The sequence below is a fragment of the Elgaria multicarinata genome, chromosome 5 (assembly GCF_023053635.1).
Source record: "Elgaria multicarinata webbii isolate HBS135686 ecotype San Diego chromosome 5, rElgMul1.1.pri, whole genome shotgun sequence".
Classification (NCBI taxonomy): Eukaryota; Metazoa; Chordata; class Lepidosauria; order Squamata; family Anguidae; genus Elgaria; species Elgaria multicarinata.
Window position 1 is genome coordinate 69737657 of NC_086175.1, and position 262643 is coordinate 70000299.

Sequence of the window (262643 nt, forward strand, 5' to 3'; positions counted from 1 at the left end):
TGAATAAGACTTAAGTTCCATTCATTTCAATAGGCAGACCCATTGAAATGGACTAACATTGGATACTACACTTAGTCTATAACTAATATACTTGCATACAGTCTACAAGAAAAAGTAGGAGCTCAATATCTAATTAAAGAATAAAAATATTTATACAATACATAAAAGACAGTGTATGTGAGTGTGTGTTACTTTGTGTGTATGTGTGCATTAGGAAAAATATAGGAAACTACTTTGTTGGAATTTGATCAAATGTTTGAAGGGGAAAAGAAGACATGCATATGTCTTTGACAGGCGGGCAGGAGAGGTCAGATGAGTGGGGAGGCAGGTGCGGAATCCCACCCTGCCTTCCATTGACTAACAGGAATGAGAGAAAGTGGCGATGCCCCCAAGTGGCAGGCACAAAACATGGGGATCATTTATGTAATTATTTTATTGATTACATTTAGATCCCGTCTTTCTCCCAAGTGCTCAAGACAGCATACACAGTTCACCCCACCACGGCCACTGCATTCTCAAGGCCATCTGTGCTGAGAGTGGGTGGAAGGCCCAAGAACACATCTTTATCTCCTTGTGATGTTATTACTACCAACTCTCAGGTTTCAAGAAATTAGAAATGTGCAGACAATATAATTGCTAACTGTGCAATCCTATGCATGTATAGGCAAGAAAACAAAGTCCTACAACTTTCCAAATGGCTAGAAGATACTTTTTCTTGTTTTCTTAAAAGAACACGTCATACCATTGCTGATGCTTTTGCCAGTCTGTTACCAACCATTCCCGTTGGGTAACCCCTATCTAATAGTTATTTTTTCAATATCTGGGATTCATGTAAAAAGTTGTCCTCAGATGAACAATTCTGTTTCAGTTTAAGGAATTGTCCATATGGTAGATAATTTCTAGTGACTTAGAATATGAGCCATCATATTTCAAATAGGTATTTCTATCAGATGGTTTTCTGTGAATGGAGGGTGTAAGTGATCATTCTTTTGTAATTGTCACATCCAAGACATTGATTACCTTAAAGTTGCAATGGGTATCATACTGGATGTTTTTGTTTTTAAATTCACCCAATCAAATAATCTTTTTAGATCTGATTTTTGGCCCCTCCAAATAAAAAAGACTTCATTACTATATCTCCACCATTTAATAGATACACAGAGAAGGGATTTTCAGAGGAAACAATGCACTGTTTGTACATTGCCATAAGTAGATTGTCCACCTTGGGTGCCATGGGGCATCTCATAGCAATCCTTTTGATTTGCCATTTACAGAAAACCATCAGAGATAGTGAATAATAAGAAAAAGGGGGAAATATTTACTGCTCTTTGAATGCACACAGAAGAGAGGCTACAGTATGTAGCTCAGAGGAGCCTGAGGCACTTTTGAACATTGCACAAATTGTTTCCTAAAAATAAACTGTCATTAAAGATACCAAGACAAAAGCATATTTGAACATACTAAACAAGACTTGGGATGGTGTGAGCTGTGCAGCCCTGTCCTATGTATGTTTATTTAGAAGCAAGTCCCATGAACTTGAGTAGTATTTTCTTCAGAGTTAACATGTGAAGGATCTGATACATGCTTAGCAAAAAGGACTAAAGGGGCAATCCTATGCATGTCTTCAAAAAACAAACAATTCTCCGGGGGGGGGGGGGAAGGAGATATTCTCACAAAAATGGAGTGATCATTTGGAGAGCACCAAATCGTGAGATTTGCAACAATTTATTTAATGATTTACCTACAACTTCCGTTAACTTCAGGTTGTTGTTTTTTGTTTTGTTTTGGACTTCTTAAATTCATTATTATTTATTTTGATCACTGCCCACTGAATTATTGTCTGTTCTCGGGAAACAATTGCACCTGTTTGCTAAAGTTTATTCTCCACTGCACTTCAGTGAATAAAATAAACCTCCACATTGTTCTCATGCTTTGAGAACAAAATATTTAAAATAAGGAAGTGGAACTGTCACAATAAGTATGCTGTCCAATTTAAACTCAGTTTCCAGAGGGACAATTGTGTTATGATACCATCCTATACATGTTTACTCAAAAGTAAATACAGTTGAGTTTAATAGAGCTTAATCCCAGGTAAGTAAAAGTTTGCACCTTAAGTCTATAACAGCAAAATTAAAAGAGTCTTGTGGCACCTAAGGATGCAATCCTAGCCACACTTACCTAAGTAAGTCCCATTGGATTTAGTAGAACTGAATTCCAAGTAGACAGGCATAGAGTAATGTTGTTTATAATGGCATATGCTTCTGTGGAATAGAGAGACTGGATCAAATGACTTGGTATCAGTGTACTGGCTGGTTAAAATGTGAATCGCCACAATTCTGAGGCTTTGTCTTATTTAGATAATGATAATCAGCTATGGATCAGCTGTATATCAGCTGCATGTGTTGAAGCAGACAGTATCCACACAATCTTAATAATAGTTGAAGAAATTTGTTAGGGCAATATTCAACGGTGTCATTCTGCAAATTCAAATAGCTCTAGAAGAGCTCCACCAAATCTTTTTGTGTGCAAGCGATTGCACATTACCCTTGTGTGACATATTGTGCAAGTATAATGCACACTCTGTTGCATAACCATGCTTGCTTATGCATAACTTTAGCAGGATTCTCCTCTTCAGAACCTAGTTCTTGTTAGCGCTAGTGGAATGACAGAGTTGGATACTGACCTTAGTCTTCAAGGTGCCACAAGACTGCTGTTTTTCTGCAATAGCCACTCCTTCAGTGGCTGTATATTGATACTGACCAAGTCCAGTTCTGATTTCTCCTGTAGCTTGAAGTGGGTTACAGTCCCAATGAACATTTCCATTAGGGTGGGATTTTTTTTGCCACTTTAATGCTAGTACAACAATATAGAGAGAGATGCCAAAGGAAAGAGCAAACGCCCCTCCACTCCATAGACTTCTAACAATAAGTAAAGTGGCATGCATAGAGATGGAAAGAAGTAGAGTGATACCCAAACTAAGCTTTCGGGAATGAATGAATGAAACAATCAATCCATAAAATGAAAAATATTCCATAGCCATTATAATGGCAGAGGTGCAACTCTACCTTGGTAACTCTGTGATGAACACATACACACAGCGCTATAGACCGTGTAGTCAGTGGAGGCTGGTGGCTCCAATGTCCGTGGGGTGGTGAATCCGCTGAGTGTCAATCAGAACCAGCCAGAACTCTAAAGGAGCTATCCACGGTGCAAAACCTAGTTTGAAGAAAGGGTTCAGCACCTTGGATAGCTCTTTTAAAGTTTTGTCTGGTTCTCATTGAAACTCAGAGACGATTTACAGCTCCATTGACATTGGAGCCACCATCCTTCACTGCTTTTAGTGGAAGTCAGAATGGAAAACATTTCAGTTTTATACCGGACGTGCCCATAAGGTCTGGGATAGTGCTTGACTCCCCCACCCCACCCCACAGATATATTTTTCTCTCTCTCTAGGCCACAGAATCTAACAAGGCCAAAGACAGATTTCAATTCATGCAGGAAGTTCACCGTGTGCGCCGCTCTTCTCTTATCTCTATGGCACGCAGAGGTCATCTTCGGCTTGCCTTTCGGTGACGTCCTCAGTCGGCGACGTCTGTTTGGTGCCCCCACGCGGGTCCACCAGCAGGCATGGAGACGGCTGATGCTACCTCGAGCCCTACGCCAGGGCTGGCGGTCTGCGGGGACCTGATGGTGGCCACCGGCGGGACCAAGCTCTTGGCCGCCCGCTATAAAGAACCCAGGTGAGCGAACCGGGGTCGAAGGGTTTCGCTTTCGAGAGCGTGTTTGGAGAGCTCTGGCAGTGGAAGTCGGAGGGGAGGTGGAAACGTGGGCAGCCGGGAAAGCGGGGGTCTCTTCCGGCGTCGTTCTCCCATCATTTGTACATAGAGCAGCCGCGGAAGGAGACATTTCAAACCACTATGTAAAAAAGGGCAGAAAGTTGATTAATTCCCCCCTAGTAACACTTCAATCGCCCTTTTGTCCAAGGAAGAATCCACTTCCCCATTTAGGACCACTTATGGATCCTCTTCCTTTTCTCACGATAAGCAGAATGGCGATTTTAATGCTCGTTGGTGATTATGTAGCAGTTATTTCCTGAGGGTAGCCACCAATATGTGTTAGCCTAGTGCTGCCATGGTTGTGTTGATCAGCAACAACTGCTCTGTGAAGAATGCGATTGTCACCATCAGTCGTTTCTGCATTAAATTTTCTTCTTACCTCACTTTTTACAATCCAAACCCCACCCCACCCTGCTTATGTACAGTGTATAAATCTGAAACTCTCTCCATGCATCTGATGAAGCTTTCCCCAAAAGCTTATGCCAGGATAAATTTGTCACTCTTTAAGGTGTGACATCACTCTGTTGATTACATAGTCACTGTTGTGGGGACAGCAGGTGCTGCCTGGTTGCATAAATGAAATGCTGCTTTGTTAGGTTGAAAGGGATGGGGAACCTCTCCCAAACCTTATAGATTATCAGTACTGTGAGCAAGCAACATTATTAGAGTGTTCCTTTCCTTTAATTTTCACACACTTTCTGCCTTCTTGAAATCCTTTGGAGTGAAATGTATTAACCATTGCTTTTCTGCAAATGTGTGAACACTTCGAATTCAGGATATTATATTATTTATTTGTTACATTTATATCCCACCATTTCCTCCAAGGAGCCTAAGGAGCCTCTTCCACTCCATTTAATCCTCAAAACAACCCTATAAGGTAGGTTAGGCTGAGAGGCAGCGACTGGCCCAAAGTCACCCAGTGAGCTTCATGGCCAAGTGGAGACTTGAATCTGGACCTCCCCAGCCCCAGTCTATCACTCAAACCACTACACCACAGTGGCTTTCAATAATAAGCTTAGTTCTAGTCAACTAGTCCATGTAGTTATGTACTGTCAACATTGACAATAGGTCTCTGCTCCTGTTGTAGAGCCCTAAGTCGAAAACGTCTCATGGCTGCTACCAAAAGGCCAGAGGTTCAGTCACAGAATCTCTAAATTAAGGGTAATTTACGGATTCTGTGACTGAACCTTTGCCCTTATTACTGTACTACCACTGATGTGTACTCTCTCCAAAGCACCATTTTACTGTTACAAATGGATTTGTCCCATTAAAACTGCGATCCTATACCTACTTACTTGGGAGTAAGCCCCACTGAACATGGTGGGATCTACCTCTGGGGATTGTGCCACAAGGCAAGCCTTACATATCACAGGGCTGACCTTGGAAGGAAGATATTTTTTTCCAATCTCTGTAAGTTGATTCTCAGATCAATAAGGGCATACGTACACATTTAGTAAAATTTACTAATTTGGATAATACTGTGGTTCTAATGCAAAAGCTTGAAAACAAGATTTAAGTATTCTTATACCAACTAAATTACTCAATGTGTATGTGTGTTCTGCCCTAGTATTTTGCAAGCTGTATCATTTGTGATGCAGTGAAAGACAGCAGCTCACTGCTAATTTTGAAGCTTTGGCATTGAAAAAGGCTTGGAGGTATGGGAAATGCTGCTGCTCCTACAGGAAAATATTGATTTCATAAATATCCCTTTAATTTCCAGCAATGATGACCTTTTCATTTATGACTGCACCACAAGCAAGGGATCTCAGGAAAATCAAGGGTGAGGCTGTTTGAATTTATATGAAATAGTTGCTCCACTACAGTCCCATTTATCCAGATATTTTCGGGAAGATGATATTTACCTCTGCTAAAAAGGCAGAGAAGTATTTGGTTGTATGTGGGAAGAAATCGTGTCAGTCTTCTGTGTTTTCTCTTCTACTGGGATGTCAGATAAAATACAAAGAAGAATTGAGGCATATGAATTGCTTATATGGAAGGATTATTTTTCAAATGTGATTTCCCCCCCCCCCCATTTTATTGCACACTGGTGGAGGGAAGGGTACCCTCCAACATAATAGAAAATATAATTCCATAGTGGCTAATGGTACAGATTCTATACTAAAAGCATGTTGTATTGATAAAACCTGTTAAGTAGCAATCCCTGCTGTTGGTATTTTGAACCAAATCCTTCTTTGTCTGTCTGTCTCTTTTGTTTTATTTTTTTTTAGAAAGGATGGAAAGTCTGCAAATAAAGCAAGTAATGATATCCTTGCCTGCGCATTTTCTTCATCAGGAACGTACTTTGCCCTGACTGATGACAACAAACGACTGATTCTTTTTCGTACAAAGCCTTGTTGGGAATTTCTGAGTGTAAGGTATGGCGAAGAAGGCACTTTGGGAGAAGTTTCGGGGCAGTATCCAGACAGGCCATTCTGTTTCATGGGCGGCACACACCGCTTCCGCAACTGGAATTTAGTGCTTCCTTTAGGAAGTCCTGAACCAAGCAGAAATGCTCATTTTGGGATTAGGACAGGTCAGTGGAACTCCCTTATGCAACCTCTGCCAACCTACTCTAGATGAAGGACTAAATCCCCGTTGCACAAGCGGAACGGGATTAGCAGTGCACCCCGCTTGTACAATGGCCCGCTTGGATACTGCCGATTGTATCCAAATATCATAGAATAGTAGAGTTAGAAGAGGCCTACAAGGCCATCGAGTCCAACCCCCTGCTCAATGCAGGAATCCACCCTAAAGCATCCCTGACAGATGGTTGTCCAGCTGCCTCTTGAATGCCTCTAGTGTGGGAGAGCCCACAACCTCCCTAGGTAACTGATTCCATTGTCGTACTGCTCTAACAGTCAGGATTTTTTTCCTGATGTCCAGCTGGAATCTGGCTTCCTTTAACCTGAGCCCGTTATTCCGTGTCCTGCACTCTGGGAGGATCGAGAAGAGATCCTGGCCCTCCTCTGTGTGACAACCTTTTAATGTCTCCCCTCAATCCTCTCTTCTCCAGGCTAAACATGCTTCATAGGGCTCTCTTCATAGGGCTTTGTTTCCAGACCCCTGATCATCCTGGTTGCCCTCCTCTGAACACACTCCAGCTTGTCTGCGTCCTTGAATTGTGGAGCCCAGAACTGGACGCAATACTCTAGATGAGGCCTAACCAGGGCCGAATAGAGCGGAACCAGTACCTCACGTGATTTGGAAGCTATACTCCTATTAATGCAGCCCAAAATAGCATTTGCCTTTCTTGCAGCCATATCACACTGTTGGCTCATATTCAGCTTGTGATCTACAACAATTCCAAGATCCTTCTTGTTTGTAGGATTGCTGAGCCAAGTATCCCCCATCTTGTAACTGTGCATTTGGTTTCTATTTCCTAGATGTAGAACTTGGCATTTGTCCCTAGTAATTTCATTCTGTTGTTTATATGAATAATAGCAGTTTCAAGTAAACTTTTGTTAATATTTTACTGCTTCTGCAACTGCCCAGATGTGTTTGCCCTCACTAGGGTCCAATGTATATATGAAGATATAACTCTGGACCAGATTACAAAATCTGTCCTCTGTGTAGCATAGCCGCCTGATGTTGACCTTGTTACTGTATTTGTATCCAAAGCATGAAAGTATCTTTTCCCATCTCCCCAAGCCGTCCCTCCCCAAATCTCTTGAGCCCCAGGGCCTTTTTAGTATAACTACCGTAGACATGCTTTCTTACACCCCTTTCCTCTGCAAGGATTGAAAGTGCTCTAGTGTGAAAACTGGAATTTGCTACTGGTAGTAGCAGAACAGTTACCTATATATTACATTTGTGCCCTTCCCTTCCTCTAATGACCTGGTGTACGTGAGGTTTTGTCTGTTTTTACCTTTGGCACCATCCTATGACATAGGTTAGGCTGAGATCATGAGTGGCCAAAGTCACTCAGGTCTCTTTGCCCCAAATCTGATGTTTCTACCATTACAGGACACCTCTTCTCAGTTCACAAAAGTCTTTAAATTAGACAGGTGTTCTATAGATTTTTTAAAGCTAAGAAATAGATTAACGAAAACCCATTGGCTCTAGCCTGCTGTGGTTAATTTTTATGCTGGTTTTAGATGCTGCTGTGGTTTTTGTTGGCTTTGGGGTGTAATTTAAGTCCAGTCATTTCAGTGGGGCTACTCTGACATTGGCTACAACCCTTTACTATTATATTTTATATTGTTATTACTTTGAGACCTACAGTTGAAGAGCAGCCTAGAAATACAAGGAATTAATTCCTTCTGCAGTATTGCAAGTTCCTTTAAACTTGGTGGCTTCAAAACCACTTTGCTGTATGTCATGGAAAGGCCCCTTAAGCATATTCAAGCCTTCACGTGCACCTGAAAGAGTTCTCTGGATTGTAATCCTAGTATATGATGCCCATTCTGTAAGCCAGGTAAAAGATTGCCCACCCTCTCCGATATGAATAACATAAATTCCTTTCGTTGGCACAAGGTTTTCTCTACTCTGATGTTTGTGATTTGGTCCAAGTTAAGCACATTGTTGATTTCCACCTCCACCCCCTGCACAATTTCTAGAGCTCTTCACACACAGAAATGTAGGGAATAGGTCCCTGGGATAATGCCTTCCTGTCTTCAGATTTAGTGATCCCCACAGTGCAAGCATAACCTAACTATAAAGTCCACCCTTCCAAAGAGGAAGTTTTGGTCCTTAACTGTGTCCGTTCTTCTTTTCAGATCTGTTGTTAGAAGATGTACTTCCTTGATTATAACAGCAGCAGAAGATAAGATTCTAGTTGGTGACAAATCTGGCGATGTCTATTCTTTCTCAGTCACAGAACCGGAAAACACAGGGACAACTGAACTTGGACACTTGTCCCTTCTGTTGGATGTGGTGTGTATGCAATTTCTGCCTCGATACTGTCTTTATTAAAAGAAGGTTTTCAAGTTGTCCACCAATAGTCTTTAGTTGAAGATCCTAGAATACAAACTTGTCCTTTGTGAGTTAGAGAAGCAAAGGGCCCGACTTGTTCCGTTACCAAATCTGGTGTTACAAAGAAGAAAGAAAGCAGAAGTCTAAATGATTCTCAACTTCTGTGTAATATGTGGACAGGCTCAGCGATTTCAAATTCCTTGATAGTTCTTGTGTTCATGCACTGCTTCTAAACATTGTATATGATGATAAGCCCCACTGAAATCTTGAAGAGGAATATTCATGTAATGCGTTCAAGGTAAGGGTATTGATTTACTTCTGTGGAATGAAAACCTTTGTGCAGTGCACTGCGTGTAGTCCTGAGAGGCAATCCAACCCTTTCCCCACCCCCCAAAATAGCAACGTGCTCCCACCTCCCTGTCACTTTTATAATGCTTGAACCAGGGTTCAAGGGAAGTCTATGGGAGGTCTGGAGGATAGCAGCAAAGGACGGAAACTTCTTGGTGATGGTCCTCCAACAGAGGAATGCTCTCCCCGGAGAGATCTGCTTGGTGCCAACATTGTAGCCTTTTTTATTCTCTTTGCTTTACTTTGACAGCATTTGATGAAGCTTTTCATTGTTAGTTGTTTTATTGGGTTCTGGTAGCTTATTGTTAACTGTTTGTCAATGTTTCAAACTGTTTGAAATGTTTGTATGTTAAAAGTTTTATATTCTGTTTTATCATGTTGTATTTGGGGGCTTTTAAGTTTTGTGAACCGCCCGAAGAGGTTTGGCTATTGTATACTTCTAAACAAATATACAAGCCGTTTCTGAACATGTTTACTTTCAGTTCCTCTGAATTCACTTGGCCTTTTCTTTAATTATGTTGAACTCAGTGGCACTTACTTCAAAATATACATAGGATTGGACGGTTGCCTGATTTTTGAGGTTTCAACGACTTCCCTTGGAAGCTATTGATCAACATTATTAATAGAGTTAGTCACTACTTTTGAATCTTTATTCAGATTTGTTACTGCCACTAATGCATGTTTTAAAGTTTTCATGGCAGGATTGTTAGCAGCCAATTGTTTAGCTTCCTGCAGTGAGTAAGAATCACCTCTGGGCGACCCATCGAGAGAACTTGTAAATTGGAAGACATTTTTTTCAGGCCATCATTGTGTTACATATTAATGCCATGGGCAAGTTCATAAATTTGTTGTAAGCTAGCAGCTTCGTTGACTTATTTCCAAGACTGAATCTGAAACCAAAGGAAAACTACACTGCTAAGGGGTTCTAAAACAGCGTACAGTAAAGATGTGAGGAGGGGCAGCCCCCTAGCCCTGCCCCTGCCCCATGCTTTCCATCTCTCTGTACACGTTGAGGGCGACCTTATGAAAAGGAGATCCTCCTGCATCCATGAAGGCTCTCCCTGCGAGAGCGCTGATTTTACAGTGTTCGACATCACGTGCAGAGCTTCCATGGATGCAGAAGGCCCTCCTTGAAAGTCGCCCTTCGTGTGTAAAGAATGACAAAAATTACAATGGGGGGGGGATGGGACGGGGGACAGGAATAGCGTGCTCCCCTTCTTGACAGGTTTACTGTTCTCAGTTTTAGAACACCTGGATAGGGCTGCTGTGTAACCAGTATGTGTGAGATTGTGTTTAGGTATGCGTCTGCCTGCCCTGAAGTGTCCTGGGTTGTTTTATGGTGACTTGAGTTCTGTCATTAGGCACTGAGTCCCGATGACCAGTACATCTTAACTGCTGACCGCGATGAGAAGATCCGAGTTAGTTTGACTGGAGCACCACATAACATTGTGTCCTTCTGCCTGGGCCACAGAGAGTAAGTATAACTATATTATTATTTTATTATTTATTACATTTGTATACTGCCCCATAGCCGAGGCTCTCTGGGCGGTTTACATAGGATAAAAACACTTAAAAACAATATACAAAAATTTTAAATCACAAAAACATACAATTTAAAACCACATAAACATACAAAAACAACTACCATATAAATATTATATTAAGTCTCCCAAGAGGATTAAAAGGGAAGGGAAATAAGGAGGTGTATTTAAGCTCAGTGCTGCATAACGGACCGGCTTCCTGACAGCTAGCTCAAGATCAGCAGCGTGATAAGCTATTTAAGGTGGCTGAAGATTCTCCCTCCTTGAGGGTTTTAAGAAGAGATTGGACAGACATCTGCCAAGGTCTTTAGGATTTCTTCTCAAGGGCCAAAGGGCTGGACCAGATGTGCCATTGCATGCCTTCTAACTCTCATTCTGTCTAGGAACAGTTGGGTTGGATTGCTGATGCAATTTGCACTTTAAGAAAAGCATGTAGTGATGGTGACGCTCCTCTCCTGGATTGTTTCAGAATGTTAGTGGGAGTTTACATGCTGGGGAGCGTTCTGATATCGAAAAGCATCTGCAATAGAGGTGCAGCATGCCAGGAAGATACTAGGCTAAAGCACTTCTTGAGAACCCAGCTCATACTTTTATCACTTCTTTTCCCCCCTCTTGCTATCTGCCGGCTCCAGAGCTAAGTCAAATAAGAGTCACTCAAAACTCTGGCTCAAGGAGGTTTGTTTGTTTGTTTATTTATTATTATAGCACTTTTATCCCACCCTTTAGCCAAAAAGGCTCTGAAGGTAGCTTACAAAAATATTTCTTAAAACAGACTCTGCTCTCAGGGTTACAATCTAAAAAACATGACACAAAAGGAAAGGGGACTGGGAGGGAGGAGGGGGGGAAAAGGAGCCATCTGAGCAAGAAGCCTCAACTAATATCTGTGTGTGTGTCCTATCCTTGGGACAAAGCTACCCGCCCTCTCTCAGTTGTGTTTGTATTTTGAACTGTGGTGTTGGAGGAAAATTCTGAGAGTGCCTTGGACTGCAAGAAGATCAAACCAGTCCATACTCCAGGAAATAAAGCCAGACTGCTCACTTGAGGGAATGGTATTAAAGGCAAAACTGAAGTACTTTGGCCACATAATGAGAAGACAGGATACCCTGGAGAAGAGGCTGATGCTAGGGAAAGTGGAAGGCAAAAGGAAGAGGGGCCGACCAAGGGCAAGATGGATGGATGATGTTCTGGAGGTGATGGACTTGACCTTGGGGGAGCTGGGGGTGGCGACAGCCGACAGAAAGCTCTGGCGTGGGCTGGTCCATGAAATCACGAAGAGTCGGAAGCGACTGAACGAATAAACAATATATATATATATACTCTCTGTCTGTCTTTCTCCTCTGCTTTGTGGACAAATGCCCCCAGCCCCAATGCAAGGACAGGAATTGTGCCTCCCCACCTTACTTCTACAAATACATGCAGACTAGTGGTATTTAGCTAACTCTGTGCTGATCAAAATCCATGTCAGCAGGTGCCTGATCTGCTTTCATTATTGGGTAAATATTAGTTACTGTAAGCACTAGACTTCTGTTCCAAAGCATCTTTGAAATCTGGCGTTCTGGCTCTTCTCCATCCTTTGACTTTTGATCTCTCTAATCTGTTTTGTGAACAGTGATGTTAGTAGTTAATAGGGATAAACACTTTGGTAAGTGGTGACTAGCTATTGTACGCAGGCATTCTGTTTATGCAGATATGAGAGGTCCATCGCCCAAATCTGAAAATGAAATAAGATTGCAGTCTTCTATTCAATTTACTGTTACACTGCCTTCATCTCTCTCATGCATTTGTGGCTTTGTTGAACAGTTCATGTAAAATTGTACAAAACATGTAGAATTACCTGCTTCAATATACTTTCCTTATTAAACCCTTAATTAAAAATTCACTTTTTAAAACCACTGCTGGTGTGTTTGTCCCTCCACTGGGTTTGTAGTATCTCTTTGCATTGGGACTAGTTTACATATACAGCCATCACATGGAGGCTGCTTTAAATTGCTCCAGTTGTATTTGTATGCAGCTGTGGAAAGGGCACCTTCTCTGTGTCCAGTCTGCATGAGGAACCGCTGGTAAAGAATGGCTCACTTCTAGGTGACAGACCACATGTGGTCACAGCCCTTAGATGCCCTGTGGTCTAGCTTGAGTTTTTTCTCCCTAACCATTGGGGCAGTAAAGTTGTGTAAGGCTCTAACGATGGAAAGGAGAAAGCCACACATGCAGCTTTCATAGCACTGTTCTGTGTTAATGGAAGCAGCACTAACTTTGGAGGCTGCATATATAGTTCTGTGTCCCATTTCTTGTGGCCGTTGCAGTAGTATTGGGAATACCTACTTCATTGGAGAAGGGGGTTACTCACTACAAATGAGTGCGACGTAACATGGCTGAACTAGCAATGTACAGTTTTTGTTAAATCTGTTCTGTCTGTGTTTCACAGATGGTCAGGTGTCTTTCATTCTATCACCCGCTCATGGACGGAATTGGGTGATTGCATTCCGCTTGGCAAAGGTGCATTAGCACAAATCCCCACGGAAAGTGAAAAATGGTCTGCAGGTCTGCGCAATGTGGAACAAGCCAGTCCGCTGCAGAGGTTGGATTCATAGAAATCCAAACTCATTTGAATCCGTTGTGGTTTTCTCTTGACATGCCTGAACTAATTTGTTAAAAATATTGATCTCTGAAAGAAAGCATAGAAAAAGTAGGTAAATCCATTCCAGTGGTATTTATTTATGATATGCTTGAATGGACCCTTTGGTGCCCTTGAATACGTCAGAAACTAGCCGAACCCTTCTTAGCACAACTGCGGAGGGCTTTTTTGACGTACAAGATAAGATTCTGACCCAATCCAGTGTAGAGCCTTATCTGTTGCTATGGTGATATGAAACCTTACACTTTGCTATCTTTTCTTCTCCTTTGCACTCTACCATTTATTTTCTTCCTAGATTTGTCAGCAGAATATTCGTAATACCAAACTATCCCGATCTCCTCTTATCAGCTTCTGGGGTATGTATATAGACTCTCTACATCTGGAGTTTTTCGTAAGCTGCTTATGAAAATGTATTTTTCCCCCTTTGCTGTGAATACAAGACAGCAGTTGCTTATGATTCCGCTCGCTACGCTTTTCTGGAATGTCTGGCCTCTCACGTGTTTCAAACCACATGGAATTATTTCTTAGGAACACCTAGTTATAATGAATAAAATATTAATACACACTGCTCTGTGTGCGTGTGTGCTTGTTTTGCAATGTAAAGTTGAATGTAGCTAAGGGCAGGCCTTTAATCCTCTCTCTCTCTCTCTCTCTCTCTCTCTCTCTCTCTCTCTCTCTGTGTGTGTGTGTGTGTGTGTGTGTGTGTGTGCATGAATGCACGTACAGGAGAGAGAAAATGACTGAAAACCATGGCTGTCTTCTCCTTGGCAGAAGTGGCGTTAATTAGTCTCTCTTAACTCCTCAGGATTGTACACTGAGGCTCTGGGAATACAAAAGTGGGAAAGAAGTACATTGCTGTCAACTGAATAGTATGGCTATATGTGAAGCCACCACAAATGAGCAGGTAATTTGAGTTATGTCCGCATATATCATAACATGTCACCGATAAGATGACAGGTGTATCTTAAGTCTGCACCTTTCATCTCAAACTTGCTTTCAAAATGGCGGGTATTTTTTGGATTGAACTTCTTTTAAACAGCATAAACTGAGAGTAAATTTAAACAACAAGAATCCCCCATTCCCTTTCTAGAATTAGATTTTCTATGGTTTAAGTTTTAAACCGTAGAAAGTCTAATTCTAGAATTGTAAAGAGGGCTTTCTGTTGTTCTGTAAAATGATGTGTGAAAATAAGGCAAAGCTTTCAATGACCTTTCACCCAAAATTAAATAGAGGGTTTTCATCTAGAACCATTCTACTGTTCTGAAAAGTAGTTGTCCTAGAGTGAAATAATTTCAAGATTGTATAATTCATTTAGCTTCTAGTAAATGATTCTGATGATTTTGTTTGAATTGTATTTTGTATTGACCACAATAAGGATGTGCTTTGATTTGTTGATATGGAGTTGGGATTTTCACATCTGCATGCAACTGTGTATGTGTGTCTGCACACACTGCAGTCTTGACTATTACGCTGTTTGCTTCTCCTACTTAGGGAAATGTGAGCTGGTGCGGTAAGAATAGTGCTGTAAGAATAAGGGTCTATGGGCTCCTATTGTTGATCGTACTAATTCTGGGGACTTTTGCATCCTTGGGATCCATCCAGCATCCTGCACATTCTATCTTCTCTTTAATCTGCCTGTCTTTGGTTCTGGACAAGAGTTAAGATAAGCTATGGAGGAGTAGACAGCTTGTCTGTGATGTAGGAAACTCACAATGAATGGTTTTTGGTCACTACTTCTGATATTAGAATAAGACTTTGAATGGCGTATAAAAGCTTTCTCTTTGCTATTCCTCCTTCTCTTCCCTGTCCCCGCTCCCCAATTTCCCCCCTAGCCTTTGCAGATTCTGATTACATCTCATTTTCCCTTCTCAGAAATACGCTGTCTCAAGAATAGCTTATTGTTGTGAAGGAAATTACATTGCCATTTTATATGACTGGTAAGCGAAATGTATATCTATCTAAAATTATTATGAGGGCAGCAGACAGTTACATAATTTCCTTACTGGTTATGTCAAGTTGCTGTCAGTTCGTAGTTACTGTGAAAATTGTGATGTTATGACCTAGTAGGATGTAGGTTTCTCTTTGAGCCTGGTAATGAAATTTTGTACGAAGAGTATGAACCACCTTCCCCCGCCCCGGAGGAATATTATATAATAAAAGTTGTACACTTGATTTTATTAATGTTCTCCTTGTTATGTCACCTCTGCTGAAAACAGATAAAGAATTAATTTCCTGGAACATGGACAGTTCTTCAATACATGTTTAAGGTGCACTTTGATGTAAAGTGGAGACTTGTGCACTTCTGCAAGGTGGCCGACCAATATTGGAGAGGCTCTGTGTATTTGAACTGTTTGTGAAATTCACGAGAAATGTGATGTTTTTTTTATGCAAGGGGCAGCATCCCAAGCTGCACTTGCACAAGCAGGAAGGACTGCTAGCGCAATAGGAAGCGCTTCCTAGATCAGCCAGAAACTAATTTCTGGAATGAAGCAAATCAGCAGAGCTTGCATAAGGGACTTCTGCTTACGTGTCCCATTCCAGAAATGCTGGTTTTGGCTTTTTTCTGGGATAACTGTAGAAAATGCTAGCTTCCCACTGCATTTGAAAGTCCTACCGTCTAATGTACAGACTGTCAGTTTTGGATACTGCCCAAGGTTTCTAAGGGTGCAGATTTGTATCCACTTATCTGGGTAACCCTAATAATGATGCCTGCTTCCGAAAAGTCTTCCCGCAGTATCCATCTTCCAGCTTGACACTGGTGCTCAGAACCTCACTTACAAACAACACATCTCCCTGAACCACAATGGCTGGGGCATTGCTTTTGAGGAAACAGGTGGACTCTGGGTTCTGCAGGAGGACAAGCAGGCGCCTCTTCTTTTCTACCAACCTGTGGATGGACAATGGCAGGTGAGGGGAGCCTTCTGGTTAAGGTTAACTATGTGCTTCCAACATTACGGTGTCTGGAAAAACCCTTTGGGATACAAATTGAGTGATTCCTTGCATATGTTCATTTGCTAGTCCAGAGGCATTCCGAAGAGTGATTGGATCAGGATCATGCTTTCAGACTGAAAGCTGATGGCTAGAGGCATCTGTAGACAAGATGAGATTCAGCATCATCGGCGTGTTTCTTTTCCATAGGGAACATTAGCTCAGACCTGATCCAGGGTGACCATAAGATCAGGTCACTCTACAAAAGAGGGCAGGGCTCCTGCAGCTTTAACTGTTGTGATAAAGAGGGAATTTCACCAGGTATTGCATGCATACAAATGACACCTACTGAAATTCCCTTTTCTGTGCAACTGTTAAAGATACAGGAGCCCTGTCCTCCTTTTCATATGGTCACCCTTCCTGATCGTATAGTTTTCTCCTCCCTATATGAGAGAATCCCATACGCATGCGCAGTGCAGAGCTACAGGTGACACAAACCTCTGCATGCAGATGGCCCCAGGCTCGATTCCTGGCATCTCCAAATAGGGCAGAAAAAACTCGTACCTGAAATCCTTGAGAGTTGCTGCCAGTCAGTGTCAGCAATACTGGGCTAGACTCATGGCTTCACTCAGTATAAGGCAGCTGTGTTCCTCGTTAGTCAAACGTTTTTCCCTTAGGCATTCATTCTTTGCTGTTTATTATTTATTTATTTATTTATTTATTACATTTCTATACCTCCCAATAGCCGGAGCTATTGGGAAGTATGGTGTATAATAATGATGGCTCTGTGGTGTTTATCTATTATGTTTTTAGCCCATCTAACAACAAGAGTTATTGGACAGATTTCATGATACTAAAAGAATAAAAACACAACATACAATAAATAACAAATGACAACAGTGCAAGATAAAGTATACAATATAAAATACATAAAAGCAACCATTCCCACATTTTAGAGCACTTAAAAATTCTCAAATTTAAATGATAAAATCTAGCATCATAAGTAAATACCTGGAAGAAGATAAATTTCTTCACTTGATACTGAAAAGATAATTGTGTGGGTGCCTGGCAAGTCACCTTGGGGAAGGCATTTGAAAATGGGCCACCTCAACGGAGTAGTCCCTCTCTTCTAGTCACCTGCCTTAACCTTTATACAGAGTAAAGTGTCAAATCTGGGGCAGCACTAAAGGGTGTTCTTTGGATTTTCTCCACCTAGTCAGGTAACACCAGCTACCTCTTAGCAGTACCTTCTGACATTTACCAGTAGTTAATATACAGCTTTAAGCTTGAGAAGAAGAGAATGAGTAAAATGAGTATGGTGCACCTAGGGGTGCTAATTCATCAAGAGGGAGAGTCTCAAATGGTTCAGGGCAAACACAAAAGATTTGAGGGGGACAGCATATGGCATTTCTAAGAGTTGTTGTTCTTCTCTTTCAGCCTACTGCTGAAGCAAAAGGATTGATGAAATAACATCTTACCTTGTATTTTGTCGCATAAGTCAATATACAGCAGTTCAAGGCCCTGTTCAAGACGTTGCCATGATGATCCAGAAAACAGAGGCATAAAACTAAATTGGTTTCCTTCTCTGAAAATGTGAAGTGGAATGTCTGTTCCCTTCTCTGTCCCTGGTCTCCATTCATGAAAACATAGAAAGGCTCGAATGGTTCAGGGCAAAGACAAAAGGTTTGGGAGGACTGTGTATTGGATTTCTAAGAGTTGTTGTCCTTCTCTTTTAGCCTGCTGCTGAAGCAAAAGGATTGATGAAAATGTCAAAGTACATACGTGACAACTGGATAGTGTTTGAAGGTAAGACAGTTGAATTCAGAGTTCAAAAATACGCTCTTTACATGAGGTGTTTGGCTAGATTTGGAGGCAATGCATTTCAGCTTCCATAAAAGTGGACTTTAAAATTTCTACTTGAGTATCGTTCCTTTAGGGAGGCTTCGTTTTAAGAAGGGCATCACATGAAAGTTTTTACCTATCCCATCCTGGGTTGGATCAAGACTTACTCATGCTTAGAGTAGTTCTATTGAAATCAATTAGACGAGTTAGTCATGACTAACTTAAATCCCATTGAGTTCTATGGGTCTACTCTAAGCATGACTAAGTGTCTTTGCTGAGGTTGGGAGGACACTGTTCATGAAGATTTTGGAATAATTGTATGAGAGTTAGAATTTAGCTGGGGTTGGGGAGGCAGTCTTAATGACTGTGATAATTAACTTGCAGCTGGTTTTCCAGGAAACCCTGGGCTACTTCACAAACATTATCAGAGTTCCCCTGTTGAGAAAATCAGTAATGGTGAACCGTGTTTCAAAATCTCCTGCCACTGACCTTTTGGAATGGAGGAGAAATTCACTCTTTCGTACTTATATATGAATTGAACCCCAGTTATCCTTTGACATTCATGCTCCTCCAAATTTTCTAACAGAATTCTCCAATAAAAAATGCAGTCAGAAATGTATATATTAGTGCGCACACAAATGCGTATTTTAATGAAAATAACTTAGTGAAATTAGTAAAAGACTAAAGGAGTATTTTTGCATTTTGATGCTTTTTGTTCTTTCTTTCCATTGTTTTTTGTGCACCTAAATAAATAGAAATAAGAAATAAGATCATAGATGTTTATATTAGTGAAAGTAACACTAATAACTATTAGGGAAATTGTATGAAAAATGTGTATTAGGCAAAATAATTATTATTATTATTATTATTATTATTATTATTATTATTATTATTATTATTATTTGCATTTATATACCGTCCCATAGCCAAAGCTCTCTGGGTGGTTCACATAAAACACTTAAAAACAATATACAAAAATTAAAAACCACAAAAACATGCAATATACACATACATTTAAAACTACTATAACAACTTTAAAAACGATGAGCCAAAAAACCCAACCCAGGCTCATTACGTATTGCTAAATGCCTGGGAGAAGAGAAAAGTCTTGACCTGGCGCTGAAAAGATGACAATGTCGGCACCAGGCGTGCCTCATCAGGGAGATTGTTCCACAGTTGGGGAGGCGACCACAGAGAAGGCCCTCTCTCTTGTTGCCACCCTCCAAGCTTCCCTTGGAGAAGGCACCCGGAGGGGGACCTTATATGTTGAACGTAGTGTTCAGGTAGGTCTATGTTTGGAAAGGCATTTTGTCAGGTATTGCGGTCCCAAGCCTTGTAAAGCTTTATAGGTTAAAACCGGCACCTTGAATCGGGCTCGGAAACATACAGGCAGCCAATGCAAGCGGGCCAGAGTGGGTGTTATATGCTCGAACCTTCTGGCCTCTGTTATCAATCTGGCTGCTGCATTTTGCACAAGCTGCAGCTTCCAAATTGTCTTCAAAGGCAGCTCCATGTAAAGCATTTTTAAAATTGCTTTAAAATGCATGTATTAGAAGAAATGCACACATAAATGCATATGGATTTTCATATGCATGAAAAAGTCTCAAAATGCAGGACGAACCTAATTTAAGATTGGAAAAATGAGACACGGAGCACAAACAAATTTGTACATTCCTAGTTTGTTGGGTGCACACCTAATTTACACAAATCACTATATTGTGTGTTCCAGAATCGCCTGCAAACATGCTAAGTTTCATCAGCAAATAAGTCAGTGGGGCTGTTCAGACAACATGCTAACCCACGCTCAGTGGTTGAGTGTGGGTTATTTTGAATTGTGGGTTGTTTGTTGAACCATGGGTTACCATGTTGTCTGAACACACCACATTTTCCACAGGGTGGTTTATTGTGTTGCGTGAACGCAGTCAGGCTGGTTTGTTAACCATGCAGTGTGACTTGTTAACCACCCTGAACAACCCAAAACATGTTCTCAAGGTGGCTTGTTCAAGAAAATAAGCCACACTGCATGGTTAATAAGCCACCCAGGCTGCTTTCAGACAACGCACTTACCCACAGTTCAACAAACAACCCACAGTTCAAAACAACCCACATTCAACCACTGAGTGTGGGTTAGTGTGTTGTGTGAACCACCTCATTGTCGAAAAGATCCCTTATGGCAGGAAGTTTGAAATCTGCTTTAAATAATGTTGTATTTGGAGAGTTGGCATTCTGATAGTTTTTGTTACATCATTCCCCGAGTTTTTGGAATTAGGTGGGATTAAAATCCAACTGATCCTAACAGTCCACAAAAAAACAACAACAGTTGAATAATGTGAGAACACAGTGTAATAGTTTTCCTAGATGACAAATTAGAACACTGTGCACAGATCTTGAGTGCGTTGGCAGCTGGGGAAAGGGGGCTATTAAGATTACAGTGATTATTGTAGCTAATTAACACAAGGGAGTCGGGATGATGATTCCGTTCCAGCTGCTTAATTAGTGTCTTTACCCCTATAGAAAAGGTAGTTATCCACATCTCTTAATTGTCAACATTTTAATAGCTCTTTCTTCCCTCTATCCAACCTTTAATAGTCCTTCATCAGAAGATCACAATACCTCTTCTCTTACAACATACTGAGCAGAGGGTGGGAGGGAAATGAATTTTTAAACCTTCTTTTGAAAACCCAGCACAGCTTTAATGTTGTCCAGTCAATTGGAAAGGCTAATAGATATGTAGATTTGTTGATTATCTTCTCTGCTGAGGCAGATCAGTTTTTCTTTAGTAAATGATAGCAGTTTTGGCTTCTGTGAAGTGGCTGAGCCAAAGTATCAATTAATGACGCCTTAAAACGAAAATTAATCCTGCCAGTTGAGCTTGTATCATGTGGTGCCTACAATACCTCCCAATGAATCTATCTTCATGGTTCAGGGACTGGGCTTGAATGTCAGGTGCAATGGGTCGTATCCAGTGTTAGTCCTACTGAGAGTAGACCCATTGAAATGAATGGGATCTAAGTTAGACTAAAGTTGGATACAACTCACTGTCGGACAAAGTTACCAAACAACAACAACAACACCTCAACATAACTGGTACAGTTCACAGATTGTAAAAGATGGGAGCTGAATTAGCAAATTGTTATAGAAATAACTTTGTGTTTCCATCTTATGAATATTCACATATGTCTCAAATTCCTTTGCTTAAAATAAAACTTCAGTAATTCTTGATTATCAAATAATTCATCCTTCTTTCCTTAAAAATAGATTTTAAAACTCACTTGTCATCACTACCATTATCCCCCTCCCCCTATGTTAATCTACCACTGGGCGTATAAGACGACCCGCAACTTTTGAGAAGATTTTCCTGGGTTAAAAAGTCATCTTATACTGGGCGTATAAGATGACCCGCAACTTTTGAGAAGATTTTCCTGGGTTAAAAAGTAGTCTTATACGCCAGAAAATACAGTACTTTCTTTCTCCATTCTGTGCTTCCTGGCATATCCATCTGACCTCCTCCTCTGGCTCTTTACCTTGTCCAGTGTAGATAGTAGCTGGGAGAACTGGCGTTGCAGTGTTCTTTAGAGCCTAGAGAGAAAGCATTGCAACAGCTAGAAGGGTGTGCTCTTACCTGCCTGTTCAGCATTAAGTACTTCTGCAAGCATGAATAACTACACATGGACTCATCCTACCTTGTTGGTCAAGGAACATAATTGTTTTCTGTCACTGAAAAAAACAACAACACTCAAACAATCCAACAATGGAGAGAAGCCCTATCCTTAACTCAAAATACGTAACTAGCTACATTTTGTAGATTACAGGCGTTTAGGTGCTTTCCAAGCTATATGGCAAGCCTATGCTGAACTCTGACTAGCTCACTGTAAAGGACTTGACAGCCCCCATCCATTGAAAACTTGGAGAATGAGCCAAACCTGTGAACACCAGTTTTTAAAGTTACAATTCTTATTATGCCAGGTGGGATGGAAGCAGCCCAGGTTGCCTGATGGAATGGCTTTTGCTAGGTGACGGATGAAGGAGAAGAGGAGTCAAAGCTGATGGAATAGCCTTGCTTCCCTTTTCTTCCTCTGCTGCAGCCTGATGATGCAGTGCCTCTAGGCATTACGACTTGAGAAACTTACAGGTAGGGCACTATGCAGTGTCTAGATGCCCTGCATCATGCCCTACCTGTGAGCTTCTCAAGATATCTGATTGTTCTTTTCAAGACAAAATGCTGTACCCTTGATCTGCTCTGACAAGGCGATTTGGGCATCCATATTTTGGTTTCTTTGGTCTCTTCCTTTCCAAAGCACCCAATACCTTCCTAGTACTCATATTGGCTTATTAAATAGTAGATTGTACAAATGCAGATTTTGTCTCTTTTCATGCAGGAAAATCATTTCCTTCCCAGCTTAGGTTAATACAAAAACTTTATTTTCTATCAGGAACTACAGAGCAACAATCTCACCTAGAATTCCAACTCTCTCTGTACAGGCTGTGTTGGCAAAGGAAGCTGCTATCAAAATCTCTACAAGTCTTCTTTTGATAACATGGCTGTTTACCTCCAAAAGAAAGAGGAGAGACTTCAGCAGCACAAGACTAAGAGGAAGGACCCGCAGCGTGAATCAAATGGGCAGACAAAGAAGGTCAGAACAGATGCACCTTCCTTATGACACTCAATGCAAGACTGTGTGATTGGCAATGCATTGGAAGAAACCAATCTCTGAATTGAATTCCTCCGTGAAGCCCAACGGTTAAAAACTTGGCTTGGTACTTGTCATAATGTAAGCTTGGCACCTGACAAGTGACAAGTATTAACGTAACGAGCTCGATTAACGTGCTGCTTATCTATCCTGTCAAAGGTAATTGTGTCCTGTGTAGCTTATTTCTAGCTGCATGCCCCGGCTGTCAGCTGAGATGTTATTGAGTGAAGCCATAATGAAATGTGGCTAAGAAAGGGGCGAATGAGGAAATTCCTCTTCCAAATCCAGCTAATCGGGTCTGTAGGTTGTGCTTTCCTACATGTGCCATAAAGTCAATGTGGAGTCTGGCCCCTAAAGGGTAAAAGCTCACCCAACAGTGGCTAACTCATGCCCATCCTCCCCAACCAGAGAGGAAATTGAGAGCAGTACGGAATAACAAGGCATTGGTGATTGGATTTAAAGGCTTGGCCTGTTGGCTTTTAATGCTATTTCAAAATGGCCCTTTTGGTAAATCTAGTAGCTAAGGGTGTACATGGCCAAAACCAAAATATACTGGGATAACTGCCTGAAAATGCCATCCATCCATGTGGTGATGCACTAAATTGTGGGACAAATCATAAACGTGATGGACCTGGATAAAAATAACTTCACATGACCACCCCCCATTGTCCTCTAGTGCATTTAAACAGATAAAAACAAGCTATCTTCATACTAAAGATAGCAATATACTTGTAGCATATGATGAGTGTAATGACCTACTGGACCAGTAATAGAGTTCCGTTACTGGTGTGGTCCTATGACAACGGGACTATCTTTTCTAGAAGGAATTTCTGTTTGACGGCATGATGCATTTGTTTTTCAAAACAGATTAAGCTGAACTCTTTTTTTTTAAAAAAAAATACTTTTGCCATCTGCTTTAAACTAACCAGCATGCCTGAGCATCTTTCATTTTTATTTTATTTTTTAAATAAAAAGCTAAGGATTTTATGTCATACTTTGCTTTAGAACTTGAACCAGCAATGAAGGCTTTAGATGTACTGTAAATAAGCAATAAAACATGTCAACCAAGTTGTGTCATGGAGAAGACTTTGCCTATATGCGACAGCGACTGGAATGCGCCTGAGCAAGACCTTGTCTCATGTGTCTTGGGGATCATATATACCTCAGCTGTTTTAAAGTATTCAAAACCCAAGTTTTGCAAGCCTTGGACAGTTGCAGGTAGCAATCACACCAGCTGTGTGATTGCACTTTATTTCTCATTTGTGGCGGAGGGGTTGTTTGAAATTGAGTGTGAAAAATTGCACACAGTATAATCAAGGAAAAGAGGAAGGTAACGTCTTAGCCACCCTATCTTTTAAGTTAAGATTATTTTTTTTAATCAGGGTCCCACTGGGGTTCAACAGACAGGATTTCCATCCACATGGGCCAGGATCCAAAGAACAGCACGACTAGTTCCATGCACATAAGCGATCCTTTCTTCAATGGTAAGAGCCGCCACCACCCCTCAATGCTGCGTAACAAGCTCCTTTTAAAGCTGAGGAGGGCCTTCCAAAGCAACCTGTAATGTTCAAAAGAAAAAAAGGTCATATTTAAACACGTTCCTGGGCTTGCCAAAGTCCTTAGGTATGCCTAAAGTAGCTGTTTGGATCCTGGCCACAGGCTTGTTCGGAACGTACACTGAAAAGGGAAATCTGCCTCTCCTCAGCCCAACAGAAGTTCAACATACTGACGCCGCGGCGCAGTGTGAATGCTGTGATCGCCATTTATGCACTGGCAGCAAAGTGGGTCAGAGCAGTGATTCATTTACAGCAACTTCAAACAAACGTTGAAACCCTGTCAATAGCCAGCACAGGCAGACCTGGCACAATTCACACCCAGCTTGTTTACACAGACAAAAGGCGTCAAACCTCCAGCTTTCCTGGATTCTGCTAAATTTGTCATAAGCTGACTGTTTCCCCTGATTTTTAAGCAGCATCTTTAAACTGGGGGAAGTGGGCAGGAGCACAGCGGCCTGGAATGCATCCCCCTCACTGAGCTTGGGAACCAAATATCAGTCATTGGTCTTAAGAGGACATTCTCCTTTACTGATATTTTTGTACATAAGTGACCAGCTTGTTGCATTTCTGGCAGGGGGATTCTAGGTGTCAAAGCATAATCAATGGCAGCAGGGTAAACCAGAGAGCCCTGGAACTAGTTCCATTAGAAGCACTGTCTTTTCCTCAATCAGTAATACCCCATCCCTGTGAGCACTGCCCTCCATGATACATGGCAAACTGCTTTTGAAATGGAGGGTAGCTTTCAGTGGAGGCTGATGGCTTCGATTTTGGTGGGGCTGTGAATGCATTCTGGATTTCACTCAGAACCAGCCCAAATCCTAAAGGGTCTATCCAAGGTGCTGAACCTATTTTGGGGATAGGATTTAGTACCCTGGAATAGCTCCTTTAGAATTCTAGCTTGTTCTGATTGAAACCAGATTGGATCCACAGCCTCACTGAAGTCAGAGCCACCAGCCTCCACTAGTAGTTTTTACGAGTAGTTTGTGATATTGCAAAGGAATCTAGTGTTCAAAGAGGGGGAAAGTCAAAATTCCACTAGTGCAGTCAGCTCAAAGTGCTGAGACTTGGTTGCCCAGAAGCACAAGTACAAACAGATTAGGCAATAGTACATGGGCTGCTTTTTTGGCAGTCTTGGATGTCGCATTCCCAAGTTTCGATTGACTATAAATGAGTGATGGGCCAATTTCCATAGGCTGGTGGACTGGAGCCAACCTGCAGGGGCTGGATCATTCTTGGCCATGATGTTATTGACAAGATTGGTGTACATGGGAGGACAATATGTGGTCAGGTAGATCATTTTCTCTTCCTGCCAGCTTCCGTGAAGGCAAAAGTCCGATGGGAATTGGTTGTACCTGATCTTATTCCTGAGCAATATAATGCCGAGACAGCTCTTGTTGTCTCAAACAGTAGGGCAAGTGAGATCTGGAGAGTTGGTACGCTTCAACACATGTCATAACTTGAAGTAGCATAAGCTTGACTTACCTGTTGGCCATTCCCATTGTGTTATGGTAATGCGTATATCAGGAAAGCAGAAACTCAGGCCCAGGGGACGAATACGGTCCTTTAGGATTCTCCAGATGGCCACACAACCTCCTTTTCCCTGACCACTGGCTGTACGGTGCTTTCCCCCCATTTGATGTAGTTTGTGATAGAGCTTATAGATAGAATAGGCTGGTATTTATTTATTTTTTAATGTTGGCTTCAACTTGCTCTCTGAGAGCTTCTCCAGAATGGATTTTGGTCCTTGGGCAACAACCTTGGTGTACATGGATGAACTCCATTGGCAGGATGAATGAAGTGGTTTCTTACAGAAAGGAGACCACTTTTCTCCCATTTACAAGCTATTCATATATGAGTAGAAATCTGCTTTCAGCTGGTTAGAGCTGCTATTGCATCAAAAGAAATATATGCAATTCTCATTTTTCGTATATTCTTTTGTTAACAATATTAATGAAAGAGAATTACTACCAAATATGCATAAATTTGGGCTTTTCCAGCATTTTCTCTCATCTAGTTTATATGTCTGTTTTAATGTGCCAGGTGTTATATTCCATTGATACATCATTCACTTTTATGATTCTCTTTAAAAGTTATGCCTGGAGCTGTGATTCACAAGGGGAGGCAAAACTGCCTTTTATCATCATCTGAAATCTGGTAGATCCTTATTCTCAATTTGTTCTAAAGGTTCTTGAATATCAAATAATATTTATGGGAAAGCCGACCTCATGACAATGGCATATTATTAAATGCAATTTTAAAATAAGGTGCCTTTTTTGAAAACTGCTGTCTTTATGTTTGGATATTATAGTAGGCCATACTGGATACTATCAAAACTATCCATTCATAGCATCAAGGTAGCCCCACCAAATTCTTCTGCCCCACAACAGCTGCCTATGTCTTATTGTGTTTCAAAGATTCACTGGAGACTCAAAAGTGGGCTGTAGCAAGAACAGGAGTTTCTAGGAAAGCCCCCATGGCATGAACAGTATTCTACTTATTCTAATCTGAATCCAACCCAGTGATTCTGCAAAGATATATCTGTTCATTTAATAACAACCTATAATGCATTAGCAGTCTGATTTACAAGCATACCAAATTGGAAGTAAATTTCTCTACAAGATACTGCCCCTATAGCCTTCATTCTTGTTCCAGTCCTTAAAATAAATTGTTTTTATATTCTGTAGTCCAGGTGAAATGAAAAGAAAGAATGCCTAGTAATCCAATGAAATACTGGAATGTCCCAGTCTCTCTTCTTACGTGATTTCTTCAGTGATTTAGTTGAAACTCCTCTAGCTGTACTGTTCCAGATAAGACTCATTTATCACTTTCTGCCCAGCTGATAAGTTTGTACCTGCAGTCAGAATGCTCAATATGAGTGGAGTAATTCTCCCCTTTCTGTTTAAGCTATTTCAGATTTCAGTCATATTGTGAACAGTTTGCTTTAATGAGCCTTCAAATTACAATTTAAAAAACCCATTAAAGATTTAATCTGTGACCGTGTTTTGAGATAGCTTGTGCGTACCCAGTGTCTCTGTCTCTCACTGATGGTTGCTCTTTGTATTGGAGCTATTGCTTCCTCGTTATCTGCTCTTTGCTTGGTTACACAGATCATGTGTGGCAAACAGCTGGATTCTTAGTCAGAAAGAATAAGGTCATATATGTTGCACTTGTTATGGACATATAAAATTTAGTTTTCTTTTTTTAAGAGCTCCAGACACAACACTGGAAATAGTTCCAGATACTAAACCAGTCAGCCAGTATTCCATACTAAAAAGTGCCATCTGATGAGCGTTTTATTGCACGTTTGTTACTGGGCATTCACAGATTCCTCGGAGGTAATTCACCTGACATTGTCTGCATCTTGCGCGCCTTCCACCCCTTCCAACCGGAAAAAGTCCAGTTGCTGTTCTCTCCTGCTGTGTGTGGGAGAAGCAGCGTGTTCACAACGAGGAACTGAATGGCTCTCGTGCACCTTGTTTACTTCCTGTTTGAAAACAGGAAGTAACTGAGTGTCCATAGAGAAGCGACGGTAGCCAGCGTTAGCTGGCATTTCTTCCAAGGTGTGATGGAGATTTAAGAATCATGTTAGACCTCAGATATTTCATCCATAGAACTTTCCAAACCTTATTTTATTTAAAATATTTCTATACTGCCCTTCACCAGATCAGATTCCGAATCGGAGTACAATAAAGCAGAATACAAAATACATAAATATAAATACTAAAAGATAAGAGAATAATAAAATTTAGAAAAGAACAATATATATTATATACATCTTTAAAATGGCTGGGTAAATAAAAATGTCTTAAGAGTGCAATCCTATGCATATTAGAACAGAAAAGAGGCCTACAATTCCCAGCATGCCCCAGCCAGCCATGGAATACAGAACCTCAGGCCTGGTGGCCAAATCTAGTCCTTCAGGGAGACCAATTTGCCTCTCTGAGCTTCCCCAAAGAACCATTTCCTCTTCCGTCTCCACCCACTTTCTCCAACCACCAGTCGTTCCGTGGTTTTCCAGCTTCTGTGAAGTTTCCCACCATTCTCAAAGGCTGAAATGCCTATCTTAAGGCTTAGTGGCCAACAGTAAGAGCTTTAAGCTACAATAGGCTGGTATTCTCTCTTGGTGCCACCCGCTTTTGCCTTTAGCCCCACCCACCACTGGAATGCAGCCCCCAAAAGCTTCTCTGAAATGCAATATGCCCTTAAGAGGAGTGTCTTGAAGAAAGATCTCTAGATGCCAAGTAAGTAACATTTATTGTGCTACATACAGAGTCTGGAAAGATTGAGATTTTCTTTCACTAATAAAAAAAGGAAGCATGTCGATTATTATGCTGTTTTGATTGTGTCCCATAGGTGTCTCTACTGTGATTTGTTTCCATGCAAAAAAAAAAACCCAAGTGTAAGAAAACAAAAGACATTAACATGAATTTAATTGAATCCTTGGAAGTTTGTTATTTATATTATTTTTCTCTGTTACACCTATCTTTTCCCTGGAATGGCTCTGAACTGCTCAGAGCAGAAGATTGGGTGAAGCTGGTCTGACCAATGTTCTGTTTAATTTGAATCTGACTCATCAAACTTGCGCTGGTAAATCCATCATGTGCACGTGCACATCTAAAAATGTTACATTTGAAATATGCAGTTTAAATACCTGTGTATATTTCACAAGGAGATACGTTAAAGTGCGAAACAGAAGTGTGGACTCCTTAAAACAGCTATAACCCCCTAACTCAGGAGTGTTGAACTTAGGCCTGCTGGGCAAATCCAGCCTGCCTAAGTCCCAATCTGCCCCCTTGGGGTTCCCCAGAAGGCCTGCTCCCTTCCCTGGTCCCACCCCCTTCCTTCTGACTGCCAATCCTGGTTATTGCACAGTTTTTTTGTTAAGAGTTACAACAATATGTGAGTTGTATAAACTTAAATCATAGAATCATAGAATAGCAGAGTTGGAAGGGGCCTACAAGGCCATCTAGTCCAACCCCCTGCTCAATGCAGGAATCCACCCTAAAGCATCCCTGACATGGTTGTCCAGCTGCCTCTTGAATGACTCTAGTGTGGAAGAGCCCACAACCTCCATAGGTAACTGATTCCATTGTCGTATTGCTCTAACAGTCTGGAATTTTTTCCTGATGTCCAGCTGGAATCTGGCTTCCTTTAACTTGAGCCCGTTCTTTCATGTCCTGCACTCTGGGAGGATCGAGAAGAGATCCTGGCCCTCCTCTGTGTGACAACCTTTTAAGTATTTGAAGAGTGCTATCATGTCTCCCCTCAATCTTCTCTTCTCCAGGCTAAACATGCCCAGTTCTTTCAGTCTCTCTTCATAGGGCTTTGTTTCCAGACCCCTGAGCATCCTGGTTGCCCTCCAAATATATATATATTTGTTTTTATATATACAAACAAATATATATATATGTTTGTATATATTTCAGGCTAGCTGGTGGTTTCTGGTGGGTACTTGAATATTCCATCTACTAGTGTGACAGTTTATATTTAGCAGTTAAGTTGATCTTTTCCTAGCTTTGGGCTTATTTCTCCCCTCCCTATTAAAATATCTTTGTGTTCATTAGTAAAGGTTTCTTGTGAGTATTTCAGCTGCATGTCTAAGTTGCTTGCCAATAGTTTCCCCCAATTCTAAAAGGTTGAAATGCCTCTCTCAGTAAACCCAGGTAACACCGGAACCCGTGTATTACTTTGTGCAGAACAAGACCCATGCTTTCCCTAGTTTTCCAGTTTTCACAATGCCTTAGAGGATTTATAACAGCATCTGGAAGAGCCATAGCAAATGCCCCTGAGATTTCTTGGTTGTTGAAAGCTATACAGCTCCATTGTTTCTTATGATCTATTGTAGTGCATATTGTAGCGCCTTTAAGAATATGTTGCTAAATTCATCTAACCGTGTATTGCTTGTAATCCATGACAGACACCCAGAGCCCAATTCAGAAGAACAGAGAAGAAGTAAAGAAATTTCTAGAGATGCAAAATTTTGGTCGAGGAGTATAAGGGAATTGATAGCAGCAGAGGGGCGTTTCATTGTTCCTTCTGTTTCCAAAAGAGTAAAATTGTATCCTGGGATTATAAGCCTGCATCCGTGGAGAAGAATGTAATGTGCTAGGGGCTAAAGATGGCTTCTCTGCAAAAGGGGTGGCTACATGCCAGATTTGCATTCTGTAATGAATGGACTGCGAGCAATGAAGCTTTGAATGTAACCTATGACCTATGATTATGCACCTTATCTTTCCACTAATGATGTAACCCAACTTGCTAATCCAGAACTGACTAATAGAAGCAGTTAGAACGAGACTAACACACTCTTGTAGTCACGGCCTATAAATAGACTGAGATTCCTTTGTTCGAGGTGCCTCCATCTTGCATATCATGAGAGAGCACCCCTATACTGCAGTATTGGAAATTAAATCGATTAAGAGCACTCTCCAGCCTCTTGTGTTTGATTGGCTATTAACGTGCTGGGGTAGCGAGCCTTTAACCCCTTGTTGAGGGACAACATTGTGGCTTAGCTACTGGCAGTAAGAGCTTTCAGCTAAAATATGCGGGTATTTTTGCCCCCACCCCTTTTGCCTTCTGTCCTACTGACCCTTGGAATGTGGCTCCTGAGAGCTCCTCCAAAATTAAATTCTGCCCTCAGATTGGAAGGGTTCAACAACTCTACCCTAATGCCTGCAGTACTTTTGTTTGCGTGAACCACACCAGCAGCACCCCTCTCTGACAACAGCTCTGGACCCCTCTTTTCTGGCACTTCAAAGAGTGCTGGGGTAACATAGAGCTGCCATTTAAATTTCCTGCAATTTGGATTAATCACAGCCTCTGACATTGGAGCCCTTTGTCCTGGAACAGTAAGATTGCTCTGATAGTGTAAGAAGTAGATCACTCACTTCTCCTTAATAGTCAGACGGGTGAGCACATGTTTAAAGTGAATGCTGGATTTAACCTGGTAAAAACGGAAATTCTGGGCTCTTTTATAGCTATTGCTGATTGTTCATGTGACAAAGAACATCTGAAATTATTCTGATGCAAAAAGGGAGATGAAATAGATTTGATAGTTACATTATAATAGCTTTTTAAAAGCCTGTGAATCACAGAATTAACTTTGATGTATTTATGCTGTAAGGGGGCTATATTAGTGTGATCTTCAAAGGCAACATCAGTACTGTCCTGATTTCTGCAGCTGCAATTTAGTGCACAGTTAGAAGGATAAATGCCTGCAATTAATTGCAGGTGTAAAATGTGCATGCTGTAATGAAACAATAGCAGGTTGTTGTTGTTGTTGTTGTTTTAAAAAACAGGCCTGGTTTATTTTAGCTATGTCTGTGAGTTTCATCACTTTAGTATCCTTTCAGGACTGGGAATTATTTATCTTTCCAAACCATAAGTGCTTGCAGGGAGCTAAATGCACCTCAAGACTAAAAAGATGTCAAAACCGAATCCTATACATGTGTACTCAGAAGTAAGTCCCATTGCATTCAATGGGATTTATTCCCAGGTAAATGTATAGGGGCTCATCTACACCAAGCAGGATATTCCACTATGAAAGCGGTATATAAAAGACAGGAGCCACACTACTGCTTTATAGCGGTATTGGAGTGCACTGCAGGATCTTCACTACTGCTTTATAGTGGTACTGAAGTGCACTGACAACTGTTGGGGCCCAGGACACATCTACACCAAGCAGGATATAACACCATGAACGTGGTATATTGTATGTGTCAATGGGCCCCAAGACTTGGCAGTGCACTTCAATACCGCTATAAAGCAGTAGTGTGGCTCCTGCCTTTTATATACCGCTTTCATAGTGGAATACCCTGTTTCGTGTAGATGAGCCCTAGGATTGCAGCCTTAATCATACCAATATTATTTTCAAAATACATCATCTACTCTATTTAACAGAAGTCTGCATGTTTCACATAAAACAACAACAAAAGGGACAGGGAAGAGACTATAATGAAGCGATTCTTAACAGAGGATGAATCCCATAACGCCAGAAGAACAAAAGAACTTATAATGACAGGCATTTTTTTTTAATCTGGAGGAACATCTGGAGAGAGCAAATGCCATACTACAGGAAATCCCTCCTGCAGAATGAGCCCAATTAAGATGCGGTCAGAGGATGAAGAATCCCAAGTAAACTAGTTATGAGGTTTGGATTCCAGGAGTAGGTCATGAATATAGATAGCTAAGGCATATTCCTTCCAGCACTTTTATAAGCAGGTAATTACACCAGTGTAATTTCATCAATGTTTTAGTGATCTCATCCAAATTATCTAGAGAAATCATACTGATCTGAATACAGCCATGTGTGTCAAGTTATAACATGTTTCCCAGCAATTGCTAGAAATACTGTCATCTGTGTAGCAGGAGCCCACAAATCAAATCCTTAATAACAATTGCAAGCTTTAAAGCAAAACAGCTCAAAACCCACAATGGTCCTAATAAACCTTAATGCCCCTTCCCGGAAGACTGGTTCTGTGCTTTTGAAGCTTTACGGTGCTTTATTGTCTGTGACTTTATTCCGGTCTGAACTTTAATTATTCAGGTGCTACTGTTTCCAAACAATACTGAAAAAGTCCTCAACAAATAGCCTTGGGGAATCCAATTTACCACATGTGTACATAAGGCTCATGTGTTCCTCAGCTAAACAATGTTTCAAAGCTTTGGCTTGGAACTGGTTGGAATATTCACTAACCAAATCTCTGTCAAGATAACTTGTTTCCATTACTTGGCTATTACAGTGTTTTCCATTTGCAGTCCATTGGAGTTCTCTAATTATGGGGAATGGAGCACAGTGTTTAAATCTGGTTTGCACAATGCTTGTCAATTTAAAGTGGAATGGAGTTGTTAGTTTGGGTAGGTTGGGGATGGGATCTGCCAATGCAATCCTGATCCCTCTCCCATGTGGATTCAATGGGTTGGATCTAGAGTCACCATGTATCAACTGCACTGACAGAAGTGGACTTCCCCACCCACACCTTTTCACCACAGTCCCTGTCGCCATCTGCGGCACAGAGAGTCAGAAGACCCTGCTGAACATGTTGAGCTGTGGAGTGGTGGAAAGGGAGCATGTTTAGCCTTGAGAAGAGAAAATTGAGGGGAGACATGATAGCACTCTTCAAATACTTGAAAGGCTGTCACACAGAGGAGGGCCAGGATCTCTTCTCGATCCTCCCAGAGTGCAGAACAAGGAATAATGGACTCAAGTTAAAGGAAGCCAGATTCCAGCTGGACATCAGGGAAAACTTCCTGTTAGAGTAGTATGAAAATGGAACCAATGACCTAGGGAGGCAGTGGACTCTCCCGCACTAGAGGCATTCAAGAGGCAGCTGGACAACCATCTGTCAGGATGCTTTAAGGTGGATTCCTGCATTGAGCAGGGATTTGGACCTGATGGCCTTATAGGCCCCTTCCAACTCTACTGTTCTATGATTCTATGATTCATTCCCCAAAATTGAGTGAACTTCCTCGAGCAGAGCTCTTCTGGCAGGCAGATCCAGAATCCAACTCGGTGACTTTGGGATTTTTGGATGAACAGGGCAATATGTAACTGGTCACCCTATCACAGATCCAACTTTGAGATCTGTCTGTTGCTAGCCCAATGGACCCTTCTCATTTTAAATGTTTCAGGTGGTGAGGAGAAGCCATGTCAAGTGCTTTGCTGCAAACTTTTAAACAGTTAAGGTTATAACAAGCTGTCAGAGTGTCATCCCTGGCCACTCCACTGCACAAAATAAAGCAACCAGCTGATTCATTTGGAAGATAAATCATACTACTTACAGTTCTAGAGCTGCATTATTATCCTTACATTAAAAAAAAAGCACGAGAAGTCAAAACTAAAATTATTGAAAGGAGAAAATGTTAATGGCCTCTTCATGCTGCTGTGACATTCTGGGTGATTTTAATGTATTTTACATACTCCATAATGATTGCTAGTTAACACTACAGAGTTTACTAATGGCTCTAATGGGGAAAACCTCCATTAAGCCACTTATTCAGCTTTCAGTTGTCACTTTACTTAGCACATTTTAAAAATGTTTGTCCATTAATATCAACAAAGTCCCTGAAAAGGCCATGCTCAAAATTGGGGTCCATAGTAAATGAGGCCTGTTGTAAGAGGCTTCCATTGTTCCCTAAAGCGCATAGATACTTTGTTTTTAGTTAAAGGTAAACTTGGAAGTATCCCTGTACATTGAGTTGTGTTGCAATAAGAGTTGTACTTTGGCTTCATTTCTTCCTCTGTCATGCTAGAAAAATATCCCAGCTTTTGTTTTACATGTACTAGACATTGCCTACAGTGTCATTCCAAATGTGCTTCAAATGAGAGGTTGTTATTGTGCTCATGACCAGCTTGTGGCCTTCCCAGAGGCAGCTGGCCGGCCAAAGTGGGAACAGAATGCTGAACTAGATGGGCCTTTTGGCTTTTCTGATGTTCTTACTCTGATACATAGAGCTGGTGGTTTCATTCTGCCAGGCATAATGTCTTCGAGACAATGAGGGTCAAATGTAGTAATGGCCTAAGTGAGGAGCAGTTAGGAATGAAGGCACCAGTCACCACCTTCCTAGTTAAATAAGACCAGCTTATCCAACTGCCATTCCTCCTGGTCAGGTTGAGTCTACACAGCTCGATTTTGAGGGATTGGATGTGCTCATTCACCATATTTGACAGATCCCCATAGCTTTTCCCCTGAGGGAGGAAGAGTAGCTTGAGGCGACAATGTGGAAAGGAAAAATGGCCATCAAAGAAAGAACCCTCCCCCTCCACTTGCCCCCTTCTCTAGCCTTCTTCCCTATGATGTTTGCAACCCCCAGCGGCTTGAAACCCATTGTTGGGCAAAAGTTACATAGAATTCCAAGTAGTTCCCAGTTCTGAGAAGTTTCTGCCACTCTGTCTAGGCCGCTAAAATGTTATGGAATGTAATCCTAAGTAACAAAGCATGCAAGAGCACTCACAAATGTGGTTTGTAGTGGTGTGCACTTGGCATGCACATTTCAATAAACAGCCTGCCCTGCCTGAATTTCCTAGGCCACACCAAGAGAAATGTTCTTGATGTAGCCCTGCTTTTATCTGCTGCTTCTGCCATCTTCATTCTTTTAATGATCTTTCAATAAACAGCGTATGGAATACTGTTTATTGTTTATATGGTTTACTGTCCTATTTTGCATTTTAAAGTATGTTGCAATCTGCTTTGTGAGAGAAAAACAGGCTGGAAAGCTATTAAACAAAACAAGAAATGTACTTTAAACTTCCATGAGATACAGCTGCGAATCCAACTGTGAGACCAAGGTGGGCAGGATGCTTTCTTCATGATGAGACTTGCTGGAAGTGTGTGGTCCAGATATATGATATGCCTCCATCTGGAGTCAAAGAAGCAGGGCACGGAAGTGATGGTCACCTCCTGTTTGTCCCCAGAATAATCAAGAATCCAGGTACTTGCAGAGTTTGCCAGCTATATATTGCAGCCTTCCTCAGCCTGCAGTACAACTCCCAGTCTTCTTGACCATTGTCCATGCTGGCTGGTACTGATGGGAGCTGAAGTCCAAAACACCTGGAGGGCATCATACTTATGTATTTAGTTAAAGTATTTTTATCCCATTCCTCAGCCCAAAAGTCTCCTAGAATGGCTTGCATATAATCAGTAATACCAAACAGCCCCTGCTCGCAGGCTTACAATCTAAAAAGACACAAAACACAAGTAAAAAAGAGTGGGATGGGAAGAGGGGGGGATTAGGTCTTTCTGCAAAGCTGGTGGAATGGCCCTGCTCTCCTTCTCATCTCCCTCACCTCAGCCTGTTGGAATAGCTGATGATGACAGCTGAGGGAGGAGGAGCTTTCATGAGGGAGGCCTTCATCTCCCTCACTTGGAGAAGGTGACATTGTAAGTATTCACATCCCATTGAAATCATTAACAAACCTCCCAATAATTACAATGAAGGCGGCACTATGAAGAAAACTTATGCCGCAGGATATCTTAGGCCATAGCTAGACCTAAGGTTTATCCCTGGATCGGCCAGGGGTCAAACCTGTTCATCTAGGTGACACACAGGGGATCCAGTGCTCAGGCAGGGGCGAACCCTGGAGGATCCCAGGATAAACCTTAGGTCTAGCTGTGGCCTAAGTCTTCAACATGCTGCAGGACTTTCTTTCTTCTGTCTTTCTTTCATTCTTTTTATTGCAATAGATTAGCTGGGCTACTCTACTGACAGGATATTAAGGAATGTGATATCTCCAAGATGGCATGAAATACTATTAGTTGTATAGCAAGAGTGATATTGAGCTGAGAAAAACAAGTGTTCAGGCTCATTCCAGAGATATTCTACAGAGACTTTGGAGATAAGCCAAAGTCCAAAATGGCGCATTGCCCATCATGCCTCTCCACATCTCCATGGCAAAGATGTTGAATCAAGACAGCTAAACTTAGCTGTACATATAGCCAAGGGCTGGCACAGAGCAAACATGTGCTCAGGGTTCACACAAAAGTTTCAAGGAGTAGCCAAGCTTTGTAAACATGAATTTAACAGGCAAACAGTTGTTTAGTGGAGGACTGAGTGTTAACCCCAGTAAGGGTGTCATCACTAGCGCTTCCAGTGTTCTGATGACATGTGAAAGTACTCATTGAAATACAGCCAAGACTTTCTAGCCTTGTCTAGTTAATTGCCAGGAATGTTTTTAAGAGCTTAGAAACAAGACTGTATTCATTGGAGACCTCACAATTACACCCTCCTGACATAGGCTATCTGGCCTTCTGCCATTTTAGGAGATTTGCATCAGTGTTCAGAAATATGCTCCAATTTATAGTCCATGCTACTACTGTAAAGTCAATAATCTGAAGTTAATCTTTGAAGATTTTGGCTGTGTTAAATCAGAAATGAATCTGCTCTAACTTGTAAACCAAAACCGAGGCTACTAGTTCAAATGTAATTAAATATGTAGAGCAAATCAGGCAAAAAGGAAGGGCACAATCCAGCTACAGTTTAGTACCTTTGGTCACTTTGAATTAAGTGAAAAAGAGTTGGGCATATCCTTAGCGCACACACGTCCCATGAAATCAACGGGATGGGAAAACAATTGGCTGAATTGTACACTCAAGCTGTTTCTGGTCTCGATTCAGAGATCTTCGCATTCCACTATGTGGGAGGACTTCCTCACTGAATAGATTCTGGGCTCTGCCAGCTTTGAAACCAATGTTACTTTCATGGTGGAAGACTAAGATGTTGCCTAGAATTTCTCCCCCAGCTCCTCAACTCCATCCCACGGTTGGCTAGAACTCACATGGCTGATAACACTAACCATGTGTTTCACACTGTACATGGACCAAAGCCAGTGAGAGACATTATGTATTGAGATCTGGGTACTGGGTGTAGGTTTGGCTTTCTATGCAGCTTCCCAACCCCCATCTCTGGAAGCCTGTCTCTATGTTCCGATCCCCATTGTTGAATCAGGACCACTGCCTTCAAACATTCCAAAATTCCTGGAACCACTTTACCTAGCTTTCCATTTGAGAATCACATTCTACTTTTATTTTCAGGGAAACTGTAAATATACTTTACTGCTAAAAGCAGGGGTGGGCAAGTTTGGGAGGTCTTATTTATTTATTTAAATATTTATAGCCCATCCTATATCACAGGGATCTCAGGGTGGCATACAGATAAAATCATACATATAGGGTTGTGCTCCGCTTCTCTTCGGTTCAGAGAAACAGGAGCGAGGCAGCCTGATTCGCCCCTGGAAAAGGTGGAGGCGAAGAGAGTCGGGGGGGCTGCGGATCGAGGCGAAGAGGATCGCCTCAATCCGGAGCTCCGGATGCAGGTAAGTGGGGGGGGGAGTGGGACTCAACTGGCGCCGGCGCCGCAGTCCCTGCGGCGATGGCGATGGAGGCAGGTAAGGCGGCAGGGAGGAGGGAGCCTTACCTGCGTCCGTGGCGGGCTTCAATTGAGGCCCTGTCTTCAAGTGGAAGAGGCCACGGCCTTCTCTTCCACTTGAAGCCGGGGCCTCAATTGAAGCCCACGACAGACGCAGGTAAGGGGATGGGGGGGGGTTGGCCTACCTGGCGCCACTGGCGCCGCCATCCATGTAGCGGGGGCGGCGGTGGAGCCAGGTAAGGGGGCAGGGAGGAGGGAGCCCTACCTGCGTCCGTGGCAGGCTTCAATTGAGGCCCTGACTTCAAGCGGAAGAGGCTGCGGCCTTCTCTTCTGCTTGAAGCCGGGGCCTCAATTGAAGCACGCCACGGACACAGGTAAGGGAACAGGGGCATTGGCCTACCTGGTGCCGCCGGCACCGCCATCCATGCAGAGGCGGCGGAGCCAGGTAAGGGGGCAGGGAGGAGGGAGCCTTACTTGTGTCCATGGCGGGCTTCAATTGAGGCCCTGGCTTCAAGCGGAAGAGGCCGCGGCCTTCTCTTCCGCTTGAAGCCTGGGCCTCAATTGAAGCCCACCACGGTCGCAGGTAAGGGGACCGGGGGAAGGGTATTGGCCTACCTGGCACTGCCAGCGCCGCAATCCATGCAGCAGCAGCGGTGGCGGATCCAGGTAAGGGGGCAGGGAGGAGGGAGCCTTACCTGTGTCCGACATAGACTTCAATTGAGGCCCCAGTTGATGCCAGAAGTGAAGGCCGAGGCCTCTTCCGGCTTTAAGCCGGGGCCTCAAATGAAGCCCGCGATGACGGACGCAGGTAAGGGGGTGGTGGCTTACCTGGTGCTGCCGCCGGCGCTGCCACTTATGTGGCAGCGGCGGCGAAGCCAGATCTCGCTCCGTGGAGCAGAGCGGGGGACCGGCGGAGCAGCGCGAAGAGGATCGGGCCTGATCCGGATTTTCCAAATCAGGCGACGAAGCAGATCGGGAGGGTCCGTGCACAGCCCTAGTTAAAACCAATATGAAATTTTAAAACAGTAAAAGCCAATTAAAACAAGACAGTGTGCAGGCTGGTGGATTTAGCCATCAAAAGCTTTGTTAAAAAGCCATGTCTTAACCTGGTGCTAAAATGAAGCCAGTGCCGGAGCCAGTCAGGCCTCCAGGGGGAGTGCATTCCACAGCTAGAGTGTCACAACAGAGAAAGCGCTCTCCCATGTCCCACCATAGTGTATATCTCACATTGGTGGTGAAGAGCTCCTCTGACAGATGTCTGGTCTCGGACAGGCAGCTAGGGGGAGAGGCGCTCCCTCAAGTATCGTCCCAAGCCACTTAGGGCTTTAAATGTCATTACCAACACATTGAATTCTGACCGGAAACGTATTGGCAGCCAGTGCAATACCTTTAAGACCGGTATTATATGGTCTCTATGAGATGTTCCAGTCAGCAATCTAGATGCTGTATTTTGCACTAGCTGCAACTTCCGAATCGTCTTCAAGGGCAGCCCCACATAGAGTACATTGCAGTAGACTAATTGGGAAGTTACCAGTGCATGTATTACTGTGGCTAGGTTATCCCTGTCCAGGAAAGGCTTTAGCTGGCAGATCAGCTGAAGCTGACCCCAAGTACTCCAGTCCACGGAGTTCATTTGGGCCTCCAGTAACAAGGATGGATCTAGGAGTACTCCCAAGCTACGCACCTACTCCTTCAGAGGGAGTGCAACCCCACCCAGAACAGGTTGCTTACCCAATTCCCGGACTCGGAGCCAGCAACCAACAGAGCTTCCATCTTATCAGGATTCAGTTTCAGTTTATTACCCCTCATCCAGCCCATTACAGCCTCCAGGCACTCGTCCAGCACTTTCACTGCCCCAGCTGACTCTGCTGATACCCTGTGGAATTCTGCAGGGCACTGGTAGTTGCAGCAATAAATAAATAAATAAATAAATAAATAAATAAATAAATAAGGTGATCAGTGGCAAACTACTACAGAATGCTACAATGGAGTGTTTTGTAGTTGGTTTGTCACCAATTTTCAGCAGCAAATCAGTGACGTTTTGTTGTTGTTGTTGCCACTTCTACAAATTTCAGCAATACAACAGGAAAGGGTTGCGGAGACCTCCCGATGGGGGAGGAGTGTGTGTTGCCCACCCCTGGTCAAAAGAATAGATGCAGCAGTTGTTGCATTGCAGAGGCAGTTAATTTCCACAAATCAATATTTGACGTTTACAACTCATGCATTTTATACAATTTTCTATTTTATTATTTACTTAAAAACATAATTTATAAGTTTGTTTCTATTGATCATTCCAGTTAGTAAAGAAAATTTTATTATACATGTTCTAGCTGAAAATACATGGGGCCTTTCATGTTCAATAACATTGCCCCCACTTCCACCAGTATTCGTAGCCTGAAATGTAAGGACATTGGTCTATGCTGGGTTGGACCGTTGGGTTATTTCGCTCAGTATTGCCATACAATGACTGGGAACAGCTCTGAGTCTTTCCCCAGTCCTACCTGGAGATGACAAACATTGAACCTGGGACCTTCTGCAGGCAAGGCCCTTTCCTGTCATGAAACTGATATAAGGGCCATAACTGAATCAGACATGTGCAAGTTCTAACTGCACATTTTTTCCCCAGAAGCATCATTAATTAAGTCACACCATCCCACCCCCACTAGAAGCAGCATTAAATTAGGGGGGGGGGGCAGTTCAGCAACATGCAACAAATACCAATACAGTAACATTGAAGGTAATATGTGGTTTATTCTAGTTTCATTTGTGTGTGGGGGAATGGAATTACAACTGTTTGAAGAATAAATTTGGTTTAGTCAACAAGCAGGTGTCATCAAATAGCATATAAAAACTAAAGACATACATTTGCAGTCTGCTCACTCAAAGGTACTTGAGCAATACTTCAAAAGTGGTCAGTTGTGTGATCCCGTGCAGGGATGTTTCTGTATTGTGGGTGGATGTCAGAGCATATTAAACAGTGTTTTTGATCAACAGAAATGGATAAGAAAAGGGACACAGTAGTGATTCATTTACCAAAATACATAATGGAGAGCTATCTCCAAGGGGAAAAACATTAACATAATTACACAAATACAAGAGTAAAGGTTTGCTCTGCCAAAATGTCTTGCTACAATTAAGGTGATGAGATTATTATTCAGTGCTCGAGAGCCAAGTGTTAGTCACTGAGGTCCTTTGGTAAGGGAAGCCTGAGTTTAGCAAGATATTTCCTGTTTTGCATGGAAGAAGTCTGAGCACCCACCTACACTTTTCTTTTTTAAAAAACTGTAAGACTTGGCAAGCAGCTCTGCAGCTTGCAGGCATATGGCTTGGGTACATGTGCCCTTCAAAAAGAGACATGAGCTTCCTTGGGGCGGAACGCCTTCCATGTGTGCTGCTCTGTATTTATAAACCACCTAAAGGACAACCTAAGAAAAGCCCTTGTCGGAATTACACATTTTAAACATACAAAGATGGTTGGTACATATATATATATATATATTGTGTGTGAGAGAGAGAGGGAGAGGGAGAGAGAGACTTTTTACTTCTCCCAGATCATCTGTTTCAAATCCACAGCACCTGATAAGCCATGTATCCATTTTTGAGAACTATAGTTAACATACGAAAGAGAATACTTGCCTGTTCTATTTTGTGTGCCCTCCTGGTGTTATACCAGGAGTGAGGAACCTCAGGCCTGGGAGGCCAAATGTCAGCCACCTATGGTCCCAATCCAGCCCTCCAGGATTCTCCAGAATCATAGAATAGTAGAGTTGGAAGGGGCCCATAAGGCCATTGAGTCCAACCCCCTGCTCAGTACAGGAATCCACCTTAAAGCATACCTGACAGAATACCTCTTGAATGCCTCTAGTGTGGGAGAGCCCACTGCCTCTCTAGGTAATTGGTTCCATTGTCATATTGCTCTAACAGGAAGTTTCTGTGGTGCCCAGAACTGGATGAGGACTCGAGATGAGGCCATGTCCCCTTTCCCCGACCAACTATCATTTTTTGTGCAGTTTTTCCTCATTCTTAAAAGGTTGAAAGGCTTTTTCTAAGTCTTAGTTATTGGCATGAAGTGCATTCAGCAACAATAGTATACAAACTATTGGTATACAAACACTGAACGAAAACCTATTATCAAACTGTGTCCATAGTTATAATGGAACTCCATGTCAGGAATCGTGTTTGTGTGTGTTTGCCAATTACTTGTTTTGTCCTTAGAAGCTTCCTCGCTCCCATTAGCCAGGCCTGGTTCATCTGCTAAACCAGAGCCTCAGTACACCAGTCCAACCTACAGCAAGCTCAATTGTAGTTTTATAACCACTTTTCCTACCAGCACAGACAGCAGACAGTGTCTTCCTCAGTCTTTTCATATCCTCTTCTTCAAACCCCTCACAGCTATACAGACAGCAGCTCTGTGGGACATGCCCTCCAAGGGTCCTGATGCCCATCAGATTTCACTCTACCTTTCCCCAACTCCATCTCACATGCTAATTCTTGTGGTTTGCTTTCATGCACAAATATAACAAAATGCTGTGGGAGCCACACATGACCAACAATTGCAGCAATGCACATAGGCCCTGAACCATATTTGAATGCTGGCATCTCTAGACTTTGGGAGCGCTCATCTACTATTAAGAATTATGTACAAGGAATTTCCCAGTCCTCTTCTCAGTCCAAAATCTCATTGATATTGGAAGTGGACTCTATCAGCATTGCCCTTAGCATGCAAAATGGCCATGAGCTTTTGTCCAATATGAACATACGAAGTTGCCTTTATACCAAAGCCACTTAGCCCAGTACTGTCTACTCTGACTGGCAGGAGCTCTTCAAGACCACAGGCTTTTAATGATGGAGGATTCAGGGAATGAATCTCAAAACTTAAGCATATAAAGCGTGCTGTACCACTAAGCTATGGTTCCTCCCTCTCAGAGTTCCTCTAAGATGAGGATGGGAAACATGTAGCCCTCCAGATGTGTTGGTCTACACCTCCCACCATCCCTCACCATTGGCTGTGTTGGCCAGGGGTGTTTGGGAGTACTAGGCCTAAATATCTGGAGGGCAACAAGTTGCCCTCCCTGCTCTAAGGCATGGGTGCATGGAATAATCCCCACCGTAAAAAATAAAAATAACAATGGTAGAATTTTCATTACATGAATCTCATTTATACCAAATATCTAGTTAAACCAGGACTAGATCCTTGCCAAAATATCTCTATGCAAATGTAAGAACTTAAGAAGAGCCATGCTGGATCAGACCAAGGGTCCATCTAGTTCAGCTGTTGACCAAGGACCGACAAACAGGACATGGTGCAACAGCACCATCCCACCCATGTTCCCCCGCAACTGTGTATATAGGCTTACTGCCTCTGATATAACTCCAGCTTATTATAGTATTTTGTTAGCCAACTGTTACAAGACATTCATTAAACGAAGCTTATTCCAAATGAATTTAGTACAATGATGCAGGAGATGCTAATAAATTTACATTCAAATTAAAACATCACTTGAGAAAAAAATAACTGCTTTTATTGCAGCTATAGCGATTTATTACACTTTTGTCCTACTGTTTCTTGATGGAGCCCAGAATGGCTTTGTTAATTCTCAGATATTCTTATTTCCTATCCAGGCAATTTGCAGTGTCCGACCCAGTGTTGTAGTTATTTTAGATTCTGAACTGGTCTTGTGGAGTAGAAGGTAATGTGTATTACTTCACTACTTCAAAATGTGACAACCCATTCCTGCTGCATAAGGGAGACCTATTTTTCTTGCTGAGGGGACTCCTGGACATCTGCTCCAGAGTCCTTCCCTGATGGTGTAACTGGTCAGACCTGCTTGCCCTTGTCAGTGGGGAGGTGAATCTGCTCTGGGTTCTATTCACCTTAGAGTTCTTTCTGAAACTGGGAGCTGATTAAAAAAACAACATCAGAGCCACCAGTCTCCATTGCCCCTGGCAACAGAACTGTTTCAATGTCCCTACAGACCACCTTGGATAGTTCTTTTAGAGTTCTGACTAGAACCCACAGATTTACCGCCTCACTGACATCGGAGCCACCAGCCTCCATTGCCCTTGGCTTCATGTCCCTATGGGCCATATTTGCAGCATCTTGACAATTCTCAGTGCTTAAGGACAAGGCAACTAGAAACCACTAGGCCGTTATCTATTCCTCTGAAGGAATATCTGTCCCCTCAGTTACCAACCGAGACACAAAGGACGAGGAGTAGCATTTGTGGAGATGGGACTAAGTAACAGGCCATGGTGTCACCTGAGGGCTTGATCTGTCAATTCCCATTTCCTTCTCAAAAGGGTTTTACTGGCAAATGGTTGCTGGCCAGAGATGGTAAAATGGTGTTTCTTTTCAGATAGCCTGCTGTTGCCTTTTTGTCAGTTGTCTCAAAAAGGTGACAGGAGGCATAAATTAGACTCCTAAATGTACATAGACATAATGGAATTGATAGGTATAACTTTAACAGGACATAACACTACATATATATTTTTTCTGAAACATTTCTTTAAAAGTACAAATCCCCTTCCCCCACAAGACATCTCAATAAAACAACCAGAAGCAGTTTTTTTAAAACAACACAAAAACATATAAAATCTACAAAAGAGAATAATTACAGCAGCCATTTTTGGTATAAGAATATATTATTTAGAAGATGACTTTAAAAATAAAAGAAAAAAAATCTTGTACAACAGCATGGGTTCCTTATCGTTTGCATCCGTAAGATAAATGCTAGTCTTTAGAAAAGGAACTGGAAAAAGTGCATGTGGTAGCGTCAGCTGTTCGGCCTCATCCGTTCTCAATGCTGTGCAATCCCATGATGTTTTGCTGGTCTTGGCAAACCTCTAAAGGATCTTTGTTATAACGCTGTAATTAAAATACAAACATCATTAGACCCAGAGAATCAGGTCTCGTACACAAAGAATTTTTGGCAGGGCTTAGATGTGCTGATTCAGCACACCTGTAAACCACACACACACAGCCACCGTGCTAATCCCTATCAGTCTACACAGCCGACCAGGGAAATGGTGGGCTTGGAGCAGATAGAAGCATGGTTCAATGCGCTGTGAATCCTTGTGCAGATGGGTCCCCTTTCTCTTTTCACATATTGTTTAAAGGAACTTAAAACACATTGATTTTAATAGGTCTACTCTGACTATTAGCTTCATCCCACGTACCTGTTTCCCTTGAATTATCCCCTACAGCGCTAAGCTGTCGGCGTTGTTGTAGTTGTTGCTAACTAAATCACATCCTGGGCGGCAGCGCTCCTAAGATCCTTTGCATACCAGGAAATGGGTTTAAGGGGGGAAATGTAAACAATCATTAAAAAAATCAATGGATGACCCAATCCAATTCAAATTTGGTATGATTAAAGCTCTCCTTAGTATCTATTACTGTGCCAATTTTGATGTCTTTAGCTTTAAAACTTACACAGATGTAAGCATTTGTTTAATTTTTCTTTAAACATATCAAATCCTGCTCCTGCGCCCCCAGTGGCCACTAGGAAAACAACAAATGATTCGCTCCAAAAGTAGTACCTAAATAGGTCGGGTCTTTTGCTTTGAAGCACAATTAAAGCAGGATGAATGGGAGTACTTCACAGTCAAAGCAGATTATAAACTGGAAAACTTCAGAGTACTTCACAATAAAAGCAGATTATAAGCTGGAAAACTTTGGAGTCCTTTGCACGCAATTCGCAGTGATTGCACAGTATAACCCTGGTGTGATAAAGCTCTAAGTCTGGATCCAACCCAATGATAGCAATCACTTCCTCTACTCTTCATTATTAATGATTCTTTTTTTTATATTGAGAGCCAGTGTGGTATAGTGGCTGGAGTATCGGACTGAGAGTCGGGAGATCCGGGTTCTAGTTCCCACTTGGCCATGGAAGTTCTCTGGGTGACTTTGGGCTAGTCACAGACTGTCAGCCCAGCCTACCTCAGAGGCTTCTTGTTGTGAGATTAAAATGGAGAGGAGGAGGATTATGTATGCCAGCTTGAGTTCCTTGGAAGAAAAAAGGAGGAATATAAATGTAAATAAATAAATAAATAAATTCTAGAGCTGACCAAAAATGCATTAAATCCTTTTCTTCCATGGCATTTTTGACAAATGTAACTATATATTGCAATGATATTGCCTTTTTGCGTGTGTGGCCACATTCAATACACCACTTGCCACAAGACACTTCTTTCTTTAATATTTTAAATACTTGACTATCACATACCTGTTGTTCAGGCTATGTCCTACGATTCCTAATGGGAAAAACCCTTTTGAAAAAGAAAGGTACCTTACCTTGATGTGCCCCATCTTTACTTTGCTTTTCACTTCTCCCTACTTCCAGTTGTCAAACTTTCATTCTTCTTCTTCTGTAACTAGTGAAGAGTAGAATAGAATATCAGAGTCACTGACTGATGTGTGGCAATGTGATTTGTCAATATAGCAGCTGCCGAGTCACTGGGCGGATCCAGCAAACACGTTCACTGCATGGGATCCATTCATTCCAAGAGTTTGCAATGGTCCCTCCAGATGTCCCGCTAAAGCCAATGCAGAATCTATAGCAACAGTGCTTGGTGGACTGCAGCCATTACATTCCTTTCTAATTGAAAGAGAGAAAACTGTACTGACAGTTAATGTTCCCTACCAACAGTTTCATAACCAAATGATTCAGGCTAGAGCCAGATCTTTCCATCCAAAGGCTACATTCATTCCGGTCAAGTTTGCGATGGCTCCTTCCCATCATCCTTGTCTTACTATAGTTTTATATGTGTGGGTTTTTTTTAAGAGAGTTGAAATAGGACAGATGCAGTGGAGGCTGGCGACTCTGATTGTGGTGGAGCTCTGCATCCATTCTGGGTTTCAGTCAGAACCAACTAGGATGCTAAAGGAGCTATCCAAGGTCCTGAACCCTGCCCCCCCCCAAAAAAAGATCAGGATGGATAGTGGGGGTAGAAAGGCCAGAAAGAAAAGACCACCAAAAGGGAAAGTGCAACTCTGGGCATCTCGTTGGACCAATGCGGAGGAATTAAGAGCAGGCACAATGGTAAGTGTCTGGCTTACACCATCGTGTCACCTTCCCCAACTTGGCACTGTCTAGATGTGTTGGATTATGACTCCCATCATCCCTAGCCAATATGACCAATGTGCTTATGATTAAGGTTGCAATCCTATGTACTTGGAAGTAAAACCCACTGAATTCAGTAAGACTTACTACTGAGTAAACATTATGTGCAACTTCATTGGTCATCAGAGAAACTCTGGTCAGCTTTCCCATTGCTATGTACTCTAGTTTGAAACTTGACAAAGTTTCAGCAGTTACTCACTTACAATGACCTTTAACCGATCAGAAAAGAGGTTGTAGTATTCCCATACGTTCTCTCTTCCTTCTGTTTCACAACATAAAACTTAGTTCTCAGGGACTATAACTTTTCACTTAAAACATCCCCAAGAGCAGGAAGGGCCAGAGACCTTGTTGATGATATTAGCCACTGTCTCCCACACATCAGTACACATCACAGCAACAAAAGGAATTCTTCCAGCTTTAGTAAGTGTGGCTAAATTATATACTTTTGGAAGTATCAGATACCAAACATTTCCCTCTGTACCAATCAGTTGATTAGAAACAGTTTTTTTGTGTGTGTTTTAAAAATGAAATGATCTGCAAAATACATGAAGTAGTTGAAACAACTAGCTGTTGCGATTTTTTATTATTATTATTATTATTATTATTATTATTATTATTTATATAGCACCATTAATGTACATGGTGCTGTACTGAGTAAAACAATAAATAGCAAGACCCTGCCGCATAGGCTTACATTCTAATCAAATCATAATAAAGCAATAAGGAGGGTAAGAGAATGCAAAGTGAATGAATTTGGACTGATTTAAAACAAAAACAATAATGCCCCCTTGATTTCTCCATGCACTCTTTGAACTACCCCCAGAAATTGCTTAGCACATAGCCACCAAGTTTTATAAAGGTCATGATCTGCAAAGAATAAACACTAGCAGCAGCAACGCAAGATACTTCATACACCAAGCTTGTGTTTGCTTCCTACAGCTGTGCTGGCTGACGGATACTGGGATTTGTAGTTAAGCACATCTGGAGGGTAGCAGGTTGAGGGAGTCTGGCTTACTATTTGGGCTATTGACATTCCTTAATTCCAGAGGCATTTCTAAACATATTTTCTTAAACAAATTGCCGCTCGAAATTCTCCACCTTTTTGGGCAGAGAAATTGGGGGACCAGTTCACCGTATTTCTCCAGGGAAAGGAGAAATTCTCCAATAGTTTCTTGGGGGTGGGGCCCACCATTAGCAAGGGCAATAATGCAGCCCCCCACCCTTTGGGAACCCTCAAGATTTGGGTTTGTTTGTTTTTTGCTACTGCTGCATGTGGCAACAGCAGCAGCAACTGTTTACTTGTTTTTAGCTCTTACATTGCTTTAATTTTTCTATGCTAAAAATTTTAGACTATTTTTTATTATGTTGTATTTTTATCAATTGTTGAAAACCACCCAGAGAGCTTCAACTACGAGACAGTGCAGAAATGAAATGAAATGAAATGAAATGAAACAAACAAATAATAACTGTCTTGGAAGCCTGGCCACCATTTTTCACCCTCCACAATTTCCTGGATATCGTGTTATTCTCTTCTCCCAGGCATTTTTAACAGCATTTTAACAGCATTTAACAACGTTAAGTTTGTTTTTAATGGACCCCACAATTGTTGTTTTTAAATGGATACTGTTGTTTTTATACTGTTTTTTATATGTGTGTGTGTGTTGTTGTTTTTTAAATTGTATACTTTTAATGTTTACTATTTTTAAATGTTGTAAACCGCCCAGAGAGCTTCGGCTGTGGGGCGGTATATAAATGTAATTAAATAAATAAATAAATTGCAGGGCAAAGTTGCAGGGGGTGGAGACGGAACTTGTGGCTGGCAAATAAAAAATGAAAAATAGTGGATAATTTTGGAGAAATTCTACAAAATGGCCTTCTTTTTCTAGAGGGAAAGTGTTCTGAGAAAGGTTGGCTCAGCACTAGAAATGGAGGCAAGCTGGGGGGATCTTTCTGGGCAGGATGTGGTGAAGGCAAGACGAAGAGCTCCATCTTACCTCTTTCATAGAATCATCTATTTGCTTCAGCTCCTCATAGCGGTCTCTGGATTCCCAAAGTGGTTGGAGCATTACTTCCTCGACCTCTGGAAAAAGCTAAAATAAAGCAAGGAAGGTCAACCAAGGAGGCATGCCCCAGCCAGCATAGCTGGCTGAAGGGACACTGGGAGATGTAGGACTTTTTTCTTTCTAAACATGCATAGGACTGTGGCCTAAACGTCTTTTTCAACAACTTGGTTTTACATGATAAACATTCAGCATGGCAACTTTTGAGATTTTCTACATGACGTTTTCATTTGCCTCATGTACTGAGGCTTCTGCTTCTGGATTCTTTCTGTTCCTTTACACATTTTTCCGCCTCAGGTTTTTCTTTCTCTGCCTTTTTATGTGTTCCATTACACAACCACTAGGTGGCACTGTGATAAAGTGGAATTATGCAAATACACCAGGGTTTCATGCTGCCATTGACAGAAATACAAGACTTCCCTTGTCAGAGAAATACATGCTATAACGGTTCACGGGAGAGGCCTTGGAGGATGCCGATGTTGTGTAAAGCAGCCGCAAGCCATGAGGGAGTAATCATAAGTGCAAAATAAATGCCTCATGATGAATGGATCATTGTATAAGGCAGTGTGGGTTTTTTTGTAGGGGGGGGGAGATATTTTACGAAAATAAAAATGATTTTTTTTTCCAATTCTAGTTGGCATCTTAGAATGTTAATAACTTATTAGAGCTGTTGATGATGACGTCAATAAATCATACGAATTAAATTAAATTATTGTATACACATTTACTTGGGAACCACCCACAGAGCTTTGGTTATTGGGCAGTATAATAATGTAATAAATAAATAAATATTGAAAACAATGGTACTTCCAAGTAAATATGGGTAGGCTTGGGCTTTAATTTAGTATAAATTGCATATAAATCAAAAATATTTTTGAAAGGAAAGCATACTTTGTTTTTAGATTATTCATATATATATGTTGTAGCAGAGACCTTCTTAGAACAGACATTGCCACCTATGTATGAGATAAGGAGAGGAATGCTTCTTCTGTGATAGTGCCTGCCATCTGTATTTTATAAGTAATTACATTAAAAATAATTAACTTTAAGAAAGGTGCATTGCCCAATTAATTGAATGTTTTTGTGTACCTTTTTAGTTGATCAAAAAACTTCAGTTGAATTATCTCTCTGACCTTACCTTTGTTACAGTTTCAAACATTGGAATAAGAACAAACTTCAGGAAGCCAATCTGTGCGGTAGGTTTCGTTACTTTGTCTCGGTCCATAAAAGGTGCCACTGGAAGGCCTTCAGACTTTTCCCGGTCACTCTAGTCCAGATGTAGCAATGTGTCAAAGCAATTTTAATTAAATAATTTATATTTACAATCTGCTTTTCACCCCCCAAAACAGTGCACAAAAAGGAGAAGAAGATAAAAAACAAATTCAAAACAACAAACCAAATTAAGACCTGAGGTATCATTAAAAGCCCAGAAAGCAGAATTAACCCCATATTAAAAACCATTTAAAGTCAAGCAGCACAGAAATGTCTTCACGGCTCAGGTAAAAAGAAGAGCAAACATGGTGCCTCATTCCAGATCAGGGACATGGTCTGGACCAGGGCCCTACAACTATTTTTTTCTTCAAAATAAAGGTGTCCAGTTTAAACACAAATAATGCAAGGTATAGTTTGGCCCTGAGAAATGTCACTACGCAGATGAAATGAATGAAGGGCAATCTTGGCACTTCCTCATGATCTGATCCTTTTGCTTGGTCTTGAACAATGTATTAATTGAAGTTTTTTAAAAATCATCATCATCATCATCATCATCATCATCATCCAAGTGATTTCTTGTTAAATCAAGAAAGAACAGAATTGCTTGTTTTTGTGCTTCCCATCATGACCAAGCTTCACTTGGTGTAGTGCCAACTGCCGCACCTTGTTAATACACACTTTTATTGGCATATAGGAAGGCTAGTTGGGCCTTTACTCTATTTTCCCCCTTCCTCCCTACAATCATCGCCAATGGAAATCCAGTAAGAAATAATAACCATAGCACCATAAGGTGCCTTTTTCAATACTAATGAGATTGTCCTTTTGAAATGTTCAGGGAGCTTTCCTTCCTTCCTTCTCTTTTTAAACACAATTTCAGTCCTCGTAGGCTTAGTCATGAATGTTTCAAAGTCATCCAAATAGATATAAATAATCCAACCCTGACCCAATTGGTGCTACTTATTCTATTTTTCTTTTCTTTTCTGCAAACAGATCTTGCCCCTTTTGGTTTAAAATTGCTCATATGCTGACTTATTGAACACAGACTATTAGGAAGAATAAGCAGTAATCCAATAACATTTGCATTTCTTGCCTATGATTGCCTTTTTAGGTTACAAATTCCAGTCAATTAAAGTCATTTTTATTTGGAACATATTGTCAGGATGGAACATTTCCCTGACCCTATTGAGAAAGTCTCTTTTCATCTTGGTGAAAATCTATCACGACAGGCAATGGCCTAGTTTGCATGATCACTGCAGCTTGTTTAAGCCATGATGCCATTTGCCCAATTACCCGCCCAAGAGCTGCTTGTTGTGTCATCCAATGCAAAGTGGCATGCCTTGTTTGAGGGGGAAACAATCCTCAAATAACCCATGACCTGTTGTTCTTGGTTCATTAGGAAAATGGTGCCCACCCAACACCTGCCATGGCTTGTTTAAACCGTAGTGACTGTGCGAACTGGGCCACTGTTTCTGTAATGCTGAGAGATGAACAATGCAGTGGTACCTCTGGATGTACTCTTCTTACCTGCATAAAATACTCCTCTAATAAGCAGTCTACCCATGGCTCCGCCACTTCCATTGGGCGCACTTCATTGGAGATATCACAACATTTGATCAGTACCATCTTCAACTGAAAGCAGGAAAGCATTTTACAACATGGTAAGAGATCTGTTGTGTTTAGCTGCACCCTTTACCAGGCATTGTTTCCTCCATTTAAACAATGGGATATCAGCACTGAAAGTAGCAGGGGATCCAATCAAGATCAATGGGAAGCAGTGAGATTTCTGTGACTGATCACAGTGGAATCTAGCTTGCACTCAATTGTCGTTGGCTAGAACCCAATGTGTGCTCCAGGTCATGGATGACACTCCATGAAGCTGCTTTATACTACTTGTTCATCTAGAACTGTCTACTCTGACTGGAACCAGCTTCCCATATCTCAAGCAGAAGTCTTTGCCATCATCCTGCTAACTGAGCATCTTAGCTGGAGATGCTAGGAATGCAACCTGGGACCTCCTAACACTGAGCTATGCTCCCTCCTCTGAGTGTACTAGCCATTCCTTCAGTGGTGAATGGGACCATCCTATGGGCAGGTGAGCCTCCTTGTGCACATTGCATCCGCTGTGCCCACATCAAATATCTGGACCATCATCATCATCCATATCCTATTTCTACTTTGCCCTTCATTATACAGGTGACATTTTAAGGCACTTACTTACATTTGACATGCCTGGTTTCTGAATGGCTTGAATTTACAAATTTTTGGAAAAACAAGATATTAGGGACCAAATCATCACCCACTAGAGGCTGGTGGCTGCTATTTGAGTGGGGTGGTGAATCTGCTTTGGGTTTCAGTCAGAACTCTAAAGGAGCTACCCAAGGTGCTGAACCTATTTTGGAGGTAGGGTTTAGCACCTCAGTTAGCTCCTTTAGAGTTCTGGCTGGTTCAGACTGAAATCCAGAATGGATTCACAGCCCCACTGAAATTAGAACCAACAGCTTCCAGTGGGTCCAGATGATGTTGTCCCCCATTTATAACCCTCCCCTTGAGTTCTCCCACGTCTTCCAACTTTTTTCTCATTGTAAAAAATCTGTTAAAGCAGGAAACACTCTATAGTGGCACAATGCCTTTTGATCGGTAATGCTAGGTACCATTCTGAGTTTCTGTCAGAACTAGCCAGGACACTGAAGGAGCTACCCAAGATGCTGAACCTATTTTGCAGATAGGGTTCAGCACCTTGATAGATCCTTTAGAGTTCTGGCTGGTTCTGACAGAAACCCAGATTCACAGCCCCACTAAAATCAGGGCCACCAGCCTCTACTGGCTCCTTCCCACTGCTTTTCTACTGCTCATATGCCGAGAACAGAACAAAAACCTTCTACCTGGGTCACGTGCTCCTCATTTGAGTAGTCAAAGTTGTCCAGTGTTTCTTTGAAAGAGTCCAATATTTCAGCATGCCTTGCCATGTCTGTTGCTAGGATTAATGTAATTATCCCCTGTGCAAAATAAGCATTGTAAGACATTTATGCTTCTCAAACTAGAAAAGTCACTACTTCTCATGCAGTATCCCTGCACTCCAACATCTTCCCCTTTAAATGTTTTTCACCATTCCCAAGCGTCTTTCTGGGACCCCAGTGAAGATTCTGGGAGTAAACCTGTGAGATAAGGGCTGGACTACACATTATGCTGAAGATCCATGTTTGGAGTTCCCCGTGTAATTGTGGAGTCCATGTCAGGACCACACTGCAGGGAGAGAGGGTATGTTTTGCCCACCCCATGGTCCAAGCCAGATGCCCGCCCCCTCACCGCCCAAGCAACTATGGAGGGGATTTTTTTTTAAGCCTACAGATTTTCTCCTCTGAGGTGAATATCAGCTGCAGGGTCATAGTGTAGGGGGAAAGTATTAGTCTCCTTCTCCCTTCACCATAGCTTTGATCCAAATTTGGGGCTCCATAGTGGCTTTTACAAAAAGAAAATGGCACTAGGAGCATCAAACAAAGAGCTCCAACATAGCATGCTGAAAACTTCTCTGTGAACTCAGCCAATTTATTCAGGGCATGTGTGATTTTCAAAATTGATGCGTGTGTATGTGTGTGTGTGTGGATTGTTTGTTTATTCATACTTTTTAAAAACAGGTTCTTGGGGCTTTTATAAAAAGTTATAAAAGAGCAGTTTTCCCACCTGACTGAGCCCATGGTCAGTGAGATGCTCATTTCATCAGGTTTGGCTGGTTTCCTTAATCATAACCAATGCTTAATTTCTAAAATGAGGGGTGGTGAGGTTTAACTGTGCCTACAACAATGCCCTTTGGCCTGAAAATTCTTCCTCCTAAGAATAGATTTTGATGGTTGGTTGTCAATCGTTACAGACAAAGCCACTCTTTTCCAGCAATATCCACTAAATCAGGGATGCAGAACCTCTTTCAGACTGAATTTTGGAGAAGGTCTGATGGGAGGGGGGATTCAACATGTTTGTGGGGCTGAAGCCAAAAAGGGTAGAACAAAATGCACCCGATGCCAGCATATTTTTGCTTATAGCTCTTACTGCCAGTAGCAAAGCCTCAGGAGAGGTATTTCAATCTTCAAGGATGGGGAAAAATTGCACAAAAGCTTGGACACCATCAAATGCTTGGTGGGTAGGAAGGGGCAGGGCCAGGGGAAGGGTGTGGGCCTTCTGAGAACTCTGAAGGGCTGGTTTGGTACCTCTGGAGGGTTGGATTTGGACCCCAGGCCTGAAGTTCTGCACCTCTGCAGTAAATAAGAAATCTAACTCAGTTACAGTTATATGTGATGCATAAGGCACATAGTAGCAGACTTTGCCACACCCTTCTAAACCATACCTGCCTTATCCGTTTGAACTGGTCCTTATCAATACTGGAGAAAATGTTGCACTCTGGCTGTGCAAGGATCTGGAAAGCTACTGCACAGTGGTGGTTCTCTAGCGGAGAAATGTCATTGTAGCGCACGGCAAGTTCTGTTCGGGCATTGATCTGGTACCTAATGTGAAGGAAAGACATAAAAGAAAATGGATTAGCAGTCCTAAGAGGTCATGCTTATTTGAATTGTGAGCACAATTTGGATCTGTTTGGGGTTCTCAAGTCCCAAACGTTCTCAAGCCCTTCCTTCCACCTTCAAGCTCAGTGTTCTATTCAAAAATGAAAAAGAAAGAAGGGGGGGGGCAGGAACAAATTCCAGAGACTTAGAGCATCATCACACGGTGGGGAGGGGGGGGGAGATTGTATTTGCTTATCATTGCTTCTCCGCCCCCGCATTTGTTACTTCCTCTTTTGAAAGAGGAAGTAAACAACGTGCATGTGGCCCACCCCCCATTCAGTGGGCTGTTTTGATCCTGCTGCTTCTCCTGCACACAGAAGGAGATAGCAGCAACTTCCGTCTTTAAAAATAAGTTGGACTTACTGGGGTGTTTTTTTGTGGTGAGAAGAAGGCTAGAAGGGGCGTGAGGCACGTGGGAGGCAGACGTCATCATGAGAGGGACCCATGAAAATCCATGCATGCCCTGCAATGAGCGTGCAATAAAATGCTCGTCTGATGGAGCTCTTAGTAAGTTAGTCTGCTTTAGCAAAACCAATGAAGTGTTCTGCATACTGTTAATCTGGTACTATGCGGCAGGGTCTTGCTATTTACTGTTTTACTCTGTACAGCACCATGTACATTGATGGTGCTATATAAATAATAATAATAATAATAATAATAATAATAATAATAATAGGATCAAATAATTTGGCAAACACACAAAGAAACAACCCTTTCACAATTGGTAATTTGATCTGGAATGGTGAAATGATTTGAATTAGGGTTTGGGGAAACCTAGAAGAAGACCCTCTAAAAGACCTCAGATTCATATTTAAGAATCAGACTTATATTCCAGACATTTGATCCTTGGTCGAGAAGACCTTGATGTTTTGATTCTATGCCAATTGATGTTATCTCATGAACTGAGACTCTAACTAATTTATTTATTTATTTATTTATTTATTTATTACATTTCTATACCGCCCAATAGCCGGAGCTCTCTGGGTGGTTCACAAAAATTAAAACCATTCAAAGTATAAAACAACAGTATAAAACCATAATATAAAATACAATATAAAAGCTCAACCAGATAAAAACAGCAGCAATGCAAAATTACAAATTTAAAACCATGTTATTTAAAATTTATAGATTGTTAAAATGTTGGGAGAATAAAAAGGTCTTCACCTGGCGTCTAAAAGCATATAATGTAGGTGCCAAGCGAACCTCCTTTGGGAGCTAATTCCACAGCCGGGGTGCCACAGCAGAGAAGGCCCTCCTCCTGGTAGCCACCTGCCTTACTTCCTTTGGCAGGGGCTCACGGAGAAGGACCCCTGAAGATGACCTTAGGGTCCGGGCAGGTACATATGGGAGGAGGCGTTCCTTCAGATAACCTGGCCCCAAGCCGTTTAGGGCTTTAAATGTTAATACCAGCACTTTGAATCGGGCCCGGACCTGGACTGGCAGCCAATGAAGCTGGAAAAGGACTGGCGTAATGTGGTCTCGTCGGCCTGTCCCTGTTAGTAAACGTTCTGCCCTGTTTTGCACCAGTTGAAGTTTCCGGACCGTTTTCAAAGGCAGCCCCACGTATAACGCATTGCAGTAATCCAAACGAGAGGTTATCAGAGCATGGATAACTGTAGCTAAGCATGACGGGCTTTAAAGGAAGTGAAAACAATCGCAGCTGTCTTTGCAAGCAGCTTCACAAAACACTCTCAAGGCTGTGATGAACTAACGTAAGCACATAAGTGAGATGAACAGGAGGACTGAGCATGCTCAGATGCCCATTAAAAAGGAGGAAAAGTACTGTTTTGACATCTCGCAGTGTGCACCTGCTGACAAGAGAATGGCCTTACTCAAAGCTAGTTGGCTGGGGGAAGAGACTGCTGGTCCTTTAGGCAAATGCCACCTTGCCTCATCCACCCTCCTTCATCTCCCATTTCAGCCTTGCTGCTACACCGACTATGAGGGAAATAGAAACATTTACAAACACACCCAATAGTTTAATAACCTTTAGCAAAAAATAAATTCACATTTTGATGGGCTCTTTTCCAGTCTTTTCAATACTTCAGTAGTTCTTCCACACCTTGATCCTTCTACATGCTAGTTTTAATACCACTATTTTGTACACATAATGCACTTACGATAGTGACGTTTCCCCCCCATTTCTGTCAAGTATGTAGTGCCAAGTCTTTGTTTCCTTCGCACAATGCCTGTGCTGTTGTTTTGCAGCTGGAAACCAATTATTTTACTTGTATAAGGAGTTAGCTTCTATTGGTCAAGAGTTTTCATTTTCCACCCTAAAGGACACTTCACACACTACAGATTAGCAAATATGGGTGAAAGGCTGTTTTTCCTCACAGAACGTACACTCAGCAGGGAGCCCTGATTGGTTTCTTGCCAGTGTGTATGCGCAGTAAAATAAATGTGCATACCTGCTATGTACTGTGAGAAAATCCAAATTTGCTGCTTCACTTTATTTGCACTAAGGTGACCTCATGTCCTACTTTACAGAGAACAGTTTTTTTATTTGAAGGCATCCTCTGTTTGAAGGGCTGTCCAGTCTAAATCTGGTTTAAAGAAAAAGAATCCTAAGAAGGGAGTGCAGGGGCCCTAAAGCGGCCCGTCTACAGTGAGCACCTGGACACCAGACTGTGGAGGCTTCTCCACTAGGGTGAGAGGTATTGCATTTTTATTTAAATCACAGTAATTATTTCCATGTGTGCATCTATACATATAAAGGAACATGTGCAATTTTTAGGCAAACCTGCATTATCTTTTTTGGCAGTGCAGTTCCTCTTTTTAGTTTGGCAACCTTAATTTGCACTGAGCAAGAAATTGACCATCCAATGAACAGCTAAATGCTCTCCAGCCCCTCAAATTTCAGTAGGACCCAGTAAAGGCTGGTGGCTCTGATTTCACCAGAGCTGTGAATCCATTCTGGGTTTCATTCAAAACCAGATAGAACCTATTTTGAGGATAGGGTTCAGCATGTTGGATAGCTCCTTTAGAATTCTGGCTGGTTCTGACTGAAATCCAGAATGGATTCACAATCCCACCAAAATCGGAGCCACCAGCCTCCAATGGGTAAGCCTGAAGCTGCAATCTTATGCACACTCACCTGGGACTAAGCCTTCTTGCACATAGCGGAGCTTACTTCTGAATAAACATGCATAGGATTGCACTGTAAGACATCCTTAATATGCTGAATTGTGGACTATGTTTTGGTCTGCATTTGTCCAAAGAGATGTTATATTCCCAATCATCTTCTCCAAAAAGGATACATACGTGTTATTATATCCTGGGTGATCAAGATCATGACACACCGATGCAGTCATTAGCGTTAAGACGTCTATCTGGGAAATCTTTACCTAAGCAGGAAGGAAAAATGCACCCCTGTAAAATCATATGGCTTTTGTAGTACAGAAAAGCCACATTATAATTAGGATTCAGTGAACAGTTGTTTAATAGCTACATTTATTGCAGGCAAGATTGAAGATGCTTTCTCTTTCTCTTTTCTATTTTAGTAGCAATAGCAAATTATTCAAGCAGGCCTCTGATGTATAATTAACAACAGGATGAAAACGACAAGTTAGTTTTCACATGATAGTGGAGAAGTTTTACTTAAAGGCAAAGGTTTCTCATTTTGTAAGGTGTCAGGGCTTGTATTGGTTAAGAAAGGCATTTATTTGAGCCTTTCATGCACGATTTGAAGACAAATGAGAAGATCGAGTGATTTGCGTTTTATCTGTGTTTATCTATTGTTTTTTTGAGATAATAACTTAGGCCTAACTCAGAGAATCCGAGTCCCTTTCCTCCAAACACCATTGCTGATTCTCTTGCCCTGGTCATTTATAAGTGTGCATTCCTACACACTTACCTGGGAGTAATTCCCATTCAAGTCAATGGAGCTTACTTCTGAGTAGACAAAGATAGGATTGCACTGTTAACTTTCCTATAAAAACGTGAGCTCCAGCTACTATAGATAATAAACCTGATAGTGCTTAGATTAGCGAGGGCCCACTTCCTAAGACTGTGCTTAATAGGGCAGGCTGGGGGGAGCTGGTCCAGAGGCAAGCTTCTCCAGAACGGATCACCACTGGCCTCACATTGCTGGGCTTGCTGTCCAGGGTAGGAGGATGGAAGGCCTGAAGTGCCGCTTCCTACCAGCTTCAGCAAGAGCAGAAGTGCCACCTCACCATCCTCCCTTCTGCTCTGCACTTGGCAGCTCTTAGGCAGGTTCAGAGCAGAAGATGATGCGAAGGTGTCAAAGGAAGTCGAGGCAGTTCTGCCTACACTGAAGCTGGCTGGAAGAGGAATCCAAGACACTTTTGTCTTCATACTGTGTACCACTTTTGTCCTCCTCTGTGTACCAAACAAGTTAATATTTTAAATACATTTGCATATCTTTTAAAAAACCCAGCAGCTATGATGGCCCCTGATCCAGATTGGGTCTATGGCATGAGGTAGCAGGAGGGGAATTAGCCCTTTCCCCCTGCACCCCTTTCCTGATGATGTTGTTTGTTGTGGAAAGGAAGCTGCTATGGACACATGAATGATTTATTGCACGCTCATGACTGCCACTTGTGGAAGTTTGCAGGTCCTATACGCGATTCCTGTAACCCCCAGGACATCTCTCACTCTTTTCCCTGGTAATCTCGCTTAAAAAACAACAGAGATAATGCAGTATTTAAAATAAACACAGGATTAATTCCATCACTAGGTGGTGATGTTTCATTGAACTTTATGGAGCATTACCCAGAGGGGAAGTTTTCAATTACAAATCATGTGGTTGCTGTTGGTCACCATCTAATGGAGCCTATAATGAACATGGAAAGATCCAAGGGAAAAAAAACCTTGTTAAGGGTCTCTTAATGTACAGTTGCCCAAGAAGCAGCTAAGAGGAGGGATTTTCATGGGGAAAATAGCACAATTCTCTCAATTCAGGTTGATGACCTTCAAAGTGGCTTGTTTTTAACCATAAAGATTCATGCACAAAGTTTAATTATACATTTAACCTATCATGTGCTTTGACCCTGTATTTCAATGGGGTGAGGGCATCAGTAAGGTGTTGCAGGGCCAAGACAAAATAACGTTGTAGGCCTGCTATTTTTCATGCACTAGTCCTGGTTTACATCATAAGGAGACCCTGGATGTGTCAAAACTGTGGAACACTTTTCAGTTCACTTTACCCTTTGATTCTCCTCTTGAATGTAAACAATGAGAGAATAAAGTGAGTTCCGGAGTAGTTAGCCGGGCATAACTACATGGGTGATGGAAGACACACTCTACATTTTATCTTTTAGTACTAAATTAACAACAAGCACCACTGGGAAAAAATGTAGCTGTATGCTAGAGGCCATTTACATTCATGATGTTTCATGAATGCAAATCCATTCTTCTACGGACAGTAGAATTGGGGAGAACTAAAGTGGACAAAGAAAGACGTACCTGGAGATTGCAGAGTGAAATCATGCTGTACATCATCTGGGTAACACAGAAGCAATGTCGGAAATTATGGAATGGATTGTTTCTGTAATTGTCATGAATACACAGCTATAAAAACAAAGGGAGAAAAATGATTTTTAAAAAAAGGATTGGGCATTAACCTCCCCCCAACACTTTGATCCTGTTATTCCTGCCCCCTGAATTCTGAGATCCATTGCTCTGCTAGTAAGATACCTCTGCATTGTAGAACAAATATAAATGTTGAATCTTTCCTAATAGTTTGTGTGTGTGTGTGTGTGTGTGTGTGTGATTGCTTCCTGTTTTGGTCACTCCCCACTCCCATTGGTTACTGGCACTGTGATGTCAATTGTGAGACAGAGACTGCTTCATGTGTTCAGAAAAGAGGAAAGCATGGTTGGAATGAATGACTTATGCATCCACCTTTTGCACTTCAGTGACGTGGGTTGGTTCCAGATGGAGGACTCTTAGTGCTATCAATCAAAAGGCACTGTGCACCTATTCCATCTTTTTCTCCTTAAAGGATGTTCTATGGTAAGAAAAAAGATGGAAGGTGAGGGGAAAACGTGGGAGAGTAACAAATGGAAGATGACAACATTTTCCCCCCACCGTCTGTAAAATCGCATGTTCGAGGCAGAGTAATTGCAGGATAAAAGCCTCATCTGGAATCACCTGTGGGAAGGGGAATTTTAACTTCTTTCTTCAAGGAGGGATGTGCAGTTTCCACCTCTGCATAGTACTTTAAAGTGCAAAGAGTCCACTGTGCAGCCATTTTTCACAGCTGCTCTGAATATGTAAAGCCACCCAAAGAATAGCTAATCAGCAACTAGGGGGCTGCCTAGACATGTTGAAAGCCCTGTGGTTGCTGCACAATGGCGCTGTGTCGGTTATACAACGCAGCAGCCACCTTGCAGCCATCGCAGTGTTTCCCGTGAACCTGCAAATAAAAAATGTCAGGGACTTACCCCGACTTTTTCGCTGGAGCGTGCTGAGTACAGTGCATCCACCCTCTAACTTTGCTCTGATTTCATGGCGGAGGCATTTCTGGGCAGATGGCAACCCTTGATTGGTTGCCATCCACCAGGGCATTCCCGGCAGGCCGAATGGCTGCTGGAAAGCCCGCTCCCTCCCTTTGTGTTGGGATTAGCCATTGCCATCCCACAGCAGAGAAAGTGCGGGGTTTCCCTAAATGTCTTGGCAATCCGGTTCCTTCAAGGCAGGCCTTGGAACACTGTGACGGCAGCAAGAAGGATAATTTGAATCATCACCACAGAGGTTCATAGTGGATCCAGTATAATTTTCTGGATCCAGTATAATTACCTTGTTTGCAGCATGAGGCAGGGACAGTGGAATAGCCTTGCTAACTGATTTACTTTTTAAAAAGAATGTTTATGGGATAGGTGGACCTAAAATATGATTCTAAATAACATGGGGACTTTGGAATGAATGGGGTATATGTTGCCCTTCAAGATTCTTTGTCTGGTGCCTTTATCTAGTTGCAGGATGAAGAAATAGGTTTCCAGTGCATATGACACTTATTCAACATCCCTGTCTTCCAAGCAACTGCAAGTAATGGAAATAAACTTAAGGTAGGAATAAAATCCTATTCAAAGCTGAGCTTCTGTTTTTGAGTGGTGCTCATGGAATTGTGTTAGTTTGGGGAGGAGAGAGTTTATTCCTGCCTTTACTTGGTTTATTTCGACTGAGGTGTGTGTGCATGTGTGTGTGTGTGTGTGTGTGGGAGAATGGAAACACCTCAAAGTAAAAAAATGATGCAAAAACTGATGTAAGGCATAGAGAGACCCATTAGGCAACTCAGGTAAAAGGCCTTTAATTTTGAAAAAGAACAATATCATAGTGTTGCTTGGCATCACATCTTGTAATTTGGAGGCACCAGACAATTAGGTGGCTTGCTTAAGTTTTTCATTTAAAGAAGGGCCCAAAACATCTGAGGTCAGTACTGGATGAAGCCAGCAGGGGCATTATAATTAATATAGGCATTATCATTTCCAGTATTTATTTCATATTCTGTTAATATTTTTCTTTAATTCTGAGTGCATGAGTTTACATGTAGATTTTTGCAAAATTATATGCTTAAACAAACATCACAAATATTTTAAAGTCTCCATAAGAAATCCACTTGAAGTCTTACCAGCCACCGTTTCAGGGTGATAGGGTTGATGCCGAAGTCTTTCACTAATCCTAAATCATGATACATATGTTCTAAACAACTTAGCATCTGGAGGGAGAAAAAGAGTTCTCAGGTTATTTTTATATTATCCTCACTACTGTATATTAAAAATATATACATTGCACACTCTAATGTAGTCTGTGGCTTGAAAGCACTACTGGATGCATCTAGCATGCCAACGTTGGAAATCAGTTTCAATTTTTAATTCCAGAAACTCATTGGGCAGCCTTGGGCAAAGGACTGTGGCCTTAGCTAGACCTAAGGTTTATCCCGGGGTCCTCCCTGCCTGCTCCCGGGATATCCTGTGTGTTATTTACATGAACAGGGATGACCCCGGGACAATCCTGGGATAAACCTTAGGTCTAGCTACGGCCTATGTCTGAGTCCCAAAATATGAGGATTAAAGTGTTCATGATCAATTGGTCATCTTGAACCCTTAAGAAAGAGATCTGCATGGTTACAGAAGTTGCAGTCCTACTCCTGTACAAATCAATGGCAAGACTTTTGTTTTTAAATGCAGCTGAAGGGACACCAGCATCTTTTTTTCTGTGGCAATGGACCAAGTCTCACAAAACTTTAGATTTCTACCCAATCTCTGCCCACACCAAATAAAACTCTTTCATTAAACAAAACAAACAAACAAACCCCAAGTACATTAATTTTGCTAATAAATTGATCCAAAATCCTGTTAAGCCTTCAAATCTTCCTCTAAGTGCACAGCAGAGCAGAACTGGAAGATAACAGCAGTTGGCAACAAGTACATGCTAAACCAGCCCTGCCTAAAACATGGCTGTCTTCCTGTATTTAATGTAATCTTTCACTCTCCATGCAGGAAACAGAACAGCATATCTGTGTGTTCCAGTAGCTGAAACACACAGGAAAAATATTAATTTAAGACAACAGTCATAGGCCATGCATTTCTCTTTTTCAGTGCTGAATGCTGATCATTCAGCATTTTAGCTAAAAGTATTTATGTTCCCTATGACCCATTACATGTAATACTATTATTTCTTTGCCATTTAAAGTGCTTTGTTATGGGAGTTGGAGGAAGAAGGAAACATACTTATTTTTGAGAGACTTCAAAGAAGGCTGTTATGTTATTGCTCTACACTGTAATGGTGCAACAAGCACTTACACAACACCATCCTAGCAAAGTGCTGTTAACGTAATTGAAACATCTCACAGAAACTTAAATCCACAGGACAAACCTATCCAGATGATGCCATGACTCTGTATTCACACTGGTTTATGTAATTACTTCTGAGCATAAAGAGTACACATGTGCCTTTCAAACCACTGTGCATCTAATTATATGACTGCTGTTTGTACTATGAATAAGGCAGGCTGCTGAAATGCAATTTTCTATTTGTTTGTTTTCTATGTTTGTATCCAAACATCCATAGGCAATCACCACCCATCAAGTATTTCGGGAAACAGTCCCTCAAAATGGAATCATAGCATTGGTAGGGACCTTGAAGTTAATGCCTCTGTTATAGAATTGTTAGCTCATGCACATTAAGGTATGAAAGTGATTAGATTAGTACATTATGTCATTTGCTTATCCATTGTCAGAAGAAACTTCTACCATAGAAGTGGTTTTGAGATACAATAGGTGTCTATTGGGCACTGCCCTTTAAGAAGGATATAGACAAATTGGAACAGATTCAAGGAAGGCAATGAAGATGGTCAACAGTATGGAAAATAGTGGGTATAGTGCTTAGCGTTAAAGCCCTAAATGGTATGGGTCTCAAATTCCCTTAAGGTACATCTCCACCTATACCAACCTACCCATGCATTCAATTTGTCAGAGGAGGCTCTTTTCCAAGTGTCTTCAGTAAAAGACATGTATTATGAAGGCATGAAGGTCAGGGCCTATTCTTTGGTGGTGGCACAACTCTGGAATGTCTTTCTGAGAGACACTTAAATGGTGTCAGTGTTATACGCTTTTAGGTGCCAGATTAAAATGGCTTGCCTGGGCATCTTAAACATGTTTATAATTTATTCTGATTGAATGTATTTTTTAACTGGTTAATGAGTTTTGCTTTAATTCCTCTCAGTTATAATGGACTGACGTTTTTATTAGATTGTATATATAATTTTATGTTTTTATACTGCCTTGGAAGCCATTTTGGTGGTGATGGTGGGTTGTCTATTATTATTATTATTATTATTATTATTATTATTATTATTATTATTATTATTATTTATATAGCACCATCAATGTACATGGTGCTGTACAGATTAAAAACAAAACAGGTCTTTTGAGGAAAGGTTGAAGGAACAGGATATGTTAGCCTGGAGGAACATCTGAGTGGGGACATAATAGCACTAATCAAATACTGAAGGGCTATCACATACAGAAAAGGGCAAAGACTTGTTCTCTGTGGGGGTGGGGTGGCAAGCAGAACTAGGTCTAATGAAGCCAACTTGCTCATACAGGACATCACAGGAGGGTTGATTACAGTTGAACATTGGGAGAAATGTCTGGACAGTAAGATCAGTTTGACCAATAACCTAGAGGGGTGTTGGGCTCTTCCTCACTGGAGATCTTTAACAGAGACTGGACTAGCTTTGGATTTCCTGGATTATGCAGGGGGTTGAACCAGGGACTACCAGCCCCTCTCCAACTATATGATTCTGCAATTCTATCCACAATATCTATAGCTGGGGAAGCACCTTAAACACAGGTCTGCTGCTCCAGCTAGTTCTAGGGTTTCTCATGCTGCATTTATGAATAGGACAACCCTTTTTAGATTCTTCATTTCTTTTAAGAAGTCCTTGAATTTGTTTACACATTTTCAAACCAGTTTCTGCAACATCCATGTCCAAGTTCCAGTCCTCAAACACTCATGAACAGACTCACAGAATGACATCTACAAGATAGGAGGTCAGGACTTAGTTTCCATTTGGCATCCTTACCTCATTGGGTTCCCATAACCAGACGTCAAAGGTTGGTTTCCTAAGAGCTTCTATTGTCTCCTGAGAAAGCATGTACTGCAGAGAAGAGGAGCCACTGTTATGAATTGCTTTTGTCAACAGCATCAGGTTTATCTCTAGACCAACCATTTCAATGACTCAGCTCAAGTTCTCCCTTATCCAGGAAATCATTTGAACAAGAGCTGATTGCTTAGCTCAAGCACTTGTTTTCAAACGTCTGGTACAAATCACAAATCAGGAAAAATTAGTAAGAGTGTTCTTGAGCTTGTGCAGAGCATGCTACCATTAAGAGCATGTCACCATTAAGTAAGTATAACAGACTCAAAAAATATTATCAGTGCATTTCAATACCACTATGAAGGAGCAGTGTAGATTTAGCCTTGGTCTTGAATGGGCAATTAAGCACCATTAGTTTCACAGAAGTCCTGCTCCTGGTGGAGATTAAGTGATAGAACTGGTTTATTGATAGAAATCAAGACAGTTGCTGGCATATTTGGACTCTCCTTGGGGGCATGGCTATAGGGGCTGTCATGACGAGTGACTGCACTTCAAAATTCACCACTGTGCCACCAGGCAGCTGGTTGTTCAGCATTCAATTCATTTGGGAGACCTGGTCAATTAGGGTTCCATTCAGGTAGAGGAACCCTACATATTATATACAGCTGTATGTAACTCATGGCACTTTTTTCATTAAGGGCTTTTGGCATGGGAGGTGGATGGCCAATAGGCGTGTTCCCACTGCCCCCTCTCACATCCATACCCACACCCTTTCCATTGGGGATTAATGGCTACATCCTTTGTAGACATTAATCCCTCTTTCCTTTGTGAACTCCTCATTAATTCTGAATCTCTCCCAGATTTTGAACTAAGTATCGCATTTATAATCCCAGAGGGCGCTCAAATGTTCTGTACGCCTCACTGAGTAGGCCTCAACCACCATTGAACCTGAATGTGCATCTTGCAGAGTAAACTTAGTTTTTATGGGCATGATACATCACTTAGAATTTACATTTTATATAAATATGGAAGAAACAAAATTTCACCATCACCTGGAGCAAAGAAACTGGAAACTTTATCAACTAGTTTTATAGGTAAATCTAGGTAGCACTTGGGTGCAGAACATTTCAAGAATAAACAGGGCATGAAAAGGATATTATCTGACGTGGTGATCTTCTCTGTAAAATGGTATTTTGAACTTTTATATAACTCATTGTACCTTGGGATAGGATGGTACATCCCTTCGAGGCATCAGCTTTTTGTTTTCATCCAGAAAACTGTATTTACAGGGGCAGCTGGTCCTGTGTACAAAACAAAATTTGGCCCTTAGCATTTATACAAAACTTGATATTTTTTAAAGAAAAAATACACTTGATAGTTATGATGAAGCTAGATTGACTTTCAAGACCAACCAATAAATAGGGTGACCAACTGTCAGGATTTCCCCGGATTTATCCTGGTTTTTGTTCTTTCCATGGTGTCAGGGGGGATTTTCTATAATTTTCAATAATGTCCTGGAATGACACACCTTCTCCTTTAAGGCTGCCATTAGCATGGCAGGAGGGAATGACATGCTTTCTTGAGGCACATCATTCCCCCACCCCGAGCTCCAATTGAGGTCTTAAAGGGGAAAGTGGGTCATTCGTGGACGTTATAGAAAAGGCCCCAACTGGAGTGGATGGTGAAAACTTTTCCCCTCCTCCACTCCAATCGGGTTCTTTAAGGTGGCGGGGGAATAACGTACTTTCTGCAGGACTCAGAAAGCTGCTTCCCCCCCACACACACACTAGGTGTCCTCTTTTTTGGTTTCCCAAATATGGTCACCCTACCAATAAAGCCATTTTCACCAAGAGAAGCACACAGTAAAACAAGAAATGCCTGCAGCCATTTCTTCATATTTGGAGCCATGGGACACATGTTAAAGGATGCTGGCCATGCTTAACCTCAACCTCTTCCAAATTCAGGTCCCCAAATTTCATAGCGGATCAACAAGCTTTCTTCTTGAGATATAATATTTGAAGGACATTTGCATATCTGTAAAACAACGAAGTGTAGTTCTTGGAGATGTGTTTAGCAGGTATTTTCAGACATCAAAATGCCTTCCAAATGTTACAGAGAACAGATGATTAAGACATGCTGAAGATGCATGTATCTAAGTTTTAATGCAACATGTGCAGCAGCCCTAGATAGAATCACAATCAGTGAGATGTCTATTTATAGTTAAGCATGCTCAGCACAAATCTATGCACATTTATTTGTAAGTAAATTCCATTGAGATCAATGGGACTTACTCCCTAGTGTGTGTCTAGGAGCTTTTCTACATGAAACATTTATTGTTCACTCATTATTCCTCACTCACTTTGTTACAGTATCTTTAGATGATGTTGTGACCCTCCAGTTTTGCTTCTGCTTTTAAACAGCACTTTCCCAAGTATTTTTAAATCAGTGAGATGTCTATTTACAGTTAAGCATGCTCAGCACAAATCTATGCACATTTATTTGTAAGTAAATTCCATTGGAATCAATGGGACTTACTCCCTAGTGTGTGTTTAGGAGCTTTTCTACATGAAACGTTTATTGTTCACTCATTATTCCTCAGTCACTTTGTTATAGTATCTTTAGATGATGTTGTGACCCTCCAGTTTTGCTTCTGCTTTTAAACAGCACTTTCCCAAGTATTTTTAAAGTGGGGAAATACAGTATTATTTCTGAAAGCGAAACAAAATGCATTTCTCTACTTGTGTAATTAAGCTGTTCTGCTGTACCACAGCACCACCTAGAGGTTATGTAGCAGAAAAGCAGGAAAATAAAAGCATTTTGTAGGCAGCTCAGACCTCAATTCTGCAATGAAACTGAAAGTAGACACAGCAGATTAACAGCCTCATGTTGAAAAGCTCTAGGACTGCAATGTTAAAACACTCAGCTTATTTCATAGTGCAACCATTATATGCTATATAACAACTTTAAACACACACATATGTGAATTCAAATCCAGTTCATACATCAAATGATGTCCCATATATTATTTAGTCATCAAATAAGTCTGAAATACAAAGGAGGAAAGACTACAATTGTGTTTATTAAGGGAAATCTGCAGAGGTATGAAAGACCTGCAGAGCTGGCAAGAAAAGATCATGCCCGGTTTCTTCCTTTAGAGTCAGTGCCCCTATCCTGCCCCTGCTGCTGTCAGAAAAGCTTCATCCCAAAACATCAATAGGAGTTAGGTGATGCCATGCATGTGATTGGACTGTAACTGAACTCACCAGAAGAGAGGGGAAGAAGACGTTTTACCTCCCTATTTAAAGGTGTTGCTGTAGTAGACACTGGATCTGTAAGTTGGGGGTGTAGCAGAGGTTTAACTATTAATTGGTTTGAAGCTTGTGGTTAGTGGGATAGTTGTTATAGCAGATGTTGGTGCATAAGTATGCCTTATATTAGGGATCAAAAAACACGGAAGAAGATATTTGGAAGTGTGGGGAAATGCTTTAAGAAGCCCAACACATTTCAGAAAGATATTTCCTTCCTTAGGAGTCACTCCACGTATAATCACTTTGAATATGCTGTTTTTGACAATCTACGTGTTTGGGATTGTTCGTTCTCAGTGATCTCAGCTTGTGTCACCTTGTTAAGTAATGTGTTTGCAAGGTAATGCACTGATAGGAAGAAACAACCCATGACAGAGGATAACAGCTTCATAGAAACAGGAATTCATGTGGTAACAACAGCTTATAATCTGCAAAATGATAAGATCCATCATGCTAACTAAGCACAGTAATGTATCATCAGTTGTTTCTTTTCCCTGTAAAAATGAATCCATCCTTCCTAATTATTTATTTCTAATGTTCATTTTCATTTTAACCTTTTTCATACCCGCCTTGCAAAATATCCTCCTTTTCTGAGCACACAAGAGTGGCCATACCATAGTCTTATGAAGGCCAAGGCTGGAAGTGCCCTTGTGGTTTTCATGAAATTATCACTGAGCAAGGTAACCTCTTAATCACTGTGATATAATGTTGTCAACAAGTCTTCATATTATGGCATTCTTCATTGCCCCTGTTGCTTACTACTATACGTGAGGCTACAACGGGAATTTATTAATTTATTAAATTTATTATTACATTTATATCCTACCTTTTTTCCTCCAAGGAACCCAAGGCGGCATACATAATCCTCCTTCTCTCCATTTTATCCTCAGAACAACCCTGTGTGGTAGGTTGGGCTGAGAGTCTGTGACTGGCACAAAGTCACCCAGTGAGCTCCTGACTCCCAGTCCAACACCCTAGCCACTACGCCACACTGGCTCTCTTTGTGTAAATAGCCTTCAGTTTGCTTTAACTTGCACTTTGCTAGAGTGGTCACTTTCTTGATAGGTAAGACTGTGTCTTCTTTACTGCTGCATTACAGACAGAAATTCCCAAAGGCACAGCTTTCCCAATCACTGTATCTCTACTCTGAAAAAAACTGTGACTCAAATTTCTTCCTGTTATGGAACCGACAGAGACACAGGAGCCTTGTTGGTCAATCTAATCACATAATGGCCTGTTGACAACTCCACTGTCATCTCTTGGTTACAGCACAGATGTAGGCTGACCTTTCTTGAGGGAGTTTAGGAATGAAGGAACCCCAAATAGCAAATGAATCCTTGTTTTGGAAATCTTTCAGTCTACCTCTTGGTGCAAGAGTTTACTTAGCAGCTAAAAGATCAAGCTACTTTTGCATTAAGTCAATACTGGCTTATGCCGTTGCTGCAAATGCTGAGCCATGTTGCCTGGGAAACTCAAAGCTACTCGTTCTTTTACTTAGTAAGTTCTGTGGAGGTCTTTTTTCAAGACAAAGGACAAACACACACAGAGAGCACATTTCTTTTCATATAAAGGAATAAATGAATGACTCCCAGCAATTGATTATCTTTGCTGTGAAAGTCTCAGGACCCGCTACGAAAGCTACTAGTATAAGAACCATCCGATTAGACTGGAGATGGTGAAATATCATGCAAGTTTCATAAGTTGCATTGGTTGGATCCAATGGTGCCCTTGCACGGGCAGCCCAGGCATGGCAGTGGTGCACACATGGCTCCTACCACTGATGGCAGTGATGTAGTGCTTTTGGGGACAAGTGCCAAAACAAGTGGAAACGCTCATTTCTGGAAGGGGCACGTCATGCCCCTTCCAAAAACAAGCATTTTCACTTGTTTTGGTGGTTGACCCCGGAGACACTACATCGCAGCCAGCAGTGGTAGGGGTTCTGTATACACTATCACTGGTGTACCAGGGCCACCCATGCAAGGGCACAGATGGATTCAAACCTTTGTTTTAAGACAGTGCTCTTTGCCTGTGTGTAAGCAAGAATACACACTTGGTTGATGTTTTACAATGATTTTTGTTAAAGGGAAGGAAGAAATAGAGTGCGTATGTATTATAAAGGTTACAGTGAGGACCCTTTTGAGGGACATAGGTTTCAGCAGTTTTCCAGGAAACAAAATCAAAGCAAACTTGCAATCACAAAATAGGGAAATTATATCTGCTGTCATGCGCAAATCATGTATGTGAATGTTTTTAATCTATAGGCCCAGTGCATTATATTTCAGAGATAGTAGGCCTGTTCAGACAATTTATTAAGTCATGGTTAGGCTGCTGACCCTTTTGAAGCAAATGGTTAGTGAGTTTAAACCATGGTTATGTTGTCACCATGGTTAGGAATGGTTCACATGGCATACTAAGCCATAATGTTTAGCTCAAAATACTTAAGCACTGTGGCATAGTGTGGCATCTGAACAGGGTCATAGTGTGGTCTACATCTTCAGACCAGGACCAGGACGTCAGGATATTTCTTTCTAAACACCACAGAACCAGGGTTGAAATCCGGCTTGTGAAAGTTGCAACAGGTTTTGTTGCTGTGACTGCTGTTTAACGGACAGTGCAAAATCTAAAGTGGCTCACCAAATATATAGATTTCTGTACTAGTTTTTAATCAAGGATGTGAAAATGCTCATGGACAGATCTCTGCACTTTGGTTTATTCATCCTCTAAATGGTAATAACAGTGCTGGGAGGTGGCTGGTGGGGTGCACATTAAATCTGCAGAGTTTGAATCAAAATGAAGCTCCATTTAGTATGTTGACAGGTAATAATTAGGGGTGAAGGAACATCAGCTGCAGCATGTGTATCTTTGGAAAGAAAGATTTCTTCCAGCTACTTAGAATAACCAGCTAGATTGAATTTGAACTACTGGATCAAATCCCAATTTGTGGCTTTTGATTCAGTGTTTCGTGTAAAGGAGTGTGTGTGTGTGAACTACTCTAGCCTCCCCTTACTTCAAGAGTGGGACTGAATTCAATTCTAAAGAGGCTCTTAGGTGCCACATTCCTGTGGTGGGCGAAGGCAAGGGGGATAGGGCAAAAGGTAAAAGGGGTGGAACCAAAACCACACAAAAATAAATAAATATTAGCACATTATAGCTCTTAAAAGCTAGAAAACTATCATATAATCAATAGCTGAGGGAATGGGGCATAGCTACCTGATGAACCCTGGAGAGCTGAATTGGGTTGGCCAATGGGCCTGAGGTTCCCAGCTCTGCCTTAATTACACTTTTAATAAAACCTGTCTCTTCTCCCATGGTCACTACTTATCCTTGGTCTTTGATCTTTTTCCCTATCCATTCTTATCCTGCATATATGAGCTGAAAGTGTGGGTCCATGAGTTCCATCACACCTTTTTTTTCTTCTTCTGATATGCACCTGTGATTTTGACCTCCGTTTCTTTAGAGTGGTGTGCTGGTCCCTTTCACAGTCGTAGCTATACCGGGGAACTCTCTTTTCACTTGTTTGCTCACCCGTTATTGCACCTGCCGCACCCCACCCCTTCTCCTTCCCCCTCCAGTTCATTGGTTCTTGTCGGGTGATGGATGTGGGAGCCTTCCCCCCTCACTCTGGCTTTGTTGTCTAGCATTTTACTGATTCAACATTTAATTGGTTGGGTGCTGTTTCTGCAGGCAAGGAGGTGACGGTGGGGTTGGAGCAGCAAAAGCCCATTTGACCGGCTCAATTCATTCAACATGGTGTGCTGGAGGAGGAGAAGGAGAACTGCCTCGCCCTCCTCTTTCATCAGCAAGCACATGTTCAAAGCACAGGGCACCCCAAAAAGAAAAAAAATGCAAGAACAACAATACATGGGGGGGGGGGGAAGGGCACTTTAATCCCACATGGAGGAAATAAACCAGACTTTCCCTGCTCCAAAATAAGATAGAAAAGGGAGGGGAAGAGGCGAGATGAGTGCAGGACAGCGACGACTTCATGTGAGTACCACATTGCAAAACCACAAACTAGGCATGACGAGAATGCAATAAAATGCTGGTGTGATGAAGCTCAACACTAGCACTCTCTTTCAGCATGGGAATCAGATTTTGAGGGACCCTTTGATAAGATGCCTACAGGATTCTCCCTCCCCTCTGATGTTGTCCCTTCTTTTCTCCCTTTGGGCTCAATCTGCACAGACACCCAGAGGGTGAAACAAAGGCAACTGGAAGCCATTGCTCCCTCAGGGAAGGCAGGTGAATAGGCAGTGGCAGCAGGGAAGAGGAGAAGCAAGGCCAGGGGGCTCCAGGGGTTGGCATTATCCCCCCCCAAACTGGGTCTCAGCAATGCCCAACCCCTGACGTATTTTTGTTCTTGTCCCATTTCATTTCACTTTTTGTCCCCCATGCCCCCTCACCACTGTCCTGGTACTAATACTCAGGCACTGCCTGTACATATTTGATCCAATGTAGTTAGTGGTTAGAGTATTGACTAAGTTTTGGGAGATCCAGGTTCTTATCCCCACTTGGCCATGAAACTCACTGGGTCACTTTGGGCTCATCACTGACCCTCAGTAACACTAGCCTACCTTCCGGGGTTGTTGTGAGGATAAAATGCAGATAAGGAGGACCGCGTGTACTTCCTTGAGTTCTTTGGAAGAGGAAAAAGAAGTGCAATCATTAAACCATTAAATATTGACCCCAGAATTGCAGGCTTGGTTTTTGAATAAAGGCTTCATTTTCATGACCAAACCTCTGCACCTTGAAAAAAATGGAGGCAGCCAAAAGAAAAGTGGTGGAGGTAGTGGGCATGGGGAAACCCTGAGACAGAATCATGAAATAGCCACGTTTTAGAAGTGTGGACTAACTGGGGTTAGCTTCTGCTAAAAGGAATTAGAAGACAAAATCAACGGGGTGTCTAAGTCTAACTTCATCATTACAAGATGGGGGATACTTGGCTCAGCAATACTACAAGAGAGAAGGATCTTGGAAAGGTTGCAAAATACAAGATGAATATGAGCCAACACTGTGATGTGCCTGCAAGAAAAGCAAATGCTATTTTAGGTTGCATTAATAAAAGTAAAGAGAAGTACTGGTTCCCCTCTATTTGGCGCGGGTTATGCTTCATCTTGAATCCTGCATCCAGTTCTGGGCACCACACTTCAAGAAGGATGCAGACAAGCAGGAGGGAGTTCAGAGGAATAGAAACAAAGCCCTATGAGGAGAGACTGAAAGAACTGGGCATGTTTAGCCTGGAGAAGAGAAGACTGAGGGGAGGCATGATAGCACTCTTCAGATACTTGGAAGGTTGCCACACAGAGGAGGGCCAGGATCTCTTCTCAATCCTCCCAGAGTGCAGGACACGGAATAACGGGCTCAAGTTAAAGGAAGCCAGATTCCAGCTGGACATCAGGAAAAACTTCCTGACTGTTAGAGCAGTGCGACAATGGAACTAGTTACCTAGGGAGGTTGTGGGCTCAGTCTCCCACCCTAGAGGCCTTCAAGAGGCAGCTGGACAACCATCCATCAGGGATGCTTTAAGGTGGATTCCTGCATTGAGCAGGGGGTTGGACTTGGTAGCCTTATAGGCCCCTTCCAACTCTACTATTCTATGAGCGTCATCACATGGGGGAAATCATGTTTCCTTACTGTTGCTTCTCTGTCCACGCTTTTATCCCTTATTGCTTCCTCTTTCTCAGGGAGAGGAAAGAGGAAGCAAACTACTTGCAGATGGCCCATTCAGTGGGCTGTTTTGATCCCACTGCTTCTCCTGAACACAGCATCTCAAAAGGGTCTAGAAAGGGCAGGAGGTATGCAGGAGGGCAGACGACATTGTGAATGGGACCCACACAAATCTGTGAGTGCCCAGGAACAAGCGTGCAATAAAACACTCATCTGATGACGCTCTATGATTCTGTGATTAGTGTGTGTGTGTGTGTGTGTGTGTGTGTGTGATTGTGATTTAGGATAAATGACAATAATGGAGAAGGAGATGGGGAGAAAAGGACAGTGGCCAAGAAGAGGAACAGCTCAATATTTCTTATCCAGAACAGTTGTACAAATGTTGCAGCTCTTTAGTGAGTGTTAGGTTTTGGCAAAGAAAACTCAAACACTGCTTGAAGCACAATGATCCACTGGTCTGCAGACTGCATCTGTCACCTCTTCACATGGTTTCCTAAAACTGGCGACATGAAAAACTGCTGGCTCAGTGGTAGAGCACCTGCTTTGCGTGCAGAAGGTTTGGTCCCCAGTGTCTCTAAGCCTAGAAAAACTCCTGCCTGAAACCCTGGAGGGCTGCAGCCAGTTGGGCAATACTGAGCTAGATGCACCAAGGGATTGACTCCGGACAAGGCAGCTTCTTATATACCTACGATACGAATGCACCTTCAGCATTCTCGGCACGGACCATGTCACAACACTGTAATTCCAAGGATTCCATTGGGAAGCCATGACAGTTAAGCTTTCCGTTTAGGTTTCCAATGTAGACATGCCTTTGCCCAGACGATTCTTTCTCTGTCAAGCTTCTGAACTATTCTCTCCCCTCCTCTTGTAATAACAGCCTTAAATGCGGCTTAGCTGCTGATGTGCTGGCCCTAATGAGCAACGCCAGCGACAGGGAACGGCTGACATTCCAGCTGATGCAGCTTACCATAACAAGCAGTGAGCGCTTCTGCTGTTGTTTTAATTACAACTCCAAACTTGGTAATATATCAGATTAGTCAACTGGCTTCTTCCGCTGAAAAGGAAATACCTCATTTTGGGGTTAAAATATAACATGTACATTCCCTCATCGTACAAGGCTGTAACAAGAGGAGTTGCTGTGTATATTGAGATATTTCCTCAGATTACACTGCATATCTGAGCAGGTCCATTTAAAATAAGAGAGCCTCTAACCGAACAAATGTTTTTCTTGGCAGAAGATTTTTTTGTTCTGTGCATAAAACTAGGGCCAGAATTCTTTATTACCGGATGGGTAAACATAAGGAAACCAAGATGTTAATCTCTCTGAGAGTTATTTTTCCAGTCATCTGGAATGAGCTTCTTTAACTATTAAGTTGCCATATATTCTTATATAAAACAAGCTTATCTTCTCTTGATAGTAAAGCTGGTAAATTATAGCGCAGTGATGAGGAGCGTGTGAGCCTCCAGATATTGCTGAATTGCAACTCCCATCAGCCCTCACTATTGGCTATGCTAGCCAGGGCTGATAGGATTTTCAATCCAACAATATCTGAAGGGCCACACATCCCCCACCCCTGCTATAATAGACAAACAAAACAGATCACTATGAACCACAAATTATTCACTTTATTAGGTGGCAATCCTATGTGCATTTACCTGGAGTATACCCCACTGAACTCAATGGTCTTTATTTCCAAATAAACATTCTTAGGCTCACATCATACGAGTCTTTTTAATGCAAAAGTAACTCTCAGGAGGCTACTTTCCTCAAGGTCCAGGACAAGAAAAAGCAGAACTTACCTGGTACTTCTCGCCGACATTTCATCCCTCATCTTTTTAATATCACTCTTACACTTTTCAATCTCCACTACTTTCAGTCCTTCCACTGTCAACAAAGTGAAACAACAGGGGTGTTACCATGGCAAAGCCTGAAGGATCTCATTTCAGTAATTGTGCAGAATTTCAAAAGGCATGGAACAGCGGAGTTTGCATTGCCGGTGACTCAACGGTCCTTCTATTGGAAACCTGTTCCTTTGTAGGCAGGTGCTGCCAACATCATAAATCATTAAAAACAACAGGAATTTAGGAGATCACAAAAGCCGTCGCAACAATACCTATTGTGAGCAGCGCACACAGTAATATCTAGCTGTTCCGCTGCTTTTCAGAGGCTCTCCCTTAGAACACAAATAGATGAAAGTGCCAGACAAGGCCACTGCAATGATATGTTAATATCAAGCACTATATATTGTATAGAAACAAACATGCTTTGCTGGGCTTAAAACACCCCATTAAAGGGATAGGTGACATGAAAGTGCCTTACTATGTAAAAGGAAGCTGTGGGAATCCTATGCTAGATACAAAGAAACCCTGAAGTAGAAAGTAATTTCAGTTCTTGTCAATTACTTAAAAATGAGAGGCGGTTCTTTAAAGACCCAATCCAAAGCTAGATTTAAAAACAGCACTGCAGATTCTGTACTCTCAGGAATATGGTCAAAAGTTGGATTTGCTTTGTGTTTAGGCTGTGCAAAAAACATATTTCACATAGCCTTAGAAGCTTCATACAATTCAAATTCATAAATGTTTCCCCACTCTTTCTCTCTGATCTGAATGCTGAAGAACTTCGTACAGTGCCAATGTTTTTTTAAATGTACACATTATACTCAGTAGGATCATTTCACAGCCTACTTGTTTGCTGTGCTAACTGCTTGTGCACACAAGCTGATGCTTAGGAAACTCAAGGGAACTTATAATTGTTTAATTGGAATTCATTTGATCATCATGTAATAGCCAATATCATCCTACAGAAGTAGCATTAACAATTCATATGAGGGGGGAAAGAAGAGGTTCAACTGCAGTGATTGCATTTCAATGAGTGGATGAAGAAAGGAAAGGAAAAGCAGAGGAGTGTAGAAATGAAAACACATGTTTCATGACACAGGTTTGATTAAAAGACAGAGTGATATAGAGTCAAGTTTGCATTTGGCATCTCAACATTCATTTTTCATAAGTATACTTTCCAAATGGTTAACTAAGCTGCTCCAGAAGAAATACGTGTATATTTCTGTGTGGATGAAATGTGGCTGGCATCCATAATTTTCCAAATTATTTTTAATTTGGGTTTTAATTTTCTCTGGGATTTTTAAAAGTTTATGGCTGCTATCCCATTGTCTCTGGGAACCTTAGAATATTGCAGAAGTTCCTCTTGACCTCTGGAGGCCTTATTGTGGCAGCAATCTCTGCTGCCACCACTAAGCCAGTGCTCCGATGGTAGTAGGGGAGAAAGGGATCAGTGGCGTGTCGCAGGTTGTCTTGGATCAGCAGGACCAAAACCCCTCTTGTTCACCCAACACTTTCTTGAGAAGGGTGAAAACATGCCAGTTCTGGAGTTGGCAAACTTTTTTTCTCTACCATTAGTATTAATGGAAGGGAAACAAATTAAAAAAGAAGGGGGGCAGGCGAAAGGTGCTGGAAAATCCAGCCACCCCCTTCCGCTCTAACCAGGGCTCAGGAAGTGGAGGTTCCTCCATCACAGATTCCCCCATCGCATAAACTTGCTCTGTGAATTATGAGATGCCACTATGACAAGATTAGCTTTGTTCTCACCCAGCAGAGTAATTATTAACAATTGTTTTACTGTCATTTTACATTTGAACAAATAAGGAAGGGCAGGAACATCCATGCAAAGTTCTATTCCACAATGAGGAAATGGAGGATGGAGGTGTCATGCCAGTATCCTGTGTTTGCAATAAGAGTTTTATCCAAGTTCATTATCAAAGAGAAATACATGAGACCTTTGTTCTCCAGATCATGCCCAGTCATATCGCACATGTCTTTTTTGTTGTGTAAACAGCTCCCACCACAGCTCACGCCACATCAACACAAACCACAAAAAGGAGTGGCTATATAGGCATGGTGAAAATGGTCGAATCTGTACAGGGGAGCCAACTCGCACATGGAACTGCCTTCGTGCAGTATTGTCTGTTTGTTTACAACCTTTGTATGTGCCCCAGAACAAAGTTTACAGTGAACAAGCGTAAAAACCAATTTAAATACAAAACAGAACATAAAACCATACAGTCCAAAACCACATAAAATATGACCACAAAACAAAGCTTACAACACACCAAAATTAAACACACAGGCTTTAAAACTGCAAAGCCCCTGACTTCATGAATTATTTCAAAGGCCTGGATTAACAGAAAGGTCTCTGCCTGACGCTGAAAACACTACAGAGATGGTGCCACCAGGTGAACCCCGTTGGAAAAACTATTCCTTAGCTGGGATGTTACTGGTTGTTACCTGCCTAGGCTGGCCATTGTCCTGTTTTACAGAGACAGTCCTCTCCTTGAAGGGCTGTCCTGTGTCCAATTCCCATTTAAAGATAATGAACCATAAGGAACTCAACAGTTTGCTCCTGGACAACAAAGATATTACCTCATTGCAGTCTTCCTCAGTATAGTGAGGTGTACTGAATTTCTATTTAGTTTATAATAATTATTTGTAAAACTGCATCGCTGAAGAATTGCTTCAAGTTCAGGTCTTTCAGGTGACCAGGTCCTATGTCATTAGGGCCATGTTTTCAAGTAGCTACTGCACTACAGAGTGCATAGGGGGAACTTTGCCTCAGTCATGCACATGGTTCAGGAGCTTGTAAGCTTAAAATAAAGGAAACTGGGACAGGGTGTGGAGAGAGGTCCAAAAGTTGCATTTTACTTTCAAAATCGAAGACTATATTTTATGGATATTTACTTTTCCATCTCTGATAAAGTTTTGGACCTCAAAAAGGTGGTGGCAGAAGAAATGCCCATAAAAATATCTCTCAAAGTAATTATAACGAAATAATGATAAAAAATGACACTCACATTCAACTCTTTTTTCCAGCATTGCCAAATGATTAGCTACTTCAGTTTTCAGTTCATCGATTTTAAATACCCTGGAGGGGGGAAAAACTTAAATAAGAATGCATGTACACATTTGTTATAGTGGTACAATTATCTCAATCTCATAATATATTCCCATGACAATAAAAAGCCAAGTTCTGGATGCATTTATATGTATACTCCAGTAAGTATAAATGGATACTGTTGTTTTTATACTGTTGTTTTTATGTTTTTGATGGTTTTTAAATTTTGTATACTTTTTAATGTTTACCGTTTTTAACTGTTGTAAACCGCCCAGAGAGCTTCGGCTGTGGGGTGGTATATAAATGTAATAAATAAATAAATAAATAAATAAATAAATAAATAAATAAATAAATAAAATAAGTAGGGATGCCCCAGTAGTAAGCTATATGTGCTGCAGGAATAAGGATTCCAGTTTACAGATAACAGAGCTCCCCCGGCTACAACTATTCCCCATTCATTTCAATGGAGGGGGAACTTTAGCGCTAAAGATTGTCCTTTAATGATATGCAAAAAAAATCCCTTTATTTAAATAAATGGAGTAGTCAGTATGTGTGATAAGAACATTACAGGATCTGTAATTGTTCATTTAGCATAATCATCCAGTCTTGATTCTGGCTACATTGATTATGCTTTCTCTAAGGCTTCATCTATGTTACTTTAGAGCAGTTTTCTTAGCAAACGTCTAGGTAGCTTACAGGGCTTCTCTACATTAAAGCAAATTCCTGTAAACTTAATGGGGTTTTGTCTTCCAGAGCCTTTGCAGAATTACAATCAGCACAATCACCTCTTCCCCCCTTTTCCTTTGTGGGCAAGTTCCATATGTTTCATTTATATGGCCAATAGATGGCATGGTAATATTGCACTATTCTTGAAGTACACCTCCTCTTTGATGGTGGCTTATATTTATTATTGCATTTTTTGTGTTTTATAAAATGGCAGAACAAAGATTAAAAACAATGTAATAGGCACCGGAGGTTGACAATGTTGTGAAAAGGGCCCACGAATGTCCATAGGTGAACAATCACAAATGTACAATAAATGCCTCAAGTAGAAATAGCCATAGAGGTGATAAAAACTGAGCTCACTTAATGGCTGGAGCAATTAGGACAATAGATATTCTGCATCTCTTCCACAAAATACAGATCCTATCAGCATAGATTAAGAGCTCCATCACACCTTCTTTTTTTTCCTGGTATGCACCCATGATTTTGACCTCTGTCTCATTAGCGGGGCAAACGCTGGTCCCTTTCACGATCGTAGCTATACCAGGGAACTCTCTTTTCACTTGTTTGTTCTCCCTCTATTGTGCCCGCTCCACCCCGCTCCTTCCCCTTCCCTCTCCAGTTCACTGTTCTTGTTGGGTGATGGACATGTATGCCTCCACTCGGGACCTGATTTATTTATACAGAGCATTCCGAACATCGGAATGGTCACAATGGTTAAAGTTTGGGTAGCCACAGGCAGGACTTCCTTATGTCACAGAAGTCCCCAAAATGTTTGGGAAGTGCTAGGTGGGGGAGGGGGAGCAAGGAGTACTTTAACCCAGGCATGGAGTACTCCTGACTTTCTTCACCACCTCTTTGCTTAACATCAAGCCAGCTTCTCAAATTTCACACACTCTTTTCTCCATGTTGCAAAAGCACTGCCAAGTCTGCCCCCCTGCCCCTTCTTTGGTATTTAAAGATCTCAGTGTGTCCCCCATTTTCATGCTCCACACCCGTTATTTTATCCTCCCTCTCCCAATTCCAATTAATAACACGTAACAACATAGGATCACTGCACCCATTCTTCCCAGCCAAAGTCGCAACAAAACAATCAACAACTTTGTAGGTAACCCAAAAAATCCCAGACACATCAGCCAAAGTGTAACCAAAATGCTTACAACTCCCTCATTTTTAAACATAAAGAGATGAAACTTTGCACTATGCTAGCTCTTAAGTAGGGCTTTAAGCATTCCAAGTTAGAATGAGATCTTTTCATCCATTGATTTTTTTAATGATTTTTTAAATTTCTACCCTCAACCCATTCACCTGCATAAACACACACACACACACCGGATTCTGCTTTGATCCACCCCTGTGCATTTGTGGAGGGAGGTTTTATCTTCCATAAACATGCAGGGGTGGATTAACAAAGAATCAGAGATATGTACGTGTGTGTGTGTGTGTGTTTATGTGGGTGAATGGTTTGAGGGAAGCTTTTTTAAAAAAAACCCATAAAAAACCAACCAATGAAGGGATCTCATTCAATTTTGCATGCCTAAAACCTTACTTAAGAGCTATCATGGTGCCAGTGGTTTTTTTCCCCAGTTTTTTTTAAACCTCAAACTTTAAAAAATCCTAAGTATTAAGGGATGAATAGATCTGCCTCAAACTTGGCATGGCTAAAGCCCTACTTAAGAGATGCCATGGTGCCAAGTTTCATCTCTTTATCCTCAAAAATGAGGGAGCAGTAAGCATTTCAGTTAATACCCCTTGACTGTAATTTCGTGGCAGAGAAGACCCACTCTGCAAACCCCTATTGTCTAGTTTTACAATGTTTCATCGGCTGGGTGCTGTTTCTGCAGGCAATAAGGTGGGGTTGGAGAAGCGAAAGTTCAACCAACAGTGTAAACCAGCATGCTGGAGAAGAAGAACTGCCCTGTCCTCTTTTGTCAGCAAGACCTCCCTTCAAAGCACACGCCCGCAACAAAGAACATGTCATGAGAAAAGCAATGCACAAGAGCAGAAGAGTGCTTTTATCCCATGTGGAGGAAATAAACTTGATTTTCCCTGCTCTAGGAAAACACAAAAAATAGTGGGGAAGAGGCTGGCTGATTGCAGGACAGGCATGATGTCATGTGAGTACCACACTTCAAAACAGCAAACCAGGCATGATGAAAGTGTGATAAAAGGCTGGTGTGATGGAGCCCGAGTTCTTTTTTTTTCAGTTACAGGATGAATGAACAACTGCAGTGCAAAGCAGTGTGTGTGTTTACTCAGCAGTAAATCCCATTGGGTTCATCCAAGCAAGGGTGTACAAAACTGGAGCCTTAAATGAATTTGTCTTCTTAACAGTCTACGTAAACTTGTAAATAACTTGGGCATTTCACATTCAATATGCAGAACAGTGGTGATGGACTTATTTCGGAGTAGGTGATGGACTTATTTCGGAGTAGGTTTTTTGAGACTGCAGTTTACAATCATACTAAAATTATCATATAAAGATGGTACCTTGAGAATTGTTCGAACACCTGTGCCAGTAAATTCTGGAACAATTCCTCTTTCTCTGTTAAAAATATAAAATAAAATAATGGGAAAATGTGAAAGAATGATCGTAGGATGAAGGACTGCAAAGCTGGAGACACCAAATTTCACACTAACAATAGGAGTGTGTAAAAAGCTTGAGCTATCCTCATCCATCCTCCATTGATCTATGGAGTAGATCAAAAAAACTATTAATCTAGTATCCTTTTGTCCTTAACTGTGGTGCTGTGCAATATTGCACAAGGGACACACACACACACACACACACACACACACACACACACACACACGTAATGCTCCGAAGCATGAAGATTGATAACCTTTATAAATGGCATCATTAGCAGTGTAATTCTGCAAGTGTTATTTTTAGTCACACAATAATCACCTCGGGGTGGGGGGAATGCATTTGAATACAGAAGTTGTTGTTTTTTGCGGGGGGAGGGAAACTAAACCAAAGAAACGATTATACTTTGCACCCAGTGGTGCAGTTAGGCTAGTTTGACTCTGGACTTAACAGTCTTATTGGGGGTGGGGGGTGGGCTCTTCAGATCATAATAACCCTGTTCAGAAAACACACTAAGCCACAGTGGTTAACTAGTTTGAGCTAAACATTATGGCTTAGTGTGTCATGTGAACGATTCCTAACCATGTGGCTACATAACCATGGTTAAACACACTCACTAACCATTTGCTGCAACAGGGCTTAGTGTGTTCTCTGAACAGGCTCAATGTGTATTACTTCACTTCCTTCAAAATGTACAAGCCAGCTTGTCTTTGGTTGAGGCCCCTCCTTCTCAGTAGTGCTCTGGAAGTCGGTCCCCAAGTCCTGGTCTGACAACACCACTGGAAGCATCATCCCCTAGCCTTGATTATACAAAACCATCCTGTTATCCTGAATTTGCCATGTTCCCCCCAAGTACCAAGTATTCAAACCAATGATTAATTCTCTCCCTATATTTAGCGTATAGGTAAAAGAGGAAGTACTCTATCTGCATGCTCTGAGGGAGTTTTAGAAAGTAACAGCAATTTCCAACATACAATGTGGAGGCAGCTATTTTGATGTTTCTTTCCAAAACGCCTTCATAATGTGCTTTTAAGCATTATACTTTGATAGTCAGTGAAACACACTCTCTCAGCTGATACGTGGCCCCTATTCATTAATAGCTATATGTGAATAGATTTTCTTTAAATAGTGAAAGGAGGAGGGGAAGAGAAGAAAAACACACAGAGTTGAATATTTAAGCACTAGCCAGAGTGAGGACAAAAAAATATGGCCAAAACCAATTAGCTCGATTTCTAGATAAGAAAAGTGGCAGAGTAGGAAAGGGAAATGCACTATATGAAAGGTGTGAAGGGTTCAGTCAATTGTATATTGGATTGGGACTTGGGGCAGAATTCAACCGGGGGCAGACAAGGCATTTATGCCACCACCAATTCTTTTCTGCCCTGCTGATTCCTTTCCACAAGTGGTGGGTCCCACCAATATTGTTGCTCAAGTGGGACCCAGTGCTTATGCAAGCGAGATTTACCGCTTTCTAGGCAAAAAGCTCCCAATTGAGCAGAAATGCTCATTTCTGGAAGGAACAGCTCAGTGGTGCTCCCTTATGTGAGCCCCACTGACCTGCCTCATTCCAGAAATGAGTATTTCCACTTGTTTCAGGTTGTCCCAGAAGTGCTAAACTGCCATTGCACAAGCGGTGGGGTCACTTGTGCAACGGTATTGGTGGGGTGGAAGAGAATTGGCAGGAGTGGAAGTGCCCCGTTGGATTCTGCCATTTGGATCCCACAGCCATGAATACACCAGGTGAATCTGCTAACATTATTTCCTACCTGTTTCAAATGATTGTTGTGAAAGTGAATGAGATGATTGTTATGTACCCCCCCCCCCCACGATCATTGTGAACTGCCCAGAGAGCTCCTTCTATTGGACGGTATAGAAATGTAATACATACGTACATATATACATTAAAAATGTATGGGATTATTACACCAGTGCTTCCTCAACTGTACAAGCTCCCAATCCATTTTGAAGCTCAATTTGAACGCATTTATGAGTCAGGACCATGGGACCTGAAATACTGTTTACCTCCATTTGTACCTGCTCATTCCATAAGAACTTTAGTAAAGGCCCTTCTCTAGGTACTTCTGCCCAAGATACTTTTCTGCCTGAGGCAAAGAACAAGATGGCGCTCCCTCACATGGCTACGAGGGAAAGGGAGTTCTTAATGGTGCCACGCTTGCTGTGGAATGCTCACCTCTGGGAGACTTGCATGGCATCTAGTTTGCTGTCATTTGAGTGCCAGGCAAACACCTTTTTATTTTCTCCAGAACTTTTACTTGGTTTGATTTTAGCTCAGCAGATGATTTTATGCTTCTCATGGGGTGTAGCTATCTGGCGAAGACCAGAATGGGACTCTAGGTGCACCACATTTCACCCGCGAACATGTGGTTCGACACCTTTGTGTGACACAGTTTATCTAAAATAAGGCAACGTTCCTTGTAAAGCATCAACCTGTCTTGATAAATCAACACACTGCTGACACATGTTCAATTTTTATCTGTAATAAAAATACAGATCCTTATTTAAAATGCTGCTGCTTGATATCACACATTTGATGGGTTGGCAAAGACATTTTATATTTCTTTCTTCTATGTCTCTTTTTCTCAAGATAAATTGCATCCTTTGACATTTTTGCTGTTCCAACTAGTGTGGGGGGTGGGGGGAGAAGGGAGGGGAAGAGAAGTCTGTTAGTTTAATAATTCCACCTCTCTCATCCTTTTCTGAATCAGAATGCTAGAAACAAGTGCTCAATAGAATAACACCTAAAGAGTTGCCAAGTTCTATACCACCTCCCACTTTCATTTTGAAAGATGAGATTTTAAATCAAGTATGTGCTCTCTTTCTGGTAATCACTTTAGACCTATACTTTTGCTATAACCACTACAATCATGTCAATAATATTTAAAATGTGTCTAGATCTCTATCAGTGCAATCCTAAGCAGGTTTAATGAGTAGCAAGTCTTATTGATCTCACTGGAGCTTACTCTCTAAGAGTGCTAAGGACTGCAGTCCTAAATACATTTACTCATGAGTAAGTACCATTGAACACAGTGGGATTTACTTGTGAGTAAATGTGCATAGCATTGAACTGTCAGTATACAAGGCACTATTGCTGAGGCAGGTTCACTAAAAAGAAAAGAAAAAGAAAAAGCAATTAAAACCAATAAAACTATATACCCAAAATGGCAAAGGAAAAAGTAGCAAAGACTATAAATAAGAAGCATGAGGGCTTCTCCTTCCGGCTTTCTCCAGCCTGCGGTTTCCTAATAACTAGTTGAAACACCTCTCCCAAGGCTTAGTTACTGGCAATAAAAGCTTTAAGCTAAAATATGTGTATTATTGGTATTTTGGAGGATCGCTTTTGCCCTCCCTTTTTTGCCTTTACCTCACCCACAACTAAGATGTGGCCCCAGAGAGCTGCTCCGAAACTGGATCTGGTTCTGGAGCTGAAAGGGATTTGATACCCCCTGGTGTAATGCAACAGTACCTGGATTGGAGAGGCAGCCTGTGCAGACAAATGGTTAAGGATTCTGAAGAGAGCAACTGAAGGTACTTCTGTACCTCTGAGCTGTTCTGTGAGTTTCCCCTCAATATTTGTTTTTATCAATGGAGGATTCGTAGGGACACAACATGGTTGCTTTCTCATCAGCACTGAGCAGAGTTGGGTTTAATTGCACACAATTTGGGGGCAACTGCATTTAGACAGTGCTGTTATGCTGAAGCAGGGATCACTTTACCTGATACAGTAACCTGATTCTTATCAATGGGTGTGAACCGCCCAGAGAGCTTCGGCTATTGGGCAGTATAAAAAATGAAATAAATGAATAAAATAAATCAATGTATACAAAGACGTGGGAGCATTTTTGAAACGGTTCACATGGAAAATTGGCAGGAATTGTATTTTTCATGACTGATGTTGAATGTAATGATGAGAGGCAAAGCCAATCATCTGAATGGGAGCAAAGACCTTGTTAAGCTTCATTTAGCTTCTGTAGCCTTTGGGGTGCTCCTGGATGAACTTCTGATCCTCAGGGCTAGCTCAAGACATTCTGCCACCTCAAGTGGCAACCAGATGGTGCTCTCCATCATCTGCCACTAGTGCCAACATTTTAAAAAGTCTCGCTACGCTATTCAGCCAGCCATCTGTCTCTGCCTTCCCCTCTTGATCCTGTCTGAAAGCAGGTTGCTTCACCCTCTCCTTGCATAGTTTTTTAAAAAAAAGAATGGAGGAAATATGGGTTGTTTTCACACCCGTTAGAGCTATGCTGACAGTGCTCAAGCATGTTACTACAATGGCAGCTCTAAATATTCATCATTACCCAACACAACTCAAACTTCCTCATGCTCTTTATTGCCTGATCACTGTATCACTGGAGAAAAACAACTTTTTTTTGAGATTAGGATTTAGCAGGATCTACACTACTGCTTTATAATGGTTTATAGTGGTATTGACAATTGTTGGGGCCCATGGGTGTCATCAGATGAGCATTTTATTGCATGCTTGTTACTGGGCACTCACAGATTTTCACGGGCCCCTCTCATGATGTCTGACACCTACTAGCTCCCAGGAAGTCCGACTTACTTTTAAAGATGGAAGTTGCTGCTATCTCCAGCTGTGTACAGGAGAAGTGATACGATAAAGATGCCTCCTGAATGGGCCATGTGCACTTTTTAACTTCCACTTTCCTCTCCCTGAGAGAAAAAGGAAGTATCGAGCAACCTAAAGCGGGGATAGAGAAGCAATGGTAGGCAAGTGTGATTTCCCCCATCTGATGGAGCTCCATGACACATTCCATATACTGTTTTCAAACCACTTTCAGAGTGTTATATCCTCCTTGGTGTAGATCTGGCCAAAGATTTGCTGCTGCTCATATAACCTAAGTAGTGGTAGAGTTAGCAATGTTGGAAGATAGAGTGGAGAAGTTTCCCCCCAAATCAAAGGCAATTGTGTTGGCCATAAGAAAAATTCCAGAATCCATATAGTGTAATACCTTTATCAGACCAACTCAAAGACCACAAAACATTTATTTATTTATTCATTCATTTAGAATATTTATATACCGCTCCCTATTGAAAAATTTCGGAGCGGTGTACAAGGTAAAATGAAAATAAAAACAGAATAAAACAGTTAAAACAAAATCTAAAAGAAGCAAAAACAGAAATCCAAGGCTGCATGTTAAAGAAAGGCTTCTTGGAATAATCACATTTGCTTACTGTTGCTTCTCTGCCCACGCTTTTGTCCTTCATTACTTCCTCTTTTGAAAGAGGAAGTCAACATCTTGCACGTGGCCCATTTTGATCCCACTGCTTCTCCTGCACACAGCAGGAGATAGCAGTAACTTCCATCTTTAAAAATAATTCAGACTTACTGGGGTGGTTTTTTGTCATGCAAAGAAGGCTAGAAAGGGTGGGAGGCAGACAACGTCATGAGAGGGACCAGTGAAAATCCATGAGTGCCCAGTAACAAGCATGCAATAAAACACTCATCTGATGGAGCTCCAAGCTTTTGAGATAACCAAATCTATTAATCGGGCAATATGCTGCTATGGTAGAGTGAGAGGAATAGGAGTGGAGAAGACTGAATGGGTGTTGTAGTCAGGATGTCTGCATAGTCAGAGTCTTATGATGATATGGAGGAGGAGTGGTTTCTGACATTCAAATTGGGCTCTGCCAGGTTTCAGGTATCAGTGCTCCTACTTCAACAGGGAAGAAGTAAGTAGCAGACAATTGTAGATTCTCCATTTTTGAAAATATAAAATTCTGCTATTAACTCAAAACTATCTCCATCCTGGGTAAACCAGACAGGTTCCTTGGTTCATGAAAAACCAAAGTAGAAATCAACTAGGCATCCCCCCACCCCCGCAACTGTTGCCCGTACTTATCAATTAAATCTATTCCTATGCTGGGGGGGGTGGGGTGGAGAAAGAAGATAAAATTCTTGTACTAATTTGATTTGATTTGATTTGAAGTGCTTTTATTCAGGCTCCAAAACCCTTATTCTCACTCCGTTTTAATCACCACATTCGCAAAGCCAGCAAATGTTTCTATTTCCACATTGTGTTCATTTACATTTGACTGCAAGCCTGCAGATAGGATTTGTTTTGTTTTTTTAAAAAAATAATTCGCTGTACAGCACTTAGCTGGCGAGGATTTTTCTAAATAATAAATATGATTAATAACCTCTTGTTTCCCCCTTTCTTCCCTTGCCTTGCATGACTTCCTCCACTACTAACATTTTAAATGTAAGCTCCCTGGAGCAGGGACCCATGGGCTTTTCTGTTTACCGTGCTCTATCATGTACTATATAGTTATACAGTGATTTTGCTATATAGCTGGTAATCATCATTAAAAGGAATTCACTGCAACTGCGTTTAACATACAAGACGATACATATTTTATAGTTTACACTAGAGATGTCCATGATTCCCGAGGGGTGTGGCAGCTCCATAGGGATCCACTCCTTCAAAAACTACATGTTTGACCTGTTTATTAGCACATGGTGCTGCAATGTCTATTAGGAGCCACAAGGTCTCCATGATCCACAGATAGTTCTTTCTGATCAGTAATGGGGAAGAAATTTGGCTTACATTTTACTGCAATTTATCTAATTTGGAACTTTTGAACCAACATACAAACCCCAGTTATCCTTTGAAATTTGCACGTTTCTGAATTTTGTAATGGAGTTCTCCATTCAAAAATGTGTATATTAAGGGAAAGTGCATGGGGGAAAATGTGATCATTAGTGAAAATAACATTAAAATAATTCTACTAGGAACATGGCTTGTAAAATGTGTATACTGGGCAACATTGCATGGAAAATGCATATGTTAAGAGAAACGCACACAAAAATGTGTACAAATTTTCATGCAAATTTAAGAAAAATAATTCTAAAAGTTCAAGATTAACCTAATTTAAAATGGGAAAAGTTCTCAAAGTTTGGGTCAAACCAATGTAAGACTGAAAAATGTACTGAAAAAAATCGACAGATTCATCCATCCCTATTGATGATCTTGCATTTTTGTAATTTGCAAGACCTACTTAGTCCAATGCAATCTTTTCTTTTCATAGGATGGCTTTTGAAATTATTTCTCTAGAAGCACACCCGTGCCCATGTTTTGTCAGAATACTTTATCCAGGCCATCTGTTCAAAATAAATACTTTAAGCTGTATTTATCATTTGTTTTAGAGCCACCTGAGGGATAGTTCCTAGAAAAGTTGTATGGATGATGCATTCTGATACAATGCTTTCATGCACATGCAATGTATTGGAATCCATCCAAAAGCCATTCTGTGGATGAGAATCCAGCCCTATATGGCTAAACAGCAATAGCTGGGACTAACACTAGGCTCATGTAGTCCACAGTCCATTCCTGGGGTGGTAAGAAGGTGGTGTGCAAAGTTGCACTTGTGCAACAGTAATAGCTTACATAATATTTGAGTGTATGGGAGGTACTGCAAGTGGATTTTGTATTTTATACTTGGAAGAGACGTACGAGCAAGCGCTTCATAACTGTTTGTCTATCTCTATGCAATTAAAGTTTGACAAAGTAAGCACAGACCACTGATTTAATCAAATAAGAAATGCCTATGTTGAATCAGACCAAAGGTGAATGTCATCTATCTGTAATACTGGCCAACCAGATGTCCTGGGAAACTCACAAGCAGAGCAAAGTGGAGACAATTATAACCTGCTGTTTGCCCCCAGAAACAGGTAATCAGTGGTAGATTTCTTTTGAATATCAACCACAAAATGCAGTACAAACTATTACAATTGTACACTTTAGAAAATGTGACATGTCATACAAAACAATTTGTTTTAAATGGCTTTTAAATATTAAGAGTCAGATTGTACTGTCCTAATATAAGGGCAAAAATATTGTATCTCTGTGTGGGTGGGTGATTTAAGGAACTCGATCTCAGCAAACCAAAAGTCACTGAAACTAAAGGATGTATATCAGTTTCAGCTTAAATGAACTATGAATTATTAAAAACATATTTTATCATTTTTAACTTTTCTCTTCCTATAAGCAATCAATGTTTAAATATGTGCTGCTTTGATATGTAGTCTTAATGCAAAACTTAATGCAAGAAATAAAATTAAACAGATATCCATGACATTAGTACACCATTGATGTTCATATGCCTGAGGATATAATGCCTACCAATATTTAAAATCTACTCCAGATGGATGTTGCTCTCTTTAAAGTGTGCACCTTATCCAAACTAATTTTCCTGATCAACACTACAAGGTGTATGACCTTTTTCTCTGGTTTGACATTTTGCAAAGATTTGACTTTCATTTTTTATGAACCTAAAAGAATGATCACACACAAAGCTTGAAAAGCTCAGAATCAGAGTATATCCATCCAGTGCAAGGTATTTGTTTACCTACATAGTTTTATTTTTGTTAAGCTACTCCAAAATGCAGCAAAGAGAACAATAAATAGATTAGTTCTAGTCAAGTAAACAGCTTTCGCTTATTTTTAAAGAAGGGGGGTGGGGAACAGTTCCCAACCTCTGCTGGAAATCATACAGCCAAACCTAAACCAATAATGCTTTTAATTTAAAAATACCATGAAAGATTTGTTTCTGCTTACCGTACGCAAAGCCACGGAGCTTCATACAAGGGAAAAGCAAGAATAAACTCTGAACCCCGTGTATCCCATATCCATTGCTTCTCAGAACTTTGGCAGTGGCTGAAGCATACAAGAGAGTGACAAGGTCCTATAAAAACAATCCAGTCTTTTTTTCTTCTTTTTTTTAAAAAGGAAAAAAAACCCAGCCCTAGATGTTCTACTCTCCCTCCCTCTCACTGACAAAACTCACTTAAAGTACTAGGACATTCTAATCCAGAGAACAGTCAACTGAAGCCTGATGTTTATAGATGTAATAAAAGAATGAAGACGTATGTTTTTATAACCCCACAGCACAGTAAAGATATATGACTCGCAGTTCCTCTTGTCTTAAAGAGACAAAGGTCCCTTTCCCCTATACTGGCATTAACTGTTTACTTAATTCCTGGATCGCATAGCACTATCTGTGAAATGGGAACATCTTTTTGATGACCTCAGCTACTTATTTAAAATATCCCTTTTAATTTGCAAAATGCTCTGAGATTGTTATTGGTCTCACTCTCACCACCTCTCTCTCGAGAGGTGTAACGGTTGCCAACTTTTCCTTTTCCTGGCAGTGCTTTTCCTGTGAGGCCTTTAACAGCTGGGTGCAAAGAAGTGACAATTCAACAGATTAAGCGTTCTCCATCACTGCATCTGCATGCTGGGGAAAGCTTTGCCAGATGAATTTCTGTTGCTTCTCACACAGCTGTTAAAGGCACAGGAGCCCACAGTGTCACTCTTGAATGCACTTGATTGCTTGGATCCATTTCAATCTGGCTTTGGGCCTGGTTCCAGCATGGAAACTGCCTTCGTCACTCGTATTCTGGGGAAATGGCAGGAGGAGTGTGCCCCTGCTCATTTTGTTGGACCTCTCCCTGGCATTTGATAGCATTCACCATGGTATGTCTGGTTTAGATAGGCTGAGACTGAGCTCCATCAGACAAGCATTTTGTTGCACGCTCATTACTGGCCACTCAAGGGGGGGATCTACACTACGGCTTTAAAGCGCTTTATAACAGTTTTGACAACTGTTGGAGCCCAGGACACACTGCATATACAGTTTTCAAAACGTTTTCAAAGTGCTTTAAAGCGCTTTAAAAGCAATAGTGTAGATCCCCCCAAGGATTTTCCCAGATCCCTCTCATGACATCGTCTGCCTCTCATCCCTTCTAGCGACAAAAAAACAGCCCAGTAAGTCCAACTTATTTTTAAAGACGGAAGTTACTGCTACCTCCTGCTGTGTGCAGGAGAAGCTGCAGGATCAAAATGGCCCACTGAATGGACCATGTGCACGTTGTTTACTTCCTCTTTCAAAAGAGGAAGTATTGTGGGACAAACGCGCGCACAGAAAAACGACAGTAAGCAAAAGCGATTTCCTCCGTGTGATGATGCTCTGAGAATAGTGTGTTTCAGTGGTTTTGCCCCTGCTTGGACAACTGATTCCAGGCAGTGGTGCTTTGAGACTACTGCTCATCTGCATCATATTTATACTATGGGGTCTCACAGGGGTTTCTTCTGGTCTCTTACACCTTTTAGCATCTACATGAAACCACTCAGCGATGTCATCCAGAGATTCAGCATCTGGTGCCATCAATATATTGATGACACCCAACTCTGCTTTAGCTTTTCATCAGTCAGATGAGATAGTGCTGAATTGGTGTCTGGAAGTAGTAATGGAATAAATGTGGGCCAATAAAATGAAGCTTTATCATACCAAGATGGATGGGAAGTGCTGTCTGACCAGGGAGGTGGTTTGAGCTGGTTCTGGTGGTTCAACCTGTTCCGGATGGGCTTTCACTCTTCTTAAAGGCTCAGCTTTGCAGTTTAGGGTTCTCATAGATTTGGAATAGTCACTAGATACCCAACTGTGGCATACAGTGCTTTTCACCAGCTGCAGCTGGCGTGTCAACTCCAACCTCTCCTGGCCACAGTTATCCATACACTAAGAACACAAGAAGAGCCCTGTTGGATCAGATCAAAGGTCTATCTAGTCCAGCCTTCTATTCACACCATGGCCAACCAGCTCTCTTGGGAAGCCCGCAACAGGACATGAAGGCAATAACACTTTCCTGCTCATGTTCCTCAGCAACAGTTATAATATAGAGGCATCTTGCTTCCAATACTCGAGGTTATATATAACCATCATGACTTATGACTACTGTTGGCCTTATCCTCCATGAATTTGTGTGGTTCCCTTTTAAAGCTGTCCAAGTTGGCAACTAGCATTACATCTTGTCAGATAGAAAGGCTCTAGCTTAGCAAGACAGAGGTTTCTTTTTTTAATATGAAGGAAGTGTGTGTGTGTGTATGCTCATCTTCCAGGGTGGTGTGCAATTTTCTCTCATGCCATTTTTTGCCTAGGGCACTACTGTCCCCCTGTGGGGGGAATAGCTTGGGGGTTCTCCTAGAACCATCTCTGTCACTTGAAGCCCAGGTGGCCTCGGTGGCACAGAGTGCCTTCTACCAACTTTGGTTGGTGTCCCAGCTACGCCCTTGTCTGGACAGAGATAATTTCGCTTCAGTTGTCTATGCTCTGGTAACCTCCAAGTTAGATTTCTGCAATGCACTCTACGTGTGGCTGCCTTTGAAGATGATTCATAAGCTGCAGCTTGTGCAAAATGCAGCAGCCAGATTGGTAACAGGGACCAGAAGGTTTGAACATATAAGACCAACTCTGGCCTGTTGTATTGGCTGCCTGTACATTTCTGAGCCCGATTCAAGGTGCTGGTTTTAACCTATAAAGCCTTACATGGCTTGGGATTACAATTAGATTGTAAGCCTATGCGGCAGGGTCTTGCTATTTACTGTTTTACTCTGTACAGCACCATGTACATTGATGGTGCTATATAAATAAATAATAATAATAATAATAATACCTGACGAAACGCTTCTTCCGACATGGACCTACCCGTACACTACGCTCAACATCTAAGGTCCTCCTCCAGGTGCGTACTCCGAGGGAAGCTTGGAAGATGGCAACAAGGGAGATAGCCTTTTCTGTGGTGGCCCCTCAATTATGGACCTTTTCTGTGGTGGCCCCTCAATTATGGACCTATCTCCCCGATGAGGCCTGCCTGGTGCCAACATTGTTATCTTTCCAGTGCAAAGTTAAGATTTCCCTTTTCTTCCAGGCATTTAACAGCAAATGTTAAGTTTTTTACTGACTCCAAAATGAGCTTTGGCCTCGCTGAGTGTTTTAAAAAATCCTTTTAAATGTTAGCTGTTTTTATGCTTTTGTTTTTAAATTTTGTATATTGATTTTTAATGTCCAGTCTTTTTAATCTAATCCTTTTAATCTTTGTAAACCGCCCAGAGAGCTTCGGCTATGGGGTGGTATAAAATGTAATAAATAAATAAATAAAAATAATAAAGCACTCACCCAGGTTGAAACCCTGTGTGGGAGATTTGCTGCTACGCTTGGCAAGCACTTCACATGGGGAGAACTCCTCAGAGAATGCTGTGAATGTGTGTAGCTGCTTCTGGGATGTGGCCATACTCAAGTGTCCTGTTTCCTACACCAAACCCAGGCCATAATTTCCCAAATTGTAAGGTATTCACCCATGTAGGTGTTAAGCCAGTCAGTTAAATCCTCCCTTCCCATTTTTAAAAAATCCTTGGTTTACATAAAAGTTTAGAACAACAACAACAACAACAACAACAATTTTTCTCTCATAAAAGTTTAGAACAATAATAATAATAATCTGTGTGTGTGTGTGTGTGTGAGAGAGAGAGTGTTGATGTTAATAAAGGGGCCAATTTACATGAGAGTAGATGGTAGTTTAAGTAGCCATACCTTTAAAGATAATAAGCAGTACTTTAAATTGAATCTGAAAATGGACTACAAGCCAATGATGGTTCTGCAAAAGAAGAGTCACATGCTCCTGAGAAACTACTTGCCACATTCTAAACCTGCTAAAGTTTCTGAACATCTCTCATAGAGTGCATTGCAACAATCCAGTCTTGATAGAACCAGGGCATCCTTGCGCAACATAGTGCTGGAAATATTTATGGAAAAATTATTGTCCTTTGCAACTGACTGTGATAGTTCATAGTGGAACAATCCATTGACAGCAAGCAGTAATTTTCCAGCATACAGTCCTAGCAACCGGTATCATTGCCATCTGTAGCCCAGTACGACGGAAGATAGATGTTTTTATAACCCTAGAGTTCAGTCAAGATTTATGGTCAACTAAAACAGTGCGTAAAGCAGTGCTCTGGGGGACAAGGAGTGATACTATTAGGATATATCTTGTGCACATATGACATGCAGGACAGAAGTATCTTGCTACAGAAGGGAGCCTCAGGAATTACCATGATCTAAAAGACTATCACTTTAGCTATCCTCAAAAGAAGAGCACAGAAGAAAAACATTTGACTTGCAGTCAGAAATATATCCTATTCACTTAGATCAGAGGTGGGCCATGGACACATTTGGCTATTTGAGAAACTGGCCTGGGGCATCACCACAAAATGGACGCTATGGCAGGTATGGCTAGTCACAAAGGACAATTAATTTGCCCAAAGGTCTGGGCCCCAACACACAAAGTAACTTCTTTGAACCCCTAAGTTTTCAGTGCTGAAGCTTACCTAAAATTGAGCAGATTAAAATATAATAAATACATACATAAATAATAAACACACAACCTTTTTGGGGTCACAGTTTCTTCCTCTGAAGTTAATAGATAAATGTTTTTGAAGGGAGAAAATAAAACTTTACCCTCTTCAATATCCTTGAGTGAAATGCGGAATGTTTACACAAGAGGCCACAGCCGTGGGGTAAAACCCATCTTTTCCCTATGGCTGTCTTTTGCATAGACACTCTTTATGGTGTGTGTAGTACTCTCAGCAAGGTCTCTAGTCTGACATCAATGGGAACTCTTCTCAGAACGAGCACTTGATGTGCAACAGAAACTCATGTTGTGGATGCAACACCTGCAATGTGGGGAAAAACTGTTTTATTTGACCTCTTCCTCAAAAGGCCAAATTATGTCAGCCTTCAATTTCAGCAAGCAAACAGATGCATGTTAATCCTGCAAACAAAAAGAAACCTCACTCTTAATAAATATATGCTGCAGCAAGTTCCACATCTATCTATCATCACCTTATTTGCGACTTACCACCTGAATGATACTTTATGTATGGTTTAAGAGTAGCACATTTAATTTAATCTATTTATTTTTAGAATGCATACTAAAATGTGGCTGGGGCAGTTAGATGATCCATACCCCAGCTCCATGTGGGTCGTACTATGCAACGATTGCAAAAATCTCAATCTGGAAGGGGAAAATAGTATTATGAGGTTGGATGTTCTCTTGGAATCCCTTCCAGCTCTGTGATTCTAGAATGTAAGAGAGGGGTCTTTCAATCTGGTCAAACCAGTAGGACCATTGGAGGTTATATTAATGGCCATGGCAGAGTGGTCAAGTACATTTCCTTTCCTTTCCTCTCTCTCTCTCTCTCTCTCTCTCTCTTTTAAAAGGAGATTAGCATTTTAAGGAAAGGTCAAGGGGTTTGCACATAACCTTTCTTTGATTTGGAATCAACTCATCACTAATGAGTTTGGATCCAGATTTAGTCATGACTACTTTTAGTCATGACTAACATGTCCCATTGATTTCAATGGATCTACTCTAAGGGCTCATCTACACCAAGCAGAATATTCCACTATGGAAGCGGTATATAAAAGGCAGGAGCCACACCAAGCAGCATATAGCAGTATATAGTATGTCTCAATGGGCCCCAACAGTTGTCAGTGCACTTCAATACCGCTATAAAGCAGTAGTGTGGCTCCTGCCTTTTATATACCACTTTCATAGTGGAATATGCACTGCTTAGTGTAGATGAGCCCTATGTATGACTAAATCTGGTTCCAGACCATGATCTTTCTTAGGAAACTGTAGGGAAAAGCCCATCTATTTCCAAGGTGTTCTCCTCCAGCTTCTAATGTTGGCGCATATGCTTTACCGATAGTGCTCTAGGCATGCACATTATCGTATTACCTCTAGGAATTGTGGTTCCCAGCACCAGCCATAGCAGAGAGCCATTTCGGGATGCAACAATCTACCCCCTCCCCCAAAATACCTGGGAACAAGAGAGGGTTCTAGATCTGGAGTATGGAGAGTAAAACAACCACATAAAATATTTGCATGGAAACAACTGGGAAAATAACTCAAATAAAAACATGAATCACTAAACAAAAGAATGTATGTATGGTTGGGTTGTCCGGGCACACAGCTCACATCAATCAATTAGAGCTTCATCAAGATTAACAGGCTAACATTAATAAATGTCTATGCCTCTACCTGCAAATCAGCTGACTTTGTGGTTTACATAAATTCACAGTGATCAATGTAAGGTTCATCAAGATTGTCTGGAAGCACCTCTGGTCAGCCTGAGTGGCTGGTCAGCATGTGCAGGTGCTGAATCTTGTTCTACGTTTTTAGCCAAATAGTAACTTCTTGAGGAACTTTTGGCAGTTATGAATTGCCAAAAAAAGAGGAAATGCATCAACAAAAAAGAGGACAAAAGGAGACAGTGGTTTGCATAAAATGTGCACATGCTAATTTATTAGTGCAGATGCAAATTTAGAATTAATTATAATACAGTGTGTCTCACCATAGTGTGGAAGACTACGACCAGGTGACCTCTGTGCCTGCCTGTTAAGTCTGCTTTTCTGGTGTTAAGTGCTGATGGGCAGCAGTTCCTTATTTTTAAAATGAAATGGGTCAGGATAGCTCTTTGAATAGTGCATGCCTTCAAATAGACGATTGTCCTCTGCGAAGGAGAGCACATGGCCACACTATGGGAAAATGATGCTCTATGTGGCTGAACATTACCAGCTAGATAAATTCAGACCCTGAACCAGGTGATTATGAACTTGTTTGGTGGCATCAACAAAAGAGAATCTTTCCTATAGAAAAACCATGTCCATCCAAATGCCATTGTCATAGGCTAGTGGACTAAAAGTTGAAGGCAAGCACAAGGCACAATAAGGTCCCATCCCAGTCACTAACCTCCCTTACTGTCTGCTTTTTCCATGTTTTGCTATTGCCTGTGGCCGAGTCACTTAATTGGGTTGAAAGTCAAAGACTTACTCTAAAGAGAACTTGGGGAGAGAGGCCAACAAAATCATTTTTGAATTGTTATTTTTCCTGGCACAGTTGTGATGAAGCTCAAGTCTCCTGGGCTAATCCAAAGGAAAACCTCTTCTGCAGGGAGACAAATTGCCAACAAAGAACTCCTACGTAATCCAAATGTTTCATGTCTTGACATAATTAAGCAATTTAGTTTTTGTGTCAGATTACAAAATTGGCACGAGAGTGAAACAGCATACCTTTAATTATTAAACTCCTGGGGTTTCATTTGAAGCCCTATTTACCATCAACACAATCAATTGGCTTGTCTATCAAGAGCTATGTTCCCAGTGTCTCACCCAAGACTCCTACTAGGGACAGCTGTATAAATCTGTGCTGATCCAACATTCCTAGTCATGCCCTGGAGATCAATTGTTGTCTTTGTTGTTTTCTGACAATCACTTGATAACTCTACTTGCTAGCCAGAAGAGCACAGGCTTGACAACTGATAGTTGGAGTTAAGGATGCTTCCAGGTAAGATACAGAGATTGTGAACTGAATTAGCAACTTTACAGGAAGCCAATCCTTCACAGAAAAAGCAGTGATCTCTCTCTCTCTCTCTCTCTCTCTCTCTCTCTCTCTCTCTCTCTCTCACACACACACACACACACACACACACCCCTAGTAACCCAAATCCCATCCTAGAGCAAAAATGGTCCAATGCCTCCTTGTTTCAGGTTTATTTGTTCAATAGTGTTTCTTAAGGATCTTTTCACACAATCTGGGCCAGCATCAAGGAGGCCCACTACCAATCCCCAAAGCTTTCTGCTGCTCCTTCTCTTTGCTCCTACTGCCTGTTCATCACCTGTATTCTCTGAGCATGGAGACACTGACAAGGGTAAAGAGACAAAGCAGCACCTGTCACTTGCCTTGTACTCCAGATGCTTGTGCAGATGGGCCCTAGAGGGAGAGGACAAGCAAATCAGCAGCAATAACAGTGGCAAGGAGGAAGTGCACCCACCAGAGATGGAGGTCCACTGATGGCATCTTGGCCAAGGTCCCTGCAAACCTGGAACTGACACTGCACACAATCAAATTTCCCCTGAGCCCGCACTTTACTCTTGGTGTGAAACTCCCACTGATCCTTTTTCACACAAGGCCTCCATTTTAGCTTTCACTCACAAGGAGCATAGAGGTTTCACAGCCAGGATCAAAGCCTCCCACTCTACAGTCGAGCAACTGCCTTGTGGTTATGTTTTTTTATTTCAAAACTAGGGAGGATGAATCTGTCAATTTGGGTTTCTTTCATTTCTCATTTTTCCAATCTTACATTTAGCACATAGAATCATAGAAACATAGAATAGCAGAGTTGGAAGGGGCCTACAAGGTCATCGAGTCCAACCCCCTGCTCAATGCAGGAATCCACCCAAAAGCATCCCTGACAGATGGTTGTCCAGATGCCATTTGAATGTCTCTAGTGTGGAAGAGCCCACAACCTCCCTAGGTAACTGATTCCATTGTCATACTGCTCTAACAGTCAGGAAGTTTTTCCTGATGTCCAGCTTGAATCTGGCTTCCTTTAACTTGAGCCCATTATTCCGTGTCCTGCACTCTGGGAGGATTGAGAAAAGATCCTGGCCCTCCTCTGTGTGACAACCTTTTAAGTATTTGAAGAGTGCTATCATGTCTCCCCTCAATCTTCTCTTCTACAGGCTAAACACGCCCAGTTCTTTCAGTCTCTCATCATAGGGCTTTGTTTCCAGACCCCTGATCATCCTGGTTGCCCTCCTCTGAACACGCTGAAGAGCTCTGTTCACGCTCTTGAACTTTGAGTATTTTTCCAGTCTTACATTCATGGTATTTAAATTTCCATGAAAATTCATAGGCATTTTTGTGCACATTTCACTGAATGCATGCATTTTAATGCATTTTCATCTAACATACATATTTTTTTCACAATACAAGCAAGCTTCCTAATATGATGCATTTTTGAAATCATTATTTCCCCGTAATATACACATCTTCATATCATGTTTTGAGTGGAGAACTCCATTGCAGCATTCGAAGAAGTGTGGATTTCAAGTTTCGGTCCATGTAGTAGTTCAAGCACTTGAAATTAAGTAAGTTATCAGTATTAAAAACTGAACCAAACAAATTTCCCCATCCCTGTTTAGTACATGAAAAACCACCTTCCCACCTTCCATTAAACTTTCTCAGCATTACATCACACTAGTGCAACCAAGAAACAGAACCAAAGAAGGGAGATATGAACAGACAGGATTAATTGGTCTAGATTTTGCAGTGTGTTGGAACTTCTCTTAGTACCTCACCATCACTTGTCATAATGGTGAGCATTTTGCTAGTACTCCAAAATTACAAGAAATGGAAGAGCGTGTGTGACTCTACCCTACCTTCTCTACATGGAGAGTCTTTCAGTGATAATAGATTGAATTCCTGTCTGCACATAATAAATGAAAACAAGTGGAACCTGCAACAAAATGTTGCAGAGTGATGTGGTTCAGGGTTTCATCTGGCTAAACATCCCCATTTCCAACATATTCCATCCCACACCACATCCCAGTGTTCTGTTTTCCCCCAGCATCCCGTGGTCACTGAATGTTGGGTTGTTTCAGTATTTCCCCACTATTAGGGTCTTTTCCCCCCTAAAGTTTTTTAGTGCTTCTACAATCCTGGGCCTTCTGTTACCTCCCCATTGTGTGTAGGTGGGGCCATTTGAGCTACATAAGGACCAGTGAGGATCCAAACTCAGAGATGAGTTTGTTATTTGTACATGCTGTGGTCATGCTGCTGTGGTTGTCTTCCCCAGCCTTAGCCCTGCTGAGAGGTGGTCTCCCATACAGAAATTGTGAAGCAGACAATGAACAATAAACAAACAAACTAAGAATAGCACTAAAGAGAAGTAAATTACAAAATAGTGAGACATTGCTATGGAAAACAGCATTGTTCCTGTTTGGCACTTAAGTTAAAAAGAAATCACTCCACAAGCACTTTTGCATTGGAGTTGCCTCCATTTTAACACAACATTATCAGTCCTCCTCCCTTGCAATTTGCAGTTCTACGGAAAGCACTAGTGCAGTTTTAAGTGCCTCGGAAATGATAACTGCCTATGAAACACTAACTCTTTTGTCTTCTCCTTTTCCATCTGTTTTCTTGCTGAGCCTGCCAGCTTTTGTGATTTTATTATGAGCTGTGGGGAGTGTAGATCTCTTTCCTGTCTCAGCTGAAAATTTCAGCACCCCACCTTTCTCTGGAAAATATATTTTCAGCCCTTACATTTGAAAACTTGCAGGGCAGCACTACAAGCTCGGAAGAGGCAAAAGTAAAATATAAGAACTGTGAGCTAGATGGAGTTAGTTGTGTTTGTCCCACTAACTTCAGTGGAACTTAAACCAAACACCATTCTCTAGATTGGGCCAATGTTGTGAAAAACACATTTCTGCTTATCTAACATAATTCTTTCTGCTTACCAAAACATAATTCTTTCTTTGACTGACACAAGTTCCTCTCTTCTGCAGGGTTTTTTTTTATTTTAAAAAATATTATATCTGTTAAGAGCTCCTAAGAACTTATTTACACTTTGCATTTTCCCCTCATGATGAATGAGTAGCGTTCATGTTTAAAATGGTCACCCCCACCCCACTCCACCATGTGTGGTACTATGAATTGTGTATGGAACCAGAATATTTAAATGGCTGTATTTTGATGCAATGAACAGAACCTTGATGGTGGGGAAGAGACTGAGCCCTACTTCTTGTGCTTATTGCGTGGAAAACCCAGAGATTTAGATATGTGTCTGCTATCGGCATTTGATGCTATTGTAGGCGTATTTTGCCATTTAAACATCGGTTCAAAATACAGGGCAATGGTGTTTACCCTGCCCATCCTCTGCCCTGAAGCCCCCCCAACAAAAAATGATCACGCAACTCTCTGGAAGAGATCTTTACTAACAGGGACTGGCCGGCGAGATCACATGACGCCAGTCCTTTTACAACTTCATTGGCTGCCAGTCCAGGTCCAGGCCCAATTCAAAGTGCTGGTATTAACATTTAAAGCCCTAAACGGTTTGGGGCCAGGTTATCTGAAGGAACGCCTCCTCCCATATGTACCTGCCTGGACCCTAAGGTCCTTCTCAGGGGTCATTCTCCGTGAGCCCCTGCCAAAGGAAGTGAGGCAGGTGGCTACCAGGAGGAGGGCCTTCTCTGCTGTGGCACCCCGGCTGTGAAATGAGCTCCCCAGAGAGGTCTGCCTGGCGCCTACACTGTACTCCTTTCATCGCCAGCTGAAGACCTTTTTATTCACTCAGTATTTTAACACTTAATTTTAACTTAAATTTAAATTATACTGTTTTAACTCTGTATTTTAACCTTATATCAATTTTGCTGCGTGGTTTTATCCTGGTTGTGCTTTTTATATTGTATTTTGTATTTGTGTTTTTAACTTGTTGGTTGTTTTATGATGGTTTTAATTTTTGTGAACCGCCCAGAGAGCTTCGGCTATTGGGCGGTATAAAAATGTAATAAATAAATAAATAAATAAATAAATAAAATCTTGAGGGGGGGGGGGAGGACAGGAGACTGCAAGGTAAATGCTGTTGGATGCTGTTTTCCTGACAGACAGACTCCTCTGAGTGCAACCCATAAAGGCGCCAACCTAGAGAAAGCTAGTTGCACATTGACACTTGTTAGTTGCAAACATTAATTTCAATGGAATTTAAGTGTAAATTGCTTTCGTTAGGTTTAGGAAAAGTGTGAAATATCTCTAATTTCATGCCATGGGGCTGCTATCACATTTCAACACTGGCAAACAAGTGGGTGGGGTCAATTCCACAGGTCTTTCTCATCATATCATTGTAAGGCTTCAAACGTTATTTATTTATTTATTTTATATCCTGCCCTTCCTCACAAAGAACCCAGGGCAGCTAACAACCTGTATAAAACACAGCAGCCACATAAATAACGTTAAAGCCATGAGTCTAAAATATATGAGAGCAGTTGTCTAGTCCGCCAAAGCCTGTACAAATAAATAGGTCTTTAACTGGCACCTAAACGACAACAACATGGGAAACAGCCGAATCTCTAGCAGAAGAGAATTCTATAGCTGGGGTTTCACCACCAAAAAGGCCCTGATACATGTGTGAGCTCCATGGGCCACATTCCACAAGGGCACCACAAGCAAAGCCTCCTTGGCAGTATTGTGGGATGAACCTATGAAAAAGGGAGCTCCCTTTGCACAGATCTCATATGTAAAGGGAAGCACAGGCTCAGTAAAACCAATGAAGCTAAAATCTACAGTAAAGTCTTCAGTTCTATTGCTTGAAAGGCACTTAACTTATACTGGATTTAAATCCATCTAGGTGGAACATGATTCAGTCTACCCACCTGAATTTAGATTTACAAACTTGAGAAGCACGCTAAAATTACATTCTGGCTGAAATACTGTTTACCTATTAGTTGTCCAGTGGCTACAGGTATCACTTTGTATGGAGTCCTGCAAGAGACAAAAGAGAGACAGTCACACTTTCAAATGATTTCAGAGTTATAAAACATGGGAAGAAAAATTGGTTATGGAGCTTGTGTTTCCAATTTATCCAGGGAAAAGAGCATGCATTTTTTGCCCCCCTACCCCCTCACAGGGGCTTGGCTGTGTTCAAAAAGTTCTGGCGACATACACAAGTCCTGCAGAACATTAATTGAGGGCAAAAACACATTCCCTGTTTGTGACCCCAAGGATTAGACCGGAAAGAACAGTGGGGAAGAAAACTATAACTTGCAGCATAAACAGCTGTGGTGAGGAAAAAATAACAGGGCCAAAGCAGACCCTAAGAGGCCTGGGAAAATTAAGAGCAGCTTTGGGGGAAAAGTGGAGCCTTAGGCTGTGCGTTAATGAGTGCGCACCTCCAGACACATCTGCGGGCAGAAAAATGTTTTGGTTTGCTTCTTCTAGTAAAGGACTAGGGAAAGCTGTGAGCATAAGGAAGTGTAAGCCCCCAGAGGAATCTGAGTGGGATGGGAAAAGAGGTTTTTCACATGAACTAATTCTTGCAGCATTTTATATGTTTGTTTTTTAAAAAAATAGTGAAAGGGCCTCTAGAACTGTAATAGAGGAATTTTGCTGTTTCCCACTGCATATTGTCTTATACCAGTCATGCAAAAAATACAACCAGTGAATAAAACACTGCTTTATTCACTTTAGGAATTGTTGGAAAAATTGCTCGTTCCCTGGTGTACCAAGTCCAATACAGCACACAAGGAGGAGAGGAGATGAAGCATTACCAGAACGTATACCTGCCTTTCGGAGTTTGCTGGCATTGTAGGATCAATGGATATCATGCAGTCATCTGCCGTGAAAAGTGAAATGGTTGTATTCCTAGAAGGCAAAGTTCAAAGCCAGGTTCAGTTAATCAGATCCCTAGACTCTTGTGTAATCTCGTATACTTGATAACAAGGCACTATGTTTATTTGACAAATCAAATCACAGATTTGCAACCTTTGGGAGAAAATTGAGAAACAACTGCCATTAATTCCTTGGATGCTCTTTTAGATGAAAGGCATGCTATAAATGTAATAGAGAGGTAGATAAATACAAAGTGTCCAAATGAATACTGCTGAATACTGTTAAATGATTTCTGGTACAGACTAAAAGACTGAAGAGGTGTCAGTCTTAGGGCTTCTCTACATTAAGCGAAAAACCCGCAGCCTTACCAGAGCTGTCTTCTGAAGTCTACGCGAGTTTACAACTGGCACAAGATGTGTGCTGTTCGTGCCTATTCCTTCCCATATGATGGTGCTGCTATATTGATTTAGATTTAATACCACATTTTTGGTGACTTATAAAATTGCAGATTCCCACTTGAAAACGATGGGAGAGGCATCAGAGACTGACGATGTTGTGGAAAAGGCCCACAAACATCTGTGAGTGAACAATCATGAGCACATTATAAATGCCTCGTATAGAGACCGCCTAAATGTTTGAGGAGGTATGTAATATTGGCGGAAGTCTAAATGCATGTGTTCTTAAAGAACAATATTACAGATAATACTTTAATGGTAGAGAACAATAAAATTGTGAATTACTTTATTTTTATAACAAATATTGAAACATTGATAAACTAGGAGTGGTGGAGAGATAAACAAAACAAGACCTCTTGGAGACGTCTTATCAACTGTCAACAGAAAAACATAACTGTCATCAGAGAGAGCAGTTAGAACCAGGAAGCAAGCCTGAGAATTACATCATGGGACACAAAGAATCTTCAGTTTGAAGAGATATTCTCAGGCTGAGTTTCTTGGGCAGTTGATGTTGGTTACATCTAACATGTAACTGACAATGATGTGATAGGGCTGTTCAAAGAAATGCCCTGACATGTTGTGGGGATAAATGGGATATGACTTCAAGCCACCTCCCCTGATGTTGAGGCATACACTGCCCGTGCCCCCCAGAGGCTGCACTTTCAACAGTAGGGTGAAAGGCAGCCTGTGGACATCCAAGTGTATGTGTGGAGGCAGTGGAGGCTGGTGGCTTCAATGTCAGTGGGGCAGTGAATCCACTCTGGGTTTCAGTCAGAACCAGTGAGAACTCTAAGGTGGAAAGCATCTTGGATAGTTCCTTTGGAGTTCTGACTGTCTCTGACTGAAACCCAGAGTAGATTCATAGCCCCACTGACCTCGGAGTCACCAGCCTCCTTTGTATGTAGGCTTCACCTATGCAAACAAGAACCTTCTAGACAATCAGGACTCTTTTGTGTGTGGAAGAGGCCTATGCACATGCATGTACACAGAGAATCCCTCTTACAATACCAAATGAATGACTAGATCCACTGCTTCTGCAATGTGGCTTTTATGCTGCTAAAAATCATCCTGGTGGGAGTCTACACTGATGTTATTCTAACGTTTTGAATGGGTTACTGTGACACACAGTGTCACGTGACCCTGGGTCTCTAACGTTGTAAATGAGTTGTACTTCTATTTCTTAGTTCTAGCGCGGCTACAGATTCATGTGCCTCGTTCTACTGGCAATTTTCCTCTCCCTCTTCTCTGAGAGTAGCAGAGCTGCTGGGTTTGCTCCGCTCACTTCCTGTTTTCCTTCCTTTGCCCCGTTTGCTATCTTATCTGCTACAGCAGATAAATCACACCAGCGTTATACTGGGCAATCACTGACAATTGCATGCAAAGGACTCAGAAGTTTTCCACCTTATAATCTGCTTTGATTGTGAAGTACTCCTGCCTTAATTGTGCTCCTTTTGCAAAAGATTCGCCCGAGCCGCTGCTGTGGGCACAGGAGCAGGATTTTAAACAAATGCTTACATCTGCGTCAGCTTTATAGATAAAGACACCAAAATTGGCACAGTAATTCAAATACCAAATTTGAATCAAATTGGGTCATCGGTTGATTTTTTATGATTTTTTTTTAACATTTCCCCCCTCTTTGCAAAGGAGCTGAGGAGCACTGTAGCTCTGTGCAGGAAAATAAACAAGGGTCTTTGCTCCCAGTCCAAAACGGGGCTGCTGCTAAAACTTTTCAATTTGGTCACCTATCCAAACCCTGACCAGACCCAACCCCAGCTTAGCTTCAATGAAGTGGTTGGCTCTTATGCATTCAGGCAATTCCCTGGGACTTGTGTTAAGATGTTTTGGGAGGGAGTTTGTGTGTGCTTATGACTATTGCCCTGCACTGCTGGCTAGGAATGAGGCAGGCAGTGGGCGGAGCAAACCCAGCAACTTTGCAACTCTCAGAGAAGAGGGAGAACAACGGAAAAAAATTAACAATGTGCCCTGCAGTAACGTTACAGCTAAACGTAAGTCACGCTAGTGTGCCCCGTGATACAGAGAACCAATACAGAGAACCACATTAGAAAGGGACACTAGCAACATTATAAGACTAGTGTAGATCCGGCCCTGGATGTGAGTGGAAATACTTTTCCCCTGGATTGAAACAGGTCTGCGGATCTCCCTTCTGCAAGCTCTGCTGCCCTGTTCTGGAAACAATAGTCTCTGCTTATTTCAGGTTATTTTTAGAACCACAAAAGGCCCAAAGCACAGGCAATGGGTTGTGAAATAGGATGGGGGAAGGACCATAGCTGAGAACACCAACTTTACATGTAGAAGGTCCCAGCTTCAGTCCCTGGCACCTCCAGGTACGGCTGGAAAAAAACCTGCCTGAAACCCTGGAGAACTGCTGCCAGTCAGTGTCAACAATACTGCGCTAGATGGACCAAGACTCTGATTCAGTATAAGGCAGCTTTCTATGTTCCTCTGTACCCAATATTATTGTGAGGTGATACATTCATCCCCTACCTGTATCAGTGAGATACTCCATTTCATTACATGGAACATTCTGGCTATAAAATTCTGAAACAGGTATGCATCTTTAATATTTACGAAATATAGTGGTGCCTTTTCTCATAGTTTTTGCCTCTGTGATACAGAAAGTGGTGAAAGAGGAAACAGGTGACTCACATTTCTTTTTTTCACAGTTGGCTGTAATATGCAAAGAGTGTGTCCAAGTTAAGTCTTGGATCACTTCCTGTAACATAACAAAGGAAGAACTGTGCTGGATCAGAACAAAGGCCTATCCAACACAGCATATATAGTTTTCTACCGTGCCCAAGCAGCTGTCTGTGAGATACCCATACGTTGGACATGAGTGTAATAGCACCCTGCTGCTTGAGTTCCCCAGCAACTGGCATACACAGGCATACTCCTCTGATACTGAAGATAATATGTAAGTTCATGATTAGTTGCCATTGACAGCCTTATCTCCACAAATTTGTCTAATCCCCCTTTAATGTCATCCAAGCCTGAAAACATGCAAAACAGGCCTATGTTATCACTTTCAGAGCCAAAGAAAAGTAATGTGTGTTTCAGGGATAGACAATGAGAAATCCGAGGGCCCCCGTCTGGCCCAGGGTCTTCCCAGCTGGCTTCGAGTAATAGCCCTAGACCCTCACTTATGAAACTGAGCCGCTTTCTCCTGTGCAAGTTGCTGTTAGGGCAAACAGCACTTTCACTTTTCTCGCTGCGTTTGGATCACCTGTTCATGTGTACACCTGCTGAGAAAAAAAATCGAAATGCCAAGGCTCAAAGACACCCGACATTAATGCATTTGCATCAGTATCTTCTGAAAAAGGAGGAGCATTTTCTGGCACCTTTTCCAGAACTTTCCAGAATGCTTCATTAATGCATGTGTTTACGAAATGCCAAAAGTATATTATTATTATTATTATTATTATTATTATTATTATTATTATTATTATTATTATTATTATTTATTACATTTATATACCACCCCATAGCCGAAGCTCTCTGGGTGGTTTACAAAAGTTTAAAACAGTGAACATTAGGTATATGCGTTACATTGCAGGCCAGACCTGATTCCTATCTATCTGACATGCAATGCCAGGGAAAATCAGCATAAACATCTGGAACAATCGAATGAGCTTCTGAGATTGATGGCCTTATCACTTTGCAGCTGCAGGGCCTCTGGAGTGTCTTTGAGCATATATTGAGCATCTTCCCCTTGCTATAATCTGCACAGGCACATCTAGGCCAGCGGGAAATGTTTTCTGGGTCAGTGATCGGAGTTACCAGGCAAGTTAATCCTGGTACCTGCGATTGGACAAATTAAGCAATAACAGATTGAATCCATGTTGGACCTTTGTGAGAAGCATGGATTTCTTTCAGCACTTTCTGAACGGCTTAGATTGTTAAATAAAACCTCTAAGGGCAACAGAGTGGAAAGGTTCGATAGCACAGGCTGATGACGTTGTTTGACCTACATTAACAGCGGAGCAGACACAAACAGCATAGCACATTGACTTGATCATACTGTGGACTTGCAGAGTTTTATGGGCCACACTTTTCAATATGAGCACAATTATAAAAGGGTTAACATGAGATGATTGCATGTTACAGTTGTGAACAGCACATGTCTGAAAGGTGTTGTAAGGACACAAGAAGAACAATTCTAGTCCAGTGATCTAATAGATTCTGTAACAATATTATTAGTCATTTCTGAAACTGTAAGTTATTTATTAACATCTTGCACAATGCATCTTTAACAGATGCATCTCTTTATAACAAATGCTTCTTTAATAGAGCTGGGAACAAATGGCCTATCAAAATTCTCCACCCTATTTGTGGGCAGAGAAATTGGGGGGACAATTTCACCGAATTTCTCGGAGGAGAGGAGAAATTTTCAACAGTTTCTCACAGGTAAGGCTCACCATTGGCAGGACTTTGTAGCACAGCTTCTTTTTTGTGTAAGGGCTTTTTTAAATTGTGTGTTGTTGTTTTTTGCACAGCCCCCCTTCCCATTTTACATCCACCAGAATGCAGTTGTGAGGGGGGCAGTGTTATGTCTAGTTCCAGGGAAGAAGTGGAGCTAGTGTTGTGTCTAAATCTGTCCACCAATTTCCTGGAAGTTTTCTTTATCCTATGAAAGGGCTTCTATTGTTCTGTCTCATTTTCAGGGTGTTTTATAATTTATTTTTGTGATTTTTTTTGAGTTTACCTAATCACTCAGTGGTGGTTCAGGGTGCAGTGTGTTTGTTTTCTTTCTATTACACATCTCTCCTCTCAGATTGCCTATGCTTCCTGAATTGAAAAAGCCCTTTGGGAAGAATTACCTCATGATATCTTCCCCTGGGCTTTAATTAAAGTCTGAGAAGCCAAGGAAGCCTCAGGCTGCAGGAGAGTGAAAAACAGGTTATCTCCAGGCACCTCCTAAATAAGTTGAACACAAAACCCCCAAACCCAACCCATGAGAATTTCTCCAAAATTTTCTTCACTATTGAATTTCTTTTTGGAAACAGTATCTTCTCTATCAAATTGGAGGAGAGAGGCGGGAGAAATTTTCAGCACAGCACTGATAAAAAATGATGCGTTTACAACCAGGTGACCCAACCCTCAAATTATTCTATCAGTGAAAGTTCTGAACTAAAAATGGTTCCTGCCACTGAAGAAAAAAGAAGATTGTTTCATGAGCCACTTCATTTTCACACGGGCTTTTAATATACAGGATACATATGAGTCACTGGTGCTTTTCACATCTGAATGAAGTCAATGGCAGAGTCACACTAATGTTAACAGAGATGAACTGCACACGTCCATTCCACTTCTGTATGCATTCATGGGAGGATTCAGAGATATTTGAGAGCCAACAGAAGAGCTTCTGTAGTGGTAACCTGCCCACACTTGCTGCATCTTTAATATCCATTCCTGGACAAACAGGACCTAATCCTGGCTCAGGTCTCATTCCAGAAGATGACATCATAATCTTATTATCAACAAGCTTTCAAAAATCATGCATCACGGCTTTATTATACTACAGACTGGTACTATGTATACTTAGTATGTATTACAAAATGCTGGCTGTAAACTTCAAATCTCTAAACAGCTTGGGTCCAATGTCAATATAGGACCACCAGCTTCTGTATAAATATGCCTGCCCATTGAGATCCTTGGAAGGCCCTCTAAATCAGAGCTGATGTAGCATAGTGACTAAGAGCATCATCATACAGGGGGAAATCATGTTTGTTTACTGTGGCTTTTCCACCCGCACATTTGTCCCTCATTACTTCCTCTTTTGAAAGAGGAAGTAAACAACGTGCATGTGGCCCACTGAAGTGGGCTGTTTTGATCCCGCTGCTTCTCCTGCACATAGCAGGAGATAGTGGCAATTGCTTTGTGATATTTCTATTTTCTTCATAAGTATGAAAAGAAAAAACATAGCGTTTTGGAAACATAGCATCAGCAGCCCACATAAAGAACAGAATTGCGTCAGAAAATGTATTTACCTTGGTAAACCAGTTGCAATGCAGAAGAGGTCCATAATATCTCTCGAGTTACAGTACTTACTGAAGGCCACCTTCCAAAGGAAATAAAAACAGTGAAGACAAAACAAGACCTTCTAATGGCAGTTTTAATCTACATCCTGTAGATGTGGCATTAATTTACACAACCATTTTAGCACTTAAATACATCTGATTTTGAATATCATCTGGTTCCCAGTCTTTAATCTTTCAAGCCCTTTAAGTCATTTTATCGTATTTTCTGTTTGTGAAGCGAACAAATAATAAAAGGGATATTTAGGAACCTAAGACAATCTATTAATAAAAATCAGATTAACAAGAGAGTAACGGCTAGCATAATTTGCATGTATGTGCTGTATATGCACACACTCACAAACTGAACATAACAAATTAGCAGGGCCCCCAAAGGCAATTTGCATAATATTTGACCATATATTTTACCTCTGAAACACAGAGGAGGGGAATCTCAGACCTGAGGTCCAAATTCAGCTTCCTAGGGTCCCAATCCAGCCCTCTGGGGGTCCCCAGGCAGCCTTTCCCAGACCCCATCCCTTTTGCCCAATCAGTGATCATTTGGTGGTCTCCCGACTTTTCTGCATTCCCCCAACCCCATTCGAAAAGGATGAAATGCCTCTCCTAAGGCTTACTTACTGGTAGCAAGAGCTTTCAGCTACAACATACTTTCAGTTACAATATACTAGTATTTTAGCCCCACCCCTTCTGCCTTTGGCTCCACCCCAAAATATGGCCTTCTGAGAGCTTCTCCAAAATGAAATTTGGCATTCAGGCTGAAAGACGTCCCCCACCCCTGCTACAATAGATTAAATAAGACAAAATGGAACTCCTCAAAGTGGCACCCGGTCGAGCCGTATGTGGAGGAAGAGATTAGTACCAGAGATATTGGGGTACTGCACTGTTCATTCCTCTCAGCTCCCACCCCCCAACAAATTTCAAGCATACATCTATGTGAAACCACGTGGAGGGGGAAAATACATTGAAAGAGTAAATAGGTGATTTTCAACAGGAGAGGAGAAGAGGGGGAGGGGGAAGCTGCTACACTGAATAAAGGTAGGCAATGTGGCATCTGTGGGCACTTTTCTTGACACCTGCTGAGGTGGCTCTACTGCTCCCACATATTTTAAAATATCACAGATTCTTCCTGTATTTGCATTACACAGCCACTAGATGACACTACAGTATAGCAAAACTCTGCAAATACACCAGGGCTTCATGCCACCATTCACAGAAATAACAGACTATTCTTATTAGGAAACACATACACACACACACACACACACACACACACACACACACACACACACACACACACTATAATGGTTCCAAAGCATGGGTGATGATACCTGCAAGGTGTAAAGCACCTGCAAGCTACCGTGAGTGGGGGAATCACTAGAGCACAATAAATGCCTTGTGAAAGGCTCTAGGTTACAGGTAAAGCTGTTCTCCCTTTCCTTCTGTAAAGTAAGAAAAAAGACATAAAAAGCAGTGGAAAAATGTGGGAGAGTTTCCAGTGGAAGATGACAACACCTAGACTCTCAGTAAAATTCTGTAAATGAGGCAGAGTAACAGCACTATAAAAGCTTCATCTCAAAGGAGCTCGTGGCTCATTTTTACAGTGTCTAATGTAAGAATATAATTTTGTACATAAGGGCTTCGTTTTTCATTCATTTATTATCACCTTTCATAAAGTCCTATCTTTATAGGATATATCTTTCTGGGTGATCCCTGCCCCCCCTTCCACAATAAAGACAAATTTTGGACAAAGGGTGGTTGTTCTGGAATTCCTACCTAGCTACAATGACTGTTTGTTGTTTAAATTAATGAGATTCAGAGCTGCCTGAAATCTTAGCAGAAGAAAAGATCACAGCAAAAGGAAGCGTCGGAGCAAAAGGACAGGCTTACAGAATGTTACCAATCTGCTAATGGGTGATGAATGCAATCAATGGAGATGTAATGTTATTGCTGTTGAACTTAGAATGAACTTCAAAAATGTGCCGGGCCATTGAGCCTTGAAATTAATTATCATTGAACAGAATGAATGCAAGATAAGTGAGATATGGCAATATAATTGGAGCAAATGGAAGTCAGATAGTTATCCTGGTTAATTAAAACCAAAACTGGGAGACACCATAAATTTAGCAGATGCTCCTCTTTATCCAAGCAATAAGAGGTGATGGCTAAGCAAAACCAAGGCACATAATAAATATATTACTTTATTGTCATACAGATGTTGATGCTACCTTACAGTTTAATAAAAGTTTGTTAGTCTTCTCTGACTCTGGCGTTTTGCAAATGGCCTAGGTAAACACCATAAAACACTCACTCTGATTTGGTTAGTATCTCAGGGTATAAACTGTGGGATTAGTATTTTAAAGATTGATGATGATGATGATGATCTAAAGCATCTTTTCTATTCCAAAAAGAAAGGAACCACCTGAAAAGCGTTTCTCTTTGCTCTGCTCTTTTCAGCACATGTCTGCCCCCAAAGTAGAATATGGTGCTACACAAAGAACTACTTTTCAGAGGGAGCATCTACACCATAGAAGCCCTATTCAGGCATTTCGTATATGGCTTTAATGAACATACAAGGAGGCAAAGTGAGGGTGAGCACTGTATCTCCACCACTGTCCCCACAGACATTCTCATCCCTTCCATGCATTGAGAGCACCTGTCTCCAGCAGGGAGCCCTTTATATCCATTGAGGCTTCCTGCAGGATTTAGAACCCTGATTTTCCCAGATAGCAAAATCTCGTGAGAAGCCCCAACAGACAGAGAGGGGCTCCCTGCTGCAGACCTTCATCTTCAGCAGATGGAGGGTGAGGCGAAAAGTGGCACAGGGAAAGAGGAGCTAGCGTGCTTGTCCCTGCTCTCCCTTCTTGTGTGTTAATTAAACTGGGCATATGGAACACCTGAATAGGGTTAGACTAAGGGCCAAACTAAACGTTGGTCTAGTCATGCATAATCTAGCTATGCAATATTGGGACGGAGGTTAAACCATTTCCCCAGCCATTCCCTCCCCATATTTCACACACATGGGGAGGGGGGAATGGTTAACAGAAGGGGGAAGCTTCCATTGATTCCATTGGAGACCCCCTTTTTAAAATTATCCAAATGGAGGGCTGGAATTTGGTGTGTGTGTGGGAGAGTGCTATCATGCATGCTTTCCTCTTCAACATCCAACCTACACTCCCATGGGTATAGCACAAGGAGACTATTCTTGCTCTTTGCCACACAAATTGTTAGAAGGTTGTCTGGTGTATTCTCAAAGTCACATCACCTGAGAGAGAGAGACCCTTCAATAGTTGTCCAACACACTGAGCTACAGTCTCATCCTCTAATGCTGGCTTTCCAAAAACTACCCAAAGTAACCAAGCTTGCCTATATGACTGTAACTTATAATTTAACAATTTTATTTGAGAGTCAGCTGGACTACATCATTGTAGTTGGCCAGAGAGCAATCCTCTAACTGGATCCATGTATTCATATATTCATACTGTATTTACACATAGTATTAGTTGTAATCTGCACATATGCTTCTATGTATGCTCATGTCCATTGTAATGCATCTAAGTACTGTGGTTTGTGGTTTGAAATGAATCCTTTCAAATTTATGGGCTAATAGCATAAAGAGGATTTTACCTCACTATGGGGTCAAGTCGAAGGTTAGCCTAAAATTCATTTAATGAGCTCTCTCCATAAACCACATTCCTTGGAAGATGAAGGTTGAAATTCACCTGATTGTATTGTTATGTGTGGAGAAAAATAATCTCCTGCATTACCCCTAACTGAACTCTGACTAAATAAAATAGAATCTGTCTCCCCCTCTACCAAGCACCAGATAGAATTCCATCACTGATAAATGAAATGGATAACATCTATAGATCAAGCTGTTGTGTTAGAATTTGAAGTGCCCTTTTAGACACCAGTTCTTCTTCCAGGTTCTTCAATAATATGAGAGCTCTTTAGAGAATAATCCTGGGACAAAATCAGGCTCTTACGTGTGTTTTCACTGCAGCAGTTTTGGAGGGCGGGGGAAAGTCTGTTTAGAAAGTGTTATGTGAAGGACCTCCAAATGGTATGGCATTTTGGATATGGAAGCATGGAATCCCGAGTTTAAAACAGGTCTATGATAAGTTATTTTAAAACTTCAAAGTTGTTAATAGAATTCAGATACCCCTTTATCAGATAAGGAACTGATAATCCCAGAGATATTACCTTCAATGCAAATACCAAAGGCTAGAGTGAATGGTGATATGTTAATTTTGGAAGCTTTGTACACCTTGGTCAAAAAGTGCCAATTATATGCATCACACAATTATTCATTTTCTGAAATTGGAAGGGATCCAAAAGTTTTGGTCCAGCTGCCAGCAGAGCCAATGGTGAGGGATAATGGGAGGTGCAGGTAATCTTGTGACCACAGGGTCACAAGATGGCAACCTTTGGGTTAAAGGAAGACGTGAAATGGCTTCCTCTCTCTGTGACTGTCCAAAGCTTGTTCAGTGGGCCAAGTACAAGTTTAGAGGAGGGGGTGATCCAATGCCCAGCTCCCAGCACATGATACCTAGATGCAATTCTGGAAGGTGTGGCATAAGAGTGTACATGAACCTGCAGTCCAGTCTAATGAGACGCTGACCAGTAAGGAAGCAGCAGTTTCTGACATAATCAAAGGAGCTGGCAGCCCAGGCCAATCAAGCAGGTGGCTGGACACCCCTGAGAATCTGCCTCACCAACTGCTTAGGACCTCATGTTCACCCACTACCTATTACTTGAGATGCCAGAAGTCTCATCAAGAAATCACAGAGCATCAAGGGAGTCTGTTCCAGGGCAGACTCCCGGAGGACTCCCTCTGCACCAAGGAAGGATGGAGCTCGAGCCAGATATTAAGGCTTATACCAATAAAAACAAGGTTTTGTTCAGCTCTGGCAGTGGTTGGAGCAAGTGTGCTGCTCTGGAGCTCTCCATGGTTCTGCAGATCAAGGCCAGCAATTTCTTTATCATGAAACATTCTCCCTTCAGCCCCCTGGAGCAGCCTTCCCCAAGCTAACATCCTCCAGATGCGTTGGGCTACAACTCTCCTATTTCCCCCTCCAGCTGCCCTACAGCCAGGGAGGATGTTGGCTCTGATGTCAGTGCGGCACTGAATCCGTTCCAGATTTCAGCCAGAACTCTAAAGGAGCGATCCAAGGTTCTGACTGCTTCTGGCTGAAACCTGGAGCAGGTTGATTGTCCCACTGACATCAGAGCCAACAGCCATCCAGCTGCTTTTTCCTTTGCCTGCTACTTTCCGTCTATCTGTGTAGCTCCAGCTTGCCTCCAGTGGGCTTCCTTTTGCTACTCCTATCTGATGAGCATGGTTTGACTAAGGCAGGAAGAAAAGAAGTATTAAAGGCATATGGTCATGTAGTCAAAGGTCCTGAGGAGCTTTCCAGGTTGTTATTTTGCTTTTCTTCACCTGAGAAATGCACAGTCTTGTGGGGAATCCGGATGACACACACACTCCGCCCAAGATAACACTTCTATCACAGAGAAATTGCATTTCCCGTCAATTTTGATGTTGCTGGGAAAATGCAATTTCCCCACCTGTAGCCACAGCAATTGTACTAATTAGTGCTCATATTTATGTAGTGAAAAATTATGCCAACCAGCCAATAAAACGTGAGCCAACTGGACCACCATAGGAAGGGCATTCCACAGACAGGTGAAAAGGCTTTGTTTTGCATCCTCGCCAACTGGCCCAATGATGGGATGTGGGACCGGGCCTCTGATAATGATGACAGTGGATGGGAAGGATCATATGGGAAAGGTGAACCTTTTAAGTAATCCTTGTACCAAACTGTGTGTGTAGGGCTTTAAAAGGAACTAACCAGAACTTATTGCACTTGGAAATGGACTGGAAACCAGTGAAACTCAGTGTAAAGCCAGAGATCACCAGTGTAGTTCAGAGGCACATGGAATTCACTACCACAAGATGTAGCAATGGCTTTAACAGAGGGTTAGACAAAGTCATGGATAATAAGGCTATCAATAGCTACTAGTTCTGTTTGCTATATATTCCTTACGGCTATATAGTACCTCCAGTACTGAAGTCAGTATGCCTATGTATACCAGTTGCTGGGAAACAAAGGCAGGAGGGTCCTCTTGCACTCAAGTTCTATTTGGTGGTTTCCCACAGCCAGCTGGTTGGCCACTGTATGAATAGAATGCTGAACTAAGCAAGCCTTTGGGCTGATCCAGCGTGGCTCTTTTTCCGCAGAATGGAAACCCGTCAAAAGTCTAGTCATAGTTTTGCTCCAGCTGAAGTTTCCAAATGCTTTTCAAAATATGAATAATCATACTTGCACCAGTGCCATGTGTATGGAATGCATGACATCATAACAAATGCTTGAGAACCACTCATGCATGCTGCATCCTTCATAGGGATCTCAAAAGTCCCTTCAACGCCCCCCCCATCTCCCCCATTTTAAATGGCAAGGCATTTGATTGTCATTTTTGCTGTGATCTCCTGCCAATGACAGGAAGCTTTGCACCCCTGCTCTTCTCACTCCAAACCCCACAACAAAAGCAAGGGCAATCCCAACCACTACCATTACACAGCAAGGGGATGTGGGGATATAAGCCCACTGGTGTTAGAGAGGCCCATGCGTTTTATTTATAAGCACTGAAGTTGCATTTGGAAGGCCCCTTACCACGTAATCCTAGGCACATCTCCTCAGAAGAATTTATTTATTTATTTATTACATTTTTATACCACCCAATAGCCGAAGCTCTCTGGGTGGTTCACAAAAGTAAGTACCATTGAGCTGTTCGGGCTTTCTCCCAGTTAAGTGTGTATACAGGATTGCTGCTTTAGGATGACATAGTTGCAGACTGTATTAAGGCAGCACAGGACAGAAGATTATCCTAAACTGGACCACAAGGCTAATTTAATATCCAGAGGAAAGAGGCAATTGACAACCTGCAATTCTCAATCTCCATACAGGACAAAAGTACTTGAGTGACAAAATGACTTGGAATATAAACCTCAAAAATTAAACTAACTGGAGGTTTTCAGTCACATTTAGACCACCTATTTTCCATTGTTTTTTATAAAGGGCAGATTATGAACTGGGAAACAAGCATTTGTACAAACAAGTCTCTGTCATTTTTCTCATTTAGTTCTCTCCTTTCTTAAAATCTATGCATTGCTGAGGCCAGCCATAGTAAAATCATATTGAAAGTTAAGATAGAAGTTTATGCTCTATCACTCACACACACACACACACACACGGCACATTGAAAAGAGTTGTAGGCACCAAGGGCAAGCATTATTGGAAAGTAATGCAGTATAATTTTAGAACACTTTTCTACGCCAAAACTGAAAGCTTCCTACCATTCTTAGCCTGGATCTGTAAAAGTAAGTAACGTTTGCATTTACATTATGATCTGCTCACACAAAACCTGTCACAGAACCCCCCAAGTCCTGTGTAACTTTGTATTCCCACCTAGAGTAGCACACACAGTAATTGCACAAGATAATTCGTGAGAATTCACACACCCATTCCAAATCTCTGCTACCTTGAGACCGTTAGCTCGCTCTCAGAGTTCTCTTGCTGTTTAGTGTAGGCATTTGACAAAAACAAAAAAAGCCACCCAAAGATTGTGCAGCAATGAAACTATTCCCATTTCAAGACTGCTTCACAAAAGGCAGCAATATTTGTAGCTGAACGAAGACACAATTACAGCTCACGATATAGAAAAGAAAACGGGGGGAAAGGAGAAGCTGGACAGCCAATCCGGTTGAATGCAAATGTGATCCAACAAAGACGGTAGCTGCAAATATACAAGGAGTGAAAGAGTACCTTCTGAATTCTTCCATCAATATTCAAATAAACACACTTGGGTCGGTACGTTGATGAGCTGGATCCCATCTTTCTGGAGACTTGCTACAGCCAGACTTTTGTCTTAGTTTCAGGAGATTATTAACTCTACAGCAGGAATAAGGTCCAGCCAACCTAAGCCGTGCCTGGTGCATTAGTGCCCTTGCGCTTCTCCATTCTATAGTCTCAGGCTCCAGCAGTCCCTCCTCTGACATGCATGCATTTCCCTGAGCTTCACTGCCACCTCCTTTCCGTTTCCTTTTCTTTCATTCATTCATTCCTGTAACTCCAGCAGCCACGGACGGGAAAGAGCCAAGCCCCAAATCTTGTCTCCAAGTGCCCTCTTGATTCCCATAGCAACTCTGGTCGGCTTCAGAGCACAGAGCCTCCGGGCAATCAGTGTGCAATGCTGCACTGCAAAGTAGGGCTTGATTAGCTGCTTTTGACACAGCAGACAAAATGCCACTTAGCGCCCGGGAAATTATCCACAGTCGGCATCGATAATTTTTATTGTAAAAATTCAACGTCCATCGTTTGAGCAACCTGTCTACACATTTTTTTCGAACGACGATCTCCCAGCTGCATGAGTTGTTGAATTGACTTTGTCTTTATTCCCTCAAAGGGCAGGGCATAGCAGGAGCTGAATTTACCTTCATTCAAATTAAAGCAGTTTCTTTTAAGCACACTTCTGCTTTAATGGTACAAAACAAAAACAAAAACAGGAAGAAAAGGTTGCAGTTCTAAAATAGACATCCACAGACTTCAAGAAAATGCTTTAAGAAAACAGAATTTCTCGCTTGTGGCTGTAGATCTGGGTCCTAAAAGCATTTTAGTTACTGGGGGGGAGGGGGAAATGAATGACATTCTGATATCCAAGCCTTAAACATCTAGGTTGGAAAAAACTGAATAGCATGATGCATGCAAATTTCTGTTTAATGTTGTTAATGGTCTACATCAGTGGTCTTCAACTGGTCCAGACCTGAGACTTACCTCAGACTCCCAAACTGCAATATGGGACCCATTTTCACAATTTCTCCATGCCCAACATGGCGGCAACAACTTTGTTGCAAACCATCTCGACTGATCTTAGCTGGACCCAGTAGTTGAAGACCACTGGTCTACATTACAGGGTCTAACTCTATGGCAAGTCTGTGGAACCTCCTTCAGCTGAGGGCCAAATTACATTTCGAAGAAGCTCTTGGGATCTGGATTCAAGTGGTGGGTGGGGGCAAAAGCAAAAGGGTCATGACCAAAATACAAAAACACCGGCATATTTCATCTTAAACCTCCTACTGCCTGTATCTAAGCATTTCAATTTCTTAGAATGGGGAAAAAAGTCCCAAAGGCAGGGAACGACCGAATGATCAGGGGTTAGGAAAGGGGTTGGAGCAGGAGGACGTGGCATGGTCCCCTGGGGAAGCGTGTTGGTCTGGATTTGGATCCCAGGAAGGCCAGATTTGGCCCAATGGCCTGAGGCTTCCCACCTCTGCTCTATGGGGTATAGGGTGCTTAGCTATATGGCAAACTGTGTGTTTGTTTCCCTGACTTCTCATCAGCAGAGTTTGATGGCTCTGATGTTAGTGGGACAGTCAGAACTCTAAAGGAGGCACCTTGGATATCTCCTTTAGAGTTCTGACTGAAACCCAGAGGGGATTCACTGCCCCACTGACATTGGAGCACTGGCCTCCACTGCTTCTAATCAGTGTTTTGAGAAAAAGACTTGTGGGAATATGTGAATGTACTATTTCCTCCTAACTCAAAGTCTGGTTGATCGGTAGTGGGCAATTCCTATAATTTTCAATTAGTAGCTTATTAACACTGAATCTTCGGGGCAGTTGCTGCATTCAGGTTCTGATCCTGTAAAACTTGTTATAAGAGCTTGCTGTCATAATCACTGATTCCCCTTGGATTTGTGAACATAAACAAATCGTACACTTGATTAGAATGACAAAATCTGAAAAAAGATGTCCTGTATAATGAAGACCTCTCTTTTTTCTCTTCTGTTCCTCCCCCTCTGCCTCTTCAGTGGGTGGTCAACAACACCAACTCCCAAGTCAGGTACTGTATGTGAAATCCACTGAGTTCCCACAATCTAACCAAGTTCCTCCAATACTTCCTCATTTGCTGGTGTTTCAGGATAGCATAGAGGTGTCTATTCAACACCGTGTTGGCAGGTGGTTCCCTCAAAATCCTGCCGCATCACTGCTGCGAGGTGAAAATGAAAAAAAGACAGACGGCAGGAGGGAGTGTGGGTTATCTGGCCAGGAAAAACCGCTTGTCGCACCTGCCCCTGTCCTATGTTCCCTGCTTACCCAGAGCTATGCCCACTTGTGGATAACCCAAACCAAAGCCACCAGACACAAAAGCAATATTGGAACCTCAGAGCAAATTGAAACATTGCAGTAAATCGCCACTTTGAAAACCTAGTTTCAGGGGCAGGGGAAAGCCTGATGTGGCTGTGAGTTGGCAGCTGCATCGTATAAACAATGCAGCATGACTGCACAGAGTGTACAGGCAGCCCCCAGAACACCACCTTCCTGCTAAAGGAAGGCAACATGTATGATGGGGGCAGCAGTTGCAGGCAACCAGCATAGCTGTGGAGGACAGGGATCTTGCCACTTCCACTGCTTCCTCTCCCACTGCTTTTAAACCCAGTTCTGACTTGGGTTTCTCAGCTTTGAATGCATGCAGGATCCACACACCCTGTCAGCCTGAAACTGTAGGGGGCTGCAGCCCTGAGGGCTTTAGAGGCAGATAGTTTGCACCAAAAACTACAGTGTGTCTCTGTGTGTACATTCATGTGCATATGTGTAACACATTTACACAATTCACACAATGAACAACACAGCAAATCACCCACATAACCACAGGGGGAGAAGGACATCCTTAAAAATGATAACCACCCAAACATTAATTGTTCATCTTACACAAAAAACCCTGAACTTAGGTAACTTAGGTATGGGTATCTCTACCTTGAATGTAAACTTGAAGTACATGTTCCAAAGCAATAGAGAAATCACAGCATCTCCCCTCTTAAAAAACAAGCAAGCAAACAAACAAACAAACAAAAAACCCCTCAAACTTCAAACATGCCTAGCATAGAAAGCCCTGCACATTTCTGCCAGTCTGCAATTTGACAGGCTTCATCCCCTTAGAAGGAGCTACTATGCTTGCCCATTTCATTCAGTTTTCCAAAAGTGTGTTTCTAGATTTTCCCATTCTGATCAATGGGAATATCATCCAAGGTGTTGGGAAATGAAGTGAGGCAAAGTATGAGGTCAGGCTGAGTCTCCGAGCTCAGGCAATGTTCTAACCAAGTCAAAGCATTTTTTTTTTTGCACATTTGTCTATATTAGGGATGGGGAGGAATTTGTTGAATTAAATGCTGAAGTGGACTCACCCAATTCACACCTCCCAGACAAATGTGCAGATCAGACATCATACTTGCTTACAGCTTCTCAAATAAATTTTATCTTAAAAGTACATATATACTACAATAGGTGTCGAGACCAATATTCCAAAATCTCCAGGCCTGTTATGTGATTTTAAAAACCCCACTAGTGATGCTGGTGAAGTTTGCTGAGCTTGGGTTCAGATATGAGTTTGGGGAGCTCATAATTCTTATTTCAAAGATGATGCAAGCTTCTTCTCCATCTCAGATTAAAATGTGGGCCAGAGACAAATTCCTGATTGATTCCCCACTGGGCTACCTCAACCTAGGACCCTCCAGTTGTGTTGGAGAACAACTCCCATGGTCTCCAGTCAACATGATGACTGGGAATGATGGGAGGTAGAGTATAACACAAATGGAGGGCGTCAGGTTGGTGAAGGTCATCCTAACCAATTAACTGAACTGCAGTTTCTGGATCATGCACTAGCAGAGTGGATGTTTTGCAGATCTGGGAGACTTTTCAAGTCAGATTTTACTTTTTAGCAAATAGCTTGTTTTATTTCTGGGATAAGTCACCCATCTCTAAAAACAAACAAACAACAACCACCCACAAACAGCTTCAAAACATCAGATTATTTTCTCCAGAAATAGACGTTCCTCTTTGCGTTGCTGACTGACCCCAATCTTATTATGTTCCCCAAGGGTATTTGGCTCTCTCTGAGATGTTCTATATATATATTTTTCTTCACTGAACATCCGTATGTCAGCTGTGAAATTCATTATAGTGCTGTTGCATGCTTCTCTTCCAGATTATGATTTATTGCATTTTCGCTTCTTAAAACACCATGCTTCAGGAGTGTTTCAAGTGAAGTCAACTGGAGTCTTTGGCAGAGAATATGACATGTTAAGCTCACTGCGTTATTTGAGTCTATAAGGAGCAGCAGGCTCCAGGAACAAGCCAAACACCAAAAAGAACAGAAATGCTTACTTCAGAAAGATGAAGGACCTGGCATCCTTTGAGCACATGACTCCAGGAAGCCCTGTATCATAGCACAGACCAGCCCTTTGTCAAACCCATTTCCCCCCTGCATGGATGGTGTCTTTGTCTCTCGTTTAGCTTCTTCTATTCCCTCACATTTTTCTTTCCCCCCAATTTCATTTTCCTATTATACTTTTTTCTCCTGTATTTCTTTTGCCAATTTCCCCTCAGGGCCTTGTCTTACTACTGGTATGTCAGCTTTTCCTAAAGCCTTTGGTTTGTTTGCCTTTATTTTCTTTGTTCCTTTGGCTTAAACTAAACTCCCACAAACTAGAGACACTTTGCTCACTCCTTCCATTTAAGAAAGGATAGTTGAGTGTTTAGCTACAGCTAAATATAAGCCTTGATGTTTTAGAATGCAGCAACAATCAGGACTAAGATGACCAATTTGGTGTCCAGTCTTTACTTAATGTAAAGCATTCTGACTCGAAAAGGCCTCTTATCAAATCTGTTTTTGTTCCTTATTTCTTTATATAAAATGTTAAATGTAATCTATAGTCTGATCAATAACACCTTCTGTGACCAATCTACATGGAAATGAGATGAGAAGCACCCTCTGGCTATATCCGAATTTTCATGTAATCACTTTGGTCCATCAGGGGCACATGAAGCAAGAAAAATGGAGTATACATTACCTAAAAACCATTTTCACGGGTCACATAGTACTAGAAACCCCCATACATTGGTTTTGAGCAGAGGGTGGGGGAGTTGAACTGAATGTCATCAGCATCTTAGGTGACTGGAGACAGCATCATCTGTCACAAATAAGCCTAATGTGCTCTTGCTCAGCACTAAATCTGCCGTGTTGATAGGGTCCGAGTAGCAATCATGACTGCCATCTTTACTGGTAGTGTTACCAATCTTCAGCCTCATCTTTCACTGAAGAGCTTCATCAGGCCATCACTCCTAATTATTTCCCCCTGCCTCCCAGGATAAACATCATAGCAAGTGGAAAACCAACTTGGTTCCATACAGCAACCACAGAGGGAACAGCTGCAGAGAGCTTGCTTCCCCCCCTCCTTCCTCCCAATAATTTTTCCTTTTGTGTTGTGTCTTTTAGATTATAAGCCTGAGAGCAGTGTGAGGTCTGGCTTCCTCACAACATCAGTAACCAAACCTGTGTTAAAGAAACAGCAGACTCCTTTAACAGCAGGACACAAACCCAGACACCTCACCAGAGTCCACGGATCTGAGTCCTTCATGAACCCAAATTCAAATAAACCCAGATAATCCAAACAAGGGGCATGTCTTCCCTGCCTTATCCCAGGGATCATCCCTGTGCATCCACATGACACGCAGGGGATCCCGGGGGCAGGGAAGAAAGATCCCTCCATTTCCCCAGGATAACCGGGACAGCTTTTAGCTCTATTTCCCCTGTGGTCTTGGGATCGTCCCGAGACTGCAGGAGGTGTGGGTGGCTGTCCCAGTTTCGTCCTGGCTCCTCGCGATTAAATGCAAGGAGTTGGGAACTGGGCATGGGGCACGGAGCTCTTCAGGCACTCTGTGCCCATCGGGGGTGGGTGGGGTGAGTGGAGCGGGAGTGGGTGTTTCCCCCCTACCTTTGGCAGAGAAGCACCCATGCGCTCCTCTCCTGTGTTTTTTTTAAAAATGGCGTCTGTGCCATCCTTCTGGGACGTCACGTGGCCATCTGGACACCCAGGGAGGATTGCAGAAGCTGGTAAGTCTGCAATCCTCCCTCTACACCCTTGTGGTGTAGACATGCCCAAGGTCTTACAGTCCAGTGTTATAATCCTAGACAGGGTCCCAAAGCACAGTATTCAAGGCAGGCATAACTTCAGGGTTCAAGTTTAGTCCCAGTGAAAGGGTGTCCAGGATCAACAACCTTGTACCCACAAGCCTCTTTTGCCTGTGTGCCAGCTTTTTTGCAGGGCAACTGGAGTTCTTCACTTGCTAATCCAGCCTTATAGGAAACACTTAGCCTGGACTTGAGAACTCCACTTGACTGGTTCTTTTTCCTCTCGTTTTCAGTCACTGGCATTGCCTGGAAGACAACCTTGGGCATGACCCTTCTTCGGCTGAGTCTGTCTCCTGCTCCTCAGGCTAGGGCAACTCAGGCACTTTTTCCTCAACCTAGCTCTGGCTGTAGCTGGGAAGGAATAGCTGCCGCTTCATGAATACAATCTACTGTGAAACCAGGCAGAGATGAATTCACAGCACCTTGATGACAATCCAAACCTTGACTAGGCCCTAAATCGGATTCTCCTATGTCTGAATCAGACTCTTCCTCTGAGGCCTCAGCATCAAGGGAAGACATGACAGGTAGGGACTATCTTATTGTTAATCTTTGGCTAGAGAGCAGGGTATAAAATGCTGGAAAAACTACAATGATGATGACGACGACTGCTTCTTATTTATCTGTGGACCAGATTGGACACTTCCTTTCTGCCAATCTGGCCAAGCATGTGGCCTGCCTTCCATCTTCCTGTCCCACCTCCACACGTCCATGCTATATGATTTGTTGTCATTACTAATTTTATGTAAAACTGGGCATGACATAGGATAGCCACTTTTTAATTTCAAAAATAATGGGTCCTTGGGCAGGGAAAGGAAAAATCTGATGAGTCAGGCAGAGGCTGGATAAATTTGCCATGGCTCTGGTGGAGTCAAGAAAAAATCTGGAAGGTAGCGAGAAGAAATCAGAGCAGAATATACCAGGTTATAGAATCTAGAGTTGACAGGCTTTTCAGACCCTTGATACTGATTACCATAGTTTCATTAGTTGGACCAAAATACTGGCTGGCTGGCTGGCCACACCAGACGGGCAACTGGGTACTGTTGTGTTCTACATCTGCCCATGATAATATGCTGCCATGTTCCTTGTAGTTAAATTGAATCAAGATTATTTGGATACGACCCCAGAGTGCTCTTTATGCAACATAGATCAGATGTATTTGAGGGGAAAAAATAGACATCCTGACCAGCTCTGGGAACACGGTCAGGATTTTGGCATACTAGCTTCAAGTTTCTGGGAAATCCCAGCTATAAAGATTGTCTGGACTTATTTTATGAAAGTAGTGGAAGACTTAACAGACAATTGGAACTTTCTACAGGCTGCTGGCAGGCAAAATCCTAAGTGAACCATGTCGAAAGGCTGCTGGATCACTCACAGATGACAGCCAAGAAATGGAGGAACTAAAGTTCCTCTATTAACCAAACGTTGATTCACCCTGTTTGGTAGAAAACTTAGAACTGATGGTGACAATTTTCAGCCTCAAAATAGGAGACGGTTAAGCACACAGTTCTTTTTAAAGAAAATTATGTATTTTCTTCTGTGCTCCAGGAAAATGAGGCAATTTCATATCAAAGTGTACGGTAACATTTCAGAATCACATTATGTATTTCTACATGGTCTCCAACCATTTTGACAGTACATCTCTGTGCTCTTTTAAAACCTAAAGGAGGAAGCTATAACATTAATAAATAGCATCTATCTAATTAAACTTCATTGACATGCAATATTAACCTGAGGAAAGTACTACTCTGGAAAGTAATGTGGGGATAGCAACTGAGCTCCCAACCCACATATTGGAAAGTCAGAAAAAGGAAAGATGTAAGTCAGTAGCCTGATTCACACATAACACAAAGTTACAGTGTGGTTTGTTGAAATCTAGCTTGTGGCTGTGTGTGAATCCATCCCCACAAACCATGGTTTCTTAATCAGCTACAAACCACAAATAAAAGCCATGTTTTTATTGGCTTTTGAAGCCTGGCTTATTTAAATCGTGGTTTGTTGTGATGTCTGAACCCAGAATTCTGGGTTGTTCCTGGGTTGTTTGCATTGCTGTCTGCCCTGGAACAGAAGTACCCCCCAAGAACAGCTTGAAAACAAAGCTGCTCTGAAAGCTGGCAAAAACAAATCAGAAAGATCCTGTTCAGATGGCATGCTAAGGTGCAGCGCCTAAGCATTTTGAGTTAAATATTATGTCATAGCATGTTGTGTGAACCATGACTTAGCATGGTGTCATGTGAACCATTCCTAACCATAGTGGCTACATAGCCACAGTTTAAACACTTACCATTTGCTGCAATGGTAGCCTAACCATGTCTTAGTGTGTTGTCTGAACAGACCCAGTTAGGGAAAACAAGCCACAGTTTGTTTGCTCATCTGCAAAGCAAAGCACTTCATGGATAATGCAACAAACAAGTACATAGACTCATAGAATAGCAGAGTTGGAAGGGGCCTACAAAGCCATCGAGTCCAACCCCCTGCTCAATGCAGGGATCCACCCTAAAGCATCCCTGACAGATGGTTGTCCAGCTGCCTTTTGAAGGCCTGTAGAGTGGGAGAGCCCACAACCTCCCTAGGTAACTAATTCCATTGTCGTACTGCTCTAACAGTCAGGAAGTTTTTCCTGATGTCCAGCTGGAATCTGGCTTCCTTTAACTTGAGCCCGTTATTCCGTGTCCTGCACTCTGGGAGGATTGAGAAGAGATCCTGGCCCTCCTCTGTGTGGCAACCTTTTAAGTATTTGAAGAGTGCTATCATGTCTCCCCTCAATCTTCTCTTCTCCAGCCTAAACATGCCCAGTTCTTTCAGTCTCTCTTCATAGGGCTTTGTTTCCAGACCCCTGATCATCCTGGTTTCCCTCCTCTGAACACACTCCAGCTTGTCTGCATCCTTCTTGAATTGTGGAGCCCAGAACTGGATGCAATACTCTAGATGAGGCCTAACCAGGGCCGAATAGAGAGGAACCAGTACCTCATGTGATTTGGAAGCTATACTTCTATTAATGCAGCCCAAAATAGCATTTGCCTTTCTTGCAGCCATATCGCACTGTTGGCTCATATTCAGCTTGCGACCTACAACAATTCCAAACCACGGTTAAATGTTATATGCAGATGCAGCCCCTAGCTTTAAATCACTTATACGGGAGCTGCTCAGCTTATGACAAAATTGACAATTCAGATAATAAGATTGAGGATCTGCTGGTGAGTGGTTCTTCTGACCAGATTGAAGAAGTACAACCAGGTACAACCAAGAGCCATAGCTCAGTGGTAGAGCATGCTGGAGGTCCTGGGTTCAATCCCCAGCATCTCCAGGTAGGGATAGGAAAGAATCCTGCCTAAAATACTGAAGAACTGCTGCCGGTCAGTGTCGACAATACTGGGCTAGATGGACCAATGGTCTGACTCCATATAACTGCAACAAAGAGGTGATAACCTTAACCTAACACAGTAGAAACGAAAACAAGGAAGTTAAGGAAACAGGTAAAAAATAAAATTTTATAATTTGTATAAAATATGTTAAAAATGACATACACAGAGCATTTCACAGCTAGACAGAAAATGCTCAATAAACTTGATCCATTTGGCCAGTCGCGTTTCGACCCTTGGTCTTCCTCAATGGCCAGTTTGCCAAGCTGATTAGTACCATGGGCTATTTTCTCCCGGGGCTGACTTAAAAGTTCCAATTATCGTGCTTGGGAGCAGTGGAATTTATCAACCAGCGCATACCCTATGAAGAATAGCATTTGAAGAATAGTAGACAGACTACGCAGAGAGACCATGGGAATAAATATGGCACAGTTCTGGGGTGCTGTGTCACTTGAATAGATTAAACTATTAACGTCAAGGCCTTGTGTTGTTTGTGGAGTCTATTACAAATTACCTTTAAAAAATCTAGGTTAACAACACCGAAGATGGAGAAAAGACAAACTGTTTAAGATGCAATGAAATGCTTGTAAATATCAGAAAAGGAAAAGGGGACTGAATATTTAAATTGTTATTTACATCTCTATACCACACCCCATAGCCAAAGCTTTCTAAAGGGATTTAAAGGGATTTTTTAACCAAGGATTTTGATTTAAAAATAGTTTTTTAAATCCATAAATTATCACCCCTCCATTTTAAAGAGGGATCCCATACACACATTAGGTATATTCTTTCATCTCCCAAATTTTGTCGGTGTTCGAAAGAACAGGCACACAATAGTATTTTTGAATGCAATGCTAAACCAGCCCATTGTATGCCTTTTGTTGTTACAACCGGATCCCACCCCCTTCTTTCTATGGAATTAGGGTAAACCAGTCACGTCTGGCTATGTGTATGTGAAAAGTGTATGATAGGGAGGGCACCTGTTCTGCAACCATAGTTTGAGTCATACTTTTGAACTTTCAGCCATGTTCTTTGTAGTTTGACAAAGGAAATAGCCCTGCTGAAGAAGAACAGGAGTTCTTCACTGGTGTCCGAGGAACAAGATTTAGATATAGCTATGTAGAACATTCCACCGCTGGGTTTATATAGCCATTCACTCATGAGCTCACTGAATAGATTGCAGATGATGCAATTATTGACATTGCACACACTATTTCAAACACCCTTATTATAGAGAGATATTCTTCGTGGGAGAGTTAACAGTTAAGTTATGCAGAAATTTGGTGGGCTACATGACTTACAGACCTTTTACATTTCTGCTACCTTGACTCTGCAGTTGAGGCCAAATGCAAACTTTTTCACACACCAGGTCTTAACACTAAAAAATCTGCTTAGTTTTAAGCATAAAACTAGTATGCCTCAGTATGGCTACTTATGAATTACCGAAGGACCATTAAGAACCCCTTTAGATTTATATAAAAAGGATAAATGTACTAAAACAATCACAGGGAGTACAGAGTATTCAAACTAAAGTCTACTTGTGTGGGGAAATTGATTGATATATACCGGTATGTCCAGGGATCAGATTGTTCTTTAGAGATATTGTTACTATAGAATATGAGGGAGGAGAACTATAGATTTGTTTAAACTGAAAAGTGAACTTAGAAGCAGTATAGGAGCAGTGTTGTAGTGGAAGGAAGAAAGGCTGCTTTTTAAGGCTTTTGCCATTTTCACACTCAAAGTCACTTTGCCGCCAGCAGCTTTCCCACCTGTTGGGCAAAGTATCCAGGGTCCCTGTATCCTTCTTCCTATAGGGAGAAATTTCCTTTAAAAGACCTCAGCCTACTGCAGCTGGGCTTCCATCTCCCCACTCCGCTTAGGGCCATCAACTGCCCTGTGAGAAGGATTCAAGGAGAGAGGATGATTGCTGAGGATAACACAGGACACCTGCTCATGATCCATCAGGATCCCCCCCCCCCCCGCAACCCTGTGCCACGGCCATCTTCCACAAACTGCCCTGAGGGAAGGATCCTAATGATTTATTTCAAAAAATGTGATTTTTATTATTTTTATATTACTTATAATCACCTTGGTAGGATTTGTATCCTGAACGTCAGCATATAAATCATTGTAAGAAATAAATAATAAATAAACAAATGAATAAATACTACTACTAAAATAGCAGCTTGGGAAGCCAGATTTCCAGGAGACAAATAGTGGGAAGTAGAAGAGTTTGAACAATCCCTCCCCACATCATTTCTCCACTCAAATTGGCAGCCTTAGTTTGCTGCTTTTAAGTAAAAGGGGGGAAAAGGCAACTGTTCATGTATCTCCAGTATAACAGCTAGTTTGGCCCTAAGCAAATGGATGCATAAATTTAGTCTGGTATATAAAAGCAATGATGATTTATTATTATTATTATTATTATTATTATTATTATTATTATTATTATTATTATTATTATTTATATAGCACCATCGATGTACATGGTGCTGTACAGATAACACAGTAAATAGCAAGACCCTGCCGCATAGGCTTACAATCTAATAAAGTTGTAGTAAACAATAAGAAGGGAAAGAGAATGCAAACAGGCACAGGGAAGTGTAAACAGGCACCGGGAAGGGTGAAGCTAACAGTATAGAGTCAGAACAAACTCAAAGTTTAAAAGCTATAGGGAAAAGAAAAGTTTTTAGCTGTGTTTTAAAAGCTGTGATTGAGTTGGTAGTTCTCAGGTGTTCTGGAAGAGCATTCCAGGCATGAGGGGCAGCAGAGGAAAATGGACGAAGCCGAGCAAGGGAAGTAGAGACCCTTGGGCAGGCAAGAAGCATGGCATCAGAGGAGCGAAGAGCACGAGCGGGGCAATAGTGTGAGATGAGAGAGGAGAGATAGGCAGGAGCTAGACCGTGAAGAGCTTTGAAGGTCAACAGGAGAAGTTTATATTGGATTCTGGAATGAATTGGGAGCCAATGAAGAGATTTCAGAAGCGGAGTGACATGGTCAGAGCGGCGGGCCAGGAAGATGATCTTAGCGGCAGAGTGGTGGACAGAGACCAGCGGACTGATGTGAGACGAGGGGAGGCCAGAGAGGAGGAGGTTGCAGTAGTCCAACCGAGAGATAACCAGTGCGTGAACGAGAGTCTTGGCAGAAGAGACAGACAAAAATGGTCGAATCCTGGCAATATTATACAGGAAGAAACGACAAGATTTAGCTACTGCCTCGATATGAGGAATAAAGGAGAGCGAGGAATCAAATATAAAGCCAAGGCTACGAGTTTCCTTGACCGGAGTAAGCGTGACATCGTTGACAGTAAGAGAGAATGAGAGGTGAGGAGAAGGTTTAGGAGGGAAAACAAGCAGTTCAGTTTTTGCCATGTTAAGCTTCAAGCGACGATGAAGCAGCCAAGCTGAGATATCTGAAAGACATGCCGAGATACGATCGTGAACATCAGGAGAAAGTTCCGGAGATGAGAGGTATAGTTGTGTGTCATCGGCATACAGGTGATATTGGAGGCCATGAGATTGAATAAGTTTACCCAAGGGCAGCATGTATAGAGAAAACAGCAGCGGGCCAAGCACCGAGCCTTGCGGAACCCCTACTGAAAGGGGAAAGGAGGAGGACGAGCTGCCGTTAGCCAACACGCTGAAAGAGCGACCCTCTAGATAGGAGATGAACCAGTTATAGACAGAGCCACAGAGTCCAAGGTCATGGAGGGAATCTAAGAGAAGATCGTGATCAACCGTGTCAAAGGCTGCAGTTAGATCAAGGAGAATAAGGACGGAATAATGGCCCTTAGACTTGGCAGTGAGAAGATCATTGGTGATCTTGGTAAGGGCTGTTTCAGTGGAATGCAGAGGACGGAATCCAGATTGAAAGGGATCCAGAGCAGAGTTACTAGAGAGAAAGTCAAGACAGCGAGAGTAGACCACACGTTCCAGAATCTTTGAGACAAGGGGCAACAGAGAGACAGGTCGGTAGTTAGACAGAGAAAGTCGATCAAGAGTGGGTTTTTTGAGAATGGGAGAGACAGTAGCATGTTTAAAAGAAGAGGGAAATGAGCCAGAGGACAGGGAAGAATTAATGATGTGAAGCAAGGACGGGAGGATAGCGGGGATAAGATTAATAAAGACGCGAGAGGGAATTGGATCACGGGAACAAGTGGAAGGCTTCGACGAGCGCAGTATTTTAGACAGTTCATCAGCTGAGACTGAGGGGAACGCCGAGAGAGTTGCAGGAGGAACTGACAGGTGAGGCACAGGAGCTGGGAGCGGAGCAGAGCTGGCCAGATCGGAGCGAATAGTTTGGATTTTAGCATTTACAGCATGAGAACCAACACTGAATGGTGACCTTTTAATGTCAAGAAGTTCTGTCCTTACAAACACACACATACACACCACTACCACCGCAGTACCTATTTCAAACCAAAAATTAGCCATTAGCAGAAGGGAAATGAGGATGTAACATGTAAGATTGTAGGAACATGTGCTAATTCTGGCTGCCCTGACTAGTAATGGGAGTTGAGTTCTCATGTAAGGCTCTGGCTTGTGTTACAAGTACAGTGTGAGTTATTTTAAATAAGAAACCAACAGTCAGGAAAAATGTAAGTTACTGAACTTTAATAAATATACATCAATGGTATAAATATTAAAACTACTAAAACCTCTCATAATATATGTCTTCCCTTTAAAAAAAACTGTTTTGTTACTGGATTTGCAGACTGGAAGCAAGCTATGCACTGAAATGGAATTTTAGAATATGACTAGGAAGAAAGTGTACTGTGACAAACTGTTAACACTTGCTTTTGTAGGATAATACATAAATGCTTTTCTCCGCTTTTGGAAAGATTCTTGTATTGTAATTTCAATACAAATTAAGGCTGTTAGGGATACTGGGCATTCCCAATCCGAGATCAGAGACAGCATTTCGACCTCGGAAGGAGGTGTTGGAGATCCACCCCCCTCCCCTTCCCCCTCACAGATGGTGTGGAATGAACCACAGAGGCTGCCTTCCAAAGTCAGAAAAGCGACCTCATAGAGAGAGGGGGGGAACGGGTGTTTTGATAGGCAGAGGATACTGGAGAGGTCAGGATGTGAGATACCCTGAGGCCTCTCCCAACTCCTTCACTTCCCCTCCAAAGCACCATAGCTACACAGGCAGAAAAAAGCCCATCTAGCAAAAAATGCAGGGTGGAAGGACAGGGAGGAGCAGATCACTTCTGCTGCTTCTCCCGCCCTGCACTGGATGATCAGAAGTGTCCAAGTTCAGGAGCTTCTGATCACTGAGGGCGCTCTTACCCTATGGAAGATATTCCAATTCAACTATGAGTACCCCAGTTGTCATCAGTGAAAATACTCAACAATATATCTACGTTCAGCTATTGAATTATTAAGGTTTTGAGCAATAATATTGTTTCCCTGACAAGACACTTTGTGATAAGGGCTGAATTCAGGACCAAGGGATCAACATCAGTCAACTGTATGATATCCGTACTAAGGCTTCAGCAAAAACTGCCACGATCCAAAAATATGAGGGATCCTGATGAACACAGAGCACCACAAAAGCAGGAGCTTCACCATTCACTTTAATGTTGGGTGCAGTTCTACATCAACAAAATGAAAGAGAAAGCCCAGGCTAGCCCATTTAGCATGAACGCTCTGGACTGGTTGATCAGGGGGCTAATATTTATTCTTCAAATTAATCACCGGCTGTTGAATCACCAACAATTCAATAGGCAACTTTAGTGGTGGCCAAAGTTTATAAAAGCCTCAAAATAATTAAAAATAGCCATACAAGTAAATATCTGTGATAATCTAACTGTTGAGCCTTGTTTTCAATCAGCATCACCTGATCAATACCAGAAATTTAGCGGGTTAGAGCTGTTGCAGCCTTACTAAGTAGACAATAACAGGTTAGAATGCTGTTTTCCAGTTGCTTGAAAACCAATGGGACTAACTTCACAAGTAGGGGACTGGACAATTGCAGCATAACTACCATATGTACACGGCACTACAGGTTCCAACCTATTACATACAGGATATTATCTTTGTTATTGTGTGGTGTGATAAATTAGTCATTAATGCCAGATTTTAGGGACAACCTGCTTTTTTGAAATAACAGAGCAAGTAGCACATGTTCAATAGCAGTCATTCCTAGCAAGATCAGGCATGGTATGTAGGACACTTAGCTCAATATTTTGCTAATTCTTCTTAGCACATTGCAAACAAATATCCAAAGTTAATTAGTTTTCTTAGTGCCTTCTCCTCAGGTCTGTGGACATACTATTAAAATAACAATAAAACCAACCATATAGCATAACATTTACTTAAGACAGAATGAACATCAAGGCACATTTTCTTTGGCTCAGTTCTACTATAAAATACCTAGTAGCTCCTTTCTCTGAGGGCACTCACCTTCCTGAGATATTGGTAGATGTGCAAAATAAAGGTGGGAGAGGGGGAGAGAAAGAGATGCATTTCTAAGCCTCCTTCCCATAATTGTGCAAACCATTTCAGGAAATCTAACTCAAATGCAAAAGAATATTTCCACAAAGACCAGGATCCAGAGAAACATGTGCAAGATGGAGTCTTTTCTTCTTCTTCTCTGACGTTACTTTTAGCAGAGGGGGCTCCTTCTCAAGGGGAGAACTAGGCATTCTGGATCATAAAATCTTTGAAATAATTATCTTAAAAAGATTACTCCTTGCAAGAAATTCAGTGTTCTTTAAACCTACGAAAGAATGAAAAGTATCCGTAAGCAAGGAACAAGAGTTGATACATATTAAGAGATAGTAGTTACTAATGTCAAAGTAGTAAGCTTCTTACCTTCATTTGCTTTTTAGTTTTAAAGACTGATGCCCCAGAATAGCTCAAGGCAGGAAACAGTTCTTTTAATTTTATAAGATTAGCTATCATTGAATATATATAATCAACAATAGCTAACATGGCTAAGACATCTCTAAACCCATCGCTGGCCATCAAAAGCTTGGGTAACTAAAAGGTAATATACAATAGTTTCTGGAAAATATTCTGTTATTACACTACTACACTGGATTGGGTTCACAGCAGTACTAAGTGGAAAGTCACTTCCATTGTTCTTTGAACCTGGTAGCTGAACACATCCTGATTTATCTTGGGTGAAAACTGCTTAAGGGTGTAATTGGTTATAACCAGCATCTTGAACTCTGCTTGAAAGGCAACAGGAACTCAATGCAGTGTAGTACTGGTTTAATGCACTCCCTATAACCTATCGCTGTCATGAATCAGTCTAGTGTGCTTTGCACCAGCTGCAGCCTCAGACGTGGACATGGGCCAGTTCTATTTTAATTTCACAAGTCTACAAGTTGTATATGAACTTCAAGCGGTGATCCAAGGAAGCTATATGCGTGTGCATAGCAGGGACTTTTCCTGAATTCATATTAGTGTAATATGTTTATTAAGCCATCCAAATGGTTGCAAAGAATGTGTAAGTTTTATAAAGCTTGCACATTTTGGGGGATCTTTAGATTCACCTAATAAAGATATTGCACTAATATGGATTTGGAATTTTTCTTATGTTCAAATATGGCAATGTTTACTTTTTTCTTGTTGTTATTGTTAATTGAAGGAGCTTTTTGCTACTGCAATTCCTGCAGCCAAAGAAGCATGCCACAATGAAGTTTAGAACTGGAAGAAGACCACCATTATATCACAGCCTAAAAAGCTTACACATACTCCAAAAGCTTACTCGAAAAATTCAGAGTTTACACATACTGTGTAAACAAAGACGAAAGCAAAAGAAACAAAGGTAAAATGCATTTGGACTGATTTATGTGAAAATCAAACACACTTTTTGATAATAATAATAATAATAATAATAATAATAATAATAATAATAATAATATAATTTCAAACATTTTTGTAAGAGAAATTACTTAGAAGCTGTTAAATAATGCAGAAATCCAAACACAGAAAGTGAAGAGGGAGAGGGAGAGGGAGGGAGGGGGAGAGGGAGAGAGAGAGAGAGAGAGAGAGAGAGAGAGAGAGAGAGAGAGAGAGGGGTATGCTACATTGCCTTGTATGGAAAGCCATGTTGGATGAAAATTATATTTCAAAAATCACAAACTGTCTCAGGATACAGGGAGGTAAACAGGAACTTACAGTGTCTGGTCCAGACTACATTGAAGTTCCTTTCGTATAAGGCGGAGTAAGAACTGTACAAATTAAAAAGAAAAAAAGTTATATGCCAAGAGGTAAGAGCAAAAATGACCACTGACATTAACACTTCATTTAAATCATTATAGTGTTGTAAAATGAGGTACTTGAATACCTGGCAGCCCATGAGAAACTAGAAAGGAGAGAAGGCAGGTCAGAGGGAGTAAATGTTCCTGGAACCTTAATAAAAGTGCATGCGTGTGCAAAGCAGTTGCAACAAGAAATGGAAGACGGTACCTAGTTATGTGGGTAAGGTGTACTTCAGGAATTAAATGGCAGATTTCCACTTTCTAAGGGGCCCAGGGCTCACACTGGGTCTAAAACTTATATATGAAAAATGTGGTGAACAAAGGGTTTGTAATCCCCTAATTTAAATTATTGTCCATTTCGTGCACTGCTGTACACATAATGGATTTTTAATAGCTAGTTAATTAATTTCTAATGCCTATACATATTACGCCACTAGCCACAAATATGTGATTCAATGAACTACACACAGCATTAAATCTAAGACCATGTGTATACATAATCTATACCAGAGAGCAAAAAATGTAGTTGCAGAATGCTTAATATTCCAGCAGAGGGCATCTATGTCTATTGGGAAACTGGCTAGGTTATCATATACCTCTCTGAAAGTGTACTATTAACATTTTCACAAGCAACTAGTTTAAACCCTGTGATGATAGTTCATTCTCAGCACTAAAATAATCCAGTATGCATATGTTCCTGAATAATCAGTCTACATTTACTGCAATAATTTTCAATAATGAAGGGGGATTGCTGCCAACCAGCTGTGATTATGATAGCCAGGGCAGCATATGGGGAGACTTATACCTGTGTGCCTTCCTGCCTAGCAAAATTGTTCTCTGGCCAGCCCAGCAAACAGTTGTTTGGTTGGTAGGCTGGAACATACTGTAATTGGGATGGGGAGCCAAGCATGCAGGGGCCTTTAGCCCCACACAGCATCTTCTAATCAGATTGGGAAGGGGGATGTATGATGCCATCTCAGTACACCGGAGCAAGAGATTTAAACTCCCCATCCCTGCACACCAAGATGGGGGGGAGGGAAGTGGGAGAATGTGTGTGTATGTAGGGGACGATGACAGAAAAGGACCATGTGTTTGAGAGAGGTGAAGACAGTGGGTATGTAGTGTGTGTGTGTGTGTGTGTGAGAGAGAGAGGGAGAGGGAGAGAGAGAGGGGGGGAGGAGTGAGAGGGATGCTAACACCACCATCATGCAGCCCCTGATCCACCACTCTAGGCTTGTGCCCTTTGGGGCAAGAAAAATACTAAAAGCAAATTGGCAGTCTTCCAACTCTTCTTTAAGATCTCATCTCAGGACAGTTTTCACTAAAGTCAGTAGTACTATATTAACCTAATATTTTTTCAGAGTGACCCTAAATATGAATCATTCTCCACTATCAACAACTACGTATTACGACTTCACATCTTTCCCACTTGCTGTTTTGTATTAGCCACAGAAATCTGTTTGGGGAACAGAAAAAAAAATCATCTTTTGGTTCTTTTACTGAACTTTTCTTGAATATTACTGCTAGCTAATACACAAAGAATTTTAATGAGAACTAAGAGTGAAACTATTTAGAACAATATGTCTCCCCCCCAACCATGCAGTATATTTGTTAAAATCCCTCCAATGAAAATGCACTGTGCAGAAAATGAAGTGCAATTACCCTGGTGTGTTTCAAAAATGTTCCATTTGGCTGCAACAGTGCTCATACCGTGGAACTTTATGCTTTCAAACCGACATGGACAGCTCATTAAACCGAAGTCCACATTTTAACAAATGAGCCAATGGAGCATAGAAATATGGTACTATGGCATACTTTGACTTACTAATAAGGCACAGGCATCTGCTATCATCAGCATATAAAAGACATTGTTCCAACCAGAGGGAGAGAGGAGACCTGCTAACAAAGGCCCCAGAGCAGCACCTAAAATAGAGTGCACACATATTAAAGCAATACAATGCAAGAATTAGTATATCTAATGGGATGCATAATGCTTGATACTTTACTGAAAATTCAACACAGGTAACATATTTGAGGAATTTTATGGGTGTCACCACTGTATCACAAAATCATAAATATTGCTCTTGATAGGTTTGCGATATTGATAATGCACTGGCGAATTAGGGCTGGGAAGTATACATCTGCAGCACTTCAAAAGTAACCCCATATGTGGATACGATAGCAAGGTTGGTCCCCTGTTGGAAGATGACAACCAGCAGTATCAAGCACTATAGAGAGTATTATAATGGAAGGAAACTCTTGAAGTTTGGAACCCAGCCATACAGTGTTTGAAAAGTGGGTTTAATAATTCTTGAGTCCACCAAGTGTTTTATCCTACAACTCCCATCAGCCCTAGCCAAAGATGAGCGCTGGTGGGAGTTGTAAGCTAAAACATCTGGAGGGCCAACATTGATCTTGATCTACACCCACATCTAATCCAATGGGATTCCACCATAAAGAATGGGAGCCACTATACCAAGGAATATCCCCCTAGTTAAGTGAAAAAACTTTCCCTCCCCCCATAATTGTGAAGCATCCCATCTAGCATGGGTAGGCAACCTTTTGGGCCATGGACACATTTAGCAATTTGGGAAACTATCCTGCACATGGCCACAAAATGGCTGCCATGGGAATCTTTTAGGCAAGTTACTTACCTTTTAACCAGCCCAAAAGACTGGCTCCAAGGCCTGAGCCCCAACACAGTAAACAACTCATTTGAACAAAGAGTTCTCTGCACCAACAGAACTTATTTCACAACAATCCCAATTGCTGGTAAGAAAATGTGTTAATTAAAAAAAAGTGGGAGGGACTGAACATCATGGAGGGCACCAAGAAAGATGTCCAGAAGGTGCATTGGTGCCATTACCTATCCCTGCCATGTAGACTGTAGGCATCATTAGGCATGGGGAGGGTCAGAAAGATACAAGAATGGTGACTAGAAGTATTCTCCAAAGACTCCAAGCTGTGTGAGGCAAATTACCAAGTCACAGATTGTACACATGAAGGCCTTCTTCACACAACCAGACTTTACTGCTATAGTAGTTGCAGTGGGCTTTCATCTTCTCATTCTCTCTTATCACCCAATGAAAAACAACTGAGGATGATTGACCTAGATTTTCATGTCAGCACAGGCAAGTCTGTGAAATTTACAGCCTTCTATTGAACCTTTTAGTCTTGTTTTTAAGGCAGCTGTATGAGAATAATCACTTACCTACGGAACCTGTGCCATCAATGATAGCTGTAACAGTGGAGAGCGCTCTTGCATTTCCCTTAAGACTTTTATGGGTACCCTTGAACAACAAAATACCGAGTCCTTAATCATTTAACACAGAGAATGGGAAAATTAACAAGATTTTCTCCTTTATACTCTACATCTTTCTTCTCCTGCTTGAAAAGATGTTGAAAAAACAACCCACTTAACAAGATTTAGCTAGACCCATTCAGTATCTATATTACAATGTTCTCACTGAAATGAATCAGCAGTACAATGTAGTTTCTACAATCCAAATGGATTCTAAAGACTTGTGTGCACTAGAATTTTTGGGGAAAAATCCAGTTGAACCTTTTATGAAAACCTTTTAAAAGTCGACGTTTCCTGAAATTGAAATGTAATTAAATGTTTTTTTCTTGTAAGTCTTTCAAAAAGCACCAGGTTTGGGGAGGCTGCCTTAAGGTACATGAACTAAACTAGACATTACAACAATTTATCTCAACTTTTTGAACTTGGATCCCACTTCTGATATTCCTCCACTTTGTGGACCTATTAACACCAATACCCTTTTTCACAGGTCCCACGAATCTTATGTACAGTTGCTGAGCATGCGAGGATCTGTGGATTGGCGTACTTATATAACATTGACTTCAGAAGAGGAAGATTTAGGAGAGGTTCATCTTCTCTGAACCCTTCCTAAATCCACACACAGGAATTAGCATTAGGACAAGGCAGCAACTTTTCCTGACCCTCTTTGTTCCCAAACCAGATTGGGATAGTAGGATACTTGGGACATCTTCACAAACCCAGTTGTGGGTTAAGCTAAGATCCTCTTCCAGGAGGCATTCAACCTCCACAGATCATGGCTGGTAGAGATAGGAAGGCTGCATCTTTCCCTGGATTCTATCCTTCTCTACAAGTTTGTCCACCTCCCTTTCATGTGCTCTTGTTCTTCTCAAAGGGAAAATGACTACTGTATTGCGGAAACTAAGGGGTACATATAGAATAGAAAACACTCACCAAGTCAGCTGAGACAGCTGTTGTGATCAATGCATAAGGGCCATTTACAAGAGCTCCACAGATGAGCAGCATAACTTGAAATTAGATGAGAAAATGTAAGTTTTTGAGAATTCATGCTGACCCCAACAATACACTGTGTGTGACCTATTATTCAATGTGTATGTATTAAAAACAAACAGCAATTAGATTATAAACAGTGTTTTCCAAAATACCTAATAAGGTAAAAAAAAAAGTTCATCCAGCAATAGAAAGCCAGTAGATGATTTCTGGTACATATTAAAGACATAGGCATGGAAGAAATTATATATATATATAATATTAGGACAGGTTGCTTACCTGTAACTGTGTTTCGTCTTTGTGGTCATCTGTGCAGTCACACATATGGGCTCTGCGCCTGCATGAAGTCCCGCTTCGAGAATTTTCTATAGCTAAGAGCCATTTTGGGCAGGAACCCCTCCCCTCTCTACTGCGCATGTGCAGGAGGGTTCCCGCCCAGATTCCCCAGTTCTTCTGAGACCTGAAGGCCTTGTCTGAGGAATATAGACACCAGTAGGTGTACTTGAAAAAACTACTAAAAGTAACATTAGTAATACATGATGGACACCAAGTGGGGAGTATGGTGGGTGGGTTGTGTGACTGCACAGAAGACCACTCGAAGAACCACAGTTACAGGTAAGCAACCTGTCCTTCTTCTTCATGGTCTCTGTGCATCACACATATGGGCGATTAGCAAGCTTTACTCACCAGAGGAAGGTTGGTGTCCTTAGGTGAATACAGATGACAACACTGCTCTACTAAAAGAGCAGTCGGATCTTGACCTGACGTCCAGTTTGTAGTATGACACAAACGTCATTGGTTGAGCCCATGTTGCTGCCTTGCATATTTCTGGAACAGTGATGCCACGATGAAAGGCAGATGATGTGGAGACAGCTCTAGTAGAATGCCCCTTGACTGACGTCGGAGGGTCTAATTTCTGTAACTGGTAGGCCAGGATAATACATTGCACCAAACATGAAGAGAGTCTCTGAGATGACACTGGTAGGCCTTTTTTGTTCTGTCCATGACACACAAATAGCCGTTGTGACTGGCGGAAGGGAGCAGTGTGATCCTTATAGAAAGCCAAGGCCCTTCTGACATCTAATAAGTGTAACGTCTTTTCCAAGGCAGATGAAGGGGAAGGAAAAAAAAAGTTGGTAGGATGATGTCTTGGTTAACATGAAAACTGGAGACAACTTTTGGTAAAAATTGAACATCAGGACGAAGTACCACCTTATCAAGGTGGAAAACCAGGTAAGGTTTGTCTATTCTTAATGCACATAGTTCACTGGCACGTCTTGCAGACGTAATTGCCACCAGAAAAACCACCTTCAAAGTAAGAAGACATAAGTCAGTGGTTGCCAATGGCTCGAATGGTCTCATTGAAAGTGCATGCAGAACCACTGATAAACTCCATGACGGCGAAAAAGTCCTTACTGGTGGGTTTAAGTTTAACAAACCCTTTAAAAAACACTTAACAGTAGGATGGGAAAAAACCCTAAATCCATCAACGTAGTCATGAAAAGCAGAAATAGCTGCCAAATATACCTTTAAAGAGGAAACTTTCAGGCCTCTGTCGACTAAAACTAATAAAAAGGACAGGATCTGATGAACAGGGCAGCTTGAGGGTAAAAACCTTCGCTCAGAGGCGAAGGCAGTAAATGTAGACCATTTCCTGTTATAATTTTTCTGTGTTGACGGTTTCAAGGCTGAGTCCAAAACCGTTTGGATCTTGGTTGCCAAATCACTGTCCCCTACTGAGGGGTCAGCCTCCATGCTGTCATATGTAGGGTGTCGCGGTCTGGGTGACATATCCGACCTTGATCCTGGAACAGAAGGTCCGTCTCATTGGCAGCCGTATGAAGAGACCTTATGACCTGTTCAGTAGGGTTGCGAACCAATTCTGTCTGGGCCACCAAGGGGTTAAGATTATGCAATCTGCATTGTCGTGAATAATTTTGGCAAGTATTCTCAGAGGGAATGGAGGGAATAGGTATAGGAAATGATAGTCCCACTTGTGGAAGAATGCATCCCCTAGTGATTTCCTTCCACACCCTGCTCTGCTGCAGAATTGGTGACATACTGTGTTGTTCCCCGTTGCAAACAGATCTATGTCCGGTTGCCCCCAGAGGTGGAATAGTTCCTTGATGACCGGAGGATGAATACGCCATTCGTGGACTATCGACGACTGTCTGCTGAGGGTGTCCGCCAGTGTGTTGGATAGTCCCGCTATATGAACTGCAGTGAGGAACACTCGACGTCGAATGCACCATTCCCATATGTGTATGGTGAGTTTGGTTAAGGGCAGGGATTTCGTTCCCCCTTGCTTGTTGATGTAGAACATGACTGTCGTTTTGTCTGAAGTCACTTGAACATGGTGGTTGTGTATCTTGGTTTCAAATGCTTTGAGTGCTTTTTGGACTGCCCGCAGTTCGAGGTAGTTGATGTGCGCCCTTTTCTCCCTCATTGACCAGAGCCCTTGCACTCTTAAGGAGTCGAGATGGACTCCCCATCCCATGCACGAGGCATCTGTCGTGATTGATCTCATTGGCATCGATGGTTTGAATGGTATTCCCTTCATCAAATTCTGTCAGTTCGTCCACCACTTCAAGGATTTGGTCACTGTCGATGGTAAGGCGAGAAAGACGCGTCTGGCGTTCTTTAACGGGTTGAACACCTTGTTGAACCAGAGCTGCAAACGTCTCATCTTGAGCCTTGCAAACAGGACGACCATGGTGGTCGATGCCATTAGCCCTAGTAGTCTTTGTATTGTGTATGCCGTGGTTCTTTGTTGTTTCACCAGGTCGTTTGCTAGGTTTTCAATGACGATTGCCCTGTCAACTGGCAAGAATGCTTTGGTGGTGTATGAATCCAAAATTGCACCTATAAACTTTATGATTTTGGTTGGAAGGAGGGTTGACTTTTTTATCAGAAGCCCTAGCTCCACCATGAGATATTGTACGTAAAGTATGTGCCATTGAAGGGTATGCTTCGAATCTGCTACTAGGAGCCAGTCGTTGATGTAAGGGTGAATTTGTATTCCTCGACTTCTCAAGTGGGCACAGACCACCGCAATACATTTGGTGAACACCCTGGGTGCTGTTGAAAGTCTGAATGGTAGGACGCGGAATTGAAAGGTGCGCTGGCTGATGGCGAAGCGTAGGTATCGCTGGCTGTCGTGGTGAATGGCTACATGGAAATAAGCGTCTTTGAGATCGACGGAGGCAAACCATGACTTCTCCGTGAGTAGCGGTAGTATCGTGGGAAGGGAGACCATACGAAACCTCTCGTGTTGAGCTCTCGTAGGCCCAATATAGGACGGATGCCCCCATCGGTTTTGGGAACGGTGAAATAGCAGGAATAGAATCCCTCTATTAATTGTCTTTTTGGTACTGGCCGTATTGCTCCCTTCTCTAGAAGTGAGCGGACCACCTGCTGAAGTGGCGTCGATGGTATAGTTGTTCTCAGGACTCCCGAGGGTGGTAAAGAATCGAATTCTATTCTGTAGCCGTTTTCGATGATGGAGAGTACCCATTTGTCTGAAGTGATTCGATTCCATGCCTCCCTCGACATTGAGAGACGGTCGCTGAAGGGGGTGCTCATGGTGATGCGGATAGGGAAGTCAAAGGCGTCGATTTTGTGTGTAGTCCGGTTTACGACGTTGAAACCTGGGTTTCGATGTCGTAAACTGTTTCTTTCCTTGTTGAGGTAGAGAAGGTTGTTTAAACAACTGCCTGTCAGGTTGGTATCTTGTCACGCTGAATCCCGATTGTCTGTACCATTTTCTAGGCTTGAACTGTTGTTGAGTCGAGCCTATTCCCATCTTCCGTGCTGTAACCCTGGCCTTCTGAACATTATCCATGGCCTCGACCGTTGTGGAGTTAAAAAGGCCTGTGCCATCAAAAGGAAGGCTCTCAATTCAAGTTCTGGCTTCTGGTGATAGCCCTTCCGACCTCAGCCAGGCATGCCTTCTAAGGGCCACTGCTCCTACCATAGTCTTTGCGCCACATTCAGCTTGATGTTTTGCTGTAGCTATCTGCTGACACGCCATTCTAGTAGCTTCAGAGTGGAATACTCTTGCCAACTCTCTCTGATCATCTCCCAAGTTGTCACATAGTGACATCATCTTGTCCCACAAAAATAATTGGTATCTAGACATTATGGCTTGGTAGTTTGATACCTTAAGGCTTAGGGATGCAGTTGAATAGAACTTACAGCCCATTAGGTCCAAACACCGACCTTCCTTGTAGACAGGTGCTGTATGTACCCTTTGTGAGCGGCCTTGTGCCGACTCCACAATTATAGAGTTTGGTTGGGGATGTGTGAACAGGAACTCTGCTTCTTTGTCTAGAACTCTGTACATGTTGTCAAGTCATTTTGACGATGGTTGTAGTGCTGCAGGGTCTTTCCAAGATTCTTTTACCGCCCTAGTTAAGGTTGGTAAGAAGGGAATAGTGATGGGTGTTGTTGCCTCTGAATATATAGCATTGAAGACAGGATCAACTAATTTTTCTATTGTTTGACAAGTCTCTATGCCTAATGCTTGAGCCATTCTTTGAATGAGGTCCGCGAAGTGGCCCAGTCCCTCGGATGGGGAGACAGATCCCTGTGCTTCCACTATCGCGTCTGGTGATGGTATTGACGGGGCAGGCGAAGTGCAAGAGTCTGAGTCTGAACAGTAGTCTCCTGCGTCAGGAGATGAGGCTATTTGTACAGTCTGAATTTCTCCAGTTTGCTGCACATCAGGAAGTGTTGCTTCTTGACGTCGAGCAGGGTGAGGTGCAGAATCTACTGACGCAATGGCTAGCGGAGCTGGTAGTGTCTCGATGACCTCCTGTGGTACTGAAATCGTGGCTGATAGCATTTGTCTACGTCGAGGGGGTGATGCTCGGGTTTCTTGTTGATATTGATCGTGGACATCGTGCCAATCCCTATAGTAATAGGTAGGCCTTGGTGGAAGGGACCACTCTGATTGTCTTCCCCATTCTCTTACAGGAGATCGAGAGCGGTGTCATCTTGAATAATAGTAGCATTTAATCTCCCGATATCGACTGTCGATGGAGCGAACTGAGTCAGGCAAACGGCGATATTCCGATCTACGTTCGAAGGGCGTGGGCGATCTTCGATAATCGTGTGTGCGTTCTACATTAGCTGGTAAGTTCCGTGGGGGTGAGCACCTGCTCGATCCCCTTGCTGAGTGTCCTCGATCTCTGCCCTGGAGGGATGTATTATCTCTAATTTCACCTTCCGACAACGACGGAGTCGGTATCAGTTCGATTCTCGACGTTGAAGGAGCGATGACTGTCAGAGCTGCTTGTATTGTCGATGGTGGAGCAGGAGTGGACGGCGATAGTATAGTCGATGTTGAAGCCTTATTTTTAGGGCGATTGTGCTTATGGGACGATTTTGCCTTCTTCTTTTGCTTCGCAAGGTCTGAGGACTTTGGGGTCCTTGCTTTCTTGGATAGTTTTTTTTGCTACCGAAGCAGTCAGAGATCGCCCTGGTGTTGCAGGGGGATCCTGGCGGGGTCTGTCAGCCTGACTTATTGATGGCTCGACAGGAGCTGGAGGCACTAATGGCTCTTTTTGAGAAGCCATGGTTGGTTTATCTACCGCCTCAAGTGCTCTCTCCCACAGCTCGGCCCGCAGTTTGTCTGCCCGATGCCACCTTGTTTGCTTCGAAAAGGCTTGGCAATGGGGGCAAGAGACTACCTTATGTCCTTCTCCAAGGCAAATGACGCAGAAAATGTGGCCGTCCGAGGGTGGCAATTTCGTCCCACAGCGGGCACACTTTTTGAATGGGGCCTTGGGGCCCATGCGGTCCAGAATAAGTGGAAAGATAGAGAATGAGGGGTTTTTTTTTTTTTTTTTTAGGAAAGAAAGAAGTAGAAGACGATGAAAAGGAGAAAAAAGGACTGAAGATAGAATAAAGGTAAGTCTTAGCTATTTTGTTTGAGAGAAGTTCCCAACAAGGCTGTCACGATGATAGTTGAAGAACTGGGGAATCTGGGTGGGAACCCTCCTGTACATGCGCAATAGAGAGGGATGGGGTTCCCGCCCAAAATGGCTCTTAGCTATAGAAAATTCCTGAAGTGGGGCTTCACGTAGGCGCAGAGCCCATATGTGTGATGCATAGAGACCACAAAGAAGAATATATATTATCCTCATTTGACAAATTGGATGAACTGAACTGACTTAAACAGACATTTAGTTTACTTCAGGCTTGCAAGTAAGAAATGAAAGGGCTTCAAGACAAATCAGCAGAGGTAGCAGAAATAGAGAAGCAAATTGTGGGTCAACATAATTGTCTCACATTCTCAGGCCTCCATGATACTGGTTAACAACATTCTTCAACAGGTTTTAAGAGAACTTCCTCCAATCTACACTGATTGACTGGGTTCACATGACATGACACCACCCCACGGGCAGCCAGCCCTGGTGGGTTATTGTATCGTCCGAACACTATGCATTCTCTGAAAGTGGCTTATTTTTTGTGAACAAGCCACATTGAAAACCCCAGGCTTGTTGTAGGGTTGTTCATACTCATGGTGGGTTGTTGTGTTGTCCGAACCCGGGAGAGTGATTTTATCGTGGCTCACTGGGATCAGCTACAGAGCCGCGTGACATATGAACCTGCCCAGAGAGTCAGGAATCAGAGTTGGAAGGAATCACCAGGGAATCATTCAGAACAATCCCAAATTCCCATTGCAATATTCAAATCAATCCATATTAAATACAGACAAAATTGAAAGAAAATTGAGAACTCACCTATTGTGGCTTCAGAGCCCATTTTACTGATGGCAGAGAATACATACAGCTAAGGTGGACAGAAACATCACCAGTTAGCTCAAACCTTCATGTAACTTTGCACTTTCAATAATAAGACTAGCTATCTGTATTTGCTAAATATAAAACAATAAATCAGCATTGATTTGCATTCTGGGATCTATAGGCATAGATGATAGGAAGGAGTTACCTGCTGCAGTGTATGGATAGCAAGGTCACCTCTAGGATTTAATCATTTTCATATTAGTTAATGCTACTTTCACTCTTATTTTATTTATTTATTACATTTCTATACTGCCCAATAGCCGAAGCTCTCTGGGCGGTTCACAAAAAGCTCTCTGGGCGGTTCTTCATTATCTTAGTGTGTGTGTGTGTTATGTTGTAGATTAAAAATGGCTTAATTTAAACAGTTACAACATCAGAATATAAAATTGCACTGCCATATTAAACCAGCACCTACTGGCAGAACACAGAGCCATTGACAATTTTATTTTAATGGTACTGTAATGACAGCAGATCTTACTGTGGGTGCAGCAATGAACAGCATCATGCCACAAGTTGTAGCCCTTTTTTTCAGTCGGTCTGATATTATACCTGCCAAAATTCCACCTGTAGAAAAGAGGGGAAGTGGACATAGACAGTTCTTTACATATTTACAACTGCATTAGATACCATATTTTCCTAGATATAAAGCACATAACTTTTCATTTTAAGGTGCGCTACATATATACCAGGCACAAACTTAGCATTAGTACTATTCCCATTGATTTCTGCACCATAATTGATCAGATTGGGATAGATAATGCACAAAACCTCCATCTTCTCCCACCATTATTATTCAATCCATGAATAAATACATTATTAATAGATGTCTTTGCTGTCTTCTCTGTACTCCACCCCCAACAGCCTGTGGGCTTCTCAAAGGTATCTGGGTGGACACCGTAGGAAGCAGGATGCTAGGTTTGATAGGACCTCTGATCTGAAACAGCAGGGCTTTTCTTATATACTTAACCTTTCTATTCTATTCCCTTTCTTTGAATAATCTTGTTGTTCTGCTGACCTCCGCTACCACTTACGCCAATTGCTCTCAAATCTATTTTCCCATTATGTGTCCAACTGCAATTTCTTCCGGCCAGTTACACAATTTCCCATAGGATTGCCTGCTAATACCTCAAACTGAATATGACAAAGATGGTGTTCTTGCTTATTCCACCCCTACCCTTTTCCTTGCTGTGTCTCTAACACTCATTGAATGCTTTTGTCTCTACTCAAACTCCAAGAATCTAACCCCTTGACTTCTACTTTCACTACTTCAACATCTCCAGGAACTGTCTTTTGCCCCAAGAGTCCACTAAAGCCATCATCTCCTTTATACTCTTGCTCTCTACAATCAGCAGCTGATTGTAGAGAGTAAAACAGCTCCCACCCTGTTTTTCTCTACAGCTCCTGCCTCTGAGACTGTGTTTAAGAATATCAATTTAAAAACATGTAGATTCCATATGTGCAGGTTGTAATATAATAGAGACCTACAGTTGCAAACTCACCAAAGATGCCTCCAACATCAAATAATGTGGAAAGATCACCTGCTTTTTTGGCATCAAGGTGTTCTGTCAGAAAAATAAAAGCATACCAGGAACAGTTTAAGTATTTCCAGATGCCATGAAACCGCCTCAAGAAAACAACTATTTGAACAGTGATGTGTAAATTACCTTCCTCCAACCCGATTTCCTCAAATAAGGAAGAATTAAGTTATTGAATGCAATTAATCATTATGGAATTATAATGAATTCTTGTCCACACTGTCTTATACCACATATCCATTATTAAAATGAAGGGATAAAAAGCCTTATACATTATGAAATGATCTATGTATAAAAGAAAAGATCTTGCATTGTGTCCTATTCTGTATATTTCTTGCTTGTTTTCACTAATAGAGTATTCTTCTTCCAAGTTTGAATACCTAGCCACAAATAACAGATTATATATTCTACTCTCTGGCACAAGAGCTACATTAAAACACAAGTGGAATGACTCTCCCTGGGAACCAGCTTCTATGTAGTTCCTCTAGAACACAAGTGAATCTTGTAGACTGCAACAATGGTACTCTATAAAAACAACTAAGCCTTGTGGCTCCTTAAAGATTAACAAATATATTATATGACATAAGTTGTCATGGACTAGAACCCACTCCATAAGAAACATGAAATATTATCCTCAGTTGGGAGATATCTACATAGATGGGTACAGAGAAAAAAAGTTTATAAATAGGCTCTAGTCCATGGAAATGTATGTTGCAATGTGCAAGAGTCTTTAAGGTGCCACAAGACCAACGGTTTCTGCTACAAGAGGAACAACAACACCTCTCTGGAATTTGTCAGCAAAGTCATGCCTCCTCTGCCTCTAGCCTGTAAAAGCAGAGAAACCGTCCCACCTAATGAACAACATAGAAGACCCCATATGGTCAACAGTGCAGACCATATCTGACCACCACCATGCTATTCTATTGTGCTGAGTGTGAAAGTGACTTGGCCACACACAAACCTTACTGGAAATGTTAGATTTGCGTAAGCTAACAGGTAAAACACGTAGGTTGGTTCTACCATATGTTATAGCATCTGCCTGTAAACAGAGGTGTATGATCAGGGCCTATTAAATACTAGCTGTGGCTGGGAGATTGATGTGTAGTAAAAGAGGAAAACGCAAGTACGTCCCTATCCTATTTTACACATTTGTGGGGCTGAGGCTTAGCTTAAATCAAACACGGTCTGGGTAGCTTCAGAATTCAGCAAGCATCTATAACTACACAATAGTCTCTCCTCTCAACAGATATTGCCACATTATTCTTCTACTCATTAAAGCTGAAAATCCCCAAACGAGATTGCAGAAAGCATACCTCATTTTACGAGATTTAATATTCTTTCTCAGCTCTTTACTATTTCTAACCAGTATTGGGTTGACGCATAATGAGGGCTTTGCATTTATATTGTAATGAGGAGCTACTAACAATTAATTATTCAAAGACCAAGGTGGTGGTCTTCGGCAGAAGGAAAATAAAACATAAATGGATGATTAATGAAAATCCTATTGAGCAGGTTGCTAGCTATAAATATCTGGGAGTGATGTTCCATGCGTCAGGATCATGGCTCACTCATATAAATCATGTGGTGACAAATGCACGGAGGAGCACTGCAGCACTGATAAGATTTTTTTATACTAAAGGCGGGCAACATATCCCCTCCGCGATCCAAGTGTTTGTGGCCAAAACTATTGCCAAAATGCTGTATGGATCTCAGCTGTACGCCTATTATAACCTCCGCCCTTTAGAAATCATTCAGACCAAATTTCTAAGAACTATATTTTCAATACCTCATTGTGTGTCCAACACAGCCTTGCGGCTAGAGGCTGGCCTAATTCCCATTGAAGCCCGTACCAAATTGCATATGATAAATTATTGGTTGAAACTTACATTCTTACCAGTTGGGCTGGCTCCTTTGATACTGTTGGACTCCTTTCAATCGAAATGGAAAAAGTATTTGGGTAAGGAATTATCTCTATTGGGATTTTCTCCCAATGTTTTAATAGCTTTAGGCTACCCAAATGCTAAGGCAGCTGTCAAACAGATAATCTGGGATATTGTATTGCTAGAGCATGTAAGCTCATTGTCTTATGCCAGTCCCTTAAGAAATAAGACCTTTGAGTCAAGTGCTTATCTGACCGATCTGACTTCCCCTAATTATAGAAAAGCTTTTACTTTGGCCAGATTCGATGTTCTGCCCTCCAAGTTTTTGGAGGGGAGATTTCAGGGAATACCATTTCAAGACTGTCTATGCCCCTGTAATAACGGGGATGTTGAAATGGTGAGTCATGTTCTTCTATACTGCTCCTTTTAGTGGGATCTTTGGAATGATCTTATTCTACCTATTTTATATAAATATCCGGGTAGAACTGCAAAATTTTATATTTCCTTATTAATCTTGGATAAGATTCCTTATATTACCAATAAAGTGGCTAAATTTTGCTCAATTGCAATAACATGCCATACCTTTTTAGCCCCTGAGTGTATCTTGTGACTTAGACAGAATTGCTGATATAACTGTTATGAACTCTGGCTCTCTAGATGTAGGTAGATGTAATGTGGTAATGTATTTTGTATAGAGTGTTTGTCTGTTAAATGTACTGCTGGTATTGGTCAATGACCGTAATAAAATATATTCATTCATTCACTTCTCAGCTAATAAACTCACTGGTAAACCTTTTAACTGGAAATCTAAACTCCATAGTAACAAATATCATGTATTGATGGCTTTTTAGCAAATAAGGTGGTATCTAAATGTTAATAAAATAAATAAAATTATTAGGACATGGAACTGACTTCTGAACAATACAGTGAAGGCTAATGACACTGAGCAACCTCACTACAATATACCATAGCATTTGACATTTTTTTCATGACTTATTCTATTAGTTTCCTTAACATATTGTTTTTGGAAATTAAAAAGACTTACTTTGTAGCTAGTTCCCAGCACTGTTGATTTCATAAAAGTTTGCAGTTCTCTGGCTTGGAACATTAACCTTGGCAACTCATCATGCATACCTCCAATCCGAACCAATGCAAACCCACACTTTTTCTCTGGCACAATCTGAACGGGAGAAGAATTCCCTTCCATTCATCCCCTATTCACTCAGTCCTTAGCCCCATCAGTCTCTCCCTCCCCTTACTTGGCTATAGTAGCAGTAGCTAGGTTCCTCCTTTCATCCTTGAAATATATGGGGTATATTTCAGCTATTCCAACAAAAAACATTAGACACATTGGGATAATTACCCTAGCAGTGACCCACATTTGCCAACAAAAAACTGAGGAATCTACCTGCTGCTGCTGCAACCACCACATAAGGAGGTATTGGGGGAACAATTTGGAACTCACTCTGATCCTGATGAGTGCTACCCAATCCAAAAAGAGCTCATAATTTGATCTGGACATAACCAAGTTGTTTTTCAAGTTAATAAGGAAAAAATAGTTCAATTAACCAAACCCATTTATAAATTCAGCCCAGGGAAATTCACTAAGCACTACCGAGAACTAAAATTATTACTATTAACATCTTTTTAAAATATAGTCTCGGTGAAAAAAATCACCAATATTGTATTCTCTCTTTTGTCAACCCTGAATTGTAGTATAGCTTTATTTATGTTTTTAGTATGGCCACCCTTACAAAATTATTGAAGTTAACACAGATCCTTACCTACATTTGTGATGTACAATGGAAGCCAGAAAAGAAAAGTATAGCTGACCAGTTTGGCAAATAACAGGCAAAGAGAGAATTCTATCACTCCCTACAAAGAATGGGGGGGAAAAGGAAAACAAAATTAAGAAACAAACTACCAAACATGCTTTGCAGCTTGTTTGCATTAGAGTAATTTCAGTACAAGCAAATAATCCCTACGCAACATATAATGGCCTTATCCTATCAATTGGTATGCAGAGACAGCCGCTCATAGAATTAGACATAAAACACCTAGAATGGTGCAAAGGGACAGCTTGTTCTCTCATCCCAGTAATGGAATTCAACTTCAGCACTGACTTGACAGAGTAACTGTTTTTGGTATGCCTGTTTCTCTGAGCACTTGTGTGGCACAGGTGAACTACCTGCAATTTGGTAATGAGCAGGTGAGAGGCAAGGATGGATACACTGGGCCAAAAATGGCCTCTCCCAGGTCAGCAAGGAGACTGCTTAATAGCTCCAAGAAATATGACTGGTGACACTGAACCATTACTTCTTTGCACTAATGCTGCTTCTGGTAGTTGGCTCTATCCATTCTTTGCACTACTGTTGTGGGTAACCAGCAAGTTAAATACGTGTAACCCACATGCCAAATGTATCAACTCCAGTGCTGATCACTTTTAACCCAAAACATACCAGCAGGACCAGCAAGGATAAAATTGTTGCACAAAACCAGTGACAATGAGGTTCATTAGATGAGTGTTTCATTGCATGCTTGCTACTGCCCACTTATGGATGTACCGCGTCCTTTACATGACAACGTCCACTCATTTTTCCATAGCAAAATAGACCCCTTTTAATCTGACTTTTTTTAAAAAAAAAATGGAATGTGCCGCGATCTCCTGCAGTGTGCAGGAAAAGCAGCACGATAAAATCAGCCTCTGAATGGGCCATGTAGTCTTTTGTTTACTTCCTCTTTCCCCTCCTGGAAGATGAGGAAGTAATGAGGGACAAAAGTAGGGATGGAAAAGCAACAGTAAGGAAACACGATTTTCCCCCATGTGATGATGCTCATTAACTTCAAACCCTTGTGATGATAAGCACCTCCTATTGGGTACTTGGTGTTATATTTACATAGTTAATGCTACTGTCACTGGAGCAGCTGACATACTAAAAGCTATTCTCCCTGTTACATTCATCTTCTACAAGTACAAGCCAAGTCAAAATCCAGATTTGATAAAGGTGACATACTCACAGGTATTCGCAAAGCTCCAATGAAACTTATAGCAGACTTTCCATTTTCAAGTCCCTCACATAATCCATTGTTATGATTCGGTGGTTTTGTGCAATTGTCATTGTTAAGGAGCAGAAAATGCATCTCTGGATCCTACAAAAAATCCATCAAACTCAATGAAGGCAAGGAGATGTACAATTTCTTTATAAAACAAAGAAATTTAAATAATCTAAAGTACTGTAAAAAGGAAAGCAATTCGGGATTTTTAAAATATTAACTGGAACTATATGCTATTTATCTTTTTGAAACCACAATGACTGAGGCAATTTATATTTGTTTATGCCATAAACTTTATGAAATCATATTACCTGCACAGAGAGCAAATGTTCACATGGCATGTGTGGCCTGGCCTAATAAAATTTAATATTCATTCATTCATTCATTCATTCAGACATTTACAGCATCATTTTATTAGTACCGAGAAGAAGAGTCCCACTAAGAAACCTAATCCACCCTAGAGGAGACATTTTTTATGGGAGGTCTTTCCGCCGGACATTAATAGAATTATTCCCATTCCAAGAAGTGTATATTGTTAAGAAGGAAACCAGAGTAACTGGACAGTCGGCCACATTATCTGGGTTGAGGAAAACCCTCAACATTACCACAGGCAATTTATCAACACTCTCCAGGGTTCAAATTCTGATGCCACTGCAACTACTAGCTACCCATTCAAGAAGTTAAAGTGGTTTTAAAAAGTGCACCCTGTTGAACAATTTTCTATATTCCTCACCCTTGGTCTGTCTCTAACCTTGGATTAGGGAATCTGAACTATCCTAAGACCCCTCGGGGGTCTTAAGCAAATACTTCTTCACATAACAATACTTTTTCCTGTAGTGATTAGGTAATTTGTTATCATACTGAAGCTTTGAAAAAACTAATTATGAAAAAAAAAAATTACCTTTGATGTGCTTTTCATAATGCTTAATTTTGGTTTCTGAATGCTGAATCTATCTGACCCATTCATGTAACTTTGTGAATTCTGAAATATATTTTTATAAGAGTTAAGAAAAATAAGATCACAATCCTACGTAAATGCAAGCCTCATTAAAGTCAATGGGACTTCTGAACAAACATTTTTGGGATTAAACTAAAATCCTTTTTCTTTTATGATGATGACAATTTATACGTTGTTTATCATATCAAGTCTTTAAGCAGTTTACAAAAACTGAGGTTAAAATATATCATAATAAATACAAAAACTCATCAGTTAAAATGTTTAAAATATTTAAATCCAACCTAAAAGCACAGTAGTTAATAAGCGGACTAAGTGGGCAGCACACTCATTCTAGGAAAAGATTGGATAAAGAGATGGATCTTTAAGAGACGCCTAAAACACGCCACAGTTGGCATCTCCTGAATACCAGGAAGGATGGGTTCTTCCTCAGGACAGTGCTTTGAGGTTTAAGATGGCCTCAGAGAGAGCCTGTGAGTTTAACAGCTTTGTGTTAGACAGTAAATAGAAGTTTTGCCACTGCAACGAAGCATCTGGTGTTGCAGGGTCATCTTTCCTCACTGTCCTAATGCCTTGCTCTGAGGAAGGATCCTATATCATAAGGTAGGGGCCTGCACTGCTGACACAGCTAAAATTGGAGGGAGCCAGCAGGCCAATGCAGCAGGTGGAGGAAAAGGGAGGCAAGCAGCTGCATCGTTTGCTAGCCACTTCAGGCAGTGGAATGTTTTGGGATGGCCCCATGTATAACACTGCTGCCAAGGCAAACATTTTGACCATTTGTTTCGTGTGTATGTTGGGGGGAACTGTTTAACGGAAAGCGACAACGCCTCCCCCCCCCTCAATTTTGGCTCAAATACCTTTAAGGCATATCCGTGTTTGCAGTGTAGTGTGCAAACCTTCGAATTGCACAGAACCTGATCTCAAGTTGGGTGCTCAAGTAAAAATAAGAAGAGGGAAAATGAGATGTTTGTTAGCCTTTACTCTGAACTATCTTTTTTCTCCTTGCCCCTAAAGATCTTGGCTGTAAACTAATATTGTGAAACAGAAAGTGTAGAAAATGGAATTACAGCCTTTACTTACATTGGATGATGTACATGTACAATTTACATCCTTAGGATCTGAAATAAAGAGAAAATGCAGTTCATGGAAGTACATATAATTTTTTTCCCAAAATGCTGCTGGTAAACAATAACTAAAAATGCTTATTAACATGCTTCAGCACCAAATGCAATTCAACAATTTAGCATTTGCATTGTGTCAACTTAAACCCACCCAACAGCTTTGTTTATTTAAAAATATGTGCATGCCATGTATAGCATATCCAGGTGGTTTACAATTTGGCTGTTTAGACCTACAATCAAATTTGAAGAGGGGGAGAAGGTTGCAGATTCACATGCACAATCACCAGCCCTTTACGCCATCTACCATGGATTCTCACTCTACACCTTTTTTTTTCTTTCCACATTCTGCAAATGTAGTATGCTAAGGCTGTTTTACAGATAGAGCCAGAGAGGGTTTTTTTTGTGTGTAGCTATGAACAGACAAATGTTGGTCAATCACATTTATCGTAACTGAGAACATATTTCGCTTTGCAGAAGTTCAATTAAAAACAGACACTTACGTTCAACAAGAAACAGGAAGCAGACTATGCCCATTAAAGATATTATAATGCCAGGCACCACAAAGGACAGACCCCAGCAAGTAGACACCCAATAGCCAGCTATTAAGGATCCTAAAATATTCCCTACGGAGGTATGCGAGTTCCACAATCCCATTATCAATCCTCTTCTGCAACAAACAAAAACAGAAAAAACAGTTTGTTAATCTTCTCATTAACATCACCCTTAAGCAGAAAGACACAACTGCATTTAAATTTCCAAATTGTAGGCATACCTAGGCAGATTTAGTGTTGGGTTCTAGTGTTGCTTTAGTACTCCTCAGGGACAGCCCAAGGTATTTTTGCTGCCTGAGGTGAAGGGCAAGAAAATCCCCCTCTGTGTAAAGAAGCCAATCAGACTGACTATTGACTCTTACTGCAACAGATGATGGGACAGTGTCCTCCACTGCACCCAAGGATAGCAGGCTAGGTTAGAGGAAGCAGGGCTGGCTGTGTGGCATACACACATCTGTCCCCTAACCACTCGCTGCTGCTTGTTCACTGCTGTGCCTGGTACCTGCACAAACAAATGCTACAGTGCTGAAGCATTGGTGCTGGTGTGCATCACATAAACAGAGCAATGCAACTGGTGGAGTAGATGGTCTTAGCTGCCGGCCTCTCTGCATGTTTGCTCTATCTGGGGCTTCCCTCAATGGCAGTGTCCATGGCACACTGGGAAAAGACAACTAGGTGAGACAGCCAGCCAGCCCTGACCAGGCCAGAAACAACCAAGCATTGTCACTATTGAGGAAGCAGCTTTAGAAGATCATCATGATGGAGGGCAGTAACAGCTGCTGCCTGAGGCGTCTGCCTCACTTTCCTTAATGGTAGGACCAGACCTGCTGCTAGTCCAGCAATGCAAAGTTCTTCAACTTGCACTGTTCCCAAAGAAAGCCACATGGCAGGCAGGGACAGACACATGGCCTGAACAAACTGTAGGATATGTATTGCTGCCTAAACCTAAGGAGGCCTTTTCTCAAGACATTTTCTACACTCTCAGCTGAGTGCTTTAATATCTGGGAGGTTGTGTCTGGAATATGCAGTTATGCTTGTGTGAAAAAATGCACCCACTAAGACTTCACACTACTGTTTTTTCTTTAGAACTTCAAAACACGTAATATTTTGGTGCCTTTATTACTTTCCTAATAAGGAACATTTAATGGCAAAAGTCTACAGAAAAACAAAGCCTGTATCAGCAAGTGTGCATTTTAGTCACTGACAAGGCAGAATAGGACATTAAGAGTTAGTAACGTGGTACTCTGGTCAAAGGCAGAAAGATTATATACAATTTACCTTCCTTTTCCAAACCAGTTGCCAATGCAAGTAACCACACTGGGCCAGCCAGTAGTTTGTACAAATCCGTTAGCCACCTGAAATATTTTTTAAAATGGCAATAGTTATCTTCAAACAACTCAAGTATTTCACTGCTATACTACACAACAAGCCAGCATTAAATAACGTTTTCAAACTTGTGTTAAACTTACTAGAAAAATTAATGTTATGGCTTCTGGCTGCTTATGCACTACCAGGCTTTTGCTATGACTACATAAAGCCTTAAACAACTTGGGACCAAAATACCTGAGAGAACACCTTCTCCCAGATCAACCTGCCCTGTCACTGAAGTCATCAGGTGGCATGCTCCTGGTGTTCCCACAAGGACAATGATTAGAGTCCACCCAATGAAAAGTCTTTAGTGTGGTAGCCCCCTTTTTATGGAACTCCTTGCCTCTGGAGGTCAGGCAGGTGCCAACATTGTGTTGTTTTCGGCACCTCTTGGAAACATCTTTATTTCAGGAAGCTTTCCTTGACTGACCAGCCATGATTTTACTGGTATTCTGTTTTTTGAAATAGCATATTTTTTAATGTACATGTTTTATTCTTTTATCTTTTATTGTTCACCACTCCAGAATCTGTTTAGATGTGGAGTGTATTATATACATGCTGTAAATAAATAAAGTACAAAGCCTTTTTCATTTAAGTTGCAAGTACAATATATAAGACAGATTTCAACTCTTCTCAGTCAGTCCTGTATTACTGAGAACCTCTTCTCCCTTGCCACAATTTGATCTTCCTGAGCCTTTTGGAAGCCTGAGAGACATGAGTGTTTCCTATGTAACTGAAAGATATACCACTTATCCTCTGGCTACTTAACAACTGAGGCTGGAGTGAACTGAAGTAAAAAAGGGCCGGAGCAATTAAATAAGAGATACACTGAGTTATGCATGACTGGTAACCGAGGGGGAGAGAATCTCAACAAATAAGATGGTAAAAGAATATAACAAGAACAGAGGCAATTGCAGTGGCAAACAGTTGGTGGAGAAAACATAGAACTTAGGCTGTTGCTAGACGAGGAGTTAGCCTGGTGTGAGGCCTGGTCTCCCTTCTGTGCATCCAGATGACGCACAGGGGATCCCGGGGTCAGGCTGGGCTAAGTCCTCCCTTGAATTCGCTTATGGCCTGGCTTTTCTGAGGCCGGGGCTGCGGAAGGTCTAGCAGAGTCCGTGGCTTTTCCCGGCTGCTCACTTACTTGCTAGTAGCTGGGAGAAGCCATGGACTGTTATTATTATTATTATTTATTTATATAGCACCATCAATGTACATGGTGCTGTACAGATAACACAATAAATAGCAGGACCCTGCCACATAGGCTTACAATTCCATAGGAGCGCTGTGCCCATTGGGCTGGGGGGGGGGAATCACGGGGGGGGGGGAGAGATGGGGGCCGGGGGAAAGAACGGACCCGGCAGGAGAGATTGGGGGGGGGGAAGAAGAACAGGGACAGCCATGGCGGACGAGTACAGGGGAAGAAGAACGGGGACGGGGGACAGGCATGGCGGACGGGGACAGGGGACAAGGGAAGAAGAATGGGGATGGGGGACAGGCATGGCGGATGGGGGGAAGAAGAACGGGGACGGGGGACGGGCATGGCGGATGGGGGGAAGAACAGGGACAGGGGACGGGCATGGTGGACGGGGGGAGGACAGGCGAGCGGGGACAGGGCATGGCGAATGGGGACAGGGCATGGCGGACGGGGACGGGCATGGCGGACGGGGGTAGGACGGGTGAGCGGGGTCAGGACAGGGCATGGCGGACGGGGGGAGGACGGGCGAGCGAGCGGGCAGGGGGGCATCAGACATCATGGGGGAAATCAGGGGGAGCAGGGAACCCTTTATTTTTTTAAAGGAACACTTACCTTTTTCGTGAGTGCGCTCCTGCGCACATGGCCATTTAAGACTCAAACAACTGGAGCACGTGACGGGGTTTTCCCTTGCCTCGTCGCGTGTTTACGTCTAGCTAGGGGCGATGGCGTGCGCTAGCTGCAGCGCGGCCTCGCCCTGACTCCCGACTGGATTATCTGGTAGGTCTAGCAAGGCCCTAAGTAAAGCATGTGTGTCACATTCCATTAAATTAGATAAGCCTTTGGTCCAATTTAGCACGGCTATTCTTATGTTTTTAATGCTGGGATAAATGCGTCTTTAGTCAGTTCTAGGAGGCCATGTTCTTGTGCCATATTTGAGAATTCTAATGGATAACTGAGAAAAGAAACACAGGCATGCCTACCTGAGCCACGATGTAGAACCACAAGTTGTGTATATTATAGAAATAGCCAAATCCAAACATTGCTGTAAAGAGTCCACTGGCAAACATCCCTCCTGTGAGATAATATCGGATAGGCAAACGCTCTCCTATTATGCCACTTTGAATTAAGGCAAAAGAGAAGGAGATAAATTTTGAATGCATACTGAACAAAGTTTTATTGATATAATCTTTAAAATATAAAGATCTGGCATGCAAATCTGACAAATTATAGCCAGCAGGTTGCGGGGGAAGCTGTGGCGTTGGGGTGGTGGGAGAGGGAGAAGCGGCAATGGCAATCCCGAAAGGGGGAGGGAAGCAGCGTGGTGACAGGTGGCAGCTGAGGGGAGTCACAGTAGGGAAGGCAATGAAAGGAAATGCTGAGCAAGGAGGCAAGGAAGAGGGAATCCAGGTAAGGGGGAAGGAAGAAACAAGGGACTCTAGGTCAAGTGGGGGCGGCAAGAAAAGAGGGAATCCAGGTAAGGGGGGCAAGAAAAGAGGGAATTGTATGGAAAAAATGGTGAACCCGAAAAGATGGCCTACCCTATACCCTTGAGTGTATACAGACAACATTTCTTCTCTTTTCTTTAGTAATACCGCCCCCAGAATTTGAAACCATGAAGCAGGATTACGAAAACAGTAAAAAAAATTTTTTTTACCTCAGATACATTCCAACTGCATAAGCACATAGAAATGAATAATCGAGGGCTCCCAACAACTGTTTGTAGTTGCTCTTATCTAGGAATACATGTTTGTAACAGTTTATGAGAATGAATTATTTAGGGCTTGAAAATCATTAACTATTTAATACAGAATATATATTGGGATGGTACAAATGATTGAACAACCCACCATGACTTATTCAAACTATGGTGGGCTGCAGTGCATACAGAAAGCTATTTTGCATATTCAGTGCCTGACTGCGTCTTGTCATATTGTGCAAACATGGGAACTACAGATTATGCAAGGGTTAAATAACCCTCACATAACCCATGGTCCCTGGGTTTGCACAATATGGCAAGTTATGATTGGGCATGGAATGTGCAAATCCTGCATGAGCTACAGCCCATCACAGACTTAAAAAACCCACGGTGGGCTGTTTTGAACATGCAAACTACTTCATTCATTCTTGGTGCAGTGTAAAAGAGGGCTTCTAGCAGATATAAAAACATAGCTTGATCCTTGGCAAAGTTTACTTAATCAAGATTGTATTTCTGTAGTGCACTACTTTTGTAACATTCTAAGTGGGCAACCTAAAAACTTTATTTTATACTATAGGATTATAATCTCCAGCATTATAATAAGCCTTAAAATAGAAAATGAAACATCTTGTAAGAGTTAACATTTGTTTTCCCAAGTGAGATGTAAAATGTGCACGAGTCTCATACTAGCCCCATATGCCATGTTTACATCTGGTAACTCCATGGGGAAAATAGCGCCTGCTAGCTCCCACCCGACCTTCATACTGTCAGCTAAACCTGTGCATCGAGCCATGTACATAAGGTCTGTGGTATGATTTGATACTTTCAAAATCTAGGGCCTAGGCCAGATCTCACACACATACACAGGTAGATTCTGAGAAGGCTGAATACATAGAGTTGGGGCGGGGCTACTGGATGCGATCCCTTCTGCATTGAACGTAGATAATAGCAACCAACGAGTGCCAAAGGCACACAACTTTGGCACTCTTTGGTTGCTATTATTCATATCAATTACTGCCTTCTTTAATTTTGAACATCGATAAGCCTTCAGAATAGAGCTAGTACTATTTGTACACAAAAAGGGGAGAGAAGTCTCAGGATGCTGTAGAAAAGTTTATTGTACAAAAGTCTGACGCGTTTTGGCCTCTTGTTCGGTTTTTTTTAAGGCCTTCTTCAGGGGGTTGTTATAACATCTGCAGAAGTAATTAACAACAAATTATTTTGTAATGGCGACTAGAATCCTCATGTTTAATAATTTCTGCAGACATTATAGCAACCCCCTGAAGGCCTTATTAAAAAAAACACAAAAAACCCCAACAAGGCTGAAACTTGTTGGGCTTTCGTACAATGAACTTCTGTATAGCACCCTGAGACTTCTCTCCCCTTTTTGTGTTCATCTTGGATGCTCACCCGCCTTGCACCCTGGTTCTACTTGTGCCAGGTATGAATGCTGCTAATGCAAGGTGGGAAAGGGAAGGAAAAATAAATGTGTAATTTATGTATTCAAAACTTTCTTCAGGAGACTTCAAGGCAGCTAACAATAAATTAGAACAGCCAACCTTTTCTGAGGTGGCCCCCCAATTGTGGAACAATCTCATAGTTATCTTTTCAGCATGAGGTTAAGCCTTTTCTCTTCTCCCAGGCATTTAGCAATACGTAATTAGCCTGGGTTTGTTTCTGTATGTTTTTGTGGTTTAAAATTTTTGTATATTGTTTTTAAGTGCTTTTATCCTATGTAAACTGCCCAGAGAGCTTCGGCTATCTGGCGGTATACAAATGCAATAAATAAAAATAAATAATGTAGCCAAAGTACATTTCTGATACAAAAAGATTTGAAAAAATGCTGATTTAAGATCGATGTTTGAAAACCTTCTTTATTGATCTTAAGACCAATCTCTAGTCTTTTTCTAATATTATCAATAATTAACTGCCTAAACTATTTTTACACGCTTTTGGAGCAATATTGCAGGACAAAAGATAATAAAGTTTTCGTTTAGAATCGATTCTATTTTGGAGATAGTATTTTATTCAATTTATTTGATCATGTCTATAATACTCACGAAATGGCTCCCAACCACAGCGAGATTCATTAGGTAATCTTTTAACGGGCTGAATATGGATGCCATATTCTTTGTCAGTGTTACGCTCAATAACTTGTGGAGTAATGCAGTGCTTATGCAATTCACCCTAAATGAAAATGAAAAAATATTCAATAAAACTTCTTACTGCATCAAACCAAATTAACTAACTTTTATTTAACATGATTTCAAAAATTATCTTGCTGTCCATGGACTTGTTCTAGTCATATTTTCTTTCTATTTTGTAGGTTTTGAATAATAGCCTCAATTTAAGCTACCTTGACATGCACTTTAAAAAAATGCATTTTTGTTTAAGAAACTGCAAATTCCCATGAGGCCTTAGCTGTCTCTTAGGTGAAAGCAATAGAAGAGGACAGTTGCAGAATATGCATAAATTATTACAGTATGCCTTAAACTAATTCCCTATAAAATATGAAGCAGGAATATATAATCACAGAAAATGTGACTTTAAGTGGGTTATATGTGGAAGAAGGGAATTTAGGCAGTGATCATTATAATCCTTTTCTCCTCTACGACAATAAATTGACCCTAATCCAATTGAAGTTTGCTTTTAGTGAGACTAAGTACAACTATGTGGCTTGAGTTAATGTGTACCATTGATTTCAATGGCAATTAAGCACATTTGTCTATAAAACGCCTGGAGTCAGTATTTTTTGCCGATAACTGTAGTGTGTGTGTGTTTTCAATTGTCAAAGTGATCCTGGTATTCTTGTTCCTTATGTTAACTGATACTGTAAACTGAGTGAAGAGTACCTTTAAAGAAAATGGTACAGAAATATTTTAATTGTTTGATGGCTAGATATCATGGTCTATGGACCTCACTCTGGATATTTGGCATGTGTGTTCCTCTGTAGCACTCTTTGGGTTTTGAGCAAATCTGGGGAATTAAAGAACTAGAGTACAAGAGATATAGCATAATTTCTCTCCATCATCTAGGGGCTGTCTCCACGATGCCGAGTTGGCATCACCTTCCCCCAAAAACCCGCAGTTTCCTTTACCCAGGGTGGTGTTGAGTAATCCCAAAGCCAAGGAGAGAGTGTGGGGTTTCCGGCGTCCGTCTGGGCACCAGAGCTGCCTCCCCCGCCCTCTTTTTGGTTTCCAGAGACCAATCACTGGTCGCCTTCCACCAGGACCGTCACCTAGATCAGTCCCGGAGTGAGGTACAGACCTTGCTCCCAAAAAAAATTCAGGGTAAGTTACTGATTTTTAAAAGCACAGCTTCCCGGGAAAGCCCCATGAGGCTACAAATCTGTGGCTGTGTCATATAATTGACGAAGAGCAGATTCACAGCCATCGCAGGGCTTTGGCCTTTCATATCTTGTTATCATAATCAGTTTAGGTGGTTTTATTTGCTGTGTGAGGAAGGTGTGGAGAACCACAACAGCCGAGTAGAAGATAGAACTTCCTTTTCTAACCTTGGTTTCCCAGATACTGTTGGACTACAGCTGCAATTATCCTCAGCAAACAGACAAGTGGTCAAGGATGTTGGGAGTTGTAGTCCAACAATAAATGGATACCAGAGGTTGGGAAAGACCAGGTTATAGGATTTTACTAGAAGTGGGGAGACTCAGGTTCAAATCCTCACTCTGCCATGATGTTCACTGGCTGACCTTGGGCCACTAATTCTCTCTTAGCCTATCCTACCACACAGGAAAGAGAGAAGAATGAACAATGAATGCCACTCTGAGCAACTTAGAGGAAGAGGATATAAATGTAAATAACAAATCAAAACTGACAGATGGCAAAGCATTTCTAATTAGTTGGCATATAAAAAGAATGTGGTTGAGCAAAGAAAGGAACGCAACATGAATTAGATCTAAATAGAGTTGTTTGCCACTGATTGAAACTGTAGCCTCAGCATACCATTACAGGCTTGGTGAGAGTGCAATCATCTGCCTCAATTGCGATGAAACAGGTGGACAAAATCTGAGGCCTATCTCACTACATCCTTATTTTCCGTTTGGCCCACTTAAAGTGACATTTTATTTGCCTTTGTATGCATGGTCCCTTCCATACATTACCAGGTTATATATATCTTGCCAATGTGTTTTACAGAAGTATACATAACACTGAGTCTCTTTGTAGAATTTTAATCACATATTGGCTCATTACAAAAAGTTTATTTGGTTTTATTACTCTACCACAGGCCCAGTTTTATTGCTGCATTGCACTGTAATGTGTACAGCAGTAACACTTTTATAAAAAGTACATAACATTTTACTTCTTTGTTTGACGTCAGCAGGATGTGTTAGAAAGTCATTTCCTTGTTGCTTACCTTAACTATGCTTATTGGTTTCCTTGATAAGTGGAAACTAACATACAGCATAAAAGTCAGGACAAATGTAAAAGCCCGGTACCTGTAACAGAACAAACATTCCATGGGTTGCAGCTATTTTATTTGCCTAATATATACTTGCTGCAATCATTTTAGGCTGTTCAATTATTATATCCATTTTTATTATTTATTTTCATTCTACATGCAGATGTGGAGGCTAATCAAACAAAAGTGAAAGATTAGATAAATAGGTTAAGTGATTTCCAATTTATTGCCCAATACTTAAAATGCTTATTGAAATTAATTGTTTTGAGGAAAGAGTTTTGTCGTCATTTACAAAATCAACAGCAAAGAAGGATATTTACCATTAGCTAGAGCAGGGGAGGGGAGCCCATGGCCCTCTAGATGTTGTTGGACACTAACTCCTTTCATCCCTGGCAATTAGTAATGCTGGCTGGGGCTAACTGGAGTTGGAGTCTATCAATATCTACAGGGCCACAGGTTCCCCACTTCTGAATTAGGGGGTGGCCTATAAATGTACTATATTGACAAAATCCCCCAATCCAGGCAGCTATGCCTTGGCAAACTTTAGGCATAATCAGGATCCACCAAGCTGCTGGACTGGTTGAAAGTGTCAGAACAGCTCCCAGGCATTGTTGACAATTAATGCATGGCCTCTGGGCTGTGTAATATCCAGAACCCAGCTAGGATGGCCAATTTTCCAATTAGCTTCTGTAGCAGTATGACTACATATAAATATTATCACCAGCTAATTTCCATGCTGTAAAAAGCTTTGCCTGCTGATTTCTGCATACGAACCTGTTAAAGACATAACAGCAAACCAGTTTCCTGCACGTCAGTTGGAAATACAAATCCCAGGTATGCCTGGGATCAATGGGGTGGAACATGTCAGTGCAAAGTATTAGTGGATAATGCCCTACATTTGTACTGCAGTACGAGTTAGAAATATCACTGTATTCGATTACAGGCATTAAGAAATATCTACACGGGGGTGGGGAATTCTTTCAAACTCACACTTCACAATGCAGTATAAAGCAGATGTATTCATTGATAAGTTGATACATCATGATATTGTGAATGAGCAGTGGTGTTCTGAAGGCAGACACTCATCATGAGAGTCCCCATAACCATATCCACAAGGAAAGTGCAAAGATACAGGCAACTATGTATCAACAAACAAGTTGTAATAGTTCTCATCTCCACTAGGAGCAGGTCATCTGTAAAGCTAATGGGTCTTAATTGCCCATTCAAGAACATGCCATCCCAAAATACTTTGCAATAGAATAGGGAACAATATACTGTTGCTGTGAAAATTCATTTCCCACCAGCTATTCTGACAATGGCAGCTAAGCTCAGAACAAACAGGAAATTCTGAGAGGCAGATGACATCAGCATCCCTGCTATTCAAAAAGTGCCAGTGATGTGTACTAGTAGCATGCTCATGTATGTTGCCCAATCATTTCCACTGCAAGCAGGAGAGGCTAAATATACATGGGAATTCAGACCTTTTGCTGGTTTCTCCCCTGACAAACCAGAGAAATAACCCCAAAACAAACCATGGTTTATTTCTAAGTTTGTCAGGGAAGAGACAAGCCAGAGGTCCAGGTTTGCACATCACATTGAACAAACCATGGGCCAAAGTTTTGTTTACTGTCATGTACAAAGCCTCCCATTCCCAAACTTGTAAGCAATGTAGTTGTAAGAAGTATAGTATAATGCAAGGCTAAACCTAGAAGAAATACACAATTTAACAATATGCATCTTTGTGCAATCTTGTTTCATATTTGAAAATAGATTGGACATCAACACTGGATTAGTCTGAATGTTCTTTTCAAGAAATAGAATATAACTTACCACTGGTCTCTTGTAAATGATGTGATCAAACGAATCCCAGGTGGAAGCTCAGCCATTTACTTCAGTACCAGTTTCAAATTTTATTTATTTGAGCGCTTCAGAGACTTGTTCTATGTTTTCAGTAAACAAAACGTCAAGCTGGCCAATGTCCTTTACATTTCTTCCTTGATGTCATCAACCAAGTGCATACCTTTCAAAAACAGTGTTTAAAAGTTACTAATAAAGCAGTCACAAAATTTCTCAGCTCCAGTAAAAGTCTGAAGAGAACATACATTTAATTTACTTTTCAGGTTCACCATTTTTTTTCTTGCTCCCCCTTTACCCAGATTCCCTCTTCCTTGCCTCCCTGCTCAGCATTTCCTTCCCTTCCCTACCACAACCACCCTCTGCTGCCACCGCTCACCTCACTGCTCCCTCTCCCCTTCTCAGGATTGCCTTTGCCGCTTCTCCCCCTCTGCCCCAGCTTCTTTGCCCCCAACCCGCCGACCATAATTTGTCAAATTTTCATGTCATATCTTCATATTTTAAAGATTAGATCAATACATCTTTGTGCAATATGCATTCAAAATTAATCTCTCGTTTGCCTTAATTCAAAGTGGAAGAGGAGCGTTTGCCTATCCAATATTATCTCATAGGAGGGGTGTTTGCCAATGGACTCTTTACTGCAATGTTTAGATTTGGCTGTTTCTATAATATACACAATTTGTGGTTCTACATCGTGGCTCAGGTAGGCATGCCTGTGTTTCTTTTCTCATTTATCCATTAGAATTCTCAAATATGGCACAACAACATGGCCTATTGTACATTTAACTGTTAATTGGCAGGGTTTAAAGAAATGCAAACAATGGTGAAAATGTATATAGCTTAAATCTCTAGAAGAATCTGGCAGCAGGTCAGCAGCCCTCAGATACCGGCTTAAAGGGCATTAGATGTACCTACTACTACCCTGAGGAAGTTGGTGTTGGGTGGCTAAAAGGAAGCCATAAAATCAACCTGTAAATAGGGGGGGGGGGATAATTGCCTGGCAGCAATGAAGGCACCAGGAAGGGAATTCCATAAATACAGAACTTACATGTCTTCACTCATAAGACTACGCTGGAAGAGAATATAATTCTTTCAAAAGCCTTCTTTTTATACAGCCCAATTAACAAGATGGTTTAAGGAGCTTAACAGCACAATCCTACACGTCCTTACTCAAGAGTAAATCCCATTAAGTGGGGCCTACTCCCAAGTAAGTGGTTTAGGATTGCATCTTTACAGTTAAATCCTATGCATGTCTGCTCAGAACTACTCCTAGTAAGTGTGAATAAGATTGCAGCCTTAGAGCCTAAACAGTGCTCCGTGGCTTTGCATATATGCCCTAAGATAGGGATGCAGAACCTCTGCCCCCCCCCGGGGGTCCCAATCTGGCCCCCTGGGGTTCCCTAAAACACTGCGCCCCTTGCCCTGGCACCCCCCTCCCCCCACCCCCAAACACCAATCCTTCGGCAGTTTCCTGGCTTTTGTGCAGTTTTCCCCAGGCTAACAGGTTGAAGCGCCTCTCCCTAACGCGACCCCCTCCGAAGACGGGTGTAGAGGGAGGGGGGGCTGTGCGTGCGTAACCGACTGAGAGAGAGGAAACAGTGACAACAAAGCAACAAATACACACACACGTAAATATGCATACACACATTCCCCCATAGAATGAATGCACCCCCCCACCCTTTATGCCCCTCTAGCGGACGCTCCGTTGCTCAAGGCGACGTTGGGCCGACGTTGTTGCCAAGCAGCCGCAGTCAGCAGCAGCAGGTGCATCTCCGGAGGGAGCCCGCGGCACTTTCCCCTAAGCCAGCCTCCCTCGGACAGCGGCTGGTTTTTTGGCCAGGATGAGGGAAAGACCTATCCGAGCCCCCTCCCATCCTCAACACTCCCGCCTTCAGGGCTCCTTCTCCGAGGCTCAAACTCGGGCGCGCGGGGGAGGCAGGGAGGGTCCAATCCTACCTGAAGGGAGGAGGAGGAGGAGGATGCCGGCGGCGTCCCCACTTCAGCAATAGCTCTGGGCGCTCCAAACACGAGGCGCCGTTTCCTGGCAGCGGCGACTTCCTGGTTTAGCCGCCGGTTCGCTTGGTTTCATTCAAGCCGAGCCGGTCCTTGAGTACGGCGAGAAGTGGGACAGAGGCAGGAGAACCTGTTCCGCTTGTCGGGCTTCCTCTGTTTTTGTTCTGACGAAGAAGGGCGCTCTAAGGCATGGCTTGAGGCGCTAAATGTCAGAGAAAGAGAGGGAGGGAGGAGCGAAGCCTTGCTCCTCTTTCTGACTTATTTTAAAATAAAAAGCATTGCGTGGCTCTTAACATGAAGCAGAGGTACTGGTTTACACGGTTCTATAAGCGGCGGCTCGTAAGATTTTTCCCTTTTCTGATCCGACTACTACAAGCTGCGTCGAATGAATAGCTGCGTTGTCAGGTAGAGGTCCAACAGGAGCAGCTTTTCTCATCAGGAAGATGCATTGCTAAGAGGAAACAGCGGCGTCAATTAAATATTTTATTGCAGCGTTCTAAACAGAGAGCAATATTTATATATATAAATGTTTTGTCCACGAACTTCGGAGCGGGTTTCCTTATGCAGGATTAACACGCACGCACACAAATATTGTTTTCGTACTTTTGCAAACCTTGGGATTCCCCAAGCCTGTTTAAACCTCCCTCTTTTCCCCTGTTCTGGTTGGCTACATAAGGACCCCCACCCAAGAGAATGATATAGCCTATTATAGCTGAAATGCCTCCCTGGTTGGGTGGAGGGAATGTGGTTAGGTAGGATTGGAGAAGCTCCATTACACTTCTTGGTTCTTAATTTCCTCTCTCCACCATTTTAGATACGTTGGCCAATAAATTAGTCTAATTGTCTGTGCTTGGAGATGGGGGAAAGGGGGGCAACAGCTTTTTATATTTTCTTGCTTTCATGTAGCTGCATACACCTACACAGAAAACGCATGAAATGAGAACCTTCTGTTCTTTTTCTTTTGTACAAGCATGTGACAACAATAATGAATGATGTTGCTGTTATCAAAACACGAAACATGGCAAGGATTCATATATGATCTTTTTAAAAATGATGGTTAATATGTTTTGCTGTTGTCTCAGTAATCCCTGATACAATTCTGCAATGGATGGCATTGTTGTTATATCCAATTATAGTTGCACAGCAAACATCTGCTTTGCCAACAACAAGCAGTATTAGCTGAGATTTAAACCAGGCACTTCTAAATTAGAGATCATGTTCTTGGCTGCTGTACTCCCAGACATCAGCTCTTATTTATTAACATACTGCTTTTTAATTTTAGGTCTTTCTCCTAGTATAAATAAAACCAAAATGAGCTAATGCTCATATAGCAAAAATGTTCTACTCGAATCAGGTTGCTGCTCTTTTCTGACATCACCCAAAAGAATTCTGGTATTGTTTATTCTCAAAGTAGATGGAATGTAACACAACCTGACCCAACATTTTATTTCCATGCAAATGAGTCATTGGTAATTATCATTGCAGTCAGACAAAGCCCTTCCTATCTTTTCAATCTATTTTTGATGTAGGCATATTATGCCAGGAATGGACTACTGGTTTAGTCCTGAAAGTCACATCAGAAATACAGCATGAACCAAATGCTGCAGACAATTTACATATTTTAATTTCGCAGGATTAACACAATTTACATAAATCCATGTGAACATGCTGTAATTAGTTGGCAATTTGTATTTGGACACTGCGATGTCATATAAAAAATGAGAGCCAGCCCTTGGAAGAATCCCTGCAAATGGGTTTATGATTTAGAAATCATAAAAATTGAAATACATAAATAGTTGCATGATCCATATATGATCACTTTCCTTTCAGTGAAACAGCTCCCAGCACTGAACCACAGGCCATATTATATTAAACAATGCCCAGGGTGAGTTTTAAATGAGCAATTTTATATGATGTACATGTTTTGGAGGCTACTGAGCTTTAAAAAAAGGAGTAAAGTCAAGTGCATGCCTCACTCATTTCCCCCCAACTATCCATTTTGAGGTGATTTCCTGGCTTTTGTGCAGTTTCCCCCCCCCCCCCCCCTGTTCTAAAAGGTTGAAATGCCTCTTCTAAGGCTTGGGGCTTCACCATACCAGGCCTTTTTATCCCGCAATTTAGAGCTTCTGCTTCCAGATTTTTTATGGGATTAAAATCGACTCCTTACATGTGCTGATACGGGTTGTTTGTCTTTCTTGGCAAGTTCTCAGTTTCATTTTCAGTTTCATGTTTCATGTTACAGCCACTAGATGGTGCTGCTGTTATAGTGCTATTACAGAAGTACACAGGAAATAAAGTGCTTCATAAGCACTTCCTAGAGAAAAAAAAATAGACTTTCCCTGTGCTTTACAATGGCAGGATAAAGATCATAAACTGTGGGAGGGACCCTGGAAGTTGAAGATGTCCTGTAAAGGATCCACAAATTTCCCTGAGTAAATTTGATCAGATGTTATAAGCTCCATGTGGAGAAGCAGTAAGTTCTTTAAATTAAAATATGCTAGTATTTTTTATATTTTAGCCCCACACACCCAGTCCCTTCTTGCTTTGGGCCCACCCACTACTGGACTGCAGCCCCTGAGAGCATCTCCAAAATGGATTGGCCCTTGATCCAAAGGAGGTTCTGCATCTCTTATTCCTCATGGATCATACCAGTGTGTTTGGGAGTATCCCCATTCACTTCTTTTTGTGCTAGTTTATTTCCAACAGCCATACTATATCTGGAATTATATCTGTGATTCTACGGTATTATTATTATTATTATTATTATTTTATTATTATTATTTATATAGCACCATCAATGTACATGGTGCTGTACAGAGTAAAACAGTGAATAGCAAGACTCTGCCGCATAGGCTTACAATCTAATAAAATCATAGTAAAACAATAAGGAGGGGAAGAGAATGCAAACAGGCACAGGGTAGGTAAGCAGGCACCGGGTAGGGTAAAACTAACAGTATAAAGTCTGCACAACATCAAGTTTTAAAAGCTTTAGGAAAAAGAAAAGTTTTTAGTTGAGCTTTAAAAGCTGCGATTGAACTTGTAGTTCTCAAATGTTCTGGAAGAGCGTTCCAGGCGTAAGGGGCAGCAGAAGAAAATGGACGAAGCCGAGTAAGGGAAGTAGAGGCCCTTGGGCAGGCGAGAAACATGGCATCAGAGGAGCGAAGAGCACGAGCAGGGCAATAGTGTGAGATGAGAGAGGAGAGATAGGAAGGAGCTAGACCGTGAAAAGCTTTGAAGGTTAACAGGAGAAGTTTATATTGGATTCTGAAGTGAATTGGAAGCCAATGAAGAGATTTCAGAAGCGGTAATTAGTTTCTGCTGGCCAGGGGCAATGAAAGGCATCCCAAGATTGTGCATTGTTCATATAAGTTTTGTCTCCAAGATGCTTAACTATACCTTTGATCACTAACAATCCCTTATAGATCTAAAAGCATAAACCTATGCATGTTTACTGAAAAATAAGTTCAATTGTGTTCAGTGGAGCTTACTCCCATGTAAGTATGCATAGGATTGCAGCCTAAGAGTATTTAATAATATCTTATCCTTCTCCCTTTCAAAACTGCAAATGTATTTCTGATATAAGAAAGTCTTCCAAAATGTCCCAATATGTTTTGCTGCCGAGTGTCGAAGAATGAAATGCTACCCTCTCCCATTCCATGTACAAAAGCTGACTGGACTAGCAGTTGAAAATTTCTTCAACATTGATGATGAGACAATATCCTCTGATGCACTTGAAGATAGCATACTACCGTATTTCTTCGATTGTAAGACGCCATCGATTGTAAGACGCACACTAATTTCAGTACCACCAACAGAAAAAACACACACCCTAAGACACACCTGCGATTCTAAGACGCACCCCATTTTTAGAGAAGTTTATATGGGAAAAAAGTGCGTCTTAGAATCGAAGAAATAGGGTAGCTTAGGGAGCACAGGACAGGACATGTGGCCCACCACTCTGTTCTTCAACACTTTGCTGCCACTTCCCAGTATCTGCTGCCTTAGGCCCATTCAATTTGATGCTCCAAGAACTAGTTTTAATCCGCTGTTGACACAAGAAAATGAGTCTTTTACACTTATCTGTTGTACAGATAAACAGGATTTATTTGCATCTCAAAGAAATAACTAGGGATGTGCTCCGCTTCTCTTTGGTTCAGAGAAGCAGGATCGTGGCGGCCTAATTCGCCCCCGGAAAAGGTGGAGGCAAAGAGAATCAGGGGGGCTGCGGATCGAGGCGAAGAGGATCACCTCAATCCAGAGCTTCGTCTGCAGGTAAGTGTGTGTGTGGGACTCATTTGGTGCTGCCGGCGCCGCCATCCATGCGGCGCCAGGTAAGGGAGCAGGGAGGGACGCTTATCTGCGTCCATCACAGGCTTCAATTGAGGCCCCAGTTGAAGGCGGAAGTGAAGGCCGAGGCCTCTTCCGGCTTCAACCAGGGCCTCAATTGAAGCCCGTGATGGATGCAGGTAAGGGGGCGGGGGTGGGGTGGCTTATCTTGCGCCGCCGCTGCTGTCCATGTAGCAACGGCGGCAAAGCCGGATCTCGCTCCGTGGAGCAGAGCGGGAGACAGGCGGAGCGGTGCGAAGAGGATCGGGCCCGATCCGGATTTTCCAGATCGGGCCACGAAGAGGATTGGGGGGGTCCGTGCACGCCCCTAGAAATAACCAGAAATGTAAGATCTGAGACTGTAGATGTCAACAACAACTAGCAAGTCCAAAATAGAAAGTACTCTGGTTGCACTTATAATTCAGATTTCTAAAATCCATCACATACCTATGTATACCATGTGTGTGTGTGTTTAAATGCTTTTGATACAAGATAGTGATTTACTAAATATTTATTTAGCTGTGAGGAAGCAGGCTCATCTAGTAGTGGGTAAGGCTGCAATCCCGTGCACACTTACTTGGGGGTCAGTCATTGAACTCAGTGGGGCTTATTTCTGAGTGAACCAAAGGATTGTGCAGCATAAGACTGTGCTATGAATCGGTAAGTCCCGGGTACGAATTCCTGATCATTGGCCGGGCTGATGGGAGTTGAAGTCCAAACATCTGGGGGACACCGCGTTGAGAAAGACTGATGCAGAGTTTCAAGAAGTGAACGTTTCCCTGCCATTTCATCCCCACCCTGGGAAATGCTGTGCCCATTGTTTCTTTTCCTGTCGTGCAGCCTTAAAGAACGTTGCAAAGAAACACACAAAGAAAGCCAAATGCGCCGCCCGCAAGCCCCCGTCAAAAGTTATGTCCCGCCTGCCTGTCACACAGCGGACCAATCGCGGAGGCAACAAGTGCCGAGACGCAGAAGGTGGAAGAAAGGGAGGCGGAACAGGCATTGGCTTCCCTGCCGGATCAGCCGCGACGGTTCAAACCACGGTTGCTATGGAGATCACGCTCCTGGAGCACCGCTCTCGCAGGAGGTCGGTGAGGGGGCGGGGTCCGACCAGGACGCCGTTTCCATAGTGACAGGGCCTTGGCTGAAGCATGTCGGACCTTGGCTCAGAAGAGATCGAAGAGGAGGCAGAGAACGACTTGGGGGTCAGTGCGAGGCGGCGCGGGGGGATATAGGAGAGCGGGAAAGAGCCGGCGAGAGAAAAAGTGTTGGTGGGGGGGGGGGATATATGTGTATGGTTGAGTTAGATATTCGAAACACATTTACTGTGGAGTAAGCCCCATTGATTACAGTGGGACTGACTTCTGAGTAAACCTGCACAGGAGTAAACGTCATCTGAGTAAACATCTCCCACTGTGGTGCAGGACCTGGTGAAGAAAGCGGCTTTTGCTGACTGATTAATGCACTTTTGCATGATGACAGAAACGTTTGGGTAAAAATAAAACAGTCACCACATTATGTGTAACTTAGGGTGACCATATGAAAAGGAGGACAGGGCTCCTGTATCTTTAATAGTTGCATAGAAAATGACACCTGCTGAAATTCCCTTTTCAATGCAACTGTTAAAGATACAGGAGCCCTGTCCTTTTCATATGGTTACCCTATATAAACAAACATTAAAATGTTTAAAAAGTAAATTGTGTTTCAAGTAAATTTTGATTATAAACATAGGACCCTGCCTTATACCAGGTCAAACCATTGATCCATCTAGTTCAGTCAGTGTGACTATAATAAACTCCTTTCGATGCCAGGTGAAGATCTTTTTATTTTCCCAGTACTTTAACAGTTTATCATTTTAGTCTTTTAATTTTGCTGTTTAAAATCTGTATTTTAAATCCATATAAACCTCTGCATTGCTGCTCGGTTTCATCCTGGTTATGCCTTTATATTGTACTTTTATATTGTGTTTTTATACTGTGGTTTGTTTTATACCTTGAATTGTACTTGACGGTTTTAATTTTTGTGAACCTTCTAGAGAGAAATGCACTAAATAAACAAATAAATAAATCTGGTAGTCTTTTAGGTGCCAGAAGAGTCTTTCTTGTTTTTGCTGCAACAGAGTTCATTCAGCTACCCCTCTGGAAGAAAACTACCAATGGCTTTGAATGTAAAGCATGTTCTACCACTGAGTTATGGCCTAAGACCAGTATGAATATAGAAGTTATTATATATTCCAAATATTTCTTTGCTAGTCAATTCTATGCATGTCAGAAATAAGTCATATTAAGTTCAATGGAACTTTTTCCATGGTAAGTGTTACATAGGGTGACCATATGAAAAGGAAGACAGGACTCCTGTATCTTTAACACTTGAATAGAAAAGGGAATTTCAGCAGGTGTCATTTGTATATATGGAGAACCTGCTGAAATTCCCTCTTCATCCCAACAGTTAAAGTGCAGGAGCTATACTAGAGTGACCAGATTTAAAAGAGGGCAGGGCACCTGCAGCTTTAACTATTGTGATGAAGAGGAAATTCACCAGGTTTCCCATATATACAAACAACACCTGCTGAAATTTCCTTTTCTATGCAACTGTTAAAGATACAGGAGCCCTGTCCTCCTTTTCATATGGTCACCCTAGTTTATAAGCAGTTTAGCTTCTCTGTTTTAGTGGAATGCTAACAGTTCATTCTCATTTGAGTAGGAATATGAAGGAGAACGCAATGAAGCTGGTGAACGGCATGGACATGGGAAGGCCAGATTACCCAATGGTGATACCTATGAAGGTGAATATGCAAATGGTAAAAGAAGTGGGCAGGTAAGATTCATTTTGAAAACAATTTGCTCATTTGCCACTGGAAAACCTAGTCTCTGAGTGCCAATACTTATGTGGCTAAAATAGCACCATCCATGCACAAGATGGAGGTATCAGCAGGCTTTGAGGAACCCCAAGGTTTACAGGAATACAAACCAACTTTTTGGGGGATGGGTGAACTCTAAGTGGGTGGGGTAGGGTGGAGGGAATGACCAAGAAGTGGTCCAGTGAAGACTGAGCATACTCAGTGAGCACTGAATACTGATTGGCTGTTGGGGAGAAAAATGGAAAACCAGGGAGGGTGGAATGGAATGGAGTAACTGGAAATCTGAATAGGAGCAGTCGACCTTGCAACATTTTGTGGCAGATCCTACTTGTTTGCACATGTCAGCTATTTTTCTAATATAGGCACAGTAATCAAACAATCCTGAGATTGAACAATAACTCTGTGCAACATGTATGTTTCAGGGACTGTACAGATTTAAAAATGGTGCACGCTACACAGGAGAATACTTTGACAACAAAAAACATGGCCATGGCGTCTTCATTTATCCTGATGGATCCAAATATGAAGGTAAATTGTATTTCTTTGTTCATATTTAATTGTGAGGTTTCTGATGGCAATTGTGTCCCTGTTTGTGAATTAATGATAGACTGTGGTGGTAGGGAACAATAGATTGAGAGGAGTTATTTGATTCCACAAACAAAAAGATTATTAAACCTTTCCTTCCCTCCATACTTGCCACAGCATAGACTTCAGAGAAGAAATGATTGAAGGTTTTGTATAAAATGAGGAGAAATACACCTTGATAAAGCAGTACATATGGAAGTATGTATGTCTCTAGCTAGATGAAGAATTGCATGTCTGGTTCCCTCCCTAAGGCAGCTGCCCAAAATCTGTAAACAAACCAATCAACTTTTGGTGGGAGGGTGAAAAGTGGAGAGAGAATAAATCCAGCCCCAGCGTTACTGCCCTATAACAGCTGATCAGTACGATCACTTCTAGTTTTCTGAAAGGGTAAAACTCTTGTAGCACATAAATGGGGAGGGGCCATAGCTCAGTGGTAGAGCACTTGCTCTGAGTGGGGTGCCGCAGGGCTCAGTCCTGGGCCCAGTGCTCTTCAACATTTTTATTAATGATTTGGACGAGGAGGTGCAGGGAACGCTGATCAAATTTGCAGATGACACAAAATTGGGTGGGATAGCTAATACCCTGGAAGACAGAAACAAACTTCAAAGTGATCTTGATAGGCTGGAGTGCTGGGCTGAAAACAACAGAATGAAATTTAATAGGGATAAATGCCAAGTTCTACATTTAGGGAATAGAAACCAAATGCACAGTTACAAGATGGGGAACACTTGGCTCAGCAATACTACAAACGAGAAAGATCTTGGAATTGTTGTAGTTCGCAAGCTGAATATGAGCCAACAGTGCGATATGGCTGCAAGAAAGGCAAATGCTATTTTGGGCTGCATTAATAGAAGTATAGCTTCCAAATCACATGAGGTACTGGTTCCTCTCTATTCAGCCCTGGTTAGGCCTCATCTAGAGTATTTTGTCCAGTTCTGGGCTCCACAATTCAAGAAGGATGCAGACAAGCTGGAGCGTGTTCAGAAGAGGGCAACCAGGATGATCAGAGGTCTAGAAACAAAGCCCTATGAAGAGAGACTGAATGAACTGGGCATGTTTAGCCTGGAGAAGAGAAGATTGAGGGGAGACATGATAGCACTCTTCAAATACTTAAAAGGTTGTCACACAGAGGAGGGCCAGGATCTCTTCTCAATCCTCCCAGAGTGCAGGACACGGAATAACGGGCTCAAGTTAAAGGAAGCCAGATTCCAGCTGGACATCAGGAAAAACTTCCTGACTGTTAGAGCAGTGCGACGGTGGTTGTGGGCTCTCCCACACTAGAGGCATTCAAGAGGCAGCTGGACAAGCATCTGTCAGGGATGCTTTAGGGTGGATTCCTGCATTGAGCAGGGTGTTGGACTCGATGGCCTTGTAGGCCCCTTCCAACTCTGCTATTCTATGATTCTGTGATCTTTGGGATCTCAAAATAGGCCTGGAAAAATTTGTGCCCTGAACCCTGGAGAGCTGCTGCTGTCAGAGTCAACAATACTGGGCTATATGACTCAGTATAAGGAAGCTTCCTATGTTCCTAACTTGGATCAGGATCTTGGAGACTGGTTTTGCATGATTGTGGGGGTGAGAAAAGGCATTATGGCTTCTCTCTCCCCCCCCCCCCCCCGCTGTGCTTGCTGTGTGTATCTCTTGTTTACATAACAGTGTGGGTTGGCATGATGTCCAGACCCAGCATGCAGCGTGGGTAATTATGTAAACAACTAGCGTACATGTGGCAGGGGCAGGGGAGAAGCCATGATGGCTTCTTTTACCCCTGCGATCAAACCTGGCCATTTTGGGAATAGGGTTCAGCACTTTGGATAGCTCCTTTAGAGTTTTGGCCGATTCTGATTAAAACAGAATGGTATCACAGCTCCACCGAAATTGGAGCCATCAGCCTCCACTGTATGCCCTGACTTTCACTGGCTCTCCGAGGATTGATGCAGAGGCCATTTCCAGTCCTGTACATGAAATCCTTTAACTAGAGATGCTGGGTTTAAACATGGACCTTATACCTGCAAAGTATATGCTCGTCCACTGAACTATGGCTCTTCCCATTATGGGATTATGGCAGATAGGCAGAGCAGGACCCACTGGCTGTGCACAGGATGCTACTATAGCTAGATTAATACAAGCCACTTTGCATCAGCCCCTGATGTCACATGTGCCACTGGCTCCACTGTGTTGATCTATGCATGTTGAGTGCAAGTTCTACAAAGGGGCACTTTAGTCGCGTACACCTTCATTCCACATGATCAAGATTGCCCCCATCCCATAATACAGGCCTCTCAGGCACATGGAGTACCTACATGTGTGCAGCTGTGTATGGATAGGTGCTGCTGTACGTACATTATGCATTGTGTACACAGTGTTGGTGGTGGGGCAAGCAGTGCAGTCCTGCACACACCTTTCTCTGTGCATACATATGTGCATATAAAGTATCTTCAGGGGGGCACTTCTGTTATGGATCAGCACTGGCATTATGTTCCTCCTTGAGCCCTTGACTAATGAGCAGTTAATCACAATGGAGGAGGCCTGCACAACTTGTGATCTGCTAAGCTGAATGCATGACCATCAGCAACGTATTATGGCCTGCCAGGTGGCTTGCAAAACTTTTGGTCAACATTTTTGCAGTTCCAGTCAGGTAGAAACAAACAGGAAGTTTTCAGCCTCCTAGTGGACCAGCATACATAACTTAAAGGCTTAGTGAGTCACAAGGTATCAGACCTGAAACAGAAGATTACTTCCAGTAGGTGAATTGTACTTTGGAGTGATAGGATTTGCAACTGAGAGAGAGACAAGTGTCAGCAGCAGTACAAGAAGATCAAGGGCGTCATCAGACGAGTGTTTTATTGCTAGGCACTCACAGATTTCCACAGGTCCCTCTCACGACATCGTCTGCATCCCACGCACCTCCCACCCCTTCTAGCCTTCTACATGCAACAACATCCCCCCCCAGAAAGTCTGACTTATTTTTTGAGATGGAACTTGCCTCTATCACCTGCTATGTGCAGAAGAAGCAGCGCGATCAAAACGGCCACGTGCACGTTGTTTACTTCCTCTTTTGAAAGAGGAAGTAATGAGGGACAAACGTGCGGGTGGAGAAGTGACAGTAAGGAAACGAGATTTTCCCCTGTATGATGACGCCTCAAAATGGTGTAGAGAGGTACACCAAACTAATATTTTTGTTGCCCTGTCTTTTGGGCACATTCTTATTCCAGGAAATCTCTGTTTACATGATGAAATGCTCCAGTTTTACTTCCTTGTTGTTGTTCCCCTTCATACAGGATTCTTTTAGTTCTAGATTTTTCAATCACGATCAGTGAAATATGAATTATATTTATTATATTACTATTGTATAAGTACTGAGCACTTTCCCTGACATTAACTATTACATTATTTGTTCAAGCCAAGACCAAGTACTACAGTTTACAAAGGTGCGTGTGTGTGTGGAAAGTTTTATATAGCTTTCTATTATGTTCATTGCAGGAGACTGGGTGGAGGACCAAAGGCATGGAAATGGCGTTTATTACTATGTAAATGGAGACACGTATACTGGAGACTGGTTCAATCATTGCAGGTTTGCTTCACTGCAGTTTCAGGTTTCTTTTTTTAAATATGATTGATGAATTGTAAATACTAGTGCAGCCTTCCCCAACCTGGTGCCCTCCAGATTTGTTGATCTGCAACTCCCATAATCCAGAACCTGCACAGGCTGTGCTGGCGGGGGATAGTGGTAGTTGTGGTCCAGCACATCTGGAGGGCACCAGTTAGGAGGAGGCTGCAGTAGGATCTGAAACAAAATCTTGCACCGTGTCCCTAACCTTTAGGACAACTTTCATTGATGGCTTCAGCCAGCCTCAGTCAGGATCCTTGCAGTGCTTTTTAGGCCTCTCAGACAGGAAGGGGGAAAGGATACTTTTTTCTCTACCCACTGCAAGATCTTCCCTTGCCATGCAATGTAGTGCTAGAGAATTCTTCACAATCATCCCAGAGTGCAGGACACAAAATAATGGGTTCAAGTTACAGGAAGCCAGAATCCGGCTGGACATCAGGAAAAACTTCCTGACTGTTAGAGCAGTACGACAATGGAATCAGTTACCTAGGGAGGTTATGGGCTCTCCCACACTAGAGTCATTCAAGAGGCAGCTAGACAACCATCTGTCAGGGATGCTTTAGGGTGGATTCCTGCATTGAGCAGTGGGTTGGACTCAATGGCATCATCATCATAATAATTAATAATAATGTTATTTCTAATCTTCCTGACTGTTAGAGCGGTACGACAATGGAACCAATGACCTAGGGAGGTCGTGGGCACTCCCACACTAGAGACATTCAAGAGGCAGCTGGACAACCATCTGTCAGGGATGCTTTAAGGTGGATTCCTGCATGCCCAGGAGGGGGTTGGACTCGATAGCCTTATAGGCCCCTTCCAACTCTGCTTTTCTACAATTCTATGAACCTACGTTTTGGGGCTGCTGCCAGTCCTGAACCTGAGCATTGTATTGCCATGGAGCAAGGGTGGTGGCTCTGGAAAGTGGGAAAGGTCCATAGGAATGGGAGGCTTTTTGGTTTTTTGTTTAGCCTTATGGCCTTTATTTCCCCCACCCCTTCCCACCAACCCTAATCCTCCTTCCAGGATATTCATGATAAGCTTAGGCACTTGACCAGGCCAATTTCTTCTGTCTCTCCTGCCCACCATTTTCCGTTCCCGGAATTTCATCCTAACATGCCATGTGTCAGCTGCTCTCAAGTACATACTAAATCAGTAAATAAGCCAAGGCTCTATTTAGTTGAAAACCAGTGTGCATTAACTGTTAAATCAACCAGGTAGTTTGCATTCTTATTCGGGAAATACATGGAATTCAAAACGGTAAATGAACAGTGAAATCCTATACATGTCTACTTGGAAGTAAGTCTCATTGAATTCAGTGGGGCTTACTCTGAGGTAAGTGAGGACTGGATTGCAGCCTTAATTTAAATCGGTGATTTAAACCAGATTTTTCTTAGAGATAAATTTAATAATTACTTTAAATTGATTATTTAAATTGCCTTGAATTTTTATCAGTGCATTCTGAGACAATGTGGGAGAGACAGCTCAGACAGTGTTCAGAATCAGAATTAGGCTTTTCTACCTGTTTAACGTGAAGCTGCTCTTTGTCTCTCCATAGGCATGGGCAAGGTACCTATTTCTATGCACTAACTGGCTCTAAGTATGTTGGCACCTGGGCAAATGGACAACAAGAAGGATCTGCTGAAATTATTCACCTAAACCATAGATTCCAGGGGAAGTTTGTGAATAAGAATGTACGTATGTATGTTAGAACTAGTAGTGATCTTCGAATGTCTTGGAAGGGATTTTTCATTATTTAAATCTTAACTGAGAGTGCCGTGTCACTTCTTCAGCTTATCTTGTATCCAGTCTCCCCTTCCAATATATGATAGTCCTGATGTTAGCCCAGAAGCTCCTTATGTACAGAGGTTCTCACATATAAGACTTCACGCAGAGTCTTATGTGAGCAAGTGCTTTTCTTTCACTTTAGTGTGGGAGCAGTTCTACCTGTCCATACACATTTCTCAGGAGGGTTTGATTAGCCTGAGAATGTGTGTTTTATTTTGGTAGATGGTGAATATCAGGGGTTCCCAAACTTTTTGGACCAGTGGGCCCTTTTGGGAATTTGAGAGACTGGTATGGGCACCATCAATGGGTTCCATAGAGCATGAGGCTAGACACATAATAACTGCTGTGGGGTCCTGGCTAGTCAAAAGACATGGGGGCTGGGGGAGAAATAGCAAGGCAAGAGGCTGGGAGGAAGGGGGGAAATAGAGGGGTAGAGGGGCGAGAAAGAGTGATGCTAGAAGTTGGGAGTGAAGAGAAACAGCAAGATATAGGGTTTAGTGAGAGAAAAAGAGCAAGTGTAGGGCTAGGAAGGGAGAGAAAGAAGAAGGGTAGGGATAAGGAAGGGAGAGAAATAGCAAGGAAAGCGGATGGGTAAAGAGAAATAACAAGGTTAGGGGCTGGGAGTGGAAAGATAGAGGGCTTAATTAAATGTGGCTTTTATTACACACACATGATTGATTGCTCATGGTAGTTTGTGGGTCCTTTACATGACGTCATCAACCTCTAGGGCATCTCCTGAGCTTTTTGAGCTTTATCTCACTTTCAAAAAAATCAGGGAAACCTTAATAAGAAGACTTCAAAATGCAATTCTTTCCCATGAAATTCTGAAGTTGCGCTGTAACCACAGCACCATCTAGTTGCTGTAAAATGAAACGTATAGAAAGGTATTCCCCAAATAAAAGCACATGTCCGACTGTGTAAAGAAGCTGATTTTATTCCTGCAGAGAATCCAGAAGCAGAAGCCCTGGTAAGGATGCGAAATTTTATCCTCATGTGGTATAGCCCAGAGAAAGAGCAAAGGGGACAAGTCTATGCGGCTAGGGGAAAACTATTTCCTTCTCTTCCTGAACAGCTGATCAGTGCAGGTCCAGGAATGGGAAGCAGAACATGATGACCTAACGTTTTCATTTTTAAAAAATTATAAATACATTTTTGAAAGGGCAGGGAATGGAGAGCTTTGTGGGTGCCTTTGGAGGTCCTGTGGACGTCCCAGTGAGGACCCTGGTGTATAAATTTCTTAACAGTATCAGCAAAAACAAGTAAGACTAACTTGAAAGAATACCAAATTTACTATGGCATGCGCTTTGGGTACTAGAATCCATTTCATCAAATGCATGATGCGTTATCGTCAATTGGCAGGTGCACATGAGTGTAAAAGGGGAAAATTTTAACAGTCGGGTCAGATGAAAATGCAATGTAAAAAATACAATTGTCATAATCTGTGACAATTATGTTAAAGTTTACATACGAATTATTACTTTCAGGTCAGCAACAAAGTCTCCTAGGAGATTGAAATGTTCCCCCACTGGTTTCTGGATATTGCTGTTTCTGATACCAGATTTCTGTCTTTTTGTGTGTATGTAGAGAATGACTCGTTTTCCTGTATAGAATGCAGAAGGGCATTGTTGGAAGATGCCATCTTTGGGGGTGCTAGAGTATAAAGCAGTTTGAGGGATATTTTGTGTCTTTAGGATTTGATATTGTCGGAACATTACTTTTTCCTCCTTTTCTCATACAGCCATTGGGTCCTGGGAAGTATATATTTGATATTGGATGTGAACAACACGGGGAATATTGTCACGAGGTAAATGCTATAGTGTAAATAATGCTAACAACTAGAAAGCCCAGGATTGTATTTATTATTTTAGCTCACTTGATTCTTGTTACGTCTTGTAGCTGACAGGTGAACAATAAATCTTGTTAAAAGGTATGTACTTTTCTTAGCTTTACAATGCAACAGTAACCATTTTCATAACAACGCTAGCGTGAATTCAGTCATCTGGCCTGCATTTCACAAGATGAGAAGGTGGGCTTGATTCTCCATTTTTCTTTTAGCCTGTTGCTGTAGGAATACCTGGCCCTAAATCCATGCAGATCTTTTTGCAAAAGTTAAAATAAAAAATGGATGGAGGGTTCCACATAGGACTCACTTGTTGTCTTCCCCACCCTGTTTTCCTGTGTCTTTACCACCCCTAGTGGTGGTATTAAAATGTATAATGGTACAGAGAGTTAGACTTTCAAGGCTTTGCAGTTGTGCTTTTCCAACACCCTATCTACAACATGAGTGGTGCTGTGAACTGAGTCTGTACGTAGGCATTCATGGGTAACTTCATACATGAAACTCAGAGCTCAAAATGTTATGTTAGATCAGTGCTCTGATATTTAATACCAAACATTCTCAGAACATTTTTCTGACCTCGTTTCAGTTTTGTTGCAAGTCAGCTGCTGGCTAAGGGCTCAATCTATACTAGCATTTTTTTGCTGCTCTCATTTATTTCAGTGGGGACTGTGCAACAGATCTTAGATCAGTAACAGCACAGAATTGCATAGCCAGACTAGCCCTTCATTCAAAGAGTGCTGTGAATGCTTACCCTCCAGCATGAGAACCTCCTCCTTAATGTCAGCTATATAAACATAGTATTTTGTTTTCAAGGAAAGGATATCACTATATTTTTGTTTTAAAACTGATTTAAGGAATGCCTTTAATATCTGCAACTCAAATCTGAATCTTAGATTCTTTTTAAAAAGGTAGTAAACTCTGAATACTTAGCATGCAAAACAGCTAATGTTGTTGGATTCAAATTTCCTGTAAATACCCGGTGTCCCCAGCCCACTCCCACCTTTCCCTGGCCCCTATATATCTGTCCTGCAAAAGAGGCAGCAAATGAGCACCTTCTGTTCAAAGCTATAGGGAGCCATCAACCAGTGACAAAGCATGTGGTACAGTTTTTAGAAAGTGTGCCATATGCTTCTGTCCTCTTTTCAAATTATTTTACTCTTTTGTGAAACTTGTGCTGCAAGCCTCCCTTTATTCCACGAATGCAAGTTCTGTTCTTTCCAACAAAGTTGTACTTTCCTCCATTGCAAATGGGGCTTTTAAACTCTTGAATAGTGGAATTCATCATTCACTTTGATTCCTTTTTGCAACTTGCTTAGCTCGTGCGAACCAAAAGCAAGGGGAGAGGCAGCAAAGAACTGCCTTCTGCTCAGAACTATGAGAAGCAACCAGCCATTGAAGCCTTTATCTTCACGGAACCTAGTACAACAGAGGTGCTCTCTGGCTTTGAAAAGGAGTGTTTCTGCATGGTTTGCTTGCATGTGACATAAGTTAGAAAGGAATTCTGGAAAAGAAAGAACTCCTGTGGAGCATGTGTTGATATTATATCATTTCACTTTTTAAACATAGAGAACAACCACAAGGAGGTGGTTGGAAGCGTTTGCTTCTGCTGTTAAACTAACCACAGTTTCCCATTCCATCAGAACCCATGGAACTGTGGTTTCTTTAATCGTGGGTTTGTTAGAACAAAATCAAACCATGGTTTCAGATATGAGTAGATGCTTATAATACCATTAACTCTTTATTTAGATAAAAAAAAAATTGAAACCAACGTACTGTTTGCAATCCAATAGAGGGAAATAGCAAAGACATAAGAAGTATACTGTTGCTGGCACCTAGTGCAGTGGACACTGTCCAAGTGTCTTTAGGGGATGTATTCCATCATCAGGGTGCCAGGTCTTCAAATGCTATTGAAGAGCATAGCATCTGGAGCAGGTTCTCTCATGGAGATCTTAAAGAGCAGGCAGATTTTATGGCAAATACTTCTAGAAGAAAAGTTGGGTCAAGATTTTTTCTGAATCACCATGCTTCTGGATTACTGACTGAGCCTTATTCAGATATTTATTTTTTTGTTACATTTATATACTGCCTTCCTTGAAAAATGCCCAGGGTAATTAACAACAATAAAACCCTTAAAAACAAAACAAAAAACTACCAATCCACAAACAGGCATGCAGTACTGCAACTCAGATAAGATCAGATTAAAAAAATGGCAGCCAATTAAAAACGTAATTAAAACATAATTGAACCAGAAATACAAGTGAAAACACAGAGCAAATAAAATCAACCTGCCTAGTAAACTAAGCACCTGTTTAAAGAACAAGGGACTTGCCTGTTGGAGGAAGGCCATCAACGAGGGGGCTGAACAAGCCTCCTTCCATAAAGAATTCCAAAGTCTGGGCATAGCCAATGAGAAGGCAGCTTCTTGAGTTGCTCCCATGCACACATCAGATGCTTGTGGGACATGGCGAAGGGCCTCTCTGGAGCATCTCAAGACCCAGACAGGCTTATAGAGGAGACCATAGTCCTCCCAAGACTGGCCCAAGATATTTTGCCAGTCTTGGGAGGACAAGATGGCACCCTCCTCCTGTTCCATGTACCAAAGCCAGCCAGATGTGTGTGTGTGTCTATACACTCTAATAACCCTGTAGTGGCTGCACAGTGGTGCTGTGTTGTTTATATGATGCAGCCATGTTGGACTTTTAACTCCCAAATTGTGCTTTCTAACAGTGTGTTCCCCCTGTTGTTTCTCTGTCTGACGGTGGCGGCCTTGGTTCAGGTTAAGCCCAGTGGGCATTGCTTGGGTTGGAGCCAAGCCCAATTGTGATTCCCCCCTCCCCCCATCCAGGGTTAGTGCAGGAATACAGGACAGGAGGCAGGCTTGATGAGCCGGCTGGATAGCCTGCACTCCCTCCTGCTGTCTATATTTATCGGTTCTGCTTTGCAGCAGCAATGCTGCGGCGTTTTAAGGAAATTGGCTACAAAGCCACATCGTATAGACATCTCCTGGTTGTTGAATCTTTAACGCTGGTGAATGGAACATGTCCTCCACTGCACCTGAGGGCACCAGGATAAGTTAGGGATTGCAGGGCAGGCTACCTGACACACACAGCTCTGTTCTCCAACACTACAGCCTGACCAGGTGGTTGTTTCCCCTGCTCCTATGTGTGGCAGTTGCATGACCAGGATTACTCTAATTACCCATGCATCATAGGTTGCCGTGTCATCTGAACCCGTTGCGTGGCACAGGCATAATGACTTTCTCCCTTTAAATGGACCCAGTCAACAGTCTGGCTGCAGCATTCTGAACCAGATGAAGTTTCCAAACAGTCTTCAAAGGCAGCCCCACATAGAGCATGTTGCAGTAATCCAAATGAGATGTAACAAAGACATGTATATTTTTGAGGGTTGCAAGGGCGCATGCAATATGATGTGTGTGTGTGTGTGTGTGACCACAAATATGTATTGTCATTGCCTTTTTCATTCAAACTGTTACTCTGAATATTCATCTGATCTTTAGGAAAAACCAGAAGAAGAGGAGGAGGAAGAAGCTTTGGTACCAGTTATTCCAAAATGGAAAGCAACAAAAATTACTAACCTGATACTCTGGGTCCCTGAAGAACCACCTCCTCCAGAAACGACCCCGGTAGTAACTGTACAGGCTCCATCAACTGAGGAAGCGATAGCTTCAGGTTTGTACTGTGGCTGTGGATGCAGTCCACATTTAATGGGTATCTTTTATTTGGCAGATCAAGGTTTCGCAAGACTGAATATATTTTATAATCTTACACTGTGTAGGATTTCCCCAATAAATCTGGACCCAATAGCAGGTCCACCACTCCGTTTGGAATGTTGTGCATAATTGTCTTTGCAGAGGGAGAGATCCAGAGATTCATTGGCCCCCGTAGGTGATTGGAACTTTCAGGCACGGTGACAAAGAAGAATAATTCCTATGTGCCATTTTTAGGGACATGGCAATGGATGTTTATGACACCTACAGTTACAATGAGGGCATTTTCAATTACTGAAAAATATGCTTTCACTCCCCACCCCCAAATCCCCCACCCCTCTATTTCAGCTGGAGCTGAGACTGCTGCTGAAGCTTTTGCTGAAACTGCTGAGGCACCTGCAGAGGTAGCAGAGCCCACTGAAGTGACATCACCAAAAGAAAATGAGGAAGAAGAAGAGGCAGCTAAAGATGACCAAGGGGATCAGGGTGAGAGATAGAGAGAGAGAGAGAACGCAATCCTTGGTCCTTTGAACAAGCAGTCCTGACATACTTTGCATTAGAACAGGGTTTGCTGAGAAAATCCATCCCCCCCCCCCCCCCCGCACCAACTACTGTGTGGATTGCAGCTAAATTCAAAGGGGATGGGGAAAATCTGAGGAGGCATGGCAGATGACATCGTTGTTGCTAATTAAACATTCCTGACACTTTGACACTGAAAGCCCCAACTCCTCTACCTCGCAGATCATGAGTAGGCTTCCAGATGCAGGGCTACTGTGTTAGTACATGGCATCCTGCAAAGCCTCGTTTGTATCCAGTGCAAAAGTAGATTTGCACTACAGTTGGATGAAATAGAAATATTTTAAATCTGTTAGCTTCATCTCTTCCTTATTGCCTATTTTCTTACTCCCTTTCAGGCTATGGGTTGGATTCAGACGTATTTATACTTCCATTGAATCATTGAAATCAATCGGATAAATTATTCATGACTAACTTAAGTCCTGTTGATTTCAGTTGGTCTTTAAGTATGACAAAGTCTGCATCCAACCAATATCTGCGGTGCTTCCTCAACTTTTGTCTTCAAAACTATTCTTCACAACCTATTTTATTTAGTAACAAAGTCTTTCTCCCCAACATTATGAGCCATTCACAAGTTTTTACAGAAATAAACCCTCATTTTCTCTATTCTTCCTTTTTTTTGCTTTTACCTTTGCCTGTTTTTTATTTTAGCTTAAGCATTTTTATGCAACAATTGTTCATAAATTCCATGTTCACATAGTATTAGGCTGACGTTTCAGAAATTTTAAAAAATGATAATATTTTTATGTTATTTTATTTATTCTCCTTTTCATTTTATTTCCCCCCACAGTTGCAGTGACTGGAGAAGAAAAAGAGGAAGACTCAAAGGAAGCTGAGCCTCAAGATTAAGGGAAAGGAATGACAAAAATAAAATTTAATGAAGTAAGGCACAGTCTAGTCAAGGTTAAGCACCGTTAAGTTCCATTAATTTTAACAGAACTTAAGTGTATGTTTAACTCTCCCACTGAAATCAATGGGACTTAAAAGTGGTTAATTTTGGTGGGTCCATACCCAAGCTTATTTATTTATTTATTTTTGCCTATTGGAGGCTGATGGCTCCAATTTTCGTGGGGCCATGAATCCATTCTGGGTTTTAGTCAGAAGCAACAAGAACTCCAAAGGAGCTATCTAAGGTACTGAACCTGGGATATAGCTCCTGTAGAGTTCTGGCTGGTTCTAGCCAAGCTTAGAATGGATTCACAGCCCCCCATCGAAATCGGCACCACTAGCTGTCATTGCTTTAACCTATCATCTGGATCGCTTGTTTCATGTTTCAAGGGGCAGCTTAAGCCTCATTGCTGCCTAAGGCAAGAGGCAAAGGTCTTCCTCACCCCATCATCACTCACTCCTGCTCCTACTCTTTCAGTTCTTTCTAAATTCAAATATCTGTCAAGCTATTTTGAATAAAGACATTTTAATGAATGCCTGGCGTAGGATATAAGATTGGCTGTTCCTGAATTTATGATTTTCCATGCCTTAACCCCCCCCCCCAAAAAACCCCTTCTATTTTGCAGACTGTAACCCAGTCTTGCTAACCTCAGTATCTTTACATACCTTTGTATCTTTACATACTAAATTTCTGGTGTGTTTTTTATCAGTATCTGTAACAGAAATGTAAAACTTGCATTGGCTAGAATGTATTTTTGACTTAAAATGGTTCTCTTTCATGTCCTGCCCCATTAGCAGCATTCATATTTTCACACATATAGGGCTGAATTCAGGCTTAATGCTAAACCATAATATTATGGGAATGAGCCTGTGTCCCCATCCCCCCACTTCACGTTCTTCCAGCACAGCCACAAGGAGGAGGTAGGAAGCTTTTGCTTCCATTTTCAAGTAACCGCAGATAGTCATTTCATCGGAACCAAAAACTGGGTATTGCTAATTATGTTTGATTGAAACTGGCCAGGAAGGTAAACTATGGGTTGAAGATGACTTCATTCCTTAAGTCATTTGCCCACAGATAGGGTGGAGAATTTCAAAAAGCCATTTGTACACAGCTCAAATGAATGTGAGGAGTGTGAATAATGATGATGATGATGATGATGATGATGATGATAATAATAATAATAAATTTCTTACGCGCCTCTCTGATTGGATCGAGGCGGGGAACAGGAGAACATGAAAATTCAAGAACATGCCTCCAGGTGGCATTTGTGTTACTTTAACCAGCAGTATTTTTGATAGAACAGGACTTGAGCATGTATGTATTTGTTGTAGCTTAGTATATATGCACATACTGCTAGCTGTCCCTTCAGATGTATAAATGATCAACCAGGAGGCTTGATCATTTCTCCAGGGGGAAGAGAAATTCTCCAATAGTTTCTCAGCTCACCATTAGCAGGCCCATTGGACATGTCCATGTCTTTGGATGCCAGCCAATCAATAACTCTTAGCTTTTTCCTTATTCTTCCATTAATAACATATACCATTTCCCTTTGGAAGTGCCCCATCATCTGAAGTACATTACTTCAGATAAAGGACTGGTTCATATACTGCTTTATCAGAAATGTTTACTATCCGTACTAAAAGCATGATGGGTTCAATTCATAATTCAGACACAGTCATACTTAGAGTAGACCCATTGAAATAGATGAGACTTAAGTAATCGAAGTATGACTAAGATCAGATTGTATAGTACAGGGGTGCATCACCTTGGATGTTTTCAGTGTGACCCACAAAGCCAGCAGCACCTCACCCACTTTCCCCTATAGACCAGCTGCTGCTTCAGGCTGTGTCCTTTTCCTGGCAGGGAAAAACTCTGAAAAAACTTTTCCTGGGGGAGAGAGAGTGGGCCCGGCCTGGAGAGGAAGCTGCTGAGTGATCCAGAGCTGCTGCTTACTTCTGAACATGCAGATGCCCTCTCTGTCTTCTTATGAGTAAACATGCTGGTCATGCTTACTTGTGAGTAGTCATACAGAGGCTTGGTATTTGTGATGCCATATGAAAGTGCTGCTGTGTGATTTAGTCCTGCTTATTTGTGAGTAGATATACTGCTCATGTTTACTTCTGAGTAAATTGTATAGCAAATTCAAACACCTATTATTTTAAAAAACCATGTTGGGATATAGGACATGCTCCAGGAAACTGCCCATAGCCTGCTGCTCCCTACAGCAAGTATCATGGTATGAGGAGATGTGTTTTGGTGCTGTATTGTGAGAAGACAACATGAACTCTGTGTTATTGCCAATGAGGTTTTTCAGGACAGATATTTTAGGAGGTTGCATTTTTATTTTGCTCCTCTAGATGTCAGCCTTGATCGCTGTACAAGCATTCTCACATTTACAAATTAGGAAACGGTTTTCAAACCTACACCTGTATATTGAGGTGTTTTCAGAGGAGGCTTTTATTGTGCAATCACCCTGCCTCAAACATAGAATTTTAGGGGAAAGCTGTACACAGAACATTCAGTTCCTTTCATAACTCTTCCATGTTTCCCATTGCTTCTTCCGTCTCTGTTTTTCCTTTTTACACACATACACACACACCATTAAGGAGGGAAAGATGGCATATGATCTGCACGGTGTCTTTTGAATGATAGCACTCGGAGCCATCCATCCGGTGTCATCTTTGGCTTAATCGTTCCACAATCAATAAAATCACCGGCCAGCTTTCATTGTGCTTCAGGGCTATGATCCACATCAATCGTCCTCTTCATCTCCACCTTCCATATTGGAGTAGCCCATGGCTTCTAATATTGTGGCCCAAATCCTGATTTCAATCAGGCCATACTTTTCTTTCCACAGGCCACATCTAGAAGTGACTATATAGTACAAACAAGGTACTGCTCAAGAGGTTTTCCTGGGGAAGACCATGATTGTAGACGCCCACAGAAGATCAACGTTTTATTGGGGGGAAGGGCCCAGGGAGGCACATGCTACATCTACTGTAGGCAGCAGTATAGGACTAGGATGAAGACACTTAGCAGAACAGAGTAAAGAGGTAAACTCGTTACTGATACCCCATTACCAGCTTGGGTCCCATCAATGTATATGTGGAGTTGGGTCCCCCCCCACTTTACACTTGCTTACACTGAACCACATTTGGCATTTTGATGCCCCTTCTCCCTGTTTGGAGGGATCCTTCTGGAGCTCTTCACAATCTCTTATCATTTGTACCACCCCAATATTTTCCACCTCGTTGCTTACTCTTAATTCCAGATCATTTACGAACAAGTTTAAAAGCACTGGTCCCAATACAGATCCTTGTAGGTCCCTCCTGTTTACATCCCTCCATTGCAAGAATTTAAAATTTAACCAGCAACAATAATGGATGACAGAAATATTTATGTACATCAATGGGACATGCATCTTATTTTAATTCCGTTGGGCATTCCCAAACTTAACTATCAGCAGCCAGCAGCCATTCCATCAGCTCTACTGAAATATCAGGTCCATCAGGCTTCTCCTTTCCCTGAACTTTCCCCCCTCTTCCCTCCCCATCTCTTCTTCCTTTTGTGTTGTGTCTTTTTGAAAGTAAACATGTAGGTGGGGATATAATCTACTCAAGGAGCCTTTTTTGGCTGAAGAGCAAAGTAAAAATGCTTTAAGTAAATAAAATAATAAACTCTCCTAAAACTAATCCGCTGTCTCCACTCCAACCTATACACCTGGACCAAGCCTAGAGCTGAAGGGTCTGTTACCCTACAGCTGCCTAGAACCCCTTCTGTTCATAGTTGGGATGGTGCAGGAAAACGAAAGACTAGGGCGAGATGGAACTTTGTGTGTGCAAAAAAACCTATGTAAATGAGAATGTGCAAGCAAATTCATGGGTGTACCATTTTATCTTAGGATCAAATGAGGACAGGACCTAAAGCAGTAATCCCATTTGGTTTTATCAAATGAATGTTATCTCAGGAAATCTCCAGCAGATACTGAGCTGAAATGTGAGCTTGATTTTATCAACATAATTTTTGCAACAGAAAAACAATAAACATATTATTGTTTCTTAAAGTGCGCTGCAAGGCATTTCACAATTCCCGTATCTCATTAATGCTGTAGTTATTTGGTAGGAGCCAGAAATAAGATGTAGGCAGCCCTACACTACACTACACTCCTATTTACTGGGAAGAAAGTTGACAGTGAAGTGTACAGATTTTATTTCTGGGTTGCGTTTCTTTCTTTGGGAAGATATTTCTTTTTAAACCGAAAACTTAGAATTTCAAGCAAAGATGGTACAAAGTCAGTCAGTCTGTCTGTCTGTCTCTCTCTCTCTCTCTCTCTCTCTCTCTCTCTCTGTGTGTGTGTGTGTCTGCTAGTTCCTGAGTTCCATTATTTGGTTCTCATAGCCAAGAAACAGACTGCAGGGCAGGCCTTTGGGCTAACCATGAGATTCTGTTGAATCAGAAAAATATAAATCCACAACAAGGGTGAACGGCTTAATTCTCCAGAAGGATGCGCTTCCAATTAAATGCAGCATTTGCTCCATGGGTTAACATCTTGATTGGTGGGTTAATCATTTGCCATTTTTTCTCTTTAAGCTCTTCGCAGAAACACATGCCCAGTGACGGTATCTAGTAAAGCAGAGAAGGTTTCAGGAGGGTCTTGTTAGAGCTACTCAAATTATTTGAAGCAAGAAAGGAAGCTTCTACCCCATGGAGGCCAACACCATGAAATAATTGAATAGTTTTCATTATCCAAGAAAGTTAGGACAAGGCACTAGAGACTTTTGAAAGGACGGGCACATGCGAGAAGACTCTGGTAGTAGCAGAAATACATCAGGGGATCTGATAACTATGCGATGGGTTCCTTTCTTCATATACTTTGTCAATAGCATTAAAGATGCTGCCAACCAAATGCTTTTGCTTCTAGTTGTTTTTCTGGAGTAAAGGACGAGCCGTAGCTCATGGGCAGAGGATGTGGTTTGGGTCAGAGGTATTGAGCCTCTGGCCCACCTGGTGTTCCAGTCTGCCCCTGCCATCACCCCTTTCACCCAACCACCATTCATTTGGTGGCTTCCCAGCTTTTGTCCCCCCCCCCCCCATTCTAAAAGCTTGAAATGCCTCTTGTAAGGCTTAGTCAATGGCAGAATGTTTTGGGCATTTTGGCCTTGCCTATTTTGCCTTTGGCCCCACCCACCATTGTAATGGGACTCCCTGAGAACTTCTCCAAAATGGAACCCTTCTCTTGGGCCGACAGGCCTTCAACAGCCCTGCTTTGGATGCTAAAGGTACCAGGTTTGATTCCTGGCATCCCCAGTTAAAAGGACTAGATAAGAGGTGATGAGAAGATCTTTGCCCGAAATCCAAGGGATCAGTTGCTGGACAGACAAATTGTCTGACTTAGTACAAGGCAGCTTTCCATGTCCCTAACAGTGAATACATAAATGAATTGTATGAATGGAGAGCAGGGACTAACAAATCTTATTTTTGGAGACAGCACAAAACGGGGAAACAAACCCAAACAACCAATTTATTTATAGTAGCATATAATGTCTTACCTTTCGAACAGACTGGGCAAAATCACTGCTCTCCCTGGCTGGGAGACCCAATAATGGCCGAGTGAAGGAATCCAGAGATGAGCCATGGCCAACGATCAGGATGGTGCCTATTGTTAGAAATGTAGCTTCTTAGAATGGTATATTAAGTACTGGGTGAGAATTGCTCTGACAGCATTCAGATCTATGTAGATTCTAGACCTGCTATATTTTAGCAGCCACATTGGAGAAGTTTACATGGCAAATCTTTGCTTCTGATTCTGCTCACTAAAGATGCAAGGTAATGGACTCAAGAATTACCATAGCATTACCTTCGGTTGCACAGGACCCAACAATCTGTTTCACACTCGCAGAGCATCTGTTAATATAGTCCTCATAGCCTTCGGATGGGTTCAGGCAAGAAAGAGGAAGAGTACATCTGTTAATGAAACCATTGTTTGGTTAATGTATGTTGGATTACAGCAACCATTAAATCTGAATCATGGAATGTCAGTCCCTGCACCATCTCTGATCCTGCTTGGTAGCCTTGGGAAAACTCAGAGCTCCACATGTTTCGTGATACACACATGGAGCTCCTGTACAAGTAGGACTCAACAGAGGGGGCAGCATGTGCTTGTGTCCTTTTGTACAGGCAAAGCTGCTTCATCCACTGAGGTGAATGATTGGGCCTTCGCAAGTGAGGAAGCTCAATTTATGTATCCCAGGTCCTTCGCTCCCAAGAAATTGGTGAATTGGCCAGTGCCAATTCCTCCGACGTAAAACTGGAATTGTATACGCTGATGTAGAAAGGATTAGTCATCAAGACCTGGAAAGTGTTTTGCAACCTGAAAGTGCCATAGAAGTTATACAGCACTTTCCTGGGATGTGAAGTTTCCCATGACACTGAACTTTTTTCTTTTTTGCCTCTTGGACTTTCATTGGAAGAAGCAGTTGCCATAAAATATGGAGATGACCAACAACACAGCTGCCATCTGAAAAGGATTACACAGATGTATGAAAGGTTGGTCCACTAAGGGCGATAAGCCAGAAGAGTTTTTTTAAAAATGGAACCTCTGTGTTCGCAGGCCAATGGAAGATGGTGGCTCCTATTTCAGTGGAGCAGTGAATCTGCTCTAGGTTTCAGTCAGAACTCTAATGGAGCTATCCAAGGTGCTGAACCCATTTTGGGGATAGAGGTCAGCACTAGACTTTCTTTATTGTTCTGACTGGTTTTGGCTGAAACTCAGAGCAGCGTCACTGCCCCACTGAAATCACAGAATCATAGAATAGCAGAATAGGGCCCTACAAGGCCATCGAGTCCAACCCCCTGCTCAATGCAGGAATCCACCCTAAAGCCACCAGCCTCCACTGTCACAGACCATATACCTCTTGGTGGCAAATTGATGTGACATTGAATGCATTTTTGCATTTAACATGGAGGTTTCTAAAAAATGCAAGTAGCATGAGGTGTGTGTGTGTTATAATTATTGGGATTGCAGCAGGCAGGGATGGAAGGGAAAGTTAACCCTTTCCTCCCCTGCTGCAGTCATGAGGAATATCCCTCCTCCAAAGCTGGGAATTGCTTTGGAGGGAAATCCGCTATTGACGCCACATAAGGATTTCCTCCTAATGCAAATATCACCTTCAGACGAGGGATTTTCTTCAGGATTGCAGGAGGGAAGGACAGTGTTACATTCTCTTTCCCCAGCTCCTGCGATTCTAATCATTATCACTCCCTCTCCAAATGCATTTTTTTTTGCATTTTTCAAAGCCTACATTTTAAATGCAAAGACTCATTTAATGTCACCTGTAATTTGACCTCCAAGTATCTGATGCTGGGGACAAATCCCAAATGGTTTTCCTCCTGGTCCGTTTGCAATCTTTTCACATCATTTCCCAGGCATAGCGTGGTTTTGTTATCCCTGAGATCACCTAAACCAGCCTTCCATATGCTGGCGCCCTCCAGACATGTTGGACTGGAACTATCCAGGCAGTGTGACCTGTGGCTATCCTGACTGGGGGTGATGGGAGCTCTAGTCCACCAGAATGCCAGGTGGCAGAAGACTGATCGAAACTATAGCAGATGTTTGGATTTCTGTGGAGCAACATGGTTAGAAAATTGCTTTGGATAAAATGAAAAACAAACAACACAACTCCATTCAAATCTGAAGATGTTTCTCTGAGGTGAGAAAGCAGTGGCATAGCTGACCCAGGGCTCACAGGGTGCAGCACTGGCATTTTTTTTTATTACCAGGTGGTACTGACACCATCTGCCACCCTGCTCAGAATGCCATGTTCCCTCTGAACATAGTTGCAATCCTTACAATAGCAGGTGTGTGGGGGAATGAATTTCCCCATCAATATTATATACGTCTTTTGGGCTGGATATTTTACAACAGGACTCCGAGAGCAAGGTACATGGCTTGGTCTTGAATGGGCTTTACCAAAAATCTGCTCCTGATGCAAAATACCCCTGATAGGACAAGGAACATGGCTACAATCAATCAAGCTCCTGTTATTGCTTCCTGTTCCATTTGTGGTTTTACTAACTTTTAGAGACCGTTCCACAAAGCTACATTGCCACAGAGGCTAAGGAAGCAGGGTGGCTGACAGAGTGGAATCATAGTTATTTTTGTGCAAAACATGCAAATACTTTATGCTTCTAATGAATGCAATTAGACTTAACATATATTTGAAGGAGTTATTGATCTGAAAGTGTATTAAGTAGAATCAGAGTTCCTTTGTTTTTAACTCCCCCCTGCACTTTTCTCTCTCTCTCACCACACTACCAGTACTTGCTCAACCCCAAACTGCTGTTTCTTATGTATTTCTTTTAAAACTTGAGTGCATTTCATACATCTTGCCACTAACCATAGGTGGCATGACAACATTACATTATAGTCCACGCAGATAGTGCTATTTCAATTGTCCATTTTAAAATGCACCTTTTAAAACTATTTTGAATGCACCCAATATTTATTCAAGAGAAAGAACAAACAGTCTCTACCAAAAAAAGAGAGAAGAAATAATAATGGCAATGGGAACAAGACTGAACTTTTAACTTCCACCTGCTTTCTAGTCTATACAAAGGGACTGTATCCCCCCCCCCACCCCTGGAAGGGTCTATTTCTCAGCCCTGCTCCATGTGCTCAACATAGGATTGATCTTGGGTCTCCTAGCATCAACCCAAGCAGATCCGGTCACCTTAATTCAATGATGCATATTGTCCTCCCCTTGGACCACCAATCAGACACTTGCACCAGCTCTTGGCCCTGCTATATTATGAGGAAGACATCTCTCAAGTGGAACATAGGAAGCCACCTTATACTGAGTCAGACCATTGGTCCATCTAGCCCAGTATTGTTGACACTGAGTAGCAATGGCTCTCCAGTCAGGATTCTTTTCCTCACCCTACCTGGAGAAGCCGGGAATTGAACCTGGAGCCTTCTGCATGCAAAGCATGTGCTCTATTACAGTGAGCAAGTGGCACAGAAATAACATAAGAAGAGTGCTGGTGGATCCGACTAAAAGTCCATCCAGTGTAGCATTGTGTTTCCTGTGGTGGCCTTCAGAAAGCACATTAGCAGGACACCAGGCTCTGGAACTCCCTCCCAATGGTGGCTAGTTTCATTCCCTTTATGTTGGCCTTCTGCCAGCATGCAAAGACCACTTTATTCAAGAAGGCCTTTGGCCTGTAAGTGGGTCTGTTGGGTTGGGTGTTTTTGTTTGTTTGTAATTGTTGTTTATTTTTTATTGTTTTTTATTGTTGTAATCCATTTTAATTATGCCTGAAAGCCATGTTGAGTGCCATTTTTGGTAGAAAGGCAGGGGGTATAATCAAATCAGATCAATCAATCAATCAATTAAAGAGGGCAAGAGTCTTCCAGTGATCTTTGACCACTGACAATTGGTTTTCAGTTAGATAGAAGCAAGTGACAGGCTTGTCACCAACTCCTTGAACTTAATCCTAAAGTCGATACCAGGTGGTGGGCCCTCAGCTTCTAGTGCCAACTCAGGCTTGTGCTAGCAATAGACTAAAGCAGTCTTCCTAAACCTGCAGCATTGTAGATTTTTTGGGCTTCAACTCCCATCAGCCATAGCCAGCCTGGCCAATGTAGTTCAAAAAATCTGGAGGGCAACAAACTGGGGAATGCTGAACTTAAGTAAAGGAATCACTCCATGCTTGTAGAGGCAAGTGAAGTACAGGTGTGCAGCTTTGCCTCTCCCAGGGTGCTGTAGCAGCTATCATGACTACTAGAGCAGATAGTCGTGGGCTGAATATCTTGGAAGCTGGCTTTCAGGGCATTTAGCTAATTCCTGACTCAAGTAAATGGTTGCTACTAGTGCTTATGATGAATTGATCTTTACGAGTAATATTCAGCAAGTTGAATAGATAATAACATGCTTACCACATGGATAGGGGTTCATCCTGTCAATTTGCCTTAAAGGGAAGGCATCTGTTCTGATGCTTTCTCTCTGGAAGTCACTTTCCATAAACTTTTAAACACAATTTGAGTAACACACTGTAACTGTAGCACTTACTTGTGCGTGGTATCTACACTGTAGTTGAGCTCAGCCAGTTCTCTCCATGTCATAAAAGAAGGAACGGTTGGGTTTGTCTCCCATTTCGTCCATTCAAAGAGTCCAGGTTCTATACGAATCTTAACTTTTTGTTCCAGCTGAAGCCCTGCAATGATCAAAGCAGATGTTTTCACAAAAGAAATAATCCAGAACTCCATATTTAGGTCTGATGCACAACTTTCCTGGGGAACTCCAATTACTGTGCTTTTGGAAGAGACGTTAAAGTAACAGGTCAGCAGTGCTTTTTTGCAAGCAGGACCAGCAATGCTGAAAGAGTAGTGGAGTTGTTGTTGGCAGCATTTTGCTTATGTCACTTTCATACAGACCAATTTGTTCCTTAAAATCTTTTCCTAAAAGCCAGTCTCTTACATCCTGATTATTACACTTGCTGTTAATTCCTTGTTCATGTCTGCCTTGAATGTTAGTAAGTTATTAGGTAAGTCACTTCCTTTCAACCCCATATCCACCAAGACACATTGGATTTAACTTCAGAGTTAAATATTTGTAGATCCATGTGTCTCTCAGTAACAGTTTAGTATCTGTCTGACTCTATGGTCAAATTTGGACAACAAACCAGGTTTGTTTTTGTTTTTCAAAATGCTCCTCCCTGTTCCCCGGGGTTGCTTTGTGATGTGTGTGAACCAACAACTCTGGCTCGTCAGTGGAGAAACAGTCCACAGTTGGAACACAAGGGCCTGATCTACACCAAGCAGGATATTGCACTATGAAAGTGGTATATAAAAGGCAGGAGCCACACTACTGCTTTCTAGTGGTATTGAAGTGCACTGACAACTGTGGGGCTCATTGACACATACCAGGATATGCTATATCCTGCTGTGTGTGGCTCCTGCCTTTTATATACCGCTTTCATAGTGCAATATCTTGCTAAATTAGGCCAAAGTTTCACTTGGGGTTCCAAGTCCCCCAACAAGCCTGAGTTCCTAGTTCACACACAAACAACCAGTTGCACCAGAAACAACTGGGCAGCATATACTAGCATGCTTGCTCACAACAAAACCCTAGGTTGTCATGACATCCGAACTGGACCTGCTTCTGTGCTCTTTGTTGTGTGTGTATGTGTTGTATGACTGTGTTGTTACACACACACACACACACACACACACACACACACACACACACACTGTTATAGTATGCTCATGCACTACAGAACATGAAATCTGAAGTCTCATCCACACCATCATGGATGGTACAGGAATATGGCAAATCTCATTGTGTCTCCAAGGCCATTTCTGAGACGAGTGGCAGAGGTGGCAAAATCAGTTCTCTCTAGCACAATTCTTGCTGCACATACCTGCCTTAAAATTGGCAGGCTTTGTCCTTGCAGAAGGGGCAACTATGCCTGCAATTTCAACACTTGCTCACTGGGCAGAGAATGCTGACTGACTGTTGGGGAATAAAACAGAAAACTGGGGGTAGGGTCCAGGTTTCTGAGGGCCCTTGGGCAAGACACCCTCATTGGGCCCCCTCCCTCAGTGAGTCTACCTTCTCACCACCATTGTCACCAACTGCTCTTGTTCCTCCTCCTTCTCATCATTGCTACCACTTGTTTGCTTGACAGGCAGCCAGTGAACCAGTAGGCAGTGGCATCTACTGCTCCCTGCCTCCCCCCTTCACACGGCTACTGTGGTCTGGGCCAGAGCGAGAGGCGAGTGAACAAGCAGGTTGCAATGGTGAAGAGGAGCAAGTCCAGAGGAGTCTTGTTAGCAAGACTCTGCTGGGGTGTAGATCCTTGCAGCTCTTCAACCATGATGCTGGCCCTGTTGTCTGGAAGCCTAAACTCTTCGCTGCATCATTTGTGACAAGTCCCACTTGTGAGAAACAAAATGGCATCCATAGAAATGCCACAGAAAGTTTCCTTAGCCTGGAGCAACAAGAATCTTCCCCTAACCCTCAAAAACATGTTTGAGGGAAAAAGTTGTCAAGTTACAGATCACTCTAGCAGAGATTGATTCAAAATATTGCTCTTGTCAGAACAGCTCACCTACCTTCCAACACATGCTGAGCAGTTTGGATACAACGCAGTGCTGGAGAAGAGTATAAGCAGCTAACCATCACTTCGTTCTCTAGCAGGGCTTCACCTGGTAGTGGGAAAAGTACCCCCCATAAATGGTCCTTCTCCACAAAAAAGAATGCAAAATATGTTCTCACATATATCACTCTGGATTTTTCTATGCATTGGCTGTGGACACTTTTATTTCCCTTTGTATTGTTCCATTTTTTAAATATAGAATCTCAATAGATAGGTTCAAAAGAAATGCTTTCAGAATGATTGAACGATGAGAAGAAACTACTGGAGTCTTCGTGGTAATTTGGTTGGAATTTGTAAGTCTTCTTAAATAACTCTGAGCATGTCTACACCAGCCCTATATCCCAGGACCATCCCTGGATTGTCCCTGTACATCCAAATGATGCACTGGAGATCCCAGGGGCAATCAGGGATGACCAGGGATACCTGGGATAATTGAAGACCCGATTTTTCTGCAGTCTTGGGACCATCCCGAGGACTGCAGGCTGCTGCTCCCGGGTTGTCCCTTCCTCCCCGTGAGTAGTGGGGTTCTTAAAATGGGCACAGAGCTGCAGGCAGTCTGAGCCCATTGGGGGTGGGAGCGGGCTTGTGTTTGTTTGTTTTTAACTTACTTTTCCAGAGGAGAGCAATTGTGCTCCTTCTCCTGTGTTGCGGGGGGGGGGGGGGAAGGTGGCTGCGATGTCCCTCTTTCCTTCCAGGACACCGTGTGGCCATCAAGATGCTGGGGGAGGATTGCAAATGCAGGTAAGTCTGCGATCCTCCTCCCTCCCTCCCTCTACACCCTTAAGGTCCACTGTAATAGATGCCTGTTGTAATTCCTGAACATATTTAAGAAAATGCATTCATACCAATTTATATGCAATGTAAAAATGAAATGAAACTATGATTTCTGTGGAATTGTTTTTTGTACTAGGGTTACTTCCACACTAGAGCCCTGTAGGGCTATTGAGGCAATGCTTTTTCTAGAGATGGGTGAGAAATTCATTTCATTTCGGTTTTGGTAAGAATTTAGCAAAATTCACAACGTTCTCCATTTTCAGGACAAAAAGAATTTGATATCAAAACATCTGGATGTGTAAGGAACTGAAACTGATAAATTCATCCATCCATGTGGCTAGTACATATGGGTGAGAAGTTCAGTTCAGTTCATTCATTCAACCAAGTTCTTCATATTTAGAAGGGAAACAACCTGAGATAAACAATTCAAATGTGGGAGAAAACTAAACTCACATGTTCGCCCATCTCTTACTCAATTAGATGGGAGTGGAATTAAAATGGAGGTTCCACACAAGCACTTAAAATAGTGCTATATTTCATTAGTTCTGCTATATTACATCCCCATGGCCAAGTTCCTGTTCAGCAAAGATTCCTAGTCACACCTGACTTCTGCATGGGATGGCTTCAGCAAGGGTGTTAAAGTACCCCAACATCAACAATTAGGAAAATGGCAACACCAATCCTGAAGCCATCTCTGTAAGCTTAGCCAGGAAGTCTATGGGGAATGAGTCAGATAGTACACTAACAGAAACCCATTTTACACCTGGCATCTCCTACAAGGAATGGAGATTCACAATTTTCCACTGACTACGTACCTATAACAACAGATGTCTTTGCTGCAGATAGGATCAAATTCTCCTTTCCCCACCTCCTGAAACTGAGCTATCATGTAGTACAAAGCTGGGATCACGAGGAGGTCAACAAAGTTGTCCTAGCATTATCCAGCCTACTCTTGGTAATACATGCCAGATTGGTGCCATCCTCTACAATCATATCATGGAGGATAGATGTTCTGTTTGCCACTGACTTGGCCTTTATCAAAACCAGCTGGAGGGAAGCACCTGCATCTGCATTAACTGTGGCTGTTAGATAAAGCAATAGGCCACAACTATCTGATGTCACAAACATAATAATAATAATAATAATAATAATAATAATAATAATAATAATTCTCATCTGCCTTTCCCTCTGGATCGAGGTGGGAAACAACATTAAATAAATATAATACATAAAACTAAAAATAACAATTAAAATAACAATCACAACGTATTAAAATTCTTAGGTTTAAAATTCATCTGGGTAGGCCTGCCAGAAGAGGCTAGTCTTTATGGCTGTCAGAGAGAGTATTAAAGCAATGAATCTCCTCCAGCAGGCCAGTCCACAGTCTGGGGGCAGCAGAAGAAAAGGTCCTCTGGATACCAGTTGTCAGCCTAATTGTGGCTGACTGGAGTAAACCCTTCGCAGAGGACCTGAGTGTGTGGGGCGGATTGTATGGGAGAAGGTGATCCCACAGGTAAAACAAACCATGTAGGTAACCTGGACCCAAACCATGTACTGCTTCTCACCTTGCCAATGCCACACCTAAGAACAATTTTTTAGAATTTATTTATTTATTTATTTATTACATTTCTATACCACCCAATAGCTGGAGCTCTCTGGGTGGTTTACAAAAATTCTAGTTCAAATTCTAGTTCAAATCAACAATTCTAGATCAAGCACTGGGGAAATGTGATGTCCCAATAACCTATATGTTGGGACCATCTTGTCCTTCACCTCAGACCACAAAATGTCTTGGACTGGCTGTGGATCCCATGCAATAGCCAGGTAGCAACAGTGCATGTATGCTATGAGAGAGAAGGTACAGCGAGTACTTTTAAAACCCTTCTTTTTGCCCCTTCAACCTCTGATTAATAAGTCGCTTACCAATTAGTCTAGATTGGAATACACCACAGCATGATAAAGGAGGATCACATTCATAATCCTTGATGCTTTCTTTTCGGTTCGGTAGACTAGAGGGAAAATTTAGGTCTGCTCGATAGTATTTTCCTGAAACAAAACAAAATGCATTCCTACCATGAATATCAAAGTGTTCTTCTGGGAAAATCTAATTCCTATTTATTTTCATTTTGTTTGTGGTAATTATGGTTAAGCTGTCCTTAGAATGCTACAATCTCAATTCCTCCCACCCCATTTCTTCACATTTTTCATAGAATTCGAACACACCCTATGTTAGCAATTAATTGCTGTTTTAATTTATTGTTTCATTGTATTGTTTTTATTTTTAATTTTTATCTATGTTACTTGTGTTTTTGTGTGTGTGTGTGAGAGAGTATTATCATACATCACCTTGAGCGCTATTAGCTATGGGGCAACTAATATATCTAAAAATAATAAGTACTTAAATGAAAAACTGATGCACATTCCCCCAGTGGTGCTTTATTAACTCATGGTGATGCCACTGCAAACTCACGGCAAACCTTGGAACTCATGGGGAGATCATTTCCATTCTTAATGGGCTCTGCAGGGAGAAGGTGGGCTAATTGTCTTTGTTTTGTTTGTTACTGTTAACGTGATATGTTGCTTTAGATCAAATCTGCTATATCAGATCCCCAAACTTCTACTTACCATCTGCACCGAAACACTGCTCTAGCCAAGACTTCCCAAACACCTGATCAACCCTTTCACCATGGCGAATCACTAACAGGCCTCTCCGGGATGTCATTTTCCCAAACAGCTGGAAGAAATTGCATTACCACTCTGCTTATTAAATGACAGAAATATTTAATCAAAAGTTTAAATGAGCAGAAGTGTTATTTACATGGATTCTACGCTACATGATGTCTACAAACAAGTACTCTAATAAGTTTTATATTAGTACATCAAACCAGTGGACTCGGACACACATCACTGTGACAACGATGCAAGTTCTGGCGATAGAAAGAATGTAGGAATTACCTTACTAAATCAGAACAAAGTCTATCTAGTATCACATTTTATCTTGGTCAGATGCCTCTAAGGAGCTCACAGGTATGGTGTGATGTAGCAGCTTGGTCCCAACATCTGGCAACTGAACATGGATCATTTAGCTGTCATGGCTAAGACTTGATATACAGTTAGATATGATGTATATAGCCGAGGTTTTATTAATGCAGGGTTCTTCCTTATCTTTCTGGATTTTTGGCTGCTTACTTCTATGATAAGGCTGTCTTGGACAGCCTTCTCCAACCAGATATGCTCCAGATGTTTTGGACTTCAACTCCCATCAACCTCACTCACCATGGAGAATAGTAAGGTTTTGGACATTGGTTTACTTCTGAAAATAGGATTCTAATCCTTTGACACATCTGATAATGTCGCCTTTTAATCTACAAATCAAGAAGTAAAACCCCAAACTATGCAAATTTACTGCTGCATAAACCTGTTTTCTATAGTAGCTTCACTTACAGTAGTGTTTATGCACATATCATACAGCAAGATATTCAAAATCCAGTTACCTGATGAGCAACTGTTTTGGCTACATTCCTTGGCGTTGGATTTGGATTTTTTAGTTTCATGCAGGGTTCATTTTGATTCTTAAGGGGCAGTCCTGAAGCTAGAGTGAAAATATATTCTCTGCAAGTGACAGAGAGGAAAAAGAAAACAGTGAGAAAATCCAAGTTCATACTTCACCTTGAAACCAAACACAAGGTCTATACAATGCAACAGAAAAGACATAACCATGATGAGTCAAAGACCTTTTCAAAGAAGATGTGAGCATAGTGGTCCTCAGAATAATAAAATGTGCTTTTTCTGCACTTAAGCAGAATGGCAGAATACCTACATTGCTGTCCATTATAGAGTGACCAAGATGTTTCTGAATAGGCTTTCTTCTATTACTGCAACTGAAGTCTAGTACAACTGTGATGAATCCAACTCTCCCTCCCCACTAGGCCATATTTCTAAACAAAGAACATGTCTAGACAGCTATAGATCTGCATTTCTACACCTTCCAGGCTGAGTCTTCCTCTTCACTTTAACCTCCCCGCCATGATTCAGCCTTATGTTAACCAGGTACATGTAGGAATCACCTGGAGGGCACATAACGATGTTCTCTCAGGCTTCTGCTATATAAATAAATTATTATTATTATTAATAATAATAATAATAATAATAATTAATTTCTCTGAGAGATGCTCAGCTCCCATAGAAATACATTTCTCCTGAGAGCTTCCTTTGTTTCCAGTTGGCTGGCAAAGAGAGAATGCAAGACTAAGCCATGATAAGAAGTCCTATCCCACCTCCACCTGTAAACAGCTTGGCTGAATTAGTTTTATGAACCTGAGAAGTAAGTTCAAGTTAGCTAGTTTGATGTTTCATTTTATTTTAAAATAAAAATGACCCCGAGTTCTAGTATGAGAGAGGGAGAAAAATGTCTTCCTATCCATTCTCCATATCATGCATAATTTTGTACACCTCTATCATGTCTCCCCTAGCCTCCTTTTTTCCAAGCTAAATAATCCCAGTTGATGTTACCTTCCCTCATAGGGGAGACATTCCAGCCCCTTAAACATTTTACTTGCCATTTTCTGCACTTTTTCGAGCTCTATAATCTTTTCTACTATAGCTTCCTTGACGCTGCTTGTTAACTATGCTGGTCAGCTCTTGGACTTGGTGCTACCTTTCCTAACTTGTGTAATTTTAGTTGAGCTTCTATTATTGTGCTTTTAAGCAAGCTCCATGCATTTTCCAAGGATTTAACCCTCTTGATTCCCCCTTTCAACTTTCTTTTCACTAGTTCCCTAAATTTAGAGAAGTTTCTTCTTTTGAAGTCAAGTGTGAATGTGTTGGATTTCCTGGGCAATTTCCCACTTCAGTATATATTGAATCTGATAGCACTGTGGTCACTGCTACCAATTGGTTCAACAATATTTACATCTCGTATTAGATCCTGGGCAGCACCACTTAGGATTAAGTCCAAGGTTGCCTCCCCTCTAGTCAGTTCCATGACCAACTGTTCCAGGGCACAGTCATTTAGGACATCAAGAAATTTAACCTCTTTGTCATGACTGGAATATGAATTTATCCAGTCAATGTGAGGATAATTGAAATCACCCATTATTACAATACTTCCTCGTTTGGAGGCCTCCCTGATTTTTGTCACAACACCTCTCCTCTTACTGCACCAATGAAGAACAATATCAAATAACGAACTGTGCACACATCGCAAGAAGAAATCTGAAGCCAAAGGCTACTAACCTGTGCTTGACCCAGGTATCTGACTCATTGGCTTTTTCTGTGTAATTTTCAGGAAGAAATCCCTGGCACCCAGTTCGGTGGGAGATACCAATCACCCAACCATCACAAACTTCACTTTGTTGTGTCTGATTGACATATATAAGATCTCCAGCATTCAGCATAAGTTCATCAATGTTCTGAGGCTTATACTGGAACAAGGCCCGCAAAACCTAACAGGAAACCATTTTTGTTTAAAAAAGAGAAAGTTAAGGTGAGGTATATTTTTTGCAAATCCAGGAACAAGTGGAAATGTTGCTGTCATCTGTTTACACTTCACTTTATACCGCCCAATAGCTTCAGCTATTGGGTGTTATAAAAATGTAATAAATAAATAAATAAATAAATAAATAAATAAATAAATAAATTTTATACACTGATCGTTTGTCAAACAATGGACATTGTTTAAGCCTTAAGTTTGCTTGTTCCAAAGTTTGAGAAACTTTCCAACCTTAAATGTAGTTTATCCCAAACTCTGTGAACATTTTTTTAAAGTTCACTTGAAAATTTGTATGCATTTTTGTGCACAATTCTTCTATGCAATTTTAGCACGCAAACACACACAAAAAATTGTCCCAGTATAATGCATTTTAATGTTATTTTCTCTAATATACACATTTTGAGTGCATTTCCCCTAATATATGCATTTCTGTATGCATTTGTTGACTGAAGAACTCCATTGCAGAATTAGGAGAAATGCAACTTTCAAAGGATAACCAAGTTTTAGTTTGCATATTGCTTCAGAAATGCGATTTTTTTATTTTTATTTATAATATTTATATACCACTCCCCATTCAAGAATTTTGGAGTGGTGAACAAACAGAATAAAAGAATAAAAGCACCATGTACATTGATGGTGCTATATAAATAATAATAATAATAATAATAATAATAATAATAATAATAATAATAATAATAATATTAAAATGCATTTTTAAAAGAAACAAAGCCCTTTTCAGATTTCAGATTTAAGGAAGGACTGTGTCTTAGTGGTAGACCGAGAAGTCCACATTAAATGCAAAACGAATATCTCCCCCATTCCTAACCACAATGTATCATCATTAAGCATGTTGCCATGACACCATATGCAACTAAGCATCATTGAATTCAATAGAACTTTCTGAACACAGAGAGATGTGCTCTGACCACGGCCAAAGCATTCAGCTTGAATTTGTAGTAGGAGAAATCTAAGTGCTAAGCAGAAGGGAAGCTTGCAGGCTGTGTTGATCCTGTGATCACTGCAGTTGCCATGTGATTGTATGAATGTGGTGTGTCTTAATGAATAGAACACTGTCTCTTATTACAGTGTTGTCCATCAATGAGAGCCAAACAGGTACACTCATTACTGCATTGGTTATATTATCCATGAAGCCAAAGCCCTTTTCAGATTTAAGGAAGGACTGTGTCTTAGTGGTAGAGTACATACTTTGCATGTAGAAGTCCCGAGGTTCAATTCCTGGCATCTTCAGGTAGCCTGCCTGAAACCCTGGAGAGCTGCAGCCAATCAGTGTCAACAATACTGGGCTAGATGGACCAAGTGTGCTACATCTGTCAAAAACCTGGGAAACACTACCTTCAACGTTGTTATGAAGACTATGGAAACTCTTAAATTTGCTCGAGCGATTGGGGTTCCCTTAAAAATCCCTTGCATACAAATTAGCTTCTCAAATTAGATAGTTGCAAACCCAAACCAAAAGACAATGTGTCATTCATTTGGGGCAACTGCAAAGAAAGTGCTGCATTCCCAAAAGCTTATCATGAAAGGAAGTACTTGACACCTAAATTACTACAGAGCCACAGAAATGTTTTCTAATGTTGAAAGAGTCAGCCTATCTAGAGTACCTGGTAATTTACGAAGCGCATGTCTCTGGAATACAGAGTCGCTGTCCACTGGCAGCTTTGCTTAGGATTGATGAATTTCGCCAGTTGCTCCAAAGTCTTTTGATGGTGAGGATAAAATTTGTTGGCCATTGTAAGATGGAGTTGCTTGGTTGAAGGTTTCACACAGCAATCTAACAAATAAAATGCCCATCAAACAGGACTCCAAGATGAGATGATCACTAGATTATTCCCAGAGTTGTATTCTAGCAAGTGCTGCATGATTTCTGTCATTTACAGAACCCTATGAATTTCTACTCAGAAGTAAGTCCCACAAAGTTCCGTGGGACATGCTGCTTAATAAGTGTTATACGATAGCATCTTCAGGAGCTCTAGGACACACGCACAGGCCCCGATGTGTTGATGAGGCCTGCACACAAAGAGGGGGCTATTGATTCAGTTTGTGACAGAAAGGGGGACTGCATGTAGGACAGCCTTCCCCAATGTGGTGCCCTCCAGATGTGTTGGACTGCAACTTCCATCATTCCCAGCCAGCATGGCATTCAGATGTGTTGGACTGCAACTCTAGGGTGACCATAGTCTGGGAAAAGGAGGACAACATGGTCGCCCCCCCAAGGGGGTGTGCCCACCAACATGTCCAGCACCAGGCGGCATGTCCAGCACCAAGGGAGGGCGGGTGCCCAACTGAACATAGCCTTGGTCACATGTCTGATTTTCCAGCACACAATTAAGGCAAATCTGTTCTACATAACATCTTAATGTTAAAATCGCTGAAATAAAGAACAAGTGAGACATTCAATGTATCTGATATTAACTTCAGTCACTCCTAGTTTTGCAGTTTTTGCTGTACATTGAAGCTTTTGCTATACTCTGTGTGATACATTCTCACCTTCCCTCATATGTATTTTATAAATATAGTTTCATCTCTTTAAAAATAACTTTTTTTAAGAAATTAATTTTAAAACCTCAATTTTTTAAAAAATCCTAAAAATCAAAGGTTGAATGGATCTGCTTCGAATTTACCATGACTAAAGCCTTACATAGGAGCTATTATTATGCCAAGTTTCATCTCTTTATCTTTAAAAATGACAGAGATATAAGTATTTTCATTGATTTCCATTAAAGTAGAGCTGCCCTTTGGCTAGGGAGGATGGAAAAATCTGCATTTTCTTTTAAATTATTATTATTATTATTATTATTATTATTATTTATTTATATAGCACCATCAATGTACATGGTGCTGTACAGAGTAAAACAGTAAATAGCAAGACTCTGCCGCATAGGCTTACAATCTAATAAAATCATAGTAAAACAATAAGGAGGGGAAAAGAATGCAAACAGGCACAGGGTAGGGTAAGCAGGCACCGGGTAGGGTAAAACTAACAGTATAAAGTCTGCACAACATCTGTCATAATTCCACCCACTTCACAGATTTGTTACCAAAAATCCTGATAAAACTGAGTTTTTCCTGTCATGTGGTCAACCTATGCAACTCCCGTCATTCCAAGCCAGCCTGGCCATGCTGGCTGGGAATTGTGGATGTTGCAGTCCAACACATCTGGAGTGCACTCAGTTAAGTAATGTAGCGCTTTTCTTGACACTGAAGCGGAGACAGCAATTTATCGACTTCACATGCCTGCTCCTCAGAGCTTTGAAAAAGGGGAAAACCCTGTTCAGGTGACATGCTAAGCCGTGGTGGTTAAGCATTTTGAGCTAAACATTATGGCTTAGCATGTCATGTGAACCATTCCTAACCATGGTGGCTACATAACCATGGCTTAAACACACTCACTAACCATTTGCTGCAAAAGGGTTAGCGGCCTAACCATGGCTTAATATGTTGTCTGAACAGGCCCCAAATCTCAATCTGGTAATAGACTTCCAGCTTGCCACCCTTGTTACCTGTTAATATCATGGCCTCTGTGGCAAAAGCCGTAGCAAACGATTTGAGGATATTTGCTGGGGCATCGCTAACGAAGAAGCCGATGTAAGTGGTGGAGGAATGTAGTGATAGGGAGATGATCGCTGGGAAACAACTGGAAAAACGGTCCCCAGCTCTCTTTAAGGCTTCATATAAACCATCAACCTTTTGGTCTTCACACTGAAAGAAAACTCATGAGTTACAGAATCCTGCTGCTTCAGGCTGATGCATAAATAGCACAATTCATGTACTATCAGTCTTAACATTTAAGATGACAGGGCAAATAACAAACTGCTGGGATAGATGAAAAATGGCAAACACTGAAAACAGCTTTGGATATTCACCCTTGGCTGAAATGGAACACTGACTGGGTTTGGAAGACACAATAACCCACGGTGAGTTCAATTAGGGTGAGCGTATGAAAAGGAGGATAGGGCTTCTGTATCTTTTAACAGTTGTATAGAAAAAGGAATTCCAGCAGGTGTCATTAGAATGCATGCAACACCTGGTGAAATTCCCCCTTCATCACAACAGTAAAAGTTGCAGGAGCCCTGCCCTCTTTTGTATCTGGTCAGTCTAGTATAGCTCCTGCAGCTCTAACTGTTGTGATGAAGAGGGAATTTCACCAGGTGCTGCATGCATACAAATGATACCTGATGAAATTCCCTTTTCTATACAATTCACAGTAGTTCATTAAGCCATTCATGTGGTGGGGGATCATGGACTATTTCAAAATAAGCTACTGTGCATTAACCCATCATGGCCTATCATGATGTCCGAACACAGCCATTGTGTAAGTTTTACACTTCAAGGTAAGACATCGACAACAAAAGAGACCAGGATGCATATTACTCTTTGGAGAGTAAAATACAAAGAAGCTGTGATACCATTTTTGTGCACAGTAAAAGTTAAGCTCACCGTAAAGAATTCAGAAAGCGTTATGTGTGGGAAAACATCATGGGCTTTGTTTTTCCCGCAATGATGTTTGCTTTCTCTCCAGAACTCCATCAATACGTCACTCAATGTGCCTGTTGGGCACAAATAGAGGGCGTATTCTTGAGGGATTGGATCTTCCAAAGAAGGGTCATTGCAGTGAGAATGTAACCTACAGTTGACAGAAAGAGAACATATCAAGATGCAAGATGGTGCAAACCCTCAGTCACTCTGGCTAAAGTGCTGTGATGGTATAACGGGATTAGAGCCGCAAGTCTGGTTGCAAAGACTGTGCACCAAAATGGCTCCAATTTAAAGTCCAACACATCTGGAAGGCACTACATTGGGGAAGGCTACTTTATTTCCCCCTCCCTGTTTTGAGTCAGTTTCAGAAGATCTGTAAACCCAAGGCAGAAGGGAGGCTTTTTGCAAAACAGGCCAGGGGTACAGAGACATCCACAACCACTACTGGACGAAGGCGAGGAGTAAGGGGGACAATGTCTAAAATAAACAGGCAAGGATATCTTTGGGACAACTGGGGAAAAGAATGTGGTTCCTGTTTTGTATCTGGGCACAGTGAATTAATGCCCCCACCCCGTCCCAGCCAGTGTGCCAACAAAATTCAACAGTGTAGCAGTGGTTGTGGAGGGAACCCTCCTTTTAAAAGCACAACGTTGTGGTTTGCCACCAAAATTTGGTGTTGTGGTGGCAAACCACAACATTGCTTTGAAATATCTCTCTTTCTCTCTCTCTCTCTGACCTGCCACTACATTTCGGTGGCATATTCAGCAGCAGGGTGGTGTGGCATAGCCCCTGTTGGGTCCAGGGTTGGACAATGTGACCCCCAACTCCTTGAAATGGCCCACTCTTGCTTTAAGTACAAGTCAGACTTCAGACAGCCAGCTCCTTCTCTTTCCTTGGCCTAGTCCTAAGAAAAACCATGCAGCAGGCAATGTTGGAACTATATAAAATGAGGATGTGAGGGCGATCTGGCTGCAACATCTGTCACCCCATTGATCGCCATGGTTGATTTGGCTGATCTGGCTGGCTAAGCGGGTATCCCCTTCCTCCCTCACCGCTCCATGTGCGTCCCTCCCGAAGCTGCGTGTTTGGTGGAAGAGGATGACCATCCCAGATAGAAGGAGTGTACTGTTCTTCGGTCAAGGGTATATAAAACGTTGTTAATATGCCAGTTAAGTGGCCTAGACAAGCATAGAGGCTGAATTCAATAACCAAGGTTTAACAGACAACACAGTGGCCTGAACTAATTCCCACATAATGTAGTAAATGATGCAGCCCATGTAGCCTTGGAAGGAGAAAAGCATGTCTACTACATCTCAGTTCTTCCTGCAGCTAAGCTAAAGTGTGCATAAGTGCATTTGAGCATATTGATAAAATCTAACCTAAGTCCTACTTAAGAGTAAACCCATTGAAATAAATGAGGCTTAAGTTAGTCATGCCATTCATTTCAATGGGTCTACTTTAAGTATGGCCTATGTTGGATTTTGCCCATTGTTCCCTGCTACTGTTTGCTTCTCTCTTTCCTCCCTCCACTAGCAGCGAGGACACCAGGGAGGCTGGGGAGGAAGACTTAACATTGGTGCCTTTTCCCAAAATTCCTCTCTTGTTGCTGCCAGCCTTCTTTGGAGGAGTGAGCCTGCTGAGAAGGCCCTGTCCCCAAGATTATGAACTCTATTTAAGCTGCACTGCTGTGGTCCTTGAAGAGTAGCAAGACCCTCGGGGGAAGGGGTGCACCCATCTGGGGAACCCTGGAGGGACAGTTTCAGATTATATATATAATTTCTGCCACTACCCGCCTCCTTTAGCCTCTGAGATTCAACACCCCTGCTGTAAAGGATGGCCATTTATACCCAGCATTTCCTCAAAAGGCCCAAGGTGGCTAACAGTAAAGTTAAAACTATAACATCTCAAATTTAAAACAATTTGATGCCAGCAATAAACACAACAAAGTAGTAATAAAACACAGGAAGAATATCCATGGCCATCCAGCATTGCTTAGGGTAAGGAACCCCACCATCAGGACTTTTTGATTAGCAGAGAGAATGAAATAATCTACCATGCCCCATCAGACTTCCCTGTTCCCTCTCAGTGTAATTGCTATCCTCACAGTACCTGAGGGGGAATGGATTTTCCTAGCAACAATATATTGTCATATGCTACGTCTGCTGCACTGAAAGATATTTTGGGTTGGGATGGGCCTGCTTCTGACGGAGGTAAAGACTTCTGGAATTGGTTGGTTGACCTGGAGATCAAATGTTTCTACCTGGTGCTTGGAAAAGGAACTCCTGGAAAATCTTAAGCTCGTGCTCTGATGCGGTTTGGGCACATGTTGTATCCCTCTCTTTCCCTTTCTCACACAATCTCAGGTCTTCCCAGCCAAAGTCTAACATGTTAACTACTACACTGCCCTTTGCTCGCTATTGTATGACTGTCAACTCATCCTAATATATTGAGTATTGTGCTATATTCTGCTGCTCTTTCAGGGGTGGGGATGCACATGCACACAGGTACACACAGAGATATGGATCGACACACCTGCCAGGACTTTGGGGCTCTCCTTGGAAGTGTGGCTATGAGGGCTGTCATGATGAGTGCCTGCACTTCAAAACCTATGAATACAACACTGGATATATTAAAGTTTCCTGTGAACTTTTTGCATCAACCCTATGATGTCTAATTTAGTGGTTGTAAAAAAACCCCCACCAACTGGAGCAATGGCTTCTAAGAGCGTCATCAGACAGGGGAAAATCACGTTTCCTTACCGTTGCTTTCCTCCCTGCTTCTGTCCCGTGATACTTCCTCTTTCTTCACACAGGGCAAGAAAAACGAAGTAAACAATGACCACATGGCCCATTCAGTGGGTGTTTTTATCACATGGCTTTTCCTGCACACAACAGGAAATGGTGGAACATTTCGTTTTTTAAAAAAATATTGGATTTACCAGGCTCTATTTTGTGATGGAATGAATGCCAGAAAGAGTGGGAGGTGCATGGGAAGCAGACGTCATCATCTAAAGGACATGTGAAAAACCGTGAGTGGGCAGTAACGAGTGTGCGATAAAATGCTCGTCTGATGATGCTCTAATTCATGTTGTTTGGAAGTACGGCATGTACACACTCACCACTTCGCTGCTTCTTCTACTGTCTTTTGTCCAGTAGCTGCCAAAGCTTTTAGCCTACGGAAAGTACAATACACTCACTTTGAGAAAAGAAAGCCAAAATTGCATCGAAACAGTATGCACCTTCCTTTTGGTATTTATCCGTGGGGATGTTTTCTGAACTTAACAGCACACTGCACTAATTAAATTTAGAGTTTTCTCCTGAAAATGCCTATGCTGTGTTTTAAGAAGTTGTTATCTTTATCACTATTAAAATAGGAGGAGTTCTCAACCTATAAAAGAAATTTTAAGTTGGTGGAGCAGGAAATTCTGGAGCAGAGGAGTCACCACCTCTTAAATGCTTCTGGCTTCTGTTAGACAGAGCAGAAACTGGGAGAGGTGAAGGTCTTGTGTTTCTTTTTCTCTCCTCTCCCCTTGACAAAATTGGAGAGAATTTACCATACCAGCTCATGGATGGTTGTGGTTTCCAGCTCTATTTAGGGGGAAGGAAGGTCTTATCATCCTGCCTCCAAACAGCCATGTTTTCAACCCCACAGACAGCAGGGTAGTTTTAGTAGTTGAAAGTTCCACTGCTATCCAAGGATGACCTACCTCTCCGCACATGGAGGGTGAAGTTTACAGCATCCTATGGCCCTGAAGACCCCTTTGCAAGGAACATAAGATTGCATCACAGGGCTTTTAATTGATTAACTGATCAATTATGTTAATCTGGCCCTGTCAGGCCCAAAGAAACCCTGGATTTACAAGTCAGCTAATGAGCCAAAGGCCACTTGAAATAATAATAATAATAATAATAATAATAATAATAATAATAATAATAATAGTCACTGCCTGCTAGCAGAAGTTAATCAACAATGACCCTGGGAGCAGCCACTGAGAAAGCCCTTCAGTACATGAAGTACATTAAGTGCACATACTTAAAAGATTACAAGTGTGCTGTTATGCCTTTTAAAGCTGCTTCACATACAGAAATTTTTCATAGCAAGAAGTATTTTACTTGCGTCATTTCCACATGCCATTTTCACATTAAAGGCACTGAAAAAGGATTATCAAAAAGGTGGCAATGCCATTTCATGTGTTTCTTGGCTGAATGCCTTATGTGTTACTTACCAACATAAAAGCACTGACCACATGCACCCATATAGTTTATTTCACATAACAAATATGCAAAGCTACCAAAGACCCAGATACAAAATCAACAGAGAACAGAAGAAAATCCTGAATTTGTAACATTATGAAAGAGCTATACCTGAATTTGTTTATTTTCCTCTTCCTTCTCCATTCCTTTCCCCTTTTTGGTATTACTAATTTTAAAATGGTCACCATTATTTTAAACTGAAAGCCACCTTGAATGCTTGGGCAGAAAGACAGCACAGAAATATAAGAAAGAAAGGAAGGAAGGAAGGAAGGAAGGAAGGAAGGAAGGAAGGAAGGAACTTGGCATTTAATTCAAGCTATCTGCTTAATTTGACAGAGGTCTTATTTTGGAGCCATAATTTTGGAACTCATTTGGATGGGTACCAATATCAGAAGAGGTTAATTCTCTGTTATGCCCCTTTAACATTTCCAAGGACAAATTCCCCTGCCTGGCCATTCTCAACTTTCTCTCAGGTCAGTAACATGGACTTATGTGGATTACTTGACCACTGGGTTATCATTAACATATTGAGCTATACTTTCTCTTGCTTTTCATTCTCAACTCTCCAGTGGTATTGGATTTAAAACCAATACAAAGATTGTTTCTCCGTCCCCTTGTTTGGAAGCCATCTCCAGTCCTCACGCAAAGTGGTAGCAACTGGTCACAAAAAGAAAACAATGGTATGAAGAACCATTAGAATGATGGCATTGGGAGAGGTCTTGTAGGCCTTCTAGTCCAATCTCTTAGACAATGTAAGAAATCCAGAGGTAGAATATCCACAACAGACATCCGGCCAACCTCTACTTGAAGATGTCCAGCAAGGGAGAGATGACACAGATCCCTAAGTCATTAGTTCCATTGCTGAATTTACTGTTAGGAAGATTCTCCTGAAGTTCAAATGAAATCAACTGTCCTGTAGTCTAGGCCCATTTGATCTAGTTTTGCCTCTGGTAGCAGAGAATAAAGCTTACTTAAATTAGGTTGATTGTTGTGATCCTATGGGCAGGGCCTATCTTAAACTTCTTGTACAGCATTTAGATTTAGGCACTATATACATCATCATCATCATCATCGTACAATAAGAATTCCTAAGATACAGAATCCATGTATTCCATAATGCATTTCCCAACTATAACTAAGGCTTCATGCTCCCCCACAATCTTTGTCGCTTCCGGAATTTTAACCATGGCGAAACTGAAGCAAGATGCAGGTGCAATGTCCATGGTTACTTTAGTCGAATATGGGCTTTAAAAGGATGCTAAATAATTTTCCAGACTGAAAATCACCAGCAGAGCCATTAAGCCCTTTGTGAAATCCAAGAACTGCTAAACTTTCTATGATTCCAAAGGAGATTCTGTGCTACAAATGAAGAGTTGATGGCCCCACGTGGTCCTTTGGCTTCTACATTCTCATAAACTGATAGAAGAGGGATTTTGTGGCAATGTAATAAGAGAGGTACTCACGCTGTATGTACAGAGAATCCAGAGGCCAAGAGAGGCTCCAGTAAAGACTGGGTACTTCTGTTTTTATTCTTGTTCAAGACCTTTGTATAGAGCTGTACCTCAGGTGCCGCCATCTCTTCCACCAATGTGTGTAGACAAATGTGTAGAGAAAGAAGGGAGAGTCAGAGTCTGCTAAGATAAAGATCAAAACCTCAAAACCTCCTTCGATCTTTTTGACACAAGCTGATATCCTGTTTTTACAGCATGCTGCGGTTCTTAGAATTATTACTGTAGGCAGGCTGAAGGGGGAGGGGAGAAAGAGAATGCAACTTTTTTAAAAAAGAAAATGTACCTGCACATGGTGGATCCAGTGTAAATGGCAGATGAATTGCCCACATGCCCCAGGGTTATATATTTCATTGCCTATCAGCTAATTATAACAGCCTTTCTTAGGTAGTAGTTATTTTACCCCATAGCAGTCCTGAGTCAGCATGAAGGATACGTTCATGCAGGATGTCTATTTGGGGTCCTAGTGGGAGAGTCATAAATTGTTTTTATTCATTCATTCATTCATGTGTGTGTGTGTTTCTGTGTGTGTGCGCGCACGCCCATATACTACTTTCTACAAAACCAGAATCAAAGTGGCTCACAAAAACAAAAAACAATAAATTACAAAGCCATTAAACAATTCTCCAATTAAAATTAAATAAAGCATTTCAAAAGCAGCAACCAAAACATGCCACAGAACCCAAAAATCATCTTATAGAAAAATGAAGATTAACACCATAATACCATGCATGTTTATTCTGAGGTAAACTCCATTGATTTCATGTATAGGAATGCACAATAATTGGATTCAAAGCTCTTTCTAAAGAGCTAGGTCTGCACCTGGTGCTTAAAGGACCAAAGTTTACCTGAAGGAGCATCTCCTCCTATGTATACCTACCCAGACCCTAACGTCATTTTTTGAGTCCTTTCTCTAGTTGCCCTCACCAAATGAGGTGAAGTGGATGGCTACTCTGCCGAAGATCTTTTCAGTAGTGATATCCCATCCTCAATGATTTTAATATTTTTCAATGTCTTTAATGTTTCATATTGTATTATTTTGATTTTTTTTTATAGTTGTATTATGTTTTGGTCATTTCATTGCTGTTGTTTGGTTTTATGATTGTAAACTGTCCTGAAGGCATTTGCCAATTGGTCAGTATACAAATCTAAGAAACAAATAAACAAACCTGTAGAACGCCCTCACCAGAGAGTCTCACCTAGCACATATATTTTGGACTTTTCAGCGCCAAGTGAAGAGCTTTTATTTTCCTAGTCCATCCATTTTAGAATTGTGTGAGTGATCATCCTGGCTGTACTGTTGTCCTCCAGTGTTGGTTTTACTTAAATTTTATTCTGTGGCTGTTATAACTGGTTTAGATTTTGTGTTACATTTTATTTTTCTTGTATTCCATGGGTTTCTCTCTATATTGTGACCCAGAGAACTCTGGTTATTGAGTGGTAGAGAAAATACCACCAACAAGCAATATTCAGTTATCTAGTCAATTCTGATTTGTAATGGAATATTGGGCTGAGCCAGACCAGCAGCCCACCAAGTTCAAAATTGTTTACATCAACCTTCCCAAATGTAGGCCAAAATGTCTGGAGGACCCACTTACATGCTTTGCTGACATTACTGAGGCAGACATTTTGCTGCCTGAGGCAAAACAATAAACATTGCCCCCACCCCCCCCCACCCCATGGTGGTTGTTATTATTATTATTATTATTATTATTATTATTATTATTATTATTATTATTTATTTATATAGCACCATCAATGTACATGGTGCTGTACAGATAACACAGTAAATAGCAAGACCCTGCCACATAGGCTTACAATCTCTCTAACCCTGGCCAAGTTATTTTTGCACACAAGACAGAATTCCTGGGAATGAAAATACAATATCAACCGATAAAAAACAACAACCCCCCTAACGATTTGCACCCTTTTCACAAGATCCAAAATCGGCTGCCTGAGGCAGATGACTCAGTCTGCCTAATGGTAGGGCCACTAATTATAGTGACTCTCCAGTGCTTCCATTCCCCCCTTCATCTAATATCAAAATCAGTCTGAGCATTTGGCTGGCCCATACAAGACACAGCACTCTTCAGAGACATTAAAGCACAGAACGCCACCACCCCTCCTTCTCTGCTGAATGAATTGTCACTGTTGTCAGCACCTGTGAGAGCAGGAGGCTGAGAGGGTCAGCCCACCTCCTCCTCAAACTCATACTGTCAGAAGTGAAAGAAGTACTGTGTGTGTGAGTGCACGCTCACACCCACCCATACACCTGGGCTAGATCTACATCAAGCAGGATATAACACTTTGAAAACAGTTTGAAAACTGTATGTTCAATGTGTCCTGGGCCCAAACAGTTGTCAAAACTGTTATAAAATGTTATAAAGCAGTAGTGTGTAGATCCTGCCATGGATGTACCCTGCTTCTTTGAAGCTGTCATTTGGGCTTCAACAAGAAAGCACATAAGAAGAGCCCTGCTGAATCAGACCAAAGGCCTATCTAGTCCAGCATTCTGTTCCCACAGTGGCCAACCACAACAGGATGTAAACGCAATAACACCCTCCTGCTCATGTTCCCTAGCAAGTGGTATTGAGAAGCATACTGCGTCCAACACTGGAGGAAAGATACAACCATCATAGCTAGTAGTTTTTTATTACTTTCCCCCTCAGTGAATTTCTCTAACCCCCTTTGAAAGCTATCCAAATTGGTGGCCATCACTACATTTTGTAGCAGCAAATTCAGTAATTTAACTATATGCTTTGTGAAGAAATAATTCTTTTTATCTGTCCTGCATCTTCCTGGGTTCTAGTATTATAAAAGAGGGAGAAAACCTCCCCCTCTCCTACGTTCACGTTCTCTATACCATGCATAATTTTGTACACTTCTATTATGTCTCCCATTACTTGCCTTATTTCTAAACTAAACAGTCCCAGGTGATGTAACCTTTCCTCATAACAGAAAGCAGAACCAAAACCAAAAGAGAGGCACCAAAACCAGGAAGAAAGCAAAAAAGAGAAACTAGTTCTCGAAGGTGCAAATGATGAAAATGTATTGCAGCCGGATGTATTTTGTACCGTAAGCACCTTCTTCAAGGGGCGATCTTATGCATCCAAATTCTGAGAACAGGCTACAGAAATAGCGACTTCCATCATCAGGGCAACTGAATTTGGATGTTATAAGATTTCCCCTGAAGAAGGAACTTATTGTTCCAAAATATGTTGGGTTCCAATACATTTTCATCATTGAAAACTAGTTTCTCTCTTCTTCTTTTTTCATTCTTCCAGATGAAATAACTCCCCATTGCTTCTGTATTTCAGAAAGTACAGCTCTTCTCTGTTATTGAGATGTCATTTTACCTAGGAATCATGTTTTAAGATGCTATTTCCTATTCCCCAGGCATAATCCTTTAATGTAGACAACTTGCCCAACCAAATCACCCATATCATTATCATTATTATTATTATTATTACACCATCAATGTAATAAAACAATAAAATAGCAGCACCCTGCCACATATGCTTACATTCTATTAAAATCATAATAAAACAACAAGAAAGGGAAGGGATGGAACCAGACAGGCACAGGGGACAATAAAACTAACAGTGTAAAAGTTTCATGTGTTTTGCCTAAAAGAAAAGGCTGACATACGTCTGTCACAGTTTCCAGAGATATTCTTTTCTAATGTATTTATAAATATATTTTATACAACAACATTGTAAAGTCAATTAACAATATTAACAATCAAACATAAATTACTTCACTTTTCTTACACATAGACTATGTGGCCTTATTACAATGTTACTCTACATATGACATTGCTGATAAAGTTTGCAAATACTTCCATGTTCCTTTTCCTGATTACAGTTAATTAAAAAGATTGCTGCCTTCCTGGCGTTTGTAGTAATGCCATCCTCGGCTACCTGATATCTTTGGATAGGTTGAATTACACTGACGCTGGTCATAATGTCCTCTGCTGCAATGATTCAACAAGCAATTTTGGATAGCTCAATGAAAATATTTGCATAGCAGACTGCAGGATTTCTAGCTGGCTAACTTTTATAATGCAAAGAGAAAGCAGCTTGGCTGATAACAATGGCTTCACAGGAAGAGGTAAGTTTAACCTGGGGAACAGGGGGTTTAAACATTTCTCCTCTGTTCCTCTGCCACATGCTGTGCTTTGGAAAGCTGATTCTTTTAGATTCATTGATTCTCAATGGATAAGCAATGTCTCCCTCAGGAAACATGGGCAGTTATCATAAGAGGGCCAGGTTTTTCCTTGATCTCACCTGGTGAGTAACTTGGTTGGGACAGAAGACAAAATTTTGACATGTGTTAGACTATGGCCCTTTCTACACCTAAGGATTATCCCAGGAAAATGGAGGGATCGTTCCTGACTGCTCCCGGGATCCCCTGAGTGTCATTTGCATGCACAGGTGTAGAGACAGCCTATGTAGTTCTTCCATTCAGATTCTGGGCTATCTATATGAAAGAGCACTTTCATTTCAACAGCACATGCACATGAGTTGTTCCTGGTGGACGGTACTCTGTTGGTTCAAACTTTAAACTACGTTCTACATAGATCACTTGGCTTTTAACTAAGAGCGCTGAGGATCTCTGAATAGTGGTGCTGTCAAGGCTAGACTTCGGGGCAGAAGACTAAGGGCCTACTCAGCAGAATGAGCAAGGTGTGAAATGCCCCAAAAGTGGATGAAAGAGAGCAAAAGTGGACAAAAGGCTTGTTCAAAAATTGCATGTGCTACTTTTTATGTATAGATGAACACTTGGAAATAATTACTGTAATTGAAATTGAAATGCAATACTTCTCTCCATAGTGGGGAAGGTTTTGACCAGGAAACCTGTTTTCTGAGCAGGTGATCACTGTTGATGGATAACCTCAAGACCCCTGGTCTCCTTTCGTATGGTTCTTCATCTTTAACCTGACTTGGATTGCCCATTCTTTCAAATAGAGGATGCCTTCAAACAGAGAGCTGTCCTCTATAATGTATGCCATCTGGCCACCCTAATAGACCATCCAGAGCCTAAAATTCACTAAGGCCTTAGCTAGACCTAAGGTTTATCCCAGGATTGTCCCAGGGACATCCCTGTTCATGTAAATGGCACACAGGATATCCCGGGAGCAGGCAGGGACGACCCCAGGATAAACCTTAGGTCTAGCTAAGGCCTCTGTGTATCACTTCTCCAAAAGCTTAGCAAGTATTCCTTGATGAGAAGTTTGGTTCTGGTGTACAAATTAAAGCTTGATTGTCAAAGTGAATGTTCCACTGCAATGTCAGCCATTAGAGAATGTTGGGAACTTCCTCAGATAGGGTCTGACCGGCCCTCTAACTGTAGAGAAAATGCACCTGTATGATTCCTTACACCAGGGATTCCATGGCAGATGGGCAGGGGTTTCTCAGCACACAAATGAATGGGGCTCTTTGAATGTCAAAATTTGAAATTGATTGTTCTAGACTTGCTTTTACCAGAATGAATTCCAGTTTTGAGTAGCTGACTGGAGAAATGTAGCCACACATTAACTTCAATGTGTTTATTTGTGATTTGCACCAATGGGAATGGAGATTTATGCTCACCATGGTTCAGAAATCAACCCTGAAGGGATATATTCCAAAACATGCATTCTAATTTTTGATATGATCAAGCTGGTTTTAATGTTGATTTGGTTTCCCTCCCCCCTAAGGGAAAGTTTTAGGATTATTTTCATAGCATAATGGGAGCCAGTGTGGCGTAGTGTCTAACGTGTTAGACTGGGAGTTGGGAGATCCAGCTTCTAGTCCCGACTTGACCATGGAAGCCCACTGGGTGACTTTGGGCCAGTCACAGACTCTCAGCCCAACCTATCTCACAGGGTTGTTGTGAGGATAAAATGGAGAGGAGGAGGATTATGTACGTTGCCTTGGGTTCCTTAGAGGAAAAAAAGGCAGGCTATAAATGCAATAAAAATAAATAAATAAAAAATAATGCGCACCAAAAATGTTGATGGCATAATAGAAAAGTCTAGTGCATAACTTCTGAAATAGGTTGATGGCCTAACACTTCTAATCAGGAAGACTAATCTCTGACCCAGAAGCCCTTCCCCATAATACCAGAGATAGGGGAGGTCATTGCACTTAGACATGCAAAGGGGATGGGCACTCTACATATTGAGTAGTAGAGTACCTATTTCATATCTAACAGGCCTAAATGAAGATGCATCGGAGGGCAGGGTAATGACATTGTGTTGGCAGACTTGTCTCTCCCAACCTAGACATGCCCATTAAAATGAGTTGTTGGGTGGCTATGTGCCCTGTTTTACAAGGACCATCCTCTGTTTGAAGGGCTGCCCTTTCCAAGTCTGGTTCAAAGATCAAAAACCATTAGAAGGAGAACAGGGCTTTGAAGTGACCCATTAAGAGGAAGCTACTGGACAGCAGACTGAGCAGGCACACAAGTCAACTGGTCACAACTGGTCACAATAGATAAATGCAAACAACTATTCAATTAGTCTTCAATAGTTCACTCACAATAAATTTTGCTGCAGCAGCTGATTGAGCACTAGTTCTGCCTTTACCATGGAGAAGGTACTTTGGAGAGCTGACTATGCAATATCTTATTCTCTCTCTCTCTCTGTGTTGCTGATTCAGGTCCAAGAAACAGACTCCAGTCCTGGATCTGTTGAAATTGTCTCTGTTACAGAAGAAGAATTGGCAGGTTCGGAGCCATGCTTTTTCTGCAAAAGGCTTTTCTGTATACAGCAGACAAAAATAGACCCCAGTGAAAATGAAAATGGTAAGGGAATGCATAGTTCTTGGATGCGAAATATGTATGGGCCCTGTCTCTCCATCCCTCCTTTTAGTCCCTTTGCTGCAGAGAAAATATTCACTGCATTTTACCTGCTTCATGCATTGTATATTGATGTATTTTTTCTACTCAGCTGCCAAACTGTTTCTAGTTTCTGACTTCTGATATATTTTAGACTGGTTTAAGGCACAGGAGATATCAAGAAAACTTGCAGAAGACTATTGGGGGAAAGTTTCAGAACGTTTTCTCAAAATTGCTTTTTATCCTTTAGAGGATTTTTGTTTGTTTGTTTTGTTGTTTTTGCCTTGCATGTCATCTGGGATCACGCCAGTGACCAGCCCCTCACCTCACTCTGGATTTGCAGTGGAGGCATGGCTCGGCAGTGCCTGGTGGAAGGTGGTCTGCGATTGGCCACCTTCCACCAGGAAGAGGGCAGGGGTGGTTCTGGTCCCTGGACGGCCACCCAGAAACCCTGCACTCCCTTCTTGGTGTCAGGATTACCCAACGCAACCCCGGGGGAGGGAAAGCCTGGGGTTTGAGAGGGAGGCGGTGCCAACCCAGAGCCGTGGAGACACCCCCCCCCCAGGACATTAAAAATAGTAATGCATGAAAACATTAAAAACTACATGATTTAAATACCGAAATTGGAAAGATGTGACTTCTCACATTTTCCATAAGCCAAGAGAGTGGGGGCCAATCATATTTCTTGGGGGAGGGACAGTTTGAGAGTGATCATGTAGGGCCATTTCAAGGAGGGAGCGAGGCCAGTATTGTTTTAATTGCATATTTTTAGAGTCAAGTCCCATGCTCTATGCATTTTTCAGAGGTGGTTATTTCTCATTTTTCTGTTTGATTTCCAGAACAGATCCCAACACCTCAGTGCCATGTTTTAATTCCACTAAGGCTGCTTCCCGTTATCCTTGCCTTATTACTCACCGTAATCATAGCAGTTGCCATTGGCCTGGGTGGTGAGTATCAATAACTAATTTATTAGGTTCTCCATTAGCCATTCTATGGTTTGCATTTTTCATGAGTCTCCTGCTGAGAATAGGATTAACCTGCCATCAGAGGTTGCATATTGGATTTTTGTCACTGGTGTGGTCTACGGCCATACTACCCTGAATGCACTGGTGTGTGTTTTCGTATGTATATTTCTTAAAAATAGACCTGTCATTGAGATAGGAGTATTTAATAAGATCACTGGCATAATCAACAGAACGAACGCCACTGAAGCATCTCTGTTAGGGCCAGCTGTCATGACTGCTTCCAGTGTACTTGCATGGACTTCCAGCTGCCAGTGTGAAATATGAAAGGCCATTGGGTGCAGGCCAATGGCACAAGCAGACTTCTGGACATATGTCAAGTGTGGGAGCCCTGTGGGTCAGGCATCAGTTGCCCTTCTCCTGGCAACATCAGGACTACTTACTGGAAGAACATAACTGCAGGCAATTTGAGCCAGGAAACTAACACCACAGACCAGGATACTGAGAATCAGATTATTATTACAGAATAGGGATGTCCATTTCTGGGAAATCTGGCCTTTGGGGGCTTGCAGAATTTCCACATAATCCCTAAATCAGCTTGCATTTGTGAACCGAAATCCAGTAACTTTTGTGAGTTTTAAAAAAGTTGCATAAATAGCAATTTGTGCAAATTACACAGTTCTGGCTGCAATTTGTGCAAATTACTATTTACGCAAATTTAAAAAAGAAAGAAAATCCGAGAACTGGCCTGACTTGATGCAGATTGTTTCGGAACAGCTTGTGTTGAAATGAGCTGAAGTCTGGGGGGTGGGGAGCGAGATGATGAAAGCTCAGCAAGCTCCACCCCCTGGTCGGATTCCTCTGACATCCCTATTGCAGAGGGCCGATCCCATGCTCTGTTCCGCTTATGCCTCAAGCTAGAAATCCTGTGGCAGAGGACGGCCACCAGCCTAGCCGTCTGTGCCTCCAAACTGTTGCCCTGCATACTAACCTGCTTATTTGCTGCCCCCTCTCCCCCACCTTTCTAGCTCAGTCTGTGGGTGCCAAGGTAGGGGTGGCCTTTGCTAGTGCTTGGATCAGGTCACTGAGTTTTTGCAAGTGTCACAAGTGGGGCTTTTCAAACATTTACAATACCATGCAAAAATTGGTGCACACAGAATTCTGCTCAGGCTAGCAGCCTGCCCATGACTGCACATAACACCAGTGGCTAGAAATCAATGTGAGCAGCATCTGCCACATTAGAGGTGGTTGTGAGACTCAGAGATCACCAAATATCTAAAGGCACAATGCTCTGAATGCAGAAGACTCAAAGATTCCATACAGTGAGGTAGGCTCTGCCCTTTCCCAACCGAAACCAAAAATGTGCATCTGGGGAGCAGAGGTAAGTTGAGTGGATCTATTCTGAAGGTGTCATGTGGGCACAACAAGGGACATACAGATTTTGTAAAACCTGTTCTGTCTGTGCCAGGTGCCTTTCAGTCTGTTGTACACTCATTGATGGAATTGGGTTCCCCCCCCCCATTTCTCTAATTTGAACAAATTTTCCCAATGCCGCCCAAAATGTGCAAATCCCCCCCAATGCACATTTTTATACTTTAGCCTATGAGAAAATGTGCATTTTCAGGCAGTGTGTTTTTTATTTCTGTATTTTAATATGACTAAATTGTTTATTTATTTAAAACATTTCTTGAAAGTATCATGTGAACTGGAAGTATCATGTGAACCGCCCAGAGAGCTTTGGCTATTGGGTGGTATAAAAATGTAATAAATAAATAAAAGACTTGGGTCATTCTCCTCAGCTCATATTTTTCTATGAGTAGATTTGCATAAAAGTCTGGAAAGGAAAGGAAAAAGAAGAAGAAAGAAAACAGTCCACAAGTCCACAGACTCCGTGGGGAAAGCCTGTCTGTTTTGGAATCTGCAGATTGGATTCAAAAAAATCTGATTCCATTGCGGATTTATCCGACATCCCTAGGGCACATCTACACCAAGCAGGATATTGCACTATGAAAGCAGTATGAAAGCTGTATATAAAAGGCAGGAGCCACACTACTGCTTTATAGCAGTATTGAAGTGCACTGACAACTGTTGGGGCCCATTGATACATACCATATACCGCTATATCCTGCTTGGTGTGGCTCCTGCCTTTTATATACCGCTTTCATAGTGCAATATCCTGCTTGGTGTAGATGAGCCCCTAGTCACAACATAAAACCCACATTAATTGCACTATTGCAAAATAATGTGTCAGTGGTTTTAAGATGGCATGGAATGTGGGGCTATAGTTTCATACCAGGGATGTGGTGAAGCAATTACTGTACCTTACCAAAATGTTGTTCTCTGCACAAATTCATTCTCTCACATTGTTAACCCACCCATCTGATTGTGGAAATTAACAAACAGTATGAATACTACTACTAGAAGTTTGAGCACTACTACTAGTATTTAGCATCTCATTTATTCCATTTATAATGAACTGGGTATAGAAAATGAGAATGAACTGAGTCTTCCAGTTCACAAGATCCTTTTAATAAAAAGGGATTGGATTAGAGAACATGTGGAGAGCACTGAAAATGTCTGAAGTGTATTGGTGTTTACCGTATTCCAGACAAGCCCTAATTCTTTTTGCTGATGTGGAGTGAGTGAGTGAGTGAGTGACTCGGTTTGGATAACATAGCAGCCCATTGTGGGTAATGTAACCTTAGGGGGACCACGTCATGTGCCGTCTGACAGTATGAAAAGGCAGACCCCAACTGGAATTGCTGTGGCTATCGCGTGGTGTGAACCTGGTTAGATAATATTCCAGGTTTAGATAACCCTCTCATAACCTATAGTCTTGTTATAGGGTTATGCAAGGATTGTTTAGCCCTTGAATAACCCTTCCTGACTGGATTCGCACGACACGACAAGCCACAGCAACCCCTAGTTGGGGATGGCATATTCATAATGGTGGATGGCATGAACCTTTGATGATTAATGAACCCACAATGGGCTGTTGTGTTTTTCTGAAATAGCCCACTGACTAACTGAAGGCCAAACACATAGATTGCTAATGCATAGCAGGGGCAAGGTGGCAAGCATCTGGAGCTGGATTGGGACCATGGTGTGGACAGCCCATAGTGTGGAGTCTCCACCATGGTACTAATTAGAATGCCTCCATTATGCATGTTATTTGCGGTGGATTGAAAGTTCATATTGGTACCAATTACTTTCCCACAGAAGGAGCAAAGGTTTAAAGCCCCCCTTCCCCCTATGTTCTGATCTGGGTTATCACCACCCTGCATGGGCAATTCATTTTACAAAAATCAGCTATGCAATGCCAAATGACTTGACAAACATCATGTCTACTTGGGCCCTGAATGTCTGACTGACTATCCATCTGTCTATCATAGCCTTCCCCAACATGGTGCCCTCCAGATATACTAGACTACAACTCCATTCATCCTCACTCAGCATGGCCTTTAGTCCTGCTGGCTGGGAATTGTGGGAATTGTAGTTCAACACATCTGGACAGCATCAGATTGGGGAAGGCTGGTGTGTGTGTGTGTGTGTGTGTGTGTGTGTGTGTGTGTGTGTGGTATCTGATTAGCCACTATAGACAACAGAATGCTGGACTAGATAGACCTTTGGTCTGGTCCAGCAGGGCTCCTCTTACATTCTGAGGGGGACAGGCAGGCAGATAAACAGACCATCTTTTCTATAGAATAGAAACTAGGGTTACCAATGCTGAAGTGCAGGCAATGTTTGTTTCATCGTAGTTGGTATTTCTAATGAGCGGGTTTGACAGCACTGAGCAGTATCCAAAGGGGCATTTATGCCCCCACTGATTTCCCCCCCTGCCCCACCGATTCCATCACACAAGCACAATCCCCTGCTTACGCAAGAGAAATTTAGTGTTTCCCAGTGGAGGCCGGTGGCTCTGATTTATTTATTTATTTATTGCATTTCTATACTGCCCAACAGCCGAAGCTCTCTGGGCGGTTTACTGATGTCAGTGGAATGGTGAATCTGCTCCAGATTTCAGTCAAAACCACTCAGAACTCTAAGGGACTATCCTTGGATAGAGTTCTGACTGGTTCTGACTGAACCTGGAGTGGATTCACCAGCCCACTGACATTGAAGCCACTAGCCTCCAGTGGCACTTCCTAAGGGAAGCCCTGAAATGAGTGGAAATGAGTGTTTCTGGATGGAGGCAGGTCAGTGGATCTCCCTTATGTGAACTCTGCTGACCTGCCTCCATCCAGAAACAAGCATTTCCACTCCTTTCGGGTTACCCCAGCAGTGCTAAAGTGTGTAAACTGTGGGGGCTGCATGCACAATACAATCAGCCCCATTGGATTCTCCCCATTGTGTAACAACGGACAGACTGCCTTTCAAACATCCCAGGGCTTTTGGTCATTCATTCATTCAGCAGGCATTGTTGCATTGTCTTTCTCTCTCTCTCTCTCTCTCTCACTCACACACACACACACACACACAGAGAGAGAGAGAGAGAGAGAGAGAGAGAGAGTACGAACCAAGATTCTGCTGTCCTAATGGGATGCTTTCTTCCATTCTGCCAGTTTACTTCAACTGCAGTGGGGGATTTCAGTGCAGATCGTCCTTTAAATGTATTGACCAAACAGCGAGGTGTGATGGTGTCTTCAACTGCAAAGATGGAGAGGACGAGTATAGATGCGGTAACTTGCTTTTATTATGAACTAGCAAATGGACTCGGATTGGAATAGCCCTTAGGTCCAGCCTGCTGGCACCTCTGGCACAGCCCCCGCTATGCTGCACTCCTATAGCCCCCTGAGGGATCTGTCCATTCCATTTACTTGAAGGGGGCTGTCCCACAGCAGCATATACACTACAGCACATACTTCTGTCTCTTGACCTACTAATCTCCCCTGCCTTCAAACTGTATGGGATGGAAAGCTGGTTAGGGAAGTCTGCCCCTAGTGGCTAAACATGAAGTCTTCAACCTCATGAACACATTTAAATGAATTAAAATAAATTAAAACACCCTTAAGGCCAGATCTACTCCAAGCAGCATATATAGGGTGACCATATGAAAAGGAGGACAGGGCTCCTGTATCTTTAACAGTTACATAGAAAAGGGAATTTCAGCAGGTATCATTTGTATATATGGAGAACTTGGTGAAATTTCCTCTTCATTACAACAGTTAAAGCTGCAGTGGCATGACTTGCTATTATGGTTCTGTCAGGCCCCACCATTGCAGACTTTTAGGAAGGCCCTTGTTTCCTCTGGCCTTGCCCTGACTATGGTTTACTGGATTGTTTTGCTCTGTAGCTACACTTATGCTCTAGGTTCTTAGTAATATTTTATGGCTTGTGTCTGTTGTTTTATGAATGGAGGAGGAAGAAGGGTAGGTTTACTGTTTCACTGCTGCAAGTTGCCTTAGGAGGGCTTCTAACCTGAAAGGTGGCCAAGAAATGCTTTTTTAAAAACATGGTGGGTCATGGAAAGAAATTTCTAGGTCCAAAAAATGTTTGTAATTGAAGCTATTTGCCGCTTCTCTCTTTTTTGCTTCCTACAGTCAGACTGAGTGGCAAGTCGGCTGTGCTGCAGGTGTTCAGTTTTGGAATCTGGAGGACTGTATGTTCTGATGACTGGAAAGACAACTATGGGAGTGTTACATGTAAATACTTAGGTTTCTCAAGGTACTGAGTAGGGATATTGCAAACTAGCAATGGAAATCAAAGGCTTCATCATCATCATCATCATTATTATTATTATTAAAAAGTCTTTGCAAGTCAAATTGTTACTGTAAAGGAAAGTCCCTCTCATTTATGTCTGACTTCTGGAAATGCAATGAAACTGCTAGCAACTGAGTTGTTTTTTTGCTCTGTTTTTTGCATAAAGTGCTGAGGTTTTTGTTTTATATTGACTATAATAACCAATTAGTCAGTAAAGTCTCCAAAGATATTAATCGCATTAGTGGAACTTTGCCAAGAAACTGTCAGGTTGATGTTATCTGTCTGCTGTTTTTGACATACTACAGCGCTAGATATATAGGCAGGGCCAGCCCAAGACATTTTGCTGCCTGAAGCTGATAAGCAAATGGCAGCCCCACCCATTCATCCAAATCATGGTGCACAATACCCAAGGCCAGCCAAATTATTTTGTCACATGAGGCAGAAAAGCTTTTCTCTACAAGCTTTGTACAAGCTTTTATTGCAAATAATTGGATTATTTGCAGTAAAAATACATTAATAACAAAGTAACAACTTGCTGCCCTTTCAAGGCATCCAAAATCTGCTTCCTGAGGCAGCCACTTCATTCTAATGGTAGGGCCGGCCCAGTATCAAGGGCTCTTGTGAACGAGCAATTTATTGCACGCTCATGATTGGCCACTCACAGAAGTTTTCTGGTCAATTTCATGACGTTGTCAACAAGCAAGATGCCGCCCACTGAATCCTCCAGAAATTCTGGGATAAAAAGAACCACTTTTAAAGAGGTAATAGCTGGTAATATCACTGTCTCAATAGAACTCAATGAATGGAGGAGAAGTATTCATTTCAACCACATTGTTGGCCCTCTCCTCCCATGTAATTCAGTCCACAATAATTTCACCAAAGAACCAAGAAGCACAAAAGCCTGGGTAAACATGATTTCCCTTAATGTAGAGACACTGTTTTTTTAACAATTTATATGACAACACCCACACACACATGCACGCACGCGCACACACACACACACACACACACACACACACACACACAGAGAGACACCTGCCTATCTCCTTGGCTCTGGGGTGGCAAGCTCTAGTAGGTATCTCAGACCCATTCAGAAACAGAAAGAGATTCCCAGTGAGGGAACATCAGACAACAATTTTGGGCTACAAACTAGCAGTCTAACAAAAAACCACTCAGCCAGAAGCCATTACACCATGGTTGGAGTAGGAATTCAAGTATGTGTTTTAGTTGGTTGATTTTCTGATATATCAAAATTGTTTTCTTTATTAGTATTTTTATTTATTTAATTATTTATGTATTACAATTCTATACTGCCCAATAGGCAAAACTCTCTGGATGGTTCAAGTAGTACTTTAATGAATACTTTATAGTATTCAGTCTAAAGTTGGCAAATCAGGTAGGCTATAAATATGATAGATAAATACTGTGGGTGCATTAGAGTTTGCGAAATAATTCTTATCATTTGCAGTTTTGAGAGTTCAGCTGATTTCCCTGTGGCTGCCATTGAAGATGAATTTCAGAGGTATTTCGTTACTGCAAACCACTGGTTAGCCGCTGATCAGTTGACATCACCACAGAATGCTACGTATGTGCGGTATGTTTGAGATGCTCAACTATAGACAGATATGCAAATCATATACCCAACAGAAAGCATAAATTGACCCATAAATGGAACAGAATGCTCTCTTGTGGAATGTTCCCAGGAACTAGTAGAGTCTATGTTTATCTACTTGCATACATCAAGCATCATTTCATGCTGTTGTGAAGGGCAGCTTAAATTCTTGAGTTGCTTCCTCACTGTTTTTCTAATGGCAAAAGCAGTCATATTCATATTCATTTTGGAAAAGGATTTAAAATGTCCTGACATAAAGGGTCATCCTAACATCAAGGGTCATGACTCATTCTCTCTTCCATCTTGCTCTTCACCACCATCAGCAGGGTGCAAGTAGTGCTGAGTATATCAACATGTACTTGGCCATTATAGGAAGCCTGTATGCAACTTTTCTAGGTAATTCAAGCTGCCTTGTGTCTCTCTAGGATCATGCACACACACACACACAAAAATAAAAAATAAAAAATCATGTTCCTTGGAAGGAACAGTAGGGTGGCTAGTCATAGAATCATAGAATAGTAGAGTTGGAAGGGGCCTAAAAGGCCATCAAGTCCAACCCCCTGCTCAGTGCAGGAATCCACCTTAAAGCATACCAGTCAGGCATCACTAAAAAGAGAGGACAAAGAAGCACACGATTTGCATAAAAATTGCATGTGCTAATTTATGTATATCAATGCACTTTTAGAAACAATCATTACAATTTAAAAATAAATACAGTACATTTCACCAAAATGGGAAAACTGTGACCTGGTAACCTAGCTGCCCAGATGCTAAGTGTGGATGGGCAACTTCAAGGTTCCTGCATTTCAGGGCTCTTGAAACTGGACTTAGACAGAGCCGCTCTTCCAATAAAGGATGGTCCTCTGTATTTTATTTATTTATTTATTTATTTATTTATTTATTACTCTGTAAGAGGATGCATGGCCACCCTAAGAAGCAGGGCCACTGGATCTACATAAGGGAAGTTCTTCTGTTGTGAGTAATGGCCTAGCATATTTTGGAGCTATCAGAATGATTCATGCTCAGTTAAGGACTAGAAGGGAAGGGAAGGAAAGGGAAGGGGCTTTTTGGACAAGGTGGATCCCCTTATGCATGGGAAGGTATGGCTAATGTATAGATGGGGTAGACATTCACTTTGTTCATATTTTAATGCAAATTTACCTAATTTCACACCTTTGAACCCACTTATCCTTTTGAACCCAGTTATGCTTCAGAATTTGCACATTCTCCGAATTTTGCAATAATTTTCCCCAATCAGAAAATGCATACAAAAATGCATGTATTAGTGAACAAAATTATAAGTTCAAAAATGCATTATACTAGGAAAATTGCTTGAGGAAAAATTGTATGTATTAGGAGAAATGACAAAATGTGTGTATTAGGAGACATGCACACCAAAAATGTGTTGAAAAATCATGTGAACTTTAAAAACAATTTTTGAAAGTTTGGGGTGAACTGAACTTATGATTGGAAAACTGAGAAACTGAGAGACCATACGTAGACTAATGCTGTGCATAAGTTAAAAAATTAGGCCTAACCATTGCCTCGTATTGATATACCTGAAGATTATGCTGGCATATTGGGCTAATGAACTTTTGTAATGTTTACAGACTGAACTGCACTTTAATTTGCAAGTGTTGACTGGTAAAGGAAAAAGTTTGTATTAGAGGGCGGGGAAGGTTAGAAGAAATATGCTTTAATGTCTATCTCTTTTTCATTTCAGAGAAGAGTGTGCCTCAGGCAATGTGATTGTCTTAAAATGTGTGGGTAAGTGCTTTAGGAAATGAAGCAGAATTTGGAGCCAAATCTACACCAAGCAGGATATAACACTTTGAAAGTGATTTTTAAAATGGTGTATGGAATGTGTCATGGGCCCCAACAGTTGTAAAGACTGTTACAATCCGTTCAAAAGCAGTAGTGTAGCTCCTGCCCCAGTTTTTCCACAAGAGTTGGGCAAGAATGTGAAAGCTAAAGTCTAAGGACACAGAGAAATTCCTCTGCATAAGCCCTGTCAAACTGAATGGGAGCTGCACAAGTCAAAACATGGTAGTGCCAAATAACTTTCATGGGCCCTATGCAGGAGATCATCCCAGTGGGTTGTGCCCCAAACGTTTACATGTTTGCTATGGTTGCAATTCTCTGTAAGAGCTTCCTTCTTTAAATAAAATGTTAGGAAAGGGAATATTAAGAGGGAATAATAGGGAATGCTGCCACGTGGCTTAGAGGGAAAGAGAACATCCAGATTTGGGATTCTTCACCAGGTTCAGAGATGAAGTACTTTCTGTCAGTTCAGTCAAGAAATGGCTATTCATACTTATATTCAAGGATTTGTTTTTGATAGGCATATATACCTCACCCAGATAAGATTCCATTGATAGTGATAGCCTTATAGCAATAGCCTTATAGCAGCAAGGGAGAGGGCCTTTTTGGTGGTGGCCCCCCGACTGTGGAATGATCTCCCCAATGAGGATCGCCTGGCGTCAACACTGTTATCTTTCAGGTGCCAGGTCAAGACTTTTCTCTTCTCCCAGGCATTTAACAGTATTTAATAAGTTTGTTATTAAATAAGTTTGTTTTTTAACGGACCCCAGAACTGTTGTTTTTAAATGGATACTGTTGTATTTATGCTGTTGTTTTTTATGTTTTTTGTGGTTTTAAAATTTGTATATTTTTAATGTTTACTGTTTTTAACTTTTGTAAACCACCCAGAGAGCTTCGGCTATGGGGCGGTATATAAATATTATAAATAAATAAATAAATAAATTATCCCAATTATTCTACTTTCCCATTGGCAGCATGTGGCACTAGGTCCAGGTATTCCTCACGTATAGTTGGTGGAAATGCATCATTGCCCCAGCAGTGGCCCTGGCAAGCCAGCCTTCAGTTTCAAGGATATCATTTGTGTGGTGGATCCGTCATCACCCCCTGGTGGATTGTCACAGCAGCTCACTGTGTTTATGAGTAAGTGTCTCATCTAGTTTGCTATGTTTTTATAAGCCTGGCTGTATCAACATGCATGGCTTTGACTCAGGGTGTATCGAGATGAACGCTCCTGACACATTTCATTTCTGCTTTGTCCCTCATTATCATGTTATTGATCTTTGTGGGCCTGCCTCCTTCTGGAACTGCAGACTTTGTTTTTAATCTTTCTCTTAAACAGTGCTGCAGTTGCACACAGTAACACCAAGGCATCTGTGTCCACCTCTTATACATTTACTGTAGGTATCTTTTCATGTTACAGCTGTGGTATGGAAGCCACTTTTCTGTGGTTATTTCCTATGGTGATGCTGCAACATATACCCAGCACACCACAGAGCCAATAGCAGGGGTTGTTCCCAGCCAATTGTTATGCTAGCTGGGCGATGTCTCAGTGAGAAGGGCCTATTAGCTTGACCCTGGGATTATGAAAAACCTATTTTATCTTCTGCTACAAGAAACCTAGGCCTTATCTAGACCTAAGGTTTATCCCGGGATCATCCCGGGGTCATCCCTGTTCATGTAAATGACACATAGGATATCCCGGGAACAGGCAGGGATGACCCCAGGATGGTCCCAGGATAAACCTTAGGTTTAGCTAAGGCCCTTGTAAACCTGAACAGGTGCATGTATGCAGTGGTACAAATTCAGCACCATTTTTTTTAAAAAAAAGTACTAGAAAAGTAGGATGGGGGTGATATAATGGATGATGATGATGATGATGATGATGATGATGATTATTGTTATTATTTCTTACCCGCCTCTTCCTGTGGATCGAGGCAGGGAACAACAATGAATACAAAAATATAAAATACATAAAACTGATTAAAAACATAAAACCAATACATTATTAAAATCCAAAAATCTTTTAAGACATTTTAAAATTCGACTGGGTAGGCCTGTCAGAAGAGATCCATCTTTATAGTTTTTAAAAAATTCAGAAAGACCATTAAGCTGGTGGATCTCTCCAGGCAAGCCATTCCACAGTCTGAGAGTGGCAAAAAAGAAGGTCCTCTGAGTAATGGTTGTCAGCCTAGTTTTGGAAGAAGGGGTTAGGGTTAGGGTGGGCAACTTTTTTTGGGGGGGTCAATGAACCACTTTCAACCCCCCCAACTGCTCTAAAGGCTCTGCTCCTGCCACTGCCCCACTGAATTAGCTGATGGCAGAAGCAAAATAAAGACAGTTTGCTGCTGGATTTCATTAGGAAACTATTATGGAGGGATAAAAAGGACAAATTTAGCTTGTTTTCCCCTAATACAGTATTGACTTTATCAGTGGAGGCTGTTGGCTCCAATTTCGGTGGGGCTGTGAATCCACTCTGGCTTTAAGTCAGAACCAGCCAGAATTCTAAAGGAGTTACCCAAGGTGTTTAATCATATCTCTAAAATAGGTTCAGCACCTTGGAGAGCTCATTCAGAGTTCTGGCTAGTTCTGACTGAAAACCGGAGTGGATTCACAGCCCCATTGAAATTGGAGACATCAGCCTCCACTTGATTACATTATTATTAATAGCCAATTTGGATGCACCATGATTATCAGGATAGCTTTTTTGAAAAAACAAAACAGGCAAGCTGAAATTCAATATTGAATTCTTAGTTAAAAATTGGATCCTAAAAATATTGGTTGTAGACCTGAGATTAATCACAGCTGAGAACTTTTGAGTGTAAAAATATCGTAACAAGCTATTATGATTATGAGACTGTGTTATCATTGGAAATTACATCTTGTGCCACAATTGATTTTGCATCTAGGACAAAAATGTGTCATAGGGGTTTGACAGATAATCTTAAAAGTTGAAAGGTACTAATTTTTTCTCCTAATGTCTTTGTTTCAGTTTGTACCTGCCCAGAGCTTGGAGTGTGCAATTGGGTTTTGTAATACTGGAAGAACATTCTGTTAATCCATACTTAGTGGACAAAATTATATACCATAAAAATTATAAACCTAAAACAATGAGGAATGATATAGCGTTGATTAAGCTGGCCAATCCACTTGCACTAAATGGTAATTTTGAATCTTCAACCATTTCTTTCTTATTTCATTGGGTTATGTGTTTAAAGTTAGAATTGACGTTTGCTGTCACAAATAATAAAAGATCTAAATCTTTGTTATGCCTGAACCAAGAACCAAACCTACTGTCATGTACAGAGTAGGTTGACCATATAAAAAGGAGGACAGGGCTTCTGTATCTTTAACAGTTGTATAGAAAAGAAAAATTCAGCAGGGGTCATTTGTATGCATACAGCACCTGGTGATATTCTTTCTTCATCACAACAGTGAAAGCTGCCCTCTTTTGTATCTGGTCACTCTAGCTAAAGTCGGCAAGGCTCCTGCAGCTTTAACTGTTGTGATGAAGAGGGAATTTCACCAGGTGCTGTATGCATACAAATGACACCTGCTGAAATACCCTGAAATACCAGTCACAGACTCTCAGCCCAACCTACCTCACAGGGTTGTTGTTGTGAGGATAAAATGGAGAGGAGGAGGAGGATTATGTACACCGCATTAGGTTCCTTGGAGGAAAAAAGGCAGGATATAAATGCGATAATAAATAAATAAAAATGAACAAGTACACATAGCAACTGACTTTCTCCTGGAGGCTGTCTATATGTTCTGGAAGCACCAAGGTGGCTTCGCAGTGGCACTGTATAAATTAGCTGACACAGCAGCCACCTTGAAGTCATCAAGGGGCTTTCCAGAGAAGAGCTTCATTTTAAAATTTGGGGACTTTTCAGGATGGAGCGAGGTGAGCATGGCCCTTCTGCTGTCTAACCTCACTCCATCCTTGATGCGGAGGCATGGCTGGGTGGATGGTGACCTCTGATTTATCGCGGCACCAACCCGCTGCCATTTAGGCAGCCCCCTGACAAGTTGGCAGCACATTGGTTTTTTGAGAGGGATCTCCAAGCCACTAGAATCATCAAGACTGCAAGACTGCCTACCCTGCATCCTTCCTTCAGCCTCCTTTCCCCTTGTCCTTTAGCTTCCCTAACTCTTCCCAGTCCTCAGCTTGTCCTTCTGTGACATTCTAACCTCATACAAGCTGACAACTTTCCCTTCTCTCATAAAAACTAGACTGAAAACTGCTATGTTCCTGAGCAAATTGAATATTCTGAGACATCACACCAGCTAAGGCAATCAGTGACAGAGGCTTCGCCATCACAAGTGCTTTATGACATAGATGAAGTGAATCATGACGCATGATGCAGCTCCGCTGCTGAAGTCAAGTTAGTCTGGTTTGGACTTATATGGCAAGCCACCTGGGAACCATATTTAAGCAGTTCTGAGCTCTTTGAAAGAAAAGTAATATATACATATGTAACAAAGAAAGAAAATACTAAATGTTGCCCTCATAACTACGTATTAATGATGAAACTCTGCAAGTTTGGAGAGCAGGTATTTCTCTTTACACAGGTCTTATAGAGCCAATTTGTCTTCCTAATTTTGGAGAACGTTTTCCGGAAGGGAAAATGTGTTGGGTATCAGGATGGGGAGCTACAGAAGAAGGAGGTCAGTATTTTAATGTTTGAGACTTAACATTGTCTTTTATTTTTGCTAACTGCAAATTTGCTATGTGTGAAAAATTAACAAAGACACAATACATATTTTCTTATGCATAGAAAGATTCCAGACTGATCACAACACAGAAGTACAATTGTGGTTAGATACTAATTATGGCACTGAGTATAGAGACAAGATTTACTTGTCCGATGTATTGCAAACATTTCTATACAGTAAGCTGCAAATATTCGTGAAGAAAATCTGGTTGTGTTTGGGGATTCCTTTTTAAAGTGCAATCCTATGCATGTTTAAACAGGAAAAACTCCAACAACTCTCAGCATCCCTCCAGGCAGCCATGCTGCCTGAGGAATGCTGGGAATTGGAGGACTTTTTTTGTGTCTAAACGTGCATAGGGTTGTGCCCTTAATAAATAAATAAATTAAAAGGTATTGGGTGGAACAAATGGTTTGGTTGCCCCTAAAAGTGATTTAAATCCATCACTGGTTGGGTGGCATTAATAAACATACATGAAAATATGGGAAATCTCTTTAAGATGCTGCTTTTTTATATAGCTAATACCTTTTAAGAAGCCATACCTTTGTTATCACTGAAGTGGAGAATTTACCTTCTCTTTTGAAAACAGGGGATACTTCAGACATTATGAATTATGCCGGTGTCCCTTTGATTTCTAACAAAGTGTGCAACCACAGAGAGGTCTATGGAGGAATTGTAGCTTCGTCAATGCTCTGTGCAGGGTATTTAAAGGGAGGCATAGACTCCTGTCAGGTAGGGGCATTTCTTAACCATAATTGTCTAAAATACACTGTCAATTAATGGTAAATTAAGAGGATCCAGATACATGACATTTTCCAGAAAATCTGTACCTTGGGCAGTATCCAGTGCTGCCCACATGTTAGACAGATGCAGTGTTAGTGCCGTGGGAAGCTAGCAGATTCTGAAGCCAGATTCTGGATCAGAGGTGATTGCAAAAGGGAGCTCTACTGACCTGTCCTGTTCCAGGGACAAGCATTTCTGTTCATTTCTGGGGTTCCTTTAAGAAGCTCCAGCTTCCTGTAATGCTAATGGAGGTTCCTGCTGCACAACAGATTGTTGAGACTGCAGCAGCAATGTTGAATACTGCCCAATACATTATGTTTGATGACATATTCTCATTACCATCTTAGGCTGTGGCAGCATATGGAAAAAGCCAGTGTTTTCTAGCCACATCAGCCTGTGGTAAAAAAAAAAAAAAGTCCATACATGGAAATGCTGCTAGCGAAATTATATTATGAAGGGAGGAATTTCACAACTCTAAGAAAGAATGGCTAGCTGGAGAAAAGGTAAGGGAGGTGTCAAAGGATTCACCAGGGCCAGATCTACACCAAGCAGGATATAGCACTATGAAAGCAGATTGAAAACAGTATATGGAGTGTGTCCTGGGCCGCAGCACTTGTCAATACTGTTATAAACTGTTATAAAGCAGCAGTGTAGATCCTGCCCAGGATGGGAAGGGGCCATAGCTTAGTGGTGGAGCTCATGCTTTTCATGCAGAAGGTCCCAGGTTCAGTTTCCTTCATCTTCAGCAAAGAGGATCAGGTAGTAGATGGTGGGAAGATCTTTATCTGAGACCCTGGAGAGCTGTGGCCAATCTGAGTAGATCAGCCTTCCCCAACGTGGCGCCTTCGTGATGCTTTGGACTACAGCTCCCAGCATTCCTGATCACTGGCCGTGCTGGATGGGATATTGTATGTAACCATTTTTAATGCTTTTTATGGTTTTAAATATGGTATATTTGTTTTTAATGTTCCATGTTTTAATCTTTGAAAACTGCCCAGAGAGCTTTGGATATGGAGCGGTATATAAATGTAACAAAATAAATAAGCTGAAGTCTAAAATATCTGGGGAGCACCAAGCTAGGGAAGGCTAAATGGTAAAAGGCAGGTTCCTTCCAACCTCTGTTTGCCTAGTAAGGTAAGGGTGTAATCCTATGCAGGTTTAGAAAGGAAAAAGTCCTACAACCCCCAGCCTGCCCCAGCCAAAAATGCTTACACTTGCTCAATAAATCATTACACTCAAAGCACATTGCAATGAAAGTGTAGCCAGATTTCTCCATTGTTCAACTAATGGCTTTTCAAACCACTGGGTGTTTAATTTGTGCAAGCTCAAATATTCTAAGCCATGCTTCCTACTGTTTCCTTCTGAGACACAGACAAAAGTGTTGTTCTCGTGTCTTTCAGGGAGATAGCGGGGGACCATTGGTATGCGAAGATCTGAATACTTGGAAGCTGGTCGGAACAACCAGCTTTGGAGTGGGCTGTGCGGAAGAAAATAAACCAGGCGTCTACAGTCGCATTACCTCGTTTCTGGATTGGATTCATGAACAAATGGAGGTTTATTTTCTCATAGTTTCTTCTCTCTGGCCTAACCTTCTACACAATTGGGGTGGGGTGGGGTGGAGGAGATGGTTCAGTTTCCTCCTCCTCAATGTGTCCTCCAGTGGCAACTCCTTTCTTTGTTTCTTACATGTGAATGGAGTGAACAGGAGGGGTATTTTTTTTTCTTTTGCTCTGTTCACATCTTGTACTGCATTAAGCTGTTCCTAGGAGCAATTATAGAAATCCAACATTTATCGGGGGGGGGGGGGGGATTATCCTGAGCCATCAGTTCTAAGAGGAGTAGGGGCTTAAGCATGGGAAACATGTAAATCTTTGTGCCATGACACTGAGTGACAATTGAACTGAACTAATTGAAACCCGGCAAGAGCGATAGCTCAGCCGCACCCTAACAATCTTCTGTTTGCCCATAGTAGAAAAACTGGATAAGATTTGCAGGGGTGTGTTCAATCATTTCCTGCTTGGTTTTGCGCAGCTGATCAGGGACAATGATTTCTGGAGCATGAGAACAGATTGCAAAGATAACAGCAGGCCTCATGCTGGGCTCCTTCTGTGGTGACATGTCACATACCTAGTGAAAGCAAAGGCTGCCCATTTTGAAATGCTCGATGCCTACCCGGCAGGGCCTGGCCTGCAGCTACTTTACATGACTTGCAACGATGGGAACACTGCTTATTTTCAATTCAGTATTTTCAGTTGAAAAGGAGTATTACTTTACAGTGAAGGAATAGAACCACGCGAGGAGCTTGCGAGCAGGGGTGCTGTGCATTATTATTTGCTTCTGTCGTTCCAAATTCCTTGCCTAACAGCTATCTTTTGTCCTCCCTTACAGAATGCCTTTGACTGTCTTTCCTCTAAGGGTTTCAACTAGCTGCACAATTTCTACATGTTTGCTTATAAGTCATCAGGAGTGGACAACCTGTGACCCATGGGTAGCAGGTTGTGCAGCCCCCATGGCTATTGCGGTCTCTGGGAGGTGAGGAGGCTACCTTCTGTCCCCACCCCCCAGAAATCTTGAAGCAGCTAATATAGTTGCTTCTGCCAATAGTGCCATGGAAACAGCAATGCCTGTAGGGGCGCTGAAGCAGCCTCCCCACCACCCCAGTGATCTTGTTTACAAATGCTGGGATGTGGGCACGATTTAAAGCATCCCCCCGTGTCACTGTACTCATGTGCACTGTCTACGTGTATGTGTGCATATGTGGGCATGCACATATATACCTCTTGCCATCATCTTGGGGCCAAAAAGGACATTTCACCCTTGCTAGAAGTGAATAATAATTGAACTGTCATCCCCACAATTGCCATTAAGATCTTGAGAGAGGTTCAGAATGTGAGTAACAGCAGTGTGTAATGATGGCATTGTGCTATAATAGAGCTACTAGATGGCGCTGCATAATGAAACTAAATCGAGCATTGCTGAGAAAGGCAGTTTGCAATTCAAATCATGTGAGTACTTTGGGGGCCAATGAGTTCATGTGGAGGCCTATGGGCTCATGTGCACTTTTGATGTGAACCAGTACCTCTGCATTGTTTGTCTACACATGAACATACTCCTTCTGGCTACTTCCTTCTCAAGCAACCATCACCACCTCCAGCACAGAACATAGAATTCCCAAGATGGTGGTCACTCAGAATAGTGCTGCTATCATCATGGGAATTAGGGTCACAACTAGGTGAATTATGAGAAGGTAGCCAGATGGCCATTCTAAGGGTTCCTGAGGCCCTTTCATGGTGGATGTTGTATGACTCTCTTATTCCATCATAAATACTGGATTTGAAAAGCGAAGATATCCCCAAATTAGCATCTGGTGCATTGTGCACAGAATGGGTGTTAGTCAATGTTCGTCAGTCTAGAATTTGAAGTCACATTCACAGCTAATCACTTTGTTTTCTTCCTGAGAAGCAATATCATTGGTATCTCAAAAGGTACATGCTTGATTTTATTTGTAGAGAGAAGAATGGAAGAAAGGAGGTTAGCACCTTTACCATGAACTCTTCAACAAAATATTTTATAAATATCAACTTTCATCTGGCACAGGTTTTTGCTCTTGCCAACAGAGGTGCTACTGCAGTTATTTTTGCTCCCATCCCTTAAACAAATCCACTCCATGTCACAATGAAGAGTATTTAGTTTCTCATAATGACTTCACCCAGAGCATTTCTACACGAGGTTTTAGTGCACGCTTGTGATTGGTCACTCATGGAAGTTTGCGGGTCCTTTACATGATGTCATCAACCTTCAGAGCATCTCCTGCACTTTTGAGCTTTATACCACTTTTTAAAAGATTGGTGATATGACAATAACAAATGTTAATTCAAGATATCAGCAGTGTGTATTGATGGCATTGTGCTATAATACAGCCACTAGATTGTGATGTATAATGAAACTAAATAGAGCATTGCTGAGAAAAGCAGTTTGCAATTCAAATCATGTGTTCATCATGTAAAGAAGCCGATTGTAATCCCACAAAGGAACCAGAAGCAAAAAAGCCCCAGTAAGAATGTGGAATTTCAGCCTGGTGTGGTGAAGCCCCAGTCTTCAGGTGCAAACTTGCTTACATGCCAACAATCCTTCTGTCTTCCCCCACCCATCCCCAGTGTATTGAGATGGAGAAAACGAAGATCCCACCTAACTGGCTAGAGAAGTGGAAGACATGAAGGCCTTGTTTACTGTCCTTGCTGGGTTCCTTCATCACAAGGAAAAAGATACAAACACAAAGGAAGGTAGAGGGCACCCAATTGCTCCAATTGATCGGACTGCTTGTAACAGAAATGTTGTCGGATGCTGAACATTTCCGGTTTGGGCACATAATCATGCATTTGACCTTGCTAATTCGAGCAAGAAAACACAAATCACATTGTAAGCTGCGGTCTCTGGCTAATTTTTGACATATTTCCTGCCTCAAAGTTCACAACTGCACTTTTACTTCCCTCCTACCTCTGTTTAAACACTAGGCTCATGTAGCTTTCCTCTCCACATATTTTTTAGCAGATTGGTTCTTTGTAAAACCAAGTGGGTGGAAATGAATGAGCATTTTGATTGTCTTTGAAAAGGCCTTAGAAGAGGAAGGAGGAGGAGGGGGAGGAGGATCCACCATTAACAAAATCTGTGAATAAACAGTTTTGCCCTTTTGCACAGTTTTCCAATTGCTCCAATTGATCGGACTGCTTGTAACAGAAATGTTGTTGGACACTGAACATTTCCGGTTTGGGCACATAATCATGCATTTGACCTTGCTAATTTGAGCAAGAAAACACAGCTGTGCTCTCTCTAGCTAATTTTTGACATATTTCCTGCCTCAAAGTTCACAACTGCACTTTTATTTCCCTCCTACCTCTGTTTAAACTTCTGTTTAAACTTTCCTGAGACTTCTAAAATTACATTTGGTGCCTACTAGATGTTAAGCATGTTGTAAATAAAAAGGAACAAAGTTTGATGATGCTTGATTTATAAGTTTAGAAGCCAAATAAATAAATAAATAAAATATAGGTGTCCTGTCCTCCTTTGCATCTGGCTACTATTATCATGTTTCTACATCTTTTCTACAACAGGGGAGGGTCAGCTCCAGAAGGTGGCATGGTTGGGTGTTTGCCAGGGCCCCAAGACAACCAGAGTGCCCACTGCCCTGAGTACTATGATTTCCACTTTGAAGAGAGTATTCAAGAAGATTGAATGCAGTTTAAGAGAATTATCAGTTTGTCTGTCCCATCTCTTCTGGGTTACAGCCCCCCACTGTAGGTGCTGTGCCTGAGAAACCCCTCCCCCCCAAATCCTTGAGCCAACACTGCAATTGGGCATTTCATGCAACCCCCAAATTATTCAAAATGCGGCATTCCAGATTCACAGAGTTTACAAGGGATAGGGTCAATGTTGGATATGCACCACAGAAAATCTTTAGGGAAATTAATTAATTAATTAATTAATTAAGATCTTGGCCTGTGCTGAGTCTTCAAGGCAGATTAGAAGACATCAAGAAATGACATACAAAAAAAAAAAAATCTAAAAAGATAACTTACCAAAAGCAGCTTACAAACTGTATTGTTGCCAAATGGTTGTGTGTGGTTGGATTGCAAAACACCTGGTGTTTCATTGTCTCCACTGTTCGTTACTTATAAGAAGTTAGCACATTTCTCATTTTTTGAAAGCAAGGGGTGAATTGCTGGGGTGATTCTTCCCCACACTGCGCTTTAGGTAATAATGGTATTCTGCCATTGTTAGATTCCAGGCCAGGCAGACGTTTAACCATTTGGAGTAATTCCACTGAATGGATGGATAGATAGATAGATAGATAGATAGATAGATAGATAGATGAGATGCTTATGGGACATGCCTGTGTGCTAATTCCTCCCCAGATATTTGGGGCTCTGTTTCAATGGAAACGTTTACTGGAATGGAGAACCCATAAATATTGGAATCTGTGGTTCTTCAGGGCTCCCAGAGGTGCATTTCTAGAATGTCACAAGAAATTAAAATAAACAATGAAATTAAAGGGGTCCTGTGGGGTCAGCAAGGAAAATATAAGTTAGTCTAACAGTTGAATAATTCTGCAATTACTCAGGAGCACAATTCTACAACTGCAGAATTATTATTTTTAAATGATATACAGTATAATGCACTTGAAGCAACTGCACTCTGCTTCCCCTTCCCCTTCAGTTATTATTTCTAGGGATAGGGGAGCCATTTCACATTTCAGAATCAATTCTCAAACAGAAATGCTTATTCTTTGGCAGTTGCATTTTTCTGAATTAAAAAATGCATACAAAATGTGTATAATAGGAGAAAGTGTACACAGAATAGTGTATATGAGTGAAAATAGTATACAAAAATGCATCATGTTATACAAAATGGCTTGCAAAAATGTGTATATTAGGAGAAATGTGCACGTTATAGATTTTCATTCAAAAACATGCGTAAACGGAACAGAACAATCTTAATATTAGAAAATGAGGACTGGTAAGAAACTGAAATTGACAGATTTGTCCATCCTTAGTGCCCCCACCTCCATTTCAAGTTTTAGTTTGTAAGTTATTCAGGGCAGGGATCTGTTCTCTTGTACTCTGTAAAGAGTTATGTACACTGATAGCATCATCATCATCATCATGAAAAAATACTTCCCAACTTGGGACCACTTATTTTTATGTTACCATTATCCCCCCCCACACACACACACAGACACACATTCTAATTACACTTCTGCAGAATTAATCCTAAAAAATAATACTTGACTGGGAGTATATAAGAACATAAGAGCAGCCATGCTGGATCAGACCAAGAGTCCATCTACACTAGCACACTTTTCCCACAGTGGCCAACAGCTGTCGACCAGGAACCCATAAGCAGGATGCAGGTGCAACAGCGTCTTCCTGCTTAGCTCCCCCAGAAACTGGTGTATATAGCTGCTTCTATGGGTTATTCTAAATGGTTGGATGGGATTATTAAATCACAGTATCCAGACATCTAGGGTTGTTATGTTTATTTATTTTTTCTTCCAGCAGGATTTCAGCGACACTGATTTCAGGAGGGTTGTAATCAGAACAACATCCAAGAGATTTAGGAATGGTGAACAGCGCTGTAGTGGTAAATTTTAAAGTGCTCGTGGTGATCATCCCCATAGCCATGCCCTTCAAAAGTGCAGGCACCTGTGCAGGCACTAATTCTAGGGATGTTCATTTAGGAGCAGGTCTTTTGTAAAACTAAAGGATCTTCATTGCCCATTCAAGACCAGGCCACCCCAAAGTACATGGCATTAAAACAGGGAACAATATATTGTTGCATGGGGAAATTCATCCCACCCCCTCCATCATCAGCTACTGTGAGAATCGTAGCAAACTTCAGAGGGAAGAGGGGATTCTGAGGGGAGGGGCAGATGACACCAGCATCCAGGCTCATCAAAAGGTGTTGGAAGCCCTGTGAGCCCTGGTCCCACTATGCCACTGATGGTGGAACGATAATAGAGAAGACCTTTTAGGGAACTAGACACTGACTATTCTTGGCAAGTAACATCTACTCATATTGGATATACACAGCAGGCTCCACTTGGCAAATAGTTGAACATTTGAACAGGGGCATCTGGAAAAATGAGCACTACAGTTCCAAGTCCCTACAAACAGAATTGAGGAAGGCAAGGCTCTGTGTTGCCATGTGTTGTCAAAAAGAAAAGAAAAGTATTGTATCATCCAAAATGGGAACAAAAAAGAGGACATCAATTTGCATAACATTTTGATGTGTAAATATAGATAATTAGGTGCAAATTCAGAAATAATAACTTATTTCTCCTTGCTCCTCCTTGCTTGCCCAACTTCAGGCTCTTTGGCTTTAAATCAGAATTGTATTGGCTAGCCCATCAAGCAGAGATCTGTGCTTTGGCAGCTGTCCAAAATAGATGACTGTCCTCTACGAAGCAGGACCCTACGACTGCCCACATTAATCCCACAACTGTCTGCTACCACTGCTGCCTCTTCTTTCCCCTGCCCCAAATGCTCAATTACTTATTTTGGGGTGTGGGAAAGAGACAAGTGTTACTCTGGAAGCCCTGTCATAGAGTGGGTTTGTGCCACAAAATTGTTACTAGTTTCCTCTTTTCTGCTGGGAAGAAATTCCTCCAGAGGAAATAGCTTGATTTTCATGGCTGGTAGTCCCAGCCCCATCCTTGGCACAAAAACACAGTCTACCAGGGCCTCTGGAATGCCCATTGTTGCTGCCACCATATCCCTCTGGTTCAAAGTGAGCTATTTCAGGTTGACAAAGGCAATGAAGGTCGCAGTGATGGGGCAGTTCAGGCATCCACAAAACTTTTGTCAGTGCTTTAATCATCCAATGCTTTTAGGACCAAGTCCAGTGTTGGAATATCAATGCAATCCTATTGAAAATGTCAAGTGACATAGTGAATGTCAAGCTGATGGCAGAGTTCCATTTGGGTATTTATGTCCTCCTAAGGGCAGAACTTTGGAACATATAAAGAACCAAATGGAGTTCTTCCAAGTATTTAGCCATAGCTCTGACTGCTAATCTTTTGACTGATCAGGTTACTGAAGCAAACTAGCCAAACTGAGGACTCTGACCTGCACATGAGCTATCAATGAGGGTGAAGTTCTGCATCCTCTAGTAAAGGGAGAAAAGGGAACTCTTGTGGGTGCAGGAGCTATGTGTGCATGCAGGTTTGGCATCAAGGGTAGGCATGATTGGATACCTGAAGAGGGCCCCTGCCCCCACTGAGTTCCTGGATTTGCTCCTCCTCTTCATCACTCTCGCTTTGTCTTAGACAATGGAGGTGGTGAGAAGAAAGAGCAGCAGTGAGAAGCAGGGGGCCCATTGAGAGTGTCTTTCCCAAGACGTAAAAACCTGGAGTCACTGCATCAAAGTGGTTGCACCCACAAGAAAGTTCGGAACTAGGGTGATGGTATATAGTTCTACTTTATTATTAAAGCAGTTGATTGTGTGACAACTGAAAAACTGTCAGCTGAAACCACCGTGTAAAGCAACTGCATTGCCACATGATTGCATTACAGGCACAGGAAGGATTTAGAAAGAAGAGAGTTGCACATGCCTAAGTTAGATGGAGCTAAATTTCACAAGGAACAATGTGTTGCTGCCATTTTAAAGTTTACAGGTACAAACAAGAGGGCTTGATAATCATTTCAAACCTTAGTGTTGCTCACAAGTAAGAGGGGGGAAATCCTGTTTTAAACTAAGGCCTGGTCGATCTATGCAGTCACAGCCAGGAATATGCAGGCCTACAGCAGGTTTTTGGCCTGTCTGAGAGATGACAGGGGTACACTTTGTACAAATTGCTGCCTCTGCATCACTGCTATATCCTTTCACATCACCTTCCATATATATATATATATATATATATATATATATATATATATATATTATTATGATTGTTGCATCTTATTTCATATATTTGTCACTTCATGACAATGCACGTGACAATGTCACCATGCTCAAATAGAGAACTTACTTCAAGTAGCTGTGCATGTACACACATGTCTAATGTCACATGGCCCCATAAGTGAAAATGATCATTACATATTAGTGCACAAGCGGTATAAATTTGATGCTTTTAGGAAAAGTGTATAATTGATTGCCTATGCTGATATGCTATTACTTATTTAGCAGCTGCATTCTGCACTAACTACAAGGCAGCACCACAGACAGTGATATGATAGTGATAATCTGAATATTACAAATGAATATTTGTGGACGAAATGCTTCTAATGTGTTTCCCATTGGCTAGCCCAGCTTTGACTTTTGGAATGAATGGTAAGATCTGAATAGAAAATACTCCCAGAACAAAAGGAACACAACCCACCACTCACTGATACATAAATAAACACCCTCTGGGATCACACAGAGGGTACAGTAGCCCTGCAATTTCTATGTGCTTCCCCAGGAACCATTTAAAAAGGACAGCGCCATTTGGCACTGATACATAGCATTTCCCCCCTGAACTAGGAAAGTCCATTCTAACTTCTGTTGATATATCCTTACAGTCAGAGGTTTTTCTAAGAGCAATGAGCAAACAATTAGAAAGTAACTGATATCTCTCTTTTCTATAATTGAATCTAAGAGATCTTTGCCACTGTATGCAAAGCAAATCTTCTGTTTAAGTTTAGGGAAGGTCTCAGGTGCCAAACCTATTCTAAGAAGATAATTTTTGAATTTGGAGTGGCTTTATTGTAGACCTGTGATGAGTCACTTGGCTTTATGCAGGAAAGAGCAGAACAAGACAAGGGGCTCTCACTTGCAGAAGCTAGCCACCCAAATGAAATCTGGCTGCAGCATTCTGCATCAGCTGTAGTTTCCATATATTTTTCAGAGGCTTTCCCATGAACACTGGCATCCAACATGAAGGGCACCGCTTTTCTTTTACTGGTTCCCCTCTATTCAGCACTGGTTAGGCCTCATCTTGAGTATTGCGTCCAGTTTTAGGCTCCACACTTCAAGACGGATGCAGACAAGCTGGAGCATGTTCAGAGGAGGGCAATGAGGATTATCAGGGGTCTGGAAACAAAGCCCTATGAGGAGAGACTGAAAGAACTGGGCATGTTTAGGCTGGAGAAGAGAAGATTAAGAGGAGACATGATAGCACTCTTCAAATACTTAAAAGGTTGTCACACAGAGGAGGGCCAGGATCTCCTCTCGATCCTCCCAGAGTGCAGGACACAGAATAATGGGCTCAAGTTACAAGAAGCCAGATTCCAGCTGGACATCAGGAAAAACTTCCTGACTATTAGAGCAGTACAACAATGGAATCAATTACCTAGGGAGGTTGTGGCCTCTCCCACACTAGAGGCATTCAAGAGGCAGATGGACAGCCATCTGTCAGGTATGCTTTAAGGTGGATTCCTACATTGAGCAGGGAGTTGGACTCGATGGCCTTATAGGCCATTTCCAACTCTACTATTCAATTATTCTATGAAATACAGGTGTAATATTAGCTGCTAAGTCATGACTAACTTAGCTCCCGTGGAATTAGTAGTCTACTCTAAGCATGATTCAGGCCTCATCTACACCAAGCAGGATATTGCACTATGAAAGTGGTATGAAAGCAGTATATAAAAGGCAGGAGCCACACTACTGCTTTACAGAGGTATTGAAGTGCACTGACAACTGTGGGTCCCATTGACACATACCAAATACCACTTTCATACCTCTATAGCCTGCTTGGTGTGGCTCCTGCATTTTATATACCACATTCATACTGCTTTCACAGTGCAATATCCTGCTTGGTGTAGATGAGGTCTAAGTCTGGATCCAATCCAATGTGTACTTGTGGGATGGTGCAAAAGGACCAAATATCCTATGTAGCTTATGGTCATCATGTTGAGTGGCAAAGTTTTTAACTAAACACTTGACCTCTAAACTATCAACCTTTGGGCTGATATTGACTAGCGCACACGCACGCGCGCGCGCACACACACACACACACACACACATGACTGAATGCCATTATATTCCAAAACCAACAAAATACCAAAATATAGGGCAGTTTGGTTCCTTCACAGAGACTAACAGCAAATCTTTGTAATTCTGTGGGAGCATAGAGATAAAGGAAGCTCTGTTGTACAGGCCTGTCTTTCTTGATCCTACACAAAAGCCCAAGCAAGTGGTGTGAGAAGCAGTGAATCTTTGAGCACTCAGCATGGCAATGCAGAGCAAGGGGAACTCAGTGGAGACTCCAATGGCTCTAATGTGTGTGTGTGTGTGTGTGTGTGTGTGTTGGGGAGGGGGTGGAATCCACCCTGGGTTTCAGTCAGAACTTCACACCTTGGATAAACCCTTTAGAGTTCTGACTGGTTCTGTCTGAAACCCAGAGCAAATTCACTGCCCCACTGACACCAGAGCCACCAACCTCCACTGGTTCTGCTTATGTTCTTATGTACTGAGCTGCTTTTGCCTCATCCTGTGTCTCAAATTGGAGATTCACTACACATGAGGCTGCAAGCTACAATAGCCTTTTATGCTCAGGGACCGCACTAATCTATTATCTGAGCTGAAGAGAGCTATGTGAACAGGGAATTGGGATGGGTGTTCTGTTGCAGCAGAAAAATGTGGGATCAGAAAAACGTGATTCACTCAACCCCAGTGAACTCAATTTGCAGTCTTAGGCAACTCACTTGTCTCCATCTAATCCAGCTCTCTGTTTGTAGCAGTAGCCACTCAGCTGCCTTTGGAAAGATGGAAACTAAACAGCAGTGCATGAGGACAACACCATTCACCAATATTGTTTTCCTATTTGAATTTGGGAGCGACCATTTCCCCTGCAAGAGCCATTTTATGATTCCACGCCCCACAGAAACATGCTAAGAATAAACATCCCCTCCCCACCTCTGAGGGAGAAGTGTTTCAAACTGCAAAAGTGAATTCCTGATTTTCCTGATTCAAGGAATTGTTTTGTAAAGCAAAGCAGGTTGATATAACAAGTGAGCCAAGGTGCATGCTTTAATGGAACAGAGAAATGCTGGCCATTCAGAATTGCAAGAAAAGTATTTTTCCCATTAAACACACACACACACACACCAAAAATCCTTCCCTCTACCAGGTATCTTCAAAGGGAAGGGGTAGCACAGTTTTTAATTAAAAATAACTGGAATTGAAATAAAGATCAGATCTCAACATTTCAAAGGATATTGTGTTTGGTTCACAGGCAGCTCCAGCATGCACAATCTAAGGGTGCAGTGCAGGAATAAACTCTTACTGCTGCATCCCAGTATCTGCTGCCTGAGGAAACTGATGCACTCTGCCGAATAGTAGGGCCGATCCTGGCTTACTTGGGTAAACATTAAACAACACTTCTTGGGTCTTCCATCTACCCTGGTTCACCACTGAAAATTCTACATGCAACAAGGCGTGTGTGATCTCAAGGCTCACTCCCATGGCTCACAAAGGTGTGGACCCAGCATTAGTGTAAATAGAATGTAACGCTTTTGCTGAACAAGCCTTTAGCAAAGTTTAATATCTGTACCCACCATTCTTTTTAAAAAACCACTATCAAGGAAAAACAGTCAGTCCATGCTGATAAGTATGCCACTGGTTTAATTTTAATCAAAAAGCAAAGCTAATGGGCTGTAGAAAAAGTACCACCTTAGGCAAATTTATAAAACCAAGCAAACAAACACAACCAATATATATATATAAATAAAACAAAACTCTCTCTCGGGTGACCTCCATTCACAGATTCACCATCTTCCATTCGTAGAGGCTGAGCATAGAAGTGGCAATGGAAAATAAAATGTTCTGGGTATTGACCATTTCCCTAATCGTAGGGCTCAGCAATGCCTTGCTGCGTAAGTGCACACATTTTCCATTTTTCTTTATGGTTTGTATTATGTGAAAGATCAAGCTGTACAAGATAAAACTACACCAACAGTGCAAATGTATGTAGATCTACTTGGAACTGTTGGGGGAAATAAGTAGGTTGTACTTATTGATGAGTTCATTGGGACTTACTTCCAGTAAGTACTGCAGCTGAAATATCAGTTCCGAAAAGGGGGAGGCTCTTTCTCCTATATTTTGCTAGATTTGGAAGTCTTGAACAGGCACTATTGGATCGATATTTAGATATTTATTTGAATAAGCTTCTAATAAATTCTTTTTTATTTTAAAGAGTGTTCAGAAACTCCAGCTGGTTCAAAGAGCTGCAGCCAGATTGTTGACAGGGGCTGGTTACAGGGAGCATACAACTCCCCTGTTAAAACAGCTCCACTGGCTTCCAGTCTGTTTCCGGGCACAATTCAAAGTGCTGGTTATGACGTATAAAGCCCAGTACGGCTCGGGTCCAGGTTATCTGAAAGACCATATTCTCCCTTATAAGACTGCCCGTGCTTTCAGATCTTCTGGAGAAGCCCTTCTTTCAGTCCCACCATCTTCACAGGCGTGCTTGGTGGGAACATGGGAGAGGGCCTTCTCGGTGGCTGCTCCAGTGCTCTGGAACTCTCTTCCCAGGAAAGTTAGACTGGCTCCCTCCTTGATGGACTTTCGGAAGCAGGCTAAAACTTGTTTGTTCCAGCAGGCCTTTGGAGAGTAATTTGGTCCTCCATCTATGTTAACGACTTATAATTTTGTTGTATATTTTAAACTTTGTAATGCCGCCTTGAGGCCCAGTATTGGGTAAAAGGCGTGATACAAATATTATAACAATAATAATAATAATAATAATAATAATAATAATAATAATAATATGAGGGTTCACTGGATTTAAGGGCTTTGAATTCTGAGCTCCAAACCCACATCCTAAAATCAGAAAGCTTACATTAATTATCATAACAATCTTTGGATATTAGAATATTTGTTATATTATATTACTAGAATATTAGAGGAGGGTTGCTACTAAGGGGAGAGCCTTTTTGGTGGAGGCACCCAAGTTGTGGAGTGTCCTCTCTAGAGAGGCTCACTTGGCTCCCACACTGTAGTCTTTTCTTCAACTGTTGAAGACCTTATTATTTCTCCAGCGTTTGTCTTTCTTCGGTTTGTTTTTAAATGAGTGTTGTGTTTTTAGATCATTCACTGCTGATGGTTTTTACTCTGTTTTTATTTCATTTCAAACTTTTAAAGGTTTTATTTCATGCTGTATTTTGGGGTTTTAATGTTTGGCTATTGGGTGGTATAGAAATGTAGTGAATAAATGAATTAAGTAAATAAAATAGAGTGTCCATATTTGTTCTCAGGGTTTTGGAATACGGCAAGAGAAGAAAGGCTGAAACATGTGGAAAATTTAGGACAGCCTTCCCAAACCTGATGCTCTCCTGATATGTTGGTCTGTGACTCCATTCCAATGGCCCTGCTGGCTGAGAATTATGGGAGTTACAGCCCAACACATCTGGAGAGTGACAGGCTCGGGAAAGCTGACTTAGGACGGGGAAAAGTTTACAGGAACAGACCAAAATGAGGGCCATGCAAAGGACTTGGAAATGGCATTGAAACATTGCTTCTATTGAATAGAAACGGAAGCCATGTCTTCTAACCCTGGATGTTCAGACCACTGACAGTCCTTGATGCTAGCAGAAAATACCTATATACTCTCAAGCTCCTTCCGTAAATATACACTCCACGTCATTATGACGAATATAAATAAAGTCCTTTGAAACAAATAAATAGAAAGTTGGGATTTTGTGGAAGGTACCACACCATCCATTAAAAAAGCTCACATTATGGTATTTTCAGGGACATAAACTAATGTGCTTGTATCATGTGCCTTGGTATATCAGGCTTCAGGTCTTGTCTTGGGCCAGATCTGCACCAAGCAGGATATAACCCTTTGAAAACGGTATATATAATGTGTCCTGGGCCCAAACAGTTGTCAAAACCGTTATAAACCGTTATAAAGCAGTAATGTAGATCCTGCCTTGATCTTATCATTGTCCCATAATAATATAGGGATAAAAGCCTGCTCATTACACCTATGCTGTTCCTTAACAGACCACTGCAAAATTAGAATTGGCATTCAAGGCTGCTTGTGATCAAAAGGCAGTATCCAGTATGGCCTTGTGTGGGCCTCCAGCTCTGCTGGTTGCATTCTGTGCATGCAAGGACCCTATTTGATCCTTTCCCAGGTCGCCTAGTTAAGCAACAAATGATCAAAATGCCAGGATTCCTTTTTCAATGATCTAGAACTATTTCAGTGTTCTGTTATTGTGACTAGGACAATAAAGATCAAATCATATTAGTTATTTTATTTAAAATGTATAAAGTTGCTTGATGCTTCCTTAAAGAGCCTTTCAGATCGTTTTCCCTCTTGTGAAACACCATATTGATATTTTGCTTTGTTCCAAATAGCTCAGGGAGAATGTGATGTTCCAGGCAACGTGAGACAAAATTGTGGCCCCCCGGGCATCTCTGAATGGGAATGCAGCGCCAGGCAATGTTGCTTTGATTCAAACGTGCAGGGTGCCCCCTGGTGTTTCCAGCCGATTTCACTAGATGGTTAGTATCCTTACCTGTAATTCATTGAAGGGCTGCAGGGCTTACTAAACTCCGGCCATAGCTAGACCTAAGGTTTATCCCTGGCTTTATATTTGATTCCTCGCTCTCCTTTATTCCTCATATCGAGGCAGTAGCTAAATCCTGTCGTTTCTTCCTGTATAATATTGCCAGGATTCGACCATTTTTGTCTGTCTCGTCTGCCAAGACTCTCGTTCACGCACTAGTTATCTCTCGGTTGGACTACTGCAACCTTCTTCTCTCTGGCCTTCCTTCGTCTCACATCAGTCCGCTGGTCTCTGTCCACCACTCTGCCGCTAAGATCATCTTCTTGGCCCGCCGCTCTGACCATGTCACTCCACTTCTGAAATCTCTTCATTGGCTTCCAATTCACTCCAGAATCCAATATAAACTTCTCCTGTTGACCTTCAAAGCTTTTCACGGTCTAGCTCCTGCCTATCTCTCCTCTCTCATCTCACACTATTGCCCCGCTCGTGCTCTCTGCTCCTCTGATGCCATGCTTCTTGCCTGCCCAAGGACCTCTACTTCCCTTACTCGGCTTCGTCCTTTTTCTTCTGCTGCCCCTTACGCCCGGAACGCTCTTCCAGAACACTTGAGAACTACAAACTCAATCACAGCTTTTAAAACTCAGCTAAAAACGTTTCTGTTCCCTATAGCTTTTAAATATTGAGTTTGTTCTGACTCTATACTGTTTAGCTTCACCCTACCCAGTGCCTGTTTACACTTCCCTGTGCCTGTTTGCATTCTCTTTCCCTCCTTATTGTTTACTACAACTTTATTAGATTGTAAGCCTATGCGGCAGGGTCTTGCTATTTACTGTGTAATCTGTACAGCACCATGTACATTGATGGTGCTATATAAATAAATAAATAAATAATTAATAATAATAATAATAATAATAATAATAATAATAATCTAGGTGACACACAGGGGATCCAGTGCTCAGGCAGGGGTGAACCCTGGATGATCCCAGGATAAACCTTAGGTCTAGCTGTGGCCTCCATCTGTATAGATATTGGTATTTTTCTTTTGGACTTTTTCACACATTATGTTCATTTTATATTTAGGTGCACACATTTTTACTTTTTAAATTTTTTTACACTTAGCAATATAAAATATGACATGAGAGATCCAGGATCAGAACTTACTGCATTTAAAAAAGGAAAAAAAGGAATTGTCATCCCTCTCCACAGCTGCTTGATGACTGAGGAAGTGGTGATGGGAGATGAAGGGCACAATGCTATGCATGTTTAGACAGAAAAGGTCCTACAATTCTTAACATGCCCCAGCTGGAGCATGCTGGGAACTGTAGGACTTTCTTCTGTCTAAACATGCATAGCATTGTGCCCTTAATATTTCTTCTCTTTGTCATGTCCCCATTCTCATCCCAAAGCTGCTATTAGCCCTGAGGGAGAAAGCATACAGGAATCAGAGTGATATCTAGTCAAATGAAGTATATAACGTGATGTCACTGAATTATAAGTTTCCTCATCCACCTGCAAGCAGCATCTAATAGAGCAGAAGACACTGCAATGGTATCACAGTTTTGCATGACTAGATGTTGTGGGGGTGGGGTGAGGAGAAGGAAGAGACTGTTATGGGCCATTATTTTGTGGGATAGTTACTTATTTTCTGTGACATTTTATTTTGGTCACTGCAAATTATATTTATGAGTATCAGCTGGGAAATGCAAACGGTGCACCTTAACATGTTTAAAAAAAGGATTGTTAATTGCTTGGGGTGAGAAGTATTGTGTGATGGAATGAGTTTTACTGCTACTTTTAGTCTCTCTTAATTTGTATTCTTTTTATGCTTTCTCCATCCAGAGTGTGTGATATAAGATATTCCCCACAAGCCATTCTCTTCACAATGAAACTGTTCACCAGGCGTTTCCTCATCCTGTGTTTCTTCACAATACATAACTGCTGAAAACCTGCACAACACTGTTAAGCCACTTAAACTATGGATGCAGATTGAGATTACTACTTCTGAATTTTGGTTTCCCCCCCCCCCCCCCGCTGTTTAGCACTTTACACTTTCCTGAAACAATAAAGCAAAGCAAAATGTGTGACAATGGGCTTAATTTCTGCTGTCCCATATATAACATGCAGTTTGATCCTGAGCTCAACTGAAGAATGTTGCTGGAACTGCAAGTTACAGGATGCACAGAGGAAAAGGCATTTCTCCTTTTTTAAGTGGAGGCTCTAAGGCAATGTGGTAATAGTGTGCCTCGTGGACCCCTTTCTTTGTGCCTACTAAGATCTCTCTCTCTCTCTCTCTCTCTCTGTGTGTGTGTGTGTGTGTGTGTGTGAGTGAGAGAGAGAGAGAGAGAGAGAGAGAGAGAGAGAGAGTATACAAGTAATGAGTGGGGGGAGGGAGGGAGAGAGAGAGAGAGAGAAAGAGTTTGCCTTTTCTGAAATTGCATTCCGATAGCACTGTTCAAAGGAGTTGTTTTGTGTGTTGGGGCTCAGACTTTCCTGTCTTGTACTCAATATTTTGCACAGGTATTTTGTCCTTTGTGACTAGCCACGCCTCCCATGGCAGTCATTTTGTGGTGGTTCCCAGGACAGTCTCTCAAATGGCCAAATGTGCCCACAGATCTACCCTACTCCTGGTCTAGGCTTTTGGTGAAGTTTAAAGTATTCCTTTTAAAGGACACTTCAAATCCAGGGGCTCTCCATAGCCAATTAATAGGTGATATAGGAAGCCCCAAGTGATATATATATATATATATATATATATATATATATATATATATATATAGGACCAAGACATTCCCTTCCCCATTTTAATGAAGGATTTTGATGGGAAATGCCAAGTGTATTTTGTCCTAGCTGGCTAAATCTTTGTCAACTAGCCCTTCTAGACCCAATGGAATTTTTTTGAGCCAATGTGCTTGTGGGGAGTACAAAATGGCAGCAGAATTGGGCAATCTGGCAACTAAGAAAAACATAGAGATTTATTGCATGTACAATTCAAACCATTGCCAGAACCATTTAATATTTTTAAACACTGAAGAGCAATTTGGGTCCTTCAGACTGTTCTTTTCCAATAATAATAATAATAATAATAATAATAATAATAATAATAATAATAATAATAATTTATTTTTTATTTTATTTAAAGCATTTATATAGTGCCACCTCACCATTTCTGGCATCAGGGAGCTTTACAATCACATATAAAACAAAATAATAATAATAATAATAATAATAATAATAATAATAATAATGAGGAACCCTGTCCATGTGAAGAAACTATGTATGAACTTGTGGCACATGGATAACTCCAGCTGTGATTCCTGTGGTGATAAAAGTTGGGTGTTGTTGTTTTGGCACAATAGTAGAAATTGCTGCCAGCTGTTCATATATTCCAAAAATGAAACAAATGATCAATAGTTGTGCATCCAGTTTATACATTTTTATAGACTTATTTTTTAAAAACATAGACATATATAAACACATTTTAAAATGTGACTTTCATGAATTGGAATTGTCCACATCAGTGCAGAGCTGAAGATGTGGCCAAGGGCAGGTGAGGCCTCCCCATGTAAAGGAGAAAACTTGTTGTGGGGTTCACATGAACTCTTTCACATATTCAGTGAATGTCCAGAGGATGCTTGTGGCTGTGCAAGCTAACCCTGCCTACCACCAGAGCCGTGTGCTGCTTCTACTGATGAATGGCCATTAAACATTCTCGACACATACTGATGCGCAAAGAGAGTGCTCCTACTCTCAAGAAAGGGAGCTGACAAATCATGATGCCTCCTCAAGGGCAGGAGCTGTCCATATATTACAGCTGTACAAGTGGAGAACTTGTGGCTACACAAGGAATGAACTGTGTTTTGGTGGGATTTCCAATATATACCATCAGTTCCAGCGAAAGATGTAAACCAGCTTCATTTCATCACAGTTTACCATGTATCATTTCTAACGGCCTAGATTCCCTTATTCGTTAGTTTGTACCTTACATTTCCCAAAAGCTCAAGGCTGCGAAGAGAAGGCGAGTTGTTCTAGGCAACCTTTCCCCCCTTCCTCCATATAGTTGCATGAATCTCAGGGAGTATTTGAAAAACTAAGGCTGCAGTCCTGTGCATGCTTAATTGGACCCACTGAACCTTTTTAACAAGCATGTGATAATTAAGATTGGGCTACATGAGAGTTTTCAGAGACCATTTTCATAAGCCTTTATTACTTTCTGTTTATACTAGTGAAAAAGCCCATCATACAACAGGTGTATTTATTTTGTTAGCACTTCTTTAAATACAATATTTTTGGTATACACTTTTGTAACATTTTCAACCAACTTCCTCTGTTCTTTCCCATCAATAATTTTTAACTTTTTGTCCTCAGACTGTCGAACTCTGGACATTGCCACATACAGTTGTCCATGGGTAAATACCGGTTCTGGGGAATAAACGCCTAACTTTTCTAATGTCTGTCCTTCGGTCTTATCTATGGTCATTGAAAAGGCAAGTGTAATGTGGAATTGTCGACACCTGAGGACAAATGGCAGTTCTGTACTGGTCGGGGCCGAATCAATTCTTGGAATGAAGACTGTCGTTTCCGGCAGTGCCTGTCAACACTTTTGCGATTATTAAATTTGGTTTCAGCTTTGTCACTGCTAGTCGTGTTGCAACTTCCACAACAGTTTGTTTATGTTTTGGGGGCATATTCACAATTTTGTTATTAAAAGATTGCTTCGCATGTGCACCCGAGGAAACACAAAATATAAATGAGGCGAGTAAACCTATTAATATAAGTAAGCACAAATTAACACGAAATGTTAAAGTAAAAGCCTTGCTAACATTTTTATAACTGATGAGGAGGTTAGCCTTCTACCAAATTTACCCTCATGAAACAAATTACTTACTGAGAGTGGGTTTTGGCCCGTCTGCTAGGCTGGAAGGTCCTGGCAATTTTTCTGGGACTTCCCTAGAAGGCCGCAGTTCCAAGAAACGTCACTAGATGCCGCCAAAGGGCAAAAACTATAACTGATGAGGAGGAGTACTCTGGGATTTTATATATAGGATTTATTTATTTATTTATTTATTTATTTATTTATTACATTTTTATACTGCCCAATAGCCGAAGCTCTCTGGGCGGTTCACAAAAATTAAAATCACAATAAAACAACCAACAGGTTAAAAGCACAATTACAAAATACAGTATAAAAAGCACAACCAGGATAAAACCACGCAGCAAAATTGATATAAGATTAAAATACAGAGTTTAAAACAGTAAAATTTAAATTTAAGTTAAAATTAAGTGTTAAAATACTGGGAGAATAAAAAGGTCTTCAGCTGGCGAAGTTTGGGTTAATGAGGAGGATCCTACACCCAAGCATTGGATTACAGACTTTTACAAAATGAAAGAGTGTGGGTGGAAGCTTTATTTCTATGGGATGGAAATGATGCAGGGGATACATTAGCTTTCCCTTTGCTTTCAGTACTTGTCCGGGGGCTGGGTGGGTGGGATCTCCCTTAACTACAACCAACCCCAGGCAGTCAAAAAACAAGTGGCTACCTTGACAAAACTACATGTCCTAGCCATGGCAAAAATAGAAGAGCATTGTTTGGGGCTCAAGAACTTTCCCAAATTTTAAAGATTTGTTAAATTGGC

At 41.7% G+C, this 262643-nt stretch overlaps 6 protein-coding genes across 9 annotated transcripts; 3 read left to right on the forward strand and 3 right to left on the reverse strand.

The window, feature by feature from the left end:
- Positions 1-3621: 3621 nt before the first annotated feature.
- On the forward strand, positions 3622-212604 carry WDR4 (WD repeat domain 4). 2 transcript variants are annotated; one of them, XR_010025465.1, is made up of 12 exons: positions 3622-3740; positions 5557-5616; positions 6065-6211; positions 8552-8708; positions 10457-10569; positions 13567-13627; positions 14077-14175; positions 15144-15208; positions 15995-16178; positions 17936-18005; positions 22524-23321; positions 212591-212604. XR_010025465.1 is itself a non-coding variant. In XM_063126590.1 (11 exons), exons 1-11 carry the CDS (start codon positions 3628-3630, stop codon positions 22700-22702), a joined length of 1248 nt encoding a protein of 415 aa, XP_062982660.1. In that variant the 5' UTR covers positions 3622-3627; the 3' UTR covers positions 22703-23826. The 2 variants fall into 2 exon arrangements, 1 of the variants encoding a protein (XP_062982660.1); XM_063126590.1 differs by lacking the exon at positions 212591-212604 and having other exon boundaries at positions 22524-23826.
- PDE9A (phosphodiesterase 9A) lies at positions 41998-119496 on the reverse strand. 3 transcript variants are annotated; one of them, XM_063126588.1, is made up of 19 exons: positions 119218-119496; positions 111347-111417; positions 104842-104919; positions 103997-104040; positions 82751-82805; positions 79497-79567; positions 76435-76519; positions 66882-66963; positions 65648-65722; positions 62690-62776; positions 60523-60627; positions 58360-58442; positions 54882-55038; positions 53425-53538; positions 52067-52171; positions 50469-50597; positions 49265-49360; positions 46442-46521; positions 41998-45016 (listed from the first exon to the last, which is right to left on the reverse strand). In XM_063126588.1, the coding sequence occupies exons 1-18, from the start codon at positions 119284-119286 to the stop codon at positions 46471-46473; spliced, it is 1557 nt and encodes a 518-aa protein (XP_062982658.1). In that variant the 5' UTR covers positions 119287-119496; the 3' UTR covers positions 41998-45016; positions 46442-46470. The 3 variants fall into 3 exon arrangements, with proteins under 3 accessions (XP_062982658.1, XP_062982657.1, XP_062982656.1); XM_063126587.1 differs by lacking the exons at positions 103997-104040; positions 104842-104919; positions 111347-111417; positions 119218-119496 and adding an exon at positions 91442-91596; XM_063126586.1 differs by lacking the exons at positions 103997-104040; positions 104842-104919; positions 111347-111417; positions 119218-119496 and adding an exon at positions 87427-87455.
- Positions 135462-167779, reverse strand: SLC37A1 (solute carrier family 37 member 1). Its single transcript, XM_063127553.1, has 18 exons — positions 167700-167779; positions 165825-165906; positions 163511-163637; positions 161409-161487; positions 160735-160870; positions 158467-158543; positions 157138-157304; positions 156597-156634; positions 154526-154657; positions 153292-153382; positions 149592-149654; positions 148571-148656; positions 148030-148078; positions 141227-141300; positions 140207-140285; positions 138821-138918; positions 136913-136965; positions 135462-135503 (listed from the first exon to the last, which is right to left on the reverse strand). The coding sequence occupies exons 1-18, from the start codon at positions 167753-167755 to the stop codon at positions 135488-135490; spliced, it is 1503 nt and encodes a 500-aa protein (XP_062983623.1). The 5' UTR covers positions 167756-167779; the 3' UTR covers positions 135462-135487.
- On the forward strand, positions 175093-190073 carry RSPH1 (radial spoke head component 1). Its single transcript, XM_063127554.1, has 9 exons — positions 175093-175267; positions 176766-176879; positions 177345-177450; positions 180988-181078; positions 182670-182805; positions 184638-184703; positions 188257-188428; positions 188815-188952; positions 189833-190073. The coding sequence occupies exons 1-9, from the start codon at positions 175214-175216 to the stop codon at positions 189889-189891; spliced, it is 936 nt and encodes a 311-aa protein (XP_062983624.1). The 5' UTR covers positions 175093-175213; the 3' UTR covers positions 189892-190073.
- On the reverse strand, positions 194420-218932 carry UBASH3A (ubiquitin associated and SH3 domain containing A). The gene is made up of 15 exons (XM_063126585.1): positions 218897-218932; positions 218566-218680; positions 215968-216021; positions 212811-212997; positions 211874-212072; positions 209975-210144; positions 208097-208305; positions 206356-206473; positions 205487-205595; positions 204785-204907; positions 202044-202136; positions 199999-200143; positions 195789-195895; positions 195481-195587; positions 194420-194554 (listed from the first exon to the last, which is right to left on the reverse strand). Exons 2-15 carry the CDS (start codon positions 218676-218678, stop codon positions 194420-194422), a joined length of 1869 nt encoding a protein of 622 aa, XP_062982655.1. The 5' UTR covers positions 218679-218680; positions 218897-218932.
- Positions 218933-222702: 3770 nt separating this feature from the next.
- On the forward strand, positions 222703-243416 carry TMPRSS3 (transmembrane serine protease 3). The gene is made up of 13 exons (XM_063127693.1): positions 222703-222720; positions 225252-225396; positions 226269-226376; positions 230954-231070; positions 231932-232055; positions 233560-233685; positions 235427-235470; positions 236499-236664; positions 238514-238683; positions 240094-240189; positions 240824-240966; positions 242418-242622; positions 243406-243416. The coding sequence occupies exons 1-13, from the start codon at positions 222703-222705 to the stop codon at positions 243414-243416; spliced, it is 1473 nt and encodes a 490-aa protein (XP_062983763.1).
- The last annotated feature ends 19227 nt before the right edge of the window (positions 243417-262643 follow it).

Bases quoted from the DNA above. Each gene is read 5' to 3' on its own strand.
- WDR4 (XM_063126590.1), top strand. From the start codon at position 3,628: ATGGAGACGGCTGATGCTACCTCGAGCCCTACGCCAGGGCTGGCGGTC. The intron at 14,176-15,143 runs GTAATTTGAGTT...TTCCCTTCTCAG, and splicing joins AAGCCACCACAAATGAGCAG to AAATACGCTGTCTCAAGAAT. The intron at 15,209-15,994 runs GTAAGCGAAATG...GCTTCCGAAAAG, and splicing joins ATTGCCATTTTATATGACTG to TCTTCCCGCAGTATCCATCT.
- PDE9A (XM_063126588.1), bottom strand. From the start codon at position 119,286: ATGGGATCCAGCTCATCAACGTACCGACCCAAGTGTGTTTATTTGAAT. The intron at 104,920-111,346 runs GTAAATACATTT...TTTGCCTTCTAG, and splicing joins ATTGCAACTGGTTTACCAAG to GAATACAACCATTTCACTTT. The intron at 58,443-60,522 runs GTACGTCTTTCT...CTTCCTGCTTAG, and splicing joins TTTCACTCTGCAATCTCCAG to GTAAAGATTTCCCAGATAGA.
- SLC37A1 (XM_063127553.1), bottom strand. From the start codon at position 167,755: ATGGCTGAGCTTCCACCTGGGATTCGTTTGATCACATCATTTACAAGA. The intron at 149,655-153,291 runs GTAAGGATCTGT...TTTTTCTGACAG, and splicing joins ATTGTACATCACAAATGTAG to AACACCTTGATGCCAAAAAA. The intron at 136,966-138,820 runs GTAAGTCAAAGT...TAATTTGTACAG, and splicing joins CAGATGCCTGTGCCTTATTA to TTCTTACTCCGCCTTATACG.
- RSPH1 (XM_063127554.1), top strand. From the start codon at position 175,214: ATGTCGGACCTTGGCTCAGAAGAGATCGAAGAGGAGGCAGAGAACGAC. The intron at 177,451-180,987 runs GTAAATTGTATT...TGTTCATTGCAG, and splicing joins TGATGGATCCAAATATGAAG to GAGACTGGGTGGAGGACCAA. The intron at 188,429-188,814 runs GTTTGTACTGTG...CCTCTATTTCAG, and splicing joins TGAGGAAGCGATAGCTTCAG to CTGGAGCTGAGACTGCTGCT.
- UBASH3A (XM_063126585.1), bottom strand. From the start codon at position 218,678: ATGGCGGCACCTGAGGTACAGCTCTATACAAAGGTCTTGAACAAGAAT. The intron at 195,896-199,998 runs GTAAGTGCTACA...TTTCATTAACAG, and splicing joins AGTGTAGATACCACGCACAA to ATGTACTCTTCCTCTTTCTT. The intron at 195,588-195,788 runs GTAATGCTATGG...TTCTAACAATAG, and splicing joins TGGGTCCTGTGCAACCGAAG to GCACCATCCTGATCGTTGGC.
- TMPRSS3 (XM_063127693.1), top strand. The intron at 226,377-230,953 runs GTGAGTATCAAT...CCATTCTGCCAG, and splicing joins AGTTGCCATTGGCCTGGGTG to TTTACTTCAACTGCAGTGGG. The intron at 240,190-240,823 runs GTCAGTATTTTA...TTTTGAAAACAG, and splicing joins GGGAGCTACAGAAGAAGGAG to GGGATACTTCAGACATTATG.